At 56.1% G+C, this 283647-nt stretch overlaps 2 protein-coding genes across 2 annotated transcripts; one reads left to right on the top strand and one right to left on the bottom strand.

The window, feature by feature from the left end:
* Positions 1-35116: 35116 nt before the first annotated feature.
* Positions 35117-52749, top strand: GBX1 (gastrulation brain homeobox 1). Its single transcript, XM_054016985.1, has 2 exons — positions 35117-35602; positions 51727-52749. The coding sequence occupies exons 1-2, from the start codon at positions 35143-35145 to the stop codon at positions 52245-52247; spliced, it is 981 nt and encodes a 326-aa protein (XP_053872960.1). The 5' UTR covers positions 35117-35142; the 3' UTR covers positions 52248-52749.
* A 31169-nt stretch (positions 52750-83918) lies between these two features.
* Positions 83919-257720, bottom strand: AGAP3 (ArfGAP with GTPase domain, ankyrin repeat and PH domain 3). Its single transcript, XM_054016984.1, has 18 exons — positions 256812-257720; positions 234066-234124; positions 228900-228987; positions 228589-228674; positions 227509-227650; positions 225707-225841; positions 190259-190386; positions 184520-184675; positions 179285-179377; positions 171631-171735; positions 157289-157457; positions 114081-114245; positions 104245-104406; positions 88759-88913; positions 88136-88226; positions 87613-87835; positions 86254-86509; positions 83919-85537 (listed from the first exon to the last, which is right to left on the bottom strand). Exons 1-18 carry the CDS (start codon positions 257611-257613, stop codon positions 85319-85321), a joined length of 3234 nt encoding a protein of 1077 aa, XP_053872959.1. The 5' UTR covers positions 257614-257720; the 3' UTR covers positions 83919-85318.
* Between the last annotated feature and the right edge of the window lie 25927 nt (positions 257721-283647).

Raw genomic sequence — 283647 nt, 5'->3', positions numbered from 1 at the left:
TTGAAACTCCTCAGATTTCTTTTGGCCCAATCCTCTAATTTGTCTAGGTCACTCTGGACCCTATCCCAACCCTCCAGCGTATCTACTACTCCTCCCAGTTTAGTGTCATCGCAAACTTGCTGAGAATGCAGTCCACGCCATCCTCCAGATCATTAATGAAGATATATGCCGCAGGCCGCCTGGTGGGAGGAGCCAGGAAGGTCACGCGCCAGAAGTAGAGAGGTGGGACAGGAAGGGGAACTATAAAAGGCTGGCCCAGTTGCTCAGTAGGGAAGAAGCCACCGGAGGTGATAGATGCTTCTTCCCTGCTGCTGGAGGTGAGCACCAAGGAGAACGGCTGTTGCCCCAGGGACCAGCAGGAGCTTCCAGGGAGCCCCAACGCTCTTGATGCAGAGGAGCTGCTACTGCTGCCCTTGGCAGTGTACCTAGAGGAGATTGAGGATGACCGCTGGATCCAGGTACGGATCCGAGGCAGAGAGAAGGAAGCAACCCAGGGGAACCAAGCAGTAGTCTGGTGGGGAGTGAGCCAAAAACCAGGTCAGCGTGTTGTGGGCAGGTCCCCGCTGACCTAGTGGCAGACTGCTCCACCACTGGGTTGGGACACGGTGGATTTGGGTGGGCCTGCGTCCCCCCTGCCAACCCACCCCTGGGGTGGCAGTACTCCCCCTCTGTAAGCCAGAAGCCTGTGCTCCTCAGATCAACTTGTTGCCTGAGCCCCATAGATTGCATGTGGCTCTCACCCCAAACCTGAGACCCATAGACTGTGTGTTGCTTGCCACAAAGCCATGCCCCATAGACTGGACTGGGGCTACAGCTTTGCCTGATTGAAGGCCAGATCCCTAACTGTTTCATAGATTCTAGGACTGGAAGGGACCTCAAGAGATCATCGAGTCCAGTCCCCTGCCCGCATGGCAGGACCAAATACTGTCTAGACCATCCCTGATAGACATTTATTTAACCTACTCTTAAATATCTCCAGAGATGGAGATTCCACAACCTCCTTAGGCAATTTATTCCAGTGTTTAACCACCCTGACAGTTAGGAACTTTTTCCTAATGTCCAACCTTAACCTCCCTTGCTGCAGTTTAAGCCCATTGCTTCTTGTTCTATCCTTAGAGACTAAGGTGAACAAGTTTTCTCCCTCCTCCTTATGACACCCTTTTAGATACCTGAAAACTGCTATCATGTCCCCTCTCAGTCTTCTCTTTTCCAAACTAAACAAACCCAATTCTTTCAGCCTTCCTTGATAGGTCATGTTCTCAAGACCTTTAATCATTCTTGTTGCTCTTCTCTGGATCCTCTCCAATTTCTCCACATCTTTCTTGAAATGCGGTGCCCAGAACTGGACACAATACTCCAGTTGAGGCCTAACCAGCGCAAAGTAGAGTGGAAGAATGACTTCTCGTGTCTTGCTCACAACACACCTGTTAATACATCCCAGAATCACATTTGCTTTTTTTGCAACAGCATCACACTGTTGATTCATATTTAGCTTGTGGTCCACTATAACCCCTAGATCTTTCTGCCGTACTCCTTCCTAGACAGTCTTTTCCCATTCTGTATGTGTGAAACTGATTTTTCCTTCCTAAGTGGAGCACTTTGCATTTGTCTTTGTTAAACTTCATCCTGTTTACCTCAGACCAGGGGTAGGCAACCTATGGCACGTGTGCCGAAGGTGGCACGCGAGCTGATTTTCAGTGGCACTCACACTGCTTGGGTCCTGGCCACTGGTCTGGGGGGCTCTGCGTTTTAATTTAATTTTAAATGAAGCTTCTTAAACTTTTTTAAAACCTTATTTATTTTACATACAACAATAGTTTAGTTATATATTATAGACTTATAGAAAGAGACCTTCTAAAAGCGTTAAAATGTATGACCGGCATGCGAAACCTTAAATCAGAGTGAATAAATGAAGACTCGGCACACCATTTCTCAAAGGTTGCCGACCCCTGCCTCAGACCATTTCTCCAATTTGTCCAGATCATTTTGAATTATGACCCTGTTCTCCAAAACAGTTGCAATCCCTCCCAGTTTGGTATCATCTGCAAACTTAATAAGTGTACTTTCTATGCCAATATCTAAGTCATTAATGAAGATATTGAACAGAGCTGGTCCCAAAACAGACCCCTGTGGAACCCCACTTGTTATGCCTTTCCAGCAGGATTGGAAACCATTAATAACAACTCTCTGAGTACGGTTATCCAGCCAGTTATGCACCCACCTTATAATAGCCCCATCTAAATTGTATTTGTCTAGTTTATCGATAAGAATATCATGCGAGACAGTATCAAATGCCTTACTAAAGTCTAGGTATACCACATCCATAGCTTCTCCCTTATCCACAAGACTCGTTAGCCTATCAAAGAAAGTGATCAGATTGGTTTGACACGATTTGTCCTTTGATGCTGGCTATTCCCTATCACCTTACCACCTTCCAAGTGTTTGCAGATTTCCTTAATTACTTGCTCCATTATCTTCCCTGGCACAGAAGTTAAACTAACTGGTCTGTAGTTTCCTGGTTGTTTTTATTTCCCTTTTTATAGATGGGCACTATATTTTCCCTTTTCCAATCTTCTGGAATCTCTCCCGTCTCCCATGATTTCCCAAAGATCATAGCTAGAGGCTCAGATACCTCCTCTATTAGCTCCTTGAGTATTCTAGGATGCATTTCATCAGGCCCTGGTGACTTGCAGGCATCTAATTTTTCTAAGTGATTTTTAACCTGTTTTGTTTTTTTTATTTTATCTGCTAAACTTACCCCCTTCCTATTAGCATTCACTATGTTAGGCATTCCTTCAGACTTCTCGGTGAAGATCGAAACAAAGAAGTCATTAAGCATCTCTGCCATTTCCAAGTTTCCTGTTACTGTTTCTCCCTCTTCACTAAGCAGTGGGCCTACCCTGTCTTTGGTCTTCCTCTTGCTTCTAATGTATTGATAAAAAGTCTTCTTGTTTCTCTTTATTTCCGTAGCTAATTTGAGCTCATTTTGTGCCTTTGCCTTTCTAATCTTGCCCCTGCATTCCTGTGTTGTTTGCCTATATTCATCCTTTGTAATCTGTCCTAGTTTCCATTTTTTATATGACTACTTTTTTATTTTTTAAATCATGCAAGATCTCGTGGTTTAGCCAAGGTGGTCTTTTGCCACATTTTCTATCTTTCCTAACCAGGGGAATAGCGTGCTTTTGGGCCCTTAATAGTGTTGGCTGCTCTGCTTAAAGGTCGGGGAAACAGCCTATCGCAGCTCGGCCGGATTGCAAGCCCGAGTCTTCACTGACAGCATAAGCGCCAACTTCCTCTGGCACCGGTGGGTGCCTGCGCGCCCCCGCCCCCTGCCCCCGCCCCATTCCAACCCCATCCCCAAAGTCCCCACCCTAACTCTGCCCCTCCCTATCCCTATTGGATCCCTTCCCCGAATCCCCGCCTCTTCACACAGCGCACCGTGTTCCCCCTCCTCCCCCCTCCCTCCCTGCACCACAAATTAGCTGTTTCATGGCGCAAGTGCTGGGAGAGACGGGGGAGAAGCAGGACGCGGCGGCGTGCTTGCAGAGAAGGCGGAGGTGGAGGTGAGCTGGAGCAGGGGGGCAGGGTGGGGGCCACGGCGAGCTGCCAGTGGGTGCTCCTGCCCCGGAGCACCCACCGAGTCGGTGCCTATGACTGACAGCTGCCCCATCCTTTCTAATAGACAGCTGCAGCTCCCCCTGGGCTCCAGCCAGAGCCCAGATTGTGTAGGGCCCGCCCCGCTTGAAGGACGGGCCCCGTGTGAATTCCTAATTCCCCCACTCTTGTTCTGCTGAGGGAAGGCTTTAGCAGGCCCAACTCGTGAGGAGGCATGGCCCCACTCGGATGCAGACGCGAAGGGATGGCCTTGCCAGCCTACACCAACCTAAACCTCCCTTGCTGCAATTTAAGGCCATTGCTTCTTGTCCTGTCCTCAGAGATTTAAATCTCCCTCTTTCTTGTAACAACTATATTGGCCCCTTACCATTCTTTCTGTCTCTCCCTCGCATTGGGATAACTTGCAGTTGTGCCTTTTAATATTGTCTCCGTGAGAAACTGCCAGCTCCTCTGAATTCCTTTTTCCCTTAGATTTTCTTCCTGTGGGAACTTACCTACCAGTTCTCGGAGTTTGTTGAAGCCAGCTTTTTAAGGGCCATTATCCTTATTCTGCTGCTGTCACCCCTTTCTTTCCTTAGAATCATGAAATCTATCACTTCCTTATCCCTTTCATCCAAATTGCCTTCCACCTTCAGATTCGCTACCAATTGCTCCTTGTTGGTCAGAATCAAGTCTAAAATGGTTGTCCCCTTGGTTGCTTCCTCCACTTTCTGAAACAAAAAGTTGGCCCCAACAAGAACTTTCTGAAAATTCTGTGTTTTGCTGTATTACTTTCCCAACAGACATCGGGGCAGTTAAAGTCCCCGATGTCATGAATTCACAGGTTTGGTGCTAACACCTCTGGAATAGTCCCTGAAAAGAATCCCTTAAGCATGTTGTGACGGTGCTGCCCGTGGGTGCCAGCTGAGGTCAGTCAATCAGGGTGAACTGCAAACAGAACGGGGCAAACAAACCCCAAATGCTGGTGGATATTCCAATACTTAGATTTGCCAACCAGGTTGTCACGGAGTATTGGGGAACTCAGGGCCCTGCACCCCCGGCTTCCTGCGATTCACCATGACTCTCAGCCAGCCAGTAAAGCAGAAGGTTTATTTGGATGACAGGAATACAGTCCAAGACAGGTCTTGCAGGCACAGACAACAGGGACCCCCTCAGTTAGGTCCATCTTGGGGTCCCCGGGCATCCCAGCCCAGCCCCCCTTGGGAGGTCAGAGCCATCTCTGCCTCCCAGCCCTCTCTCCCTGCCTGCTTCCAGCACACTGCCTTCAGCGACCCCTCCCACAGCCTTTGTCCAGTTTCCCGGGCTAAGGAGTCGCCTCGCCTTCAACCCCTTCCTGGGTTCTCGTGTTACACACTCAGGTATGCGCCCTCGGGCAGATCCCATCCTCCAGTGCAGACTATCCCAGCACACTCCCCTGTCAGCATTCACAGACCACAGTGAGAACAGGCCCAGTTCGTCACATCTCTCCCCCCTTCGAGACCGAACTGAGCAGGGTCACTTTAGCCAGTGACCCGGGGAAGTTCGAACCTACCCCCGTTCCCATGGATGCCCCCGCATCCCTCCCATTCCTTGGTGAGAATTACACCAGGCCCCTCCAGTTTCACGCTCCCCCTTAGCTTGGGGTGCTTGATGGCACTCGCAGTTCGCATGTGGGAAGGTTTATGCGGCCTGTGCCCTTTTCCCACCCCCATACCTCTGGGGCTCCAACTGGGCTGTGGTCTTCTCCCAGCGCTCCAGTCTGGAGGTCTGTGCTTTGGGCTCTCTTGGTTTAGAGCCGCCCTTTTTACCTTGGCCACCCTCCGAAAAGGCTCCTCTATGCTGGGCAAGGGTCCTAAAGCTGTTTTCCCCTTGTCCCGGGCCTTCCTCCCCCTCTGACAGGGGTCACAGGATCCGCAGTACTGTCGGACAGTAACAAAGACCCCAGGCCAGTAAAAGCTCCGTAGCAGCCTCTGCTGGGTACGCCAGGTTCCCTGGTGCCCTGCGAGGGGAATGTCATGGGCCCGGCACAGCAGCTGGCGGCGATACTTCTGGGGTACCACCAGCTGCCTCCTGATCCCCCCTGACTCCATTTTCCCTGGGGGAGCCCATTCTCGGTACAGGAACCCCTTCTCCCACAGGAACCTTTTCCGGCCACCTCGTCCCATGGTCTGTACCGCATTGAGGTCGGCCAGGTCCCTTATCTTCTGCAAGGAGGGATCTCTCTGCAACTCGGCCTGGAACTCAGCAGCTGGGACAGGGATGGCCACCTGCTCTTTCTCGCCCGCTGGGTCTGAAGCTGCAGCCTCCCTGAGCCATGTCCCTGGGCGTTCCCTCCCCACCAGGTTAGGGTCCTGCGCCTCAGGCAAGGCACCCCCCCCAAGGCCAGGGCGCAGGGCCCCTCGCCGGCTCTGACTGCGGGTCACAACCAGTGCCCTTTGGGGGTTGCTTGGCCAGTTCTCCAGGTCCCCCCCCATCAATACCTCAGTGGGCAAATACGGGTGTACCCCCACATCCTCGGGGCCCTCCTTGGCCCCCCACTTCAGGTGTACCCTTGCCACGGGCACTTTGACTGGTGTTCCGCCCACCCCCGTCAGGGTCAGGTAGGAGTTGGGCACCACCAGATCTGGGGCCACCACCTTGGGTCGGGCCAGCGTCACCTCTGCACCCGTATCCCAGTATCCATTGACCTTCCTCCCATCCACCTCCAGGGGAACAAGGTACTCTCTCCGGAGGGACAGCCCCGCGCCCACCGTATAAACCAAAAACCCTGAGTCTGGGGCATCCAGCCCCCTAGAGGAGCTGGCCTGGGGCCCTTCTCTCTCTTGAGCAGTTGATAAGCTGCCAGCCCCTCTTGCGTGAGAAGCCTGCCCCTCGTCCGTCTGGGCCTCTACCAAGTTAACCCTATGCGGGTTCGGTCTGCTCAGTCTGTCCTTGAGCTTGGGGCACTGGGCCCGAACGTGGCCTCTTCGGCCGCAGTAATAGCAGCTCATGTCCGGTGGGTCCCCTCGAGCCGGTCGGTTGTCCCTGACGCTGGGCATTCCCCGTGGGAGGGGATTCCCCATATTCCCCCTTTGGGAGGTCCCAGGGTGACTCTCTCTCTGCATCGCGGCGGGCCTGTTCCTTTGGGGCTCCTCCCTGCCACCCCCTGACCGGCTCTTTACAAACTCATCAGCCAGCTGCCCGGCGTGTCGTGGGTTCTCTGGCTTTCTGTCCACCAACCACAGCCTCAGGTCGGATGGGCACCGCTCATACAGTTGCTCCAGTACCAGCAGTTTAATCAGGTCCTCCTTCGTCTGGGCCCCACCAGCCCACTTGCTGGCGTATCTTTCCATGCGGACGGCTAGTTGCAGATATGAGATCTCAGGGGTTTTATCTTGACTCCGGAACCTTTCCCGGTACATCTCAGGAGTCAGCCCAAACTCACGTAGCAGGGCCTTTTTGAATAGTTCGTAGTCCCCTTTCTCTGCCTCTCCCAGTTGGCGGTACAATGCCACGGCTTTGGGGTCCAGTAAGGGGGTAAGGACCCGGAGTCTGTCCGCGGGATCAACCCAGTGCAGCTCGCAGGCCGTCTCAAAGGCCTCCAGGAAGTCATCCATGTCCTCCCCCTCCTTGTATGGGGCCATGATGCACTTATCAAAGCGCCATGCAGTCCCGGGTCCCCCCTCACTCACCGCAGCCGGGGGTTCGCTGCCCTTCAATCTCGCCAGTTCCAGGTCATGCTGACGCTGTCTCTCTTCATGCTGTCTCTGTCTCTCATTCTCCTCCCGTTCATGCTGTCTCTGTCGTTCACGATCCTCCAGCTCTCTCAGTTTTAGCTCTTTCTCCCATTCCAGCCAATTCCGCTCCACGGATGCCGAACGTCGCCGGGAGGATCCTCTGCTGGCCGGCGGGCTTCGCCGGGGGGATCCCCTGCTGGCCGGGGGGGTCACGGCGCCTTCGGTATTTGCTGGGCTCCTCCCCACCCTTCCCCTAGGCATAGGAAGGAGGGGTCTCGGGAAGCCCTCAGCAGCCGGCTGACCACTCCCAGCTGGGACAGACACTGGTTCCTGCGCTGCATTTGCCAGGCTGCTTCCCTGAGACACAGGGATCAGTTCATTCGCGCGATCTTCCGCCTCCAGCTGGGCAATGAGCTGTTCTTTGGTGAGCCTCCCAATGCGCAGCCGCCTCTGCTTGCACAGCTCCACCAGGTCGCTCTTAAGCCGCTTGGCATACATCTTCCTGCTGGCCACTCACCGGCCTGTGTGCTCACAGCTCCCCACAGTTCCCAGGGAGACCCCTAGTGTGCCAGCCCTTCTCGAGGTCACCACCTCTCTGCCAGGGTCGAGCTGCAGACTCCTCCGCCCCTGGGACCACTCGCTGCGATCCCCCCGGGGGACCCTGTTACTGCAAAAGTCCTTCTCGCTGGTCACACACTCCCAGGGGTAATAACCGTCTCTCTCCCACTCTTCAGCAGGCCTGGTCCCCGTCAATCCCCCTTCGTTTTACTGCTCCCCAGTCACTTACTGCAGGAAGCGCCGTCCACGGGGTGCAGTAGATCCCACCACTGCCACCAGTTGTCACGGAGTATTGGGGAACTCAGGGCCCTGCACCCCCGGCTTCCTGCGATTCACCATGACTCTCAGCCAGCCAGTAAAGCAGAAGGTTTATTTGGATGCCAGGAATACAGTCCAAGACAGGTCTTGCAGGCACAGACAACAGGGACCCCCTCAGTTAGGTCCAACTTGGGGTCCCCGGGCATCCCAGCCCAGCCCCCCTTGGGAGGTCAGAGCCATCTCTGCCTCCCAGCCCTCTCTCCCTGCCTGCTTCCAGCACACTGCCTTCAGCGACCCCTCCCACAGCCTTTGTCCAGTTTCCCGGGCTAAGGAGTCGCCTCGCCTTCAACCCCTTCCTGGGTTCTCGTGTTACACACTCAGGTATGCGCCCTCGGGCGCCCTCGGGCAGATCCCATCCTCCAATGCAGACTATCCCAGCACACTCCCCTGTCAGCATTCACAGACCACAGTGAGAACAGGCCCAGTTCGTCACACAGCCCAAAACAGCTTCTGTAGTACCTCACTGGTTACTTAAAAGTTTAAACAACACAGTTCCCTTAAAGTGCCCAGCCTTAGACCTCCATCCAGACACATACGTCAGATATGATGATGGTGATTACTGAAAATCTTATATCATATAAATGAAAAGGTTCTTCAACCCCAAAGGATCAGCCACATACCCAGGTCCAATTATAACTTAGATCTGACCCAAAATACACACTTATAGCCAATTCTTATTAACTAAGTTAAAATTTATTAAAAAAGAAAAGAGAGAGTGTTGGTTAAAAGATCAATATACAGACAGACTTGAATTCAATTCTTGAGGTTCAGATACATAGCAGAGATGAGCTTCTAGTTGCCAAAAATCCTTTTAGAAATACTCCATAGGTTATAGTTCAATGTCCATGCTCAGGGTGACTCCAGTCAGTGACTGGGGATCTCAATCCTTGTGGCTTAAGGTTTCCTCCTCTGGAAACCCAAAGCAGATCTAAGATGCAGAAGGATCGTGTCCCAGGGTTCTTATACATTTCCAGCAGCCTTTTGGCCTGAGAAAACAATAGGCTTAACTCTCCTTCTCTCAAACATCCTGGAAATTAGCACAAGGTAATTTATCCATTAAACAGTTCAGATACAGGTTACCACAACCTTCAAAGAGACATAGAGACAATAATACTGTTTCACTCAAGTATCTTCCTAAATGTTAATATTCCTTTTTTGATCTTTGAATCAAAGCTATAGCAATAGACAAGACTTGTTTGCTTACATCACAAGATGTGAGCAAACATCTCCCCTTCTACCTCTAACAATGGAGGCTGCATTTCAAAGCTCTATTAATTTACGTATCTTCCTAACCAGTCTCTAAAGTTTGGCCATGGGTCAGGTCAGTCTGTGAGTTAATTAACTCTTTCTGGCCCTGTTTGGCCCTGTTACCTTCCAATGAAATATTATATTACTCTCATAACGTCACACATGTTAACCCCGTTTGGGTCGCACACTCTGACTGGCTTCACCACCTCCTGGCACCCAACCTTGGAGCCTTCAGCACTCCTGCTTCATACTGACACCTAGGGAAAACTTACACACCCAAAGGGAGCAATGCACACCCAATTTAATCTGGAGTGACTCCCAGCCAGCAGTGTAAAAAACAGAAGGATTTATTAGTTGTCCAGAGCCCAGTGCGCTTCCTTAGCCACCATCCAGAAGAGACTCCTGGTTCCAGCAGCCCACACTCAACAACCCCACCTGACCCTCCTCAGTCCTTTGTTCATCACCTGACCTCCTCATTAGCTCTTTGTTTTCCCGCTGGTCACAACCGGCTGGCTTCCTGCAGAGGGGTCCACTGTCCATACTCAGTTGCTAAGTACCCTATGTCCGGGTGTGACGGGGTGTGCATACCCTGCACTGGACAAGAGTGAGGTCAGCATGTTTTGGTGGAAGTCCCTGCTGACCTAGTGGCAGACCACTCCACCACTGTCAGGGCCCTGGGTCGAGGCCGGTGGAGTCGGGTGGGCCCGGGCCTCCCTACCTAGGCTGCTACCCCCCTGGTGGGGGTCCCTTCCTCCTTCCCGGATGCTGGCCATTGGGCCCCACTGCCCCGTGCCTAGGGGCTGCGACATTGACTCCAACCATTGGGTCGCACTGTCCTGTACCTGAAGGCTGTTATGGATCCTGGCCGCTAGGCCATATTGCCCTGCGCCTGAGGGTGGTTATATTGACTCTAGCCGCTAGGTCACGCTGCTCTGAATGTAAGGGCTGGCGTAATTGACTCTGGCCACTAGACTGCACTGCCCTGAACGGGAGGGCTGCTGTAACTGACTTAGGCCATGCTGCCCTGTTCGCAAGGGCTGCTGGGAGTAACTCTGGCTGCTTTCGGCCTAAAGGCTGTTGGGGAGACTGTAACAGCAGTGGTATCACAGCCCTGCCCCCACCCCGAAAGGGGGATGGGGTGTGTATACCCCGTGACACTGGGCCATTGTCTTCTGGGACTCTCCAGGGCAAGGGGCCCAGGCCCCAGATAGCTAGATGACAGTCACAGCTGGATCTCTACAAAGAGTAAACAACCTTTTCCCCACACCTGGATAACAACGCAGCACATAAGGGAAACTGAGGAACACACAATATTCATCCAAAATATTATGAAAAATTCCCACTTCGTCACACCCCATGACTACCAGAACTTGGGTTTTGAATATTTCTGTTGTGTTCTAGAAATACCTCATCCACTGCCTCCTCCTCATAGACTCATAGACTCTAAGGTCAGAAGGGACCATTATGATCATCTGGTCTGACCTCCCGCATGATGCAGGCCACAAAAACGTCCCAACCCCTTTCCCTTGACTCTGCTGTTGAAGTCCCCAAATCCTGGTTTAGAGACTTCAAGTAGCAGAGAATCCTCCAGCTAGTGACCCCTGCCCCATGCTGCGGAGGAAGGCGAAAAACCTCCAGGGCCTCTGCCAATCTACCCTGGAGGAAAATTCCTTCCCGACCCCAAATATGGCGATCAGTAGAACCCCGAGCATGTGGGCAAGATTCTCCAGCCAGACCCTCATTGGCCATTGATACGATTTACCAGCGATGGCACACTGTTCATTTGACTAGAATCACGTTATCCCATTAAACCATTCCCTCCATAAACTTATCTAGCTTAATCTTAAAACCAGACAGGTCCTACGCCCCCACCGTTTCCCTCGGAAGGCTGTTCCAATATTTCACCCCTCTGACGGTCAGAAACCTTCATCTAATTTCAAGCCTAAACTTCCCCACGGCCAGTTTGTATCCATTCGTTCTCATGTCCACATTAGTACTGAGCTGAAATAATTCCTCTCCCTCCCTATCACCCCTATTTTTTACCCCTTTATCTTTACTGAGAGGCTGTCAGCTGGTCTGCCTCTCACCGCCTTCTGGTCCTCAGAACAAGTGTATATATTTTTGATGTATAATGCAACACCGCCTCCTCCCCCCCCCCCCCAACCTCTCCTTCCTGAACTAGCTGTACCCATCTATGCCAATACTCCAGTCGTGAGATTTATCCCACCAAGTCTCCGTGTTGCCAATTAGGTCACAATTTAGCTTATGGACAAAGACTTCCAGTTCATTCCCTGTATTCCTCCTATTTTGGTAGAGACATTGTAACACAGGCTTTGTAGGACGTCACTCAATAGTCTCCAAAGGGAGGAGACACTGAGGTAGTAGAGAAGCGGTAGACTCAGCGAGTGATAGACGCTGTCATGTGTGATTCAGACCAGGGGTCTAGAGCCAGGAGGAGCTGCCTAAGGAGAGCCAGTGTGGCCAGACTTCTCATGTTGTTTTGCAGATAGGGCAGGCTGTTTGCTGGGGCTTTCTATAGGGTCAATTAATGTAAATGGTCTGTGATGCTGGAAGACCAGTTGCCAGAACCCCAGGCCAATTCCCTTGTGTATTAGTCTAGATCAGAATGATTGTTAAATGTATACGAGTGTATTTGGTGTTTGAATGGCGTGAAAACTAGTGGGATGTTATTTGCATTGTTTTCACTTATCTGTACCTGTTACAATGCAGTAGCAAACATTTACATTGTGTGTATACCCCTGTAACTAAATAACCCATTGAACGAGAAAGAAGCCTTGTGGAATGCAAATGAAGAACTTTGACAGAAAAGAGCTAATTTCAAAGCCAAGTGGTCATTGTGTGTGATGACTGGAGGTCACAGACTCAAAGGGCATTCCTCACTCTGTCATCAAAGGCAAAGCCCATGGGGGTCGTGACCCTGTCAGCTCGTTTTCTGTGAGAAGCAACTATAAGTATGGATTCAAGGAAGGATCCTGCATCTCTGGACTGTCTGGACACTTACAGGGCAGGGTACCAGAAGCAAAGTGGAGATCCCCAGAGACAATCTGGGCACCCTGAAAAGACTTTTGGGAAACTGGCAGTTTATTAGATCACTGCCACCATTTGGAATGACAAGTTGTGACTCACCTGTGCATATATTTTTCCTGCTTTAACCTCTCAATAACTCTCATTTACTTTTTTTAGCTAATAAACCTTTAGTTAGTTTGCTATAGAATTGGCTACCAGTGTTGTCTTCAGTGTAAGATCCAGAGTAACAGTTGACCAGGAATCCATTTTGAAGCACTTGGAGGAGAGGAAGGTGATCAGGAACAGTCAGCATGGATTCACCAAGGGCAAGTCATGCCTGACCAACCTGATTGCCTTCTATGATGAGATAACTGGCTCTGTGGATATGGCGAAAGTGGTGGATGTGATATGCCTTGATTTTAGCAAAGCTTTTGATACCATCTCCCACGTTATTCTTGCCAGCAAGCTTAAAAAAAGCGTGGACTGGATTAATGGACTATAAGATAGATAGAAAGCTGGCTAGATCGTCAGGCTCAACGGGTAGTGATCAATGGTTCAATGTCTAGTTGGCAGCCGGTATCAAGTGGAGTGCCCCAGGGGTCTGTCCTGAGGCCGGTTTTGTTCAACATCTTCATTAATGATCTGGATGATGGGATGGATTGCACCCTCAGCAAGTTCGCAGATGACACTAAGCTGGGAGGAGAGGTGGATACACTGGAGGGTAGGGATAGTGTCCAGAGTGACCTAGACAAATTGGAGGATTGGGCTAAAAGAAATCTGATGAGGTTCAACAAGGACAAGTGTGGAGTCATGCACTTAGGATGGAAGAATCCTATGCAACGCTACAGGCTGGGGACCGAATGGCTAGGCAGCAGTTCTGCAGAAAAGGACTTAGGGGTTACAGTGGATGAGAAACTGGATATGAGTCAGCAGTGTGCCCTCATTGCCAAGAAGGCAAATGCCATTTTGGGCTGTATAAGTAGGAGCACTGCCAGCAGATTGAGGGAAGTGATTATTCCCCTCTGTTTGGCACTGGTGGGGCCACATCTGGAGTATTGCGTCCAGTTTTGGGGCCCCCACTACAGAAAAGATGTGGACAAATTGGAGAGAGTCCAGCAGAGGACAACAAAAATGATTAGGGAGCTGGGGCCCATGACTTATGAGTAGAAGCTGAGGGAACTGGGGTTATTTAGTCTGCAGAAGAGAAGAGTGACGGGGGGGATTTGATAGCAGCCTTCAACTACCTGAAGGGGGGTTCCAAAGAGGATGGAGCTCGGCTGTTCTCAGTGGTGGCAGATGACAGAAGAAGGAGCAATGGTCTCAAGTTGCAGTGGGGAAGGTCTAGGTTGGATATTAGGAAAAACTGTTTCACTAGGAGGGTGGTGAAGCACTGGAATGGGTTACCTAGGGAGGTGGTGGAATCTCAATCCTTAGAGGTTTTTAAGGTCAGTCTTGACAAAGCCCTGGCTGGGATGATTTAGTTGGGGATTGGTCCTGCTTTGAGCAGGGGGTTGGACTAGATGACCTCCTGAGGTCCCTTCCAACCCTGATATTCTATGGTCAGGGGTAAGTGACTGATCTTTTGGGACTGGAAGCAACCTGAACATGGTGTGTTTTGGTTTGAGTGACCTTTCAGCACAAAGTTCAGTTTGTCGGGGTGGCGAAATAGACTGGCGAGTCTAAGGGGACTGTCTGTGACTCCATGGTAAGACTGGTGAGTGATTCCTTTGTTACTGGCTACTTATAGAACACACCACCAGCTTGGGGTATCTGCCCTGTTTTCTGACAGCTGGCCCTGAGGTGGGCACTCGGTGTGTTTGATGACTTGTCCTTGAAAAGGGTGGACTGGGACAGGCCAAGAGACCTTACAATTACTTCTGTGGCCATCAGGTTTTTGAGTGCCTCCTCAGTTTTCTCACTGACCACGCCTTTCCCATTAAAGTGTGTAACGATGCTGCCTTTGGTTGGACACTTCTGAGAGTATCAATTCAGGACAAATTGCTTAGAGCAGGGCAGTTACAGCCCAAGGCTGGGGTTTCTCCACTTCTAAGGCACCAAACCAGCCAGCCAGAGAGGACTTTGGTTTTACCATACTGGCTAAACAGAGGTCATACAAGCAATTCCCTTAGACACTCCAGTTTCCCATCCCCACCAGTGCCACTCGTTATGGGGATGAATGGTTATGAAAACCAATACCCCAGTAAAAGAAAGGTTCTCTCGATCCCAAAGGACCAAGCCCCAGACCCAGGTCAATATACAAGTCAGAGCTTACTCACAAATCACACTGTTGCCAATCCTTTAGAATCTAAAATCTAAAGGTTTATTCATAAAAGGAAAAAGATCTAGATGAGAGTTAGAATTGGTTAAATGGAATCAATTACATCCAGTAATGGCAAAGTTCTTGGTTCAGGCTTGTAGCAGTAACTGAATAAACTGCAGGTTCAAATCAAGTCTCTGGAACATCCCCAGCTGGGATGGGTCCTCAGTCCTTTGTTCAGAGCTTCAGTTTGTAGCAAGGTTCCTCCAGAGGAAAGAAGCAGGACTGAAGACAAAATGGAGGAGTTTCCAGGGCCTTTTATATTCTCTACCCTGTGGAAGGACACCCCTTTGTTCTTACTGTAGAAAATCACTGCAGTAAGATGGAGTTTGGAGTCACATGGGCAAGTCACATGTCCATGCATGACTCAGTTTTTTGCAAGCTGATGCCATTGTTTACATATTAGTTTGAACATTCCCAGGAAAGCTCAGATGTGGATTGGCATCTCCCAAAGTCCATTGTCCGTTAAGTGTATTTCTTGATAGGACTATTCTCAGTAAGTGCCCATTCTCAAGAAGCTGCCCAAATGCTTCACTGAGGCTACTTGGAATCAAACACATGGAGATACAAGTACAGAGCCAATATTCATAACTTCGACAGCTAGATAGAGTAATCCTAACCAGCAAACCATAGCCTTTTCATAGACCCCTCACACAACAACCCTTGTACAATATTTGCTGCAAATCTGTAACCGTGGTTACAGCAATGATCTATACGGTCACCGTTTATGTCAATAACATCACAAAGTGTAAGTCACGTCTGTCCCTGTGCTCCAGAGACAGGCCCCCAGTGCTCAGCCAGGAACAGCTCTGTTCAGAGGTCCCAGCAGCCATTGTCTTAGCTGAGGCATCATAGGCATCGTAAGCTGCCCAGCGTTTCTCAGATGTGGTTACTGGTCCACATGCGGCAACCAGTGGATATTTTTGCGGCCAAGACAGCCTCCGAAGCATGGGCAGAGATGGAGGGAGCAAAGCCGCCACCCCTCCATGCAGCGCCCAGCGGTTGCTTCTGAATAGCTGTTACTAAGGGCAGTGAGATGCGCCGCCTTGGTGTTTGCACTGGCGCTGCCAGCAGGGATCGGTGCCCTGCACCATTCAGCCTCCTGGGGGCTCTGGGCAGCGCCTCTGGAGACACAAGGGGTTGGTGTGTGCGGTCCCGGAGGTGGCTCTTGTCAGTGGAGCAGGTGACTGGGGCGTTTGGTTGCCAGGGCGCTCGCCTGGGCAGCTCTCCCGCCCGGCCAGGGCACTGAGAGTCTAGGATACTGCAAGTGGCTGGTGAGTTCCCGACCCATCTTGCCTGGGGCAGGATCTCGCTGAGGGGCCAGGGGAGGCAGGGACAGAGAAACAGATTTGTCAGAGCGGCCACCAGCAAGAGTTGGTGGCCACACACTGAGGCCACCAAAACTGTGTTGTGAAAACTCCATAGAATCAGAGGGATAGAAGGGACACCAAGGATCATCTCATCTAACCCCTGCCAAGATGGATGGTTTAGACACAACAAATCCTCCAAGACGGACGGCTCCAGCCTCCTTTGGAAAACCTCCAGTGAAGGAGCTGCTATAACCTCCCGCGGTGTCTGTTCCATTGTCCTCCTGTTCTTACAGCTGGGAAATCTGTCCTGAGATTTAATCTAAATCTGCCTGTGATGCTACTCCCCATATTCATTATAGAAATATTGTTATACGAATATGGCATAACTAAGATGTTTTATGCAAGATGGGTCATGTAAGGTATCATTGGGAAGGTTATGTTTTACTGAATAGGATTATCCTATTTGTGTACATGTATCACTTCTGCATCTGAAGTTAGGAATACTGACTATGTAACAATTACAACTGTGGTTACACCTTGGAAACGCCCACCAGACAGTATGCAATTGGCCTGGATGCGCCCTTAGGAAAAACAAAGGGGCTTTGTAGATGCTGATCTCTCATCTTCCTGGAGTTTCTTCCTGTGAACATTACAAATAAATAGTCTCTTGGTTGCTTTAACACTGCAAGGTCATGTGATAATATCACCTAGTACGGAGTACCACCTTGGACACTACTGGTATTTTTCCACTGGAAACAAAGGATTCTCGCCTTATGTAAATCCGACTTAAGGCTGGGAAGTGAGTCAATCAGGGCTCTTCTCCATTGCCTTCCCGCCCAAGAAGGGAGACTGCTGAAAACACCTGAAGAAACAAAGACGCTAAGCTGAGGAAAGGCGAGGGCTGAGTCCAGGCTGTGACAGGGGTCTAGCCTGTGAAGAGAAATAATTGGAACTCTGAGCTGCAGAAACTCTGCAACCTGCCTAAAGCAACATTGAGGGTGAGAAATTACTATTTGTAACCTGTTTCTTTAGTGTATTAAGCTTAATTTGCGTGTTTTGGTTTATTTGCTCAGTTATCTGCTTTGTTCTGTTTGCTGTCCCTTATAATCACTTAAAATTTCCCTTTTGTAGTTAATAAACTTATTGTTTATTTCAAAACCCAGTTTGTGCAATTCATATTGGGGGTGGGGGAGCAAAAAGCTGTGCATATCTGCCTCCAGATTGAGGGAAGGGGCGGGTTTTATGAGCTTGCGCAGTACAGATCTCTATACAGCGCAAGACATTATTATTTTGGGTTTACACCCCCAAAGGAAATGTGCATGTGAGTGCTGGCTAAACCCTGAGCTAATCATCCCACCCAGAGCTGATTTCAGTCTGTGTCTGCAGCTGGGTGCGAAGGCTTGAGGACCTGGCATAGCAAGGCCAGCGTGAGGAAGCCCAGGCTGGTGGAATTAATGGGCTCAGTGGGACCCTAGTATATCAAGTGGCATCCCGGATGGGAGGGTTCAACTTGTCACATTGCTATGCTGTTGTTTGAACCCACTGTCTTGTCACGGAGTATTGGGGGACTCAGGGCCCTGCACCCCCGGTTTCCTGGGATTCACCATGACTCTCAGCCAGCCAGTAAAGCAGAAGGTTTATTTGGATGACAGGAATACAGTCCAAGACAGGTCTTGCAGGCACAGACAACAGGATACCTCTCAGTTAGGTCCAGCTTGGGGTCCCAGGGCATCCCAGCCCACCCCCCTTTGGGGGGTCAGAGCCATCTCTCCCTCCCAGCCATCTCTCCAGCTCGCTCCCCACACTCCCTTTCAGCGACCCCTCCCACAGCCTTTGTTCAGTTTCCCGGGCTAAGGAGTCACCTGGCCTTCAACCCCTTCCTGGGTTCTCATGTTACACATTCAGGTATGCGCCCTCGGGCCATCTCCCATCCTCCAATGCAGACTATCTCAGCCACACTCCCCTGTCAGCATTCACAGACCACAGTGAGAACAGGCCCAGTTCGTCACATCTTCCCCCTTCGAGACCGAACTGAGCAGGGTCACTTTAGCCAGTGACCCGGGGAAGTTCGAACCTACCCGCGTTCCCATGGATGCCCCCGCATCCCTCCCATTCCTTGGTGAGAATTACACCAGGCCCCTTCAGTTTCACGCCCCCCCTTAGGTCGGGGGTGCTTGACGACACTCGCAGTTCGCATGTGGGAAGGTTTATGCGGCCTGTGCCCTTTCCCCACCCCCATACCTCTGGGGCTCCAACTGGGCTGTGGTCTTCTCCCAGCGCTCCAGTCTGGAGGTCTGTGCTTTGGGCTCTCTTGGTTCAGAGCCGCCCTTTTAACCTTGGCCACCCTCCGGAAAGGCTCCTCTATGCTGGGCAAGGGTCCTAAAGCTGTTTTCCCCTTGTCCCAGGCCTTCCTCCCCCTCTGACAGGGGTCACAGGATCCGCAGTACTGTCGGACAGTAACAAAGACCCCAGGCCAGTAAAAGCTCCGTAGCAGCCTCTGCTGGGTACGCCAGGTTCCCTGGTGCCCTAAGAGAGGAATGTCATGGGCCCGGCACAGCAGCTGGCGGCGATACTTCTGGGGTACCACCAGCTGCCTCCTGATCCCCCCTGACTCCATTTTCCCTGGGGGAGCCCATTCTCGGTACAGGAACCCCTTCTCCCACAGGAACCTTTTCCGGCCACCTCGTCCCATGGTCTGTACCGCATTGAGGTCGGCCAGGTCCCTTATCTTCCGCAAGGAGGGATCTCTCTGCAACTCGGCCTGGAACTCAGCAGCTGGGACGGGGATGGCCACCTGCTCTCTCTCGCCGGCTGCGTCTGAAGCTGCAGCCTCCCTGAGCCGTGTCCCTGGGCGTTCCCTCCCCACCAGGTTAGGGTCCTGCGCCTCAGGCAAGGCACCCCCCCCAAGGCCAGGGCGCAGTGCCCCTCGCCGGCTCTGACTGCGGGTCACAACCAGTGCCTTTTGGGGGTTGCTTGGCCAGTTCTCCAGGTCCCCCCCCATCAATACCTCAGTGGGCAAATACGGGTGTACCCCCACATCCTTGGGGCCCTCCTTGGCCCCCCACTTCAGGTGTACCCTTGCCACGGGTACTTTGACTGGTGTTCCGCCCACCCCCGTCAGGGTCAGGTAGGTGTTGGGCACCACCTGATCTGGGGCCACCACCTCGGGCCGGTCCAGCGTCACCTCTGCACCCGTATCCCAGTATCCATTGACCTTCCTCCCATCCACCTCCAGGGGAACAAGGTACTCTCTCCGGAGGGACAGCCCCGCGTCCACCGTATAAACCAAGAACCCTGAGTCTGGAGCATCCAGCCCCCTAGAGGAGCTGGCCTGAAGCTCTCCTCCCTCCTTAGCAGGTGGTACTCTGCCAGCCCCCCTTCCCTGGGAATGCTGCCTCTCGCCGGGCTGGGTCTCTACCCAGTCAACCCTCTGTGGGTTCGGCCTGCTCAGTCTGTCCCTGAGCCTGGGGCACTGGGCCCGTATGTGGCCCTTTTGGCCACAGTGGTAGCAGCCCATGTCCCATGGGTCCCCTTGAGTGGGTCGGATGGTCCTGATGCCGGATGCTCCTCTCTGATGGGTTTTTTCTGTATTTTCCCACGGGGGGGTCCCATGGTGACTCTCTCTCTGCGTTGTGGTGGGATTGTTCCTGTGGGACTCCTCCCTTTTATCTCCTGACCGGCTCTTTACAAACTCATCAGCCAGCTGCCCGGCGTGTCGCGGGTTCTCTGGCTTTCTGTCCACCAATCACAGCCTCAGGTCGGATGGGCACCGCTCATACAGTTGCTCCAGTACCAGCAGTTTAATCAGGTCCTCCTTCGTCTGGGCCCCACCAGCCCACTTGCTGGCGTATCTTTCCATGCGGGCGGCTAGTTGCAGATATGAGATCTCAGGGGTTTTATCTTGACTCCGGAACCTTTCCTGGTACATTTCAGGAGTCAGCCCAAACTCACGTAGCAGGGCCTTTTTGAATAGTTCGTAGTCCCCTTTCTCTGCCTCTCCCAGTTGGCGGTACAATGCCACGGCTTTGGGGTCCAGTAAGGGGGTAAGGACCCGGAGTCTGTCCGCGGGATCAACCCGGTGCAGCTCGCAGGCCGTCTCAAAGGCCTCCAGGAAGTCATCCATGTCCTCCCCCTCCTTGCGTGGGGCCAGGATGCACTTATCAAAGCTCCGTGCAGTCCTGGGTCCCCCCTCACTCACCGCAGCCGGGGGTTCGCTGCCCCTCAGTCTCGCCAGTTCCAGTTCATGCTGACGCTGTCTCTCATTCTCCTGTCTCTGTCTCTCTTCATGCTGACGCTGTCTCTCATTCTCCTGTCTCTGTCTCTCTTTCTCCTCCCGTTCATGCTGTCTCTGTTGTTCACGATCCTCCAGCTCTCTCAGTTTTAGCTCTTTCTCCCATTCCAGCCAATTCCGCTCCACGGATGCCGAACGTCGCCGGGAGGATCCTCTGCTGGCCGGCGAGCTTCGCCGGCAGAGTCCCCTGCTGGCCGGGGGGGCCACGGCGCCTTCGGTATTTGCTGGGCTCCTCCCCACCCTTCCCCTAGGCATAGGAAGGAGGGGTCTCGGGAAGCCCTCAGCAGCCGGCTGACCACTCCCAACTGGGACAGACACTGGTGCCTGCGCTGCGGTTGCCAGGCTGCTTCCCTGAGACACAGGGATCAGTTCATTCGCGCGATCTTCCGCCTCCAGCCGGGCAATGAGCTGTTCTTTGGTGAGCCTCCCACTGCGCAGCCCCCTCTGCTTGCACAGCTCCACCAGGTCGCCCTTAAGCCGCTTGGCATACATCTTTCTGCTGGCCACTCACCGGCCTGTGTGCTCACAGCTCCCCACAGTTCCCAGGGGGACCCCTAGTGTGCCAGCCCTTCTCGAGGTCACCACCTCTCTGCCAGGGTCGAGCTGCAGACTCCTCCGCCCCTGGGACCACTCGCTGCGATCCCCCCGGGGGACCCTGTTACTGCAAAAGTCCTTCTCGCTGGTCACACACTCCCAGGGGTAATAACCGTCTCTCTCTCACTCTTCAGCACGCCTGGTCCCCGTCAATCCCCCTTCGTTTTACTGCTCCCCAGTCACTTACTGCAGGAAGCGCCGTCCACGGGGTGCAGTAGATCCCACCGCTGCCACCAGTTGTCACGGAGTATTGGGGGACTCAGGGCCCTGCACCCCCGGTTTCCTGCGATTCACCATGACTCTCAGCCAGCCAGTAAAGCAGAAGGTTTATTTGGATGACAGGAATACAGTCCAAGACAGGTCTTGCAGGCACAGACAACAGGATACCTCTCAGTTAGGTCCAGCTTGGGGTCCCAGGGCATCCCAGCCCACCCCCCTTTGGGGGGTCAGAGCCATCTCTCCCTCCCAGCCATCTCTCCAGCTCGCTCCCCACACTCCCTTTCAGCGACCCCTCCCACAGCCTTTGTTCAGTTTCCCGGGCTAAGGAGTCACCTGGCCTTCAACCCCTTCCTGGGTTCTCATGTTACACATTCAGGTATGCGCCCTCGGGCCATCTCCCATCCTCCAATGCAGACTATCTCAGCCACACTCCCCTGTCAGCATTCACAGACCACAGTGAGAACAGGCCCAGTTTGTCACAACTGTCTATTGTCCTGCCCTCTTGGCCAGAGAGAACAACTTTTCTCCATCTTTTTTATGGCAGCCTTTCAAGTATTTGAAGATCGCTGTCATGCCCCCGCCCCCTTCATCTCCTCTTTTCCAAACTAACCATACCCAGCTCCTTCAGCCTTTGCTTGTATGGTTTGCATTCCATCGTTCTGATCATTTTTGTTGCTCACTGCTGGATCCTTTCCAGTTTCTCTACATCCTTTCTATACATTGGTGACCAAAACTGGACACTTCACCTGAGGCCCAACCAGTGCTGAGTAGAGCGGTACTATCCCCTCCCGTGACTTGCAGGCTATGCCTCTGTTAGCGTAACCCAAAATTGCATTTGCTTTTTTTTGCAACAGCATCACATTGCGGACTCACGTTGAGTTTGTGATCCACCACAACTCCCAGATCCTTCTCAGCCGTGCTGCTGCCCAGCCAGTTTCCCCCCATTCTGTATTGGTGCATTTGGCTTTTCGTCCCTAGGTGCAGCACCTCACATTTGTCTTTGTTAATTTCATTTTGTCACCGATAGCCCAGTTCTCCAATTTAGCAAGATCCCTCTGAATTTTTTGCTCTATCCTCCAAAGTGTTGGCAACCCCCACAGCTTTGCATCATTTGCAAATTTGATCAGTCTGCTCTCTATGCCTATATCCAGGTCGTTAATAAAGATGTTAAACAACACCGGACCCAGAACAGATCCCTGTGGAACCCCACTCAAGACCTCCCTCCAATCTGACATCATTCCATTCATAGCCACTCTTTGTTTGTGGTCATTTAACCAATTATTTATCCACTTAGGCCGTGGCTACACTCGAAACTCCAAAGCGCTGCCTTGGGAGCGCTCCCACGGCAGCGCTTTGAGGTGCGAGTGTGATCACGCGCCAGCGCTGGGACAGAGCTCTCCCAGCGCTGCAGGTACTCCACCTCCCCGAGGGGATTAGCACTGTCTACACTGGCGCTTTGCAGCGCTGTAACTCGCTGCGCTCGGGGGGGGGGGGGGTTTCCACACCCCTGAGCGAGAAAGTTGCAGCGCTGTAAAGCGCCAGTGTAGCCATAGTTGTTGTTAGTGGTTGTTCCACCAAGTCCTCATTTCTCCAGCTTACTTATCAGCATGTCCTGTGGGACTGTGCCTAAAGCCTTGATGGGCTGCAATTTGTCCTGCTGCAGGTAGTTTTTTTTCTTTGCTGCCTATCTTTGATCTTCCAGTACTGAGCCCAGATGGGAATCCTAGCCTCCCCCAGTGCATATCGGTAACATGCCATCACTGCCTGATAGCTTGACATTCCCGTGATCCTGAGGAATCTGCCTTGTGGCCAAAGTGGTCTATTCTTTGCCCTGCCTTGGCCACAGCGGCTGAGTGAAAGGTCTTTGTGGTCTTTGATTTTTCATGGCTGCAGCAACAACCAGGGAGTTTGCACTGAGTGAAATTTGGTATTGTGCCCGATGAGGCTTGTTGTTTCTGCATGAGATTGCTGGTGATGAGGCAGGTGTAAGCCAGGTGTCTCCAGCTGGATAGAGTAAGCCCTGGCAGATGGGCAAGGAAACCCCATCCGCAGCTTTCAGCTGAAGCACGTCAGAGGATCCAGTTTTAGGGTGGGAGCATCAGCAGTGTCCAGCAGGAGTGTGCGCACCTCCTGGAACTGGCAGAACATGTCTGGTGTGGACACCACTGAAGGGGTGATGTTCTTATCAGGCGATGTCCTGTTGGCAGGGCTGGCATGTGCAGCTGTGGACACATCCTCAGCACAGCTGGCATCATGGGGCGTGGCTCATCTGCCATTTCCAAGTCCAGCGTCAGTGCTGGTGGCAGAGCTGGTGCTGGTGCTTGTGCCAGTGGCGATGTTGGTGCTGGAGCTTGTGGTGGGACCACTGGCTGTACAGGTGGTGTGATAGCCTGGCATGGGGCTGCCAGTGCCAATGGCTCCGGGTTCTGTGGCAACAGTTGTGTGCTGGCAGCAGAGTGGAAGGGGCCAGTGGTGAGCCCGGCTTAGAGGACCCAGGTCACGCGGGGCTCCTAATGAATCCTGTGTTGTGGGCCATGCCAGGCACTTCAAAAATCACCCCGGGAATCCCTCGGGGGAACTGAAGAGGAGGCAGAGAAGTCAGGACGAGGTGATTGGAGTGTGGGGAGCTGCTGCTGGTGAGGTTCCTTCCCTGGCTTGTCATTAAAGGAGCCTGAACTATCAAAGCTGTCTATAGTGGTGCCGCACGGGACAGCCTGTTGTGTGTAGGACACGCATGGGGGTATGGGCACAGTCACAGTGCCACGGAGCTTGAGTCATTGTAGGGTCACCTGGCCTGGCATTGGGAGCCTTCCCAGGGCCCATGACCCATTCTCTTGTGAACCATCTCACCTGAGCCCTCTGCGTGCTCCTCTGCCCGTTCCACAAGCCAAGGAAGCTGTTCGGGCACTGGACATTGGGTGCCAAGGAGGGGTGGGGGATGGATGCACAGCGCACTTGGAGCATCCGCGGGGCTTCGGGCGTCTGTGCTGGTGCTGAGGTCAGTGCAGATGGCGGCGAGGCCATGGGCAGGCGCCAAGCCCCTTCCTGGATGTTGATGCGGAGGACAGTGCTCACTTGGAGATTAGATCCTGAGCTTTTGCCCATTTAGTGGAGGAGGGTCACTGAGAGCCCATGTGATCAGTGTGACTGACAGGTGCTGAGGCTAGAGGTTTTAGTCCCTCACTAGTTGTGCACCCACAGCCTTAGCTGCGGGTCCTAAGAGGTTCTGGGTATGGTGCAGAAGCCTGATACACTGAATACTCAAGGAGCTGGCTGAGGAGATATCTGAGCCATTAGCAATTATCTTCAAAAAGTCATGGAAGATGGGTGAGATTCCAGAGGACTGGAAAAGGGCAAATATAGCACCAAGTGTAACGATGCTCTTTGGTGGGACACTTCTGAGAGTACCAATTCAGGACAAATTGCTTAGAGCAGGGCAATTAAAACAAACAAATTAAACAAAAATAGAACTGGAAGGGACCCTGAAAGGTCATCGAGTCCAGCCCCCTGCCTTCACTAGCAAGACCAAGTACTGATTTTGCCCCAGATCCCTAAGTAGCCCCCTCAAGGATTGAACTCTCAACCCTGGGTTTAGCAGGCCAATGCTCAAATCACTGAGCTATCCCTGGGGGTTTCTTCACATCTAAGGCACACCAAACCAGCCAGACAGAGAGGACTTTGGTTTTACCCCACTGGCTAACCACAAGTAGCACAAGAAATTCCTTTGGACACTCCAGTTTCCCAGTATCACCACCAGTGCCACTCGTTATGGGGACGAATGGTTATGAAAACCAATACCCCAGTAAAAGAAAAAAGTTCTCTCGATCCCAAAGGACCAAGCCCAGACCCAGGTCAATATATAATTCAGATATTACCCACAAATCACACTGTTGCCAATCCTTTAGAATCTAAAATCTAAAGGTTTATTCATAAAAGGAAACAGATCTAGATGAGAGCTAGAATTGGTTAAATGGAATCAATTACATACAGTAATGGCAAAGTTCTTGGTTTACGCTTGTAGCAGCGATGGAATAAACTGCAGGTTCAAATCAAGTCTCTGGAACATCCCCAGCTGGGATGGGTCCTCAGTCCTTTGTTCAGAGCTTCAGATTGTAGCAAAGTTCCTCTAGAGGTTAAAACTGGAGGGGTTTCCAGGGCCTTTTATATCCTCTACCCATGGAAGGACACCCCTTTTGTTCTTACTGTGGAAAATCACAGCAGCAAGATGGAGTTTGGAGTCACATGGGCAAGTCACATGTCCAGGCATGACTCAGTTCTTTACAGGCCGACGCCATTGTTCACATGTTAGTTTGAACATTCCCAGGAAAGCTCAGATGTGGATTGGCATCTCCCAAAGTTCAGTGTCAGTTAAGTTTTTTGATTGGGCACCTACTGAGAATAGTCCTTTCTCAAGAAGTTGACCAAATGCTTCACTGAGGCTACTTAGAATCAAACACATTGAGATACAAGTACATAGCCAATATTTATAACTTCAACTGCAAAAATGATACTGTCACGGAGTGTGGGGGACTCAGGGCCCTGTACCCCCAGCTTCCTGAGATTCACCATGACGCTCAGCCAGTCAGTAAAGCAGAAGATTTATTGGATAACAGGAACACAGTCTATAGTAGATACAACTAGGACCCCTCAATCAAGCCCTTTTGGGGAGTGCAGGGAGCTTAGAGCCCAGCTTGGGGTTCCCTGCGTTGCATCACCCAGCCCAAAACCTAAAAACTCCCAAATCTCTCCAGCAGCTCTCTCCCCCTCCCCTCTGCTCCTCCTCTCCTTTGTTCCGTCTCCGGGGCCGAAGGTGTCACGTCCCCCACCCCCGTTCCTGGCTCAGGTTACAGCTCAGGTAGCTCAAGGGACAGGGAGCTCCGCCGGGACGATCCCCTGCTGGCCGCCGGGGTCACGGTGCCCTCGGTATTCGCCGGGCTTCCCCCAACCCCTCCCCTAGGTATTGGTAGGCAGGGTCTCGGGATGTCCTCAGCAGCAGTCTGACCCCTCCCAGCCATGTCATGCCCCGGGGCTTCCCTCAGTGACAGGGCTCGGTTCATCCAAGCGATCCCTCTCCTCCAGCTGGGCAATGAGCTGTTCTTTGGTGGACCTCCCAATGCGCATCCCCCTCTGCCTGCACAGCTCCACCAGGTTGCTCTTAAGGCGTTTAGCTTCCATCCTCCTGCTGGCCACTCGCCCGCCTGTGCTCTCCGCTTTCCACCGTTCCAGGGAGACCCCTAGTGTGCCAGCCCTTCTTCAGGTCACCACCTCTCTGCCAGGGTCGAGCTGCAGACTCCTCCGCCCCGGGACCGCTCTCTGCGATCCCCCAGGGGACCCTGTCACTGCAAAAGTCCTTCTCGTGGTCACACACTCCCAGGGGTTAATTGCCCCCTGAAACCGTCTCTCTCTGATTCTTCAGCCCACCTGGTCCCCGTTGATCCCCCTTCGTTTTACTGCTCCCCAGTCACTTACTGCAGGAAGCGCTGTCCATGGGGTGCAGTTTATCCCACCGCTACCACCAGTTGTCACGGAGTGTGGTGGGACTCAGGGCCCTGTACCCCCGGCTTCCTGCGATTCACCGTGACTCTCAGCCAGCCAGTAAAGCGGAAGGTTTATTGGATAACAGGAACACAGTCTACAGCAGAGCTTGTAGATACAACCAGGACCCCTCAATCAAGCCCTCTTGGGGAGTGCAGGGAGCTTAGACCCCAGCTTGGGGTTCCCTGCATTGCACCTCCCAGCCCAAAACTGAAGACGTCCCAAAACCCTCCAGCAACTCTCTTCCCCCCTCCCCTCTGCTCCTCCTCTCCTTTGTTCAGTCTCCCGGGCAGAAGGTGTCAGGTCCCCCACCCCCGTTCCAGGCTCAGGTTACAGCTCAGGTACCTCAATGTAACTCCCAGGCTCCATTCCCAGGTCAAACCCGCCCGGCTCCCTGCTCTGTCACAGATACACACATACAGACAGCAAATCATAACCAGCAAATCATAACCTTTTTATAGATGCCTCACACGACAACCCTTGTACAATATTTGCTGCAAATATAGAACAGTGGTTGCAACAATGATCTATACGGTCACAGTTTATGTCAATAAAGTCACACCAAGCTATAAAAAGGGAAATAAGGACAACCCAAGGAATTACAGCCCAGTCAGCGGAACTTCAGTACCCGGAAAGATAATGGAGCAAATAATTAAACAATCAATTTGCAGACATCTAGAAAATAATAAGGTGATATATAACAGTAGCATCCTTCAGTTTTGAGAGACAATTGGTATGCTCCCGGGAGGTAAAGAATTTACTCAGCTGGTTTTATGGCAGCCACAAAGGAGGCTGAAGAGACCCACTCGAGAGAGAAAATATCTGTCACATTTAAAGGTGGTGTTTCAACCCTTTGGACTCTGCCTTCCGCAAGCTCTTTTCTCCTCTGCTAAGCTGGACGGCTTCCTCTCATAACTCTGGAGACCACTGTTAAGCTCTTGTTTCCAAAGGCTGCTGTCTTGAGTGCGATCTTCCCAGTTGTCCACATCCATGTCCATTTCTTTGAGGTCTCGCTTGCACACATCCTTGAAACGCTGGGTTGGGTGTCCTTTGGGTCTTTTTCCAGATGCCAATTCACCGTAGAGGGTGTCCTTTGGGATGCGCCTATCATTCACGCGGCACACATGCCCAAGCCAGTGGAGGGGTCTCTGTTGGAGGAGTGTTTGCATGCTGGGTATTCTGGCCCATTCAAGCACCTCAGTGTTGGTGACTCTGTCCCGCCAGGAGATTCCAAAGATTCGACAAAGGCACCGCATATGAAAGCTGTGGAGCCTCTTTTCCTGATGAGAGTCTAAGGTCCATGTCTTGCTCCCTGTGATGGGGCGCCTGCCCCACACTGGGCTCTCAGGGGTTAATAGAGCCCTAGGGAGGCTGCGCAGGAGGCAGCCAATCACAGAAGGGCTTATAGAAGCAGCCAATCAGGGCCGGGCAGGCCCATATAAGAAGAGCTGCAGTGTAGAACAGCTTCAGTCACGCCCTGGAGCTGGAGGAGGGAGGTGGACTGGCTGCCTTGCAGGCAGAGGGCAGCAAGCACCCTGGGCAGAGCAGAGCTGCAGGCAGAGACCGGGGTAGCTAAAGGCAACTCCTAGCAGGCTGCAGGGATCTGCAGGCAGAGGCCCTGAGGCAAGGGCAAAGAGGGTGCTGGGGTCACAGGGATGTGGCCCAGGGAGAACTACAGGGGAGTTGGAGGGGACACAGCAAGTAGTGGCCATCTTCAGGGACCCTGGGGTGGGACCCAGAGTCGTGGGCAGGCCCCCACCCCCACTTGCCACTGAGGAAGTGGCTGGACTGAGGGACTGCGATACTGTCCCCTGGAAGTGGGGAGCACAGAGTGTGGCACAGCCAGACGGCTGTGTCATGAAGAGGACGCCATGGTCTGGGGAGTGATGTGGATCACTGGAGCAGGAGTGACGGCCACCAGAGGAGGGCGCACTGGCATACAGAGCTATCCCCAGGACAGCCAGCAGGAGGCGCCACAGCGGTGAGTTGAACCCCGTCACACTCCCACACAAAAGTGTGCTGATAACACATGCATGATACGCACAGAACTTTGTGTGTTCTGTCAGTTTGTTGTTTTGCCAGACCCTCTTGTTCAGTCTAGACACTGTTGTGGCAGCTTTTCCAATGCGGATGTTGAGTCCGTTTCAAGTGAGAGGCTGACTGCAATAGTGGACCCCAGGTATGTGAACTCGTTCTTGAGGGCGGGTGCTTCCTCAACTCCTTGGCACATTGTTAGTCTCTTTTAAGTTTATAATAAGCCTGAAGTCTTGGCAGGTTTTAGAAAACTGCCCACTAGGTTTGGAGACGGGCGTCTGTGTGGGCTGTCTGCACAACTGCAACCTCAGCAAAGAGGAGGTGATGGATAAGGGCCTCCCACGTCTTGGTTTTTGGTCTGAGTCTTGCAAGATTGAACAGCTTTCCATCTGACCCTGTGTGCAAGTAGATTCCCTCCATTGAGGAACCAAAAGCTTGTTTCAGTAGCAGGGAGAAGATCACAAACAGATTCAGGGCAAGTACACGGCCTTGCTTAACTCTGCTATGAATCTGGAAAGCCTCAGACACTGACACTGTATTGGACTTTGCCGTACATGTTTTCATGGAAGGATCGAATCATGCTTAAGTGCTTGGGGGACATCCAATCTTTTCTAGAAGCGCAAATAGTCCACTTCTACTGACAAAGTCAAAAGCCTTTGAGATCGATGAAGGTTATGTAGATGGACTTTTTTTTTTGTTCTCTGCATTTCTCTTGTAGTTGTCTCAGCGAGCAGATCGAGTCCTTTCCGCTCTGAAGCTGCACTGTGATTCAGGAGAGATTCTGTCTGCAAGGGTCTGAAGTCTGTTCAGGACAACTCGGTCAAAGGCTTTTCCCATAATACTAAGATGGGAAAGCTGCCAGGTACTAATATTTTACTATCTTTCCTGCAGCGGATCAGGTACCAGACATATTGGTTCTTCTTCTCCTCTGGACTTCACCGGTAACACCGAGAGGGGGATAGGTCCTGATGCATGGGCAACTCAGGATCTCTATCATTTGCCCATAGGGTGACCAGATGTCCTGATTTTTATAGGGACAGTCCCGATTTGTGGGTCTTTTTCTTATATAGGCTCCTATTACTCCCTACCCCCGTCCCGATTTTTCACATTTGCTGTCTGGTCACCCTATTTGCCCAGGCTTGCACCGTGGAGAGGTACTCCAGCTTCACCTCAAGCGTCGACCCAACATGGGAGGCAGGAGTCACCGGTTCTAAGCTTGATAAGTAACAGTCAGCATAGATCTGTCAAGAAGAAATCATGTCAAACCAACCTTGACAGGGTAACAAGCCTTGTGGATGGGGGGGAAGTGGTAGATGTGGTATATCTTAGTATAAAAAGTCTTACTAAAGTTATCTCGCATGACCGTCTCATAAACAAACTAGGGGAAAAAAACAATCTAGATGGAGCTACTATAAGGTGGGAGCATAACGTGTTGGAAAACTGTTCCCAAGAGTAGTTATCAGTGGTTCACAGTCAAACTGCAAGGGCATAACAAGTTGGGTCCTGCAGACATCAGTTCTGGGTCTGGTTCTGTTCAATATCTAAATCATTGATTTAGATAATGGCATAGAGAGGACACTTATAAAATTTGCGGACAATACCAAGCTGGGAGGGGTTGCAAGTGCTTTGGAGGATAAGGATTAAAATTCAAAATGATCTGGACAAACTGGAGAAATGGTCTGAAGTAAACAGGATGAAATTCACTAAGGCCAAATACTCCACTTAGGAAGGAACCATCAGTTGCACACGTACAAAATGGGAAATGACCGCCTAGGAAGGAGTCCTGCAGAAAGGGATCTGGGGGTCATAGTGGATCACAAGCTAAATATGAGTCAATGGTGTAACACTGTTGCCAAAAAAGCAACCATCATTCTGGGATGTATTAGCAGGAGTGTTGTAAGCAAAACATGAAAAGTAATTCTTCCGCTCTACTCTGCACTGATTAGGCCTCAATTGGGGCATTGTGTCCAGTTCTGGACCCCACCTATCAGGAAAGATGTGGACAGAGAAAAGCAACAAAAATTATTAAAGGTCTAGAACACATGACCTCTGAAGGAAGATTTAAAAAATTGTTTGTTTAGTCTGGAAAAGAGAAGACTAAGCAGGGACATAACAGTTTTCAAGTACATAAAAGAAGGAGGGAGAAAAAATGTTGTTCTTAACCTCTGAGGACAGGACAAGAAGCAATGGGCTTAAATTGCAGCAAGGGCGGTTTAGGTTGGACATTAGGAAAAACTCCTTAACTGTCAGGGTGGTTAAGCACTGGAATAAATTGCCCAGGGAGGTTGTGGAATCTCCGTCACTGGGGATGTTTAAGAGCAGGTTGGACAAACCCCTGTCAGGGATGGTCTAGATAATACTTAGTCCTGCAATGCGTGCAGGGGACTGGACTAGATGACCTCGCGATGTCTCGTCTAGCTCTATGATTCTAGGAGCACTGCAACCTATTGTGGCCTCACCAAAGCACACAAGAACATAAGAATGGCCACACTGGGTCAGCCCAAAGGTCCATCTAGCCCAGTATCCTGTCTTCCGACAGCAGCCAATACCAGGTGCCCCAGAGGGAATGAACAGAACAGGAATCATCAAGTGATCCATCCCCTGTTGCCCATTCCCAACTTCTGGCAAACAGAGGCTAGGGACACCATCCCTGCCCATCCTGGCTAACGGTCACATGCATGTGAGCATCCAATTCTGGCTGGGTAGGTGAGCCGCAGGCACGGCGAGCTTAAGCTCTTGTTAAGCTCATGCTGGTTGCACAGCCTGGGAACCAGGAGGGTGCAGAGGGAAAAGGCGTGGCACAGACAGACCTAGGAGGTGTGTTACCTCTGTGCAGGGCTGGCTCCAGGCACCAGACAAGAAAGCACCTGCCTGGGGCGGCACATTCCAGCCGCCCTGCTGTGGTTTTTTTTTTTTTTTGCTTTGATAGCCTGGTCTGCAGCTCCGGAGCCCCCGGCTGGCTCCCTGCGCTCTGCCAGTCCCAGCCCAGCCCTGCAGAGGCACAGACCCTGGCCCGGGGGGGCATGAACTAGCAATCCCCGCCACTCACCGGGCTACCGGACTCCCCGGGATGTGCCACTCCCTGCCACCTGCACCGGCCTCCGCCTCCCGCGCTGCTCTGAGCCCGGCCTGGCCGAGCCGCCTTTAAAGGAGCGGCTGAGTCAGCACCTCCTGCAGCCCCCGGGAGAGGCACCTCAAGGCCGGAGGGGGGAGCCCGTCTCGCCCGGCTGCGAGCGGACTGCAGCGCCTGGCTGCCCACGGGCGGAGGGAGCAGGTGGGCGCCGCCCTTCACCCCCCTGGGAGCCACCTTGACCACCCTCTGCGCGCTCCCTGTGGCTGCCGTTGTTTGTTTTTGTTTTGTTTTGTTTTGTTTTGTTTTCCTTGGGGCGGCAAAAAAGCTAGAGCCGGCCCTGCCTCTGTGTCCAACCAGCTTCTCAATATTTCACTGAAGTGGTCCTGGGTGGTTTCTGCTGAGAGCTGAGAATGAACTGATGCCCATGGTCATTGCGGGATGCTAGTAGGGGAATTAACCCAAGCGATATGTAAAATGTAGACTTGGAGGCTGCAGAACTGTGGAGGTGAGACTTGTCCCCGGAGGAGGGTCTCGCTGCTAACTCAAGCAATGGCGAAAAAGGAATAACTAATTGCCAGGACTCTGACTGCCCTGGGAGCAGATATGAAGCCTAAACTCTAAAACCGTCTCCTTGAAAGTTGAAATACAATTAAACTCTTTGCACTGGCCTACTTGCAGCCGGCCTCCTGCTGACTGCCTGTAACTAACTGGGTGGGAGGGTGAGTTCCTTGTGCTTTGAGCTGGTTACTCAGCAATGCCGGTGCCTTTACAAGCGCAGGGCTGCGGGAGAGGAGCAGGCTACAGACAATGGGGTATGTGCACACTGCAGCTGGGCCTGACCCTCCCAGCCCTGGTAGACCGGGGCCAGCTAACCCGCTAAAAACAGCGGCGTGGACCGTGCGCTGGGCTGCAGCTCAGCTGTGCCAGTGACCAAACCCCTCCCTCCCCCCAGTCTGACTGGGACAGAGACGCTGAAAGCTAGTGCCAATTTCTGAGTAGCCCGTGCAGCTGCCATCCTAAGGCCCAGAACAGGTCATGACTGCTTTGGGGCCAGGGCCCTGCAGGGCAAGCAGTGGGGGGCCCCCAGAGCCGCAGGCCAATGTGTAGAGGCCAGAGCTGCTGAGCCGGTGGGGGGATCTTTGTTCTTGGTCTATGCATTGGGAGGCCCAAGCAAGGCAAGAACCCACCCCCCCCAGGGGGTGCTGGGGGGAGCCACGGGATGGGCCATGCTGCTGGGAGCTGCAGTTCCCGGGCTAGGAACAAGCTCTATGCCAAGTACTGTGCCTGCTGCAGTACTTAATTACTAATGAAAGAGGCTCCTGGGTTCAAGCTGTTTTTTTACTTTCATAACTGACATGAGGTGCCAGGCTCAGAGGGGGACCCAGCCCTGCCAGGCTCAGAGGGGGACCCAGCCCTGCCAGGCCCAGAGGTGCCAGGGCTCTGAACGGCCAAGGCTTGGCACACACTAAGCACCAGGCCACACCCTGCAGTGCACCAGGTGCAGGCACAGGGCCCGTGGGTGAGAGGAGCTCCTGGGGTCGGCGCTGCCCAATGGGCCATGGAGGCACAGACCCTCCTGGAGGGGCTCCTGCCGCAGAGACAAGACAGAGCTGGGGGTGGAGTCTACAGGGCAGGCCCCTGCCAGCGCTTTGCTGGGGGCTGGATCGGCCAGGCTCCATGTCAATCAGAAGGGGGATTAGCCCGCAGGTTGGTGCTGGGCTGTGACATCCCCCCAAGCATAGGGAACAGCCGCCCCTAGACCGGCCAGCAGGACCCACCCCTGCCTGCACTGAGCCGGGCGAGCCGGGGCTGGGGGCCCCTTGCCGATGCAATGCCTGGGGGGCTGGGCCAGCCCCTTCTCCCCTCTTGTTCTGTGAAAGCCACCGCCCCCTTGGGCAGCTGGGAAAGGCCGAGCACCCCCTCCCCGGGTGGGGCAAGCTAGTCCTGGGGGGGGGGGGAGAACAGAGCGGGACCGGGCGAGCCTGGGACGGTCCTGGATGTGAGGGGGGTGAGACCCTGCCCTGATGGGGGATAACGGGCCCCAGGCTGGGCACCCCGGGGGCGGGGGGCTCCAGTTCCCCGCGGAGGGGGCTGGGGCTGGCAGTGGCGAGTAATTAGCATGCCCGACCCTCCGCGCTAATCATCCTGGGCGGGGTCCGCCGCCTCCCGCAATCAGGGGCCGGTTCAGGAGCCTGCGCGGCCGGCTCAAGGGGGCAATCAGCGCCAATCAGCGCCAATTAGCGGGGAGGCTCCAGCTCCGATGTTCAGCCGCCGGTGTCGGCCTGGCCTCGGCTCGGGAGCGGCTCCCCGGGGGCCCGGCCCCGGGAGTTCGCCGAGTCCCGCGGGCAGCAGTTCTGGGGGGGCGGCGAGTTCCTGCGTGCGGGACTCGGGGAGCTGCCCCCCTTATCCCGGCCCGTTACCCCGCAACCATCCCCCCCTGCCCGTTACCCCCTCGGTCTCCCCGGTCCCCCCATTATCCCCGCTCCGGCCCATTCAGTCCCAGCCAAAGCGCCGCAGAAAGCCTTGACAAGTGCCCGGGCGAAAGCATCTGTCTGGCCGCGCCGCCCCCGTCCCGCCCGCCCCAGCCTACAAAAGCGCCCTTGTGCGGCTCCCTTGTGCTCCGGCCTCAGTAATTACCGATCATCAATCAGCGTTAATCACAGCTGATTAGGCGGGAGGGGGGCGGTGCCTTCCCAGGCCGGGCGCGCCGGGGGCCGGGCCCTGCCCCCCGAGCGGGCTAAGGGGGAACTCAGGCGTGGCGTGAGGAAGATGGATGAGTCCGGAGGGCGACACCCCGCCCCCACCCCCCCGCACTGAGCCGGGCTGCGGGGAGCCTCGGAGCTCACCGCCACTCCAGCCCTCGAAGGCGGCGGGCAGGCAGCGCTGCCGGGGCTCCGGGGCACGGCTGTGGCGCAGGATCCCGGGGGCGGCGAGCCCGGAGCCCGCAGGACGGGGGGGGATCGTGAGGAAGGGACCCAGGCACCGCAGAGCGGGAGTCCGCCGGAACACCGCGCGCAGCACAGAGGTTGGGCGCCCTGCGCAGCGCAGAGAGACAGCCCGGCGGAGCACCCCGCGCAGCGCAGAGCCGGGACACCGCGCGCCCCGCGCAGAGGGTTAGCCCGGCGGAGCACCCAGCGCAGCGCAGAGCCGGGACGCCGTGCGCCCCGCGCAGAGGGGGTGCCCGCAGCGCAAAGGCTGGGCACCGCGCGCCTGGGAGTAGCCCGGCGGCCCGGCAAGTTGGCGGCGGCCGGAACCCGTGGGGAGGTGGGGGCGCAGCCAGCCCGGGAGGCGCTCCGCGCCCGCTCGCCATGCAGAGACCCAGCGGCCAAGGGGCCGCCTTCTCCATTGACTCGCTGATCGGGACCCCGCCGCCGCGCTCCGGCCACCTGCTCTACACCGGCTACCCCATGTTCATGCCCTACCGGCCGCTGGTGCTGCCCCAGGCGCTGTCGCACGCGCCCCTGCAGTCTGGCCTCCCCCCACTCGCCCCACTGGCCTCCTTCGCCGGCCGCCTCACCAACACCTTCTGCGCCAGCCTGGGCCAGGGGGTGCCCTCCATGGTGGCGCTCACTACGGCGCTGCCTAACTTCAACGAGCCCCCCGACGGCTTCTACCCGGCGCAGGAGCTGCCGGCTGCGCGCACCAACCCGGAGCCAGGCTGCAGGCGGAGCGCCGAGAGCTTGGAGGCGGAGGAGCTGCCCCCGGCCCGGGACAAGGGGCCGCCCGAGCCGCCGCTACACTTCCCGGACCCCTTCCCCAACCTGGCAGGTAAGAGCCGGGCTGCCGCCGCCAGCCCCGTCCTGGCCAGCGGAACTTTCTGCGGGGTGGGCGCTGACCCCTCTCACGGGTGCTGCAGCCGGGACCGGAGCGTCCTCCTGGAGCAGAGCGGAGCCGCCAGCCCTGTTCCGTGGGCAAAGTGCGGCGCCCTCCCGGCCCTCTGGGGCTAGCGATACAGCCTGGGCGAGAAGAGGATCGTTACCCCTCATCGGCTCCGGCTCCTGAGCTACGGGGGCAGGAGGCTGCCGGGGTGGGGAGCGATGGGGTGCAGACGGAGCGGGAGAACTGGGGGTGGAGGGAATAAGGGGGCTACAGGTAAAGACCCGGGAAAGGAGGTACGGGGGAGGGGCTCTGCGGAGGAGACATCCCTGGACCAAACAGAGCCGGAGTTGAGGGAAGCGTCCTGGGAGGGGCAGGGACCAGGACTGAAGGATGGGGGGGGGGGCAGGGTCTCTGGGAACGGATTGCGCCGGCGTTGGAGGTGGGTGGGGGGCTGCAGTGGGGACCGAGGGTCCAGAGGTGCAGAGGGGAGCGATTGGCGAGTGTGGAGGCCCTCAGGAGAAGGGGGTTGTGGGGTGGACTAATAGGAAGGGGCAGGTGGAGCCAGAATTGGGGGGCTGCAGGGAGAGGGGGCAGGTGGAGCCGGAGTTGCGGGGTGAGGGGGGCTGTAGAGAGAGAGGGACCCTGGGGGAGGGGAAACGGGGTTGGGGTAAAGGGGGCTGCAGGGGGAGGGGCAGGTGGAGCCGGGGGAGGGGGCAGGGGAAGCCGGTGCTGGAGGTGAGGGGGAGCTTCAGGGGGAGCCGAGGTTGGGGTGCAAGGGGCCGGGCAGACCTGGGTGTGTGGGGAAGGGGTCTGTAGGCGTGGAATAACTCGGGGGGGGCGTGGGGCTGCGGGGGGCAGGGCCCTGGGGGCTGGTGGAGCCGCGGTTGGGGGGGGGGGTGCTTCAGGGGCAGGTAGACGTGTGGGGGGGGGGAGCGGCTGATGGGGCGGGAAGGGGGTTCCCGGCGGAGGTCCCCTCTGCTGTGCCTGGGGCGGGAGGTCTCCGATAACCACAGCTGTGTGATTTGCAGGGGGGAGGGTTTGCTCCAGAGGAGGCGCCGGCTCCGGGTCTCTCCCCCTTGGGCCCCCAGCCTTCCCCGGGTGTGACTCTGCCCCAGGCTGGCGGGCCGGGGAAGGGTCTCCGGCTTGAGCTGGCTCATCCCCCCCCCGCCCTGGCCCGAGCTCCCCACAGGCGGCCCTGGGAGTAGGTGTAGCCGGGTGCGTCGAGAGTTGGCGGCCTGGGGGGACCCCAGAGGGAGAAGGGGCGGTGAGCGCCGCTCCCCTCGCGGGTTTCGGGCCGGGCTCGGGACAGACCCGGCTGTAGCGGCCCCTCCACTCGGGGCTGCCCAGGCGTGTGACGCACCTGCCCCAGCAGCCCCCGATGGGACGGGACCCACGTGCGCGGCGGTTGCTCCTGGACTGTGGGGTCCCCTCTCCGCAGGGTAGCGGGACCCACGTTCCCGCGTGTGTGTGCGGGCAGCCCAGAGCCGGGTGTTTTCATTTATTTATATGGGGAGGAGTGTGCGCAGGTGGGGGTGTCGGGTGGGTGTCTGTGCCAAGGGGTGTCTGGCGGGGTGGGGACTCGGGGGTGCGCAGGTGACTGTGCCAAGGTGTGGCGGGATGGGGGGGGTGTTGGGTGTGCTCAGGGGGGTGGCTGTGCCGGGGGTGTCCGGAGGCGGGCATGTGTTGGGGCGGGTTGGGGGTGTCCGGTGGGGATAGAGTTCGGGGGGGCGCAGGTGGGTGGCTGTGCCGGGGGTGTCTCCAGTGGAGGGTGCGCCAAGGTGTGGCGTCATGGAGGGATTTTCGGCCGGGGTGGGTCTGCGCGTGCGGGGGTATTCGGGGTGCGCGGGGCCCGGAAGAGCAGGGGGGTGCCCGGCGGGGATAGAGTTAGGGGGTGCGCAGGTGGCTGTGCCGGCGGGGGGTGTCGGGTAGGTGGGTGTGCCAAGGTGTGGCGGCATGGGTTGGATTTCCAGCCTGTGTGTGTGTTTTGTGGCGGTCGGGACGGGAGTGGGGTGTCCGGCGGGATGGGGTTCGGGGGTGCGCCGGTGGCTGGGGGGGTGGCGGCCTGGGAGGATTTCTGGCCGGGGGTGGGTCTGCGCGCGAGGGGGGATCCGGGGTTTGCAGGGTGGGTGTCGGAACGGGAGGGAGGTGTCCAGCGGGGAGCGCTAGGGGTGTCGGTGTTTGCAGGTGGGATGTCTCGGGGTCACCCCCTCGCAGCCGCCGCCCGCAGCCAGCTGAGTGGGCCCAGCCGTGCGCCTTGCAGAGGGTACCCGGAGTCAGGGTCACCCCACTCCCAGCGCCAGGGCGCGGCGCTCTCCGAGGTGCTGGCGCGTAGCTGTGGGCGCTGCTCCCCGGCGGCAGCGGAGATCGAGGCCTGACCCGGACTGGCGGTGCCGGGCGCCCCGCGGGGATGGAGGCAGTTTTCCCATAGCACCGCCGCGAGCGCCCGGCGGGTCCAAGTCCCCCCTGCCTCCAACAGAGAGACGGGACCCACAGGCCTCCTGCAACCGAGACCTGGGGGGCTGGCAAACCCAGGCACCGCAGAGCGCGCCCGGCCGGCCCCTGGTCAGGGCTGCAATCACCGCCCCGGGGAGTCCCCAGCAGGGGGGCCCATCCCGCGGGGGGTGGGTCTAGATCTCAGCAGTGGAGCCCCCTGAAGGCCGGGGGAGCCTGGGGCCGCCTCTCATCAGTTTTCCCCTTGTCAGGAAACAGGTGATCGTCTGCTGCTACTTCTCCCAGCCAGGTGCTTCCCTGCCCCCCTCGGCCCCAGGAGCCACCTCTGCCCCCCCCCCAGCCGGAGTAACCTGGGGGTGTTTTGGGGGGGGGTGCGCGGAAGGGCTGCCTAACTCATTGGTGTCCCCTCTGACCTGGCCCAGTCTCTCTCTCTCTCTCTCCCCAGCCGTGTGTTCCTGCCTCTCGGTCTTTGCATCGCCTGTCCTCAATTCTGGTGTCTCTGAGACCGTGACCGGCGCTAGGCACCTGGCCTCGGCTCGTGCCCTGGCATTAGGGCACTTTCCCTAGGAGTCTCCAGCCCGTCCCTTAGCCCCCTAATGTTACTGTCGCGTGTGTGGCCAGGGCTGGACATTGGGCGCAGGGCTCCGGGCGCGGCTCGGAGCAGCGGAGTGAGACCCCGGAGGTGCACACCTTGTTAGCAACAGGCATTTCCTAGCTTGATCAGTGCAAAATGCCATCAGTGACGAGCAGGGCGGGTTTGACCTGGGAATGGAGCCTGGGAGTTACATTGAGCTACCTGAGCTGTAACCTGCCCCTGGAAGGGGGGTGGGGGACCTGACACCTTCTGCCCCGGAGACTGAACAAAGGAGAGGAGGAGCAGAGGGGAGGGGGGAGAGAGCTGCTGGAAGGTTTTGGGAGTTCTTCAGTTTTGGGCTGGGAGGTGCAACGGAGGGAACCCCAAGCTGGGGTCTAAGCTCCCTGCACTCCCCAAGAGGACTTGATTGAGGGGTCCTGGTTGTATCTACAAGCTCTGTTGTAGACTGTGTTCCTGTTATCCAATAAACCTTCCGCTTGACTGGCTGGCTGAGAGTCACGGTGAATCGCAGGAAGCCGGGGGTACAGGGCCCTGAGTCCCCCAATACTCCGCGACACCATCCCTGCCGCTCCCAGCTGGGTGGTTCCTCGCTCTTCTCCAGTCTTCCCGCAACCTGAGTAATTGACTGTCATGTGCAGGCTTCCCCCTCCAGCTCCCCCTCCTCTGCAGTTCGGTGGGGTTAAGCCCCGGGCCCGGGCCCAGGCCCAGTCCAGCTGATCTTTTATCCCGCCTCTTGGTTCTGCCCTTCTCTGGTTTCCGATCTGTGACTGAGCCTCCGCTCTCATCCTGCCTTTACTTAGCTCCCTTCAGAGCATCATCAACAGGCCTTTGAATAATCCAAACAAACTGGCAACCTGTTCTCCTTTAGCCACAGTTTTACATGCACAAAGATTTGATACCCGAGGCATTTTCTAATACATTTTCTCTGCAGAAGTTGGGCAGCCTTGTATCAGGGTGCAGGGGCTGGGTGCTCTGGACCCCTGGGAATGAAGTCAGACGGGCCCTCTGGCAGTGTGACTCCCCTGGGGCGCGCGCTCACCAGGGCAAGCCCCCTCCTCCTGGGTCTGACCTCGGAGCATTCAGCCCCCTGTTCATGCCATGAGTCCACCTGGATGGGACACGGGAGAAGCCTCACATGCTCCCAAAGGGCCCTGCACCCCAACTCCGCAGTCAGCAGTGACTCTTGGCCAGTGTGTAAAACATTAAGAAAACACTCACCCACCCCACACACACACACGCTTTGTCGCTGGTGTTGCAAGTTCCTCTGTTTATAATTCTCTTTTAAATACATTGGTTGAAAGTGAAGTAAGGCTCACGGGTCTGGAATTCCCTCAATCATGACTTGCACCTTTTTCAAAGATGGGTATAAAATTGGCTCCTCTTCAATCCTCTACTGTGGTTAGCTGCTTTTGTTAGCAGCTCAGCTACTTCAGGTCTCTTGGGTATATAAATATCTTGTTCTGGTGACTTGTTGCTCTTTTTTACCAGTCCCAGCACCTCCCCTTTTACACCTTGGTCTCGGACGGTCTTTTACAAATCTAAATAAATTGTCAGCTAGTTCCCTTTATCTATTTACTTTATTGACATGTTCAGATAATTCTAGGAGATTAGCAAAATTAGAGGTCTAGAAAACATGACCCATGAGGGAAGATTTAAAAAATTGGATTAGTTTGGTCTGGAGAAGAGTGAGAGGGGCCATGAGAACAGTTTTCAAGTACATAAAAGGTTGTTACAAGGAGGAGGGAGGTAAATTGTTCTCCTTAACCTCTGAGGATAGGGGAGAAGCAATGGGCTTAAATTGCAGCAAGGGAGGTTTAGTTTGGACATTAGGAAAAACTTCCTACCTGTCAGGATGGTTAAGCACTAGAATAAACTGCCCAGGGAGGTTGTGGAGTCTCACTGGAGGTTTTTAAGAGCAGGTTGGACAAACATCTGTCAGGGATGGTCTAGATAATGTGTAGTCCTGCCGTGAGTGCAGGGGGCTGGACTAGATGACCTGGCGAGGTCTCTTCTAGTCCTATGATTCTAAAACACGATTTTCCTTTGAAGACAATGTGCTGGTTAGACCCTCTCCTAATGTGATCTACCAGGTGTTGTAATAGACTATTTTTAATTATAATTTCATCCAGTTTCCCAGGTACAGATGTGAGGCTGACTGATCTGTAAGATCCTCTTTTAAAATGCATTTGCTTCCCTCCGGTAGTTGGCGACAGTAGCTGGCTTTTAATAAGAGGTTGCATATTTTGCTAGCAGCTCAACACTTCCTATTCAAACGCCTTCAGAATTCGGCGATGGAGCATCTGGGCCTGGGGACTTGTGGCATTTGTAAATGATCAGGTTGGTTCAGCACTTCTGCTACCTTGATCTCCGCGAGCACCTCAACTTTATAGTGAGAAAAGAGCAGGGCCAGGGTGGGAATCTCCACAGCATTCTCCGCATGGAGACCGATGCAAAGAAATCACTTTGCTTCTCAGCAATGTTTTTTGGCTTCTTTAATTGCTCCCTTTAATCCCCAGTGATCCAGTGGACCCCCCCAGTTCTTCACAGGCTTCTTGCTTCTGATGGACATAAAGAATCTCTCGTTTGTTTTTTGCACCTGTTACATGTGTCTCTGTGATAGTTCTCAGGCCCCATCACCTTAGCGCCTCCTGGGTGTGGCAGGGCGGGGCTCCCCACGGCACAGATGGGGAGTGAGGCACAGTGACTTGCTCAAGGTCCCAAAGGAAGTCTATGGCTGAGTAGGGAGTTGAACGCTGGTCTCCTATATTCCAGACAAGGGCCTTAACCACTGGCCCATCCTTTGCTGTCAAGCCCCACTTTGGCCCTTCTAGCGCCCCTCTCGCCAGTTGTAGCGTATGCGCCTGTTCGGTTCACTGGGTCAGGCATCCAGGATTTTGGTGTGGCCCGAATAGCCTCCCCCACCCCCCATTTAGCCCTTTTGGCTTCCTCTTCGCTTCTCGCTCCCTTTTGTTCTGCAGCTGCTTTGCCTTCAGAGCGTCTCTTATTGTCTTGGGTTTCTCCGTAGCATCCATGCCCCTGCAGGGATTTTACTGCCTCTGCAGCTGACCCGGGGGCTGCTTTGTTCTATTGCAATCCCCCGTCAGCATCACTTTGTGGGGCCTCACCTCCTCCAGGCACAGAACCTCATTCGATTGTGGTCACTGGGAGCGGCGCTGCTTCCGCCACTTCTGGACTCGGCGCCTGTTGGTTCCGTCAGAGTGTTGGGACAGCGAGTGCCCAGAACCAGCTGCTCCGCGGAACAGTGTTACCCAGGGCATCGGTCCGGTCACCTGGGCTCTATGAAAGCACCAGCATTGTTAATTTAACCTCTTTTCTGCTAGGCCTCTGTCCACGTCTGTGCTGGTAGCTGGAGCCCCTGTTATCATCAGAACCTGCTGCTGTGGGGAGCCTTTGGTTGGAGTCCTTCTCCCAAGAGTGGATCTCTTTCTTGCCCCCTCTCTCCCCCCTGTGTCACTGGTACCCGCATGTCCCACTGCCCCAGGCCCCTTGAGGCGCCCTGTTGCGCTGCATGTCAGGGGTGAATGGTGGTGCCAACGGTGACTGCCGTTTGACCATGAAGATCCTTTGGCTGGTCCAGTCTGTAGGTTTCCTCTGGCTGGGGAAATGTTAAATATTTGTCATAAGCAGATTCAATGGAGGTGAAGTTCCAGCCATGGACCCAAGGGGCAGAGTTAAGGTGGAAAGGAACAAACCTTAGAGAACCCCTTATCTCCAGCCAAGCCCTCAGGACTGGAGAGGGACAACTGGGTTATGATTCTGCAAACAGCTGCATCCCATTCTTTCCCTCCCCACTCCTGCTCCTCCCACCCAGGCTGGCTCCCCAAACCGCATGTGGGGTTGTTTAGCTTTTCCTAGTGACTGTGGTGGTTGCACACACGTTGCTGGGCCCCTGGGTGGCAGGTTGTCTGGCCTGTGTTAGACTGAGACTTTGGGATCCATGGCCCTGATGCCCAGAATGGATGGGGCAGAGGATGTGGCTTAGGGGGGAGTCCTTGGTCCCACCCCCCAGCAGGGAGGGGGATGAGACAAGGTCTGACCTGTTCACAGCTTGTGGCTTCTTGAAGGCTGTGGATTGTAGAGGCTGAGGTAGGGGCTGCCCAGCCTTGGCGTCAGAGTAACCTGCATCTCCTTCGCTGACAGGCCTCGGGGTGCTGCTGGCTGGCAAGGGGAGCATCTGTAGCTCAGGGAGAGGCAGCCATGGCTCCTGGCACCGGCAGTATGCAGTACCTGGCTCAGAAGGTTGGAAGCTCTTTTCATAGAATATCAGGGTTGGAAGGGACCTCAGGAGGTATCTAGTCCAACCCCCTGCTCAAAGCAGGACCAATTCCCAACTAAATCATCCCAGCCAGAGCTTTGTCAAGCCTGACCTTAAAAACTTCTAAGGAAGAACATAAGAACGTAACATAAAAACGGCCGTACTGGGTCAGACCAAAGGTCCATCTAGCCCAGTATCCTGTCTACCGACAGTGGCCAATGCCAGGTGCCCCAGAGTGAGTGAACCTAACAGGTAATGATCAGGTGATCTCTCTCCTGCCATCCATCTCCACCCTCTGACAAACAGAGGCTAGGGACACCATTCCTTACCCATCCTGGCTAATAGCCACTGATGGACCTAGCCTCCATGAATTTATCTAGTTCTCTTTTAAACCCTGTTCTAGTCCTAGCCTTCACAACCTCCTCAGGCAAGGAGTTCCACAAGTTGACTGTGCGCTGCGGGAAGAAGAACTTCCTTGTATTTGTTTTAAACCTGCTGCTTATTAATTTCATTTGGTGACCCCTAGTTCTTGTATTATGGGAATAAGTAAATAACTTTTCCTTATCCACTTTCTCCACATCACTCATGATTTTATAGACCTCTATCATATTTCCCCTTAGTCTCCTCTTTTCCAAGCTGAAAAGTCCTAGCCTCTTTAATCTCTCCTCACATGGAACACATTCCAAACTCCTAATCATTTTAGTTGCCCTTTTCTGAACCTTTTCTAGTGCCAGTATATCTTTTTTTGAGATGTGGGCATACCATTGATTTATATAAGGACAATAATATATTCTCAGTCTTATTCTCTATCCACTTTTTAATTATTCCTAACATCCTTTTGCTTTTTTGACCACCTCTGCACACTGTGTGGACATCTTCAGAGAACTATCCACGATGACTCCAAGATCTTTTTCCTGACTCGTTGTAGCTAAATTAGCCCCCATCATATTGTATGTATAGTTGGAGTTATTTTTTCCAATGTGCATTACTTTACATTTATCCACATTAAATTTCATTTGCCATTTTGTTGCCCAATCACTTAGTTTTGTGAGATATTTTTGAAGTTCTTCACAGTCTGCTTTGGTCTTAACTATCTTGAGCAGTTTAGTATCATCTGCAAACTTTGCCACCTCACTGTTTACCTCTTTCTCCAGATCATTTATGAATAAGTTGAATAGGATTGGTCCAAGGACTGACCCTTGGGGAACACCACTAGTTACCCCTCTCCATTCTGAGAATTTACCATTAATTCCTACCCTTTGTTCCCTGTCTTTTAACCAGATCTCAATCCATGAAAGGACCTTCCCTTTATCCCATGACAGCATAATTTACGTAAGAGCCTTTGGTGAGGGACGTTGTCAAAGGCTTTCTGGAAATCTAAGTACACTATGTCCACTGGATCCCCCTTGTCCACATGTTTGTTGACCCCTTCAAAGAACTCTAATAGATTAAGTCACAGAGAGTCCTGTGGCACCTTTAAGACTAACAGAAGTACTGTGAGTATAAGGTTTTGTGGGTAAGAACCTCACTTCTTCAGATGCAAGCCTTGGTGACTTGCATCTGAAGAAGACTAACACGGCTACCCCTCTGATACTCTAATAGATTAATAAGACATGATTTCCCTTTACAGAAACCATGTTAACTATTGCTCAACAGTTTGTTTTTCTATGTGTCTGACAATTTTATTCTTAACTGTTGTTTTGACTAATTTGTCCAGTACTGACATTAGACTTACCGATCTGTAATTGCCGGGATCACCTCTAGAGCCCTTTTTAAATATTGGTGTTACATTAGCTAACTTCCAGTCATTGGGTACAGAAGCTGATTTAAAGGACATGTTACAAACCTTCGTTAATAGTTCCGCAACTTCACATTTGAGTTCTTTCAGAACTCTTGGGTGAATGCCATCTGGTCCCGGTGACTTGTTAATGTTGAGGAGATTGCACCACCTCCCTAGGTAACCCATTCCAGTGTTTCACCACCCTCCTAGTGAAAAAGTTTTTCCTAATAGCCAACCTAGACCTCCCCCACTGCAACTTGAGACCATTACTCCTTGTTCTGTCATCTGGTACCACTGAGAACAGTCTAAATACATCCTCTTTGGAACCCCCTTTCAGGTAGTTGAAAGCAGCTATCAAATCCCCACCCCCCTCATTCTTCTCTTCTGCAGACTAAACAATCCCAGTTCCCTCAGCCTCTCTTCATAAGTTGTGCTCCAGCCCCCTAAACATTTTTGTTGCCCTCCGCTGGACTCTTTCCAATTTTTCCACATCCTTCTTGTAGTGTGGGGCCCAAAACTGGACACAGTTCTCCAGATGAGGCCTCACCAGTGCTGAATAGAGGGGAATGATCACGTCCCTCGATCTGCTGGCAATGCTCCTACTTGTACATCCCAAAATGCCATTAGCCTTCTTGGCAACAAGGGCACACTGTCGACACATATCCAGCTTCTCGTCCACGGTAAGCCCTAGGTCCTTTTCTGCAGAACTGCTACCTAGCCATTCGGTCCCTAGTCTGTAGCAGTGCATGGGATTCTTCCGTCCTAAGTGCAGGACTCTGCACTTGTTCTTGTTGAACCTCATCAGGTTTCTTTTGGCCCAATCCTCTAATTTGTCTAGGTCCCTCTGTATCCTCTCCCTGCCCTCCAGTGTATCTACCACTCCTCCCAGTTTAGTGTCATCTGCAAACTTGCTGAGAGTGCAGTCCACACCATCCTCCAGATCATTAATGAACAAAACCGGCCCCAGGACCGACCCTTGGGGCACTCCGCTTGAAACCGGCTGCCAACTAGACATGGAGCCGTTGATCACTACCCGTTGAGCCCGACGATCTAGCCAGCTTTCTATCCACCTTACAGTCCATTCATCCAGCCCATACTTTTTTAACTTGGCGGCAAGAATACTGTGGGAGACCGTATCAAAAGCTTTGCTAAAGTCAAGGAATAACACATCCACTGCTTTCCCCTCATCCACAGAGCCAGTTATCTCCTCATAGAAGGCAATCAGGTTAGTCAGGCATGACTTGCCCTTGGTGAATCCATGCTGACTGTCCTGATCACTTTCCTCTTCTCTAAGTGCTTCAGAATTGATTCCTTGAGGACCTGCTCCATGATTTTTCCAGGGACTGAGGTGAGGCTGACTGGCCTGTAGTTCCCCGGATCCTCTTCTTCCCTTTTTTTAAAGATGGGCACTACATTAGCCTTTTTCCTGTTAGCCGGGACCTCCCAGCTCGTGAGACGCCAAGGGGTGCGGATGTCTGGAGCGCAGAAGCGAAGGGTGGACAGAGGGCAGCAAAGCACAGGGTAAAAGGTGGCGCTGATGGGCCTTGGGGAGACCTTGACACCCTTTTGTTGACTCTCGCCAGGGTTGTCAGGCAGGTAATGGAGCTGTTGGGGTGGGACTCATCCGGCTGAGTAACCAGTGAGTCACATGGTAACTATTCTGTGTGACTAGTCGTGTGGGGGGGGTGCCCCCACGGTGCCCAGAGACGAGTTGGGTGTTGTCCTGAAAGTACAGGGTGAGCTGGCACCTGCCCCAGGTGCTTGGGTGTGAACGGCAGCTGTGATGGGGCCCGGCAGGCAGGGATGGGCTAGTACTGTTGGGTCTCCCAGTTACTGAGGTTGGGTGTGGCTGCGTCGTGTGTAGGTCTGAGGGTGAAGCGGCTCCTACCTCCGTGATGGGGTGTTGCTGAATCGCTGTCCTAGCTCCACAAACTCAGCTGCTTCTTGGCCCCCAGAGCGTTCCCTGGAGTTGGGCCTGGCCATATTTCTGGGGCATGGAAACGCTGACTGGGCCTGCTCTGCTCAGAGCTCTGCCGACTGCGGGACAGCCCTATTTCAGGAGAAGATGGGGCTGGAGAGACTCTCTCAGAAGGGATGTGTTCAGCCCAGCTACTAGGACCTGGGATGCTTTCAGCTCCTCCACGGCGGGATATTCGCACCAGCAGACAGCTGCCCCAGCCTAGTTGCCCCATGGGTGGTGGTGGTGAGGAGCTCAGGGGGTCAGCGAGGGCTGCAGAAGGGGAATGGAGACTTGTTCCTGGACAGGGGTTGTCTGGGGCCCAGTGCTGTGACCTCAATCATCTCTGCTTCCTGACTGGGGGCTTTACGGGCTCTATCGTCCATGCTGAGTTAACTTGGGGGACTGGCACCCAGGTCTGGGCACCTGGACTGGCCTTGCCCGGGTGGGAGGCCTGGTCTACATCTAAAACTTAGGTCAGCCTAGCTACGTCACTCTGAGGTGTGAGAAACTCACAGCCTCAAGACAGAGTTCAGCCATCCTGAGCCCCGGTGTAGACACCGCTAGGTGGGTGGAAGAACTCTCAGTCTAGCTACCGCCTCTGCCGGGGATGGAGCAGGTACAGCAATCGGGGAAAACCCCTTCCATCGCTGTAGCAAGTGTGGATGCTACAGCACTACAGAGGCAGAGCTGCAGTGACTGCGGTGTAGACAAGGGCTGAGTGTGGCACTCAAAGGGAATGTCAGGGATCATTGACTTGTGCCCTGTCTCTTTATGGGTCGGAGAGCTGCTGGTGAGGTAACGCAGAGGGGAAGCAAGGAGAGTGGTGGTCGTGTCCCGGTGAGACTGAGCTGGCGTGGGGCTTAGGCGTGTGTCTGTTGGCTTGTTAATATACCCGTTAAGTCTAATAGAACCTCTGTTTTACACTCCTAGTCCAAGGATGGGTTTAACATTAACACCCACCCTGCAGAACCCTCCCTGCGTTCCTGTTCTTGCTTGGGTTGCACTGACTGATCTGTGTCACTCGGACATCTCTGGACACATCCCAGGGCTCTGAGTTGTGGGAAAACTTGTTTGTCCTTCTGGGCACACGGGGGAATTGTGGGAAGGCGTTTGTCACGGAGTCACCAGGCCGATGCGCTGGAGCTGCTCTGTATGAAGCCAGACAGGACTCTGTCGCCAGGGCACGAAGTTTACATGGCTTTCCCCTTCCTGGGTCTGACCTCGGAGCATTTAGCATCCCCTTCTCACGCCGTGCGCTTCCCACAGCAAGTCTGCCTGGGCGGGGCTATTGGGGAAGCCAGAGTGCCCTGCACCCAACTCTGCAGTCAGCTGTGACTCTGACAGCCAGAAAAACAGAAGGTTTCTTAGTCAACATGTACACAGCGTAGAACAGAACTTGTTAGCACAGAAATCAGTGACTTTCTGCCAAATGCCCAGGACACTCCCTCCTCAAGTCCCCCACAGCAGACTGAACTGGACCCAGCTGCCTGGCCTCGGACATCCCCATTGCTCCTTCTCTGGTCTTTGTCTTGCTTCCCAGGCAGTGTCACCTGGTCACATCCCACTTCTGGCTCTCCGGTGAAGGGCACCATCCATCGCTTACGTGCAGGCAGCTGGAGCAGCCTCGCCGGCCCCCCAGGGTCTCCAGGAAAAGTCACACCTTTATCCCCACTACCTAGCCATTGGTGCAATACACAGGGAAACTGAGGCACATAGTATTCATGCAGAACAGGAAGACTCACATATGACACAGTAAGGAGGAAAACCCCCCAGGTGATCTAGCCTGTCTCCTCCCTGCAAAGCAGGCAGCTTACCAGCCTGAGTGAAAGCAGCCCGTGGCCTGCTGGGGCCATAGGCTAACCCCGGTGCAAAGCTGCCACCACCCTCCAGTGAGAGGGTTTGGTGTGTGGAAAGGAGGTGGTTGGGGCAACACCCATCCCAGCCTGGGCTAATTCTGCAGTGAGAACAGCCCGACTGCTCCTGGAAGCTCCGGTCTCCGCTGGGTTTGTAGCAGAGTCAGCATTGTGCAATCTGGAGCAGTGCTGGAGTGGCTCTGGGCACTGGACCAGCGCTGCTGGCTCCGGCAGAGGCTCAGCTCTGGCCTGCGTCTGTAGAGCTTCTTAACTCCTTGACCCGGGGCTAAACCCAGGCCTGCTCTGCTTACAGATGCTGCCAGCAGGGGCTGTTGGTCGGCCAAGCCTCAGGAAGGGTTTATGAACTCCCCAGAGCTCGCCCTGGGCCTGGGCATAGATCCCCTTGAGCCAGCAATGGGGAGAAAGCAAAACCCTGTCTGCAATGAACTCTGCTTTCCTTTAGCTGCATTGCTTAACACGCTGTGAATCTGGCACCGCTCCCCCTGCAGAACAGACGGGGATTGTCTCCCAGGAAGGCGCTGGGAGTAGAGGGGGTTTAGACGGGACATGCGCAGTTCGAAGCTGCAGGGAGTGGGGTACGCTGCCAGGGTGACTCTCCTGGAAGCCTGGCCAGTTCCGTGGTGCTGTCGCTTCCCATCCTGCCGCTGCCCATGTGCGGAACCCGCAGAAATCCTGCGAAAACCCAACATCTAGCTTGACCGTTCCAGCTTTTGGCAAAAGTAAATTTCAGATTTCCACCATTGACTGTTCATGCTATGCTGGGGAGAGACAAACGCCACCTGCTTTTGGGTCTGTTCCTTGATCCGGGACTTTATGTAGTTGTAACCAGAGCACAACCTGCAAACGCTAGCTAGGGCAGCACGTCTCAAACGTTTTAACGGGGCCGCCAGGGCTGACGTGAGACTGGCTGGGGCCTGGGGCCAAAGCTGAGTCCCCACTGCCTGGACTCAGGCGTCGGCTTCAGCCCGGAGTGGTGGGGCACCGGTTACGGGCTCCGGTTACAGGCCCCTTGCCTGGGGACAAAGCCCTTCGGCTTTGGCCCCCCCGCCCGGAGCAGCAGGGCTCAGGTGGGCTCAGGCGTCGCTCCCCCATCCTGGGGTCGTGTAGTAACTGTTTTGTTGCAGTGCAATGACGTTTGAGAACCCCGGGGCTACAGCACCGGAGCTGTGGGTGGAGCTGCACCGGTAGTTACAGTGCAAAGGGCAGAGGGTCTCCGCAGCCGCAAGAGCGGCTACTCACTCTGCAGCGTCATTATTGTTCCGGGAAGGAATTTCCCAAACTTTAGCGAATGGGAATTTAACAGATTTCCTGACTTGTTTGCACAAATCACACATTAAAAGAGAGCCCCCTCTGTCCAGAGAACGCTGTTTCGCCAGGATTAGGTAACGGAACATGCAGAAGAGAACCAGGGCTTATAGTGGAGCACAGACTTACTAAGAGTAAACGATCCGATGCAGTTGTGAAAAGGGCTAGTCGGATTCTGCGGTGTGCGTGAACGGGAGCGTCGTGTGTAAGACACGGGAGGTATTTGTCCCACTCTGCTTGGCCTCATGGGAACTCCGCTGGAGTCCGGGGTCCGGTTCTGGGTGCTGCGCTTTAGGAAAGTGGATAAATTGGAGACAGTCCGGAGGAGAGCAGAAAACCTGTGAGGAAAAGTTAAAAAACTGGGTGTGTTTAAAGAAGCCTGAGGGGGGCTGACGACAGCCTTCAGATGGGTTATTACAGGCTGTTATAACGAGGATGGGGATCACTTGCTCTCTGAGGGCAGGACAAGCAGCAATGGGCTTGGTGTGCAGCCAGGGAAATCTAGCCACTTTCCTAGTATCCAGGAGAGTTCAGCTCTGGAACAGGCGGCGCTGGGAGGCTGTGGAATCCCAGCACTGGGGGTTTTAAGCCCAGGCTGGACAGGCCCTGTCAGGGCTGGTTTACGTGGGTCTGCGTCAGTGCAGGGGCTGGCGGCGATGACCTCGAGCCCAACGTTTCTAGGGTTCGATCTGCAACTGAAGTAAATGACGAGCGCCGCTTACTTCCCTGTAACATGGTAAAGTCAAGCTAAATCCATGGTCCCCAAACCTTTTCTGTCATGTCCCCCCTTACCCATAATGGAATTTTTGTCTCCCCCGCGCCCCCCCCCCAGGGAGTTACATGGCCAGAGCCACAGTCGAGAGCTGGGGCTGGAGTGGGAGTTGGGGGCCGAGGCTGGGGCTGGCACTGGGGCCAGGGGCAGGGCCAGAGTGTAGCTGGGTGGGGCTCTCTCCCCACCCCCCTTGGGGGCTGGCCCAGGCCCTGCCGCGCCCCATAGTCTGGGGACTGCTGACCTGGCCGGACTCTGCTCCGCACCAACACACCCAGTGAAGAACCTGCTGGAGGCTGGCTCTGGAGCTGCACAGCTGGGCCTGGGGCATTGTTCGAGTGTCCGTGACCCAGCGTCAGGGAGGTGCTCTGGGAGCATGGCTAACGCGAGCTGGAATAGCGAGCCCTCGTCTCAGAACTTCGGCCCGGCTGAAGGGGATGGGAAGCGACACCCATTTATTGCCTGGGAGCTGTATCTTGCTGGGACCATTAGCAGCAGAGCTGGACATTGCAGTAACTGCGGGGGAAAGTGACTCTCCCAAAGCACGTGCGCTGCCCCCCAAGCGTGCGAATGCTGCAGAGCCCTGACTCCAAACGGGCTCATCCAATGAGCCTCGGATCTGCTGAGTCTGGGGTGGAGCCTGGTGACTTCCAGGCAGACGGGAGTTCTGCTCTAGGTGCGTGGGCGGCAGGGAGGGGGGGCACCAAACCCAGAAATTGTCCCTCCTCTTTCCCTCCCCCTCCTGGCGTGGGCTGCATGGGGGAGGCTGTGCCTGCACTGGGGCGGGGGGTAGGAGGGAGTGACAGGGTGAGCTCTAGTGCAGACAAGGCGTCGTTATCTTTCCACGGGCCTGGCTCAGAGCAGGTGGCTAAAGTGCTGGGGGCTCCCTTGCCCTTGGGTCCCCTGTTGCTCCCCACAGGAACACCGGTGCAGACAAGGGTCTGAGCGGGGGGTGTTGGCCCAGCAAGTCTACCTAGGGGGTTCCCAGCAGGTGTCTCCAGAGCAGACTGGCTCCCTCGCCCCATGCAGGTGCCCTGGTTAACGCTGTTTGTCTTGGCTGCAGATGGCAAGGTGTACAGCTCCGACGAAGAGAAGCTGGAGGTGAAATCGGCAGAGACCCCGTGCAGTGAGAGGGAAGAGGAGAGCTCCGCACCTGACAGCGAGGATGAGAGCTTCCTGGATGGGAGCAGTGCCAGCTGCCTGGGGCCCAAGCCCAAACCCAAGAGCAGCTCCGGTGGGGAGCAGGCCCCCCCCGGCTCCAACCCGGGGAAGAGCCGCCGGAGGCGCACGGCCTTCACCAGCGAGCAGCTGCTGGAGCTGGAGAAGGAATTCCACTGCAAGAAGTACCTGAGCCTGACGGAGCGCTCGCAGATCGCCCATGCCCTCAAGCTCAGCGAGGTGCAGGTCAAGATCTGGTTCCAGAACCGCCGCGCCAAGTGGAAACGCATCAAAGCCGGCAACGTCAACAACCGCTCTGGTGAGCCCGTCCGCAACCCCAAGATCGTGGTGCCCATCCCCGTGCACGTCAACAGGTTCGCCGTGCGCAGCCAGCACCAGCAGATAGAGCAGGGCAGCCGGCCCTGAGCCCTGCCACGTGCTCCGGGCTCCAGCTCAGAAACTCTGTGGGAGGAAAACGCCAAATGCCCCTGGCTGCAAACTAGCAGGTGCATGCCATGTCTGGCAGAGGGGCCTGCCTTGCATGGCCGAGTGGGCCCAGGGCTGACCAAGCTCCCACTCCCCACGCTGCAGCAAAGGGAGACGCTCCAGGGCAGACCCTTGGGGCAGTGCTGCAGGGGGAGTTTTAACTATTTTGTGCTCCAGCCGCTGCTCACAAACCTCTGTAAATATCCCTTATTTATTCTGTGTAAAGTCTGTACATATGGAATTGTGTGTGTCTGTCCGTCTGTCTGGGGGAGTGCGGGGCTGCCTCCGGGAGGGATGGGGCTCTAGCTGGCGCTGGGCTCCTGTGTGCAATGATCAGTCTGTGGGTTCTCCAGGCCCCCTACCTCCGCATGCCCCCCTCTCTTCCCCCATCCCCTCCTCCCTGCAGCAGGGCAGGGTTGCACAGAAGGGGTGGATGGCGTACGTATTCTCACTGTCCATAAGGTATCACTGTGACTGGCTGCGTCTGTGCCCCATCCATGTATAGTCGTGATTTCAATAAATTATTTTCTATGGAAAGGAAACAAGATTCGTCCCTGCCTGCCTCCCTGAAAGGAGAAGCTCTACCTGGATCCATGCCACATGCTGCAGAGGTGGCTGGGGGATGGGAGGGGGCAGAGGGGGAAGCAGCTCTCAGCCAACGTGTGGACATGCTGGAAATGCCCCACACTAACACAGCACAGTGCAAAATCAACATGGTGTGTATTACATGGGTTAAAACCTGGCTGATCTCCAAAGGTAACTGGTCCCAAGGAGTTTCCTGGGTGAGATCCCACAGGATGGGACTGTTCTTGGGCTAATGCTAGTTCAAATCTTATTAATGATCTAATGAAGAACATAGCCAATTATTGCAGGTGCCACAAAGCCAGCCGGAGTGGGAGGCGCTGGGGTAGGTCAATGACACAGCGCAGTCGGGATTGCTCATGGAAACAAAATGGGCTTTAATACACCGCAGTGCAAGGTACCGTCCCCAGGCAGGGGAACTAACCATGAAACGATGGATTTTCCATCCCTGACAAGTGGGTGTTTTGCTAACAGATCTGCTCTGGGAATCAGTTGCGGGGAGTCCTAGGGCCTGCTCTATGGCAGCTCAGCCGAGATCTCTACAGTCCCCACTGAGCTTGGGGCATCTCTAAGGTCACAACTAGGAACAAGGACAGTGGGTCATGCTGCTGGGGGGAGGGGCAAGTCTTTGCTGGAAATCCCTTGCAAAGGGCTCCGGACAAGGTAGAAACCAGCTGAGTTGGGCTCCTGGGGGCATGCTGTGGCTAACCTTAAAAAGGCTAATGAGAGGTATAAGCAGGGGCCTTTCCATTACGACTGGGAGGTGGGATTACCTGTTGGTGCAGCAGGAGTGGGACCATTACGGGATCCTGTCTCCAGGTGTAGGGTTGACACTGGAACAAGGATGTTGCTTAGCTGGAAGGGGCTCAGAAGAGCTACAAGGATGAGTCAAGGGCTGGAGAACCTGCCACTCAAGGGAACTGAAGAAACTTCCTCTACCAGAAGGAGATTCAGAGGTGACTTGATTGTGGTTGACTAACACTGTCAGGGCAAGAGGCTTTCTGCTCACAGACTGCGCTTCCCCCTGCAGGCAGAGTGAAACCTGGGGGCTGCAGCAAAACAAATTCAAGGCAGACACTTTCAAGTGAGGGTAACTCACCAGTGGGTCAGCTGAGCTGGGGCCAGGGGGTTCTCTGTCACCCTGTCTGGCGGCAGCACGGCTGTCTGGGAATGGGCCATGGGATGGATCACTTAATGATTCCCTGTTCGTTCCCCCTGGGGCACCTGGCATTGGCCACTGTCGGGAGACAGGACACTGGTCTAACTGGCCCTTTGGGCTGACCCAGTGTGGCCGTTCTTATGGCCGTGCTCTGCCTCAGAGGGCGGGGGAGGGGAGCTGGATGCAGGTGTCACCGGGTGCAAGTTGTTGCCTTGGGCTCTACAGGAGCCCTGATGGGATGCTCTGAATCGTCTCTTGTGCCCTGAGACCAGTAATTTGATGAACGTGTCCAGGTAGCCGGCCCTGCCCTGGGGCGGATGAGAAAAGGGAGAGTCGCTTGTTTTCCTCAGAGGCTAGTAACCCCCATCAGGGTCATAGATCTCAAGCCCGAGTGACCATCCGCCCCAATCTGTCTGGCCTCCCACAGAGCCCAGGGCTGCTGGCATCCAACCTGAGCTGGAGCGGGTCTCTTGGGGAGCAAGGCCCTGCCCCTAGACTTCCCCCTCAGGCAGCAGCCAGTGCTCCCCACAGCCCTTCTCCAAATGCTCCCCTTTGGGGCGAGGAGCTGGGTGTGCTGGCGAGGCCTGATGTCGCCAGCTGAAATGCCCACTCACAGTGTGGCGGACGCACGCCTGAGGCACGCTTAGCAGCGTTCCTGTCAAACATCTCTGTGGGCACCCAGCCACTGAGTCCTACAGCAGAGAGGCCAAAGGACACATTCGCACGGAGCTCCAGGACGGGCACGCAGGTGGCTCAGCCCAGGGTCATTAATAACACATTACCTGATGGCCAAGAAAGGCAGCTGTACTGGTTTAAAACCTGACCTGGTTCAGAGGGGAAGTGAGGGCAGCTGTTTTAAAAAAAAAAAAAACAAAAACAAAAACACTAATGGCTGAAAGGGGACGTTGATACTAATGATTATCAATCAGAAACTAGGAACAGCCCCACATAGCTAAGGAAAGCAAAAGGCCACAAGGCGAAATCACTGGCCAGCAGCGAGAAGGACCGTGAGGATTCTTTGATGTGAATTAGGAACAAAAAGAATCCTAGCCTTGGTATTGGTTCAGTACGAGGTGGAACCGGTGGCATTGGCAATAATAATGCAGCAAAGGCAAACATGTTCAATAAATATTTCTGTTCTGGATGTGGGGGAAAACCAGGGGTGTAGTTATGCCATATGCTATTGACGGCACTCACTCCATTTCACTAATAGCTCAGGAGGATGTGGAAAAAGCAGCTACTAACCTTAGACATCTTTAAATAAACAGGTCTGGATGACTTGCATCCAAGAGTTTTAAAAGAGCTGGCTGAGGCACCCGCTGACCCATTAATGGCGATTTTCAATAAGCCTTGGCACTCTGGGGAAGTTCCAGCAAGTGAAAATTGTGCCAATATTTCAAAAGGCTAAATGGGAGGGCCCAGGTAATTATAGGTCTGCCAAGCTGACGTTGAGCCCTGGCAAGATAATGGAGTGGTGAATAAGGGACTTGCTTAATAAAGGATTAAAGGTGGGTAATGTAATTAACATCAATCAACATGGGGTTATGGAAAATAGACCCTGTCAAACTAACTTGATAGCTTTTTTTGGTGAGCTTACAAATTTGGTGGATAACGGTAACTGTGCTGATGGACTAGAGTTAGACTTCTGTAAGGCATTTGATGTGGTACTGCACAACATTTTGATGAACAAACTAGAACAATACATTAAACAGCTCAGTGATCAGGCTGAGACTGTTGTCCCTGAGCAGGTGGGGGTTCTGGGGGGGGGGGCGGGTCCTTGCCCTACGCTAGTTAACATTTTTATCAATGACCTGGAAGAAAACATTAAAGCACGACTGATAAAGTTGGGCGATGACACATGGATTGGGTGGGGGTGCGGGGGTCAATAATGACGAGCACAGGTCACTGTGTCAAGCTGTCCTGCAGTGGCCCAAGAGGGTGAGGACCAACCTCAGGGCAGACTGCTGGGAACACCAGCGCACAAACCCCACATTGGCTGTGAGTTCTATACTTAGATTTCACCAACTATCAAATGTAAACTCCTCAGGCACTATCACAGGGCGTCACAGACAGTCCCCTTCGGTACTCCGATCTGGCTCGCCACAGGTGAGCCTGCCTTTGTGACAGCAGGTCCCTTCCACCAAAACTCACAGCGAGCTTCAGGTTACTCCCAGTTCCAGCAGAGCGGTCACTTACCCCAGGTCAGCTGCACTTTAGATCTCACACCAAAGATAACGCTTGTAGCCAATCCTATAATAAACTAGCTACAGCTTTATTAGATTGGAAAAGAAAATGAGCGTTCTTTACAAGTGAAAGCAGGGAAACATACACACACAAACGAGTTACTGTCATGGATCCACAGGCCCGCTGCTCTGGAGCAGTCTCTGGGAGGACCCCTTCAGGCAGCCAGACACCCTTAGGGTCACAGTCTTTCAGTAGGGCAAGCCACGTGGCTTCACTGCCTCCTGGGACTGAACCTCGGAGCCTTCAGCACCCCTGCGCCACGCCAGGAGCTCCCTTCACACAGGTGAGCCAGAGAGGTTCCACCTATGTGTTTGTCAGTGGAGACATGAGGCTGTTGGCATGAGCTGGCACCTGGTCCGCCAGTCTCACAGCTCGGTAAACTGGGCACAAGCAAACAAAAGCATTGTAATGCAGTGAAATGTAAATCCATACATCTAGGAACAAAACACGTGAGCCGCACTTACAGGAGGGGGACTCTGTCCTGGGAAGCAGGGACTCTGGAAAAGCTTTTTTTTGGGCCGGGGGGTGGGAGGGGCAATCAGAAGAACATGAGTTCCCAGTGCAATGTTGCAGCCAAAAGGGCGAATGTGATCCTGGGACGTTTAAACAGGGGCATGGGGTGTGGGAGGCAGGGAGGTTATTTGACCTGTGTACGTGGCACTGGTGCGACCGCTGGCGGAATCCTGTGCCCAGGTTTGGTGCCCACAATTCAAGAGGGATGTTGATAAATTGGAGCGTGTTCAGAGACCAGCTATGAGGACGGTTAAAGGATTGGAATATGTGCCTTAGACTCAAGGCGCGCTGGCTACTTAGCTTATCAAAGAGCAGGTTATGGGTGACTGGCCCAGTAACTACATGAGGACAAACGATTAAATAATGGGCTTTTCAGCATAGCAGACGAAGGTCTAACCTGCTCATTTGAAAATACTCTAACTTTTGTAGCTGCTGTTTACCCCCGTCCCGCGACCCTAGAAGAATGGAAGGAGGGTTAGTAGTCCTGAAGTGGCAAAGAGTCTCTGAGCAGCCACCTATCTCTGCGGGAGTCTGAGCAGAGCGCACAGCGTGAGAGACAGAAATGCTGGAACCCAGCAGCTCAGGCACAGAGGCGGCGTGGCCCATCCTTGTGGAACAGTGTGACCCACTAAAGGGGTACCCCAAGGAGCCCCTCTAAAGGCCAGGGCACAGCACAGACCCTGCAAATCTGGGCCACAATCACCATCGCCGCTGGCTCTTGCTCTAGGCAAAAGGAGGAAACCTTTCCTGGGATCTGACCGTGCTCCGATCCAGCGTCCGCCTGCCATGCCCTGCCCTTGGGGGAACATGATCCCTGGCTGCTCCAGCGGGGGCCAGCAATACGGCCTGAAGGGACAGCACCCCTGCGGCCGAGGGCAGTGGCTTTGGCTTTCCCTTCATCACTCTCCACTGCATTTGGCTGAGGAAATTGATTGGACAACGCCTGCAGCTTTGGGGGTGAGTGAAGGCGGCTCCAGGTGCAGCTCTGTGAACCTTGACAATCAGGGTGGGCTGGGAGCACAGACTCCTGCCCAGCGAAGTGAATGTCACCCTCCTGCCAGGCAGGAGCAGCAGCAACAAGGGCCAGGGTAAGGGGGAGGGAGGGAGGGAGGGAGGGGTGTGTGTGGGTGTGTGTGTGTGTGTGTGTGTGTGTTTCAAATTACAAAACCAAACCAGCTTGAGCCCCCTGCCCCCACAATCTGGGGAACTAGGCAGCTCCCGCTGGGCGCCACTAGGCAATACTCCCCCTTTAACACATCCCTCCCCTACATCCCACTCGGCTGCCTGAGGGCTGTGACATCCCAGAGGCCAGGGCGCAGTCAGGCGGGGTCAGCCCCAGCCCTGTGAGGGGCAGGTAGTGGGGCGACTGCTACTGCCCCGTCGCACAGCCTCTGCTTCTCAGCCTCGGGCTGCCGCTGAGTCCCCGGGCCAGTCCCACAGCACCTTGCCCGGCTGGCAGTGCCCACAGCTCTCCCATTTGCTGGGCTGAGGGTGCTTGTGCTGCTGCATCTTTTGCCACAAGGCCATTGTTAACCACGATGCCATGAGCTAAGGTGTTCGTAGTGATTTCTGCTCTCTCACTGCCCCGGCCTACTCTGCACTGCATCTCACTGCAAGCGTAGCTACATGCCGGAAACCCCAGCCCTGAGCAAACAGATCAGCAATGGCAGGTTAGCAGTTACCAAGAAGAAAGACCCCAGGACTATTCAGCTTTCTGTGAACACTGGAGGAGCAAAATACCATCTAGGAACCTCGAACACTCTCCTCACTGCCTATTCTAATATCCCTCTGTCACGGAGTCCCCGGGCGATGCTCTGGAACTGCTCCCCACAAAGCCAGTCAGGACTCTGGGGAGCCTCCTCTCCCTCGGAGCAGACTGTCTTCAGGGCAAGACGCTCACACGGCTTCACCTTCCTGGGTCTCTCCTGGGAGCATTCAGCATATGCCCCTCCGTGCGCTTCCCACAGCGAGTCCGCCCAGGTGGGGTCCTGGGGAAGCCAGAGGGTCCTGCACCCCCACTTTGCAGTCAGACGTGACTCTCAGCCAGCCAGTAAAACAAAGGTTTATTAGATGACAGGAACACAGTCTAAAACAGAGCTTGTAGGTCCAGAGAACAGGACCCCTCAGCTGGGTCCATTCTGGGGCCCAGTCAGCCAGACAGCCCCATCTGCCCTCACTCCACGTCCGCAGCCAGCTCCAAACTGAAACCCCCTCCAGCCTCTCCTCTGGGCTTTGTCTCTTTCCCATGCCAGGAGGTCACTTGATCTCTTTGTTCTCCCACACCTTTAGCATCCCCTTGCAGGGGGGAAGGGCCTGGCCATTAGTTGCCAGGATACAAAGTGTTGGCCATTTATGCACACTGGAGACTTAAGAAATGCATAGGGGAAACTGAGGCACCCACAGCATATTCAGAGGCAACATTAAGAACAGTCCCACTTCATCACACCCTCTCCCCCACTTTCTGTTGGCTACCATGCCATGCTTAGTGAGTGAGGTTAAGATTATGGTGACACCCCCCTCCCCAGTCAGGGTATATTAAATACAGTTCTGCGGCCTGTCAGTCACACAATAAGGATAACAACATTTCATTCCTCCTGCTTCCAGGAATTAGGTGAATTTTATCCCAAAATGGCCAAAATTGATCTTGGCAAAGTAGGTGTGTCTAGGCAAATAAGATCTGCTCACAAGGTCCTTTTCTCTAGTTCATCAATTGATGGCCAGAGAGTGAACTCATGGAGACCATCGGATTACATCCGTAAAGCCACAGGCCTCTACCAAGGCTACTGAAAGCCTGGGCCACAGGCCCACACCGTAGCACTTCCTGTAGGGTGCATGAAACAACAGCTACAGAAACCAAACAGCTCCTGCACCCGCAGAGCTGCCTGGCCTGGTGGGAGCCGTCTGCACTGCGCTAAGCGGTACGGAGATACGCACAGCACAGCTGGGGCCATGTTCCTGCCTGAGGCGGTAACAGCAGCACACAAAGGGGGTGCCGAGCCGCCCTTTGAAATGCATCATCCAACCTGCAGCCCCAGGCTGTGTAAGGGGCTAAATGCTGCCGTAGGGGAACAGCAACTGGGGTGGGGGGTGTGGGCGTGGTTATGCTAATGAGATGGTGTCAGCCAAGCACGACTGTGGCTATGGTAACATGATGATGTCACAGACTCATCTATTTTAGGGCCAGCAGGAACCACTACAACTGTCCAAGCCAAGCTGCGGCACCGCCCGAGCAGGAGCCCCTCGCCAGCGGTTCCTGCACCCGAGCATCACCTCGGCTTGAGCTGGAGCGGGGCCGAGAGCAGGACCAAGGGGAGATGCCAAGGCCCAGACCCAACTCCAGCCCTGGGGCGGTTGGCCCAAAGTCTCACTCTTACAGATTTGTGCCTCTTGCCACTCTGAATTTGTCTACCTTCAGCTTGCACCCATGGGATGACATTCTGCCTTTTCCTCCAGCTACGACCTGAAACCTCCTTCCCACGCAGCCAAGTCACTTCTGATCCTGCTCTCAGCTACACGAAAGAGCTTGTGCTTCTTTAGCCTCTCACCTTCAGACAGGTTTTCCAGCCTTCCAATCCCCTTGTAGCGCCTTCCTGAGCCTTTCGTGGTGGGCTAGCGGGGCTCCCTCTGGCTCATGGGATGCCCTGTCCCCTTGCTCCACCTTTCCAGCAGTTCCATGTCGTGTTTGAAGGGCGTACCCAGAACTGGACACAGCATCCAGGCCTGGTTTCACTAATGGCATAGACAGACGTGACATTGCCTCCTTGCTCCTTCTTACTCGTCCTTGCTTATTGTCATGGAGTGCTGGGGGAGACAAGGCCCTGCACCCCGGCTTCCTACGATTCACCGTGACTCTCAGCCAGCCAGTAAAAAAGAAGGTTTATTTAGACGACAGGAACACAGTCCAAGACAGGTCTTGCAAGTACAGATAACAGGACCCCCTCAGTTAGGTCAATCTTAGGGGGCAGGCAGGGAGGCCAGAGCCCTGTTGGGAGACCAGAGCCCCATCTGGGCTCCCCTCCATTTCCCCAGCCAGGTTCAAACTGAAACTCCCTCCAGCGTCTCTCACTCAGCCTCCCCCCGGCTCCTCCCCTGCCTTTGTCCAGTTTCCCGGGCAGAGGTATCACCTGGCCCCAACTTCCTTCCTGAGTTCTCATGTTACATGCTCAGGTATCGTCCCTCAAGGAAAGTCTCCCATCCCCAATGCAGACAGTCTTGGCAAAACTCCCCTGCAACCTTCCCAGGCCAACACTCCCCTCTCAGCATTCAAAGACCACATTAAGAACATTCCCACTTCGTCACACCTCTCCCCGCTTCGAGACTGAACTGAGCAGGGTCACTTCAGCCAGTGACCTGGGGAAGTTCGAACCCACCAACATTCCCAAGGATGCCCCAGCAGCTCTCCCCGTTCTTGGTGAGAATTACACCAGGCCCTTCCAGTTTCACGCCCCCTTTAGGTTGGGGTTGCTCAATAGCACTCATAGTCCGCATGTGGGAAGGCTTATGCAGCCCCGTGCCCTTTTTCCACCCCAATACCCCTGGGGTTCAAACTGGTCTGGGGTCTTCTCCCAGTGTTCCAGTCTGGAGGGTTGTGATTCAGGCTCTCTTGGTTCAGAGCCCCCCTTTTGACCTCGGCCACCCTCTGGAAAGGTTCCTCTATGATGGGCAAGGGTCCTAAAGCCATTTTCTCCTTGTCCTGGGCCTTCCTCCCCCTCTGACAGGGGTCACAGGATCCGCAGTACTGTCGGACAGTAACAAAGACCCCAGGCCAGTAAAAGCTCCGTAGCAGCCTCTGCTGGGTACGCCAGGCTCCCTGGTGCCCTGAGAGGGGAATGTCATGGGCCCGGCACAGCAGCTGGCGGCGATACTTCTGGGGTACCACCAGCTGCCTCCTGATCCCCCCTGACTCCATTTCCCCTGGGGGAGCCCATTCTCGGTACAGGAACCCCTTCTCCCACAGGAACCTTTTCCGGCCACCTCTCTCCATGGTCTGTACCGCACTGAGATCGGCCAGGGCCCTTATGTTCCGCAAGGAGGGATCTCTCTGTAACTCGGCCCGGAACTCAGCAGCTGGGACAGGGATAGGGACCTGCTCTCTCTCGTCGGCTGGGTCTGAAGCCGCAGCCTCCCTGAGACGTGTCCCTGGGCATTCCTTCCTCACCGGGGTAGGGTCCTGCACCTCGGGCAAGGCACCCTCCCCATTGTCAGGGTGCAGTGCCCCTCGCCGGCTCTGGCTACGGGTCATGACTAGGGCACCCTGGGAGCTGCTTGGCCAGTCCTCCAGGTTCCCCCGCCCCATTAACACCTCAGTGGGCAAATGGTGGTGCACCCTCACTTCCTTGGGGCCCTCCTTGGCCCCTCCGTTTCAGATGTACTCTCACCACGGGCACCTTGAATGGGGTCCCGCCCACCCCCATCAGGGTCAGATAGGTGTTGGGCATCACCCAATCTGGAGCGACCACCTTGGGCCGGGCCAGCGTCACCTCGACGCCCATATCCCAGTATCCATTGACCTTCCTCCCACCCACCTCCAGGGGAACAAGGCACTCGCTCCGCAGGGACAGCCCCGCGCTCACCCTGTAAACGGAGAACCTTGAGTCCGGAGCATCCAGCCCCCCAGAGGAGTTGGCCTGGGGCACTCTTCCCTCCTGAGCAGTTGATAAGCTGCCAGCCCCCCTTGCCTGGGAAGCCTGCCCCTCGTCCGGCTGGGTCTCTACCCAGTCAACCCTCTGTGGGTTCGGTCTGCTCGGTCTGTCCCTGAGCTTGGGGCACTGGGTCCATATGTGGCCTCTCTGGCCACAGTAAATAGCAGCCCATGTCCCGTTGGTCCCCTCGAGCCGGTCAGTTGTCCCTGACGCCAGATGTTCCCCTTGGGAGGGGATTCTCCATATTCCCCCTTTGGGAGGTACCCGGGTGACTCTCTCTCTGCATCGTGGCGGGCCTGTTCCTTTGGGACTCCTCCCTGTTATCCCCTGACTGTCTCTTCACAAACTCATTGGCCAGCTGCCCTGCGTGTCGCAGGTTCTCTGGCTTTTTGTCCACCAACCGCAGCCTCAGGTCGGATGGGCACCGCTCATACAGTTGCTCCAGTACCAGCAGTTTAACCAGGTCCTCCTTCATCTGGGCCCCATCTGCCCACTTGCTGGCGTATCCCTCCATGCAGACGGCTAGTTGCAGATATGAGATCTCAGGGGTTTTATCCTGACTCCGGAACCTTTCCCGGTACATCTCAGGAGTCAGCCCAAACTCACGTAGCAGGGCCTTTTTGAATAGTTCGTAGTCCCCTTTCTCCTCCCCTTCCAGTTGGCGGTACAATGCCATGGCTTTGGGGTCCAGTAAGGGGGTGAGAACCCAGAGCCTGTCCGCGGGATCAACCCGGTGCAGCTCGCAGGCCGTCTCAAAGGCATCCAGGAAGTCATCCATGTCCTCCCCCTCCTTGCGTGGGGCCAGGATGCACTTATCAAAGCTCCGTGCAGTCCTGGGTCCCCCCTCACTCACTGCAGCCAGGGGTTCACTGCCCCTCAGCCTGGCCAGTTCCAGCTCATGCTGCCTCTGTTTCTCTTTCTCCTCCAGTTCATGTTGCCTCCGTTTTTCCCGTTCTGCTCGCTCCTCCATCAGTTCCTGCTGCCTCAACTCCAGCTCTTTCAGCCTTAATTCCTTCTCCAATCCAGCGGCCTCAACTCCAGCGACGGGGAGCTTCGCCGGGAGGATCCCCTGCTGGCCGGGGGGGTCACAGCGCCCTCAGTATTTGCTGGGCTCCTCCCCACCCTTCCCCTAGGCATAGGAAGGAGGGGTCTCGGGAAGCCCTCAGCAGCCGGCTGACCACTCCCAGCTGGGGCAGACACTGGTGCCTGCGCTGCATTTGCCAGGCTGCTTCCCTGAGACACAGGGATCAGTTCATTCGTGCGATCTTCCATCTCCAGCCGGGCAATGAGCTGTTCTTTGGTGAACCTCCCACTGCGCAGCCTCCTCTGCTTGCACAGCTCCACCAGGTCGCTCTTAAGCCGCTTGGCATACATCTTCCTGCCGGCCACTCACCGGCCTGTGTGCTCACAGCTCCCCACAGTTCCCAGGGGGCCCCCTAGTGTGCCAGCCCTTCTCGAGGTCACCACCTCTTTGCCAGCGTCGAGCTGCAGACTCCTCTGCCCCTGGGACTGCTCGCTGCGATCCCCCGGGGGACCCTGTTACTGCAAAAGTCCTTCTCGCTGGTCACACACTCCTAGGAAACTGTCCCTCACTGACTCTTCAGCATGCTTGGTCCCTGTCAATCCCCCTTTGTTTTACTGCTCCCCAGTCACTTACTGCAGGAAGCACCGTCCACAAGGTACAGTACATCCCACCTCTGCCACCAGTTGTCACGGAGTATTGGGGGACTCAGGGCCCTGCACCCCCGGCTTCCTGCGATTCACCATGACTCTCAGCCAGCCAGTAAAAAAGAAGGTTTATTTAGATGACAGGAACACAGTCCAAGACAGGTCTTGCAGGTACAGATAACAGGACCCCCTCATTTAGGTCCATCTTAGGGGACAGGCAGGGAGGCTAGAGCCCCATTGGGAGGCCAGAGCCCCATCTGGGCTTCCCTCCATTTCCCCAGCCAGCTCCAAACTTAAACTCCCTCCAGCCGTCTCATTCAGCCTTCCCCAGCTCCTCCCCTGCCTTTTTCCAGTTTCCTGGGCAGAGGTGTCACCTGGCCTCCAACCCCATTCCTGGATTCTCATGTTACGTGCTCAGGTCTCCTCCCTCAAGGAAAGTCTCCCATCCGCCAATGCAGACAGTCCCAGCAAAACTCCCCTGCAACCTTTCCAGGTCAACACTCCCCACTCAGTATTCAAAGAACACATTAAGAACAGTCCCACTTTGTCACACTTATACAGCCAAGAGTCAGGTTGCCCTGTTAGCTACAGTGACATGCTGGGAGCTCATGTTCAGATGGTTTCTACCATGACCCCTAGGTCCTTGTCAGTGTCGCGACATTCCAGGGTAGAGACTCTCATTTCAGGAGTGTGACCTTTGGTCCTAGAGGTCTGACCTTGCATTTGGCTGGATTAAAAATGTTACTCAAACGAGCCTCCCCTTACCAAGCAATCCAGGCTGGTCTGTAGAACTCACCCAGCCCCCATCATTATTTACCACTCCTGCTAATACAGCCAAGAAGGATGTTCGCTTTTTTTGCAACAGCGTTACATCGTTGACTCATATTTAGCTTGTGGTCCACTATGACCCCCCAGATCCCTTGCTGCAGGACGCTTTCCTAGGCAGTCATTTCCCATTGCGTATGTGTCCAACTGATTGTTCCTTCCTAAGTGGAGTACTTTGCATTTGTCCTTATTGAATTTCACCCTATTTACTTCAGACGATTTCTCCAGTTCGTTGAGATCATTTTGAATTTTAATCCTATCCTCAAAGCACTTGCAACCCCTCCCAGCTTGGTATCATCCGCAAACTTTATAAGTAAAAAGCAACAGAGGGTCCTGTGGCACCTTTGAGACTAACAGAAGTACTGGGAGCATAAGCTTTCGTGGGTAAGAACCTCACTTCTTCAGATGCAAGAAGGCTTGCATCTGAAGAAGTGAGGTTCTTACCCACGAAAGCTTATGCTCCCAGTACTTCTGTTAGTCTCAAAGGTGCCACAGGACCCTCTGTTGCTTTTTACAGATTCAGACTAACACGGCTACCCCTCTGATACTTGAAACTTTATAAGTGTACTCTCTATGCCATTATCTAACTCACTGATGAAAATATTGAACAGAACCGGCTCCAGAACTGATCCCTGTGGGACTCTAGTCATTATGCTCTTCCAGCTTGACTGTGAACCACTGATAACTACTCCCTGCCAGCAATGCCCCTCTGCTATGTACATCGGCCAAACTGGACAGTCCCTATGTAAAAGGATAAATGGACACAAGTCAGATATCAGGAATGGCAATATACAAAAACCTGTAGGAGAACACTTCAACCTCCCTGGCCACACAATAGCAGATGTAAAGGTAGCCATCTTACAGCAAAAAAACTTCAGCACCAGACTTCAAAGAGAAGCTGCTGAGCTTCAGCTCATTTGCAAATTTGACACCATCAACTCAGGATTAAACAAAGACTGTGAATGGCTATCCAACTACAGAAACAGTTTCTCCTCCCTTGGTGTTCACACCTCAACTGCTAGCAGAGCACCTCACCCTCCCTGATTGAACTAACCTTGTTATCTCCAGACTGATTCTCGCCTGCATACTTATACCTGCCTCTGTAAATTTCCATTACATGCATCTGACGAAGTGGGTATTCACCCACGAAAGCTCATGCTCCAATATGTCTGTTAGTCTATAAGGAGCCACAGGACTCTTTGTTGCTTTTTACAGATCCAGACTAACACGGCTCCCCTCTGATCCCTGAGAACGGTTTTCCAGCCAGTTATGCCCCCACCTTATAGTAACTCCATCTAGGTTGTAGTTCCCGAGTTTGTTTATGAGAAGGTCATGCGAGACAATATCAAAAACCTTACTAAAGTCAAGATATATCACGTCTACCACTTCCTCCCTGTCCATGGCCTTGTTACCCTGTCAGAGAAAGCTATTAGGTTGGTTTGACACGATTTGTTCTTGACAAATCCATGCTACTATTACTTATCACCTTATTATCTTCTAGGTCAGGAATAGACAACCTATGGCACGTGTGCCGAAGGTGGCACGCAAGCTGATTTTCAGTGGCACTCACACTGCCCGGGTCCTGGCCACCGGTGGGGGGGCTCTGCATTTTAATTTAATTTTAAATTAAACTTCTTAAACATTTTAAAAACCTTGTTTACTTTACATACAACAATAGTTTAGTTATATATTATAGACTTATAAAAAGACTTTCTAAAAATGTTAAAATGTATTACTGGCACACGAAACCTTAAATTAGAGTGAATAAATCAAGACTCAGCACACCACTTCTGAAAGGTTGCCGACCCCTGTTCTAGGTGTCTGCAAATCGATTGCTTAATTATTTGCTCCATTATCTCTTCGGGTACAGAAGGTAAGCTGACTGGTCTGTAATTCTCTGGGTTGTCCTTATTTCCCTTTTTATACATGGGCACTATATTTGCCCTTTTCCAGTCCTCTGGACTCTCTCCTATCTTCCATGACTTTTTAAAGATAATTGCTAATGGCTCAGATATCTCCTCAGTCAGCTCCTTGAGTATTCTAGGATGTATTTCATCAGGCCCTGGTGACTCAAAGACATCTAACTTGTCTAAGGGCTAGGGTTGCCAGGAGCCTGGTTTTTGAAAAGGGATTCTGGTGGCTCTAGTCAGCCTCACTGACTGGGCTGTAAAAAGTCCAGTTGGTAGGGCTGGCAGGCTCTCTACCTGGATCCCAGGAAACAGCCGGCATGTCCCTCTGGCCCCGCCCTGAGCGCCGGCTCCACAGCTCCCACTGGCCGGGAACTGGGGGTGGCGACTGTGGGTGCGGGCAGCCCGTGGAGCCCCCTGGCCTCTCTGCCTAGGAGCTGCAAGGACATACCAGCTGCTCCCCGGGAGCCACCACCGCCTGGAGCCTGCACCCCTCACTCACTCCTGCACCCCATCCTCCTGCCCCAGCCTTGAGCCCCCTCCCACACCCAAACTCCCTCCCAGATCCTGCAGCCCGAACCCCTTCCTGCACGCCACCCCCTGCCCCAGCTCGGAACTCCCTCCTGCACCCAAACTCCCTCCCAGCGCCTGCACTGCCCCCCGCACCCCAGCCCCCTGCCCCAGCCCGGAGCCCTGCCCCCCAATCCCCTCATCCCTGGCTCCACCCTGGAGCCCACACCCCAGCCAGAGCCCGTACCCCCTCCCGCACCCAATCCCCTCCCCCAGCCTTGAGCCCCTCCCGCACCCAAACTCCCTCCCAGATCCTGCAGCCCGAACCCCTTCCCGCACGCCACCCCCTACCCCAGCCTAGTGCAAATGAGCAAGTGAGCAAGGGTGGGTGAGCGCAAGCAATGGAGGAGGGGGGGAATGATGTGATTGGGGGCGGGGCCTCAGGGAAGGGGCGGGGCAGGGCTGGGGAAGGGTGTTTGGTTTTCTGCGACTAGAAAGTTGGCAACTCTCCCAAGGGGATGGCTACACTACAACCCTAAATCGACCCTATTAGGTCGACTTACAGCCATTGCATTAATTACTGATGTCCACACGACGCTTGTTCTGTTGGTGATGCACATCCTCACCAAGAGCGCTTCCACCAAGGGGACGGAGGGGGGGAGCTTATTACCCCCCGCCCGGATGCCTGGCTCCTCGCTCCCAGCCGGAAGTGGGGGGGCAGCCGCCCAGGGAGCCTCTGTGCAGCAGCTCGTCTGGGAGTGGGGAGCCTGGGGCAGCCCTGCTCTATCTGCCTGGTTTTCTCGTCAATTTCACAGCTCCAGTCAACAGCCGATGTAAGTTACTCGGTATCTACACAGACACTGTGTCACCCTAACTACACCGACATAAGTCCTACAACTCTGGTGGAGGTGGAGTTATGATGTCGGTGTAGTACAGCATTTATATCGGCGGGACAAGGCTGTAGTGTGGACACTGACGTAATTAGGTCAACGTAAGATGCCTTATGGCGATCTAACTGTGCAGATTAGACCAGGCCTCTTTAAGTTGTTCTTTCCCTGTTTTAGCCTCCGATCTTACCTCATTTTCACTGCTGTTCGCTGTGTTAGACATCTGATCACTACTAACCTTTGTGGTGAAAACTGAAACAAAAAGGTCATTTAGCACTGTAATGATGCTGGTTCTGGTGGGACCCAACTGAGAGTGCCAATTCAGGACAAATTGTTTAGAGCAGGGCAGTTACAGCACAAGGCTGGGGTTCCTTTGCACACTAAGGCAAACCAAACCAGCCAGACAGAGAAGACTTTGGTCTCACCCCACTGGCTAACCACAAGTCACACAAGCAATTCCCTCAGACACTCCAGTTTCCCAGTATCTCCACCAGTGCCACTCGTTATGGGGACGAATGGTTATGAAAACCAATACCCCAGTAAAAGAAAAAAGGTTCTTTCGATCCCAAAGGACCGAGCCCCAGAGCCAGGTTAATATACAAATCAGATCTTACCCACAAATCACGCTGTTGCCAATCCTTTAGAATCTAAAGTCTAAAGGTTTATTCATAAAAGGAAAAAGATCTAGATGAGAGTTAGAATCGGTTAAATGGAATCAATGACATACAGCAATGTCAAAGTTCTTGGTTCAGGCTTGTAGCAGAGATAGAATAAACTGCAGGTTCAAATCAAGTCTCTGGAATACATCCCCAGCTGGGATGGGTCTTCAGTCCTTTGTGTAGAGCTTCAGTTTGTAGCAAAGTCCCGCCAAAGGTAAGAAGCATGATTGAAGGTAAGGTGTAGATGAGGCATCCGCCTTATATAGTCTTTTCCAGGTGTAAGAACACCTCTTTGTCCTTCCTGTGGAAAATTACAGCAAAATGGAGTCTGCAGTCATATAGGCAAGTCCCTGCATACTTTGCTGAGTTACAAGATGTATTTGCCTTCCCTCAATGGGTCAGTTGTGTAGCTGATGGTCCTTAATGGGCCATCAAGCAGGCTAGGCAGAGCTAACACCAACTTGTCTGGGATGTCTCCCAGAAGCATAGCATAAATTTGAAATACAGACAATATAGAGCCAATATTCATAACTTCAACTACAAAAATGATACACACACATAGCATAATCATAACCAGCAAACCATAACCTCTCCATAGACCCCTTACAGGTCAACCTTTATACAATATTTGCTGCAACAGTGGTTGCAACAGTGACCTATACGGCTACAGTTTATGTCAATAACGTCACAAGCACCTCTGCCATTTCCACATTTTCTGTTATTGTCTCACACTCACTGAGTAACGGGCCTACTCTGTCTTTGGTCTTTCTCTTGCTTCTAATGTATTTGTAGAATGTTTTCTTGTTACCCTTTATGTCTCTAGCTAGTTTGATCTCGTTTTGTGCCTTGGCCTTTCTAATTTTGTCTCTACAGATTTGTGTTGTTTGTTTATATTCATCCTTTGTAATATGACTGAGTTTCCACTTTTTGTGGGACTCCTGTTTGAGGTTCAGATCATTGACGATCTCCTGCTTAAGCCAGGGTTGTCTCTTGCCAGACTTCCTATCTGTCCTATGCAGTGGGATAGTTTGCTCTTGTGCCCTTAATAATGTCTCTGAAAAACTGCCAACTCTCTTGGACTGTTTCCCCCCATCTAGGCTCCCTGTGGAATTGACATCCCAGGGCCTTTCCCCACAGACCCCTCTGTGGTTCCTCTTTTCTCTCCACGTCTCCAGCTCCAGTCCATGCTTTCGCTGCATCTCCTGGTGCTGCTGCTGCTCTTCCTCATGCATTCACTGCTTCTCACAGTCAGTTCGCTCCCTTCACTGGGCCCCCAGCCTCTGTTGGTCTAGCTGAAGATCCCCCCACTTAAATCTAGTGATGGGGGAGGGCATGAAGAGCCCTGCAGGACAGGGAGGCTTGAGGACACCCTGCTGCGGTGCTGTCATTCTCAGACCCTTGTGGAGCCCCACTTGGAGCTGGTCCTCCTAGCACCTGCGCCAAAGCTGGGCTGTGGGACTGAGCCACCTCCTTAGCCTTGTTAGACCCTCGCACCGTGGCTTGCTGAGCTTTATCAGTGCCGTGCCCCAGGGCAGGAGGCCAGGTGCTGCCCAGTGCGAACCACCCTGGGGTGTTATCGGGGCCGCGTATTTGCGGCGGTCCCAGTGCAGTCTTTGCATGGAGGTAACTGGAATCAGTTTGCAGGAGGTAAAACTGGTGGAGGCATCTTGGGCCTCGGGCTGGTCACATCCATGGGCTTGCACTGACATGGCGGAATCTGTGTGATGTGGTTGTGCTGGCATAATCGTGCTGTGGCTACATCAGGACGTGCCCCCAGCCAAAGCCACGGACTCACTGAACGGTACTGAGTTCTAACGGACAACTGGAAAAAGGCCAATGTAGTGCCCATCTTTAAAAAAGGGGAGAAGGAGAACCCGGGGAACTACAGACCAGTCAGTCTCACCTCAGTCCCCAGAAAAATCATGGAGCAGGTCCTCAAGGAAACCATTCTGAAGCACTTTGAGGAGAGGAAAGTGATCAGGAACAGTCAGCATGGATTCACCAAGGGGAAGTCGTGCCTGACTAACCGAATTGCCTTCTATGAGGAGATAACTGGCTCTGTGGATGAGGGGAAAGCAGTGGATGTGATATACCTTGACTTTAGCAAAGCATTTGATACAGTCTACCACAGTATTCTTACCAGCAAGTTAAAAAAGTATGGGTGGGATGAATGGACTATAAGGGCTCAACGGGTAGTGATCAATGGCTCTATGTCTAGGTGGCAGCTGGTGTCAAGTGGAGTGTCCCAGGGTTCGGTCCTGGGGCCAGTTTTGTCCAATATCTTTATTAATGATCTGGATGATGGTATGGATTGCACCCTCAGCAAGTTCGCAGAGCTCAGTGGTTTGAGCATTGGCCTACTAAACCCAGGATTGTTAGTTCAATCCTTGAGGGGGCCATTTAGGGATCTGTGGCAAACATCTGTCTGGGGATTGGTCCTGCTTTGAGCAGGAGGGTTGGCCTAGATGACCTCCTGAGGTCCCTTCCAACCCTGATATTCTATGATTCTATGACACTCACCTGGGGGGAGAGGTAGATACGCTGGAGGGTAGGGATAAAATCATAGAAGGTTGGAAGAGACCTCAGGAAGTCATCTAGTCCAACCTCCCTGCTCAAAGCAGGACCAATCCCCAACTAAATCATCCCAGCCAGAGCTTTGTCAAGCCAGGCCTTAAAAACTTCTAAGGATGGAGATTCCACCACCTCCCTAGGTAACCCATTCCAGTGCTTCACCACCCTCCTAGTGAAAAAGTTTTTCCTAATATCCAGTCTATCCTGCATTGCAACTTGAGACCATTGCTCCTTGTTCTGTCATCTGCCACCACTGAGAACAGCTGAGCTCCATCCTCTTTGGAACCTCCCTTCAGGTAGTTGAAAGAAACTATCAAATCCCCCCTCACTCTTCTCTTCTGCAGACTAAACAATCCCAGTTCCCTCAGCCTCTCCTCTTAAGTCATGTGCCCCAGCCCCCTAATCATTTTTGTTGCCCTCCGCTGGACTCTCTCCAATTTGTCCACATCCCTTCTGGATGCAATACTCCAGATATGGCCTCACCAGTGTCAGATAGAGGGGAATAATCACTTCCCTCAATCTGCTGGCAATGCTCCTACTAATGCAGCCCAATATGCTGTTGGTCTTCTTGGCAACAAGGGCACACTGCTGACTCATATCCAGCTTCTCGTCCACTGTAATCCCCAGGTCCTTTTCTGCAGAACTGCTGCTTAGCCAGTCGGTCCCCAGACTGTAACAGTGAATGGGATTCTTCTGTCCTAAGAGCAGGACTCTGCACTTGTCCTTGTTGAACCTCATCAGATTTCTTTTGGCCCAATCCTCCAATTTGTCTTGGTCACTCTGGACCCTATCCCTGCCCTTCAGCGTATCTACCTCTCCCTCCAGCTTAGTGTCATCTGCAAATTTGCTGAGGATGCAATTTATCCCATCGTCCAGATCATTAATGAAGATGTTGAACAAAACCGGCCCCAGGACCGACCCTTGGGGCACTCCGCTTGATACCAGCTGCCAACTAAACATGGATCACTACCTGTTGAGACCGACAATCTAGCCAGCTTTCTATCCACCTTATAGACCATTCATTCAATCCATACTTTTTTAACTTGCTCTCAAGAATACTGTGGGAGACCGTATCAAAAGCTTTGCTAAAGGTAGGGTCCAGAGTGGGCCAAAAGAAATCTTGTATAAAGGAGGTTAAGTAAGCTGTCTATGACAAGGTTATGATTTGCTGGTTATGGTTATGCTATCTGAATGCATGTATCATTTTGTATTTAAAGTTACAAGTATTGGCTCTATACTGTCTGTAAATCAAACTTGTGCTGTGCTTCTGGGTGACACCCCAGACAATTTGGCATCAGCTCGGCCTAGCCTGCTTGATGGCCCATTAAGGACCATCAGCTACACAACTGACCCATTGAGAGAAGGCAGATACGCCTTGTGTCTCAGCAAAGCATGCAGGGACATGTCTATGGACAGAAGGGGGGAGGGATAGCTCAGTGGTTTGAGCATTGGCCTGCTAAACCCAGGGTTGTGAGTTCAGTCCTTGAGGGGGCCACTTAGGAATCTGAGGCAAAAATCAGTACTTGGTCCTGCTAGTGAAGGCAGGGGACTGAACTCAATGACCTTTCAAGGTCCCTTCCAGTTCTAGGAGATAGGATATCTTTATTTATTTAAAGTACTTCTGACCCTTTGACTATGAAATCCAGCAGTTTACCTGAAAGGGGATTGGGTAGGAATCCACCTTGTTGGGCCAGAGGTGATTCTGGATGTAAGTGAAACTCCGGCGTTGATAATGGCTCAGCAGAGAAATGTTTCTGTGGAGCAAGGTAAAGATGAATTGGTGCTTAGAAAGTTAGAAAATCCTGAAGAGAAAAATGTTCAGGGTAGTCTTTGCAAGCAGTTTGCTGTAGCTGAAGGGTGTGGAAGTGATTTGATCAAGGAAGTTTCAGTTCCTAACAGCCAGAAGTTTTCTGAGGTGAATGGATCCACTGACTTTCCTTTTGAAAGATCCAGCGTGGGTAGCTTTGAGATGGTCTCAGATGGCGTGAAAGCTGTTAAGGAAATTGAACAGCCCTATAACCAAGTGGCTGAGTTTGGCCAGTTTGTTGGGGAGACAAGGTTACTGAGAGAGGTATGTCTCCATGCTAATTCTGTAAGTGAGCAATCGGAGGACAGATTTGGTTACTGGTGTGTCAGAGCAGAACAGTTTTATGGCTGAATGCTTAAGGATGCAGGGGAGAGCAAACAAACTCTCACCCTTAGGTACTTTGAATTGGCTTGGTATCTCTTTAAAACAGAGGCCAGTCTCTAAGTTGCTGGTGATGGTAGATTCACAAGCAAGCATGCAGGAGAGTGTCTGTGGAGATGTTCATAACACAGAGGGGCTGCAGTTGGTGAATTTAATAGTGAGAAGTGTAAGGTTATGCATTTAGGGATGACTAACAAGAATTTTAGTTATAAACTGGGGACGCATCGGTTGGAAGTAAGTGAAGAGGAGAAGGACCTCGGAGTCCTGGTTGATCGCAGGATGACTATGAGTCGGCAATGTGACGTGGCCGTGAAAAAAGCTAATGCGGTCTTGGGATGCTTTAGGCGAGGTATTTCTAGTAGGGATAGGGAGGTGCTGGTTCCATTATACAAGGCACTGGTGAGACCTCATTTGGAGTACTGTGTGCAGTTCTGGTCTCCCATGTTTAAAAAGGATGAAATCACCTAGCCAGCAAAGGAATTCCTGTGAGCAGGAAGTTTCAGTTTTCAACCTTTTAGGAAAAAGGTGTGTGGGGGGAAAGAACGCAATCCTGCTGAAGGGAAGAATGGGTGTCCAGCCTTGAAATTGGTAGCAGCTGAGAATTTAGAAACTATTGTCTGTGTTGATGCAAATTACTTGACTGACTTGGGGGAGAAAGGTTTCAGAGTAGCAGCCATGTTAGTCTGTATCCGCAAAAAGAAGAACAGGAGTACTTGTGGCACCTTAGAGACTAACAAATTTATTAGAGCATAAGTTTTCGTGGACTACAGCCCACTTCTTCGGATGCATACAGAGTGGAATAAATATTGAGGAGATATATATACACACATACAGAGAGCATAAACAGGTGGGAGTTGTCTTACCAACTCTGAGAGGCCAATTAAGTAAGAGAAAAAAAACTTTTGAAGTGATAATCAAGATAGCCCAGTACAGACAGTTTGATAAGAAGTGTGAGAGTACTTACAAGGGGAGATAGATTCAATGTTTGTAATGGCTCAGCCATTCCCAGTCCTTATTCAAACCGGAGTTGATTGTGTCTAGTTTGCATATCAATTCCAGCTCAGCAGTCTCTCGTTGGAGTCTGTTTTTGAAGTTTTTCTGTTGTAATATAGCCACCCGCAGGTCTGTCACTGAATGACCAGACAGGTTAAAGTGTTCTCCCACTGGTTTTTGAGTATTATGATTCCTGATGTCAGATTTGTGTCCATTAATTTTTTTGCGTAGATACTGTCCGGTTTGGCCAATGTACATGGCAGAGGGGCATTGCTGGCACATATCACATTGGTAGATGTGCAGGTGAACGAGCCCCTGATGGTATGGCTGATGTGATTAGGTCCTATGATGATGTCACTTGAATAGATTTGTGGACAGAGTTGGCATCGGGCTTTGTTACAAGGATAGGTTCCTGGGTCAGTGGTTTTGTTCAGTGATGTGTGGTTGCTGGTGCGTATTTGCTTTAGGTTGGGGGGTTGTCTGTAAGCGAGGACAGGTCTGTCTCCCAAGATCTGTGAGAGTAAAGGATCATCTTTCAGGATAGGTTGTAGATCTCTGATGATGCGCTGGAGAGGTTTTAGTGGGGGCTGAAGGTGACAGCTAGTGGTGTTCTGTTATTTTCTTTGTTGGGCCTGTCTTGTAGGAGGTGACTTCTGGGTACTCGTCTGGCTCTGTCAATCTGTTTTTTCACTTCAGCAGGTGGGTATTGTAGTTTTAAGAATGCTTGATAGAGATCTTGTAGGTGCTTGTCTCTATCTGAGGGATTGGAGCAAATGCGGTTATATCTTAGAGCTTGGCTGTAGACAATGGATCGTGTGGTGTGTCCTGGATGGAAGCTGGAGGCATGTAGGTAAGTGTAGCGGTCAGTAGGTTTCCGGTAGGGTGGTATTTATGTGACCATCGTTGAGGGAGAAAGACTTGCTAATTAATAGCTGTTAGCACAGAGGGCACACCCAATCAGCCAGTGGATTCTGTTAAACAAGAGAAATCAGGGTTTGATCCTTCAGGACAAGGAGGAAAGAGAGACCTTAATTTTGCAAAGGGAAGCCACCGGTTAACCCTAAAATGCCAAAACCCCAATGGTATTGAGCCAAAGGTGTGGCATAACAAAAGTAATTGTAAATGGACACTTGCAGTGGATTTGTTGTTCTTGCTAATGGTGATTTTTGTAACTAATGTGTTGCTAATACCAAGAATTGTAAAAATGTACAATGTGCCGAATCTTTTGGGAAAACCCTTGAACATGTTAAGAGTGATACATAAAAGCTGGATATGAGTAAGCAGTGTGCCCTTGTTGCCAAGAAGGCCAACGGCATTTTGGGCTGCATTAGGAGCATTGCCAGCAGATGGAGGGAAGTGATTATTTCCCTCTATTCGGCACTGCTGAGGCCACATCTGGAGTATTGTGTCCAGTTTTGGGCCCCCACTACAGAAAGGATGTGGAGAAATTGGAGAGAGTCCAGCGGAGAGCAACGGAAATGGTTAGGGGGCTGGAGCACATGACTTCCGAGGAGAGGCTGAGGGAACTGAGGTTATTTAGTCTGCAGAAGAGAAGAGTGAGGGGGGATTTGATAGCAGCCTTCAACTACCTGAAGGGGGGTTCCAAAGAGGATGGAGCTCGGCTGTTCTCAGTGGTGGCAGATGACAGAACAAGGAGCAATGGTCTCAAGTTGCAGTGGGGGAGGTTTAGGTTGGATATTAGGAAACACTATTTCACTAGGAGGATGGTGAAACACTGGAATGTGTTACCTAGGGAGGTGGTGGAATCTCCTTCCTTGGAGGTTTTTAAGGCCCGGCTTGACAAAGCCCTGGCTGGGATGATTTAGTTGGGAATTGGTCCTGCTTTGAGCAGGGGGTTGGACTAGATGACCTCCTGAGGTCTCTTCCAACTTTAATCTGCTATGATCCTATAAAACTAACTCAGGAGAACTGCTGTGTCAACCAGCCAAAGTGGGGAGGCTACAGAAGCACACCTCACCCTGCAACAGGGCCAGCAGGCAGACAGTCCCCCTTGCAATGGGGCAGATCTCCTATCTGGGTAATGCCATGCATCAGCACTGGGCACATGTACCAGGAGCGCCCGAAGATCAGCCCTGCCAGACCAACAGGAGCTTGTTAAGGAAAGCCACGAAGCCCCCAGAACGGCAGTGAGCACCTGTGTGAATGGAACAGCCCTCGGCACCAGCTCAAGGACTAATTCTGTGGGATGGTAGCAGTAGTAGGCTCTTATCCCTGGTGTGCACCACCATTGGAGGGGAACATGACACATGACACCTGCCACCAGAGCGTGACACGCCCACAGTCACTGATGGTGAGACATTAGTCAGGGCCTATTGCGGATAGTTCTCTAAAAACGTCTGCTCAATGTGCAGCGGCGTCAAAACAGCGAACGGCACGTTGGGAATCATTGGGACAGGGATAGATAATGAGACAGAAAATACCCTATTGCCTCTATATAAATCCATGGTACGCCCACATCTTGAATACCACGCGCGGATGTGGTCGCCCCATCTCAAAAAAGATCTATTGGAATTGGAAAAAGGTTCAGAGAAGGGCAACAAAAGTGATCAGGGGTCTGGAACAGCTTCCATATGAGGAGAGATTACTAGGACCGGGACTGTTCCTATTAGAAAAGAGACGACGAAGGGGGGATGTGAGAGAGGTCTGTAAAATCACGGTGTGGCGAAAGTGACTAAGGAATTGTTGTTTACCCCTGCACAGAACACAAGAACCGGGGGTCACCCAATGCAATTAATAGGCAGCACATTTAAAACAACCACCCAACGCACAGTCAACTTGTGGAACTTGTTGCCAGGGGATGCCGCAAAAGCCAAAAGTATAACTGGATTCAAAGAAGAACCAGGCCAGTTCCTGGAGGACGGGTCCATCAATGGCGATTAGCCAGGATGGGCAGGGATGTGACCCCACGGGTTCGGGTGTCCCCAGCCTCTGACTGCCAGGAGCTGGGACTGGATGACAGGGACAGATCACTCGATCATTGTCCTGTTCTGGTCAGTCAGGGCACTGGGCTAGATGGACCATGGGTCTGACCCAATGTCACAGAGCCACAGGGCCAGTGCTCTGGAGCAGTCCCCAGGAGGTCCCCTTTAGTGTATCAGGCCCCTCCTTAGGGTCACACTCTCTCACTCCCTCAGCTTCACTGCCTCCTGGGACCCACCCTCGGAGCCTTCAGCCCGCCTGCTCCTCGCCGTGAGCTCCCCTCAGGGCGTCCTGGAGCCAGACGCCTGCGGGAGGCTGCACCCCGAAAGGGAGTCCTGCCCCCCCAGTTCCTGACTGCAGTGACGCTCGGCCAGTGTGGGAGAGCCAGGGGTCGGTGGGCGTCTGGACCCAGCGCAGACAGTCTGTAGTTACCACAGAGAACAGAAAGTTACAGCCAAGTCCAGCTGGGTCGGTCCAGAGCCCAGCACTGCAGGACCCCTCCCTGGGCCCAGGCCAGGCGCTTCTGGTTCCAGCAGCCCCCACTTAACACCCACCAGCCCCTCCTCAGCCCTTTGTCCTTGTTCCCCATGAACATGGTCACCTGCCTCCTCGTCAGCCCTTGTCCTCCCGCTGGTCACACCTGGCTGGCCTCCTGCGGAGGGGCCGGGCCATGGGTGCCAATCGTCCGGGCAATTGGAGTGGCCCTTGTTTTCGGGGACGTTCCATGGGCCTGGGGCCCAGACCCCAGATAGCCAGGCATCCGTCACACCCGAATCTCCAGGGCTCTGCAAAGAGCAAACAACCCCGCCCCCTCGCCACGTTAACCATGCAGCCTGACGGGGAAACTGAGGTGCACACCATATTCCTACAAAGCGTGTCCCATCCATGGCTTGTTCTCGCTCCCCACACAGGCTCTGGGCTCTCCTGGGCCCCACCCCAAGGAGTTGAAGAGAGATGGGAAGGAAGGTCTCAGGGCTGGTGAGTCTGGAATGGGCACAGGGGCTCTGGGGGTGCTGGGCTCGAGCGTAGGGTGACCAGATAGCAAGTGTGAAAAATTGGGACGGGGTAGGGGGGTAATAGGAGCCTATATAAGAAAAAGACCCAAAAATCAGGACTGTCCCTATAAAATCGGGACATCTGGTCACTCTACTCGGGCGAGATGGTCAGGCAAGGGCTGGGGCTGGGCTACAGAGGGTCGAGGGCTAGAACGGGGCAGGGAGAGGGCTGGGGTGAGCTGGGAAGGGAGGGTATGTGACTGGTGGGATGGGGCTATGGCCAGAAGAGCATGGGGCTGCTGGGCAGGGCAGGAGCATATATATGGGGCTGGTTGGGTTAAGTATGGGGCCAGGCTGGGGATGATGTATGAGGTCAGGCCAGGGATGATGTATGGGCCCAGGGCTGGGCTGGGTGGGCATGGGGCCGGGCCGGGGATGATGTATGGGCCCAGGGCTGGCCTGAGTGGGCATGGGGCCGGGCCGGGGATGATGTATGGGCCCAGGGCAGGGCTGGGTGGGCATGGGGCCGGGCCGGGGATGATGTATGGGCCCAGGGCTGGGCTGGGTGGGCATGGGGCCGGGCCGGGGATGATGTATGGGCCCAGGGCTGGGCTGGGTGGGCATGGGGCCAGGCCGGGGATGATGTATGGGCCCAGGGCTGGGCTGGGTGGGCATGGGGCCGGGCCGGGGATGATGTATGGGCCCAGGGCTGGGCTGGGTGGGCATGGGGCCGGGCCGGGGATGATGTATGGGCCCAGGGCTGGTCTCGGTGGGCATGGGGCCGGGCCGTGGATGATGTATGGGGCCAGGGCTGGGATGGGTGGGCATGGGCCAGGCCGTGGATGATGTATGGGCCCAGGGCTGGGCTGGGTGGGCATGGGGCTGGGCCGTGGATGATGTATGGGCCCAGGGCTGGGCTGGGCATGGGGCCGGGCCGGGGATGATGTATGGGCAGATGTATCAGATCGCACAAGATAAACAAGCAGGGAATTTCATCAGCGCCCATCATGGCTTTAATTTGGCTGCCTAATGAGTCAGATCCAGCCGCGCAGATAAAAGTTGTCAGAGCCGCAGCCCTAATGAATTTCTTGCCACTTGTAATCAAGGCAGCTTGTCGGAGGGGGATGATTAATGGGTCCCCAGAGGAGCTGCCGTCCCTTCACTGCCATTCGCACTAATGCAGCCGCCAAGAACTTTGCCGAACCGGGCACAGCGCCGGCCTGGGGCTTGGGGAAGAGCATGGGCTACGTGGGGGTCCAGGCTGGGGTGGGAGGGCATGAAGGGCTGAGGGGGCAGGCTTGAAGTGGGGCAATGGGAGAGGAGGAGTGGAGGGGAGGAGAGCAGGGACAGGAGTAGGGGGGAGGAATGGAGTGGGAAGGAGGCAGGAGGGGAGGGACAGGGATAAGATGGGGTGGGGGGAGGGGGGAGAGAGGGGTGGGGAGGAAGGAAGGGGTTGGAGGGTGGGGTGGGGCAGGAGGGGAGGGGGAGGAAGGGGTGTGGGAATTAAAAAAAACAACCCCAACTATACATACAATATGATGGGGGCTACTTTAGCAACAACTAATCAGGAAAGAGATCTTGGAGTCATCGTGGATAGTTCTCTGAAGACGTCCATGCAGTGTGCAGCGGCAGTCAAAAAAGCAAACAGGATGTTAGGAATCATTTTAAAAGGGGATAGAAAATAAGACAGAGAATATCTTATTGCCCTTGTATAAATCCATGGTACGCCCACATCTCGAATACTGCGTACAGATGTGGTCTCCTCATCTCAAAAAAGATATACTGGCATTAGAAAAAGTTCAGAGAAGGGCAACTAAAATAATTAGGAGTTTGGAATGGGTCCCATATGAGGCGAGATTAGAGGCTAGGAATTTTCAGCTTGGAAAAGAGGAGACTAAGGGGGGATATGATAGAGGTCTATAAAATCATGAGTGATGTGGAGAAAGTGGATAAGGAAAAGTTATTTACTTATTCTCATAATACAAGAACTAGGGGCCACAAAATGAAATTAATGGGCAGCAGGTTTAAAACAAATAAAAGGAAATTCTTCACACAGCGCACAGTCAACCTGTGGAACTCCTTGCCTGAGGCGGTTGTGAAGACTAGGACTATAACAGAGTTTAAAAGAGAACTGGATAAATTCATGGTGGTTAAGTCCGTTAATGGCTATTAGCCAGGATGGGTAAGGAATGGTGTCCCTAGCCTCTGTTTGTCAGAGGATGGAGATGGATGGCAGGAGAGAGATCACTTGATCATTACCTGTTAGGTTCATTCCCTCTGGGGCACCTGGCATTGGCCACTGTCGGTAGACAGGATACTGGGCTAGATGGACCTTTGGTCTGACCCGGTACGGCCATTCTTATGTTCTTGAGGGACGGGCAGGGATAGGAATAAGATGTGGAGGGGAGGAGGCAGGAGGCAGGGCCGGCTCCAGGCACCAGCCGAGCAAGCTGGTGCTTGATTCTACGGGGCGGGGCGGCATTCCGCCCAATCCTAGGGCGGCACGGCCGCTTTTTTATATTTTTGTTCGCTGACCTGGCCGCCTTGTAGGGGGCGGTGGCGCGGAGGAGGGGAGCGCCCTGCTGGGAGCGGGCTGCGCGCTCCGTCTGCCCCAGCTGGTGCCAGGTCTGCAGTAAGCCCGGCAGGGCAGCCTGCGTCCTTCCCTCCCCGCCGAGCGGAGCGGTGCGGAGCCCTCCCGGCAGGCGGCACAGCGGTCGGGGCCACGTGGCCCTGGCTGCCCCCCCTTCTTTCTCTCCCCACCGCTCCCTCCCCCCTCCTCCCGCTAGCCGGGGCATGTCTGCAGCGCAGGGAGTCCCCCTGCACCCGCGCTCCGGCCGCCCTGCAGGTGGTTTTTTTTTGCTTTGCTGCTCCGGCCACCTCGATTTTTTTGTTTGTTTTTTGATTTTTGCTTGGGGCGGCAAAAAAGCCAGAGCCGGCCCTGGCAGGCGGGGAGGGACTGGGGCAGGGATACGAGTGGGGAGGAGGGGCAGGGCGAGTGCTAGCCGTCGGGGGAGGGATAGCCCTGACCTAGGTGTAGGCGCTGCCCCGTTCCAATGCCCCCAATGAGTGGTGCTCGGTAGGGGCAGGGGGTGCCTGCCCTTCCCCAGGAACCGCCTCCCCTCCTTTGTCCCAGGTGTCCCTGCCGGCCCTCGCCCAGCCTGTCCGCGTGGCCGGGCAGCCACAGCTGGGAGCCAGGCCTGAGGCAGACTGTCCCCCTGCGTGCCAGCGTGGGCCTGTGAGGGCAGCCCAGGCTGGGGGCCTGCTCAGATGCAGTTGGTTTCTGCCTCGTCCTGACAGCCCCCGTGCGGCCCCCAGGCCCTGCGGCAGGGCAGCCTGGGACCCGCTGGCGTGTGGGGGCGGCCGCTCAGCCCATGCCCTGGGGATGAGCCTGTGAGGGCACTGGCTGCTCGGGGGCATAAGCCAGGCCCAGGGGTCCAAGCTGGGCATCGTGCTGAGAGCCGACAGGCCGGCCCTGCCTGGCCCCTCCCGGAGCGGCACTGGCACCGTGCCCCAGGTCTGATGATACTGACCTGGCCACCCGGAACGGGAACCACAGCACCACGCTGGCTCCAGCCGTCCCCTGCCGGGCATCTCCAACGCCCCGAGGTACAGGGCCGCCAGGACCAGTACGGCCCCCTTCTCCTCGGGGGCCTGAGGAGAGCGTGGGGAGGCGGTGGGCACCAGCTCCCAGCTCCTGCCAGGCCTCCAGTGCGCAGCAGAGGGGTCCCACCATCGGCAGCCTGGGCCCAGCTCCCGCTGCGGCTGCCAGTCCCCGACCCACCGAGCTGCTCCGGGCTAACGCTGGCAGTGCCCAGGCGCTGGTGGCAGCAGATCCACTGGGGCCGCTCAGCCACTTCCTCAGCGCCCAAAGGGGACGGGCCCCAAGCCTCCCGCGCTGACCTGGGAGGGCCTGGAGGCTAATGGCTGTGAAGGACTCAGATGCTGTGCGGCTGGCTCAGCCCCACATATGTTCCCTCACCCCATCAGTGCTCCATCTCCCTAGCACCTTGGGCGGCCACGTCTCCCCAGCGTGGCCCCTTGCGTCCCCACTAGCACCCGGGCACCATGCCCTGCCTGGGGAAGGGGCAGGCTCGTGCTGCAGCTGTGTGGTACGTGCCGCAGGCATGCCCGGGGCGGGGGGCCTGCACCAACGCTGCCCTCAATGGCTCCCAGTCTCGGAGGCAGAAACGGAGGCGCAGCCCGGCCTCCTGGAGCCTCAGCTAGAGTTTACAGTTTGGGTCACAGCTTATGGGCGAGTCTGAAGGCCAAACCCACGGGTCTCACTTCCCCTCTTGCTCCGGGAGCTCCTCACCTGGCGTCAGCGTGGTGATGGGTGTGCAAGCAAGGGCAGCCAGAGGACATGTCGTGGGACCCCAGACTGGAGAGGGGCCGGCTGGGCACTGCTGTGCCAGGGGCACTGCAAGGGCTGGGCCATGACTGGTTCAGCCCGTTAGCTGGCAAGCGAGAGGCCCCGTGCTCCGATCGCCAGCACTGGCTTCCCAGCTGCAGTAGCCGACAGGTTACATTAGTGATAGCAGCCAGAAGGGCGATCCTCCTGCCTCAGCCCAACACATCTGCCTCGTCGCTCTGGGGCCACCATCTCCTACCCCCCTGGGCAAAGTAAGGCCCAGCTGTGAGGCCCCCACCTCCCAAAGTGACCCCGTGGGTCCCCTGCCTGCCACCTAGAGCCCTCGGACGGGCTTACGGCTGGCTAGCAGCGCCTCCATTTGCTCCTATTCCCCTCCTGCCGGGTTGTGCCTTGCTCCCCCAATCACAGGGCTGGGTTTAGCTCCCCCGCCCCCGTTACCCAGGGTCCCAACTGGCTGCTGAGGGCCGCACCCGGCACTTCCAGAGTCTAGGGGGTGCTTGACAACCTCTGGCCCGTAACGACCATTCCCGTCGCTCTGCTCGTCCGTTCCCAGTTCAGAGTGTTTGAATCCCCTGGGCTTGCTGGCTCCCTTGGAGATGGTGCATCCCGCTGGCCCAGCCCCAGCTCCTCGTGCCCGGGTGTTTGCCTGTTCCTGGGCTGTGCAATCAGGGATGTGCAGTGACAGCCCACAGCCCTGCCTGTGCAGTGGGGGGGGGCTCGTGGCATTCGCAAAAGGCCCCTTAGTGCCTGCTCACCGCACCTACACCTGGCGTGCCCCTGTGCCAGGCCTCCCAGCTGCACCTTTCCATGCCCAGCGTGATGGACAAGCCCAGGCCGCAGCACTTGGGGGCCCGGTGCCGCTGCTGGCCAGGCCCCGAGCCCATCAGGCCAGTGGGGGCAGGGGCTCCCTGGGCTGCAGGCCAGGCTGAATGTCTGGGGGTGGCACAGAGAGGCTGGGCTGGCAGGAGGAAGGAGCTTTATTGGCCGTTATCTCCTGGGCTGCAGTTCACACACACAGGGCAAAGAAACAGTATTTACAGCGCGTCCATATAAATATTTCCAATGTACATTTTATACATGCGCGGCGGAGCCGCCCCAGAAGCAGTGTCCCAAGCCTGCGGGCCCAGCACGTGGTGCGGGCTTGGGCCAGGCCGCCAGAGAACCCGTCTCCCCTCCCCAGGCTCAGCCGGAGGCCAGCCCCCTGGCAGGGCAGCAGGAGCTGGGCACGGAGCCGTGGGGAAGGCCAGGGAGTCTCCAGGGGAACAGACACAGCCAGGAGGGTCCCAGAGTAGGTCAGTCCCTCTCCTCTCCTGCTTGCAAGCGAGGGGCCGCGGATGCCCAGGAGGGCGATTCCTTTGCAGTTGCAGGCAGAGGAAGCAGCAAGGCTGAAGCACGGAGCTGGGCGCTGTCCTACAGTGATGCCAGCCAGCATGCCCGCAGCCCCGAGCCTGGCACCCGGGGGGGGGCAGGAGGGTGAACGGGAACTGCCTCCACATACAGACGGGGTGGGGGTGGGGGCACACAGGGACTGTCTGTATGGGACTCTCTATACCGGGGGGGGGAGGCACACAGGGACTGTCTCTCTGTACCGGGAGATTGGGGGGCAGTGGGGGCAGACAGGAACTCTCTCTCTGTACCGGATGAGGAGCGCAGCGGTGCACAGGAAATGTCTCTCTGTACCGGGGGGGCACACAGGAAATGTCTGTGTGTGTGTGGGGGGAACGGGATGGGACAGACGGACACACACACAGGAAATGTCTCTCTCTGGGGGGGGGGGGGCACACAGGGACTGTCTCTATGTACGGAGGAGGCACACAGGGACTGTCTCTATGTACGGAGGAGGCACACAGGGACTGTCTCTCTGTACCGGGGGGGGCACACAGGAAATGTCTCTCTGTACCGGGTGGGGGGGCACACACAGGGACTGTCTCTCTGTACCGGGGACGACGACAATGTCTCTCTGTACCGGGGGGGGGAGGGGGGGAACGGCACACAGGGACTGTCTCTCTGTACTGGGGTGGGCACACAGGAAATGTCTCTCTGTATCGGGCGGGGGGGGGGGGGGCACAGAGGGACTGTCTCTCTGTACCGGGCAGGGGGGTGCATAGGAACTGCCTCCCCATACAGGGTGGGGGTGCAAGGCAGGGGAGCCCCTTCTCCTGTGAGGGCAGCTCTGCACGTGGAGCAATTCAGCTGGGGTGTCGTCGGCCACAGGGTGCACCGTGCCAGGCCCAGTGCTCCTGTGAGATCCCCGGCAAGGCAGGGAGAGTGGGTCCCCGCACCAGCAGCAGTGTCTGGTGGGGCCGGGAGCCCCCCACGGTCTCGCGGCTCTGAGCGGGAGGCCGGCCCGGCAGGGTGGCTAGAGGACACTGGGGCTGGAGCCCAGCTCGGCCGGGGACGCCGAGCAGGAGTTATTGGTGTTGCGACGGGGCAGGCTGGGGGTCAGCGTGCTGACGGAGCTGTCGCTCGGGCATCCATGCTGCAGGAGAATGTCGACGCACTCCTGGCTGCCAGCTCGCCGGGCATAGGCCAGGGGCGTTAGGCCACGGGCGTCCCGGCTCTTCACGTCCACCCCATACTGCGCAGGGAGAGAACACACCAGGGGCAGCCGGTCAGTGCCAGGCAGCACCGGGCGGCTGCTGGCGGGACAGCCACGCAACGCGAGTGGGGGCAGGTCAGGAAGGGGACCCCCACGTGGGGTTTCAGGAAATCGTGGGAGTTGTGGGACTTAGAAAGGGCCTGGTGCACGAGATCAACAATGGGAGGGGGCAGAAAGGCGGTGCTGGGGGATCAGTGAGGGGCCGGGGATCAGGAGCTGGGAAAGGGGGTTCAGCGAGGGGTGGGGGTCAGGATCCAGGAACCAGGATTAGCGAGGGGTGTGGGGACAGAAGCTGGGAACTGGGGTCAGCAGGGGGTTGGGTGTGAGGAGCTGGGGGACCAGAGCTCAATGAGAGGCAGGGGACCGGAGCCGGGGGACCGGGGCTCAGCGAGGGGCAGGAGGGACCGGAGCCGGGGGAGCGGGGCTCAGCGAGGCACGGGGGGGACCGGAGCTGGGAACCGGGCTCAGCGAGGGGACCGGAGCCGGGAACTGGGGTCAGCGAGGGGACCGGAGCCGGGAACCGGGGTCAGCGAGGGGCAGGGGGGACCGGAGCCAGTAACTGGGGTCAGCGAGGGGACCGGAGCCGGGAACCGGGGTCAGCGAGGGGTGGGGGGACCGGAGCTGGGGGGCCAGGGTCAGCGAGGGGCGAGGGGACCTGAGCCGGGAACCCGGGTTAGCGAGGGGTTTCTCCTCACCCATATGAGCAGCTGCGTGAAGACAACATTGGCCATGGCGCTGGAGAGGTGCAGCGCCGTGCGCCCATCCCCGTCCCCGTACGTCTCGTTCACCTCCTCCTTGGTGCCGTGGGCCAGCAGCATCACCACCAGGCGCACGTCGTCCTCCACCACGGCCCGCAGCAGCTGCTGCCCCAGGGGCACGTCCGAGTGCGGCAGCGCAGCCAGGAACAGCTTCTGCTCATACTTGGCCCGGATCCAACGCTCCTTCTCCTCCCTGCAGGGAGGGACCCCTCACCGGGGCACCAGTGTCACGGGGAACCACATGGCAGGGGCGGCTTGTGCCCTGCCCACCCCGGCACTTGTGCCCCCTACACTGTGCAGCACCCCTCGTACCCCAAGTGCAGACCTCTGTCCCTCATGCCCTACACGCCCCCACGCTTGTGCACCATGTGCAACCCCCAGCTCTTAGATTCATAGATTATAGGACTGGAAGGGACCTCGAGAGGTCATCGAGTCCAGTCCCCTGCCCGCATGGCAGGACCAAATACTGCCCAGTGCACCCCTCTCCCCAATTCTCATGCCCAATGTGCCTCCCAGCTCTTGTGCCCCACGCACCCCCCAGCTCTCGTGCCCCGTGCACCCCTCTCCCCAGCTCTTGTGCCCCACGCGCCCCCCAGCTCTCGTGCCCGTGCCCCTCCCTGCTCGGCACTCCCGCCTCGTCTGTGCACATGCATCCTGTTGTTCTCATGCCCCTCCTGCTGGCGCGGGCCCCGGAGCGTCTCCATCGCGCTGGGCCGCGGCCCGCGGCAGGGAAAGGTTAGCTGCTGCGTGGAGCTGCCCAGTGCCACAGGGGGCGGCGTTATCGCGGTTGCCGTCGCGCCTGGTGCAGACAAAGGCAGAGCCGCCGGCCGGGCCCGCCTGGGGCCGTCGGGCCCGGCAGATCGATGCGCGCCGAGTGCCCTGCTATCTGCTCTCATTCTATCCATCTGCATCTGGCAGGCGGCGATCAATACCCCGTGCGGAGCATGCTCACTGCCGCTGCCCCCTGACCCGCGCCGAGCCGCTGATAAGGCGCAGAATGGGCTCTTGTCTGGGTGGCGGATGAGTGACAGGAGAGACGCTCCGATAGGGACAGACAAGGCCTGAAAGGGACGCACCCCTGAGACCCACAGGCAGGCGCCGGCAAGCTGTCGCAGTTAACCCCTTCCGCTCCGCAGCCAGCCGGCACTGGGGCAGCTACAGCACCTGCCAGCCGGACTCACCCGCCCCCGGGGGCCAACAGGGCTTCCCAGATGCAGATCCCCGGGGCTGCCTCCCAGTGCCCCCATCTGCCCACGGGCCACCCCTGACCCCGGGCTCCCCACTGCAGCACCTCACCTGCTGTTCTCGGGGCCCGGCTTCTGATAGCCCTCCACCGCCCCTTCCCAGACAGCGTTGGCCAGCGCGTTGCCGATGGCCGTCATGACCATGATGAGCTCGCCAGGCCAGTCGTCCAGGTCCAGGGAGCGCACCCGGGACAGGTGGGTGCCCAGGTTACGGTGGATCCCAGAGCACTCGATGCACATGAGGGAGCCCAGGTTCAGACTCGCCCAGTCAGGGTCTGGAGGGTGGAAGGTGAGCGTGCGGGGTGTTAGCAGAGGCCCCAGGAACCCACAAGCCCGTCCACCAGCCCTGCCAGGACCCACAAGCCCATCCTCCACCCCCAGGGGCACTAGCCCCCCAAACCTGCAGAGTCACCAGCCCCACAGGGATCCAGGGACCCACATTTTTTGGCTCCCTTGGGCAGTAAGATCCCATGGGGAAGTGAGGCCCCTGGGGCAGGGTGGGAGGCCTTGTGGGGCGCAAACCCCCCTTCCCTGGGCAGAGTGGGAGGACCCCATCCTCAGGCAGCGTCACTCACTGGGTGCGTCGCAGTCCACGCAGAAGCTGTTCCCACGTGCAGTGCGGACCGTCTGCAGGGCCAGTGCGTCGCTCTGGCTGCCTAGCCGAGCCTGGAACAGGAAGGGCAAACCCCCGAGTCATTAGGGGCTGGCTATCCCCCCGGGCCTGTCTCCACTCCCATTGTCCTCAAGACCAGCCGCCGGGCAGCTGCCAGGGCTGCGCTCCAATGGGCAGACAGCACTGGGGGCACGGGGGTCAGGAGAGTGCCTGGGTGAGTGATGCCAGCCCAGGCAGGGTTGGAGGTGCAGGGGGGCAGGCACCGGCCTGGTGGTGTGGAGGGTACACAGGAAGTGGCCTAGGCAGGACTGCAATGGGGCACACGCTTACCAGGGTGGGGATGCAGTGGGGCTGGCATTGAGCCAGGTGGGGCAGGAGCCAACCCAGGCAGGGTGAGGCTGGGGTGCATGGGGGCAGGCACCAGCCTGGGCGGGGTGGGCCTGGCCTGCGCAGGGGTGAGTGGAGCAGGCGCTGATGGGGGGGCCTAGGCGAGGAGGGACCGTGGTGGGCAGGGGTCAGCCCACTCAGGGCAGGGTGGGGCACAGTGGGACGACTGTCAGCCTGGGCAGGGAGGGGGTCCCTCACCTTGTTCTTGCTGCTCTCACAGCCCTGGAGGCTGGCCAAGATCTGGCTCTCGATGGCCTGAACCCACAGCTCCCGCTCCTCGGACGTCGAGGCCTCAAAAAGCCAGGTCTGGCCCGTCAGTGACACGATGATGAACTCGAACGACTCGTCTTGTTCTGGAACAGAAGGGAGGGGTCACTGCGCCGGCCCGGGGGGGTGATGGGGTCACTGCACCGGCTGGGGGGGGGGGAATGATACTGCACCAGCCTGGGGCTGGGTGTGTGATGGGGTCACTGTGCCGGCCCATGTTCTCTTAGGAGATCGGCATCCAGATCTGCCCGTCACGGCGACTCAGCAACTGGGGCACCTGGTTGGTCTGACCCAGTATGGCCGTTCTCATGTGCTCAGGGATGGTGAGTGTGTGGAGAGCGGGAGGGGGCCCTGCTGAAGGTCTCCCTGGTGTGTGGGGGGCGGGGGGGGGAGGCTCTGCTCAGGGTCTCCCTGGTGGGTGTGTGGAGGGGTGGGGGGGCCCTGCTGAGGGACTCCTTGGTGCTGGGGTGGGGGTTTCTCCGCAGGGCCCCCCCGGGGTGGGTGTTTCTCCACTCACACCCTGAGTTCACACGGGGTACGTGTCCCATCTCTGCACCCGGATGCCAGCGTTCGCCGGTTATTGCCCAACTTGAGCAGTTAGTGCAGCAAACGACTGAACGACGCAGGGCCCGAATGGAATGACTAATAAACGTTATGTCACAGCACACGCTTCAGCTCATAGCAAAATGATTTGTAATTACCTAATTAGCGTTATGCAAATAACACCCTCATCTCCATAATGTGCCTTCCCAGTTCTCTATTAAAAGCAGGGAGCCAACCGCGCAGCTCCGGAGCCAGCGGGCAGGTTGAGGGGCTGGGCCTGGAGCGGGCCAGGGCTCTGCTAGCCCCGGGTCTGGAAGTGATGGGGCCCCCTGGCCTTCGCTCTGCTCTGTCCTCGGCCCCCACCCCGTGAGCTGCAGCCAGAGCTGACTCCCCCAAAGGGCAAATGGGACACTTCAGCTGTGCAGAACACCCCCAGAGAAAGAGGGGGGCCGGCCGCCACTCCCGCTCAACTTCTGCATTGCTGGTGAGGCTCACAACCCCTCCTCGCAGCCTGGGAGAGAGGGGTCCAGCCAGGGCATCAGCAGCAACGGCAGGTCCCCACTACCGCAGTTCTACACACATCCAAGGCAGTGAACCGCAAAGCAGCAACCAGCTCCAGCCTGCGACGGTCTCCCAAGCAGCCCTCAGCCACAGCCCGGGGGAGAAGGCAGCCATGGCGGGGGCTGGGGAGCACGGCTCTCTCCATCCATGGGGCTCCCACTCAGCTCAGAAACTCTGCTGGGATGCCTCTCAGACCAATCAGCAGTGCCGAGCCACCGCAGTGCAGCAGGAGGGTAAATGCGGGAGGGTGACGGGCACTCCCCCCCGGGCCGGCGGGAGGGTAAACCCAGGGCTCTGCACCTCCCCAGGGGCAGGACAATGGCACAGGACAACGGCTGGTCTTGGCGAGGGCGGGGAGGCTGCTTCTGGGTACTGACGGGCCACCATCCCAGCTGCTCCCGCCCGGGGGCCTACTGGGAGTTACAGGCCGGGAGGGTGAAGGAGCTCGTCCATCTGGTAGCTGCACCATTGCAAAAGCCGCAGCGGAGCTGAGGCCTGACAAGCCATATGGGGCCGGCTCCATATCGATCTCCTAAGGCAGGTAGGATGTGACTTTACTGGTAGAGTTAGACCGGGCCAAGGCCAAGTGTGGCTGCAGTGAAACTGAGATACAGGGATCTCAGACCTGGGCAGCTTACCCCCGTCCCTCACACCGCCGAGCCCTTCATACTGGGGTAGCTACATCCACACATGGGCCTCACACCCGGATAGCTTACCTCCGTCCCTCACACCGCCGGGCCCTTCATACTGGGGTAGCTACATCCACACATGGGCCTCACACCCGGATGGCTTACCCCCGTCCCTCACACCGCCGAGCCCTTCGTACTGGGGTAGCTACATCCACACAGGGGCCTCACACCCGGACAGCTTACCACTGTCCCTCACACACGGCCGAGCCCTTCGTACTGGGGTAGCTACATCCACACATGGGCCTCACACCCGGACAGCTTACCCCCGTCCCTCACACCGCCAAGTCCTTCGTACTGGGGTAGCTACAACCACACCTGGGCCTCACACCCAGACAGCTTACCCCCGTCCCTCACACAGCCGAGCCCCCTGCTCCGAGCTCTTTGCACTGGGGTAGCTACACCCTCACAGGGTTGTCACACCCAGACAGCTTACCCCGTCCCGCACATGGCTGAGTCTCCCTGCTCCTAGCCCGTTGCACTGGGGTAGCTACACCCACAGCCGAGGTGTAAGTCAGAGGGCTAGCACTCGTGTGTGTAAGCAAGGCCTAGGAGCCGCCTGTCCTAGCCCAGGGCTCCTTGGGAGGAACCCCTCCTGCCTCGCATGCTGTCCCCCCGGGGGCGCTATTGCTACCCCTCGGAGCATGGCCATGGGCATTTCCCTCCAGATCTGGGTTCCTGCCTGACCCATCCCAGCATCCTGCCCGGGCAGGGGCCTGCTTTGCTCTATGGGCACAGCCCACTTTTGTGAGAGACTCGAATCCAAGAGGAACAGAATTTAGGTGTTCGGCTCCGGGCCAGTCCTCAGGCTCCGGCGGCTTGGAACACCCCCACCCTGCTCAGCTGAGAAGTTACTGGAGAGGACTGAACTGCCCGGTTTGGTGCCAGCTCACTGCCCGGGCCCCATGCTCCAAGTCTGCCCCCTCCCAGGGGAATGCCTGTGTGCTGACCCCATGGGGACAGCTTGGCTCCTGACCCATAGCCCCCCTGTTCTCCCCACCCTGGGCTCCGCGCTGCCGGTGCCTCCATGCCTGACCCACAGCCCCCCTGCAATCCCCACCCTGGGCTCCACGCTGCTGGCTATCCCCAATCCTGACCCACAGCCCCCCTGCAATCCCCACCCTGGGCTCCGCACTGCCAGTGCCCCCATGCCTGACCCACAGCCCCCCTGCAATCCCCACCCTGGGGTCTGCGCTGCCAGTGCCCCCATGCCTGACCCACAGCCCCCCTGCAATCCCGACCCTGGGCTCCACGCTGCTGGCTATCTCCAATCCCAACCCACAGCCCCCCTGCAATCCCCACCTTGGGTTCCACGCTGCCGGTGCCTCCATGCCTGACCCACAGCCCCCCTGTCCTCCCCACCCTGGGGTCTGCGCTGCTGGCGATCCCCAATCCTGACCCACAGCCCCCCTGCAATCCCGACCCTGGGCTCCACACTGCTGGCTATCCCCAATCCCGACCCACAGCCCCCCTGCAATCCCCACCCTGGGCTCCGCACTGCCAGTGCCCCCATGCCTGACCCACAGCCCCCCTGCAATCCCGACCCTGGGCTCCGCGCTGCCGGTGCCCCCATGCCTGACCCACAGCCCCCCTGTCCTCCCCACCCTGGGTCTGCGCTGCCGGCGATCCCCAATCCCGACCCATTGCCCCCCTGTTCTCCCCACCCTGGGTGCCATGCTGCTGGTACCCCCATGCCTGACCCACAGCCCCCCTGTTCTTCCTGACCTGGGCTCCCACCCCAGCTCTACTGGTGCCCCTCAATCCTGAACCACCACATCCCATCTGGATCAGGAGTGGGGCAGTGAGCTCTGGAAAGGGGGCTCTACCAGCTGGCTGGGGGTGGGGCAGCGAGCCTGGGGAGGGGGCTCTCCTAGCTGGCTGGGGGTGGGGCAGCGAGCCCCGGGGAGGGGGCTCTCCTAGCTGGATGGGGGTGGGGCAGGGGGGCTCCCCTAGCTGGCTGGAGCAGAGACTGTCCCAGGGACCAGCCCCTCACACTGAGAGCAGGACTAGTGGGAGTGTATTACGCCAGCTCCATTAGAATTAGTGGGCAGTGGAAATGAACAAGGCAATTCTCTGCCTCTTGATGAGATTTTGATGAGGTTTTGAAGACTGAGCACTGTGCAGAGCTGCCGAGCAGAGCGTGGCGGGACCTGCCGTTGTTAATGTGCGTTAACCCCCTGACCCCATCTCCAATGCCGCCCAGCAACAAGTCCTCCAGCTGAGAGTGAAATTAGCAAGGGCATGGGATGGGCGCGACGGCACACGCAATTAACACGCATGCCACCGAGTGGAGCACAGCTCCCTGGGAGTCCCTGTGGTAAGCCCCGCAGCCCCATGGAGCCAGCCCTGGGGAAGGGAAGCACCCACAACACCAAGTAGTCAGCACGGGGGTAGAGGGACCAGCCCCCCCAGCCAGGCAGCGCAGACTTCCCTTCCTTTGGTGGGATAGCCCAGCTCCCAGAGCGTCCTGGGGCTGGGGAGAGGAGGCAGCAGGAGGATGGATCGAGCTCATCTGGCAGCAACAGGAGGTCTTGGGGCTCCCGGCCCTCCAAGGGGGCACAGGAAGGAAGGGCCAGCTCTGGGCTGGGGGTGACAGAACGAGCGGGATTGGGCTGGTTCCCAATGGGGAGCTGCCTGGGCCTGACTGACTGCACTGACCCCAGAACCCAGGGCCTTGCCCTCCACGGTGCAAGAGCACAACCCCGGAGAGCTCTCCCTCCGCCCGGGCATGCCCGCAAGCACAGAGTACAGCTGAGGGCGCCCTGGCACTGGCCAGGGCAAGTTATGCTGAAGCAGCTGTGGGCACTGTGCTGGGGCCAGTGCGCACAGGCGCAAGGAGTGCTAAGCACCTTCTCTTCTGGACTGCGGGGGCAGCACCCCGCAGAATGCAGGGCACAACCACCTCTCGGCATGCAGGGGGGCAACCCGCACAGCAAGCTGGTACTCCCCACAGCACACTGGGCATAGGGCCTCAGGGGCACGGGGTGGCATCCCCCACAGCACGCTGGGCATAGGGCCTCAGGGGCACGGGGTGGCATCCCCCACAGCACGCTGGGCATAGGGCCTCAGGGGCACGGGGTGGCATCCCCCACAGCACGCTGGGCATAGGGCCTCAGGGGCACGGGGTGGCATCCCCCACAGCACACTGGGCATAGGGCCCTGGGGGTGTGGGGAGGCATCCCCCAAAGCATGCTGGGCATAGGGCCTCAGGGGCACAGGGTGGCATCCCCCACAGCACACTGGGCATAGGGCCCTGGGGGTGTGGGGTGGCATCCCCCAAAGCACGCTGGGCATAGGGCCCTGGGGGCACGGGGTGGCATCCCCCACAGCACGCTGGGCATAGGGCCCTGGGGGCACGGGGTGGCATCCCCCAAAGCATGCTGGGCATAGGGCCTCAGGGGCATGGGGTGGCATCCCCCACAGCACGCTGGGCATAGGGCCTCAGGGGCACGGGGTGGCATCCCCCAAAGCATGCTGGGCATAGGGCCCTGGGGCACGGGGTGGCATCCCCCACAGCACGCTGGGCATAGGGCCCTGGGGGCACGGGGTGGCCTCCCCCAAAGCATGCTGGGCATAGGGCCTCAGGGGCATGGGGTGGCATCCCCCACAGCATGCTGGGCATAGGGCCTCAGGGGCACGGGGTGGCATCCCCCACAGCACGCTGGGCATAGGGCCCTGGGGGCACGGGGTGGCATCCCCCACAGCACGCTGGGCATAGGGCCTCAGGGGCACGGGGTGGCATCCCCCACAGCACGCTGGGCATAGGGCCTCAGGGGCACGGGGTGGCATCCCCCACAGCACACTGGGCATAGGGCCCTGGGGGTGTGGGGAGGCATCCCCCAAAGCGTGCTGGGCATAGGGCCTCAGGGGCACAGGGTGGCATCCCCCACAGCACACTGGGCATAGGGCCCTGGGGGTGTGGGGTGCCATCCCCCAAAGCACGCTGGGCATAGGGCCCTGGGGCACGGGGTGGCATCCCCCACAGCACGCTGGGCATAGGGCCCTGGGGGCACGGGGTGGCATCCCCCAAAGCATGCTGGGCATAGGGCCTCAGGGGCATGGGGTGGCATCCCCCACATCACGCTGGGCATAGGGCCTCAGGGGCACGGGGTGGCATCCCCCAAAGCATGCTGGGCATAGGGCCCTGGGGGTGTGGGGTGGCATCCCTCACAGCACACTGGGCATAGGGCCCTGGGGCACAGGGTGGCATCCCCCCCAGCACGCTGGGCATAGGGCCCTGGGGGCACAGGGTGGCATCCCCCACAGCACGCTGGGCATAGGGCCTCAGGGGCACGGGGTGGCATCCCCCACAGCACACTGGGCATAGGGCCCTGGGGGTGTGGGGAGGCATCCCCCAAAGCGTGCTGGGCATAGGGCCTCAGGGGCACAGGGTGGCATCCCCCACAGCACACTGGGCATAGGGCCCTGGGGGTGTGGGGTGCCATCCCCCAAAGCACGCTGGGCATAGGGCCCTGGGGCACGGGGTGGCATCCCCCACAGCACGCTGGGCATAGGGCCCTGGGGGCACGGGGTGGCATCCCCCAAAGCATGCTGGGCATAGGGCCTCAGGGGCATGGGGTGGCATCCCCCACATCACGCTGGGCATAGGGCCTCAGGGGCACGGGGTGGCATCCCCCAAAGCATGCTGGGCATAGGGCCCTGGGGGTGTGGGGTGGCATCCCTCACAGCACACTGGGCATAGGGCCCTGGGGCACAGGGTGGCATCCCCCCCAGCACGCTGGGCATAGGGCCCTGGGGGCACAGGGTGGCATCCCCCACAGCACGCTGGGCATAGGGCCCTGGGGCACAGGGTGGCATCCCCCACAGCACGCTGGGCATAGGGCCCTGGGGGCACGGGGTGGCATCCCCCAAAGCACGCTGGGCATAGGGCCTCAGGGGCACGGGGTGGCATCCCCCACAGCACACTGGGCATAGGGCCCTGGGGGCACGGGGTGGCATCCCCCACAGCACGCTGGGCATAGGGCCTCAGGGGCACGGGGTGGCATCCCCCAAAGCACGCTGGGCATAGGGCCCTGGGGCACGGGGTGGCATCCCCCACAGCATGCTGGGCATAGGGCCCTGGGTGGCATCCCCCAAAGCACGCTGGGCATAGGGCCTCAGGGGCACGGGGTGGCATCCCCCACAGCACACCCAGAATCAAGTGCTGCGTCTTGGAGCAGAATCCACTTCTGAGATGCCGCTGCCCTCGCCCCCTGGGCCGACACCCCCAGTGCCTCACTCCTCCCCTCCTCCTTCAGGACCCTCCCCAAATTCACCCGTCCCTCCCTCCGCCTTGCCCTGGGGGAAGGGGCCAGGGCCAATGGTGCAGAGGGAAGGAGAGAAAGTGTTGCCAGGTCCTGGCTGGCAGCAGGGGAAGCGGCCCCTGCTCAGACAGTATCACTCCTGCCCAGCCGAGGCCGAGCTGCAGCCCGCCCCTCGCCCCAGGCCCGGCAGCAGGGGCAGACGGCAGGCCCGTGGCTGGGGCTGGAAGGAGCCGCGGGGTGCCTGTTTGCAAGCTGCCAGTGTATCATTGTATCGTGATGAGGTGTTTGGGATATCAACAAATTAGCAGGCGTCGGGGAAGAGAAGGATGCAGGCGCCATTCGTAAATGTCAGCTCGCTGCCTCCTCATTTTGCAGCTCATTAAACCCAATATTCTAACCTGTATTAGTACAACGGGAACAGGCCCCTCCGCCCGCCGAGACAAGCCTCTGGGAGAACCACAGCAGCAGGCATGGACGCAGAGATTCCCCTGCGCTTCCCGCCGCCCCGGGCCCAGCAGGGCCAACAGCGCCCTCCCCTGCCAGCTAGCATGTCCCCACCAGCCAGCCCCCCAAGGACCCCGTCAGCTCCGGCCGCGGGAGGGACCCGACGAGGGTGGGTGTGCTGGGGGGTCAGACTGAGGGGCACCCAGTGAGGGGCCCTGTGGTGTGCGCAGGGATGGTGGGGTCAGACCGAAGGGCACCCAGTGAGGGGCCCTGGGGTGTGCGCAGGGATGGTGGGGTCAGACCGAGGGGCACCCAGTGGGGGGCCCTGGGGTGTGCATAGGGATGGTGGGGTCAGACCGAGGGGAACTCAGTGTGGGGGGGGCGGGGTGTGTGCACAGGGATGGTGGGGTCAGACCGAGGGGCACCCAGTGAGGGGCCCTGGAGTGTGCATAGGGATGGTGGGGTCAGACCGAGGGGCACCCAGGGGTGTGTGTGTGTGCACAGGGATGGTGGGGTCAGACCAAGGGGCACCCGGGTGGGGTGTGTGCACAGGGATGGTGGGGTCAGACCGAGGGGCACCCGGGGGGGGGGGTGCACAGGGATGGTGGGGTCAGACCGAGGGGCACCCAGTGGGGGGGGCGGGGTGTGTGCACAGGGATGGTGGGGTCAGACCGAGGAGCACCCAGTGAGGGGCCGTGGGGTGTGCATAGGGATGGTGGGGTCAGACCAAGGGGCACCCGGGTGGGGGGTGTGCACAGGGATGGTGGGGTCAGACCGAGGTGCACCCAGTGGGGTGGGGTGGGGTGTGTGCACAGGGATGGTGGGGTCAGACCGAGGTGCACCCGGGGGTGTGTGTGTGTGCGCACAGGGATGGTGGGGTCAGACCGAGGAGCACCCAGTGAGGGGCCGTGGGGTGTGCATATGGATGGTGGGGTCAGACCGAGGGGCACCCAGTGGGGGGGGGCGGGGGGTGTGCACAGGGATGGTGGGGTCAGACTGAGGTGCACCCAGTGGGGTGGGGGATGTGGTGTGTGCACAGGGATGGTGGGGTCAGACCGAGGGTCACACAGTGATGGGACAGGGGACATGCACAGGGATGAGGGGGTCATACGGAGAAGCAGACAGTGGGGGGTCAGGTGGGGGGACATACAGTGCAGAGGTGCATGCAGGGGTGGGGGGAGTTGTTCTGGGGGCACACATAGTAGTACGGGGGTTTGGCACATATGGAGCAAGGGGGGGTCGTACCAAGGGGCACACGGGGTGCAGGGCACGTATGGAGCAGGGGGGGTTGTACCAAGGGGCACACAGCAGTGGGGGATGGGGCACATACAGAGCAGGAAGGGTTGTACCAAGGGGCACACAGGGGTGAGGGGTGGGGTACATACAGAGCAAGGGGGGATTGTACCAAGGGGCGCACAGGGGTGGGGGGCTGGGGCATGTATGGAGCAAGGGGGGTTGTACCAAGAAGCACACAGGGGTGGGACACGTACAGAGCGGGCGGGGGGGGGGGGGGGTTGTACCAAGGGGCACATAGCGGTGGGGGGTGGGGTACATAGAGTCCAAGTGGGGTTGTACCAAGGGGCACACAGTGGTGGGGGGCTGGGGCACATATGGAGCAAAGGGAGTTGTACCAAGGGGTGCACAGGGGTGGGTACATACCGAGCAGAGGGGTTGTACCAAGGGGCGCACAGTGGTGGGGTACATACAGAGCGGGGGGGTTGTACCAAGGGGCGCACAGGGGTGGGGTACATACAGAGCAAGGGGGGTTGTACCAAGGGGCGCACAGGGGTGGGGCATGTACAGAATGGGGTGGGTTTACTAAGTGGGGCGCTGGGGCACGTATGGAGCAAGGGGGGTTGTACCAAGGGGCGCACAGGGGTGGGGTACATACAGAACAAGGGGGGTTGTACCAAGGGGCACACAGGGGTGAGGGGTGCGGTACATACAGAGCAAGGAGGGGTTGTACCAAGGGGTGCACAGGGGTGGGGTACATACAGAGCAGGGGGGTTGTACCAAGGGGTGCACAGGGGTGGGGTACATACGGGGCAGGGATAGCTCAGTGGTTTGAGCATTGGGCTGCTAAACCCAGGGATGTGAGTTCAATCCTTGAGGGGGGCCACTTAGGGATCTGGGGCAAAATCAGTACTTGGTCCTGCTAGTGAAGGCAGGGGGCTGAACTCAGTGACCTTTCAGGGTCCCTTTCAGCTCTATGAGATAGGTATATCTCCATATAACAAAGGGGGGGTTGTACCAAGAAGCACACAGGGGCGGGGCACCTACCGAGCATGGGGGCTGTCCCAAGGGCACACAGGAGGGGCAAGGCGTGCATACGAGGTCGAGGGGGCAGGCAAAGGGGGTGGCCAGCAGGGGACTGGGGCCGGCCGCCTGCCATCGGAGGAGGGAGCGCATGAGGACCCCGTTAGGGCTGAAAGAAGGGGCTCCAGGGAAGGGGAGTGGGCGGGTGACGGTGTCTGCGTGGGGCAGGCATGAGCTGAGCGCTAGCAGCCGTAATCCCCGGCAAACTGGTAAATGCAGCTCAGAGAAGTGTTTTCAGCCAGCGAGATGGGCGCTCCCGACAGCCCCTGACAGTCCGCATTAATCACGCCCGGCGCCCAACACAGCTCTTTACTGGCCATCAATTTCCCCCGGGTTTTCAAACTACAAAACAAAGACAAAAGCGCGTCGTTTTGCCGCCGCTGAGAAGCACATTAAGGGGCTGTCAGCTTCTCGCCATGCACCCTGCATCACTCTTTAAGCACATGAGAAGTTCATTATCCCTGGAGCTCTGGCAGCCATGGGGATGCTGGGCTAGGGAGCGTCGCAAAGGCGCCTGCTGCCAGCACATCCCTCGCCTGCTCGCCAGGGCTCCTCCTGGCTGCCGAGAGCCAAGCCAAAGGGCTGGAGTGGCTGGGGGAGCCTAGGGCGACAGGCTGGGGCTGCTGGGTAGGGCTCTGAGCTGGCAGTTCCTGGCCTGCTTCTTCCTGCGGAGTTCAGTGCTGGCCCCTCGCAGCCCGACACTGCTCTCCCCGCTCTGGAGATGCTCTCTCCCCGGCCAGCACAGCAGGTCTGCGGTTTCCCAACGCTCCTGCTGCACTCGCTCGTTTGGTGATGGACCCTAGCAGCCCGATGGCACGCTTGCCATACTTTTGTGATGCTCCCTAGCAGCCTGACACGCCGCTCTCTTTAACATGCGACCATGTAAAAAAGCAACAGCTCGTTTGATTTATGATACTTCAGAACAACTAAGATTCAATTGCTCTGCACGTCCCCAGCTCTGATTACCTCCTAAATGAGATAAACTGATGGCAATTTATCCCAGACCTCCCCAACTTTCCCAGGATACTAACCTGAGACTGGCATCAGCACACGGGGCCAGCGTGCCTGGCAGGGGCCGTGGCTGCAGAGCATGTGCACACACTGCCAGGCAGGGAGAGGGGCAGGATGGGGCAGGGGCCCTGACACTAGGACAGCAGTCATGGACGTCTGCCACTGCCCAGCATGGGAGGGTTGTCTCAGTTCTGGCAAGCGGACTCCAGCCGTCTACATGGGAATATGATTTCCCCTGATGTAAGTGACTTGCTGCAGGCAAAGCCACGGGCACAGTAAGTGCCCTGCTTTGCCCTGCAGAACCACAGTGGCAGGTGGGCAGACCTGTCGGAAGCCTCATGCCTGGGCCTGTCTGACAACAAGCAGCACCCGTGCAGGCAGGCACTAGTGCAGTCTGGGCTGCTGCTGATCCAGGCTGCCGCGGAGAACACAGAGCTGGAATGTGCAACCCCCCAGAGCTGGCAAAACACAGCTTTGGGGGGACGCTCCCCCCTCAACCTCTGGCAAACCCTCCCAGCTCCTTAGCATGGGCGAGAGCCAGCCTCAGTCCTCGCTGAGCAAGGCATCTCTGTCCCTGAAGGCCCAGCCCCCCACCCAGGGGCTCTACGCTCCCAGGGTCACTGTTCCAGGAGGGCCTGGCCATTGAGGGAGAGACCCAGCGCTATGGCTAACAGCAGCGATTCCTGGAGGCCATGACCAGGGCTTACGCCACCTCTGACTATGAGAGAGGTGGGGGGGGGCAAATTATCCCCCATCAGCTCCTGTGGAGTTCTTCCACCTGTTGCTGCAGCACCAGGTGCTGGCCACTGGCCGAGGCGGGGCACTGGTTTAGATAGTGCCTATGCAATGCCTCGGAGAACATCAAATGCCAAATTACCCCCAGCATGGCCCATCCTGCGTGTGACAGTCCGGCTGCGAGCTCACTGGCTGGGGCCGCCCCACGCAGTGCTGTGTCCAGCACTCAGTAGTGTGGAAGGGGGCCTGGCGGGGTGCAGGGAGGAACTTCCCGAGGACGTCTGAGCCTGGGAGGAGGTTCCTGCCTGTCCCAGCCCAGAGGAGGGCTGAGCTGGGCTCCCCCAGAAAGAGCACGTGACTTGGCTGAGGAGGTTTCTGCTGAGTATAGGTGTGACTGAGACATTTCTCAGCCAGGCTACAGAAGCTGCTTCAGACCAAGCAGAGTGGGGCCTACAGCTGTCAGCTACAGGGCTCCTGGTGGCTATGGCTGGACTGCATTGCCACCCTGGGAGCAAACAGGGCTTCTCCTTAGGGGCAGCCCAAACAGCACAAACAGCCTGGGGCGGGAAAAGGCTTTGTCCCACACAGAGAATACCGCAGCTCCTCCCTGAGCCCTCATTAACGGGCCTGTCTTCCCCAGCCAAGGGGTGAGATTCCAGGGAGACTAATAGAATTAGCCCAACTTTTCAGTACTTGGCTTCGCATCCTTATTCTCTTTTTAACATAGGAAATTGTATTAGTAAAGTAAGTTTTAAAAAAAGCACACTGAGAAAACAAAAATTCCACCACGTGGAACTATACTGACCCTACACGGGTCACCATAGGGTTGGGACCTTTAGATCCACAGCACAGACCTTTGCCACCGCACTAAACTGGGTAACTGGTAGCAGTAGAAAGCTGTTATCCTCTATGGGAACTGACGCTGCAGGAGGATGAGACGCATGCCAGCAGGTTTTGCAACTACTGTTGACAGCAGAGGAATGCTGGGACTCAGAAATCCCGGGTTCAACTCCCGGCTGGGGATGGGAGTGTGGCTAGCGGTTACAGACCATGCTGTCCTGTCTCCCCTAACAAGTTGGATATTCAGAAACACTTTTTCCCTAGGAGGGTGGTGAAGCACTGGAATGGGTTCCCTAGGGAGGTGGTGGAATCTCCTTTCTTAGAGGTTTTTAAAGTCAAGCTTGACAAAGCCCTGGCTGGGATGATTTAGTTGGGGATTGGTCCTGCTTTGAGCAGGGGGTTGGACTAGATACCTCTTGAGGTCCCTTCCAACCCTGAGATTCTATGATTCTATGTCCCTCCGTGGCCAGCCCATCCCCCTATGCTCCTGCTCCCACAGCCTTACCCCGCCCTCAGTGTCCCAGCCCCTGCACTGCACTCCCCCTCCTCCAGGCGTCTGCAGCCCGGGCATCAGCAGGGTGAGGGCTGAGCGCACAGGACAGGAGTCCCCCTATACTCAGAGCTGGCGCCTGGCACCACAGTGGCCTCTGGCAGCCGGGAGGGGCAGTGACAAATGAAGTTTGGTACATGACATTTCACTGGCAAATGAACTTTAAAGGGACAGAGAAATGCACATTGAAGGGGAACATTGTAACTACTCGTACACCTGACGGATTCTGAGTTAACTCTCAACCCAGGAACGGGACCTGGCCTCACTGTAGACAGCTCAGTGGAGTGGAGGCCTCTGCTGTGATCAAACAAGCTACCGAGATGTTCGGACGCATAAGGAGAGGGGTTAGGGTTAGATTAGATGGATAGATTGACATAAATCAATGGTGCAGCACCATCCGGATCCCGTGTGCAGCACCATCTCAAAAAGGGTTTGCAGAACTACCGGGGGCTCAGAGAAGGGAGAGGAGATTGATTGAGGGCCTGGAAAAACTCCTCTATGAAGAAAGATTGAAATAACTGGGATTGTTACAGTACAGAGGAGATGAGTAAGAGGGGACATGATAAAGGTCTATAAAATAAAAACTGGTCTAGACAAGGGAGATCGAGAACTTCTCTTTGCCCTGTCTCCTAACACAGGAACAAGGGGAGACGCCATGCAATTACGTGGGAAGTTCAAAACTGAGGTGTGATGAAGTGGGACTGTTCTTAATGTTTCCTCCGAATACTGTGTGGGTGCCTCAGTTTCCCCAATGCATTTCTTAAGTCTCCAGTGTGCATAAATGGCCGACAATCTGTCTCCTAGCAACAAATGGCTGGGGCCCTTTCTGCTGCAAGGAAATAGCTAAAGGTCAACAAAGAGATCAGGAGACCTCCTGGCCCGGGAAAGAGACAAAGGCCAGAGGAGGAGGGGCTAGAGGGGGTTTCAGTTTGGAGCTGGCTGGGGACTGGAAGGGAGGGCAGACGTGGGTGTCTGGCTCGCTGGGCCACAGAATGGACCTGGCTGAGAGGTCCTGTTCTCTGTACCTACAAGCTCTGTTTTAGACCATGTTCCTGTCATCGAATAAACCTGTTTTACTGGCTGGCTGAGAGTCACGTCTGACTGTGAAGTGGGGGTGCAGGACCCTCTGGCTTCCCCAGGACCCCGCCTGGGCGGACTCGCTGTGGGAAGCGCAGGGAGGGGCATATGCTGAATGCTCCCAGGAGAGACCCAGGAGGTGAAGCCGTGTGAGCTCCTTGCCCTGAAGACGGTCTGCTCCGAGGGAGAGGAGGCTCCCCAGAGTCCTGACTGGCTTTGTGGGGAGCAGTTCCAGAGCATCGCCCGGGGACTCCGTGACAGGGGGAAATACTTTTTCACAACAATGCATCCTTAGACAGTGGAACTCCCTGTCCCAGGCAGCTGCTGAGACCAAGACCCAGCCAGGTTCAAAGACGTACCGGATGTTTATATGGATATCCAGAATTTCCAGAGTTGTCATAATTAACGCTAACAATTTTGGACGGGATATTACAGCTCATGCTTCAAGGCTCAGAGATTGCTGTAACTACGAGAGATCAGGCTGAGAGCTCGCGTGGAGGAAAACTTATCCCCATCTGCTACTGTGGGATTCTTATACCTTCCTCGGCAGCACCTGATGCTGCCACTGTCACCGGGTCCTGGGCCAGCTGGACCTCCGCTCTGATCTAGTCTGGCCATCCCTACGTTCCTCAGCCCTGCTGAGGCCTGGTCGCTACAGATGGAGACAACAGAGAATTTCGCAGTCGGGGAAGATTTTCACCAGGATAGCAAAGGGCTGCAACCCCTGGGCCAGAATTTCCCCTGGCAAATGTCAAGGCCGACTCAAATGGGAGATGCTGGAGCTTCTCAACGCAATAGATATCAGAGCTTTTTAACTCATATGTTCCTGAACGTTTCTCAGAAAGCTTGGCCTGAGGCAGCCAGACACAGTCCCAGAATTAAGGCCAGAAGGCACTACCAGACCATCTCCTGTACATCGCAAGCCACTAAGCACGACCCAGCACACACCCACTACGCCAGCAACCACAACAGGTCAAAGTACTGCAGCCCTCAAGAGACTAACCTCCTGCGTGCCAACGCCGAGCACGGGAGAGACCAGGGGCACCAGCAGTGGCAGGGGATGGAGGGAGTTCGCACTTGGGATGGGAAGTTCCAATCGCTACAGTCAGGCACATTTATAAGAAAATAGGATCTTACACTGGCAGGAGTCTGGCAGCCTCTCCTCTGGCCCTCCCAGGTCCGCCGCTGGTGTCAGAAACAAACATACACCCAGAGCAGCAGCTGGCATGGGAGCATGGTCCCTGCTCTCAGTTGCAGGGGAGAAAGCGAGGGCAGACATGCTGGGCTGGAAGGTCATTTCCATCGAAGGGTGGAGAGCTCAGGACCGGGGCTCTCCCAGGTACTACTGGCTGTCTGCGGATGCCCCGGCAGGACGACAGACACTTCCTACCTTCTGCTGCTGTGCTGGGGCCGTCAGGGCGGGCTGTCCCTGTGCTCTTTTTCCTGCGGTGTTTCTTCCTGTTTGCATGAGGGGATGGAGGCGGCTCCAGCTTCGGGCTCGCAGCGTTGGACATGTTTGGGCTGGAGCTGAGAGCATCTGCGGTGCCATTAGCTATGGAGAGAGAGAGAGACGGGACGTTTAGAGACCCCAGCACCACCATGCTCAGACCTGCCTGACTCTCTCCCACAGAGACAGCCCAAGACACCCGACCCTGCCCCACAGAGACGCCCCGAACATCCCCGCCTGCTCCTGTGCCACAGAGGCCCCGAATATCCCCGCCTGCTCCTGCCCCACAGACGCCCCGAACATCCCCGCCTGCTCCTGCCCCACAGAGACGCCCCGAACATCCCCGCCTGCGCCTGTGCCACAGAGACACCCCGAACATCCCCGCCTGCTCCTGGGCCATAGAGACGCCCCAAACATCCCCGTCGGCTCCCATCCCCCTGAGACAGACTTGGTCACCCCACTCTGCCCCACAGAGATGCCCCGAACGTCCCCGTCTGCTCCTGTCCCACAGAGACGCCCTAGACACCCCCAACTGCGCCGCGCCCACGCATCAGAGATGTCCTAGCTGCCCCCACTCCCCAGACAGGCCCTGGGACGCCGCACCCTGCTCCATGAATCGGGCCCTGTCCCCAGAGGGAGGTGTGGTGGCTGTGGGAACACACACCTGCTGGGAGTCCCACCTAGGCCCTGCTCAGGTGCTCTGCCGCGGCTGGCAGCCATCACCAGGCCCAGCGCGGGACTCCTCCTCCAGAGGAGATGACTGGGCTGCCCCTCGCAGGAGCCCGAGTAGGATGGGCTCCATAGGCTGCTGATACGGAGCTGAAGAAGCCGTATCCCCGGTAGCAACGCACCAAATTTATCCTCAATCATACTGTTCCTTACAATTAATAGCAGAATTAGAAACAATCAGGGAGCTGCCTAATTACTGTCAATTAGAGCGCGCTAATCAAGCTCCGCTCACACACACACACGCTGCCGCTGCACTCACCATTAAATGTCAAATTTCATTAGAGACCAGCAACAAAATCAAAAGCCTGACATTCAATTTCAGCAGCGCACACAGCACAGGCTTCCAATCAGCATAAAAATGCAGACTCCGGGGAAGGCAGCGAGGTGCGAGCGCCTCGCTCCGCAGTTAACCCTCTCTGAAATACGCTCCTGCCTCCCCGAGGGCCAGGGGCTGGGCCTCTGCTCCGAGTCCCGGCCCAATGCCCCCGAGAACCTCCCTCTTTGCTGCTCTGACCCCCGCCCCCTTTGACCTCTGGGCACTGGGCTAGAACTCAGGGGATTCCAGTTCCACTCCCAACCCTGCTACTGACCCCAATGGGGACCTTGGCCAAGTCACTTCCTTTCTCTGGGCCTGTCCTCCCTGATTAGACTGGGAGCTCGGCCCAGCACAGTGTGCCCAGCGCTCTGCGGGACGGCCCCAATCCAAACAGAGCAGGACTGGCGGGATGGAGAAGGCTGGGACAGCCTCGTGAGGTAGCAACCAGGGCTCTTTAACACTAGCCAGGATACAGCCCTGCAGAACACCCCCGCTCTGCCCCGGCCAAGGGACTGGGAGGGCCCCAGGCTCTGTCTACACTGCAGAGCCTGTGCCAGCAGGACCCCATGTGCGGACCCAGCGCACACCCACAAAAGCGTTTCCATCAGCACAGCAGTAACAGCACTTCCCTGAATGTCAGCGATGCTGACAGATGCCCTCGTCCGTTGGGGTAGCTGTCAGTCAGGGGTCTGGCTTTCACACTCCCTGACCAGTGGAGCTACGCCAGCCTCCCTTTTACGGGTTGCTCAAGCCCTGGTATAAAAACGTCTCTCTCTCTAGTGTCTCACGCTCCCCCCCAGTGGAGACGCACAGTAGCTGGGGGGTTCTGCCACTAATTATCCACAGGGAAAGAGTTCACAGAGTTGACAATTAAGGCAGCTGAGTCTAATAAACGGAATCAATTCCCCTAACCAACCACTCACACCAGGGCAGGGGCACCGTTTCTTGGCACTGGAAACGGCTGCTTTCCAGACACACGGAGGAGGTGCTGTGCTTGGCGCAGGCCCGAGACACGCCCAAGCTGGTTCAAGAATCCCTGGGCCTGGTCTACCCAGAATGCTGCACCAGTGTAACTAACGGTGCCACGTTAACCCAGTTAGCAAACGCAGCACTGCCGTGTGCAGGGGGACGGGACCTGGCAGGGCAGCCTGCCCCTGGTATCCAAGCGGAGACAAACAGCTCAGTCACTTCCCTCCCGCAGGACTTTGGCAGGTAGCTCCGCTCCTGGTGCCTTGCTGCTCAGTGTGTTCCAGCACCCACCCTCTTGCCCCATGGTCTCGCACAGCGCCTCCCCATAGGTAGCAGGTCCGGGGTAGGCATCTCCCCACAGCCGCCGTGGTGGAGGCAGATGCAAAGGAGTCTTTTAGCTACTTTGCAATGTCCTTAGCCTCCATAACTCTGTCCTCCCTGCAGTGACCGTGCCAATTCTCTTGCAGGCACCTTCCTTCGGATTCTCCCAGAGACCGAAAGCCCTGTGCATCCCTGTGCAGCGGAGCCCTGTGGCGCGTGCAGGGAGGGGGATAGGGCTGTGCGCCAGCTCTGCTCCTCAGCTCACCTGGACCCCTGGGGCTGGCTTTGTGGATTTGATCCCTGACAGGACCCTTCCCCCAACCCCTTTGCACAGCTGTGCCCAGTTGTGAGGCTGGTGCATTGATGGTGGGATACAGGAAACGGAAGGCTGCTCTCCCGTCGTAACAGTGACAATACCCCACTGCTCTCTGGCTCTGGGCAGGGGTCAGAGACTCTAGTGCCGGCCCAGAAAATTACCAGGAACGTGGAACTGACCTGCTAGGCCGAGGAGTCTGCCCCCTCCCCAGTCCGCCTTGCCTGTTCTTGTCTCCCCTTTGGCTGGGTTACAGAGTATGAGTGAGGTTCTGTCTGTCCCACCAGAACCCACTGGGTGGCCAGAGCAGTGGGGAGCTCCCTGCGGAAAAGACACGCACTCAGTAGCTCCTTCAGACACACAATTAGCTCTGGAGCCGAGATCTCCACCCCCTCCATGTCACCGTGAATTGGCAGCGACTCGTTCCCTATTTGTATCAATCTCGGGGTTACTTTGCATGAAATGAGTGGATTGCTCGGGGTGGCAGCAAGCAGAGGCGGCTCCGTCATGTGGAACACGAGCGGAGAGGCCGCCACGCCCCTCTGGGAGCTCCTGGACCAGCGTGGGACACGAAGCCACCTGTCCCCCCGAGCAGCCCCTGCCAGCCTCTGCAAGTGGGCTGAAAACCCAGGCGTGAGCCAACAGGCAGCAAGCCTGGGAACCGGCAGGCAACCAGCAGCTTGCTGACCAGCTCTGACCTGTGCCCGTGCCCCATGAGCCCTGGCTTCGCAGGGGCACATACATCATCACAAAGGCACCTGGCTGGGGCGTGGGAGTGGATTCCACCCCAGCCCACCACCCAGCTCCGCGTGTGTGAATTCCAGCACTGCCGGATCACTGGCCTACTAAAGAGAGCATGAGTGTGCGAGGATGTGCACAGAGATGTTACAAAGGTGAGCGGCTCGCCCACACACAGGGTAGGAGCCCTGCATTATTGGGGTGGCCAGCACCCTCATGTCTGGGGAGACCCTGCGATATCAGGGTGTGTGGCTCCTCCATGGTCAGGGGGACCCCGAGAGGTCGGGGTGGGTGGCTCCTCCATGCCCGGGGAGACACCTGCAGTATCTGGGTATGCGGCTCCCCCATGGTCAGGGGGACCCAGAGGTATCAGGGTGGGCAGTTCCCCCATACCCGGGGAGACACCTGCGGTATCGGGGTGGGCGGCTCCCCCATTTCTTGGGGCTGGGGAGACACCTGCAGTATCAGGGTGGGCGGCTCCCCCATGGTCAGGGGGACCCAGAGGTATCGGGTTGGGCGGCTCCTCCATGCGTGAGGGGATCCTGCAAGCAAATGTCCAGGGGGACCCTCTGGCAAATGAAGTGTAAAAATATAATTAGGAAGGCAAAAAAGAATTTGACGAACAGCTAGCCAACGACTCAAAAAGTAATAGCAACAATTTTTTTAAGTACGTGAGAAGCAGGAAGCCTGCTAAACAACCAGTGGGGCCACTGGACAATCGAGATGCTAAAGGAGCACTCAAGGACGATAAGGCCATTGCAGAGAAACTAAATGAATTCTTTGCATTGGTCTTCACAGCTGAGGATGTGAGGGAGATTCCCAAACCTGAGCCATTCTTTTTAGATGACAGATCTGAGGGACTGTCCCAGATTGAGGTGTCATTAGACAAGGTTTTGGAACAAATTGATAAACTAAACAGCAGTAAGTCACAGGAGCAGATGGTATTCACCCAAGAGTTCTGAAGGAACTCAAATGTGAAATTGCAGGACTACTAACTGTAGTCTGTAACCTATAATTTAAATCAGCTTCTGTACCAAGTTTCAGAGTAACAGCCGTGTTAGTCTGTATCCGCAAAAAGAAGAACAGGAGTACTTGTGGCACCTTAGAGACTAACAAATTTATTAGAGCATAAGCTTTCGTGGACTACAGCCCACTTCTTCGGATGCATATATGCATCCGAAGAAGTGGGCTGTAGTCCACGAAAGCTTATGCTCTAATAAATTTGTTAGTCTCTAAGGTGCCACAAGTACTCCTGTTCTTCTTTTTCCTTCTGTACCAAATGACTGGAGGATAGCTAATGTGATGCCAATTTTTAAAAAGGGCTCCAGAGGTGATCCTGGCAATTATAGGCTGGTAAGCCTGACTTCAGTACCGGGCAAACTGGTTGAAACTATAGTGAAGAACAAAATTGTCAGACATATAGATTAACTTAATTTGTTGAGGAAGAGTCAACATGGTTTTTGTAAAGGGAAATCATGCCTCACCAATCTACTAGAATTCTTTGAAGGAGTCAACAAGCATGTGGACAAGGGGGATCCACTGGGTATACTGTATTTAGATTTTCAGAAAGCCTTTGACAAGGTCCCTCACCAAAGGCTCTTAAGCAAAGTAAGCTGTCATGGGATAAGAGGGAAGGTTCTCTCATGGATTGGTAGCTGATTAAAAGATAGGAAACAAAGGGTAGAAATAAATGGTCAGTTTCAGAATGGAGAGAGGTAAATAGTGGTGTCCCCCAGGGGTCTGTACTGGGCCCAGTCCTATTCAACATATTCATAAATGATCTGGAAAAAGGGATAAACAGTGAGGTGGCAAAATTTTCAGCGGATACAAAACTACTCAAGATAGTTAAGTCCCAGGCAGACTGCGAAGAGCTACAAAAGGATCTGACAAAATTGGGTGACTGGGCAACAAAATGGCAGATGAAATTCAGTGTTGATAAATGCAAAGTAATGCACATAGGAAAACATAATCCCAACTATACATATACAGTGATGGGGTCTAAATTAGCTGTTACCACTCAAGAAAGAGATCTTGGAGTCACTGTGGATAGTTCTCTGAAAACATCCACTCAATGTGCAGCAGCAGTCAAAAAAGTGAACAGAATGTTGGGAATCATTAGGAAAGGGAGAGATAATAAGACAGAAAATATCATATTGCCGCTATATAAATCCATGGTGCGCCCACATCTTAAATACTGTGCGCAGATGTGGTCGCCCCATCTAAAAAAATATATATTGGAATTGGAAAAGGTTCAGAAAAGGGCAACAAAAATTATTAGAGGTGTGGAGCGTTTGCCATATGAAGAGAGATTAATAAGACTGGGACTTTTCAGCTTGGAAAAGAGACGACTAAGGGGGGATATGATAGAGGTCTATAAAATCATGTCTAGTGTGGAGAAAGTAAATAAGGAAGTGTTATTTACTCCTTCTCATAACACAAGAACTAGGGGTCACCCATTGAAATTAATAGGCAGCAGGTTTAAAACAAACTAAAGGAAGTATTTATTCACCCAACACACAGTCAACCTATGGAACTCTTTGCCAGGGGATGTTGTGAAGGCCAAAACTATAACAGGATTCAAAAAAGAACTAGATAAGTTCATGGAGGGTAGGTCCATCAATGGCTATTAGCCAGGATGGGCAGGGGTGGTGTCCCTAGCCCCTGTTTGCCAGAAGCTGGGAATGAGCGACAGGGGAGGGATCACTCGATGATTCCCTGTTCTGTTCATTCCCTCTGGGCATTGGAAGACAGGATACTGGGCTAGATGGACCTTTGGCCTGACCCAGTATGGCCGTTCTTGTTCTTACTGGGGCAAGCATGGGGAGACCCCTGCAGTATCAGGGTGGGTGGCTTCCCCATGTTGGGGAGACACCTGCTGTATCGAGAGGTCAGGTCCCCTATGCCCAGGAGGACCCTGTGGTAGCGGGGGGAGTGGCTCCCTGTGCCCGGGGAGTCACCTGCAGTATTGGGGCGGGCTGTTCCCCCATATTTTGGGCGGACCCTGTGGTATTGGAGTGAGTGGCTCACTCATGTCTGGGGGAGACTCTGCGGTATCAGGGTGCGTAGCACCCCCATGTACGGGGGGATCCTGCGGTATTGGGTTGGGCGGCACCCCCATGTATGGGGTGTGACGAAGTGGGACTGTTCTGAATGTTTCCTCTGAATACTGTAAGGGTGCCTCAGTTTCCCCTACGCATTTCTTAACTCTCTAGGTGGGGGGATAAGGGGGTGAGATTGTTGCAGAGCAAAGGGCCAGTGTGCATAAATGGCCGACACTTTGTATCCTGGCAACTAATGGCCAGGGTCCTTTCCCCCTGCAAGGGGATGCTAAAGGTGTGGGAGAACAAAGAGATCAGGTGACCTCCTGGCCCGGGAAAGAGACAAAGGCTAGAGAGGAGGGGCTGGAGGGGGTTTCTGTTTGGAGCTGGCTGGGGACTGGAAGGGAGGGCAGACTTGGGTGTCTGGCTTGCTGGGCCCCAGAATGGACCCGGCTGAGGGGTCCTGTTCTCTGGACCTACAAGCTCTGGTTTAGACCATGTTCCTGTCATCTAATAAACCTCTGTTTTACTGGCTGGCTGAGAGTCATGTCTGACTGCGAAGTGGGGGTGCAGGACCCTCTGGCTTCCCCAGGACCCCGCCTGGGCGGACTCGCTGTGGGAAGCGCACGGAGGGGCATATGCTAAATGCGCCAAGGTCAGACCTAGGAAGGTGGAAGCCGTGTGAGCTTCTTGCCCTGGAGACAGTCTGCTCACAGAGAGGAGGCTCCCCAGAGTCCTGACTGGCTTCATAGGGAGCAGTTCCAGAGCATCGCCTGGGGCCTCCGTGACATGGGGGGACACCTGCGGTACTGGGGTGGGCGGCACTCCCATGTATGGGGGGACCCTGCGGTATCAGGGCGAGCATGGGGAGACACCTGCAGTACCGAGGGGTCAGCTCCCCCATGTCCGGGGAACCCTGTGGTGTCGGGGTGGGCGGCTCCCCCATGTACAGGGGGGACCCTGTGGTATAGGAGTGGGCAGCTCCCCCATATTCAGGGGGACCTTGCGGTAACAGGGTGGGTGGCTCCCCATGTCCAGGGGGACTCTGCAGTATCGGGGTGGGCGGCTACCCCATGTTGGGGAGACACCTGAAGTATCGAGGGGTTGGGTCCCCTATGCCCGCAGGAACCCTGTGATATTGGGGGGAGCGGCTCCCCCAGGTACAGGGGGGACCCTGCAGTATTGGGGTGGGCGGCTCCCTGTGACCGGCGAGACACCGCAGTTTCAGGCTGGGCTGCTCCCCCATGTCTGGGGGACCCTGCGGTATTGGGGACAGCTCCCCTATGTCCAGGAGGGACCCTATGGTATCAGGGGGCAGCTTCCCCATGTCCAGGTGGGACCCTGTGGTATCAGGGGGCAGCTCTCTCATGTCGAGGTGGGACCCTGTGGTATCAGGGGGCAGCTCTCTCATGTCGAGGTGGGACCCTGTGGTATCAGGGGGCAGCTCTCCCATGTCCAGGTGGGACCCTGCGGTATCGGAGGCAGCTCTCCCATGTCCAGGTGGGACCCGTGGTATCAGGGGGCAGCTCTTCCATGTCCAGGTGGGACCCTGCGGTATCGGGGGCAGCTCTCCCATGTCCAGGTGGGACCCTGTGGTATCAGGGGGCAGCTCTCCCATGTCCAAAAGGACCCTGCGGTATCGGGGACAGCTCTCCCATGTCCAGAAGGACCCTGCGGTATCGGGGGCAGCTCTCCCATGTCCAGGAGGGACCCTATGGTATCAGGGGGCAGCTCTCCCATGTCCAGAAGGACCCTGCGGTATCGGGGGCAGCTCTCCCATGTCCAGGAGGGACCCTATGGTATCAGGGGGCAGCTCTCCCATGTCCAGGAGGGACCCTGTGGTATCAGGGGGCAGCTCTCCCATGTCCAGGAGGGACCCTGTGGTATCAGGGGGCAGCTCTCCCATGTCCAGAAGGACCCTGCGGTATCAGGGGGCAGCTCTCCCATGTCCAGGTGGGACCCTGCGGTATCAGGGGGCAGCTCTCCTATGTCCAGGTGGGACCCTGCGGTATCAGGGGGCAGCTCTCCCATGTCCAGGAGGGACCCTATGGTATCAGGGGGCAGCTCTCCCATGTCCAGAAGGACCCTGTGGTATCAGGGGGCAGCTCTCCCATGTCCAGGTGGGACCCTGTGGTATCAGGGGGCAGCTCTCCCATGTCCAGGTGGGACCCTGTGGTATCAGGGGGCAGCTCTCCCATGTCCAGAAGGACCCTGCGGTATCGGGGGCAGCTCCCCTTACAGGGCAGGGCACGGAGGGGCTCCACGGTGGGCCGGGGCCCTGTGCGGCTGCGGGTGCCGTGGCCGGCCTGGTTCTCGCTCGCCGGCTGCTCTGGAGCGAGAGGAGCGTGGGAGCTGGCCCTGCCCTGCTCAGTGTCCGACGGGGGGCGGGGGAGCGCGAGCACATTAATGCTCAGAGCTGCGCCCTTCCGCTCCCGTCGCCTGCGCTGCCCCATCAGCAGTAACAGTCTGATTAATTCGCTTCCAGCAGGGAGCTGATGGGGCCAATGATGGAGCCGCTGCATCAGGCGCGCTGAAATTGATAGTTTTTCACAGTTACAAATGAGGAGCCTCCTCAGCTGCAAATGGCGCCCGCACAGTCGGACTCCGGTAATGATCATAAAGAGGCTCTCTTTAAACTGCGAAAGCCCCTGGGACGGAGCGGGGGGGCGGCTGCCGCGCTAATGAGAACGACAAGGGGGCGAGCAGGCATGGAAATGGCTCCTCCACTCTTGATGTGCATTTAACTGCTTTTTTAGTGCGGCGGCAGCGCCAGGAACGAAGGAGTGATGGATGCAGCACAAAGGCATTTATTTTCCAATTCGGCAAAGTGGCTACGTTGGGAAATGTATGAATTATTTTAATTCACTCAACTGTCCTGAACCATCGGGGGGGGGGGGGGGGGAAGCAGTACACAGCCAGTATGTATGAGAAACAGGGCTTCCTCCGACTCACTTCACTCTCCCCAAACCTGGGGCAGTGGGGGTCTGGGGGGCAGTAAGGAGAGGGGGGCAGGGAGGAGAGAAGACAAGGGGAAGAGACCAAACGCAGGGAGAATGGAGCTGGCAGCGTGGGGTAGGCAGAGGGGGTAAGGGGTATCCCCTGCAGAGGCAACAGGCCCTGGGTGAGCAACGGCCCAGCATAGCTGCAGTCTCTGTGCGCTTGGCTCCCCAGCACAGACAGGCAACCGGCTCCAAGGCAGCACCCACCTCCCCACAGTGTCTGCTCCTGAGAACGCTGGCAGGGCGCTCAGTGCCAGGCTGCCGGCAGGGCACAGCTCCTGCAGGTGCCCACTCGCCCCTCCCGCCTGCAGCAGCTGAGCGACGCAGGTGAGGGAGAGGGAGCGAAGGGTACTCACGGGGGTTGGGGCAGCTGCTGGGGATCACCACAGCCTCGCTCCACTGGTCTGCGCTGGAGACGGAGTAGGAGCGCTGGTGCATGCCGTCTGGCTTCGAGCTGAAGCCCACCAAGTTGATGGAGCGTTCGGAGTGCAGGGAGGTGCTGCTGGTCGAGTGGGGGGCACCTGCAAGACAGGCACAAGTTCAGCACCAGGCTGCTCCCAACGGCACAGAAAAGTGAGTCAGACGCCAGCCGGGCCCCACGACACCTTTCCCCCCCCACAACACGTCCCAGCCGGGCCCCACCACACCTTTCCCCCCCACGACACGTCCCAGCCGGGCCCCACCACACCACACCTTTCCCCCCCACGACACGTCCCAGCCGGGCCCCACCACACCTTTCCCCCCCCACGACACGTCCCAGCCGGGCCCCACCACACCTTTCCCCCCCCACGACACGTCCCAGCCGGGCCCCACCACACCTTTCCCCCCCACGACACGTCCCAGCCGGGCCCCATGACACCTTTCCCCCTCACGACACGTCCCAGCTCGGCCCCACCACACCTTTCCCCCCCCACGACACGTCCCAGCCGGGCCCCACCACACCTTTCCCCCCCCACGACACGTCCCAGCCGGGCCCCACCACACCTTTCCCCCCCCACGACACGTCCCAGCCGGGCCCCACCACACCTTTCCCCCCCCACGACACGTCCCAGCCGGGCCCCACCACACCTTTCCCCCCCCACGACACGTCCCAGCCGGGCCCCACCACACCTTTCCCCCCCACGACACGTCCCAGCCGGGCCCCACCACACCTTTCCCCCCCACGACACGTCCCAGCCGGGCCCCACCACACCTTTCCCCCCCACGACACGTCCCAGCCGGGCCCCACCACACCTTTCCCCTCCACGACACGTCCCAGCCGGGCCCCACCACACCTTTCCCCCCCACGACACGTCCCAGCCGGGCCCCACCACACCTTTCCCCCCCACGACACGTCCCAGCCGGGCCCCACCACACCTTTCCCCCCCACGACACGTCCCAGCCGGGCCCCACCACACCTTTCCCCCCCCACGACACGTCCCAGCCGGGCCCCACCACACCTTTCCCCCCCCACGACACGTCCCTGCCGGGCCCCACCACACCTTTCCCCCCCACGACACGTCCCAGCCGGGCCCCATGACACCTTTCCCCCCCACGACACGTCCCAGCCGGGCCCCATGACAATTTCCCCCCCACGACACGTCCCAGCTCGGCCCCACCACACGTTTCCCCCCCCACCGCATGTCCCAGCCGGGCCCCATGACACCTTTCCCCCCCCATAACACGTCCCAGCCAGACACCCCAACAAGTCCTAGCTGGACACCACGACATGTTCCCCCACAGCCAACACGTCCCAGCCGGGCCCCATGACGCATTTTCCCCCAATGACACGTCCCAGCCAGGCCCCACGACACATTTCCCCCCACCAACACATCCCAGCCAGACACCCCAACAGGTCCCAGCTGGACCCCATAACACGTCCCCCCCAATTACACGTCCCAGCTGGGCCCCACAACACGTTTCCCCCCCACAACACGTCCCAGCCAGACACCCCAACAGGTCCCAGCTGAACCCCACAACATGTCCCCCCCAGCCAACACATCCCAGCTGGGCCCCACGACAAGACAACATGTCCCAGCCGGCCCCATGACATGTTCCCCCCCATCCCCCCAGCCAACACGTCCCAGCTGGGCCCCACGACAAGTCCCCCTCAGCCAACATGTCCCAGCCAGGCCCCACGACACGTTCTCCTCCCCCCACCCCCGGACAAGTCCCAGTCGGGCCCCACGACACATCCCCCCCAGCCAACACATCCCAGCTGGGCCCCACGACAAGACAACATGTCCCAGCCGGGCTCCACGACACGTTCCTCCCCCCCCCCCCCCCCCGCGACAAGTCCCACGTCCCCCCCAGCCAACACATCCCAGCAGGGCCCTACGACACGTCCCCCTCAGCCAACATGTTCCAGCCAGGCCCCCCGACACATTCCCCCCCTCCCCCGGACAAGTCCCAGTGGGGCCCCACGACACGTCCTCACTCAACACATCCCAGCAGAACGAAAGGCTTCAGAGAAGGGCAACACCCCCTTGAAGAGAGATTGACACGACTGGAATCGTTAGCTCAGAGCAGACGTGAGACAAGCCTATAAAATAATGACTGGCCTAGAGACGGGAGCGTGTTCTCCCTGATTCGTAACCCAAGGACAAGGGGATGTGCCATGACATTCAATGGTGGGAAATGCAAACCGCGAAAAGGAAATCCTTTTCCAAACAACGCGTGATTAAATGGTGGAACCTGGTGCTACAAGAAGTCGCTGACACCGGGAATTTAGCAGCTTCGCGGCGAGATGGGATGTTTCTACTGATCCCACGAATATCCAGAGTTCCGTAAATACTGAACACAGGGCTTTGGAAGGGAGCCAAAATCTCCTATTTCAGGGCTTTAACCAGGGCTACTAAGGGTGGAGCAGCCTGTCCCGGGAGAGACTAGCCCACATCTGCCCACTGCAGGGTGCTTCTGATGTCCCCAGAAGCATTTGGGGCTAGCCCCAGATAGTGGATGCAGGAAGGGGAGGACCAGAAATGACCAGGCTAACGGGTTCCCAAGCTGCCGGCAGGAGAGGCTCCAATCAGCTGCGCTCCCTGCTGGGGAGGAGTCTCAGGGCAGCCAAAGGGTGGAGATGGATGGCAGGAGAGAGATCACTTGATCATTACCTATTAGGTTCACTCCCTCTGGGGCACCTGGCATTGGCCACTGTCAGTAGACAGGATTCTGGGCTAGATGGACCTTTGGTCTGACCCGGTACGGCCATTCTTATGTTCTTAAGACTCAACAAATTCTGTATCTTGGCAGGGAGTCAGACTAGACCAGTGTTTCACAGCCTTTCTGATACCAGGGACAGGCTTGCTGCCTTCCTACGTGTCAGGAAGATCTCAGGGACCGGCACCGGTCCACAGAGGGGTCATTTAGAAACACTGGACTAGATGACCCTGGTGGTCCCTTCTAACCCTGTGGTTCTCTGACTCCATGGAAGAGAAGGTTGGGGGTGAGCTGATCACAGTCTGTAAGTACCTACATGGGGAACAAATACTTGTTCAGTCTAGCAGACAAAGATCTAACACGATCCAGTGGCTGGAAGCTGAAGCTAGACAAATTCAGAGTGGAAATAAGGGGCAAGTTTTAACTGAGAATCATTAACCACTGAACCATCTTCCCAAGGGCTGTGGTGGATTTTCCATCCCTGGCAATGTTCACATCAAGCTGGGATGTATTTCTACATGACGTGCTCTCGTCCAAACAGGTATTCATGCAGGGAAGTCCTGCAGCCGGTGTTATGGAGGAGGGCAGACTACATGATCAGAGTGGCTCCTTCTGGCTTTATAATCTCGGAGAGCACAGGTCCTCGAGAGACAGCTGCTGCCAGGAGAGTGCCAAGGGGGGCCCTGCCTCCAGGACCAGGGTACATCTACGCTGCAACAGAACACCCGCGGCTGGCACAGGTCAGCTGACTCGGGCTTGCGGGGCTATGAAACCGCTGTGTCGGCATTCGGGGGGGTCCCAGAGCCTGGGCTCCAGCCCGAGCCCAAACATCTACAGTGCCATTGCATAGCCCTGGCATGGGCCAGCGGCGGTGTTTCCCAGCAGTGCAGACATACCCTGGGAGGCTTCCCCCTGGCCAGGGCAGGCAGGAAGGGGGAGCCTTTGGGGACAGCAGAAGTGCCTGTTCTTATGCTGCTTCTCTCTTCAATAATCCCTGAGCCCCCCAAGATCTGGGCACCAAACCCTGACCTGCGCGCCCCATCTGCTCCCCAGGCCAAGCTCAATACATACATTCTCTGCTTGAGCCCTACTAGCCGTTCGGTGTCCCTGCGCTCCGGCCAGGTCCCAGGCCGTCTGCGATCCCACGGCCACAGGACTGGCTGCAGCGCCCAAGCTGCCATGCCTCCAATCCCATTTCCAATCCTTCGCGGATCCAAAGGAAACCTTGGAAACACGGCCCAAGCGTCTGCAGACAGCCTGAAACTGCAGCTCGGAGCGGCCTGGCCTGCCCCAGCTCGAAACGCAGGGATGCCGGGACAGCGGGACGTTCAGCAAATCCAGCTTCTGTGGATTGCAGAATGTTTACTTCATTCAAACACCACAGTGTTCATTTAGAGGAAGTGGCCACAGAACTCCCTGTCTGCCACCCTGAGCGCACAGGTCAGGGAACTACCCACAAACCTTGCCTGCGACGGCTGCCTGCCCACGCCAGCTGCAGCCATGGTGCCCCTAGGGCCGGTGCTCCCGTCTGACCCACTCCACAGCCTCACTGTGCCAGTGCCGCTGTTCCCGGAGCCCTGCCCCCTGCGATGCGCGCCCAGCGAGGGATCGGCCTGGCTGCTGCGCACTCCCCCTCCCCTCGCCTCGTTCAGCGCCACAGAAACACGTGTAAAACCATGACTCTGACTTTGCCTCTAATTAGCCCTTAATTTACAAGACACACTTGGAAGGGTAATTAGCTGGCACTCGGCTTCTGACGGCAGCATCCATCTCCACTCCTTCCTTGGGGGAGGGGGCTGCTGGTGGTAGGAGCAGGGAGGATTGTATCTCCCTGTGGGCTGGGGACATGCTCAGAGGGGAGCCTGCCGTCCCCACAGCACCGAGCCATTCCTCACACACAGCTCCAAGACCCTCCTCTTCTCAGACAGAGACGGACCCCAGCAGGGTGCCTGAGAGGAACCTCCCCAGACACAGCCCCCACCAGTGGGCCTGGGGACTGGAAATTAGCTCCCCACCATGCAGTCCCCAGCAGCAGGTCTCCAGAGCCTGAGCTGAGAGCCCCTGGCACCCCACTCCAGGTCAGCGAGTCTGTGATTGCCAGGACCCTACACAGACAGGAAGCCAAAAGCTTCAGGGGCAGAGATTTGCTGCAGATCAAACACCATGTATTTCATTTCATTATTAATTGTCCTGTCTTTATTCCAGAGTCGGTAGCTGGCTCTGCACCCAGCCCACGCTGCCAGTTACTCACCCATACCCTGTGGCCCTATATCTAGTCCCCTCTTGGTGGGTAGGCACCAGCGCACTTGAGACGGACACTTCTGGTCAGCAGTGGGGGCGAGGTGTGGAAAACACCCCCCCCACCCACGCATGGACAATGCAGCTCACAGAACCAGAGTCACTGTACACCCTAACTATTCCTTCTCCTCTGAGTGGCGCCTGTACACAGACGTTCCATTGCTGGCGGTTCCCACACAACGACCCTTGCTGAAGAGGAGTACCGGGAGACTAGCGAAACAGCGAATGTAGAACAGTCCCGCCAGGCTCTTGGCCTCTTCAGATGCCTCGACAGTGGCACAGTGCTGTGTGGAGGGAAGACCAGCTGCCGTTTTACAAACGTCCATGAGTGGGAGATTTCTGAGAGCGACTACTAAAGTGGACTGAGCTCTTGTCGAATGTGCCATGCCTCCCTGAGGGGGATATTTACTGGCCAACTCAGATGAGATCCCAAAAGAAATTCCTTGGGGTGAAACATCTTCATCTTTAACCTTCTCCCTCTGTGCTGGACGAAGTCGGGGAGATTGCCTAAAGCATCCAGGCCTGTCCAAATACAATGGAAGTGCTCTACATACGTCCCAAAATGTAATTTTTCTCCATCTTTATTTGAGTGAGGTTTGTGGAAAAGTTCTGGCAGGTGAACGATTTGGTTCAAATGCAATTCAGAAGCCACGTGAGGTAAGAACTGAGGGGTGGGTTCCAGGGTATCTTGACGGAAGGTGGTGTGCGGTGCCTGTAATTCCAGCCTGTAATTCTCCCACTCTTCTGCCCGTGGGTATTGCCACGAAAGGACATTCTGATGGAGAGGCAGAACAAAGAGCAGGTAGCAAAGGGTGAACCCACGAGACTTAGCAGAACTCCATTTCCGTCCCAGAGAGTCACAGGTTTCCTTATTGGTTACCACAGGGTGAGAAAAAACAGACCCGCCTGCTCCCCCCCCCCTCCCCACTTCTCTGGGCTAGGGAATCACTGAGACAGCCACCGCATGGACTCCCAGGGAGCTGAGGGACAGGCCTGAGCTCTCAGACTCCAAGAGGGAGTGTAGCATGACTGGATCCCAGGAGCTGAGGGAGACAATGGACGTTGAGAAGCCCATATTGAGAATCTCTCCCATTTTGCTAGCTAAGCGGAACTTGGGGAGTCCTGCCTCCTATGTCTAAGCATAGTCTGCGCTTCTGAGGAACCGGCTCTCTCTGACAGAGCCAGCCCGTCTGCATCATGCTGTCCAGTGGTGACTTGTGGGCTCCGGATCCGGGATCTGAGTGAGGACGTTCAGAGGCAGTGGTAAGGGTACGGATGGCTGAACAGATATTTGGAGATCTGAAGACCAAAACTGCCTGGGCCAGGCCGGGGTTTTCATAATTAACTCGGCTGCTTCCTGCTTGAGCTTCCCGAGTGTTCGTGCTTGGAGTGGAGTTGGAGGACAGGCACACGAAGTAGCCCCGAGGACCATGAGATTAGAAATAGGTCAGAGATGATCCTGGGCTCTGTCACCCTCTCGGGCAGAGTCGATGACATTTCCTGTTCCTCCTGCTGGTATAGGGGGAAACGCCTCTCTAAGAAGATGGACTGAATCCCCTCTTCCCTTCCTGACCACTCGTGATTGCTGAGGCTGCCTGCCAGGGAACTGCAGTCCCTGCAAGGTGAACGGGTGTCAGGGAGCTGTTGTGAAGGCCGCCAACATTCCACAGTGGGAGCAGGACCGTGCTTTATCTTGCGGGTTTAGGTAAAACATGGCTGTCGTGCAGTCTGTCACCACCTGAACAGAGAGGCCTTTGGGCTCTGCCTCCAAGACTTCGCAACTCAAGTACGTTTATGAAGAGAGACATTTCTTGAGGGGATCACACAGCCTGAGTCTGCAGCTTGTCTCTAAGCGGTCCGCATCCCAAGGAAGATACGTGTGTGTCACTGGTCCCCAACAGAGGGGGAGGAGAACAGGAAACCCCTTTGCAAACTTTCGCTGAGTCCATTTCAATGACTGTAGAACCTTTGGTTGAACATGCACCTGCCTGTCCAGGTGATGTTTGACAGGTTAGTGTACTGACCGAGCCCAGCTCTGTAAGCGGCGCAGGTGAGGGCTGGTAGGCTGATGCACAAAGCTGCACAAATCCTTTTTGGGGATGAGGAAGTACCTAGAATAAAACAAACTTCCCCTTAAGAGAAGAAAGGACCTCTTCTATTGTTCTGAGAGCTAGAAGTGATTGGACTTCTTGAGCTAACACTTTCATGAGAGGGGTCCCTGGTGAGGATGATTGAGGACTGAAACGTAATAGCATATCTCACCTCTACAATCCGGTCGGTGGTGAGTGCTCCAGAAATGGCAGAAATGGGGCAGATTTTCCCCAAAGGGAGGAGGTGGAATAGGTAGCTCCTTCTAGAACCATTGGTGAACTGTTCCCATAAGAGCAGTCAAACCTGCTGCCTCAAAGATCCAGGAGGCAGGTGAGATGAACTGGCAGCGGGTGCAGAGGATTTCCTCCTAAGAAACACCTGCTGTTTCTTGATGGATTTGTTTGCTTGTATAAGCAACTTGCCTCTGGTCAGGCTGTGGCTTGTACTATTTACATGTGGGAGCAGCCAGAGACCTGAAGGTTCCCTAAAATCTTTGAGTAAGTGCAATGCCTCATCTGTCTACTTGCTAAACAGATGACACTCCTCAGTGGTTATTTATACTTTCTTACACGTCCCAGAGAAATTGAGCCATAAAGACCTGTGCGTTGTAATGGACATTGTCCTAGATCGAGATGCTTTGTCTGCTGTGTCAAGGGCCACCAGAAGTGATGGTCTTGCTACCAGGTGACCGTCGGCTATCACAGCCCTGAGCTCGTCCCTCAAACTCTGTGACACGGTTTCCAAAAAATTTCAACATTCAGTCCCAATTATTTCTCATATTTAGTCAGTACAGTTTGATAGTTTGAGATCCTCAGCTGTAAGCTGGATTTGGCGTGATCTTTCTGCTAGAGAGGTTGGGCTCTTCATGGGCTCTTTATCCTTTCATGTAGATCTCGGGTGTCCCTGGAGAGATCTTTCATTGGCTAGTGCTACAATCAAAGAACCTGGTACAGGGTGGGCAAAGAATTGTTCGAAACCACTGAATAGTACTAGATAGCGTCAATCAACACCCTTTGATATAGCGGCCAAGGAAACCAGGCTTTGCCATGGTAATTTGGCTGGGCCTAACAAGCCCTTCTTTATAGGAAGGCCATTTATTTGGCGTACGCAATCCAGTCAAGCCAAGCCACAGTGTTCCTATCAACACTGTTCAAGGCACAAAGACCTCCAGGAAGTTGAGTCATTTTGCAGTTCTCAACAATGTGTGTCATGGTTGGTGGCTGCCCACACTGACCTAGTGATTGTCTCTAAATGGCACCAAAATTCAGCTGCAGCACAAATTCCGTGTCTGGTACAAACCCGGTTCAGACGGCTCCATTGCCTTTGCGGTAACTCAAACGTTGACGTTGATGTTGAGTGGGGTCAGAGATAAGATAATTATTTGTCACTTTCTCTACAGACCATGAACCTTGCCATGTGTCTTCTCCTGTAAATCCCTCGCCCTCCCTCAGGGGAGGCCAAACCACCTGGCACAGAGATCTGTGAAATGTCTCAGGGCTTGTGCTGGACCTGGGGCTGACCTGGACCATCTTCACCGTGTGACAAAGTTCCTCCTCTATCTTGGTGGGTCCTGCGCTTATTGGCGGATTTTCTTGCCTCAGAGATTCACCATGTGGGTTGGGGAACAGCCCAGGGACCTTCCCCTCTGGAAGAACCCACAGTCCAGGTCAATTGGGAGGTTTGGGGGGAACCCGGGCCCACCCTCTACTCCGGGTTCCAGCCCAGGGCCCTGTGGACGGCAGCTGTCTATAGTGCCTCCTGTAACAGCTGCATGACAGCTACAACTCCCTGGGCTACTTCCCCATGGCCTCCTCCAAACACCTTCCTTATTCTTACCACAGGACCTTCCTCCTGGTGTCTGATAACGCTTGTGCTCCTCAGTCCTCCAGCAGCACACCCTCTCACTCTCAGCTCCTTGCACCTCTTGCTCCCAGCTCCTCACACTTGCACCACAAACTGAAGTGAGCTCCTTTTAAAACCAAGGTGCCCTGATTAGCCTGCCTTAATTGATTCTAGCAGCTTCTTCTTAATTGGCTCCAGATGTCCTAATTAGCCTGCCTGCCTTAACTGGTTCTAGCAGGTTCCTGATTACTCTAGTGCAGCCCCTGCTCTGGTCACTCAGGGAACAGAAAACTACTCATCCAGTGACCAGTATATTTGCCCTCTACCAGACTCCTGTACCCCACTGGTCTGGGTCTGTCACAACCGCTATTTCTAGAGTCAAGGCCACTCTCCTCATTAGGTCTTGGAAGGCCTTGTAGTCATCAGGATCAGGTGCCGACAACTCAGGAATCACCCTCTTGCTGGAGGAAGAGGACGAATCCTGCACAGGAATAGGGTGTTCTGCAGCCTGCGCGTCCTCATCAGATGGTGAGACATTAATATGAGGTTCCATCTCCTGTGAAGGAGGAATATCCTTCCGTACTGGTGTAGGAGAGTAAGAGCTTGGCCTAGATTAGGTAGTTGATACCAATGGGACTGCCCCAAAGGCCCCAGTAGCTCCAGGGCTATTGGTATGTAAATGGGTCCAGTGACCAAGGAGAAAGCGACCATGGTTCTCAGTTTCCGTAAGAGCCCTTATATCTCTGGTGGTAGTTAGAGGCAGTCCTGGACTTTTGTATCCAGGTAGGAGGGCCAGAACAACGTCAAATGAATGCTCTGTGTCCTCTCATAATCTTGAAGAGAAAAAGGAGTTTTCCTCATGAAGAGGTGGAGTGGTTTTTCATTCATAGATCCCAAGGCCAGAAGGGACCATTGTGATCATGTAGCTTGACCTCCTGCATAACACAGGCCACAGACCTGCCCCAGAATAATTCCTAGAGCAGATCTTTCATAAAAACCTCCAATCCTGATTTAAAATTTGTCAGTGATGGAGAATCCACCTCAACCCTTGGTAAATTGTTCCATGGTTAATTACCCTGACTAGCAAAAATGGATGCCTGATTTCCAGTCTGAATTTGTCTAGCTTCAACTTCCAGCCATTGGATCATGTTAGAGCTGTCTCTGCTGGATTGAAGAGCCTGTTAGCAAACATGTGCTCCGCAGGTAGATACCTACAGGCTACGATCCAGTCACCCCTTAGCAGGGCCGGCTCCAGGGTTTTGGCCGCCCCAAGCACCTGCTTGAGAAGCTGGTGCCTGGAGCCGGCCCTGCCCCTTAGCTTTCTCTTTATGCTAAACGGATTGCGCTCTGTGAGTCTGTCACCATAAGGCAGGTTTTCCAATACTTTACTCATTCTTGTGGCTCTTTTCTGAACCATCTGCAATTTACCAACTTCCTTAAACTGTGGACACCAGAACTAGCCCCAGGATCCAAGAACGGCGCCACAAGTGCCAAACACAGAGGTAAAACAACCTTTTATCCCTCCTCAAGAGTTTCCCGTTTCTGCATCCCAGCCACAGCGTCGCACGGGGAGCTCATGCTCGGCTGATTGTTCACCATGCCCCCAATTCTTTTCCAGAGTCACTGCTGCCCAGATCAGAGTCCCCCAACCCGCTCCCGCTGCACAGCCTGGACCCTGAAGAGTAAGCGCCTCATGGTACTGGCAATGACAAAGGTACCAGGGTTGGTACTGGGGGAAGCTCTTTTGTGGAGGCCAGTGAAGGAGACTCTGCTACTGGGGAGACAAGGAACTCAGCGCCGGTACCGAAGCTGATGGTAACCAAGGGCGTTACTGCATGATGGGTCTCACTGGAGCCGTTGACACTGCTGAAATCGGAACCGCTATTGTCATACAGGAGTGGTCTGTCCCAAGGTCATCGGCACCGGGTGACCAGAGTCAGTCAGTCTGGTCTCAGCACACGCACTCATGGAGCTCTGGGAGCTCTCTCTTTGCCCTGTGTACCTTACACTCCTTCCTTCTTCTGTTGCAAGGGAATTTCTGTGGCTCAGAAGATAGCAGGATGGCACTTCCCCTGGAGATGGCGTCTGGTGTTTCTGCCCTGGGCAAATCAGCGTCAGAGGCTGGGCGCATGGACCTTTCTAGAAGCCGTGTTTTAAGGCAAGATTCTCTCACTTGCCAGGCCTTCTTTGAACACGATTTACAAAAGGAACATTTGTCAGCAATGTGCCCCTTGCCCTGGGAAATGGGGCAGTTTGTGCAGCCCACATTTAACAGCATCCCTGCCTCACAAGACAGACAGTTCTTACATCCTGGGGATCTGTGCTCAGTCCTGACAACTGCAGGGCCACACAGTACCCCCAGGAAAAGGAAACGTGTCCTACCACAGACATGGGAATGCTGGGCAGTCCAAGGGCAGGGCTGGGCTGGGCTCACAGCTCATCTCCAGATGGCTGGCAGGTCAGGGAGGATGAGGACGGCGTGCTGGTTCGGTTCCAAGGCTCCTAGGTCCACAACAAGGTGACTCATTATCTCCCCAGTGCAATGGGGCCAGAGCCTGTTGCTGAGTGGACAACCCACCGCTTGCGGCCTGCAGTGAATCAATACCCTGGATGTCTGAAAGCAGATGCAGCTGGAGTAACCCCACTGCTGACTTCCAGCACCTCCAGGACCTATGTAAGTGAGCAGAGCTGGGTGAGAGGTGCCCAGAGGTGACAGCGTGCCTGGGGTGTCCTGCTCGGTTCTGCTGCCAGCCACTCCTGCCTGTGTGGGCCCAGTGGAAGAGACCGGAGAATCCTTGGCTCTGTTAGGAAGTACCAGCCTGTCCCCCTACCCTGGGCTACACAGGTGCGAAGCACAGGGGGCGGCTCCCTGCTTCTCCCCGGGCCAGACAGAAAAGCAGCTGGATCGACTGTTATTTCTATAACTTCAGCCATTGCTAGGCAGCATCTGAGACAAGCTGGGACCCTTCACAGACCTTCAGTCTCTGTGAGGGGCCACCACTGTGGGGAGGATGGGAAGACCCTGACTCCCTCCCATGGGAGGGGAAGACCTGACCATGACAAGACGTCATGTCACATCCCCAGCTCCAGTCCCACAGATCAGAGCCTCAGCATCTCCTGCTCTAATCGGGATAGTCCCACGGCTGTGGGGGCAGGAGATCATAAACTGACACACACGAGCCACCCTTGCGCAGACGCCAACCCGGAGCCAGCAGGAGCTTGGGGAGCTAGTGCTGCCTGCTCTCAGATCCCACATCTCACGGGAATGCACCAAGAAGGCATGCTCAAACCGTGTGGGACCCCCCAGCACCACCAGACTCACCCCCGCAGAGCAAGCTGGGCCAGCTGAACCAGGCGTCACCTCTGCAGGTGGGTTTCAGTCTCCGGCACGTGCCGCCCGGGCCACACGGCTAACAAGAGCACCCAGCGAATGCTAACAAAACGAACGTCCAACGGGAGATGGAACTTCCTGCTTCGGGGCTTACGACTGTCTCTGACTCAGAGATTGGGAGGAGACCTTGGGGGGGCGGGGGCAGATTATGCCGCCTCTGCTACGGTAGGGCTCTTGCAGCTCCCTCTGAGGCTGCTGGCACTAGCCGCTGCCAGAGCCAGGCTCCTGGGCGGGCGGGGCCTGGGTCTGCCCGCGAGAGACGGCTGTGGGGGAAAGATCCCGGACTGGGACTCCAGGGAATTAGATTCTCTCTGGCTCTGCCACAACCTTCCTTTGTAATGCTGGCAAGTCACTTACACCAACGTTGCCCAGGCACCGCTCACGGTGTGTGGCTTATTTTCCGGGTGCCCAACGTGCGGCACCTGAGGCCACATTTGCAGAAGAGCTTCTTGCTCCCGACTGTGACCAAAGTCAATGGGTATGGCCCACTGCCGCCGTGCCACAATGCACCATGCTCCTCTTTCCCACTTGCCCCTCCTTGCTGGGCTCCCTCCCACCCCCCATCCCTCCTTCCCGCACTGCTCCTTCCCTCCCCTGCCTAGCCCTGCAGTGCACAGCTACTTTACTGTTCTAACAAGTAGCACGTGAATCAAGTCCCAGTAATTATCTCTAATTAGGGTTAGTGATTACACTGCTGGGTCAGAGAAAATCAGTCTCTGGGTTTCCGTTGGGAGGGAGGCGAGAGAGGAGGGGAGCAGATGCCAGCAGCTCCAGCACTTGGGTTCCTCCGGGTCAGCACGCCCCTGCACAGCTTGTTGATGGCTTTGCCAGCAGGTGCAGGGCAGGGGCTCAGCGTGGGGAATCTCAGGGTGTGACACAGACAGAGCAAGAACATGGCCCCTGGGAACCCAGCCCCGCCCAGCGTGGGGAGGGTCTAGGGCCTGTGTGAGAGCAGGCCACCAACAGGTACGAAGAAAAACGGAAATAAATTATGAAGCAGCAGTGGGGGTTTGGAAGCAGAGCGACCCCTTGGAAGCTATTTCACAGCGCTGTGCAGCTGAGGGAGCGCTCTGCGATGGGGGTGGGGAACCATTGGGCAATCAGCACAGACCTGAGAGGAGAGGCAGAGTGCACAGGCTGCGGGGCCCAAGCAGCAGCTAGAGAGGCAGGGCTGAGCCTCCAAGAAATCCAGACTCCAGCTCTGCCACCCCCGGCCAATGGTCACATGTCCCAGAGTCTCCAGCCCGACACGCCCAGTTCAGAATACGGAATGAGATTCTCACCACAGTGTCAGGGTTCTCTGTCTCCCTGGGCAATGCCCACTGGCGATCCACTGGCTGCAGACTAGTTATTGTGCTCATTCTGCTCTGGGGAGGGAGGGGGCTTGCACGCAATTCCCTACCAGTGGGTATTACACCAGCGTCATGTGAACCAAGCTCCAAGTAACCTCTCCGGCTGTGCCTACATTGGAGATGTTATTGGGTCTGAATAGGATTTTAAACACTGGCCTGATCTGACATGATGAGACTCTGGGACTATAACAGAGTTTAAAAGAGAATTGGATAAATTCATGGTGGTTAAGTCCATTAGTGGCTATTAGCCAGGATGGGTAAGGAATGGTGTCCCTAGCCTCTGTCTGTCAGAGGGTACAGATGGATGGCAGGAGAGAGATCACCTGATCATTACCTGTTAGGTTCACTCCCTCTGGGGCACCTGGCATTGGCCACTGTCGGTAGACAGGATACTGGGCTAGATGGACCTTTGGTCTGACCTGGTACGGCCATTCTTATGTTCTTATGTTCTGCAGGTGCTCAAGGAGCACTCAAGGAAGACAAGGCCATTGTGGAGAAGCAAAATGAATTTCTTGCATCGGTCTTCACTGCAGAAGATGTGAGGGAGATTCCCACACCTGAGCCATTCCTTTTTACGTGACAAATCTGAGGAACTGTCCCAGATTGAGGTGTCATTAGAGGAGGTTTTGGAACAAACTTTTTAACTAAAGAGTAATAAGACACCAGGATCAGATGGCATTCATCCTAGAGTACTGAAGGAACTCATATATGAAACTGCAAAACTACTAACAGTGGTATGTAACCTTGCTCTTCAATCAGCCTCTGTACCAGATGACTGGCAGATAGCTAATGTGAGGCTGCTTTTTAAAAAAGACTCCAGAGGTGATCCTGGCAATTACAGGCGGGAAGCCTCACTTCAGTACCACACAAATTAGTTGAAACTATAGTAAAGAACAGACTTATCAGAAACATAGATGAAGATGACATGTTGGGGCACAGTCAACATGATTTTTGTAAAGGGAAATCATACCTCACCATACAATCATAGAATATCAGGGTCGGATGGGACCTCAGGAGGTCATCTAGTCCAACCCCCTGCTCAAAGCAGGACCAAATCCCAACTAAATCATCCCAGCCAGGGCTTTGTCAAGCCGGGCCTTAAAAACCTCTAAAGAAGGAGATTTCACCACCTCCCTAGGGAACCCATTCCAGTGCTTCACCATCCTCCTAGTGAAAAAGTTTTTCCTAATATCCAACCTAGACCTCCCCCACTGCAACTTGAGACCATTACTCCTTTTTCTGTCATCTGCCACCACTGAAAACAGTCTAGATCAATCCTCTTTGGAACCCCCCTTCAGGTAGTTGAAAGCAGCTATCAAATCCCCCCTCATTCTTCTCTTCTGCAGACTAAACAATCCCAGTTCCCTCAGCCTCTCCTCATAAGTCATGTGCTCCAGCCCCCTAATCATTTTTGTTGCCCTCCGCTGGACCCTTTCCAATTTTTCCACATCCTTCTTGTAGTGTGGGGCCCAAAACTGGACACAGTATTCCAGATGAGGCCTCACCAATGTCGAATAAAGGGGAACGATCACGTCCCTCGATCTGCTGGCAATGCCACTATTATACAGCCCAAAATGCCGTTAGCCTTCTTGGCAACAAGGGCATACTGTTGACTCATATCCAGCTTCTCGTCCACTGTAACCCCTAGGTCCTTTTCTGCAGAACTGCTGCCTAGCCATTCGGTCCCTAGTCTGTAGCTGTGCATGGGATTCTTCAGTCCTAAGTGCAAGACTCTGCACTTGTCCTTGTTGAACCTCATCAAGTTTCTTTTGGCCCAATCCTCTAATTTGTCTAGGTCCCTCTGTATCTATCCCTACCCTCCAGCGTATCTACCACTCCTCCCAATTTAGTGTCATCTGCAAACTTGCTGAGAGTACAGTCTACGCCATCCTCCAGATCATTAATGAAGATATTGAACAAAACCAGCCCCAGGACCAACCCTTGGGGCACTCTGCTTGATACTGGTTGCCAACTAGACATGGAGCCATTGATCACTACCCGTTGAGCCCGATGATCTAGCCAGCTTTCTATCCACCTTATAGTCCATTCATCCAGCCCATACTTCTTTAACTTGCTGGCAAGAATCTACTAGAATTCTTTGAGGGGTAAATGAGCATGTGGACAAGGGGGATCCAGTGGATATAGTGTACTTGGACTTTCCAAAAGCCTTTGACAAGGTTCCTTTTCGTTAAGCAAAGTAAGCTGTCATGGGATAAGAGGGAAGGTCCTTTTCATGGGTCAGTAACTGGTTAAAAGTCAGGAAATAAATGGTCAATTTTCACAGTGGAGAGAGATAAATAGCAGGGTCCCCCAGGGATCTGTACTAGGACCAGTGCTGTTCAACATATTCATAACTGATCTGGAAAATGGGGTAAACAATGAGGTGGCAAAGTTTGCAGATGATACAAAATTATTCAAGGTAGTTAATTCCAAAGCAGACTGTGAAGAGTTACAAAGGGATCTCTCAAAACTAGGTGACTGGGCAACAAAATGGCAGATGAAATTCAATGTTGACAAATGCAAAGTAATGAACATTGGAAAACATAATCCCAACTATACATATGAAATGATGGGGTCTAAATTGGCTGTTACCACTCAAGAAAGAGATCTTGGAGTCATTGTGGATAGTTCTCTGAAAACATCCACTCAATGTGCAGCAGTCAAAAAGCGAACAGGATGTTGGGAACCATTAGGAAAGGGATAGATAATAAAACAGAAATTATCATAATGCCACTAGGTAAATCCCTGGTTTGTGCACATCTTGAGTGCTGAGTGCAGTTCTAGTTGCCCCATCTCAAAAAAGATCGAATTGTACAGAGAAGGGCAACAAAATTAATTAGGGATATGGTACATATGAGGAGAGATTAACAGGACTGGGACTGTTCAGTCTAGAAAAGAGACTATTATGGAGGTATATGATAGATTATAAAATCATGAATAGTGTGGAGCAAGTGAATAAGAGTTATTTATCTATTCACATAACAGAAGAACCAGGAGGTCACTCAGTGAAATTAATAGGCAACTGGTTTAAAACAAACACAAGGAAGTATTTCTTCACACAACGCACAGTCAACCTGTGAAACTCGTAACCAGGGGATGTGGTGAAGGCCATACGTTTAACAGGGTTCAAAAAAGAACTAGATCAGTTCCTGGAGGATAGGTCCATCGATCGCTATTAGCCAATATGGGCAAGGATGCAACCCCATGCTCTAGGTGTCCCTAAACCTCTGACTGCCAGACTGGATCACTTGATAATTGCCCTGTTCTGTTCACTCCTTCTGAAGCACCTGGCATTGGCCACGGCTGGAAGACAGGATACTGGGCTTAGATGGGCCATTGGTCTGACCCAATATGGCTGTTCTTTTTTATATATATATATGGAGATATCCCATCTCCTAGAACTGGAAGGGACCCTGAAAGGTCATTGAGTCCAGCCCCCTGCCTTCACTAGCAGGACCAAGTACTGATTTTGCCCCAGATCCCTAAGTGGCCCCCTCAAGGATTGAGCTCACAAGCCGGGGTTTAGCAAGCCAATGCTCAAACCACTGAGCTACCCCCCCCCCTTTACACCTTCTTATGGTGTAAACAATGACAAGACGAGGCCATGTTGTGCTAGTCATTCCATTGACAAAAAGCCTGTTTAGGCAGAACGTTTCCTCACGCAGGCAAGGTGCCCGGGGCTTTCCAGTACCAAAGCAGTGCTAAGGGGGAGTGCTCAGGGCTGCTCCAGCCCCTGCAGAGTGAGACTATGGATCCATCTGGCCATTAACAGCTTGGGTACAAAGCCCCATCTCAATGGTCTGTCTCTTGGATGAGGTGCCCTGCTCTGATTTGTCCTTGAATGTTACAATACCCGTCCAGCCCTTCTGACATCCGCCGTGCCCAGCAAACCAGGACATCCCTGAATTAATTCCCATTTCCACTAGAGCAAATCTTTCAGGAAAACATCCAATCTTGATTTTAAAATGGCCAGTGATGGAGAAGAAAACCAACGAGATGTGGCTCTCCTTTTCCGAGGCCAACCCGAACTATTGCCACTTTAGAGTGCAAGTTTTCTGCTCAGGAAGCTTATGGAACTGCAGCCTAAGTCTTTGCTCACTGTGGCCTGGCCTACACTTAAACTCAGATCGATACAACAACGTTTCTTGCGGGGGGGGGGGGTGATAATCCACATGCCTGAGTGCCAGAGATATGCTGACCTAACTCCCAGTGTAGACGCATCGAGGTCAATGGAAGCATGCTTCCATTGACCCAGCTTCCATTGCTCAGGGAGGTGGAGTTCCTACATGACAGAAAAAACCCTTCCATCGTGGTAGGCTGTGTGTACACTATGGGGTTTCAGTGGCATAGCTACATCGCGAGAGCCGCGGCTCTGTAGCGCCTGTAGTGTAGACGTGGTCTAAGTGCCAAACCTCCCAGTGAAGGAACTTCTGGATCCAGCTGTAGGATCTCAGCTGTCCCCCCAGCTCTTACATCCCTTCTGAGGTGGCAGGGTAGGGACAATCTGCCTTGTACAGGGGGTCAGCCATAAAGGCTCCCAGCTCCCCCCGACCCCACCCCCAGCCGCAGTGATGGCTATGAGGAACGAAGTCTTGAGGGGCAAATGGAGAAGGGAACAATTCTCCAGAGGTTCGAACAGGAGTATCCCAGCTCACTGAGGACTAAGTTGAAGCTCCATGGTGAAGTCAGTTCTCTGACAGGAGGAAAAAGGTTGAACAGGCCCTTAATGAACCTTGTGGTGGTTGGGTGACCAAAGACTAACAACTCCTCAATGGGGGTGTGTGTGAAAAGCTGTAATGACAGCAGGCAAACTTTAACTGAGTTCAGCAATAATTCCATGGTTCTTCAATGTAGCAGGAAATTGAGACTGTCCATGCAGCGCACCTCTAGAGGAGACACAGATCGGTGGCTGCACCAAACCTGAAAATATTTCCGCTTCGGTAGGCAAGTGTCCTTGGAGTTGGTTTTCTACTCTAGAGCAGTACTCTGGGCCTCTGGAGAGCAGTCACGTTTGAGGCCAGAGAGCCAGCTAGTAACCAAGCCCTGAGGTGATGTGACGAGAAGTTGGGATGGGCCATGGAGCCTGACTCCTGGGTGAGGAGATCCACTGTCAGAGGAAGGCAGAGAAGCAGCTGCAGGGACATGTGAACCAGCTCTGGGACCCATACCTGCCTTGAGGGGTACAGTGCTGGGGGATAAGTGTACAGCAATGCGTGAGGCCAAGGGATAACAAGGGCACCTCCCAGCAAACTGAATCGGCTGCACTTCGTGTTGGATGAAGAGATCTCTCTGTGGATGACCCCAGGCAAGTCATATCCATCAGAGCACTGCATCATTCAGCTCCACTCATGGTCAAGACAGAAATGCCTGCTCCAGGAGTCTGCTACCATGCCCTGCAGTCTGGGTAGGTAAACCATGGAGATCGCTATGCACCTGTGCCACAGCTTCATGGATTCTGCGCATAAGGACTGGGATCTGTTCCTCCTGGCCCGTTTATATAATACACTGCTACTCCGTTGTCCAGCATTATTCTTACTGGGTGGCCCTTGATATGGGGTAGGAAGCGATGGCAGGCGTAATGGACTGTCCTGAGTTCCAGTATGTTGACATCAAGAGTTGCTTCCCGGGGGCCTATTTGCCCAAAGCTGTGACGTCCTGGAAGTGTGGTCCCCAGCTGTCAGCGAGGGATCTTTGGTGATCTTTGTATGGGGAAGGATGCGAGAACAGAACTCCCACACAGAGCTCTTGGGAATCCTTCCACCAATTGAGAGAGCCAAGGACCCAATGAGGTATGGCCGCCCGCTTAGACAGACTGTGTTTGCTGAGGGTGTAGACAGTTGTCAGCCATGCCTAAAGACATTTGGGGTGTGTAGTCTTGCCATGGGTGTTATGAGCATACAGTCATAGAACCATAGAATATCAGGGTTGGGAGGGACCTCAGGAGGTCATCTAGTCCAACCCCCTGCTCAAAGCAGGACCAATCCCCAACTCCTCATAAGTCATGTGCTCCAGCCCCCTAATCATTTTTGTTGCCCTCCGCTGGGCTCTTTCCAATTTTTCCACATCCTTCTTGTAGTTGGGACCCAAAACTGGTACAGGGATAGGGCTTTGCTGGTTGATGATTGCACCTCAAGGACTGGACAACCCTTCAGGAACCAATTATCTATCTAGGGAAAGATGATTATTCCCATCTGATGGAGACGGGCTGATGGCCAAGAGGACTTTGGTAAAGATCCTTGGGGCAGTGGAGAGCACAAGGATATGCTCAGCGCCAGTGTGGATCTGAGGACATGGCTGATAAAACATTGGATCAAGAGCACCTGGGCACAGACAGCCTGGCATGCAGCACCCACGGGAACAGGAACTCGACCGGAGGGAGAGAGCACACGGGCACACACAGCCGGGCATGCAGCGCCCACGGGGACGGGAACTCGACCGGAGGGAGAGAGCACACAGGCGCACACACACGGGGACGCAGCGCCCACAGGGACAGTTAGTTAATTCAAAGGAGAAGGGATTTTCTCCAAATCACACAGGGTATCAGTGGCACAGCTGGACACCGAACTAAGGTCCCTGCTCTAACTATTAGACCATCCTTCCGCAGGCTGGAAGCTTACCAGGAAAGCATTAAGACCTGTCCCCATTGTCCCTGGTTCAGGGGGACTGGAGCCTGGCTCTGCCCACACCACTGGGCTACAGTCCTTCTCTCTGGCTCACGTGCGGGCCCAGACACTCTTCTATTTATCCCCAGTGAAGCCGACGGTAGAGAGCTGGAGGAAGCCCCACCCCAGCCTAGGCCCCAGCTCCACCGTCAATGCACCCTCATGTTCAAACCCTCTCTCCACCTCAGGCAGACGGAGATTGAGTCTGGGTCCCCTACAGCCAAGGCGAGTGCTCTAACCACTGGGCAAGAAGGTATAAGGAGAACTCCTCCTCTCCCTCCCCGGTGTGTGCGCAGACGTGTCCCGTTCACCTCAGCCCCCCATCTGCAGAGCGGGCTCTACATTGTGGACCGTAGGCGCCTGTCTCTGGGATTAGCGCACCCCCCTTGGTTGGCATCGCTCATCGGTTAGCTTAGGCCACCCCCCACGTGCTGACTTTCCTGGCTCACATTCATAGATGCCCGTTTCTCCCCATTCACTGCACAGGGAGTCTCGACCCCGAACTCAGGCTTCATGGATCCCAGTGCTATTCCTGGGATTTCCTAGACTGCCATGTTGAGTGTTGCAACACCTAAGTCCCTCTGTGGATCTGGTCTCTTGGCCTCATTCCGAATCTCTAGAATTTGGCTAACGGCAGCTCCCTCCCTCCCAGTGTGGTTGTGAAGATAAACTTGTTAACGTTAGTGAAGCACCAGATACTGTGGCCCTGAGTACCACAGACAATTGCACAAGGATGTCACTAATTTTGCACTCAGTGCAGGGTTAGGATGGTGTGCAGGAAATAATGCATGTGGAGGATAAAAGTCAATACTGAATAGCTATCCATTCCGTGAGCACTGTCCACCCAGTGCCCTGAGTGAGGCTGGGGCCTGTGGAAAAAACAGAATAGGATCACGGCCTTAAAGACTGCCGCATACGCAGATGTCCAAAGGGCTGAATGAAGGTTGCATGGTCAGCTTCAATTCTCACATTTCCTGATTTTTCCGTGCTTGACTTTACACCCTTGGAAGCTACGTGCAGGAAATGCTCTGTCGTTACTATTCCAAATGCAGCAGCACCTAACGCTCCACCCAACTAGACCCTGTTACAGAGACAGAACCCACTGGGCACTCTCTGTGTCACTCACCTAAGTCCTAATCAACTGAACTAGGGCTGAAGCCAATTCTCTTTGGCCTGTAAACAAGTGAAAGCCTTTACACTGAATTGTGGGTGACAGTTCTTGCTCCTACCTGACTGCAGCGCACTCACTACTGATTGCTAGTTAAACACAGGCTGCAGCCACGATCCCACAGCCCCTATCAATCTCTGGGAGGCAGGAGCAGCCTCCCACTCTGGAGCTGAGATGGGAGAGTCCCTGGCTCCAGGGCTCTGGGAAGATGCCATCTCAGCACCGAGCACCTTGTTCTCAGGGAGATGTTGAGGAACAGGAAGGAGCTGCAAGGAATGCTATCGCCAGAGCCAGGCGGGGTCAAGTTCAGGGGACAGAGTGGAAGAGCAAGACCCGTCTGCCTCAGCTCAGTGACACTGGGGGCAGGGGAGACAGGACTGCCAAGGTCAGAAGGGGCTGGCAGCCAGGAGGGCAGAAATGCAGAAAGGAAACAGCCAGCGGGCTCCGGACGTACCTCCTGACGGGGAGCAGCACTAGTGCAGTGCTGGAGCCCCCCAGCACGCTTCACATGCCACCAAAATAGCAACCAGGGGCTTCCACAAAAGGGTATGGAAGAATGTGGAAAAATTGGAGGGAGTCCAGCGGAGGGCAACAAAAATGATTAGGGGGCTGGAGCACATGACTTATGAGGAGAGGCTGAGGGAACTGGGATTGTTTAGTCTGCAGAAAAGAAGCACGAGGGGGGATTTGATAGCAGACTACCACTACCTGAAGGGGGTTCCAAAGAGGATGGATCTAGACTATTCTCAGTGGTACCAGATGACAGAACAAGGAGTAATGGTCTCAAGTTGCAGTGGCAGAGGTTTGGATATTAGGAAAAACTTTTTCACTAGGAGGGTGGTGAAACACTGGAATGGGTTCCCTAGGGAGGTGGTGGAGTCTCCTTCCTTAGAGGTTTTTAAGGCCCGGCTTGACAAAGCCCTGGCTGGGATGATTTAGTTGGGGTTGGTCCTGCTTTGAGCAGGGGGTTGGACTAGATGACCTCCTGAGGTCTCTTCCAACCCTGATATTCTATTATTCTAAAACCTGTCCATGCCAGTCAGCAACACATGCCTGTGCTGGTGAAGGGCAGGGGGAAGAACAGGGACCTCTCTGGTGTTGGTCAGTCGGGGAGGAGGGAGTCCCCTTTGATGGTCAGCGCGGGGTGGAGGGGGATGGTTCTTAAGCAGGCTTCCCCGTTTCACATGTGAGGCTGGGGACAGGTAAGAGAGGAGGCAGATCTCCCACAGCTGGTGCGGCAGGACAGGAGGGGAACATAGCTCTGGGATTCTGTCTGGGAACAAGCAGACAGGCTCCAGCGGGGAGAGAGATGGGCTGCAGGATTCCCACGCAGCTTCGTTCTGCCTCTCCATGTGCCGCTGGAGCTGCCAGTGGTGGTGCTGCCTTTCTGGGGGCTGGCTGGGGACAGCAGCACGGGCAGCTGCCCCTGCGAGCAGCCTTCGGTCCCTTCCAGCTTCAGAGAGGGCCAGCGTTCGAAGGAGCAGAGCCGCCGTAGCACGTGAGGGCGGGTCTGTGAAACGATGTTTTGCAGGCCCCAGGAAAGTGATTCCTGTGCACCATGCCCACCCCACTCTGCATGGACAGGCTGCCCAGGGCCTGGGGGGAAATCAGCACAGGGACACCCCAGATGCCACTGACTAGCTTTACTAGTTCCAAGTGGGGGGGAGGGAAAGGGGGAGATCTCTTTAGGTTCCCCTGCCCTTTCTGGTGCAGAAGGGAAGCCAGACTGCTTGCTCCTCTGAGCCCTGCCAGTCTGTTACACCCTTCAGGGCTGCTCCGAGGGGAACAGACTAGTCAGACGGTTCTCTTGCTGAAAGCTCAGTTTCTCTTGAATGGAGCCCAAATGTGGTTCTGTTCGCAGGGGCTAACATGGGCCCGCTCTGGGGCCGGAGAACAGGCTGCACTGGCTGGGATCACTGGAGGCGTGTGGCATGAGCTAACGGGTCTTTTCTCAGCATTGTCCTGTGCCACCTGGCCCCATGGCGCGCTTTCTGCCGCCTCTTCTTCCCTCAATGTCATTGTCTCCCACAGCGAGCAGCAGTGTGCCGGGGAAACAGGTTTTCCCTTTTCTTTGTTAATTCTCCCCTCATTACATTTGAAATTCCACAATCAGTGTGCACTGTAATTGTCGAATTTGATGCTAATGATTAATGAATTAAACATGGATCCATCAATTAGTCCTCGGAGAATAATTCTGCATAAAGCAGCGGATAATGTAATTACAGTAACAAAGATAATGAGATGTTAACATCGACGGAGCCCGACGTGACATGATCACAGCAGGCTCAGCAACCCCGGTCTGGGGGAGCCAATCCCTCACTCGGCAGAGACGGAGCTGCAGGGGCAGTGCACACACCCCAGCACCCTGCCCAGAGGGGGAAGGGCGAGGCCCCGTCTCGTTAGGGACCAGAGGCCAGGCAGTGGAACGGGCAGGCTGGAATCCCCCCACTTGCACTGGTACAAACATGCCCCGGACTCTGCATTCTGGAGGTGACAATGAAACGTGCCGTCAGGGTGCCCCCAAGCACTGCTGCCACCTGCTTGGGCTGCCAGGGACGCCCCCCCCCCCACTGCTCCCAGGGACGCCAGAGCCACCCCCGCCCCCCAGCACTTGCACTGCTCCCAGGGTCACTCCCCATCACTGCTTCCGCCTGCTCAGACTCCCAGGGCCACCCCTCACCCCCGCACTGCTCCCACCTGCTTGCCGGAGATGCCCAGCCCTGACATTCCCCAGGCCCTGCTGAAAACATACACTCACCACAAACCTCCAACTCCAGGTTCAACTGCCAGGGCCCAGAGAAGAGGCCAGGCCTGCCCGGCCCCCCCAGCCAAAGGCCAGCTGCTAGTCACCTGCCACAAGCCTCACGTGGCGGGGAGCAGCCCGTGCACAGCTGGGGGTGGCTCCCTGTCTCTGCAAAACAAGTTACGGGCCCCCTCATTCCAACGGGCCCTGCACACGGGGCCCCGACTCACCGCCTGACCCTGCTTCCAGAGGCAGGCACACGGGTGAGTGGGTTCCCAATGGCCCCCCCCTGCACTAGACGAAATACTGCAGGAGACCATCCAATTCCTCCCCTGGGGGCCGGGCAGTGTCAAGCCTAGAATCTGTTTTCCAGTTATGTGATCACCGTGCCTACGCTCCCCTGGGACAGGATTCCCCAGCAGGAGCCATCTCCTAGCCAGGGACCTGCCCTGAGATTCAGCCTCAGTCTCCTCTCTGCTGATAACCCCCCAGCATCCCACCACTTCCACCCCTCGGGAGTTTGCAGATCCTGCACCTTAGTCATAGCTGAGCTAAGCGAGAGAAATCTCAGCCTCAGACTCTTCCTGACCTCGACCCCTCTGGCTCCCTGGGCATTTGCATTATTCTGGCTATAGATTGGTAGGTTTTAAAGCCAGAAGGGACCATTCTGACCATCCTGCATGACAAAGGACAGAGACAACTTCTGGTGATAACTTCTGGATGAGCTTTGCAATGGTCTTCCCGGCTGAGGACGTGAGGGAGATTCCCAAACCGGAGCCATTCTTTGTAGGTGACAGATCTGAGGAACTGTCCCAGACTGAGGTGTCATTAGAGGAGGTTTTGGAACAAATTGATAAATTAAACAGCAATAAGTCACCAGGACCAGATGGTATCACCCGGGAGTTCTCAAGGAGCTCAAACACGGAATTGCAGAACTATTAACTGTGGTACGTAACCTATCATTGAAATCAGCTCCTGCACCAGAGGACTGGAGGAGAGCTAGTGCGATGCCAATTTTTAAAAAAGGCTGCAGAGGCGACCCTGGCAGTATTAGGCCAGTAAGATTAATTTCAGTGCTGGGCAAATTGGTTGAAACTATAGTAACGAACAGAATTATGAGACACATAGGCCTAGTCTACACTAGGAAATTAGGTCTGTGACATTACTGACATAACCTGTAGCCATATAGGTCATTGTTGCAACTACTGTTATATATTTGCAGCAAATATTGTACAAAGGTTGTTGTGTGAGGGGTCTATGGAAAGGTTATGATGTGCTGGGTATGATTATACTATCTGTGTGTGTATCATTTGTGCAGTTGAAGTTATGAATATTGGCTCTGTACTTGTATCTCAATGTGTTTTGATTCTAAGTAGCCTCAGCGAAGCATTTGGTCAACTTTTTGAGAAGGGACTATTCTCAGTAGGTGCCCAGTCAAGAAACACTTAACTGACAATGAACTTTGGGAGACACCAATCCACATCTGAGCTTTCCTGGGAACCTTCAAACTAACATGTAAACAATGGTGTTGGCCTGTAAAAAACTGAGTCATGCATGGACATGTGGCTTGCCCATGTGACTCCAGGCTCCATCTTGCTGCTGTGATTTTCCACAGTAAGAACGGAGGAGTGTCCTTCCACATGGAGAGGAGATAAAAGGCCATGGAAACCCCCCTCCATCTTGTCTTCAGTCCTGCTTCTTACTTCTGGAGGAACCTTGCTACAAACTGAAGCTCTTAACAAAGGACTGAATGACCCATCCCAGCTGGGGATGTTCCAGAGACTTGATTTGAACCTGCAGTTTATTCCATCACTGCTACAAGCCTGAACCAAGAACTTTGCCATTACTGGATGTCATTGATTCCATTTAGCCAATTCTAGCTCTCATCTAGATCTTTTTCCTTTTATGAATAAACCTTTAGATTTTAGATTCTAAAGGATTGGCAACAGCGTGATTTGTGGGTAAGATCTGATTTGTATATTGACCTGGCTCTGGGGCTCGGTCCTTTGGGATCAGGAGAACCTTTTTTCTTTTATTGGGGTATTGGTTTTCATAACCAGTCGTCCCCATAACGAGTGGCACCGGTGATGATACTGGGAAACTGGAGTGTCTAAGGGAATTTGCTTGTGTGACTTCTGGATAGCCCGTGGGGTGAAACCAAAGTCTTCTCTGTTTGGCTGGTTTGGTGCCTTAGAAGTGGAGAAACCCCAGCCTGGGGCTGTGACTGCCCTGCTCTAAGCAATTTGACTTGAATTGATACTCTCAGAAGTGTCCCACCAAAGGCAGCATCGTTACAAGGTCAGTATAAGCATGTTGCTCAGAGGTGTGAAAAATCCACACCCCTGAGTGATGCAGCTAATCACATCTAGAGTGATGCAGGACCTAACCCCTGGTGTAGTGTGAGGTCGACAGGAGAACTCTCCCATTGAGTTAGCTTCTGCCTCTGGGGGAGGAGGATTAGCTACACTGAACGGAGGACCCCTCTCATTGGTATAGGTACTATCGTCAGTGAAGCACTACAGCGGTGCAGCTTTGCTGCTGTAGTGGCTTATGTGTAGAAACACCCATAGATGAATACAATATGTTGGGGCAGAGTCAACATGGCTTTTGTAAAGGGAAATCATGCCTCACCAATCTACTAGAATTCTTTGATGGGGTCAACAAGCATGCGGATGAAGGAGATCCAGTGGATATAGTGTATTTAGATTTTCAGAAAGTCTTTCACAAGGTCCCTCACCAAAGGCTCTTAAGCAAAGTAAGCTATCATGGGATAAGAGGGAAGGTCCTTTCCTGGATCAGTAACTGGTTAAAAGACAGAAAACAAAGGGTAGAAATAAATGTTAGGTTACCAGAATGGAGAGAGGTAAATAGTGGTGTCCCTCAGGAGTCTGTACTGGGACTAGTCCTATTCAACATATTCATAAATGATCTGGAAAAAGGGATAAACAGTGAGGTGGCAAAGTCTGAGATGATCCAAAATTATTCAAGATAGTTAAATCCAAAGCAGACTGTGAAGAGCTAGAAAGGGATCTCACAAAACTGGGTGACTGGGCAACAAAATGGCAGATGAAATTCAATGTTGATAAATGCAAATAATGCACATTGGAAAGCATAATCCCAACTATACTTATAAAATGATGGAGTCTAACTTAGCTGTTACCACTCAAGAAAGAGAACTTGGAGTCATTGTGGATAGTTCTCTGAAAACATCCACTCAATGTGCAGTGGCAGTCAAAAAAGCGAACAGAATGTTGGGAATCATTAAGAAAGGAATAGATAATAAGACAGAAAATTCATATTGCCTCTATATAAATCAGTAGTTCTCAAACTTTTGTACTGGTGACCCCTTTCACATAGGAAGCCTCTGAGTGTGACCCCCCCTTACAAATTAAAAACATTTTTTTTATATATTTAACACCATTATAAATGCTGGAGGCGAAGCGGGGTTTGGGGTTGAGACTGACAGCTCGCAACCCCCCATGTAATACCCTCGTGACCCCGAGGGGTCCTGACCCCCAGTTTGAGAACCCCTGATATAAATCCATGGTACGCCCATATCTTGAATACTGTGTGCAGATCTGGTCGCCCCATCTCAAAAAAGATGTATTAGATTGAAAAAATATAGAGAAGGGCAATGAAAATGATTAGGGGTGTGGAACGGCTTCCATGTGAGAAGAGATTAAAAAGACTGGGAATGTTCAGCTTGGAACAGAGATGACTAAGGGGAGATTGATAGAGGTCTATAAAATCATGAAAAGTGTCAAGAAAGTAAGTATTATTTACCCCTACACATAACACAAGAACCTGGGGTCACCCAATGCAATTAATAGGCAGCCGGTTTAAAACAAACATAAGGAAGTACTTCTTCACACAACGCACAGTCAACCTGTGGAACTTGTTGCCAGGGGATGTTGTGAAGGGAAAATTATAACTGAGTTCCAAAAAAGAACTTGATCAGTTCCTGGAGGATGGGTCCTTCAATGGCTGTTAACCAAGATGGTCAGGGCTGTAGCCCCATGCTCTGGTTGTGTTGAAACTCTTGACTGTCAGAAACTGGGACTTGACAACAGGGGTGGAGCTCTCAATAAGTTGCCCTGTTCTGTTCATACTCTCTGAAGCATCTGGCACTGACCACTGTTTGAGACAGGACACTGGATTGGATGGCCCATTGGTCTGAACCAGTATGGCTGTTCTTATGTATGTATGTTCTCAATAAACTCAATTGGGCTTCTTTTAGGGGTCACCAAATGAAATTAATAGGCAGCAGGTTTAAAACAAACAAAAGGAAGTATTTTTTCACACAATGCACAGTCAGCCTGTGGAACTCATTGTCAGGGGATGTTGTGAAGGCCAAGACTACAATATGGTCCAAAAAAGAACCAGATAAGTTCATGGAGGATAGGTCCATCAATGGCTATTTGCCAGGATGGGCAGGGATGGTGTCCCTAGCCTCTGTTTGCCAGAAGTTGGGAATGGGCGACAGGGGATGGATCACTTAATGATTCCCTGTTCTGTTCATTCCCTCTGGGGCACCTGGCATTGGCTGCTGTCAGAAGACAGGATACTGGGCTAGATGGACCTTTGGTCTGACCCAGCCTGGCCGTTCTTATATTCTTTAGTCTCTCACTGTCAGGTAGGTTTTCCAGACCTCAGAACATTCTTGTGGTGTTTTCTTTTTGCGGACATCTTTCCAATATCTCATCATCCTATTAAAGGATGGACACAATATCCAGTAATGATCTCATTAACGCCATATACAGAGGTATATTACATAGCTCATCATTCACTCGTTCAATTTTCAAACAAGCACCTTTGTGTTTTCTCTCATGCTACCACTCATGCTTGAGAGGAGCGCCTGTAAACAGCCACAAAGTCACCTCATGCAAATCCCTTCTTACAATTTTCCTTTTCCTTTATGTCTATGAAAAATTTGACAACAGCTGGGCTGCTGGTGTGCTGAGACCATTCCATTCATTCCGACCAATATACAGTAGAACTTCAGAGTTATGAACCCCTCGGGAATGGAGGTTGTTTGTAACTCTGATAATTCTGAACAAAACGTTACAGGTTGTTCTTTCAAAAGTTTATAACTGAACATTGGCTTAATAGAGCTTTGAAATTTTACTATGCAGAAGACAAATGCTGCTTTTAACCATCTTAATGCCAATGAAACAAGCACAGAAACAGTTTCCTTACCTTGTCAATTTTTTTAAAACTTTCCCTTTATTTTTTTAGTAGTTTATGTTTAACACAGTACGGTACTGTATTCGCTTTTTTATGTGTCTCTCTGCTGCTGCCTGACTGCATACTTCTGGTTCCAAATGAGGTGTGTGGTTGACCGGTCAGTTGGTATCTCTGGTGTCTGTAACTCTGAGGTTCTACTGTCATCTCGTTGCTCCCTTGTGTAGCCAGCTACTGTCTCTTGTCCTATTGCTTGGATTGCAAACCCTTTGGGCAGGTACTGGCTTTGTTCTGTGTTTGTATAGAGCCTCACATAATGGGGGCCTGGCCCACCACTGCAGCTACGAGGTGCTGCCACAATACAAAGAAATACATATTAATTAAAGTATCAGAGGGGTAGCCATGTTAGTCTGAATCTGTAAAAGCAACAGAGAGTCCTGTGGCACCTTTAAGACCAACAGAAGTATTGGAGCATAAGCTTAAGTGGGTGAATACCCACTTGCGTCTGATGAAGTGGGAATTCACCCACGAAAGCTTATGCTCCAATACTTCTGTTAGTCTTAAAGGTGCCGCAGGACCCTCTGTTGCATATTAATTAAAGGGACTATCACCTCCCTGCTCCTATTCACGGTTCTCCGCTTAGATCCCTGGACTCAACTAGCCCTTAGCTACAGCATCGCACTGGGGGCTCATGGTCAGCTGCTTTCCACACGAGCCTAAAGCCCGTCTCAGAGTCGCTTGTCTCCAAAAGAGTCTCCCATCCGCTAAGCGTGACCTGCATTCTCGGCTCTCAAGACCTGTGACCGTCTGCTCTGAACTCCCTGCAGACGTTCAGTGTCTTGCTGAGATTTGCTGGATCCTGTGGTCAGTGAAGAAATGGGGTTCTGTGGTGGGGAACGGGGGGGCGGGGGCGGGGTCACTGGGAGGCAGGGCTGGGATTCTAGGGGTCTGGGTCACTGGGATTCTAGGCTGGGGCATGTCATGTCCGACCCAGGTAAAACTCCCTTTTTGTCCAGTGTGCACGTCCAGTAGAAGCTGCCTCGCCTGGGTACCTGGCACCTGCCTCCGCCCCTCATGCCAGGAACAAGCAGAGGCAACAGGCTGGAGGTGAGAGGGGAACCAGACTCTCCCTCCACTCAGTGGCCGGCAATATGTTCTCAGTCAGTTCAAATCCACACGGCAGCAGCTCCTCCCGCAGCCAGTGAAATCTGAAATACTATCTCATACCCAGGACTACCATTGTGCACCCCATTGCTGCATTCGCCTGTCCAAACGCAACTCTGCCTGCCTGGCACCACTGTCTCTGCTCAGTGCTGCTGATTGGTCATTTTGGGAGTGTTCACTTCATTTGGGCAACTCACGTGTGGTGTGCCCCTCGGGAGGTTTTGCGGGCCTGATTTTCCCACGTGCTGAGTACCTGCACTTCCAGCTGAAGGCAGCGGGAGCTGCCAGTGGGCAGCGCCTCTGAAAAGCAGGACCTGGGTGCCTTAAATTGAGCACCCAAGATTAGCAGACACTTGTGAAGATTTGGTCCATTAATATTTGTTCTGTTATTTTCCTAGAGACGTGGGCAGTAACCACCAGGAACACTTGTCTTTCCTTTCTCTAAAGAGTGGTACCACATCTGCTTTTTCTGATTCCTTCAGGAATCTCCCCTGGTCTCATGACTTGTAAAGAATTACTCGCAATGGTTTACGAAAGTTAGTTAGGAATAAACTGTCAGTTTCCAATATGGCAAAAGGTTAACAGTGGAGATCCGCTAGGGTCCATACTATGACCAATGTTATATATTAAAGACCTGGAAAAAGGGGTGAAGAGTGAGGGGACAAAATCCCAGAAAAAATAATTCCTTCGATTAGTCAAGGCTAGAAATGTTTGGGAATTTCAGAAGGACTAGCCAAGGTAGGGGAATGGGCAGCACGCCAGGAGATGGCATTCCCAGCTGATCAGTGCATGGTAATGCACACTGGAAGGAATCTTTTACATTTCTCGTACACATTGCTGGGTTTTAAATTAGCAGAAGACAGACCTGGGTATCAATGTGGAATGATGAGTGGAACCTCTGAAAAATGACCAGTGCTAAGATAGGCTTGTCTTACGGCTATCTCATTCTGGAGATAACAGTAAAACTCGCAGCGATACTAAAAATACCCTAATGCTGTTATATATTTTTACTTACTATTTGTGTTCCCGCAGCGCCTCGGAGCCCCGTCAGGAAGCAGGACCTTGCTGTGCCGGGCGCTGCACAGACACAGAACAAAGAGAGGGGCTCTGCCCCAAGGAGCTGACAATCTGAGTATAAGACAAGAGACACCAGACGGAGGAGCACAAAGAAATACCACTGGCCAGCCTGAGGCACCAGCAGCCTCACCGTTACCAAGCTGATTGCCGGCATTGTGCCAAAGGAGACTTTAGAGTCAATCATTCGATGGCGTGGCCTCCTCTGGGCCCTGGCCACACTGGTGATCCCAGCTCTCCCAGGATACTGTAGCACTGGGAGGGGATAGAGGCGAACAAGGAGAATTACTGGAGACCTGAGGAATTCATTCAAGGCAGCGCAGGAACTGGGCTCGGGCTGCCTAAGACCTTCCGTTACAAGAGTGTGTTGTTGGTTGTTTATAACCTTGCCACGCTTCCATGGTTTGGGCTGAAATTTTCCATGCCAGAGGATTGCTTCAGGTTGAATTTTACTGTGATGTTAAATCTAATGGACCAGCCATTTCCGAGAACACAATCTATTTTCCCAAAATCTTGTAGGAAATGGTTGAGCCATTTGGAACAGTGACTTGAAATGTGACGGGGAGGTGAGATAGTCGCCCAGGTCTCAGGGAGATGCCTTCAGATGCATCTGTGAAAATTTGCCCAAATTTGAGCAACTTATCACTGAAAAAAATCTCAGTTTGCACATGCTCAGTAGAGACTTGGAAGTTTGGCAGCTAAAGTCTCTGACTATTCCATCTGATTGCTGTGCACTCCAGCCCCCAACAGCGCCAACATGTGATCGGCCTGTGCATGCGCCGTCCCCCAGAGAGACTGAGCCGTGGCTGAGTAGCACTTCTCCAGCAACTGCTCCTCCAAGCTGCACAAAGCCACTGTGATGCAGAGCCCAGGAGCAGAACAGGGAGCCTGTCCCCTGTGCACTCAATGTCCCCACTGAGCCAGCAGCTCAGGGCGTGCACAGACAAGCTGATGGAGATGCAGGAGGCTAGGAGCAGAGGTGGGCTGGGAAGGGGGTAGGAGCAAGAAGGAGCCACGGAAGCAGAGAAGGGCGGACGTAGGCAGGAGCTGGGGACGGGGCAGGAGAGGAGCAGAGAAGGGCGGACGTAGGCAGAGGCAGGAGCAGGGGACGGGGCAGGAGAGGGGCAGAGAAGGGCGGACGTAGGCAGAGGCAGGAGCAGGGGACGGGGCAGGAGAGGAGCAGAGAAGGGCGGACGTAGGCAGAGGCAGGATCAGGGGACGGGGCAGGAGAGGGGCAGAGAAGGGCGGATGTAGGCAGAGGCAGGAGCAGGGGACGGGGCAGGAGAGGAGCAGAGAAGGGCGGACGTAGGCAGAGGCAGGAGCAGGGGACGGGGCAGGAGAGGAGCAGAGAAGGGCGGACGTAGGCAGAGGCAGGAGCTGGGGACGGGGCAGGAGAGGAGCAGAGAAGGGGGGACGTAGGCAGAGGCAGGAGCAGGGGACGGGGCAGGAGAGGGGCAGAGAAGGGGGGACGTAGGCAGAGGCAGGAGCAGGGGACGGGGCAGGAGAGGAGCAGAGAAGGGCGGACGTAGGCAGAAGCAGGAGCAGGGGACGGGGCAGGAGAGGAGCAGAGAAGGGGGGACGTAGGCAGGAGCAGGGGACGGGGCAGGAGAGGGGCAGAGAAGGGCGGACGTAGGCAGGAGCAGGGGACGGGGCAGGAGAGGGGCAGAGAAGGGCGGACGTAGGCAGGAGCAGGGGACGGGGCAGGAGAGGGGCAGAGAAGGGGGGACGTAGGCAGAAGCAGGAGCAGGGGACGGGGCAGGAGAGGGGCAGAGAAGGGCGGACGTAGGCAGAGGCAGGAGCAGGGGACGGGGCAGGAGAGGAGCAGAGAAGGGGGGACGTAGGCAGGAGCAGGGGACGGGGCAGGAGAGGGGCAGAGAAGGGCGGACGTAGGCAGAGGCAGGAGCAGGGGACGGGGCAGGAGAGGGGCAGAGAAGGGCGGACGTAGGCAGAGGCAGGAGCAGGGCACGGGGCAGGAGAAGGGCAGAGAAGGGGGGACGTAGGCAGAGGCAGGAGCAGGGGACGGGGCAGGAGAGGAGCAGAGAAGGGGGGACGTAGGCAGGAGCAGGGGACGGGGCAGGAGAGGGGCAGAGAAGGGCGGACGTAGGCAGAGGCAGGAGCAGGGGACGGGGCAGGAGAGGAGCAGAGAAGGGCGGACGTAGGCAGAGGCAGGAGCAGGGGACGGGGCAGGAGAGGAGCAGAGAAGGGGGGACGTAGGCAGAGGCAGGAGCAGGGGACGGGGCAGGAGAGGGGCAGAGAAGGGCGGACGTAGGCAGAGGCAGGAGCAGGGGACGGGGCAGGAGAGGGGCAGAGAAGGGGGGACGTAGGCAGAGGCAGGAGCAGGGGACGGGGCAGGAGAGGGGCAGAGAAGGGCGGACGTAGGCAGAGGCAGGAGCAGGGGACGGGGCAGGAGAGGGGCAGAGAAGGGCGGACGTAGGCAGAGGCAGGAGCAGGGGACGGGGCAGGAGAGGGGCAGAGAAGGGCGGACGTAGGCAGAGGCAGGAGCAGGGGACGGGGCAGGAGAGGGGCAGAGAAGGGGGGACGTAGGCAGAGGCAGGAGCAGGGGACGGGGCAGGAGAGGGGCAGAGAAGGGCGGACGTAGGCAGAGGCAGGAGCAGGGGACGGGGCAGGAGAGGGGCAGAGAAGGGGGGACGTAGGCAGAGGCAGGAGCAGGGGACGGGGCAGGAGAGGAGCAGAGAAGGGCGGACGTAGGCAGAGGCAGGAGCAGGGGACGGGGCAGGAGAGGGGCAGAGAAGGGGGGACGTAGGCAGAGGCAGGAGCAGGGGACGGGGCAGGAGAGGGGCAGAGAAGGGCGGACGTAGGCAGAGGCAGGAGCAGGGGACGGGGCAGGAGAGGGGCAGAGAAGGGCGGACGTAGGCAGAGGCAGGAGCAGGGGACGGGGCAGGAGAGGAGCAGAGAAGGGCGGACGTAGGCAGAGGCAGGAGCAGGGGACGGGGCAGGAGAGGGGCAGAGAAGGGCGGACGTAGGCAGAGGCAGGAGCAGGGGACGGGGCAGGAGAGGAGCAGAGAAGGACGGACGTAGGCAGAGGCAGAAGCAGGGGACGGGGCAGGAGAGGAGCAGAGAAGGGGGGACGTAGGCAGAGGCAGGAGCAGGGGACGGGGCAGGAGAGGGGCAGAGAAGGGGGGACGTAGGCAGAGGCAGGAGCAGGGGACAGGGCAGGAGAGGAGCAGAGAAGGGCGGACGTAGGCAGAGGCAGGAGCAGGGGACGGGGCAGGAGAGGAGCAGAGAAGGGCGGACGTAGGCAGGAGCAGGGGACGGGGCAGGAGAGGGGCAGAGAAGGGCGGACGTAGGCAGAGGCAGGAGCAGGGGACGGGGCAGGAGAGGGGCAGAGAAGGGGGGACGTAGGCAGAGGCAGGAGCAGGGGACGGGGCAGGAGAGGAGCAGAGAAGGGCGGACGTAGGCAGAGGCAGGAGCAGGGGACGGGGCAGGAGAGGGGCAGAGAAGGGCGGACGTAGGCAGAGGCAGGAGCAGGGGACGGGGCAGGAGAGGGGCAGAGAAGGGCGGACGTAGGCAGAGGCAGGAGCAGGGGACGGGGCAGGAGAGGGGCAGAGAAGGGCGGACGTAGGCAGAGGCAGGAGCAGGGGACGGGGCAGGAGAGGAGCAGAGAAGGGGGGACGTAGGCAGAGGCAGGAGCAGGGGACGGGGCAGGAGAGGGGCAGAGAAGGGCGGACGTAGGCAGAGGCAGGAGCAGGGGACGGGGCAGGAGAGGGGCAGAGAAGGACGGACGTAGGCAGAGGCAGGAGCAGGGGACGGGGCAGGAGAGGAGCAGAGAAGGACGGACGTAGGCAGAGGCAGGAGCAGGGGACGGGGCAGGAGAGGGGCAGAGAAGGGCGGACGTAGGCAGAGGCAGGAGCAGGGGACGGGGCAGGAGAGGGGCAGAGAAGGGCGGACGTAGGCAGGAGCAGGGGACGGGGCAGGAGAGGGGCAGAGAAGGGCGGACGTAGGCAGAGGCAGGAGCAGGGGACGGGGCAGGAGAGGGGCAGAGAAGGGCGGACGTAGGCAGAGGCAGAGGCAGGGGACGGGGCAGGAGAGGAGCAGAGAAGGGCGGACGTAGGCAGAGGCAGGAGCAGGGCACAGGGCAGGAGAGGGGCAGAGAAGGGGGGACGTAGGCAGAGGCAGGAGCAGGGGACGGGGCAGGAGAGGGGCAGAGAAGGGCGGACGTAGGCAGAGGCAGGAGCAGGGGACAGGGCAGGAGAGGGGCAGAGAAGGGCGGACGTAGGCAGAGGCAGGAGCAGGGGACGGGGCAGGAGAGGGGCAGAGAAGGGCGGACGTAGGCAGAGGCAGGAGCAGGGGACGGGGCAGGAGAGGGGCAGAGAAGGGCGGACGTAGGCAGAGGCAGGAGCAGGGGACGGGGCAGGAGAGGAGCAGAGAAGGGCGGACGTAGGCAGAGGCAGGAGCAGGGGACGGGGCAGGAGAGGAGCAGAGAAGGGCGGACGTAGGCAGAGGCAGGAGCAGGGGACGGGGCAGGAGAGGGGCAGAGAAGGACGGACGTAGGCAGAGGCAGGAGCAGGGGACGGGGCAGGAGAGGAGCAGAGAAGGGCGGACGTAGGCAGAGGCAGGAGCAGGGGACGGGGCAGGAGAGGAGCAGAGAAGGGGGGACGTAGGCAGAGGCAGGAGCAGGGGACAGGGCAGGAGAGGGGCAGAGAAGGGGGGACGTAGGCAGAGGCAGGAGCAGGGGACGGGGCAGGAGAGGGGCAGAGAAGGGCGGACGTAGGCAGAGGCAGGAGCAGGGGACAGGGCAGGAGAGGGGCAGAGAAGGGCGGACGTAGGCAGGAGCTGGGGACGGGGCAGGAGAGGAGCAGAGAAGGGCGGACGTAGGCAGAGGCAGGAGCAGGGGACGGGGCAGGAGAGGAGCAGAGAAGGGCGGACGTAGGCAGAGGCAGGAGCAGGGGACGGGGCAGGAGAGGAGCAGAGAAGGGGGGACGTAGGCAGAGGCAGGAGCAGGGGACGGGGCAGGAGAGGGGCAGAGAAGGGCGGACGTAGGCAGAGGCAGGAGCAGGGGACGGGGCAGGAGAGGGGCAGAGAAGGGGGGACGTAGGCAGAGGCAGGAGCAGGGGACGGGGCAGGAGAGGGGCAGAGAAGGGCGGACGTAGGCAGAGGCAGGAGCAGGGGACGGGGCAGGAGAGGAGCAGAGAAGGGGGGACGTAGGCAGGAGCAGGGGACGGGGCAGGAGAGGGGCAGAGAAGGGGGGACGTAGGCAGAGGCAGGAGCAGGGGACGGGGCAGGAGAGGGGCAGAGAAGGGGGGACGTAGGCAGAGGCAGGAGCAGGGGACGGGGCAGGAGAGGAGCAGAGAAGGGCGGACGTAGGCAGAGGCAGGAGCAGGGGACGGGGCAGGAGAGGGGCAGAGAAGGGGGGACGTAGGCAGAGGCAGGAGCAGGGGACGGGGCAGGAGAGGGGCAGAGAAGGGCGGACGTAGGCAGAGGCAGGAGCAGGGGACGGGGCAGGAGAGGGGCAGAGAAGGGCGGACGTAGGCAGAGGCAGGAGCAGGGGACGGGGCAGGAGAGGGGCAGAGAAGGGCGGACGTAGGCAGAGGCAGGAGCAGGGGACGGGGCAGGAGAGGAGCAGAGAAGGACGGACGTAGGCAGAGGCAGGAGCAGGGGACGGGGCAGGAGAGGAGCAGAGAAGGGGGGACGTAGGCAGAGGCAGGAGCTGGGGACGGGGCAGGAGAGGAGCAGAGAAGGGCGGACGTAGGCAGAGGCAGGAGCAGGGGACGGGGCAGGAGAGGGGCAGAGAAGGACGGACGTAGGCAGAGGCAGGAGCAGGGGACGGGGCAGGAGAGGAGCAGAGAAGGACGGACGTAGGCAGAGGCAGGAGCAGGGGACGGGGCAGGAGAGGAGCAGAGAAGGGGGGACGTAGGCAGAGGCAGGAGCAGGGGACGGGGCAGGAGAGGGGCAGAGAAGGGGGGACGTAGGCAGAGGCAGGAGCAGGGGACAGGGCAGGAGAGGAGCAGAGAAGGGCGGACGTAGGCAGAGGCAGGAGCAGGGGACGGGGCAGGAGAGGAGCAGAGAAGGGCGGACGTAGGCAGGAGCAGGGGACGGGGCAGGAGAGGGGCAGAGAAGGACGGACGTAGGCAGAGGCAGGAGCAGGGGACGGGGCAGGAGAGGAGCAGAGAAGGACGGACGTAGGCAGAGGCAGGAGCAGGGGACGGGGCAGGAGAGGGGCAGAGAAGGGCGGACGTAGGCAGAGGCAGGAGCAGGGGACGGGGCAGGAGAGGGGCAGAGAAGGGCGGACGTAGGCAGAGGCAGGAGCAGGGGACGGGGCAGGAGAGGGGCAGAGAAGGGCGGACGTAGGCAGGAGCAGGGGACGGGGCAGGAGAGGGGCAGAGAAGGGCGGACGTAGGCAGAGGCAGGAGCAGGGGACGGGGCAGGAGAGGGGCAGAGAAGGGGGGACGTAGGCAGAGGCAGGAGCAGGGGACGGGGCAGGAGAGGAGCAGAGAAGGGCGGACGTAGGCAGAGGCAGGAGCAGGGGACGGGGCAGGAGAGGGGCAGAGAAGGGCGGACGTAGGCAGAGGCAGGAGCAGGGGACGGGGCAGGAGAGGGGCAGAGAAGGGCGGACGTAGGCAGAGGCAGGAGCAGGGGACGGGGCAGGAGAGGGGCAGAGAAGGGCGGACGTAGGCAGAGGCAGGAGCAGGGGACGGGGCAGGAGAGGGGCAGAGAAGGGGGGACGTAGGCAGGAGCAGGGGACGGGGCAGGAGAGGAGCAGAGAAGGGCGGACGTAGGCAGAGGCAGGAGCAGGGGACGGGGCAGGAGAGGGGCAGAGAAGGGCGGACGTAGGCAGAGGCAGGAGCAGGGGACGGGGCAGGAGAGGGGCAGAGAAGGGCGGACGTAGGCAGAGGCAGGAGCTGGGGACGGGGCAGGAGAGGGGCAGAGAAGGGCGGACGTAGGCAGGAGCAGGGGACGGGGCAGGAGAGGGGCAGAGAAGGGCGGACGTAGGCAGAGGCAGGAGCAGGGGACGGGGCAGGAGAGGGGCAGAGAAGGGCGGACGTAGGCAGAGGCAGGAGCAGGGGACGGGGCAGGAGAGGGGCAGAGAAGGGCGGACGTAGGCAGAGGCAGGAGCAGGGGACGGGGCAGGAGAGGGGCAGAGAAGGGCGGACGTAGGCAGAGGCAGGAGCAGGGGACAGGGCAGGAGAGGGGCAGAGAAGGGCGGACGTAGGCAGGAGCTGGGGACGGGGCAGGAGAGGAACAGGGTGCGGGACAAGTGAAGCTGTGTGGGACCAGGGGTGTAGGAGCAGAAGGGGACAGAGAATTAACTGTTTGTAAACACTACAGTTCTCTGCCCTACGAACCTGGCATTTCATCTATTTTTTCTGTCTCTCAGCTTTCGTTTGGGGTCTGGTAAATAGAAGCCACGGGCCAAGTGTGAGTCTTCTACTCTTATCAGTTACTCTATTAGCTTGAGCAGCAGAGGACTGTGTCGTGGATCTAAAGGTCTGAACCCCACTGACCATCCACACAGGGTTAACACACTAACTTATGCACACTGGCTTCACACCTTTAGTTAATGGACCTGCACTCTCCTTAGTCCTCATGTAGACAGCGACTGGGTGCTAGTTATCGTGCTGAAAAGCCCTCCCCTGCTTCAGTAGCTTCCCTGCCACCTAGCCCTGAGCCTCCTCCCATTCCCAGCTCACCAGGCCCCACCCCATCGGAGTCCACCCTAAACACTTGTATTGTTTTGCTTGTTGTAGTCAAAGCTGGTTAAACTCGAGTTCCTCCCCTCCTCCTCCCGGGCACCCCTGCATGTACTATCCTGTCTTTCTGACTGCCAGGTCTCTGGGTGAGGAACTGGCTCATTCTGGGTCTTGTCAGCACTGAACTAACAATGCCTTTCCCCAGCGAACTTGACATTAAAGAATGTGACGAGCGACCAGAGGCTGCACATCCTGGGAGCGCCGGCAGCTCGAGCCGATTGGGCATTTTTGGACAAAATGTTTTTTCATTGAAAAGTAACAATTTATGAAAACCAAAAGTTTTTCTGGAAATGTATTGGTTCCAAAGAAACCTTTGTCAGGAAAGTTGTTTGGTCCAGGATGGACTTTGTGATCGAAACGAGAAAGAGAGAGAGACCCCAGACTAGCCAGTAGGATTGAGAATTGTTCTCTCTCTCTGGCCCAATTAATATGTAATTACTTATACAAAAAGGAAGAGCTCCAGCAGGAGGCTTTGAGAGGGAGAGACAGACACTGACTCTACAGCCCTGTGCTCATTGTCAGGGATTGCTAAGTGCTGACGAGCCCCAGAATGAGCTAATTCCTCACCTGGAAGCCTGGCACTCACCTGGGAGATGGGAGACCCAGGTTCACAGCCCAAATCGTCCTGATTCAGAGACGGGAAATGTTCCAAAGCCAGGACTTGTCTCCCACATCCCCGGTGAGTGACCTCGCTGCTGGGCAGTCTGAGGTGCATCTCTATCCCCCTCCCCGTTTTTGAAAGGTCTCTGGTTCATTCCGATGCAGAATCACCAGGACTTTCAAAACCTCACAGTTTTTTTGCAACACAGAATTCTTGTTTCCAGCCAGTCCTACTCACCCGCCATTACGCCCCCTTCCGGCCAGGCAGCTGACCCTCCTCCCAGGGTGTGGCTCTGCCCATCCTCAGAGCAGGGCTGCCTCCCCACCCCCTTCCTTCCTCCACCTGCAGGCAGGCGCCTTTAAAGCGGTCGTGTTACCAGACATGAAGGGGGGGCCTCAACTCCCCTCACCTGTGGCCCGACAGATCCGCGAGCTGAGCTCCGCAGGGCAGTGGACTCCCTCTCTGGAGTCGCATGGGCAGTGGGAGCCCCTGCAGAGCCCAGCCCCAGCGCTGAGCAGCACCACCAGGCTGGCTGGGCGGCTGCTCACGGCACTGTCATGTCGGAGACTGAGATGATTGAAGGCTCCCTTGGCTGGCAGTGAAGGGGGAACGAGGCGACAAGGACACACCTGGAGCAGTTTTGAGAGGTAGCTGTGGACGGTGGAGAGCTCAGAACTTTCTCAAATTCCCTGTGGTCTGACGGCTCCCAGGCTCCCCTAGAGGGCATGGTCTGGGGTATGTCTGAGCAAAACAGATCAGCTAGTTTTCAGTTTCAAACCAAAAGTGAAACAAAAAAGAAACCCCTTTTCTAACCTGCTCCAATCCCAGGGGTAGGGATTGGCTTGCTAGGCCAGTTTGCCCTGTAAAGTATCACTGTCTGTGATGAATGCACAGACTGGAAATGCAAACTGGGCGAGTTAACATGGGACAGCAACCCTCACTTTGGGAAATTCCTGACTCGATTGCTCCCCCTTAATGCTTCATTAACACTGGTTATCTGCATTTAATTAGATACTAAAAACTGTTAATAGACCTTACCCTTGGCCTCATCAATGGGCTTGTCCTTGGTTGGATTCTCTGCTCTCTGTATCATTTCATACAACCCCCCCCAAACAAAACGATCTCAAAAGAACATTAGGGTTGCAAAGTCGAGCACCCAGAGGATAGGAATGCACAGGCTGTCCTGTCAAGCTCCAGCACTGGGGGCCAACGAGCATGCTCAGTGCGGAAGGAATGTTCAAGAGATTTTATCAGCAAGCGTCTAACAAGCTCTACTGAGCAGGTGCAAAAGCAGTTTGCAAGGGTTTATGCTGCCAAATCTGAACACAGTTTCATGGGGATTACAAAAGACACCTCTCTAACCCCAGGACTATTCCCTGGCTAAATTTCAAGTTCTTGTTCTACGCCCTCAAGGTGCTGAAGCTCTTCAGCTGGAAAAAATTCTTCAGCGTTGGCAAGGCTAATGGTGAAGCGTTTTTGCTTAAATGTTTAAAAATTCAGCCTCAGGCAGAAGCCCAAGATGGAATATTTCAGCCCAAAGGGTTAAAGTTTGGCAGTGTTATATGCAGCTGAAAATAGGGGCTTATAATGGAAAATGTTATTCCACCTTAGCTAGAGGCATCTCTACCAGTTCTGACTATAAATTGTCCTCTTTGTAACCTTTTTGACGGTCTATGTTCAGGTTTTTCCCCCCAAAAGATACTGAGGTAAAGTCACCCTGAGTCAGTGTCCTGCAGTTTCGAAGGATTTATTGTTCTCTCCCCATTCCATCTGAGGAGTGGAGGTGGCCTGGAGCAGACGTGTCTGACATTTCTCCGTTACCCTTAGCCCTTCCCAATGGTTTCTCCCACAACCACTTCCTGCCACTCTGCCCCAAGCGCCCAGGCTCCCCCAACCCCGGCCTGACGGGCAAGACCACCACCATGTCCTCCTTCCCCTGTCATAACATCCCCGAGAAACCAGCCCGTGAAGCTGGCTGGGTGCAGGAGCCACGGGGGGTATTGCTGGATATAAAAGCTGTCCCTATTGTCCCTTGGGGATTTTGCCTGGGGCCGTCCCCAGAGTACCTGAGTACCCCGATGCAGAGTGGGAGGGGGATTTTCTGCTTCTCTTCTTAGCTCTTGGTCAGGGACTGTGTCTCCTGTTAATGTGAATGGCACGTGGGCAGTGCTCAGCCCACCAGGCCCCAGCAAAGCCCTAGGTCAGAATCTCCTCTCAGCGACACCCAAGTTCTCGTGGCTCCGTCTCCCAGGCTCCTGGCAAGTCTGGACAGAGGGTTCAGCATGTTGGAGTCAATCAGCCTTAATCTGTTTGAGAACTTCCCTCCAGTTCTTATTGAGAGTAGCTGTTGGAGTCATGAAGTTCAGCAACACCAGTGGCTCTCAATTTTTTTACTGGTGACCCCTTTCACACAGCAAGCCTCTGAGTGCGACCCCCCCCTTATAAATTAAACACACTTGTGTATATATTTAACCTGTTATAAATGCTGGAGGCAAAGCGGGATTTGGAGTGGAGATTGACAGCTCGTGACCCCCATGGAATAACCTTGCGACCCCCTGAGGGGTCCCGACCCCCAGTTTGAGAACCCCTGAGCTAGACCCTAGGAAACTTCTCATTCCTCCCACACCGAACGTCTCTTAAAGGGACACCAATCAATGAAAATCCACTTGTCTGAAAATCTGGGATTTGCTCTTGCCCCGTAACTCTCCAATCACGGCCACTGAGACGGACTATGGAAAAGCTTTCACACGCTTTACAGTCTCTTTCCTTTATGCATCTGCCAGCACTTTGTGCAGCCGGATAGTTCCCTGTCTGCCTGGCAGATCAGTCAGTCACCGGGGCTCCCATGGCAACAGAGGGGAAACGTTTTCTAAAACAGGAAAATGTAACTGTAAAGCCACACAAATGTCAGGGGCCTGAGAGGCAAGTGTTTCAGCCCCGTCCCATCTCCAGGAGGGAAGCCAGATGGCCCTGCCCAAACAGGGCGCTCATCTCAGCCCCGTGCAGACACAGGGTCGCTGTGTAAAAGACACTGGTGAAAAGAGCGGGAGGAGCAGGAGACACCAGAACCACTCGTGCATTGTCTACTTGCGACTTTGCTAAGAGCCCTGTAGCCGCTCAGCCTGGGCGAGACCCTCCTCCTCTCCTTACCTGGGCCTCCTGGGAACTGCATGCTGCTCCGCTCCTTGGCAAGCCCGTTGGTTTTGGGACTGGCGCTGGGGGCTGTCGCCGTCGTCGCTCTGGGGAGCCGCTTGCCCGGCACCTTCACTGTTGTTCTCAGCAGATCTATTTCCTTGCCATGGACGTTCTGCATGTAATCCTACAGCAGAGAGACAGCAGGTTCAGGCTCAGTGCAAGCCTCTCTACCTCCCTCCACTCACACGCTCTGCCAGGCGGCCACTGCCCCAGACAGCCGCAAGGCGGCCAGCAAGCGACATGGAGGTGTTTCAGAGCTCCGGATTCACTTCCCCATTACAGCTCAAACACCTCCAGGCTTCTCTTGTGCTTCCCTGCACTACCAGTGCAGCTGGCCTCGAGGTGAGAGGCTCCTGTCCCGTTCCCAGGGCCAGGCACCATACAGGTGAGGAATCGTTTCCATGTTCTCTCTACAGGTGCTAATGCGGAGAGTGGACTAGATGGCCCATCTGAGGGAAGGGAGCAGAAGGAGACTCCACCGATTGGAACGCAAAAGATGCACTGTCCTAGGGATGGGGGTTCCACGACCACCACTCCCAAGAGGAGGAGGAGGGTGGTGGTGGTCGGGGACTCCCTCCTCAGGGGGACTGAGTCATCTATCTGCCGCCCTGACCGGGAAAACCGAGAGGTCTGCTGCTTGCCTAGAGCTAGGATACACGATGTGACGGAGAGACTGCCGAGACTCATCAAGCCCTCGGATCGCTACCCCTTCCTGCTTCTCCACGTGGGCACCAATGATACTGCCAAGAATGACCTTGAGCGGATCACTGCAGACTACGTGGCTCTGGGAAGAAGGATAAAGGAGTTTGAGGCGCAAGTGGTGTTCTCGTCCATCCTCCCTGTGCAAGGAAAAGGCCGGGGTAGAGACCGTCGAATCGTGGAAGTCAACGAATGGCTACGCAGGTGGTGTCGGAGAGAAGGCTTTGGATTCTTCGACCATGGGATGGTGTTCCAAGAAGAAGGAGTGCTAGGCAGAGACGGGCTCCACCTAACGAAGAGAGGGAAGAGCATCTTCGCCAGCAGGCTGGCTAACCTAGTGAGGAGGGCTTTAAACTAGGTTCACCGGGGGAAGGAGACCAAAGCCCTGAGGTAAGTGGGGAAATGGGATCCTGGGAGGAAGCACAAGCAGGAGAGCGCAACAGGGGAGGACTCCTGTCTCATGCTGAGAAAGAGGGACGATCATTGAGTTATCTTAAGTGCCTATACACAAATGCAAGAAGCCTGGGAAACAAGCAGGGAGAACTGGAAGTCCTGGCACAGTCAGGGAACTATGATGTGATTGGAATAACAGAGACTTGGTGGGATAACTCACATGACTGGAGTACTGTCATGGATGGATATAAACTGTTCAGGAAGAACAGGCAGGGCAGAAAAGGTGGGGGAGTTGCGTTGTATGTAAGAGAGGAGTATGACTGCTCAGAGCTCCGGTATGATACTGCAGAAAAACCTGAGAGTCTCTGGATAAAGTTGAGAAGTGTGAGCAACAAGGGTGATGTCGTGGTTGGAGTCTGCTATAGACCACCAGACCAGGGGGATGAGGTGGACGAGGCTTTCTTCTGGCAACTAGCAGAAGTTGCTAGATCACAGGCCCTGGTTCTCATGGGAGACTTTAATCACCCTGATATCTGCTGGGAGAGCAATACAGCGGTGCACAGGCAATCCAGGAAATTTTTGGAAAGTGTAGGGGACAATTTCCTGGTGCAAGTGCTGGAGGAACCAACTAGGGGCAAAGCTTTTCTTGACCTGCTGCTCACAAACAGGGAAGAACTAGTAGGGGAAGCAAAAGTGGATGGGAACCTGGGAGGCAGTGACCATGAGATGGTCGAGTTCAGGATCCTGACACAAGGAAGAAAGGAGAGCAGCAGAATACGGACCCTGGACTTCAGAAAAGCAGACTTTGACTCCCTCAGGGAACAGATGGGCAGGATCCCCTGGGAGAATAACATGAAGGGCAAAGGGGTCCAGGAGAGCTGGCTGTATTTTAAAGAATCCTTATTGAGGTTGCAGGAACAAACCATCCCGATGTGTAGAAAGAATAGTAAATATGGCAGGCGACCAGCTTGGCTAAACAGTGAAATCCTTGCTGATCTTAAACGCAAAAAAGAGGCTTATAAGGAGTGGAAGATTGGACAAATGACCAGGGAGGAGTATAAAAATATTGCTCAGGCGTGCAGGAGTGAAATCAGGAAGGCCAAATCACACTTGGAGTTGCAGTTAGCAAGAGATGTTAAGAGTAACAAGAAGGGTTTCTTCAGGTATGTTAGCAACAAGAAGAAAATCAAGGAAAGTGTGGGCCCCTTACTGAATGAGGGAGGCAACCTAGTGACCGAGGATGTGGAAAAAGCTAATGTACTCAATGATTTTTTTGCCTCTGTCTTCACGCACAAGGTCAGCTCCCAGATTGCTGCACTGGGCAGTACAGCATGGGGAGAAGGTGACCAACCCTCTGTGGAGAAAGAAGTGGTTCGGGACTATTTAGAAAAACTGGACGTGCACAAGTCCATGGGGCCGGATGCGCTGCATCCGAGGGTGCTAAAGGAGTTGGCGGGTGAGATTGCAGAGCCATTAGCCATTATTTTTGAAAACTCATGGCGATCGGGGGAGGTCCCAGATGACTGGAAAAAGGCTAATGTAGTGCCCATCTTTAAAAAAGGGAAGAAGGAGGATCCGGGGAACTACAGGCCAGTCAGCCTCACCTCAGTCCCTGGAAAAATCATGGAGCAGGTCCTCAAGGAATCAATTATGAAACATTTAGAGGACAGGAAAGTGATCAGGAACAGTCAGCATGGATTCACGAAGGGGAAGTCGTGCCTGACTAACCTAATTGCCTTCTATGATGAGATAACTGGCTCTGTGGATGAGGGGAAAGCAGTGGATGTCTTATTTCTTGACTTTAGCAAAGCTTTTGATACTGTTTCCCACAGTATTCTTGCCACCAAGTTAAAGAAGTATGGGCTGGATGAATGGACTGTAAGGTGGATAGAAAGCTGGCTAGATCGTCGGGCTCAACGGGTAGTGATCAATGGCTCCATGTCTAGTTGGCAGCTGGTTTCAAGTGGAGTGCCCCAAGGGTCGGTCCTGGGGCCGGTTTTGTTTAATATCTTTATTAATGATCTGGAGGATGGTGTGGACTGCACTCTCAGCAAGTTTGCAGATGACACTAAACTAGGAGGCGTGGTAGATACACTAGAGGGTAGGGATCGGATACAGAGGGACCTAGACAAATTAGAGGATTGGGCAGAAAAAAACCTGATGAGGTTCAACAAGGACAAGTGCAGAGTCCTGCACTTAGGACGGAAGAATCCCATGCACTGCTACAGACTAGGGATCGAATGGCTGGGTAGCAGTTCTGCTGAAAAGGACCTAGGGGTCACAGTGGACGAGAAGCTGGATATGAGTCAACAGTGTGCTCTTGTTGCCAAGAAGGCTAACGGCATTTTGGGCTGTATAAGTAGGGGCATTGCCAGCAGATCGAGGAACGTGATCGTTCCCCTTTATTCGACATTGGTGAGGCCTCATCTGGAATACTGTGTCCAGTTTTGGTCCCCACACTACAAGAAGGATGTGGAAAAATTGGAAAGAGTCCAGCGGAGGGCAACAAAAATGATTAGGGGTCTGGAGCACATGACTTATGAGGAGAGGCTGAGAGAACTGGGATTGTTTAGTCTCCAGAAGAGAAGAATGAGGGGGGATTTGATAGCAGCCTTCAACTACCTGAAGGGGGGTTCCAAAGAGGATGGAGCTCGGCTGTTCTCAGTGGTGGCAGATGACAGAACAAGGAGCAATGGTCTCAAGTTGCAGTGGGGGAGGTCCAGGTTGGATATCAGGAAAAACTATTTCACTAGGAGGGTGGTGAAACACTGGAATGCGTTACCTAGGGAGGTGGTGGAGTCTCCTTCCTTGGAGGTTTTTAAGGCCCGGCTTGACAAAGCCCTGGCTGGGATGATTTAGCTGGGAATTGGTCCTGCTTTGAGCAGGGGGTTGGACTAGATGACCTCTTGAGGTCCCTTCCAACTCTGATATTCTATGATTCCATTGCCTGACATGAATAATGCCATCCCTGAGCCAGCCAGCCCCCTCCCAACCTGGGGCCGGATTAGAACTCAGTGCCCACAGCCCAGGCCCCTTCGTCAGAGCACAGGTAGCAATGCTGAGCTGCGGGAACATGGGCAGACCCATTCCTTCCTTCTGTAGCCTGTGGAACACAGAGCCGGAAAATCTCTCCCAGATCCCAGCTCCTGGGATCCAAACACAGGGAGTTCCCTGTGGTACATTTGCCAGCACGACTTTCTGGGCTTCCACCTCTTCTCTTGGGAAACCATGACAGCAACTGGCACATCTCACCCACAGACTGCAAGTACGAGCCACCCTGAGAGACACAACTTCGCTCTTTCAGCCTCTCCCCATAACTCAGTCCCCCAAGCAAGTCCCTCCAATCTGGGACTGATGTACCCAGAAATACGTGCACAAGTCCACGTGTGATCCCCTCACAGAAAGGGGCCGTCCCTCGGGCTGAGAGCAAGGTCCCAGGAGCGTGGGGGGAGGGGGGAGAAGGCTACAGAGGGGGCTGTCCCCTCCCTGCTCTGGGACCCAAGGCAGCTCTGCACAGCATCCCCTCCCTGGGGGCTTGCTCTGTACGTGGCAGATGAGGGACAGCAGCTGGCCAGGACGAAGCTGCAGCTGAAGTTCTCTGTTCTGCAGGAAAGCCTGGGTTTGCTCCAGTTCACAAGGAGGTCACCAGAAAGATTAAGTCAGAGTTGGTCCCTGTGTAAATCCTCTGCTTCTAAACTCAGGAAGGTAGAGCAACGAACAGGCCCAACCTAGGAGCCACGGCTCCTCTCACTGCCCCCTGGCTTAAAGCGGCGGGTGGAGGAGCGTTGTATGGGTCACACTTCCATAGCCTCCAGGTCATGACGTGCAAGGACTACCGCTGCTGGGTTGGCTCAGCCAGGCTGCACTGACCTCCCTCGCTCTGACAGTGCCTCATCCAGGGGCCTAGCTCCCAGCCCAGCAGAGAACGCCACAGCACTTCCCACCGCACACCCTTCCCAGGCACTGGACTCCTAGGGGGCCTTGACTCGACCCGAGCAGAGCGCCCAAGCCAACAGACACCCTTGGGTGTCCCAAGCATTCCCCAGCTGTACAGCCTCATTACCAGCTCCTCCAAGCAGCGCCGGGGCTGAGTGGGAGACAGGAGAAGCCCCTGGGCAGGGAATCTCAGAGGGGCTGAAGGATTTTCCCTAGCTCAGCACAAACGCTGTGCTAGCCGGCTGCCTGCCGGAGAGAGCGGTCACCAGCACGCTGCTTTTATTACATGCTATAAAAGAGCAATTTCTTCCCCAAGCCTCCTCACTAATTACCCAGCCAGTTCTCTCATTTCATTTTATTACTGGAATTAACAACGAGTTCAAAGCGTGGAAAGCTATTAAGATGTGTGATTAAGCCACATTCAATTAGTTTCTACAAACAATTTAATTGATGTTGCAGATAGAATTAACAGAAGGTGATTGTGTGAATGGCTCCACTGGCTGCAAAATGGGAGATGCTTTCTCTCTGGCGCTGCTTCGCACAGCCTGGCCGGGCCGAGCCGTGTGCTTTCCCCAGGAGCAGAGACACTTGCTCTCCAAGGCTTTGGGAAAGTGACTTGAAACTGCCTTGGCCTTCCCATGAAATTTGCTCTTTTCCTCGCATGGAACAAACTCAAGACACCAAAGAAGGGAAAAGAGGCCAAGGGAATGTGGAAAGCTGCGCCAGAGACCTGCAGCCCTGGGACCCGGCCTGCAGAGCCCTCCCATCTGCAGCATCAGCGGCTGCTCTCCGCTCCAGCTCAGGACACCCCATCTGCACAATGCCCAAAGCTGTTGAAAACTCAGAGTCAATGAACACAGATTCCAGGGAAAGCAACAGAGGAGACACCAGCTGTGGGCTGCAAGACAAGGCTCTGCTTGAACTCCAGGAGATAGCAGCAGGTCCAGGCTACCAAGGGGGTAAAGGACACTTAACTCCAGCGTTGAACAAGGTCTTAGGGGGCGTCACTGCAAGAACTACAAGTCGAATTCCTGAAGACAGTGAGGAGTCTAGGGAAAGGGGAGGGAGGGGGGCTTTTCTCATTGCTGGGGCTGGAGGTGCCAAGAGCTGAACTTGCTGATCAAAGAATGCCAATGAAACCAAATCATAGAATCTCAGGGTTAAAAGGGACCGCAGGAGGTATCTAGTCCAACCCCCTGCTTAAAGCAGGACCAATCCCCAACTAAATCATCCCAGCCAGGGCTTTGTCAAACCTGACCTTAAAAACCTCCAAGGAAGGAGATTCCACCACCTCCCTAGGTAACGCATTCCAGTGCTTCACCACCCTCCTAGTGAAACTGTTTTTCCTAATATCCAACCTAGACCTCCCCCACTGCAACTTGAGACCATTGCTCCTTGTTCTGTCATCTGGTACCACTGAGAACAGCCGAGCTCCATCCTCTTTGGAACCCCCCTTCAGGTAGTTGAAAGCAGCTATCACATCCCCCCTCATTCTTCTCTTCTGCAGACTAAACAATCCCAGTTCCCTCAGCCTCTCCTCATAAGTCATGTGCTCCAGTCCCCTAATCATTTTTGTTGCCCTCCGCTGGACTCTTTCCAATTTTTCCACATCCTTCTTGTAGTGTGGGGCCCAAAACTGGACACAGTATTCCAGATGAGGCTTCACCAATGTCGAATAAAGGGGAACGATCACGTTCCTCGATCTGCTGGCAATGCCCCTACTTATACAGCCCAGAATGCCGTTAGCCTTCTTGGCAACAAGGGCACACTGTTGACTCATCTCCAGCTTCTGGATCTCATATCACTTATATCCACTGTAATCCCCAGGTCCTTTTCTGCAGAACTGCCGCTTAGCCAGTCAGTCCCTAGTCTGTAGCAGTGCATGGGATTCTTCCGTCCTAAGAGCAGGACTCTGCACTTGTCCTTGTTGAACCTCATCAGGTTTCTTTTGGCCCAATCCTCCAATTTGACTAGGTCACTCTGGACCCTATCCCGACCCTCCAGTGTATCTATCTCTCCCCCCAGCTTAGTGTCATCTGCGAACTTGCTGAGGGTGCAATTAATCCCATCATCCAGATCATTAATGAAGATGTTGAACAAAACCGGCCCCAGGACCGACCCTTGGGGCACTCTCGTTGAGCCCGACAATCTAGCCAGCTTTCTATACACCTTATAGTCCATTCATCCAATCCATACTTCTTTAACTTGCCGGCAAGAATACTGTGGGAGACCGTATCAAAAACTTTGCTAAAGTCAAGGAATAACACATCCACTGCTTTCCCCTCATCCACAGAGCCAGTTATCTCATCATAGAAGGCAATCAGGTTGGTCAGACATGACTTCCCCTTGGTGAATCCACACTGACTGTTCCTGATCACTTTCCTCACCCCTAAGTGCTTCAGAATTGATTCCTTGAGGACCTGCTCCCTGATTTTTCCAGGGACTGAAGTGAGGCTGACCGGTCTGTAGTTCCCTGGGTTCTCCTTCTTCCCTTTTTTAAAGATGGGCACTACATTGGCCTTTTTCCAATCATCCAGGATCTCCCCCGATTGCCACAAATTTTCAAAGATAATGGCCAATGGCTCTGCAATCACATCAGCCGATTCCCTCAGCACCCCCGGATGCATTAGATCTGGACCCATGGACTTGTGCATGTCCAGCTTTTCTAAATAGTCCTTAACCTGTTCTTTCACCACTGAGGGCTGCTCACCTCCTCCCCATATTGTGCTGCCCAGTGCAGCAGTCTGGGAGCTGATCTGGTTCACGAAGACCGAGGCAAAAAAAGCATTAAGTACATTAGCTTTTTCCACATCCTCGGTCACTAGGTTGCCTCCCGCATTCAATAAGGGGCCCACACTTCCCTTGACTTTCTTCTTGTTGCTAACATACCTGAAGAAACCCTTCTTGTTACTCTTAATATCCCGTGCTAGCTGCAACTCCAATTGTGTTTTGGCCTTCCTGATTTCACTCCTGCATGCTCAAGCAATATTTTTATACTTCTCCCTGATCATCTGACCAAGTTTCCACTTCTTATAAGCTTCCTTTTTGTGTTTAAGTTCACCAAAGATTTCACTGTTAAGCCAAGCTGGTCGCCTGCCATATTTGCTATTTTTTCTGCACATCGGGATGTGTTCTTGTTCCTTTGCCCGCAATAAGGATTCTTTAAAATACAGCCAGCTCTCCTGGACTCCTTCCACACTCATATTAGCCTCCCAGGAGATCCTGCCCATCATTTCCCTGAGGGAATCAAAGTCACTTTTCTCAAGTCCAGGGTCTGTATTTCGCTACTCTCCTTTCTGTGTGTGCCTGCTGGACCCATGCTGCTGCTGCGACGATCCTTCCTTTGGACTATGGCGCTTGCTCGTCAGCCAGGCTGTTCTAGTGTCACGTGCTCGCCTCAGGGCGCCCCTGGAGGACCCACGGGAACGCCCGCTGGCGCTCTCCTGTCACGAAGTATTGGGGGACTCAGGGCCCTGCACCCCCGTCTTCCTGCGATTCACCATGACTCTCAGCCAGCCAGTAAAGCAGAAGGTTTATTTGGATGACAGGAATACAGTCCAAGACAGGTCTTGCAGGCACAGACAACAGGGCCCCCTCAGTTAGGTCCATCTTGGGGTCCCAGGGCATCCCAGCCCCCCTTGGGAGGTCAGAGCAATCTCTGCCTCCCCACCATCTCACCACCCAGCTTCCAAGACTCTGCCTTCAGCGACCCCTCCCACAGCCTTTGTTCAGTTTCCCGGGCCACGGTGTCACCTGGGCTCTCATGTTACACGCCCAGGTATTCGCCTTCGGGCAGACTATCCTAGCCCCACTCCCCTGTCAGCATTCACAGACCACAGTAAGAACAGTCCCAGTTCGTCACATCTCCCCCCTTCGAGACCGAACTGAGCAGGGTCACTTTAGCCAGTGACCCGGGGAAGTTCGAACCTACCCCCGTTCCCATGGATGCCCCCGCATCCCTCCCATTCCTTGGTGAGAATTACACCAGGCCCCTCCAGTTTCACGCCCCCCCTTAGGTCGGGGGTGCTTGATGGCCCTCGCAGTTTGCATGTGGGAAGGTTTATGCGGCCTGTGCCCTTTTCCCACCCCCATACCTCTGGGGTTCCAACTGGGCTGTGGTCTTCTCCCAGCGCTCCAGTCTGGAGGTCTGTGCTTTGGGATCTCTTGGTTTAGAGCCGCCCTTTTAACCTTGGCCACCCTCCGGAAAGGATCTTTTATGCTGGGCAAGGGTCCCAAAGCTGCTTTCCCCTTGTCCCAGGCCTTCCTCCCCCTCTGACAGGGGTCACAGGATCCGCAGTACTGTCGGACAGTAACAAAGACCCCAGGCCAGTAAAAGCTCCGTAGCAGCCTCTGCTGGGTACGCCAGGTTCCCTGGTGCCCTGAGAGGGGAATGTCATGGGCCCAGCACAGCAGCTGGCGGCGATACTTCTGGGGTACCACCAGCTGCCTCCTGATCCCCCCTGACTCCATTTTCCCTGGGGGAGCCCATTCTGGGTACAGGAACCCCTTCTCCCACAGGAACCTTTTCCGGCCACCTCGTCCCATGGTCTGTACCGCATTGAGGTCGGCCAGGTCCCTTATCTTCCGCAAGGAGGAATCTCTCTGCAACTCGGCCTGGAACTCAGCAGCTGGGACAGGGATGGCCACCTGCTCTTTCTCGCCGGCTGGGTCTGAAGCTGCAGCCTCCCTGAGCCGTGTCCCTGGGCGTTCCCTCCCCACCGGGTTAGGGTCCTGCGCCTCAGGCAAGGCACCCCCCCCAAGGCCAGGGCGCAGTGCCCCTCGCCGGCTCTGACTGCGGGTCACAACCAGTGCCCTTTGGGGGTTGCTTGGCCAGTTCTCCAGGTCCCCCCCCATCAATACCTCAGTGGGCAAATACGGTGTACCCCCACGTCCTTGGGGCCCTCCTTGGCCCCCTCCTTCAGGTGTACCCTTGCCACAGGCACTTTGACTGGTGTTCCGCCCACCCCCGTCAGGGTCAGGTAGGTGTTGGGCACCACCTGATCTGGGGCCACCACCTCGGGACGGGCCAGCGTCACCTCTGCGCCCGTATCCTAGTATCCATTGACCTTCCTCCCATCCACCTCCAGGGGAACAAGGTACTCTCTCCGGAGGGACAGCCCCGCGCCCACCGTATAAACCAAAAACCCTGAGTCTGGAGCATCCAGCCCCCTAGAGGAGCTGGCCTGGTGCTCTCCTCCCTCCTTAGCAGGTGGTACTCTGCCAGCCCCCCTTCCCTGGGAATGCTGCCTCTCGCCGGGCTGGGTCTCTACCCAGTCAACCCTCTGTGGGTTCGGTCTGCTCAGTCTGTCCCCGAGCCTGGGGCACTGGGCCCGTATGTGGCCTTTTTGGCCACAGTGGTAGCAGCCCACGTCCCATGGGTCCCCCCGAGTGGGTCGGATGGTCCTGACGCCGGATGTTCCCCTTTGATGGGGTTTTTCTGTATTTTCCCACGGGGAGGTCCCATGGTGACTCTCTCTCTGCGTTGTGGTGGGACTGTTCCTTTGGGACTCCTCCCTGTTATCTCCTGACCGGCTCTTTACAAACTCATCGGCCAGCCGGCCTGCATGTCGCGGGTTCTCTGGCTTTCTGTCCACCAACCACAGCCTCAGGTCAGATGGGCACCGCTCATACAGTTGCTCCAGTACCAGCAGTTTGACCAGGTCCTCCTTCGTCTGGGCCCCATCAGCCCACTTGCTGGCGTATCCTTCCATGCGGACGGGTAGTTGCAGATAGGAGATCTCAGGGGTTTTATCCTGACTCCGGAACCTTTCCCGGTACATCTCAGGAGTCAGCCCAAACTCACGTAGCAGGGCCTTTTTGAATAGTTCGTAGTCCCCTTTCTCTGCCTCTTCCAGTTGGCGGTACAATGCCACGGCTTTGGAGTCCAGTAAGGGGGTAAGGACCCGGAGTCTGTCCGCGGGATCAACCCGGTGCAGCTCGCAGGCCGTCTCAAAGGCCTCCAGGAAGTCATCCATGTCCTCCCCCTCCTTGCGTGGGGCCAGGATGCACTTATCAAAGCTCCGTGCAGTCCCGGGTCCCCCCTCACTCATCGCAGCCTGGGGTTCGCTGCCCTTCAATCTCGCCAGTTCCAGTTCATGCTGTCTCTGTCTCTCTTTCTCCTCCCGTTCATGCTGACGCTGTCTCTCTTCATGCTGTCTCTGTCTCTCTTTCTCCTCCCGTTCATGCTGTCTCTGTTGTTCACGATCCTCCAGCTCTCTCAGTTTTAGCTCTTTCTCCCATTCCAGCCAATTCCGCTCCACGGATGCCGAACGTCGCCGGGAGGATCCTCTGCTGGCCGGCGAGCTTCGCCGGGAGGATTCCCTGCTGGCCCGGGGGGTCACGGCGCCTTCGGTATTTGCTGGGTTCCTCCCCACCCTTCCCCTAGGCATAGGAAGGAGGGGTCTCGGGAAGCCCTCAGCAGCCGGCTGACCACTCCCAGCTGGGACAGACACTGGTGCCTGCGCTGCATTTGCCAGGCTGCTTCCCTGAGACACAGGGATCAGTTCATTCGCGCGATCTTCCGCCTCCAGCCGGGCAATGAGCTGTTCTTTGGTGAGCCTCCCAATGCGCAGCCCCCTCTGCTTGCACAGCTCCACCAGGTCGCTCTTAAGCCGCTTGGCATACATCTTCCTGCTGGCCACTCACCGGCCTGTGTGCTCACAGCTCCCCACAGTTCCCAGGGGGACCCCTAGTGTGCCAGCCCTTCTCGAGGTCACCACCTCTCTGCCAGGGTCGAGCTGCAGACTCCTCCGTCCCTGGGACCACTTGCTGCGATCCCCCTGGGGGACCCTGTTACTGCAAAAGTCCTTCTCGCTGGTCACACACTCCCAGGGGTAATAACCGTCTCTCTCTCACTCTCCAGCACGCCTGGTCCCCGTCAATCCCCCTTCGTTTTACTGCTCCCCAGTCACTTACTGCAAGAAGCGCCGTCCACGGGGTGCAGTAGATCCCACTTCTGCCACCAGTTGTCACGAAGTATTGGGGGACTCAGGGCCCTGCACCCCCGGCTTCCTGCGATTCACCATGACTCTCAGCCAGCCAGTAAAGCAGAAGGTTTATTTGGATGACAGGAATACAGTCCAAGACAGGTCTTGCAGGCACAGACAACAGGGACCCCCTCAGTTAGGTCCATCTTGGGGTCCCAGGGCATCCCAGCCCCCCTTGGGAGGTCAGAGCAATCTCTGCCTCCCCACCATCTCACCACCCAGCTTCCAAGACTCTGCCTTCAGCGACCCCTCCCACAGCCTTTGTTCAGTTTCCCGGGCCACGGTGTCACCTGGGCTCTCATGTTACACGCCCAGGTATTCGCCTTCAGGCAGACTATCCTAGCCCCACTCCCCTGTCAGCATTCACAGACCACAGTAAGAACAGTCCCAGTTCGTCACATCTCCTCAGAAGTGGCTACGTGCTCCCTGCACGGCAGTGGCTCCTGCTGCACTCCAGAGGGCAATGCACAAGTGGTGAGGACAGCCTGTGACCCCCGCGCAAGGCTCCCTTCCCCTCCCTGTGTCGTGGGCTCCAGCAGGCCCCTGGCCCCAGAGCAGAGTTTCTGGAGCAGGCGTCAGGCCAGCCACAAGGGGCACTCGGCCATTCAGGCCTGCTCACAGCCACCAACACTTGAGTCTGCCAGCCTTCCGGAAGCAACACAACGTAGAGGTGCCCAGTGGGTCTCTTGGCCCCTGGGGAAGATGGTGTCCAGGGGGGGAGGAGACAGACGCCCTTTGCCCTGCAGGTAGTTGGGGGGAGGCGGACAGAGAGGGCTACCAGCAGGTGCATGCCAGGCAGGCCTTATTACTCCTCATTTTACTTCCCTGCTCAGCGCGTCGGTGGAAAGGCACGTAGAGGCAATGCCTTCGGCATGTACTTCCCTGGGTGTCCAGCAGCACTGGGCGAAGGGCCCAGGGTGCCGGTGCTGGGCAGTACCGTAATGTCACACGAAGACGGCGAGGGACATCCCAAGGAGTTCCTCCACCCTCAGCAGTGAGAGCTGACCGAGGTAACAAGGGCCGGCTCTGACCCTAGTGTAAAGGTGGTGCACACGCATGCACACATGGGGCACACACACACACGGGGCACACGCACGCACACACGGGGCACACACGCACACACACACACGGGGCACACGCACGCACACATGGGGCACATGCACGCACACACGGGGCACACGCACACACACCCTCTCTCTAGCCAAGGGCAGCTCCCCCGCAGTCTCCAGGGTCCAAGGCTATGGAAGAGAGAATGCAGGAGGGAGTCGGAGGAGTGGAGACCGGGGCAGAGCACCCGGGGGTCGGAAGAGGAGTCTGATGGCATAGCAGAGCTAGAAGGAGAACAGGTTTTACAGTCCCATGGCTTAAGGCAATGGGATGAGAGGTGGTGCTCCGAGGTGAGCTGCTGCAGGAGAGGGCACAGAGAGCCGGATGGGGGCACACGGGGTTCCAGGGGCTGAGGAGCAGAGGGCTGAAGCTCTGGGCATTAGAACACTTGGGGTCCGAGGGATTCAGGGCTCTAAGCATGGAGCAGCTCACCCCTCGAGCCCCGGGGCACGACGGCACCCCTTTGGCTAGCTCAGGGCCCACTGCGCACTGGCTGCCCTGTGCCACCCATGAAGTGATCCCTGCTGTCCAGAGGGTGCCGCGGTCTGCAGGGCCACAGGTGTGTTTGTGGCCACGGTTCACTGTCTTAGCAGCAAACTGTGCTCAAGAGGGAACGGGAGAGAAACCATTAGCCCCGCAGCAGGGAGGCGACAGAGATGGATGGAAGAGGCAGCTGTGAGCCAGCCGCGAAGAGACTGTAGATGCATCGAGTGACAGCTCAGCTCGGCAGGCTCTGCACGGCACCTCCTCTCTGTTACCCAAAACCTAACAGCCAGGAACACGTTCCACACCCAGACGGGGCCATCGGCCCTGGCCGCAAGGAGCTTTCACCTTCTCCCTCCTGCCAGGGGCCCTGCCCGACTGGGGACTGGCTAGGGAAGCAGGAAAGGAAAGGGGCATGTTACTTAGCATGCTTGTCCCTGCTGACCTCTCCCCTCAGCCAGAGGAGCTCCGGAGGGGGGCGAGAGGTGCTGTCCTGGCCAGCGGGGACCAGAGTGCTGGAGTCCTGGGGGTACCCAGGATGCAGAGCCCCCCCCCCCCCCACTAGCCTGGTGCTTTGGGGGGGGGGTCACGACACCCCCCGAAGGACCTGCTGGAGCAGCAGAGCAGAGACCACCTCTGTGCCTCCCCTCGGCCACCTCCCAGCTCTGCAGGGCCTGCCTGGGGGTCACTCACGTGCAGGCTGGGGTGGTAGGTGAGGACTCCGTTATCGCACAGCGTCACATACTTCTTCTTCCACTCCTTGTTGAGGGACTTGCCACTGCGCTTCAGGAGAATGCCCTGTGGGAGAGGAGTCGAGAACCTCAGATCCTGCCCTGGCCTGGCGCTGTGTCCTCCCCCGCCCCGGGACTGCCCCTCGTGGGACCCGTCCCTAGCAGCGTCCCACCCTGCCCCACTACCTGTACTGCTGCCTCCCTACCCCCACCCCACCGCCCCAGGAGCACCCCTCGTGGGACCCGTTCCTGGCACCACCCCACCCCTACTGCCCCGGGAGTGCCCCTCGTGGGACACCATCCCTGACACCGCCCCCCACCCTGCCGCTCCAGGAGCACCCCTCGTGGGACCCATTTGTGGGACCCATCCGTGGCACCGCCCCCCCTTCCCTCCCACCCGTACCGCCCCGGGACTGCACCTCGTGGGACCCGTTCCTGGCATTGCCCCACCCCTGTTGTCCTTGGAGCACCCCTTGTGGGACCCATCCCTGGCATCCCCAAAATTGGTGGAGTGGTAAATGATGGTTGGGATAGGTCAATTATATAAACCTATCTGTATCACTCAATGCAAGGTCATACATTTAGGAACAAAGAAGACAGGCCAAATGTACAGGGTGCGGGAGTCTGTCTCCTGGAATGCAGTGACACTGGAAAGAACGTACGGGTCATGGTGGAAATGGAGAGAACATCGGCACTCAGTGCGATCTGTAGCTAAGGTTAATGCAAACCAGGGATATAGACGCAAGGGAATATCAAGTTGGAGCATGAAGATGATACTGACTCCGCACAAGGCATTAGTGCGACCATGACTGAATACTGTGTCCAATTCTGGTGTCCATACTTCAAAAGGACATTGTCAAATTAGAAAGAGCCACAAGAATCAGTCGAGGCCTGGAAAACCTGCCTTATCATGAGAGACTAAAGGAGCTCAATCTAGTTTATCTCAGAGATAAAGGAGTGACTTGATCATGGGGTCTACAAGTAACTACGTGGAGAAGAGATTTCTGATAGCTTAGTTCTTTGCTCTGTCAGACAAAGGTAGAATGAGATCCGATGGCTGGAAGCTGAAGTGAAATATATTCAGACTAGGAACAGGGCGTTTACAGTGAGGGCTTTTACCATGGGAACAACTGACCTAGGGACGTAGTGAATTCTCCATCACTTGGAGTCTGTAAATCAAAGCCAGATCTCTTTCTAATAGCTCAGGCAGACGTTATGGGCTTGACTCAGGAACCACTGGGCAAGATTCCCTATCTCAGCTATGTAGGAGGTCATAATGGCCCCTGTGGCTTTTTAAAATCTGACTCCTCCAGCCAGATCCTGCTAATATTTGCTACAAACCAAAAATTCTACCATGTAAACAGAGGCCAAGTGTAACTGCCCCTGTTCTCCTTGAAAAGTCTGGATCCTGATGTGCCTGGGTACCCTGCTACCCCTTGCCAATTCTGGCCTCAAACCCCAAAACGGTACTGTCCAGAGAGACAACAAATGCAGCTGCTCCTAACCCACTATGCAAATCAGGACCACGACAAATCCTGGCACACGAGAAGGCAGGTATCGGCGTCGTGCTTTTCCAAGACTATTGAACTAGGGTGCCCCAGATTCCAGGTATTTCCAGTGGAGTTTGCATCAGCTGGACTCGCTCTTTATTTAGATTGTACAAATTGAGGGTTCAGGGCCAAAACTTTGCCAGCTCCATCTAGATCCAGGTTTTTGCAGCACGGCTGGGTTGGGCACATGAGGGTTCAGACATTTTCAGGGCAGTGGAAGCAGGCAGACTTGTTCTGTATTGAGGCATTAGAAATTGTGTGGGTTGGAGAAAGAAGTGGGAGGGAGCAAGGGCGGGATCCAGGTTTTGTGACACTGCAATGTGGCTTGCATCAGGGCTCCCTGTTCTGTGGCGGGACTTGTTCTCTGCTTCGATGATACGAGGGGAGAGATAGTTCAGTGGTTTGAGCATTGGCCTGCTAAACCCAGAGTTGTGAGTTCAATCCTTGAGGGGCCATTTAGGGATCTGGGGCAAAAATCTGTCTGGGGATTGGTCCTGCTTTGAGCAGGGGGTTGGACTAGATACCTCCTGAGGTCCCTTCCAACCCTGACATTCTAGGGTCGGGGCTGGACCTAGAAGCAGCTAGGGAGATCCAGCTTTCCCATTTCCTGAAAAACGGAGCAAAATCCCAATACTACACAGAAAAAGAAATAAGAAGGAGCTGAGGAGAGAAAGGAGGGAGGAGAAGGACAAAGCCCAGGTGAGATGCAGCAGCCACATGTGAACCCAGGGGCAGAACCATCACAAATGGGGGAGGTCCACCTCAAAAGGGCTGGAGACCTCTGTGCTAGCACATCCCACTCACGCGCATGGCTGTGCACACAATGCCCCAGCTCCCCCCACAGAATCCCCAACCCCACATACTCACGCACACACTCTCCACAAATCCTGCGTGTTCCCAATGGCCACACACATCCCTACACCTTATCTACCCGGGCCTCCCCTGGGGAGTCCTGTACGTTCTGAATCCTTGGCTAGCTCCTTTCCCCCAGTGTGACTGTCACAGAAGGGAAGAGGCCGGGAGGGAAGAACCACAGGCCAGCCCACCGCCTCCGAGGCGCCTCCCCTGCCCTGCGAGGCTGGCCTGTGCGACTGTCTCGGCGTGTTGTGTTCGGATTGGGTGGTGCACAGTAAAAGCAGTGGCAGCAGCGGCAATATGCAGTGTAATGAGGCAGGGAGCCGCGATGGCCCCCAAAGGACTCGTTCACTCCACAAATCTCCCTTCCACTCACTTTTCGCTAAGAATTTTAACACCAAACTTAATTGTAAAGTCGTGTATTGATTGGAAAATGCAAATGGCAATTTAAATGTAATCTCAGCTCCCAGCATGGTCCCAGATCCCGAGGAGGAGTCGTCCCCGGCTCTGGGCCCGCTGAAGAAGCCAGCCCAACCAGAGCTGGCCCAGGGACCCCAGGGCTGACTATGTGACTGCAGCATCTGCAGGAGGAAGGGGACGTGTGTTTGTTCCCAGTAACCACCAGCTGGGAACGGCAGCCTCCCAGCCCAGCTCTCGGTGACAAGCGTCCAGCCACAAAGACCCTCTCCCCACCCAGTGCGGGCCTGGGCCTGCCGAGGCCACAGGATGGGCACCAGGTGGGGAGCTGGAGCCTCAGGTGCAGCGCACCAGCACCAGCAGGAGGCCGCGTCTGCCGCCAGGTCAGAGGGGAAGGGCTAGAGAGAGGAGGCTGGACTCCGTCTCACACGGGGGCCATGGGACTTGGGCCTCCAGCTCTAGAGTCTGCGACGAGTTTGGGGGAGACGAACGTTGGCTCAGGGCGTGCTGGGATTGGCAGGGCTCAGCGGCTACCACCAGCTTCCTGCGGGGCAGTGCTGCTCCCCGGCACAGCAGCCTTCCCCACTGGTGCAAAAGCACCCCCCAAACTCATTGCTTCCGGGAGTCTCTTAACCAGCCTCCTGTCCGAGCACGCAGCCCGCTCACGCAGGCCCTGCGGCTCTGCCGCCGAAGCTGGGGATGAATTCAGCCACCGGCACTGCAATCCTCTCCCCACGGGACCCAGAAAGGTCACTAGGCAGACTCGACTGAGAATAAGGGAGGTCACCTACGAGTAGCAGGTTTCCCCCCGTGCACTGGCCGTGCGCACTGGGCAGCATTCTACCGGAGGCCACACACGCCCAGGCAGAAGGTCCCACTTTCCAGCCACCTCACTTAGCCCATATCCATTCTCAGTCCCTCTGTGTCAGTGGGGGGGCGTTAGCACCTCCGCAATTACACAGCCAGCTGGTCACAGAGCCGTGACACTCTGGAGAGGTGGGATCTGCTGAGGGGATAGTCCCTGAGATCCCCACTCCCCTCGGAAGGACCAACCCCAGGAGAGCTGAGCAGCGGTGACAAGGTTTGCACTTCTCGGCAACAGCTTCCGAAGCCCTGGCGGCTGTTCTGCATTTGGAATATTGGGGCCTCATGACCTCTCCCTGTAGGGAGCCCTGAACCAGAGTGCGGGGCAAGACTTCATCCTTCCCACGCCCCTGCTGAGGCTTTGAGGACCTCTCACTGCAGGTTTATGGCCAGCTCCTCACCACAGACGGGAGCCGGGGAATGGATCTTAGCCTCTCTTCCTCCAAGAATAAACTCGTTTGCTTTGCATGGCTCTGGCCACACTCTCCTTGCTAGCAGCAGCAGGGTGGTGATTTCACAGTGCAGTCGTTTCTCATGGGACGGGTCCCTGGAAAGGGGGTTGTGGTTAGGGTAGAGCCATATTCTACTATCTCCAGGGCCTACCAGTTCATTGGGATGCAACACCATGCAGAAATCAAATGGGACTGTGGTCCTCAGAGCCTCAGGGAAGGGGACCTGTATCAGCATCCACTGGTCCCCACCTCTCTGCAGAGACATCAGAAATGCTGCTTCCCAGGGGGCAAGGTGTCCTCTGCCTAGCAAGCCTCTGGCAGCTGCCAGTGTTTGCCCTGGGAGAGCTGTCTCAGGTGGCACCTGGAGAAAGGATGGTCCAGTGGTTGGGACTCTACTCTAGGACCCAGAAGACCTGGGTTCAGGTTCCTGTTTGGCTAGTTACTCCTAGGGCCGGTCCCGCCATGTCTGTGGGCCAGTTCCCTGATGATCACTAGCCTGCCTACAGTGAGGGCGAATGCAGAAGCCTGAAAGAGCGTGAGGCACTCCACGCTGCGGTGACGGGGCCAGAGAAACAAGGAAAAAGTACCTGCTGCCATCCCTCAGGCAGGCTGGGATCCCCTGAGCCAGGGCCTGTCAAAGCCTCCCAGGGCTCTGCTGACACCACTCTGAAGAGACCGGGGGCCAGCCCCATCAGCAGCAGCGTGCCATGCGAGCAGAGCCGGCCTGGCCTGGCTGGGAAAGCCCAGGAGGAGCCGTAACTGGCATGCTGGGGCAGTGCAGCCAGTCAGCTGCAGGGACCTAAGTCACCCCACAAGAGTTGGGGGTCAGAGGTATGGCCAGGGAGCCATCACAGCTCCGAGAGCTGGAGCCCTGGGAGAACGTCCTGGAAGGAACGGGACCTGCTGGAAGTGAAGGGAGGCCCTGATCCAAGCCGCTCTCCCAGCTGAAGGCTCTGTGGGCACCTGAGCAGAGACGGCTCTGCGCACTCCTGGGACAAGGACAGAACAGAGCTTGTGCACCCTGCTGGGCTGCTACAACCAAAGACTTTAAAGCTTCCCATCCAGCCATGCGGGGCCTTTCAGCATCGCTCGCTCCTTGCTCTCAGGGCGAAAGCAGTGCAGGCCGAGTGTCCCCTGGGCCCCCCTGTCAGGGCAGTCGGTTTCTCCACACCGTGACACCCCAGAAGCCCAAGCACATCCTGGTGCCGCTGCACAGGATCTGTCCAGCCAGCAGTTCAAACTCCCGCTCCCCATCGTACCTGAGCCTCCCTGACTGACCACATTCTGCACTGCCCTTTGGCAACTGGGACAAATCCCACCATGCTCCTTGGGCCAGGGACTGTCTGGGACACGTTTCTACAGAGCCCGGCACAACAGGGCCCCAGCCTCTACGTCCCACCAAAGTCGCCAGTTCTCATGATTTTATTGTGGTTTCTGCAGTACTTGGTGCTTCTCCGAAAGCCCCAGCTCCTGGAGTCCAGTGAACATGGAGAATTGCAACTTTCCGAGGCCAGTCTTGGGGGCAGACTCGCGAATGCAGTGAGGGTACAGCCATGTGCCTACACACAGGGATTCTGCCCAGCACTTTCCCCTGCCCTCCCACCTGGCAGCCTACCCGGGGGGAGAGGCACAGCACAGGAACCCAGCCACTATGGATCCACCCTGCCCTGATACTGCTTCTAAACGTTGGGGGGGGGGATAGATCGGCTCTAGGAATAGTTGGGGGGCCTGCGTTACACCAGGGGTCAGACGAGATGGTCATGTGACCCTTCTTCCAGTCAGAGTTGGCAGCAACCAGGCCAGGTTCCATATCTAGTCCCTCTTCAACAGTACAACACAAAACCGTCTCCAGCCCGACCCAGTGACCCGGGACAATTACACACACCCCCGGGCGCCTCAGAGAGGCAAAACTTTCCCTCTCACAAGCACAAAGGTCCCTGCTGGCCTTGGCATCTATGAACCTGTGGAAAGTGATGGTGCCAGGGCGGCTGGGTCTATGTTCATCCCGCAGCAGACACCTGGAGAGGGGCCGGGAAAGCCAGGGCCAGCACACAACCCCTGCAGTGGGGCCCGGGGACACAGCCAGCCCCACACGCGAGGGAGAAAGGGGAGCAAGGGGAAGGGATGGCCAGAACCCCCAGCTAACAGAAACAGGGGATTAAACAGCCCACGGGGACCTCAGGTCGAGCTCCACTTTGGTGGGGAGGAAAGGACTCAATGAGCAGGCCCCACCCCAAGGGGAGACGGGGGGGAATGATCTGGGTGTGCATCGTATCTGTCCCCCTTCCTACCCAGAGCCCGAGCCACGCTGGCCTCCCTACCTTCACCCTGCTGTGCCAGAGCCAGCCACAGACCCCTCCCCAGAGCCAACCGTAGACCCCTCCCCAGAGCCAGCCGCAGACTCCTCCCCAGCGCCCAGAGCCAGCCACAGACCCCTCCCCAGAGCCAGCCACAGACCCCTCCAACATCACCCAGACCCAGCCACAGACCCCTCCCCAGAGCCAGCCGCAGACCCTTCCCCATCGCCCAGAGACAACCACAGACCCCTCCCCATCGCCCAGAGCCAGCCACAGACCCCTCCCCAGAGCCAGCCGCAGACTCCTCCCCATCGCCCAGAGCCAACCGCAGACCCCTCCCCATCGCCTCAGAGCCAGAGCTGACCTCAGCTCTCCCTATCCCCGAAGCCAGAGCTGCCCCGGCTGCCCCTTCCCACGAGCGACCCAGACCTGGCCCGGTCTTCACCCCCAGAGCTGCCATGGGAACAGAATGACACCTGGCCCCTCCCTTCCCCTTCACTCGCTGCCCTGGGGCCCCCTCCTCGGGACTGCACCGGAGCTGCCCCTGGCCCCACTCCCACATCTGCCCACCCTGGAGCCTGCCCTCAGAACCCCAGCTGGGGCTGCAGGACACAGAGCGGCTGCAGGCTGGAGTCACTTCTCCCCGTCTCTCCAGCCACCCTAGGGAAGGAGCAGAACCTGAGCTGGCTCACTCTGGCCGTGCAGGGCCGGTCACCGCGCGCTGCTCCCCAACACGGGGTCAGAGCCTGCGTGTCCTCAGACAGCAAACCCCGGGGGGCCAGGAGCCGGAGCCAGGAGCCGGAGCCAGCGACTGAGCCTCAGTGGCGCTCTGCTGCCCTCTGCTGGGGAGCATTAGTACCAGCACGAGGATGGCAAACACCCACGCAACAGGTGCACACACACAAGGGGGCACAGGTGGGGGCTGCGCACACGCACACACACACACTGAACGCAGAGCCAGTGACAGCGACACATGCATGGAAACACAATGAGCCTGAGACAGACACTCCCCCGCTACCACTTGGAGATCTGCATGGCCTCGCCCAGCATGCACCCATGGCATATCCATTCAGCACGCCCCGGCCCCGGCTCAGAAGCCCTACTGCCCTGCAGGAGGCCCGAGGACCCTTGCCCTCGCGGGCAGTGCTCTGGCATGGTTAGGAGGGTCAGGGAATCCGAACCTGCTTAATGGGAATGGCTCGCCCGCTGCCGATACTGTCCGCCTTGCACTCCGGCACCTTCTTCTCCCGCTCCGGGTCTGCGCCCTTTCGAGACTGGAAGAGAAGAGACACAGGCGCATTAGACACAGGGGCAGGGGAAGAAGTAACACGCAGCCCACTTTTCTCCCCAACGGGCCAGCACACGCTCCCCCGGGCAGCCTCTTCCCCGTCCCCTCTAAGGACGCTGTGATCAGACTCAACTCCCATCCTAGCCTCCCCAGAGCCCACCTGCTCCCAAGCTTCCCGCCCAGCCCCCCAAACCATCTAACACCCTGCCCCAGAGCCATTCTCCTCGCAGCAAAGGGCTGCCCCTGACTCCTCACTCCCTCGAGGGCACACAGCACACGGTGACACAAACAGGAAGAGCATGGGATGTCGGTGGAGCATGGATGGAAGCAGGAGAGGCCAAGGCAGTGAAAGGAACTCACACTCCTACTAATCCAACAGATTTATTCTGTGAACACACTTGCACCATACAAAGTAGCACAGGTCACTGGGCAGAGAGACCAGCCCCTTACAAAAGAGCATGGACAATAACTATCTAGTATACATCTAGAGAGTCTAGAGCAGTATCGGATACTCCTTGAGGATGGCTGTGGTGAGAGCAAACTCCAATAAATACAATATGAAATATACAGTCTGTTGAGCAGAACTCATTCAAGGTGCTTAAGACAGGAAAATATCAAGTCATACACGGCATGGAGCACAATCAATACATTCAGAATCACAACAATGGCAGCAGAAGGGCAGCAACAACGTCTCTCCCTTGTGTCCTATGAGCTCCCTCAAGTGGGGAGCTCCCCATGTGCTTTGGATCAGAAAGGAGTGTCTGCCCCGCGCGCCTGGGACACCAATCCGCTCGCTTTTGGGCCCAGAATAAAACCAGGAGATTGAAAGAGAAGAAATGAAAGAGACACAGATGGCTGCTCTGCCACGAGGAGGAAGAGGAGGAGGAGCAGGAGTCCATGCAGGCTGCAGGAAAATGCAGGAGGAAGGAAGGGGCCGGAGTGCTAGCAGCAGGCGCTAGTGGCAGCAAAGCGTCCCTTGGCCCATCCATCTCCACTTGCTGCCGTTGCCCTGGTCCCGCTGGGTCTGCAGGTCTTTCCATCCCAGGAGGGTCGTCCGGCTGGCATCCCCGGAACACGGAAAGTGCCTAGACAGCGTCCGGCAGGCCCAGAAATGTCCCAGCTTAGAGTGCAGGCGCAGGCCGTCTCAGCGCTTCCTAGACTTTACATTGGGGGGGGTTAAAAGGCTCCTGCGTGTCTCCGGGAGGGGAACCCATGCTGGCTGGAGGGCGGGCGGGCGGGCGAGCCTCTAATCTTAGATCAATCCCAGTGCCCATCCCTTATCCGGCCCTGGAGAGGCAATGAAAAGTGAGAGAATTTGTACAGAGGTGCCGTGTGTAACCACCTGGATCTTCTAATTTGGAAGGAGTTGGAAAGGCCTTTTTGTAGATGAAAAGTTGGAAACAGTGGCACATATCTGCAAATATCGAAAGAATAAAGAGTTTGGCAAGTTACACTCAGAACACGGACATGCGTCTGTCGGCGGTGGGGACAGACAGACAGACAGGCCAGCCATGGAGCGCGGAGCCAGAGGCAGCAGCAGGCCGAGCTCGGGAGGCAGCCATCACTGAGAACGGGAGTCTGTCTCCACCTGGCGGCCACTGACACACACACCCTCTGCCTGCACCTCACTCACCGGGACAGGAACACAGGATGGGCCCGAGGCAGTAGGGCCCTTACAGCCGGAGGGGAGGAGGCCTGCAGATGAAACTCCAGGGAACAAACTGCAGCTCAGAGCTGGGTGAGCCGCCTCTGGGACTCATCTGCTCCCAGAGCAGGGTACTTAGTGTCTCTCCCCAATGCTAGAAACCTAGGCAAGGCCCTGCGCGCCCACCCAGAGGGGCCAGCCGACCCAGGGACAGCAGGCCTTGCCGCTTCCCCTGTCCCGTGTACACAGGGATGGGGCGGGGTGCTTGGCCACGCTAGCAGCCGGACAAACTGCTCTGCCCAGCCCAGCTGCGGGGGAGGGAGCAAATCAGCGCCTTCAAATCCTGCTGCTGCCGCCGCCGCCACCCCCCGATGCGAGTCATGTGCGTGCAGCCAGCGAGCGTGAGCCCCAGCACAAAGTCAAGTGAGCAAGAACCCCAGACTGAGCGAGCATGAACCCCACAGAGAGCAAGCGAGTGTGAGCCGCAGACTGAGCGAGCGTGAGCCCCACATAGAAGGCAAGCGAGCAGGAACCCCCAAGAGACGGCAAGCAAGCGTGAGCCCCAGACTGAGCGAGAGAAGGCAAGCGAGCAGGAACCTCCAAGAGACGGCAAGCAAGCGTGAGCCCCAGACTGAGCATGTGCCCCCCAAAGGGCAAGTGAGTGTGAGCCCCAGACTGAGCGAGCGTGAGCCCCACATAGAAGGCAAGCGAGCAGGAGCCCCCAAGAGACGGCAAGCAAGCGTGAGCCCCGATTGATGACTTCCATAGTGATGAAGCATGAGCCCAGAATGAAGAAGCTGAGAATGAGCATGTCACCACAAGCCTGACGCGCTCCAGCAGGAGCGAAAGGGAGAGCGTGAACATGAACCGACGGCGAGTCCAGAACCAGTGGGTGCGTGGACGAGCGTGAGAGCGCATGAGAGAACCGGTGTGCACCGGTGCACAACAGCAAGTGTGAACATGAGCGAGAGTAACGGCGGGGGAGGGAGCAGGAACATCCATTAGAACTGGAGCACCACGGTGGGCATGACCACGTAGGAGACGCTACAGGCCCTTGTTGAGCGGAGGTGGGGTGACAAGGTTGGGGGTGCATGTGCTGGAGGGGGCTGGGAAGCAGCGGGGTGCACAATGGGAACTGTGTGCACTGGGGACGAGGGTGTTGGGGAGGTGCAGGTGAGTGAGAGGTGTATGCATTGGGCATATGGGTATGCACACTGGGAAGGTGGGTATGTGTGGGTGTTGGGGAGCAATGAGTGTGTGCATATACTGGAATAAAGGTGATGGGGAGCAGTGAATGTGCATGCACCGGTGTACGGGTGTTGGGGAGCAGTGGGCGGGTATGCGCACCGGTGTACGGGTGTTGGGGAGCAGTGGACGGGTGTGCGCACTGGTGTACGGGTGTTGGGGAGCAGTGGGTGGGTGTGCGCACCGGTGTTGGGGAGCAGTGGGCAGATGTGCGCACTGGTGTACAGGTGTTGGGGAGCAGTGGGTGGGTGTGCGCACTGGTGTACGGGTGTTGGGGAATAGTGGACCGGTGTGCGCACTGGTGTTGGGGAACAGTGGACGGGTGTGCGCACCGGTGTACAGGTATTGGGGAGCAGTGGGTGGGTGTTGGGGAGCAGTGGGTGGGTGTGCGCACTGGTGTACTGGTATTGGAGAACAGTGGACGGGTGTGTGCACTGGTGTTGGGGAGCAGTGGGCAGGTGTGCGCAATGGTGTACAGGTGTTGGGAAACAGTGGATGGGTGTGCGCACCGGTGTACAGGTGTTGGGGAGCAGTGGGCAGGTGTGCGCACCGGTGTACAGGTGTTGGGAAACAGTGGATGGGTGTGCACACTGGTGTACAGGTGTTGGGGAGCAGTGGATGGGAGTTGGGGAGCAGTGGGTGGGTGTGCGCACTGGTGTACAGGTGTTAAGGAACAGTGGACAGGTGTGCGCACTGGTGTACAGGTGTTAAGGAACAGTGGACGGTTGTGCGCACTGGTGTTGGGGAGCAGTGGGCAGGTGTGCACACTGGTGTACAGGTGTTGGGGAAGAGTGGGTGGGTGTGCGCACCGGTGTACGGGTGTTGGGGAATAGTTGACCGGTGTGCACACTGGTGTTGGGGAACAGTGGACGGGTGTGCGCACTGGTGTACAGGTGTTGGGTAACAGTGGATGGGTGTGTGCACCAGTGTACAAGTGTTAAGGAACAGTGGACGGGTGTGCGCACTGGTGTACGGGTGTTGGGGAACAGTGGACAGGTGTGCGCAATGGTGTACAGGTGCTGGGGAACAGTGGACAGGTGTGTGCACTCGTGTACAGGTGTTGGGGAACAGTGGGGTTCCTAATTGCTGTGTGTGTTCAGACAGGTGGACGGAAGTGCACATGGGGCATGTTGGGATGGTGTGTGGGGAGGCCGAGGTGCCTTGGGGACAGTGGGGTGGCTGTGTGTGCACATGGGTGTAGAGTGTGCTGAGAGATGGGGTGCAAACACAACCAGCAGAAATAACAGCTGTAAATGTCCCCAATTGACTCCTCATGATGTCACGGGATTGGGGGTCCCTCAATCCCCTGGTTCAGATATGCCCAGCCTTCCCCCTACATATCAGCAGGGGCCCCACAAAGCTCCGAGGTGTCCAGCTAGCATCACACATGGATGCAAGAGGGGCTCCATGTGCCATTGCTGGCTCTGAGCACCACCACCCACGAGACCCTGCGTGGCCCATTCAGCCAGTGCAGAAACAGAGCCCCGGCCGCTGGGGACGTCAGCCCCTGCTCGGGGGACAGGGCCCCAGGGAGAGCGACGGGAAAGGAGCACCAGCGCTGCACGCCCACAGGCAGAGCCACTCCTCACCCCCCCCCCCCCCCGCGAGGAGGATGCACACGCACACAAACGGAGGATGCACTCGCACACATGGACGTGGAGGATACACACACAGGATGCACATGTTCATGCACACAGAGGAGACCCATGTACACATAGGATACACATGCACACGGAGCATGCACACGCACAAGGGGAGGATTCACACACACACACACACACACACGGAGGATGCACACGCACATGGAGGAAACACATGGAGGATACACCCACACACAGAATGCACACACACACACACACACACACACAGGATGCACACACACATGGAGAACGCACACGCACACACACACACACACACAGGGAGGATTCACACAGAGGATGCACACACACAGAGGATGCACACACGGAGGACGCACACACACACAGGATGCACCCACATACACACAGAGGATACACACACACATAAACAGGGAGAATTCACACGCACACAGAGGATGTGCACACGCACACACACACACACACAGCATCGTGCTCCCCACAGCCTCTCCGTGCCCCAGAAGTCACGCTCTGCTCGGTGGTCCCAGCATGCGAATGGCCGTGAGCAGGGCCGCCCTGTGCCGATGGGGCCTCTCTCCCCTCGCCCGCCTGCCTGGTGCGTCCCGCCGCTGGCCACACGTACCGTGAAGATGTTGGAGCGCCGCTTGGACTGCTTGCGGATGGGGGTGGGCGTATTGGAGGCAGCGATGGTCTCGATGCGCAGCTCCCGCTGGCTGATGCTGGGGGTGGAGGGCACGGAGGAGGAGTAGTCGCTAAAGGCGCCGCTGCCGTTGGTGGCCTGCAAGAGAGAGAGCTGGGTGAGCTGGCGTGCGACTGGGACCCGCCTGCAGGCTGCCCCCCGGGTGCCTACAACCATCCTCCTTGGGTGTGCTCACACTGTGCAACCTCGCACGGCAGGGCCACCTCAGACTGTCCCTGGCGCCCCAGGGAAGCCGGCTCAGACAAGGGCTTGGAGCCCGCGGGGGACCACACAGCTCACAACAACCCTGACTCCGTGTTCTCCCCAGGCTGGGATGCGGCTCGTGACACTGCAGCGGGGCTGGCTTCTCTGAGGACTGTAGGACTAGCCCCTCGGTGCTGGTCCTAGGGGTGCAGTGGGGTTTCCACTGTATGCAGGGTTAGTTCGGTTCAATGCTCTCGGCACCCCCGCTACACAGACTGTCCCAGCAGCCCAGGCAGGGCACGGCTGGCACAATGTCAGCTGCATGAGGAAGGCCAAGAAGTCCTGTGGTGAGCAGTTCTTCTCTCCTGCCCCTGCCCGGGGAGGCTGCAAACACCCCAAAGTAGGCCAGGGAGTCCTGCCAGACTCGTCACCCCCCGTGGCAGCTCCAGATGTGCCTGTATCCAGACAAACCTCTGACCCTGGTCTGATTCCTGCTCAGCCCCCGGACTCCATGCGGTCTAGTGGCAGTGAGTTCCTCAGGCCACGTGCACACTGTAAAGAATGGCTCCTGACTGTACAGTAACCAGCTGTTGGTGACAATTGTCCGGGGTGATCCCACTGCCGGGGCACATGCGGGGCCTCCTGGCCAGCAGCGTCCATTGGGGTTGCGCCGGCATACTGTGCATCCGGCAGCATCTCGCCAGGCGTCCCCCCGGGGATGCAGCCTCCCCCGCCACGCCCTTCCCTCACTGATCGAGTGAGGATCCACACACACCGCTGACAATCCCACGACGAGCGAGCAGCTCCCGAACGAGGCAGGTGGGGTCTGAGGAGGGAGCCAGATCTAGGCAAGGTGCAGACAACTCCATGGTGCAACCCTGCCAAGCTCTCTGGTAGCCAGGTTCCTACGTCTTGCTAAAGGAGCTGCAGCGCCGATACCCACGGGAGGGGAGAGGCCTGCAGCTCACAACAAACTGGGCTGGTCCCGTGGGATAACCTGTGGGGAAAAGATTGCCCCCAGAGCTATCACCGCGGGCTGCAAACTACCGGCAACTCCAGAGTGGTTTGTCCTATCTGGATAAGCAGAAAGGGCTCTCTGAGCACCCAAGCCATGCAGCCTCGCCTCCCCAGGGTGAGAAATCAGGTCGGTCACCTGCCTGCTTCAGATGGGAGCAAGAACGCACCTTGGAGAAGGCTTGGGGCAGGGACTGAGCCTCCCCCTGCCTATGAGCACCACGTAGGAAAGCAAGGCCTCAGGGCTCGCAGCTCACCATCTCTGGCTGTGGCAACAGCCACCGAGAGAGACTGGTGATAAAGGGAACAGTCCTTCTTGGGTCCCAGCAGACCAGGCGGAGCTGCTAGCTGGGCGTGGCCCTCTGATGGAGTAACACCCTGGAGGAGTCGGGTGAGCACCAGGTAGGCTCAGGCGGACGGCAGGCAGAGGCTGCAGCCAGGGGGGCTGTGACTGAAGTGACAGCAGGACCGGCTCGCTACAAGCGAAGGCGACAGTTCGGTCCTCGGGGCAGGAGTCTGTACAAGAACCAGGCGTGTCTGCAGCACGGCCCGCTCACAACAAGGCAGCGTTTATCTATCACCTGGACTCAGAGTCCTCAGGTTGGCACGGGGAAGCCAAGTGTCAGGCAGAGCCCACGCTGGCAGACGCAGCTGCTCTGACTCCCTGACACCCTCTCTCCCGCTCCGGCTGCAGGTCTGGGTGTCCGCAGCTGCACACCTAATACCCAGCGGCTCCCACCTCAGTGCCTCTGTCTCCACACGCTGGGTTCACACTTCAGCTTCCTCTGCTGCCAATCGTTTAAACTAATCTGCATGGCGGAGGTTTCCAGCGTCTCCGCAGAGGCCCAGATGTGGCCAGGCCTCCCATTCCGAGCTCTTATCTCCTGGTCCCAGAGAGGAAGTTAACCCCTTCGCACCCAGTGGGCAGCAACACAAAGGGAGTGGGGACATTGAGTCACACATAGTGTTTATAGAAATATTACCAAAACCTCCTGCATTCTCCCCAGCATGTGCCCCGACATCAGAGGACGGCTGTCCCTCCCACCAGGCGCTTGGTAAAGCCTGCTGGGGCCACAGCAGGCCGAATGGCCGTGACCTGCACTGGGCCTCGGAGATACCCCAGTGAGCCAGACACATGGTCACGGGTACGTAAGAGCTGGGAACTGATCTCGAGGCTCTAGGCTGGGCGTGACGGAGGTGGGGGTTACCATCCACCCCTGAGGCACTGGGTGAATTTGCTGGGACATGGTAAGTTCAGGATCAAGCGCACATGCCCAAAAGGAAGGGGGTGAGGGAACAATGGGAGGAGAAACCCTGGCCCCCAAAAGGCAACGCCCCTCCTTGATGATCCCCAACGGAGCACGGAGGCCCCCTCTTCTCAGCAATGGTTCACATGAAACATCCCCGAAGGGGGAAAGAGACTGGAACTAGCCCCAATGGCTACCTAGAGAGCCCACGAGCGCCAGGCGAGCGCAGCCCCTGCTGGCAGAACACAGCCAAGAGGCTGCCGGAAGGGGGCAGCGAGGGCCAAGGCTCTGGCAGGAGCAGAGGAATGAGGCAGAATGGGCAGAGCTGGACAGGAGCTCTCTCGGGGGGCTGGTATCGGCTCTGAGGAGCCCACTGGCCGGTCCGGCCCCGATCACGGAATGGCTCCTTTCAGTAGCTGGGTGCGAGAGGCCCAGGGAACACAGACTGGCTTCAGAGCCCTTGAGGGTGTGCAGAGATCACTGGGCGGGGACGGCCAGGGCTGCAGGATGAGGTGCTCTCTCAGTGCTGGGCTCGCTGTCTTCTCCTCCAATGCTCAGGGTCTAGTGAACTGTCACATGTGCGGCCAGGAAGGAATCTTCCCCCAGGTCAGACTGGCTGTGACCTTTTCGCCTCCCTCCGTAGCGTGTGGGTGCAGATCACTCGCCGGGATTATCTGGGTCTCTCTCGCTATCATTCCCTGCCATTGCTCGAGCATGGTGCACCTCAGTCCCACCCAGTCTCTGCCTGCGGCACATCAGTCGCCTCCCGTGTGTCTCAGCCGGGTTGTTGCGCTGAGTGGGCAGGTGCTGGGCTAGACAGGAGGTCAGACAGATGATCTGGTGGCATCTTCTGGCCGTTAAACTCTGTGACTCTAAGAGAAGGACCAAGCCCATGAACTCTAATAGAAACTCACCCAGTGAAAGACGTCATTCTGGCAGCCCTGTTATCTCCTCACCACCTTGGCATGTTCAATTCTGTGTTTAATCCTTGTTTCACCCACGTTAAGTGCTCCTGGAGTCAGGCTCCCAGCTCTGAGAGGCAGGGACAGTGTTTGTACCTTCCAGGTCTCTGCTGTGGGAGCGGATTTGAATAAAAGACGCGAACTCTCGCTAGCAGCTCAGCTCAGACTCTTGGGCAGACAAACATCCAGTTCCAGAGACTTGCTGCTCCCTAGTGTGTCCAGCACCTCCTCTCGTACCCAGCGCCTCACCTTTACCTGCAGGGACAGGGCAGCCATCTCCCAACATCCTCTCTGGATGGAAGACTGATGGCTCTCTGCAATGTCCTCCTCCTCCTTACCTGCGCCCTTCCCCCGGGCTCCCAAGAACCCACCCATTTTTTCACAGCCTTCCTGCTTCTCAAACACTCCGACAATATTTTGTTTCGAAGTCTTCGGATATTTGCTCTTTAAATTCGCTCATGTTCCCCATTTCCGCGCACGCCTTACCTGCCGGAGTTTGTTCCTTCTGCGGGCCACCCTTGGCTGCATGTCCCCGGCCCAGGAAGGGGTCTGTTTGCCTCGGGGACCCTGGAACCTGGTCACGTAGCCAGACTGGCTAAGCTCTTGCTGCCCTGCCACCTTTGCGGTCTATAGTTTCCCTGCCTCCTCGGACTCTGTTTTGGTGCCTCCGGGCTCCCACGCTGAGTCGAAAGATTGTAACATCCTCACTTTGGACGCCAGGATCTTCAGGGTTTGGAATCCCCCTTCCCAGAGCCGAGTGTCACTGGGCCGGTGTTTGGTACCTTCCCTCCCATCAGGACAGTGAACTGGTCCATCCCACGGTCACTGGTACTTGGCGGCTCACCCAAGTTACTCCTTGAACCCGCGGCTGTGCGCTGGGAGCACTCCCTGTGCTCCAGGATTAGCTACTCCAAGACAGTCATTTCCAGCGTGGAGAAACCCCCTTGTGAGAACTGACTGAGTTAAATGCAGGGAGCTGAAGTCCCCCATTACAACTGTTTGCTTAGACCTCGCTGCCTCTCCGATCTCCCTCAGCACTGCGTGAAAGGTCTCCTGTCCCGGAGCTGGATGCCCTTGGTACAGTCTGACCCTGGGGGGGGGTGCACAGGGCTGGAAGGCACCTCCTGGGTCACTGAGTCCGGCCCCAGCTATCACAGGCCACCCCATCACATCAGCCCGTTCAGAAACCGTTCAGCTCCCTCTCCACCAAATGGATCTGCTGTGTGCATGTCTCTGCTAGGCGTGTTCTCAAGGGATCTGTTGTGCGGAGTGCCCCTCTCCCCACTCCGGCTGCCCTGCCTGCGTGGGGTACAGCCACCAGCTCTGTGCCTGTTCTTCACACTCCCCTCCTGGGGCCAGGCCTTGAGTCACGGCCTTTCACTCATCAGTATCTCTCAGCGGAGCAGACCCATTTCTAGAGTTTGTTTCATTCCTTGGTGCAACGCCCCATCCTGCTTCTGGAGCGGTCTGCCCCCAAAGTCTCTCCCCAAACTCAGCCTGTCCCTGCCCCAGGTCAGCTGGGATTTCTGCCCTGGCTACAGCAGTCCCTTTGGCTCAGTGACCGCCCCAGTGGAGGCCTGTGCCTGCCTGACCAGGGCTCCTCAGGCCCTGTGGCATTCCCAGCTCCTAGACTGTTACCCCCAAACCTGGCCTGCTCTCTGCTGGCCGCCTGGCTCCCTTTGCTGATGGTGGAGCCCATCCCTTCTGCACGGACTCTGCCTTCCCCAGAACCCCATCAACACAACCCCTCCTCCTCCACCACCTTCGGTACCCTGCACTGGGTCCCTGGGGTTCCCCGCAGGGCTGGCCCTGCCCCTGGTGCATGGCAGGGGACAGCCACGGGCCTTGGCATAGAGCCTGTTCCTAGCCCTGGAGCTGCAGCTCCCAGGAACTCACCCCACCCCCTGGGCTTCCCCCAGCGCCCTCTAGGAGCCTCTGGAGCATCCCCCACGCTGCGGGAGGGACCATCGGCCTCCCCTACATCCAGCTCCCCCATCTACAGGGCCCGGGGTAGCCAGGCTAGACTCTACACGCTGCCCCAGGGCTCTGGGGGCCCCATGCTGCTTGCCCTACAGGCCCCTGGCCCCAGGCAGGCAGTGAGCTGTTCTGGGCCCTAGGCCGGCAGCCCGCCGCCGGCTGCTCTTCCAGCTGCACTGGCTACTCCAGGGTGTGTGTTCAGAGACAGGGGCTAGGCAGAGACAGGCCTGACCTTTCAGTCAGCGGGGGAGTGCTGGGGTGGGGGTCCCATATCTCACCTGGTTGATGTGCACAGAAGGAATAGAGGCAGCGGAGACAGACGAGTGGCTGGGTGAATTGGGCAGGGACTTGCAGGGCCCTATGGAGAGCTGCTGCTTCTTCCGCAGGGCCACCACCTTCTGAGCCACTGAAAGAGAGAAGAGAGGGGCTAGGGTCAGACGGCTTTCCGCACCCAACTGCATCTCCAGAGCCGTTCAGAGAGACCCCCTGCCTCTGCCTCTGCCTGCAGCCAATACCTGGGGCTTCAAACTGCCCCTCGCTGTGGCACCGGGGACTCCAGCGGCACATCTAGCCTGCGGCTGCCTCAGGAGAGCGCCGTACCACTGCAGTTTGCCCTGCCCTCGGGGACGTGTCCCACAGTTCCTGGCACTGCTCCATAAAGCAGTGGCTTCAGGGGAGTTGTGAAAGATCTTCTAGGAGCCCAGGTGAACTGCAGGAGAAAAGGTCAAATGCCCATAATTCCTTGGGACACACCCATCAGTCTCTGGCACTGGCTCCGTATCCAAGCCCTGGTCTCAGAACGGGGCCAGGCTGAACCATCGGCTGCTGCAGCTTTGGAAAGCAGTTGCAAGGCACCTGGGGCAGCGGAGGGGCTCCCGCAGAAGCGGAGGAGGATGCAGCAGTTCACACAGCCAGCTCCTGAACTGGGCATGCGCCAAACACACCAGCTAGCCCTGGCCTTCATCCCAGCTGCTCCTGTGATCCGCCTCGAATGCTCCAGGTGCCCCCATCCCAACCGCCCCATCCCTGTCCTCCAACCTGGGCACTCGGCACCTCCATCCTCCAAACTGGGAGCCCCCCAGTCTAGACACTCCTCTACCCATGTTTAAACAAAGATAAACACCCCGTCTCCTGTGACCCACCCGGTAAGCACAGGCTCAGAGCCCAGGCCTTCAGTCTCCTGCTGGAGCCCTGCCCACCCTGGGGACAGCAGACAGCTCTACAGAATGGCTGATGCACATGGGAACGGGGGGAGCAGGCGCCCCGGTGAGGGGCCGTGCAGAGAATGCCCTGCCAGGAGCGCTCCTCTCTCCTACATGTGGGGCTCCAGCCAGTGCCCCACTGATCACAACGGCATCAGTACAGCATTGGGAGGGGTGCCCCTCACACAGGCAGGAATTATTAGCGATTGTAGCTACAGGTACCGCGAGGGACTTTGGGTGGTGAGTTTGCACTTTGGCCGAACGGCCGTTTCCCTCCTGGTTGGTTTGGGTTTGTATTTTTGTGGCGAGGGAGCACAGTCCGACGGATGTGCTGCCTATGCGGAGACCTTCGGCAGAAATTCCTTCATTGAACGAGCATAAACACGCAGGACAGCTGTGAGATCCCACGCAGGGTACACACAGCCCTGAACCGAGGGCAGCAGGGCCATGACGTGTGTGTCTTGGGCAGTCTCATTTTCTCTGCCACCATCACATGCAGGAAAGATGCCTGGCAGGTGAAGGCGCTGCTCTGAATAACCAGGTGGTGCAGAAAACAGCTGCTGTGTCTGCCGTCCTCTCTCTGGAACCACGGCGCCCAGAGCTCATTTGCCTATTCTGCCATCAGCTCTTGTCCCGGCTCTCTCCTGCTCAAGACGGAGTGTCGACCCCGAATCCCTCCGAGGAACAGATTCTCTCCGGGCCCTGCTGTGTGTACTTGCTCTGACACTCGGATCCCGCAGGCCTGACCCACCCCTGCTCTGGGAGCTGCGGGGGGTTGTACGGACTACGAGGAATAAGAAGTGACAGGGATAATCGCCATAGCGACGGCACTTCCACCCTTGGACCAAGGAACGCCAAGCCCAGCACCGCCCCTGCATCCTACAGCTGCAAGTCACAAACTCCGCAGCCAGGCAGGGGAGGGGCAGCAATGGAGGGGGCAGGTTTGGACGCACGTGGGGGGCGGCGGTTACGGCTTGCAGGGGAAGAGCTCCCTTCGGAACAGCTGTCTGTGGCGGGTCCCGGCAGATGGAAGGGGGACAAGCAAGGCCACTGGGGTTCTGCATCCGGAGGATACCAGAAAGCCAAGGCTGTGCGTGTTTCTGTGGGCGCAGGGAAATGCGCTGCTCCCCGCTGTGCCCCCCAGCTAGAGCAGCGGCTTTATAAACGCTACCCAGGCCCCGCTCCTAAGGACTGGGGCACTGAAGGGCTCAGGAAGTAGGCGCTTCCCTCAGGAGCCAGGGTTCCTAGAGCACTGCCTTTGCACGTGCACACTCGTGGGGTGCCGCCGAGCTTGGGGAAGCTGCTGGAGGGCAGAGCCTGCTGGGGCCATCCAGGCACTGGAACCAAGGAGCCCGGGGGCTCCAAAACAGCCCGAGTGCCTCAGTTCCTTCCACTACAGCCCAGAAGCCTGCAAGGGGAAGGAGAGCCAGCCCACGAACACCCCCGCCAGAGCCTCTGCCTCGTCCCACAGTCCGAGCTGGCTGTACAGACCCAGCGGCGGCAGGATGCAGAACTGGTTCCCGAAGTGACTTCAGCTCGACGCCCGGCTGAGAGTGGTGCCGCGTGAGTATCTGCACAGAACTCCGGGAGCAGCCCTGCTGATAAGGGGTCTCTCGCTGCAGGTGGGACCCAGCCCCCAAGCCCAGACCCATGAGCACCCAAACCTCCACCACTGTTTGCAGCAGGAAGTGTGAGTCTGCCCCAGCTGCAGTGTAGACACACGCTATAGTTCTAGCCTGGAGACCTGGCAGAGGCAGGCCACTGCTGCCCCCTTCTCCCTGGCAGGGTGAGCCCTCAGGCCTTGTCACCCTAGACAAGACACCGCAGGCTAATGCCACTAGCCGGGTGCTGAGTGGAGATACATCCCTTGTGCTTTCATCCCCGGAGGATGCAACAAGTTTAGGAAGTTTCCTAAATGGTGAAGTCCTGGCCAGACAAGAAGCCCCGGCCCTGCTCACATCTACAACGCGGAGTCTGACTTCCCTGGGGGGCGAAGTCCTTGGCCGAGAACAGGGAGATTAGAGAGGTCTGATGCAGGTGGATTGCAGACAGCGCCTCTGGCATACGTTTGGGATGAGGACTCAGGACACGTTAGCCCCTGTAGAATACAGCAAAGGGAGGATCCGTTATTAAAACCGAACCCTCCCTGAGCCAATGTCTGTGTTACGCCCAGGGCGTGAATCGCATACACGCCACCTGCTAAAACCAGGAGCGGAGCTGCAGTAGCACAGGCAGGGGCTGGCTGTGCCAGGTACAAACCCGCTGAGCCCCCGGGGTATGTACTTGGGGCTGCCCAGGCTACCCCGGCGACGTTACGTATTTCAGCGCGCTCTCTCAATGCGCGAGTGCGTCTACGCGACCTGGGGATCGCACCCCTCCCTCGTAGCACAGACGTAGCACGCGGAGTCAGGCTAACGGAACGGCGAGGAAGCCATCCGGCCAGACCCTCAGCCGGGTCAGTCAGAATAGCTGCAGTGATTCCAGTGGAGCAGCCTCCGTTTACACCCCACGAGGATATGGCCCAGGGTCTTCAAAGGCAGGAAGGAGAGAGCGCTCCAGGCGAAGTCCCATGATGCAGCAGGCTCTCTGGAGGTATTAGCCAGGGCTTCAGGAATCCTGCAACAGCAGGGAGACTAAAATCAGCCGGACTCTCCACTGGGGGGTTCCTGGGGAGAAGACAAGGAGCGGCCCAGAGACTTCAGCTCTAGCCAACAGTCCCAAAGAGATTAGACAGGCAGGGGACAGGCAAACATTATCTGCTGCCCACAGAGAACCTTTTCCCTCCCCAGAGCAGAGGGCTTTCTGCATGCCGTCTGCTCGCCTGCTGGGCTCAGCAGGTCTGAAATGCTGCCCTGAGATTCAGGCCAGGAGGCGGTGCGATTCCCGAGCAGGAGGCAGGATCAGCCCATCTCCTTGAGACAGCAGGGCTCAGGGTACCAGTAGGAAAAATGACGGCTCCCATAAGAGATTTGGGAGGGCCTAGCCCAGGCTGCAGCAACCAGCATGACTCGAGCTCTGGCAGCGGGGAGACGCTCCAGCCTAGCACGGCCATGGGATGGAGTCTCTGGGGCAGAGCGAAGGGCACTTCACACTGATGCTTGCTGGAGAGGGGTCCGCCACTTCTTTAACAGCAGATCCACCGGGGCCTGTTTCAAGCAGGATTCCTGTCCCTGTCATAGATACTGCATCTGGGCTCCTCACAATCTTTAGTGTATTTATCATCACAGTGCCCCTGTGAGGGGGGGCAGAGCTGTTACCCCATTTTGCAGTTGGAAACTGAGGCACAGAGAGAGAGACCAAGGGCTTGTCTACATGGGACGTCACTGTGTGGCCAGCGAGGGCGCTGCAGATTCACACTCTGGCTTGTTGCACAGTAATGTCTAGTGCAGACAAGCCCCACGGGACACAGCCAGGATCACAAAGGATGTTTGCTGTGGAGCAGGAACTGAACCCAGGTCTCCAACCACCAGACCCAGCCTTCCTCCCCGTGCCCACGGCTGTCTCCAGTGCTCTCTTTGCCAGCAGGATGACGAGCCAAGCACCAGTCCCACAGAGCCATTCCCACCTAACAGGTCTGGGAATATGCACTGGTTTGGTGATAGAATAGGAAGTGTTCACATGTGATTGGGCAACACAACATCACATCCCCTGAGCAGCAGCACAGACGATTTTCCAGCCTATCTCCCAGTTCTCGGTTCCAGACACTGCTGCAGAACATGGTCCCCAAACATCTCACTCCCACGAGCTGTCCATTCTGGGGAACCAGCCACAGCCTCGGTGATCATCCCACGGAGGGGCTCGGAGAACTCAGCTGCACTCCCTTCAGCCCAGCGCCCAGGAGCTCCCACCAAGAGGTGGGCCAGGGAACACTGCCTCGTCATCTGCACTGAGTGTGAATCCTGCAGCCAGCCAGGGCTGTGGCAGCCTCATTTGCAGCGATGCCAACGTATGTGTGACGAGACCAGATGTCCCTTAGTCCCAGGCAGACTCCCACTGATCTCTGAGGATCCTGCCTCAGGAGAAGGGTAACTGGCAAACATTCCTGGAAGAAATGCCTTGGCCTGGCCTGAGCCTCGATGGCCCCACAAAGGATATTCTTTGGGCAGGCAAGAGAGTGGACTTGTCTCGAATCCAGAGACCGAGGGCCTGGAACACCTTGAATGATTCCCTGAATGCCTGAGGAGAACAGGGACAAACTAGCCAATTGTCTAGCGATGGGAACATCTTGACACCCGAGATGGACATGAGCCACTCCCAGGCATTTGGTGACTCCCCTTGGTGCAGCCCCTTGCACTGAGAACGGACACTGTCCCTCCGCAGAGAGAGGCATCATTCCGACAGCCACACAGACACAGACATCGTTAGGCAGAGAGCTCCAAGCCAGTTTAGAGGGGACAGGGCAACACATGGAACTTCCCAAGGAAGCTAGGTTTCAGAGTGGTAGCCATGTTAATCTGTATCAGCAAAAACAACGAGGAGTCCTGTTGGCACCTTAGAGACTAACAAATGTATTTGGGCATAAGCTTTCGTGGGCTAAAACCCACTTCATCAGATGCATGGAGTGAAAAATACAGTACGCAGTATATATATTACAGCACATGAAAAGATGGGAGTTGCCTTACCAAGTGGGGGGTCAGTGCTAACGAGGCCAATTCAATTAAGGTGGAAGTGGCCTATTCTCAACAGGTGACAAGGAGGGGTGAATATCAACAGAGGGAAAATTACCTTTGTAGTGCCAACAAGGCCAATGCAATCAAGGGGGACATCGCCCATTCCCAACAGTTGACAAGAAGCTGTGAGTATCAGCAGAGGGAAAATTACTTTTTGTAGTGACCCAGCCACTCCCAGTCTTTATTCAAGTCTAATCTGATGGTGTCCCGTTTGCAGATTAATTTCAGTTCTGCAGTTTCTCGTTGGAGTCTGGTTTTGAAGTTTTTTTGTTGAAGAATGGCCACTTTCAAGTCTGTTATTGAGTGTCCAGGGAGACTGAAGTGCTCTCCTACTGGGTTTTTAATGTTACAATTCTTGATGTCTGATTTATTCTTTTGCGTAGAGACTGTCCGGTCTGGCCCATGTAGTTGGTCTCTGGAGGGCCACAAAGGGAAGAGGCCATTTCACATGCTGGATGAGAAAACCTGTCCTGAGGAGCTCACCTCTGCTCTGAGCAGCTCCTCAGGAGGGATCCCTGCAGCGCAATGGGGCGGCAGAATGGAGTGAAACTGGGTCACGTACCCAAGCTGGACGAGATCTAGCAACTGGATAAGATTCCATGCAAGCTGCCAAGCCCCAGCCCGCAGGGAGGGAAGCAGAAGTCAGAAATGTCAGTGGTTTTCAAGCAACACACCAGATTTGCAGCCTTGCTGCTGAAGGTGACATATGGCGGCCGATGAAGCAGATCTGCCTCAGACATTTCTAAGGAACGTCTCCAACACTGGAAGGATGAAGACTCCCTGTCCCTGGTGGTGTTGGACTCAATGGTGCACACACAGGAGCCTGACCGTACACTCCAGCGCTGGCACAGACAGAAGGAAAGGAGCCCAAGCCCTTGCCGCTGGCGAGATGGGTAAAGCTGCAGCTCTCTCAGCACTCACCGCACCTTGCAGGAATCGTTCCACTTGCTCCCTGGACTCAGGTGAACAACTCTGCCTCTGCCAGGGCAGCCCCGAGAAGTCCAGCCCAAAAGGGCCCTTGTGTAGAGGCCAGCTCAGCACGGTGCAGAAGCACTCTCAAAACGAGGGTCTGCCTGAGCCAAGAGCCCCACGCGCTGGTGGCCTTGGTCATGGCACTGATTTCCTCCGAGCCAGGGAAGATCCTGGCACTGAGAAGCACCTTCACCCGCCCGCTCTAAGGGAACAAAGCTTTGCTGGAGACGCTTCACCACCAAGACACCAGCAGGTCCCTGCTGAGTGCCGGCAGCTAAGAGCATCATGTGCATTACATAAGAACGGCCATACTGGGCAGACCAAAGGTCCATCTAGCCCAGTATCCTGTCTTCTGACAGTGGCCAATGCCAGGTGCTTCAGAGGGAATAAACAGAACAGGTAACCATCAAGTGATCCATCCCATCGCCCATTCCCAGCTTCTGGCAAACAGAGGCCAGGGACACATTCCTGCCCCTCCTGGCTAATAGCCATTGATGGACCTGTCCGTGAACTTCTCTAGTTCTTTTTTGAACCCTGTTATAGTCTTGGCCTTCACAACATCCTCTGGCAAGGAGTTCCACAGGTTGACTGTGCATTGTATGAAGAAATACTTCCTTTTGCTTGTTTTAAATCTACTGCCTATTAATTTCATTTGATGGCCCCTAGTTCTTGAATTATGAGAAGGAGTAAATAACACTTTATTTACTTTCTCCACACCAGTCATGATTTTATAGACCTCAATCATATCCCCCCTTAGTCGTCTCTTTTCCAGGCTGAAAAGTCCCGTCTTATTAATCTCTCCTCATACACAAGCCATTCTATACCCCTAATCATTGGGGTTACCACATCTGCACACAGTATTCAAGATGTGGGTGTACCATGGATTTATATAGCGGCAATATGATATTTTCTGTCTTATTATTTATCCCTTTCTTAATGATTCCCAACATTCTGTTCGCTTTTTTGACTGCCACTGCACATTGAGTGGATGTTTTCAGAGAACTATCCACAGTGACTCCAAGGTCTCTTTCTGGAGTGATAACAGCCAATTTAGACCCCATCATTCTATGTATAGTTGGGATTATGTTTTCCAATGTGCATTACTTTGCATTTATCAACATTGAATTTCATCTGCCATTTTGTTGCCCAGTCACCCAGTTTTGTGAGATCCCTTTGTAACTCTTCACAGTCTGCTTTGGACTTAACTATCTTGAATAATTTTGGATCATCTGCAAACTTTGCAACTTCACTGTTTACCCCTTTTTCCAGATTGTTTATGAATATGTTGAATAGGACTGGTCCCAGTGCAGACCCCTGGGGGGACACCACTATTTACCTCTCTCCATTCTGAAAACTGACCATTTATTCCTACCCTTTGTTTCCTATCTTTTAACCAGTTACCAGTCCATGCGAGGATGTTCCCTCTTATCTCATTACAGCTTACTTTGCTTAAGAGCCTTTGGTGAGGGACCTTGTCAAAGGCCTTCTGAAAATCTAAGTACACTGTATCCACTGGATCCCCCTTGTCCACATGCTTGTTGACCCCCTCAAAGAATTCTAGTAGATTGGTGAGGCATGATTTCCCTTTACAAAAACCATGTTGACTCTTCCCGAACAAATTATGTTCATCTATGTGCCTGAGAATTTTATTCTTTCCTATAGTTTCAACCAGTTTGCCTGATACTGAAGTTAGGCTTACCAGCCTGTAATTTCCGGGGTCATCTCTGGAGCCCTTTTTAAAAATTGGCATCACATTAGCTCTCCTCCAGTCCACAGGCACCAACTCCGTGGGTGCTCCGGGGTTGGAGCACCCACAGGGAAAAATTAGTGGGTGCTCTGCACCCACTGGCAGCCAAGCTCCCCTCCCCGCCTCGTCCCACCTCACCTCTGCCTCCGCCTCCTCCCCTGAGCGTGCCATGTCCCCACTCCTCCACCTACCTCCCAGCGCTTGCCGCTGCCAAACAGCTGTTTGGTGGCATAGCAAGCTCCAGGAAGAAGGGGGGAGGAGGCGGGGCTGGGGTGGGGATTTGGTGAAGGAGTCGGAATAGGGGCAGGAAGGGGGCAGAGTTGGGGCAGGGACTTTGGGGAAGGGGTTGGAATGGGGGCGGGGAAGGGGCGGGAGGGGGTGGGAAAGGGGTGGAGTCGGGATGGGGCTGGGGACAGAGGAGGGTCAAGCATCCACTGGCGCGAGCAGAAGTCAGTGCCTATACTCCAGTCATTTGGTACAGAAGCTGATTTAAATTATCTGCAATCATACAATCATAGAATCATAGAATATCAGGGTTGGAAGGGACCTCAGGAGGTATCTAGTCCAACCCCCTGCTCAAGGTAGGACCAATTCCCAACTAAATCATTCCAGCCAGGGCTTTGTCAAGCCTGACCTAAAAACCTCTAAGGAAGGAGATTCCACCACCTCCCTAGGTAACCCATTCCAGTGCTTCATCACCCTCCTAGTGAAATAATGTTTCCTAATATCCAACCTAAACCTTCCCCACTGCAACTTGAGACCATAACTCCTTGTTCTGTCATCTGCCACCACTGAGAACAGCCGAGCTCCATCCTCTTTGGAACCCCCCTTCAGGTAGTTGAAAGCAGCTATCAAATCCCCCCTCACTCTTCTCTTCTGCAGACTAAACAATTTCACATTTGAGTTCCTTCAGAACTCTTGGGTGATACCATCTGGTCCTGGTGACTTATTACTGTTTAGTTTATCAATTTGTTGCAAACCCTCCTTTAATGACACCTCAATCTGGGACAGTTCCTCAGATCTGTCATCTAAAAAGAATGGCTCAGGTTTTGGAATCTCCCTCACATCCTCATCCGTGAAGACCAATGCAAAGAATTCATTTAGTTTCTCTACAATGTCCTTATCGTCCTTGAGTGCTCCTTTAGCACCTCGATCGTCCAGTGGCCCCACTGGTTGTTTAGCAGGCTTCCTGCTTCTGATGTACTTCAAAAAATTTTTGCTATTGCTTTTTGAGTCTTTGGCGAACTGTGCCTCAATTCTTTTTTGGCCTTCCTCATTGTATTTTTACATTTCGTTTGCCAGTGTTTATGCTCCTTTTTATTTTCCTTACTGGGATTTAATTTCCACTTTTTAAAGGATGCCCTTTTGCCTCTCACGGCCTCTTTTACTTTTGCTGTTTAGCCACAGTGGTGCTTTTTTGGTTCTCTTACTATGCTTTTTAACGTGGGGGATACATTGAGGTTGAGCCTCTATTATGGTGTCTTTAAAAAATATCCACACAGCTTGCAGGGATTTCACATTTGGCGCTGTACCTTTTAATTTCTGTTTAACTAACCTCCTCATTTTTGTGTAGTTCCCCTTTCTGAAATTAAATGCTCCCGTGTTGGGCCGCTGTGGTGTTTTCCCACCACAGGGATGTTAAATTTAACTATATTGTGGTCACTATTACCAAGCAGGCCAGCTATATTCACCTCTTGGACCAGATCCTGTGCTCCACTTAGGACTAAATGAAGAATTACCTCTGCTCTGGTGGGTTCCAGGACTAGCTGCTCCAAGAAGCAGTCATTTAAGGTGTCAAGAAATTTTATCTCTGCATCCCGTCCTGAGGGGACATGTACCCAGTCAATATGGGGATAGCTGAAATCCTCCATTATTATTATTGAGTTTTTTATTTTAATAGCCCCTCTAATCTCCCTGAGCATTTCACAGTCAGTCACAGTCACTGTCACCATCCTGATCAGGTGGCCTTATGTTCTTATGATAGTGGGTTGATAACCAGAACTGAATGGGGTCAGGTGGGGAGGGGCTGAGCAGTGATGGGTGGGGAGCAGGGACTAGTAGGACATGGGGAGAGACACACTGCTGTGCTCTCAGACAAGATCGTAACCGCTCCTTTAAACAACACTAAAGGCAACATTCATTCAAAACTCTCCCCGAGCCAGCAGCATCGGGCCCCAGAGCACACGCTGCTTACCGGCGCTAGCAGGCTCCTCCACCTGCCAAACTGGCTTGGTCACTGTCTCTGCTACTGTGTCTGGATCCTGAGACGCACTGAACAGATCCTGGCATCCCCAGCAATATCTCAACCGCACCCCTTGTCCCTGCACTCACAGACCCAGCACTCTCCCCTCATTCCCAGTCTATGGCCACAGCAGCGCGTGAAGCCTTTGTGCTGTCCTGCTGCATCTCAGACTGGCAGAAAGACGAACACTGAGAATTCATTCCAGAGCTTCAGAGAGCTGAGGGGTCCCACTACCCCGACCCTAACACACCAGAACCGACGTCCCTTCCCTTCTCCACAGCTCTCCAAAGCCTGGAGCAGAGCAGAGTGAATTCAGCACAGCCCGTCTCCCCATTGCCTGCACATCGGCTACCTCTAGCAGCACGCTCAGAGGAAGGCCTCCGAGACATGCCAGCAACAGGAGTAGAAGGGAATAATCATCACTCAGGATGTTGATACTGGCAAAATGGTGACAAAAATTGAGCTCCATGGCACCTGCAGTGCTATTGCACATGGAGGAGGCCGTAGAAAACTTGATCCCTGCACAGCAGAGTGAAGGAAGCTGACCAGACAGGTCACAGACTCATAGACTCTAAGGTCAGAAGGGACCATTATGATCATCTAGTCTGACCTCCCGCATGATGTGGGCCACAAAAGCTGACCCACCCACTCCCGGAAGAATTCTCTCCCTTGACTCAGCTGTTGAAGCGGCGAACAGCAGAGGCTAACAGCGGGAGTTTGCCTGGGAGCTGTCCGAGAGGAGGTACGCTAAGTGCTGCATTAGGGGGGCTGTGTTGGTGAGTATCTGAGTGTCTGCTGCTGGGACAGTTGGTCAGTTTGACCGTGTGCTTGATTGCTTGCTTGTTTGTTTGAAAAGTGTGAATTGGGAGTGCTTTGTTCCAGCTGGGCCTTGAGTGGGCCTGACTGGTATATAAGGGCAGTCAGCAGCGAACCAGCTGAGCGGCGAACAGCAGAGGCTAACAGCGGGAGTTTGCCTGGGAGCTGTCCGAGAGGAGGTACGCTAAGTGCTGCATTAGGGGGGCTGTGTTGGTGAGTATCTGAGTGTCTGCTGCTGGGACAGTTGGTCAGTTTGACCGTGTGCTTGATTGCTTGCTTGTTTGTTTGAAAAGTGTGAATTGGGAGTGCTTTGTTCCAGCTGGGCCTTGAGTGGGCCTGACTGGTATATAAGGGCAGTCAGCAGCGAACCAGCTGAGCGGCGAACAGCAGAGGCTAACAGCGGGAGTTTGCCTGGGAGCTGTCCGAGAGGAGGTACGCTAAGTGCTGCATTAGGGGGGCTGTGTTGGTGAGTATCTGAGTGTCTGCTGCTGGGACAGTTGGTCAGTTTGACCGTGTGCTTGATTGCTTGCTTGTTTGTTTGAAAAGTGTGAATTGGGAGTGCTTTGTTCCAGCTGGGCCTTGAGTGGGCCTGACTGGTATATAAGGGCAGTCAGCAGCGAACCAGCTGAGCGGCGAACAGCAGAGGCTAACAGCGGGAGTTTGCCTGGGAGCTGTCCGAGAGGAGGTACGCTAAGTGCTGCATTAGGGGGGCTGTGTTGGTGAGTATCTGAGTGTCTGCTGCTGGGACAGTTGGTCAGTTTGACCGTGTGCTTGATTGCTTGCTTGTTTGTTTGAAAAGTGTGAATTGGGAGTGCTTTGTTCCAGCTGGGCCTTGAGTGGGCCTGACTGGTATATAAGGGCAGTCAGCAGCGAACCAGCTGAGCGGCGAACAGCAGAGGCTAACAGCGGGAGTTTGCCTGGGAGCTGTCCGAGAGGAGGTACGCTAAGTGCTGCATTAGGGGGGCTGTGTTGGTGAGTATCTGAGTGTCTGCTGCTGGGACAGTTGGTCAGTTTGACCGTGTGCTTGATTGCTTGCTTGTTTGTTTGAAAAGTGTGAATTGGGAGTGCTTTGTTCCAGCTGGGCCTTGAGTGGGCCTGACTGGTATATAAGGGCAGTCAGCAGCGAACCAGCTGAGCGGCGAACAGCAGAGGCTAACAGCGGGAGTTTGCCTGGGAGCTGTCCGAGAGGAGGTACGCTAAGTGCTGCATTAGGGGGGCTGTGTTGGTGAGTATCTGAGTGTCTGCTGCTGGGACAGTTGGTCAGTTTGACCGTGTGCTTGATTGCTTGCTTGTTTGTTTGAAAAGTGTGAATTGGGAGTGCTTTGTTCCAGCTGGGCCTTGAGTGGGCCTGACTGGTATATAAGGGCAGTCAGCAGCGAACCAGCTGAGCGGCGAACAGCAGAGGCTAACAGCGGGAGTTTGCCTGGGAGCTGTCCGAGAGGAGGTACGCTAAGTGCTGCATTAGGGGGGCTGTGTTGGTGAGTATCTGAGTGTCTGCTGCTGGGACAGTTGGTCAGTTTGACCGTGTGCTTGATTGCTTGCTTGTTTGTTTGAAAAGTGTGAATTGGGAGTGCTTTGTTCCAGCTGGGCCTTGAGTGGGCCTGACTGGTATATAAGGGCAGTCAGCAGCGAACCAGCTGAGCGGCGAACAGCAGAGGCTAACAGCGGGAGTTTGCCTGGGAGCTGTCCGAGAGGAGGTACGCTAAGTGCTGCATTAGGGGGGCTGTGTTGGTGAGTATCTGAGTGTCTGCTGCTGGGACAGTTGGTCAGTTTGACCGTGTGCTTGATTGCTTGCTTGTTTGTTTGAAAAGTGTGAATTGGGAGTGCTTTGTTCCAGCTGGGCCTTGAGTGGGCCTGACTGGTATATAAGGGCAGTCAGCAGCGAACCAGCTGAGCGGCGAACAGCAGAGGCTAACAGCGGGAGTTTGCCTGGGAGCTGTCCGAGAGGAGGTACGCTAAGTGCTGCATTAGGGGGGCTGTGTTGGTGAGTATCTGAGTGTCTGCTGCTGGGACAGTTGGTCAGTTTGACCGTGTGCTTGATTGCTTGCTTGTTTGTTTGAAAAGTGTGAATTGGGAGTGCTTTGTTCCAGCTGGGCCTTGAGTGGGCCTGACTGGTATATAAGGGCAGTCAGCAGCGAACCAGCTGAGCGGCGAACAGCAGAGGCTAACAGCGGGAGTTTGCCTGGGAGCTGTCCGAGAGGAGGTACGCTAAGTGCTGCATTAGGGGGGCTGTGTTGGTGAGTATCTGAGTGTCTGCTGCTGGGACAGTTGGTCAGTTTGACCGTGTGCTTGATTGCTTGCTTGTTTGTTTGAAAAGTGTGAATTGGGAGTGCTTTGTTCCAGCTGGGCCTTGAGTGGGCCTGACTGGTATATAAGGGCAGTCAGCAGCGAACCAGCTGAGCGGCGAACAGCAGAGGCTAACAGCGGGAGTTTGCCTGGGAGCTGTCCGAGAGGAGGTACGCTAAGTGCTGCATTAGGGGGGCTGTGTTGGTGAGTATCTGAGTGTCTGCTGCTGGGACAGTTGGTCAGTTTGACCGTGTGCTTGATTGCTTGCTTGTTTGTTTGAAAAGTGTGAATTGGGAGTGCTTTGTTCCAGCTGGGCCTTGAGTGGGCCTGACTGGTATATAAGGGCAGTCAGCAGCGAACCAGCTGAGCGGCGAACAGCAGAGGCTAACAGCGGGAGTTTGCCTGGGAGCTGTCCGAGAGGAGGTACGCTAAGTGCTGCATTAGGGGGGCTGTGTTGGTGAGTATCTGAGTGTCTGCTGCTGGGACAGTTGGTCAGTTTGACCGTGTGCTTGATTGCTTGCTTGTTTGTTTGAAAAGTGTGAATTGGGAGTGCTTTGTTCCAGCTGGGCCTTGAGTGGGCCTGACTGGTATATAAGGGCAGTCAGCAGCGAACCAGCTGAGCGGCGAACAGCAGAGGCTAACAGCGGGAGTTTGCCTGGGAGCTGTCCGAGAGGAGGTACGCTAAGTGCTGCATTAGGGGGGCTGTGTTGGTGAGTATCTGAGTGTCTGCTGCTGGGACAGTTGGTCAGTTTGACCGTGTGCTTGATTGCTTGCTTGTTTGTTTGAAAAGTGTGAATTGGGAGTGCTTTGTTCCAGCTGGGCCTTGAGTGGGCCTGACTGGTATATAAGGGCAGTCAGCAGCGAACCAGCTGAGCGGCGAACAGCAGAGGCTAACAGCGGGAGTTTGCCTGGGAGCTGTCCGAGAGGAGGTACGCTAAGTGCTGCATTAGGGGGGCTGTGTTGGTGAGTATCTGAGTGTCTGCTGCTGGGACAGTTGGTCAGTTTGACCGTGTGCTTGATTGCTTGCTTGTTTGTTTGAAAAGTGTGAATTGGGAGTGCTTTGTTCCAGCTGGGCCTTGAGTGGGCCTGACTGGTATATAAGGGCAGTCAGCAGCGAACCAGCTGAGCGGCGAACAGCAGAGGCTAACAGCGGGAGTTTGCCTGGGAGCTGTCCGAGAGGAGGTACGCTAAGTGCTGCATTAGGGGGGCTGTGTTGGTGAGTATCTGAGTGTCTGCTGCTGGGACAGTTGGTCAGTTTGACCGTGTGCTTGATTGCTTGCTTGTTTGTTTGAAAAGTGTGAATTGGGAGTGCTTTGTTCCAGCTGGGCCTTGAGTGGGCCTGACTGGTATATAAGGGCAGTCAGCAGCGAACCAGCTGAGCGGCGAACAGCAGAGGCTAACAGCGGGAGTTTGCCTGGGAGCTGTCCGAGAGGAGGTACGCTAAGTGCTGCATTAGGGGGGCTGTGTTGGTGAGTATCTGAGTGTCTGCTGCTGGGACAGTTGGTCAGTTTGACCGTGTGCTTGATTGCTTGCTTGTTTGTTTGAAAAGTGTGAATTGGGAGTGCTTTGTTCCAGCTGGGCCTTGAGTGGGCCTGACTGGTATATAAGGGCAGTCAGCAGCGAACCAGCTGAGCGGCGAACAGCAGAGGCTAACAGCGGGAGTTTGCCTGGGAGCTGTCCGAGAGGAGGTACGCTAAGTGCTGCATTAGGGGGGCTGTGTTGGTGAGTATCTGAGTGTCTGCTGCTGGGACAGTTGGTCAGTTTGACCGTGTGCTTGATTGCTTGCTTGTTTGTTTGAAAAGTGTGAATTGGGAGTGCTTTGTTCCAGCTGGGCCTTGAGTGGGCCTGACTGGTATATAAGGGCAGTCAGCAGCGAACCAGCTGAGCGGCGAACAGCAGAGGCTAACAGCGGGAGTTTGCCTGGGAGCTGTCCGAGAGGAGGTACGCTAAGTGCTGCATTAGGGGGGCTGTGTTGGTGAGTATCTGAGTGTCTGCTGCTGGGACAGTTGGTCAGTTTGACCGTGTGCTTGATTGCTTGCTTGTTTGTTTGAAAAGTGTGAATTGGGAGTGCTTTGTTCCAGCTGGGCCTTGAGTGGGCCTGACTGGTATATAAGGGCAGTCAGCAGCGAACCAGCTGAGCGGCGAACAGCAGAGGCTAACAGCGGGAGTTTGCCTGGGAGCTGTCCGAGAGGAGGTACGCTAAGTGCTGCATTAGGGGGGCTGTGTTGGTGAGTATCTGAGTGTCTGCTGCTGGGACAGTTGGTCAGTTTGACCGTGTGCTTGATTGCTTGCTTGTTTGTTTGAAAAGTGTGAATTGGGAGTGCTTTGTTCCAGCTGGGCCTTGAGTGGGCCTGACTGGTATATAAGGGCAGTCAGCAGCGAACCAGCTGAGCGGCGAACAGCAGAGGCTAACAGCGGGAGTTTGCCTGGGAGCTGTCCGAGAGGAGGTACGCTAAGTGCTGCATTAGGGGGGCTGTGTTGGTGAGTATCTGAGTGTCTGCTGCTGGGACAGTTGGTCAGTTTGACCGTGTGCTTGATTGCTTGCTTGTTTGTTTGAAAAGTGTGAATTGGGAGTGCTTTGTTCCAGCTGGGCCTTGAGTGGGCCTGACTGGTATATAAGGGCAGTCAGCAGCGAACCAGCTGAGCGGCGAACAGCAGAGGCTAACAGCGGGAGTTTGCCTGGGAGCTGTCCGAGAGGAGGTACGCTAAGTGCTGCATTAGGGGGGCTGTGTTGGTGAGTATCTGAGTGTCTGCTGCTGGGACAGTTGGTCAGTTTGACCGTGTGCTTGATTGCTTGCTTGTTTGTTTGAAAAGTGTGAATTGGGAGTGCTTTGTTCCAGCTGGGCCTTGAGTGGGCCTGACTGGTATATAAGGGCAGTCAGCAGCGAACCAGCTGAGCGGCGAACAGCAGAGGCTAACAGCGGGAGTTTGCCTGGGAGCTGTCCGAGAGGAGGTACGCTAAGTGCTGCATTAGGGGGGCTGTGTTGGTGAGTATCTGAGTGTCTGCTGCTGGGACAGTTGGTCAGTTTGACCGTGTGCTTGATTGCTTGCTTGTTTGTTTGAAAAGTGTGAATTGGGAGTGCTTTGTTCCAGCTGGGCCTTGAGTGGGCCTGACTGGTATATAAGGGCAGTCAGCAGCGAACCAGCTGAGCGGCGAACAGCAGAGGCTAACAGCGGGAGTTTGCCTGGGAGCTGTCCGAGAGGAGGTACGCTAAGTGCTGCATTAGGGGGGCTGTGTTGGTGAGTATCTGAGTGTCTGCTGCTGGGACAGTTGGTCAGTTTGACCGTGTGCTTGATTGCTTGCTTGTTTGTTTGAAAAGTGTGAATTGGGAGTGCTTTGTTCCAGCTGGGCCTTGAGTGGGCCTGACTGGTATATAAGGGCAGTCAGCAGCGAACCAGCTGAGCGGCGAACAGCAGAGGCTAACAGCGGGAGTTTGCCTGGGAGCTGTCCGAGAGGAGGTACGCTAAGTGCTGCATTAGGGGGGCTGTGTTGGTGAGTATCTGAGTGTCTGCTGCTGGGACAGTTGGTCAGTTTGACCGTGTGCTTGATTGCTTGCTTGTTTGTTTGAAAAGTGTGAATTGGGAGTGCTTTGTTCCAGCTGGGCCTTGAGTGGGCCTGACTGGTATATAAGGGCAGTCAGCAGCGAACCAGCTGAGCGGCGAACAGCAGAGGCTAACAGCGGGAGTTTGCCTGGGAGCTGTCCGAGAGGAGGTACGCTAAGTGCTGCATTAGGGGGGCTGTGTTGGTGAGTATCTGAGTGTCTGCTGCTGGGACAGTTGGTCAGTTTGACCGTGTGCTTGATTGCTTGCTTGTTTGTTTGAAAAGTGTGAATTGGGAGTGCTTTGTTCCAGCTGGGCCTTGAGTGGGCCTGACTGGTATATAAGGGCAGTCAGCAGCGAACCAGCTGAGCGGCGAACAGCAGAGGCTAACAGCGGGAGTTTGCCTGGGAGCTGTCCGAGAGGAGGTACGCTAAGTGCTGCATTAGGGGGGCTGTGTTGGTGAGTATCTGAGTGTCTGCTGCTGGGACAGTTGGTCAGTTTGACCGTGTGCTTGATTGCTTGCTTGTTTGTTTGAAAAGTGTGAATTGGGAGTGCTTTGTTCCAGCTGGGCCTTGAGTGGGCCTGACTGGTATATAAGGGCAGTCAGCAGCGAACCAGCTGAGCGGCGAACAGCAGAGGCTAACAGCGGGAGTTTGCCTGGGAGCTGTCCGAGAGGAGGTACGCTAAGTGCTGCATTAGGGGGGCTGTGTTGGTGAGTATCTGAGTGTCTGCTGCTGGGACAGTTGGTCAGTTTGACCGTGTGCTTGATTGCTTGCTTGTTTGTTTGAAAAGTGTGAATTGGGAGTGCTTTGTTCCAGCTGGGCCTTGAGTGGGCCTGACTGGTATATAAGGGCAGTCAGCAGCGAACCAGCTGAGCGGCGAACAGCAGAGGCTAACAGCGGGAGTTTGCCTGGGAGCTGTCCGAGAGGAGGTACGCTAAGTGCTGCATTAGGGGGGCTGTGTTGGTGAGTATCTGAGTGTCTGCTGCTGGGACAGTTGGTCAGTTTGACCGTGTGCTTGATTGCTTGCTTGTTTGTTTGAAAAGTGTGAATTGGGAGTGCTTTGTTCCAGCTGGGCCTTGAGTGGGCCTGACTGGTATATAAGGGCAGTCAGCAGCGAACCAGCTGAGCGGCGAACAGCAGAGGCTAACAGCGGGAGTTTGCCTGGGAGCTGTCCGAGAGGAGGTACGCTAAGTGCTGCATTAGGGGGGCTGTGTTGGTGAGTATCTGAGTGTCTGCTGCTGGGACAGTTGGTCAGTTTGACCGTGTGCTTGATTGCTTGCTTGTTTGTTTGAAAAGTGTGAATTGGGAGTGCTTTGTTCCAGCTGGGCCTTGAGTGGGCCTGACTGGTATATAAGGGCAGTCAGCAGCGAACCAGCTGAGCGGCGAACAGCAGAGGCTAACAGCGGGAGTTTGCCTGGGAGCTGTCCGAGAGGAGGTACGCTAAGTGCTGCATTAGGGGGGCTGTGTTGGTGAGTATCTGAGTGTCTGCTGCTGGGACAGTTGGTCAGTTTGACCGTGTGCTTGATTGCTTGCTTGTTTGTTTGAAAAGTGTGAATTGGGAGTGCTTTGTTCCAGCTGGGCCTTGAGTGGGCCTGACTGGTATATAAGGGCAGTCAGCAGCGAACCAGCTGAGCGGCGAACAGCAGAGGCTAACAGCGGGAGTTTGCCTGGGAGCTGTCCGAGAGGAGGTACGCTAAGTGCTGCATTAGGGGGGCTGTGTTGGTGAGTATCTGAGTGTCTGCTGCTGGGACAGTTGGTCAGTTTGACCGTGTGCTTGATTGCTTGCTTGTTTGTTTGAAAAGTGTGAATTGGGAGTGCTTTGTTCCAGCTGGGCCTTGAGTGGGCCTGACTGGTATATAAGGGCAGTCAGCAGCGAACCAGCTGAGCGGCGAACAGCAGAGGCTAACAGCGGGAGTTTGCCTGGGAGCTGTCCGAGAGGAGGTACGCTAAGTGCTGCATTAGGGGGGCTGTGTTGGTGAGTATCTGAGTGTCTGCTGCTGGGACAGTTGGTCAGTTTGACCGTGTGCTTGATTGCTTGCTTGTTTGTTTGAAAAGTGTGAATTGGGAGTGCTTTGTTCCAGCTGGGCCTTGAGTGGGCCTGACTGGTATATAAGGGCAGTCAGCAGCGAACCAGCTGAGCGGCGAACAGCAGAGGCTAACAGCGGGAGTTTGCCTGGGAGCTGTCCGAGAGGAGGTACGCTAAGTGCTGCATTAGGGGGGCTGTGTTGGTGAGTATCTGAGTGTCTGCTGCTGGGACAGTTGGTCAGTTTGACCGTGTGCTTGATTGCTTGCTTGTTTGTTTGAAAAGTGTGAATTGGGAGTGCTTTGTTCCAGCTGGGCCTTGAGTGGGCCTGACTGGTATATAAGGGCAGTCAGCAGCGAACCAGCTGAGCGGCGAACAGCAGAGGCTAACAGCGGGAGTTTGCCTGGGAGCTGTCCGAGAGGAGGTACGCTAAGTGCTGCATTAGGGGGGCTGTGTTGGTGAGTATCTGAGTGTCTGCTGCTGGGACAGTTGGTCAGTTTGACCGTGTGCTTGATTGCTTGCTTGTTTGTTTGAAAAGTGTGAATTGGGAGTGCTTTGTTCCAGCTGGGCCTTGAGTGGGCCTGACTGGTATATAAGGGCAGTCAGCAGCGAACCAGCTGAGCGGCGAACAGCAGAGGCTAACAGCGGGAGTTTGCCTGGGAGCTGTCCGAGAGGAGGTACGCTAAGTGCTGCATTAGGGGGGCTGTGTTGGTGAGTATCTGAGTGTCTGCTGCTGGGACAGTTGGTCAGTTTGACCGTGTGCTTGATTGCTTGCTTGTTTGTTTGAAAAGTGTGAATTGGGAGTGCTTTGTTCCAGCTGGGCCTTGAGTGGGCCTGACTGGTATATAAGGGCAGTCAGCAGCGAACCAGCTGAGCGGCGAACAGCAGAGGCTAACAGCGGGAGTTTGCCTGGGAGCTGTCCGAGAGGAGGTACGCTAAGTGCTGCATTAGGGGGGCTGTGTTGGTGAGTATCTGAGTGTCTGCTGCTGGGACAGTTGGTCAGTTTGACCGTGTGCTTGATTGCTTGCTTGTTTGTTTGAAAAGTGTGAATTGGGAGTGCTTTGTTCCAGCTGGGCCTTGAGTGGGCCTGACTGGTATATAAGGGCAGTCAGCAGCGAACCAGCTGAGCGGCGAACAGCAGAGGCTAACAGCGGGAGTTTGCCTGGGAGCTGTCCGAGAGGAGGTACGCTAAGTGCTGCATTAGGGGGGCTGTGTTGGTGAGTATCTGAGTGTCTGCTGCTGGGACAGTTGGTCAGTTTGACCGTGTGCTTGATTGCTTGCTTGTTTGTTTGAAAAGTGTGAATTGGGAGTGCTTTGTTCCAGCTGGGCCTTGAGTGGGCCTGACTGGTATATAAGGGCAGTCAGCAGCGAACCAGCTGAGCGGCGAACAGCAGAGGCTAACAGCGGGAGTTTGCCTGGGAGCTGTCCGAGAGGAGGTACGCTAAGTGCTGCATTAGGGGGGCTGTGTTGGTGAGTATCTGAGTGTCTGCTGCTGGGACAGTTGGTCAGTTTGACCGTGTGCTTGATTGCTTGCTTGTTTGTTTGAAAAGTGTGAATTGGGAGTGCTTTGTTCCAGCTGGGCCTTGAGTGGGCCTGACTGGTATATAAGGGCAGTCAGCAGCGAACCAGCTGAGCGGCGAACAGCAGAGGCTAACAGCGGGAGTTTGCCTGGGAGCTGTCCGAGAGGAGGTACGCTAAGTGCTGCATTAGGGGGGCTGTGTTGGTGAGTATCTGAGTGTCTGCTGCTGGGACAGTTGGTCAGTTTGACCGTGTGCTTGATTGCTTGCTTGTTTGTTTGAAAAGTGTGAATTGGGAGTGCTTTGTTCCAGCTGGGCCTTGAGTGGGCCTGACTGGTATATAAGGGCAGTCAGCAGCGAACCAGCTGAGCGGCGAACAGCAGAGGCTAACAGCGGGAGTTTGCCTGGGAGCTGTCCGAGAGGAGGTACGCTAAGTGCTGCATTAGGGGGGCTGTGTTGGTGAGTATCTGAGTGTCTGCTGCTGGGACAGTTGGTCAGTTTGACCGTGTGCTTGATTGCTTGCTTGTTTGTTTGAAAAGTGTGAATTGGGAGTGCTTTGTTCCAGCTGGGCCTTGAGTGGGCCTGACTGGTATATAAGGGCAGTCAGCAGCGAACCAGCTGAGCGGCGAACAGCAGAGGCTAACAGCGGGAGTTTGCCTGGGAGCTGTCCGAGAGGAGGTACGCTAAGTGCTGCATTAGGGGGGCTGTGTTGGTGAGTATCTGAGTGTCTGCTGCTGGGACAGTTGGTCAGTTTGACCGTGTGCTTGATTGCTTGCTTGTTTGTTTGAAAAGTGTGAATTGGGAGTGCTTTGTTCCAGCTGGGCCTTGAGTGGGCCTGACTGGTATATAAGGGCAGTCAGCAGCGAACCAGCTGAGCGGCGAACAGCAGAGGCTAACAGCGGGAGTTTGCCTGGGAGCTGTCCGAGAGGAGGTACGCTAAGTGCTGCATTAGGGGGGCTGTGTTGGTGAGTATCTGAGTGTCTGCTGCTGGGACAGTTGGTCAGTTTGACCGTGTGCTTGATTGCTTGCTTGTTTGTTTGAAAAGTGTGAATTGGGAGTGCTTTGTTCCAGCTGGGCCTTGAGTGGGCCTGACTGGTATATAAGGGCAGTCAGCAGCGAACCAGCTGAGCGGCGAACAGCAGAGGCTAACAGCGGGAGTTTGCCTGGGAGCTGTCCGAGAGGAGGTACGCTAAGTGCTGCATTAGGGGGGCTGTGTTGGTGAGTATCTGAGTGTCTGCTGCTGGGACAGTTGGTCAGTTTGACCGTGTGCTTGATTGCTTGCTTGTTTGTTTGAAAAGTGTGAATTGGGAGTGCTTTGTTCCAGCTGGGCCTTGAGTGGGCCTGACTGGTATATAAGGGCAGTCAGCAGCGAACCAGCTGAGCGGCGAACAGCAGAGGCTAACAGCGGGAGTTTGCCTGGGAGCTGTCCGAGAGGAGGTACGCTAAGTGCTGCATTAGGGGGGCTGTGTTGGTGAGTATCTGAGTGTCTGCTGCTGGGACAGTTGGTCAGTTTGACCGTGTGCTTGATTGCTTGCTTGTTTGTTTGAAAAGTGTGAATTGGGAGTGCTTTGTTCCAGCTGGGCCTTGAGTGGGCCTGACTGGTATATAAGGGCAGTCAGCAGCGAACCAGCTGAGCGGCGAACAGCAGAGGCTAACAGCGGGAGTTTGCCTGGGAGCTGTCCGAGAGGAGGTACGCTAAGTGCTGCATTAGGGGGGCTGTGTTGGTGAGTATCTGAGTGTCTGCTGCTGGGACAGTTGGTCAGTTTGACCGTGTGCTTGATTGCTTGCTTGTTTGTTTGAAAAGTGTGAATTGGGAGTGCTTTGTTCCAGCTGGGCCTTGAGTGGGCCTGACTGGTATATAAGGGCAGTCAGCAGCGAACCAGCTGAGCGGCGAACAGCAGAGGCTAACAGCGGGAGTTTGCCTGGGAGTTCGCTTGGGGAGAGCGCACTGAGGCTTTCATCTGCAGGTTTCTCCGAGTCGTTCCTGCAACAGTTGAGGAAGCTCCTAAGAGGACGGTGATATGGAAGGTGAGCGATCAGCCGTTGTAACCTGCACAGGTTGTGCCATGTTTGTCTTTCTTCCGCAGGACAGAAGCGACTTTGTCTGCACAAAGTGCAAGCTGGTCTCCATATTGGAGGAGAAGGTTCGGGGGCTGGAGAAACAAGTATCAACTCTGCGTTGCATAAGGGAAAATGAAGATTTCCTGGACAGACGTCAGGAGATGCTTCTACGGCCACAATGTTCTGAAGATTCAGAGCAGGCGCAGCAGGGACAGAAGGATTGTGAGGAGGTTTGGCAGCATGTGACCTCCAGAAGAAGAAAGAGGAGCGTCCATGCACCAGCAATGGAGATACAGGTGAGGAATCGTTTCCATGTTCTCTCTACAGGTGCTAATGCGGAGAGTGGACTAGATGGCCCATCTGAGGGAAGGGAGCAGAAGGAGACTCCACCGATTGGAAGGCAAAAGATGCACTGTCCTAGGGATGGGCGTTCCACGACCACCACTCCCAAGAGGAGGAGGAGGGTGGTGGTGGTCGGGGACTCCCTCCTCAGGGGGACTGAGTCATCTATCTGCCGCCCTGACCGGGAAAACCGAGAGGTCTGCTGCTTGCCAGGAGCTAGGATACACGATGTGACGGAGAGACTGCCGAGACTCATCAAGCCCTCGGATCGCTACCCCTTCCTGCTTCTCCACGTGGGCACCAATGATACTGCCAAGAATGACCTTGAGCGGATCACTGCAGACTACGTGGCTCTGGGAAGAAGGATAAAGGAGTTTGAGGCGCAAGTGGTGTTCTCGTCCATCCTCCCTGTGCAAGGAAAAGGCCGGGGTAGAGACCGTCGAATCGTGGAAGTCAACGAATGGCTACGCAGGTGGTGTCGGAGAGAAGGCTTTGGATTCTTCGACCATGGGATGGTGTTCCAAGAAGAAGGAGTGCTAGGCAGAGACGGGCTCCACCTAACGAAGAGAGGGAAGAGCATCTTCGCCAGCAGGCTGGCTAACCTAGTGAGGAGGGCTTTAAACTAGGTTCACCGGGGGAAGGAGACCAAAGCCCTGAGGTAAGTGGGGAAATGGGATCCTGGGAGGAAGCACAAGCAGGAGAGCGCAACAGGGGAGGACTCCTGTCTCATGCTGAGAAAGAGGGACGATCATTGAGTTATCTTAAGTGCCTATACACAAATGCAAGAAGCCTGGGAAACAAGCAGGGAGAACTGGAAGTCCTGGCACAGTCAGGGAACTATGATGTGATTGGAATAACAGAGACTTGGTGGGATAACTCACATGACTGGAGTACTGTCATGGATGGATATAAACTGTTCAGGAAGAACAGGCAGGGCAGAAAAGGTGGGGGAGTTGCGTTGTATGTAAGAGAGGAGTATGACTGCTCAGAGCTCCGGTATGATACTGCAGAAAAACCTGAGAGTCTCTGGATAAAGTTGAGAAGTGTGAGCAACAAGGGTGATGTCGTGGTTGGAGTCTGCTATAGACCACCAGACCAGGGGGATGAGGTGGACGAGGCTTTCTTCTGGCAACTAGCAGAAGTTGCTAGATCACAGGCCCTGGTTCTCATGGGAGACTTTAATCACCCTGATATCTGCTGGGAGAGCAATACAGCGGTGCACAGGCAATCCAGGAAATTTTTGGAAAGTGTAGGGGACAATTTCCTGGTGCAAGTGCTGGAGGAACCAACTAGGGGCAAAGCTTTTCTTGACCTGCTGCTCACAAACAGGGAAGAACTAGTAGGGGAAGCAAAAGTGGATGGGAACCTGGGAGGCAGTGACCATGAGATGGTCGAGTTCAGGATCCTGACACAAGGAAGAAAGGAGAGCAGCAGAATACGGACCCTGGACTTCAGAAAAGCAGACTTTGACTCCCTCAGGGAACAGATGGGCAGGATCCCCTGGGAGAATAACATGAAGGGCAAAGGGGTCCAGGAGAGCTGGCTGTATTTTAAAGAATCCTTATTGAGGTTGCAGGAACAAACCATCCCGATGTGTAGAAAGAATAGTAAATATGGCAGGCGACCAGCTTGGCTAAACAGTGAAATCCTTGCTGATCTTAAACGCAAAACGCAAAAAAGAGGCTTATAAGGAGTGGAAGATTGGACAAATGACCAGGGAGGAGTATAAAAATATTGCTCAGGCGTGCAGGAGTGAAATCAGGAAGGCCAAATCACACTTGGAGTTGCAGTTAGCAAGAGATGTTAAGAGTAACAAGAAGGGTTTCTTCAGGTATGTTAGCAACAAGAAGAAAATCAAGGAAAGTGTGGGCCCCTTACTGAATGAGGGAGGCAACCTAGTGACCGAGGATGTGGAAAAAGCTAATGTACTCAATGATTTTTTTGCCTCTGTCTTCACGCACAAGGTCAGCTCCCAGATTGCTGCACTGGGCAGTACAGCATGGGGAGAAGGTGGCCAACCCTCTGTGGAGAAGAAGTGGTTCGGGACTATTTAGAAAAACTGGACGTGCACAAGTCCATGGGGCCGGATGCGCTGCATCCGAGGGTGCTAAAGGAGTTGGCGGGTGAGATTGCAGAGCCATTAGCCATTATTTTTGAAAACTCATGGCGATCGGGGGAGGTCCCAGATGACTGGAAAAAGGCTAATGTAGTGCCCATCTTTAAAAAAGGGAAGAAGGAGGATCCGGGGAACTACAGGCCAGTCAGCCTCACCTCAGTCCCTGGAAAAATCATGGAGCAGGTCCTCAAGGAATCAATTATGAAACATTTAGAGGAGAGGAAAGTGATCAGGAACAGTCAGCATGGATTCACGAAGGGGAAGTCGTGCCTGACTAACCTAATTGCCTTCTATGATGAGATAACTGGCTCTGTGGATGAGGGGAAAGCAGTGGATGTGTTATTTCTTGACTTTAGCAAAGCTTTTGATACTGTCTCCCACAGTATTCTTGCCACCAAGTTAAAGAAGTATGGGCTGGATGAATGGACTGTAAGGTGGATAGAAAGCTGGCTAGATCGTCGGGCTCAACGGGTAGTGATCAATGGCTCCATGTCTAGTTGGCAGCCGGTTTCAAGTGGAGTGCCCCAAGGGTCGGTCCTGGGGCCGGTTTTGTTTAATATCTTTATTAATGATCTGGAGGATGGTGTGGACTGCACTCTCAGCAAGTTTGCAGATGACACTAAACTAGGAGGCGTGGTAGATACACTGGAGGGTAGGGATCGGATACAGAGGGACCTAGACAAATTAGAGGATTGGGCAGAAAAAAACCTGATGAGGTTCAACAAGGACAAGTGCAGAGTCCTGCACTTAGGACGGAAGAATCCCATGCACTGCTACAGACTAGGGACCGAATGGCTAGGTAGCAGTTCTGCTGAAAAGGACCTAGGGGTCACAGTGGACGAGAAGCTGGATATGAGTCAACAGTGTGCTCTTGTTGCCAAGAAGGCTAATGGCATTTTGGGCTGTATAAGTAGGGGCATTGCCAGCAGATCGAGGAACGTGATCGTTCCCCTTTATTCGACATTGGTGAGGCCTCATCTGGAATACTGTGTCCAGTTTTGGTCCCCACACTACAAGAAGGATGTGGAAAAATTGGAAAAAGTCCAGCGGAGGGCAACAAAAATGATTAGGGGTCTGGAGCACATGACTTATGAGGAGAGGCTGAGAGAACTGGGATTGTTTAGTCTCCAGAAGAGAAGAATGAGGGGGGATTTGATAGCAGCCTTCAACTACCTGAAGGGGGGTTCCAAAGAGGATGGAGCTCGGCTGTTCTCAGTGGTGGCAGATGACAGAACAAGGAGCAATGGTCTCAAGTTGCAGTGGGGGAGGTCCAGGTTGGATATCAGGAAAAACTATTTCACTAGGAGGGTGGTGAAACACTGGAATGCGTTACCTAGTGAGGTGGTGGAGTCTCCTTCCTTGGAGGTTTTTAAGGCCCGGCTTGACAAAGCCCTGGCTGGGATGATTTAGCTGGGAATTGGTCCTGCTTTGAGCAGGGGGTTGGACTAGATGACCTCTTGAGGTCCCTTCCAACTCTGATATTCTATGATTCTATGATTCTATGAAGTCCCCAAATCATGATTTAAAGACTTCAAATCGCTGAGAATCCTCCAGCAAGCGACCCCTGCTCCATGCTGCGGAGGAAGGCGAAAAACCTCCAGGGCCTCCGCCAATCTACCCTGGAGGAAAATTCCTTCTCGACCCCAAATATGGCGATCAGCTGAACCCCGAGCATGTGGGCAAGATTCTCTAGCCAGACCCTCTGGAAAAAGTTCTCTGTAGTAACTTTTAATATCCCATCATTGACCATTGTTACTAATTACCAGCGATGGCACGTTATTGCCCTAATGACTAAAATCACTTTATCCCATCAAACCATCCCCTCCATAAACCTATCAAGTTTAATCTCATAACGTTTAATCTCAGAAGGGACATCAGATCATCTGACCTCCTGTGTCTGACGGATCACTCAGTTTCACTCAGTGATCCCTGCACTGAACCCAGTCACTGGCTCTTAGATAAAGCATCTTCCAGAAAGGCCCCTAGTCTGGATCTAGAGACATCCGGACATGGAGAACTCACCGCTTCCCTGGGGAATTTGTTGCAGTGGTTAATCACACTATTCAAAATGTGCACCTCATTTCTAGTTTGAATGTGTCAGGTGTCAGCTTCCAGTCAGTGTTCTGCCTGTCTCCACTAGAGTACAGAGCCCTCTAGTGCCCAGGTACGTGTAACACTGTAGTCACGTCACCACTCAGTCCTCTTTGTGAGAAGCTACGCAAATCAAGCTCCTGGAGCCTCTCCCTGCCAGGCATTTTCTCCAGCCCGTGAATCATTTCTCCCTCTTTTCTGAACCCTCTCCAGCTTTTCAACATCCTTTTAAAAATGTAGACACCAGAACTGGCCGCAGTGTTCAGGATCAGTCTCACCAACTCTGCACAGAGGTAACATCACTTCCCTACTCCTATTCCCATTTATACGTACAAAGATCACACTAACGCTTTTGCCTTAGCATCACACTGGAAACTCACAAAGTCCACAAGAGACCTCATCATCAACTAGTCTGATCTCCTCCGACACCAATCTTCATGTCGTCCACAAATTTTATCAGCAGTAATTTTCTATGGACTTCCAGGTCGCTGATGAAAATGTTGACTAGCATTGGGCCAAGAACCAATCCCTGTGGTCCCTGCCGATAACTACATTTTAAGATGTCAGCCAGCTCGTCATCCATCTGATGTGCGCTTCATTGATACTGGATAGCGCTGATATTTTAATCAGAATGTCGCGCAGTGGGCTGTAATGATTGGGCCTAGAAATTAATCCTCATTGTAAATTCAACTGTAAGAAGTGACTGAAAGTTCATAAAATGTCACAATAAGCACGCTTCACCCTCATGACTTGCCTCTCCCACCCCCTGCTGGGACCCCAGACCTTCTTTGTCCTAATCCTGAGAGGTGCGCTGGCCGCACTGGGCCACAGAGAGGGAGCCGGATGTCTCCAGCGCCAGCTATTCCCGAATGCCACCTGCGGTGTGAGACTTTGGCTCTCCCCCCTCCGCCACGTGTCCTTCCCATTCCCAACCTCACTCCTCTTTCCTAGCCCTCTCCTTTTTCCTTCTGTCTAACAGGAGCCCGGCTTAGCTGGCCAAAATGGGGTATTTCGCAACACGGCCATAAGCCTGAGACCTGAAAGAGGCATCTAAAAGCCTATCGGCCTGTTGCTGGTACAAGTTAGCAAGGCCTCGGAGTGGCTGAACAGCCAAGCGCTGGCCCCCGTTTCTCCAGCAGCGGGAGAGGGCAAGTGAAAGTCGACAGCTAACACAGAAGCTGCATTTTCTCTGTTTTCTTTTCTCTCCCCTTTCGTGTGTATTTGGCTTGTTTTGTCTTCTAGGAAATGGGATCAGACTTTAGCAACAACAACCGCTCCAGCTCATCCATCTAATTATGTCTGTGTTCCATTATTACCATCTGTGATACCATCTCAGTGACGGTCAAACAAGGGGCTTCCTTCTAAAATCTCTCCCCAGCTAAAGGGAAAGGGAGAAGGAATGTTGTTAAAATGAGAGCCTGATTTAATACTTAACCTTTCAAGTGCTGTAACTGTTACTCCTTCTTTTCTGTGGCTTTAATAAAGGTTAACAAGAGTGTTTAGTGGAGTGTTTGCCACGATGCTAAGCAGGCTGTGGTCTCTGGATACCAAACTTCAAACCTTGTTTAAAACTGTTTAATGTTGGACAGCGACTGGGCCATGCTTACACCTTACATCCGTGTCCCTAGCCTCTGTTTGCCAGAAGCTGGGAATGGGCAGCAGGGGATGGATCACTTGATGATTCCTGTTCTGTTCATTCCCTCTGCGGCACTTGGCATTGGCCACTGTCGGCAGACAGGACACTGGGCTCGATGGATCTTTGGTCTGACCCAGTAGGGCCATTCTTATGTTCGGGCCAATTAGTCCATCTAAATCAATACGTGGTACCAGGGACTGCTCCACATGGAGACGTGGTGTGCGGCAGGCCGGGGTTTAACTCTAAAGCACACTAGCCTGATGCACACTCACTGGCCAAGCAGGCCCTGCTGCCGTGCACTAATGGTGCTGTAGTGTGCTCTGACCTACTGCTGCGTGAGCACTAGGAACTGATCGTGCGCTGTGCGGCAGGCCAGGTTGCTCTAGGTTTACATCCCAGCTTGCCGCGCACTAAGGGCATGTCTACAGGAAGGATAGACAGGGGAAAAAGGGAGGAGGTGTTGCCTTATATATTAAAAATGTACACACTTGGTCTGAGGTAGAGATGGACATAGGAGACGGAAGTGTTGAGAGTCTCTGGGTTAGGCTTAAAGGGGCAAAAAACAAGGGAGATGTCATGCTAGGCGTCTACTACAGGCCACCTAACCAGGTGGAAGAGGTGGATGAGGCTTTTTTCAAGCAACTAACAAAATCATCCAAAGCCCAAGATTTGGTGGTGATGGGGGACTTCAACTATCCGGATATATGTTGGGAAAATAACACAGCGGGGAACAGACTATCCAACAAATTCTTGTACTGCATTGGAGACAACTTTTTATTTCAGAAGGTTGAAAAAGCTACTAGGGGAGAAGCTGTTCTAGACTTGATTTTAACAAATAGGGAGGAACTCGTTGAGAATGTGAAAGTAGAAGGCAGCCTGGGTGAAAGTGATCATGAAATCATAGACTTTGCAATTCTAAGGAAGGGTAGAAGGGAGAACAGCAAAATAGAGACAATGGATTTCAGGAAGGCAGATTTTGGGAAGCTCAGAGAGCTGATAGGTAAGGTCCCATGGGAATCAAGACTGAGGGGAAAAACAACTGAGGAGAGTTGGCAGTTTTTCAAAGGGACACTATTAAGGGCCCAAAAGCAAGCTATTCCGCTGGTTAGGAAAGATAGAAAATGTGGCAAAAGACCACCTTGGCTTAACCACGAGATCTTGCACGATCTAAAAAATAAAAAGGAGTCATATAAAAAATGGAAACTAGGACAGATTACAAAGGATGAATATAGGCAAACAACACAGGAATGCAGGGGCAAGATTAGAAAGGCAAAGGCACAAAATGAGCTCAAACTAGCTACGGGAATAAAAGGAAACAAGAAGACTTTTTATCAATACATTAGAAGCAAGAGGAAGACCAAAGACAGGGTAGGCCCACTGCTTAGTGAAGAGGGAGAAACAGTAACAGGAAACTTGGAAATGGCAGAGATGCTTAATGACTTCTTTGTTTCGGTCTTCACCGAGAAGTCTGAAGGAATGCCTAACATAGTGAATGCTAATGGGAAGGGGGTAGGTTTAGCGGATAAAATAAAAAAAGAACAAGTTAAACATCACTTAGAAAAGTTAGATGCCTGCAAGTCACCCGGGCCTGATGAAATGCATCCTAGAATACTCAAGGAGCTAATAGAGGAGGTATCTGAGCCTCTAGCTATTATCTTTGGAAAGTCATGGGAGACGGGAGAGATTCCAGAAGACTGGAAAAGGGCAAATATAGTGCCCATCTATAAAAAGGGAAATAAAAACAACCCAGGTAACTACAGACCAGTTAGTTTAACTTCTGTGCCAGGGAAGATAATGGAGCAAGTAATTAAGGAAATCGTCTGCCAACACTTGGAAGGTGGTAAGGTGATAGGGAATAGCCAGCATGGATTTGTGAAGAACAAATCATGTCAAACCAATCTGATAGCTTTCTTTGATAGGATAACGAGCCTTGTGGATAAGGGTGAAGCGGTGGATGTGGTATACCTAGACTTTAGTAAGGCATTTGATACGGTCTCGCATGATATTCTTATCGATAAACTAGGCAAATACAAATTAGATGGGGCTACTATAAGGTGGGTGCATAACTGGCTGGATAATCGTACTCAGAGAGTTGTTATTAATGGTTCCCAATCCTGCTGGAAAGGCGTAACGAGTGGGGTACCGCAGGGGTCTGTTTTGGGACCGGCTCTGTTCAATATCTTCATCAACGACTTAGATATTGGCATAGAAAGTACGCTTATTAAGTTTGCGGATGATACCAAACTGGGAGGGATTGCAACTACTTTGGAGGACAGGGTCATAATTCAAAATGATCTGGACAAATTGGAGAAATGGTCTGAGTTAAACAGGATGAAGTTTAACAAAGACAAATGCAAAGTGCTCCACTTAGGAAGGAAAAATCAATTTCACACATACAGAATGGGAAGAGACTGTCTAGGAAGGAGTACGGCAGAAAGGGATCTAGGGGTTATAGTGGACCACAAGCTAAATATGAGTCAACAGTGTGATGCTGTTGCAAAAAAAGCAAACATGATTCTGGGATGCATTAACAGGTGTGTTGTGAGCAAGACACGAGAAGTCATTCTTCCGCTCTACTCTGCTCTGGTTAGGCCTCAGCTGGAGTATTGTGTCCAGTTCTGGGCGCCGCATTTTAAAAAAGATGTGGAGAAACTGGAAAGGGTCCAAAGAAGAGCAACAAGAATGATTAAAGGTCTTGAGAACATGACCTATGAAGGAAGGCTGAAAGAATTGGGTTTGTTTAGTTTGGAAAAGAGAAGACTGAGAGGGGACATGATAGCAGTTTTCAGGTATATAAAAGGGTGTCATAAGGAGGAGGGAGAGAACTTGTTCACCTTAGCCTCTAAGGATAGAACCAGAAACAATGGGTTTAAACTGCAGCAAGGGAGGTCTAGATTGGACATTAGGAAAAAGTTCCTAACTGTCAGGGTGGTTAAACACTGGAACAAATTGCCTAGGGAGGTTGTGGAATCTCCGTCTCTGGAGATATTTAAGAGTAGGTTAGATAAATGTCTATTAGGGATGGTCTAGGCAGTATTTGGTCCTGCCATGCGGGCAGGGGACTGGACTCGATGACCTCTCGAGGTCCCTTCCAGTCCTAGAATCTATGAATCTACACGTACAGCGCTGCAACAGCACAGCTGGTGAAAACGCGCGATGCCGACGGGAGAGAGCTCTCCTGTCACTATAATAAAACCAGCGAGCGGCAGAAGCTGTGTGGGGGAGACGCTCTCGCGCTGACATAGTGCTGTGCACACCGGCGCGCCTGTTGGTGTAACTCATGTCGCTCAGGGGGTGGTTTATTCATACCCGACTGACATCAGTGATGCCAACATAGGCTATGTCTGCACTACAGCCTCCGTGTGGACAAGCCCTAAGCCCTGGTCTACACTATATGCTTATGTCGGTATAGCTACATCACAAGGCACTTATCGCTCTGTCAATGGGAGAGCTTCTCCTGCCAACCTAGCTACCGCCTCTCGGGGAGGCGGGATACCGACGCCAACAGGAGAAGCTCCCTCGCCCGTCGGCGTAGGAGCATCTTCACGAAGCACGACGGGGCGGAGCTGCACCAGGGCAGCTCTGTATGTAGAGGCAAAGCTTTACGTCAGACGCCTTGCAATCTCCAAGTCTAGTACATACACAATCACCTTTATCAAGCAAACCTGGACTCTCCTCCTAGCGTGACACCAGCTGTGTCTGAGAAGACCTGTTTTCCATACACCCATCTCAACTGGCATTAATGATATTCCCATCCTTCAATTTATCCACTGAATCCTGTCTCACTTTCCCCAGGACGGGCGCCAGGCTAATGGGCCCATATGATCCCTCTTGCCTTTCTGAATATTGGCACAAGAGTGATACTCCTCCAGTCTCCTGGAATGTCCCCAGGATTCCAAGATTTATTAAAAACTATCAACCGTGGGCCAGAGATCTCCTCAGCCAGCTGTGGTAGGACTGCTGGGTGCATGTTATCTGGGCCTGCTGATCTGAGCTTGTTTATCCCTAGCAGACATTGGCTACTACTGGAGCTAGTAGGCCTGGCCAGTGCACCACGGGATGGTAGTGGGAGGACAGTTTGCACCCCGGGGCTATTAGACCAGGGATCCCCTTCTATCCTGGCCCTGCATTGGTGGAAGGGGAAGCAAATCTAACTCCCTGGGGGGTGATCTCGCTGTGCAACGTGTGGACAAGTGTGCTCTGGATATGCTAGTGCGAGCACACAGTGGTTAGTGTCACCTCTCTAGTGTCGATAACGCTTCACCAGGCTAGCTCCTCGGCTGTCTGCCCCACTCGCTCCCGGCTCACGGTCATGTGTCCCTGGGGCATCACTGCATTTGTTCTGGCTCAGATCCCCTGGCGCCACTGTCACCAGCTCAGCTCCACGCTGGGAGCCCTAGTGAGGTGATGCCCAGGCATTCGTTGGCACTGCAAGCACTGAGTGACAAACAGCCGCTCTCAGCAGGGTTAGCCTGCCTCAGGGCTGAAGCACCAGGAGCCCCGACCTTCGCTACAATCCAGCCCCCTCCACCCCCCCATTCTGCCATTTCCTTCCAAGGCCTCTCACGCCCTCTGGATCACTTCCCTGGCTTGGCTGCGTTCGCTGCTCCTCCCAGCTGACCAACACCTCGCAGCCTCCTTCCAGGTCACTACTGAAAACCAGCCCCAGCCCCAGCCCTTTGCCAACCCTGCCCCCAAGTCCTCACAGCCCCAGGAGGGAGCTTAGGGTCATGGGCCCCCTTCACAGGCTGAGAGGTGAAGTAACTTGCCCAAAGGGCATCAGTGTCTGGGCCCACACTGGACACCTTCTTCAACTCACCCCTTTGCTGGGGATCGGTATCTGCCGAACTGCCCTGCAGCCAGCCCCGGCCCAAGGCAGAGGGTCGTCCCCCAGCTGATTTCAATGAATTTCCAAGTCAGATTTAGTGACACCTGGTACCAGACACTTCCCAGGAACCTGCTTCCCTCTGGTCCTGTCCAGAAACAACCTAGTTTGTCCGGCCAGCTCCCCCCTGCGAGCCCCTCCACGCTGCTCACACTCCAGGGTCTCACAGCTGTTCTAGAGAGCGGGTGAGACATACAGGCAGGTGCCAGCTATCACTTCACCCAGAGCTGAAGCTGCGGGGCACACTGGTGAGTCCCTCGCAAGTGCACGAATTGGCGGTGTCTGGTACATTCAGTTCGCTAGTTCCCATAATCTCCCAGAACACACACTGCCCAGGCCCACTGCCCTGTGTCTCGTCAGACGATCCTTTATCCATGTTTCCTCCCGGTCTCCACTACATCCTAACTGTCCAGACCTCCTCTCCATAGCACCTCTGGAGCCCCGCCATTTTAGAGCCATCACTTCTGCCACCCCCTCCTGGTTTATCTGTGGCCATATCATGCTCTCTCTGGGTCAGCCCATCCCACTTACCTGGGATGGCCCCTCGGTAGAAAGTCATTAGGCCAGGAGCAGTGTTTCCCAGCGGGGCAGTGGGGGGAAGGGGATGTCAGCAACCCCCAGGAGGTCCGAAAGCATGGAACGCTTTATTGCAATCTAAAGCCAAGAAAATCTGGCTCCTCCACTCCCTGCACACCCAGCCTGTCGAGACCACGTATTCCCTGCCAGCCTCCCAAAGGCACACGATTCAACACCAGGATTATCACTGCTACACTTCCTTCTCTTCCTTCAGAAGGTGAATCCCCTAACCCTCAGCTCTTGGATAGCCCTTTCCCTGCAGCCCAAGAGGCTTTGCAGAGGGGGAGCAGGACTAGCTTACAAAAGGGGAAGGACACACCCACAGTCAGTGGCAGCATCAACCGGGGCCCTACCCACTAGACCACACTTCCCTCTTCTAGGCCCAAGAGAGGAAGAACTCAAGCCCGGCCGCAGCGGATTGCATTGCACCCTTGTGTTCCTTGCACTTCCACTCCAGCTGCCCCTTGCTGCAAGCAGCCTCTCCCATGTCAGCTGTGCACTGTCCTTTCCAAACCTCCTTCCATGCCACCCTCTAGGCCTGCAGCCCCTTCCTCTGTGGCACAGTTCTCCTCCTCCTCCCATTCCCCTGCACGCAGCTCCAATCCATCCGGCCACACAGCCTCTGCCAAGCTCGCCCTGGAGAGACGGGGGGGAAGGGGGAGCCGCCTTTGCAGCGTCTCTCCCAAGGAAAGCTCCGGCTGCAAGCCCCTGGAGCCCCCTGCTCCGTGCAAGCGACAGCAGCAGCGTTTCTACCCCAGCAGTTCGGCTGCTCCCCCCGCACAGCACGTCTAGATACAAAGGGTTCAGCTGGATTTCCTCTGCCTCCCAGTACATTTGCAATCGCCCATTTCTCCGGCCTCGCAATCCCTTTGGCTCACACAGGCCCCCTGGGAGAGACAAGCACTCCAGCAAGCCAGTCACAGGTATCTGGGGCTGCAGGTGCCAGAGCACCGTATCTGCGGGAGAGCGAGGGGGCAGGGACGGGCGCAGCGCCGCAGTTACCATCCTGGAAGACTCTCTCGACATTCAGGCCGTAGGTGGCACAGGTCTCGTAGTACGTGCAGCGCTTCAAATCATTGGAGAGTTTGCGGGCCCGAGAGTCATCGATGACACGGGGATTGGTGGCACTGATAGCGTCTGGAAACCAAAGAGAGGAAGAGTTAGAAAACAGGTTTCCACACCCCCATCCCACCCTGTAGCCCCCCAAGATACCAGGGCCCCACAGCACCTTCCCGGGGTCCCTCCAGCCCCATCCAGGGCTGGGATAACCAGCTCCAAAGCCCAGGCCCCGTCTGTCCCGGGCTGAGATAGGCAGGTTCCACAGCACGTTACTGGAAACCGGGCAGCCCTCGTCCTCCCCACCACCCCTGCCTCCAGATCCCCCGGTTCCACAACCCACGCCGGGGGTCCGAGGACTTGGGTCGGGAAGGTACCGTCCCCACCCTGCAGACACCACTGACGATTCTCTGCTAGCTTTAATTCCTTGTACCCTAACCCTAGGAATTTCTCGACCCCCCACAAGCACTGGAGCTCTGGCTACAGCACCCCCCTGCCACATCCTCCAGCCCCCACTGCCACTCCCATGCCCCGAACAACCTCCCCGGCCCCTGGCAATCCCACTCCCCACCCGCCCCGCCCTTCTGTCTACAATCACAGGCACACATCAAGGGTTCAGAAGTCCTGGAGCTCTGGCTGTCCATGCCGAAGTCCCCCACCCCCTCCCGCCTCCACCCCCTGCCCTGCGTGCGTGTTGGCTAATAGGTGTGGGACCCCTGCAAGGCAGGACTCGGCCTCGTGGCCGCACGGACCATCCTGCGCGAGGCAGAGGCAGTAACGCTAACGCCAGCTCTAGGCCTTTGCAGTCTGAGAGGCGTCGCTACCACCAAGGCTTGAGAGCCTGGGCCGCAGCCTGGAACGCTGGCTGCCAGCTGCAGCCTAGCGCGGACGTGCCCCAGGTGCCTCGTTCACCCCCTTCTGCTGCAGAACGGCCGGCTTCTGCCTTGTGCCCCCGGTTCTGACCGCAGGGAAAGCTCCTCCCGGCTCAAAGCCCCTGGCCAGCTCCGCCCACGGGAGCCCCCATGCACCCAGTCACCTTCCCCCGAGCCCACTGTGCCGGCCTGGACAGGTCTGCCCGACCCATCTCCTCCTCTGCATCTGGCACTGGCAGGACCTGGAGAAGTTCCCCTGCACCTTCAGTCTCTGCCCAGGGCCCCGAGAGACTCATCCGCCTATCACACCGGCCTTGCTGGGCCATGCGGGCCCGCTTGGGCTGAGATCCTTGGTGAGCCCCTAAGACCCCCTCTCCACCATCTGCCCGACTCCAACCTCCTGTGGGGGGTGCCAGGACACCTCAGGGGGACCCAGAGCGGGGGTAGGGGAGGTGCCAGACGCCTCAGCATGGCCCAGAGCGGGGGTGGGGGAGGTGCCAGACGCCTCGGAGGGGCCCAGAGCGGGGGTGGGGGGAGGTGCCGGACGCCTCAGCATGGCCCAGAGCGGGGGTAGGGGAGGTGCCAGATGCCTCGGAGGGGCCCAGAGCTGGGGTGGGGAAGGTGCCGGACACCTCAGGGTGCCTGGGAGGGAGGGAGAGGCAGCAGCTGGCACCATGTGGCATGGTGTTCCATGTTCCTGGTGGGGCTTGCCGCCCCAATGCAGGACAGGCTAGGGGGGGGGGGGGGGGGGAGTGACTGGCCCCCCCAGAACTGAAAGCCCAGGCCCCACACGGAGTCCCTGTGAGCCCCTTACAGGCAGGGCCAGCCCTGGCACCCCGGGGTGTCTCAGCAGCGCTCGCCCTGGGTCCCTCTCACCTTGCGTCCCCACCAGGACCATGGGCACCTCGGCCGTGCTGCGGTAACTGCAGAGCCGCAGGTAGTAGTTATAGACCGTCTGGAAGCTGATCTCGTCCTCCAGGCTGAAGACAAACACCACGGCGTCCACCCAGGCGGCAAACTAGGGGAGACACCGACCATCAGCCCAGCGCCTGCCCCACTGAGCCCCCACCCCAGCGCCTGCCCCACTGAGCCCCCACCCCAGTGCCTGTCCCACTGAGCCCCTGCCCCGATCCCTGCACCCCAGTGTGACGGAGCAGGGAGCAGGGCAGATTTGACCTGGGAATGTTGCAGGGGGGTTGCAGTGGGGATGGGGGACTTCCCTTGAAGGAAGCTACCTGAGCTGTAACCTGAGCCAGGAGGGGGTGGGGAGAATTAACACCTTCTGCCCTGGAGACTGAACAAAGGAGAGGAGGAGCTGGGGGAGGGGGAAGAGAGGAGCAGCAGGAGGAGTTTTGGTTTGGTTTCAGTTTGGGCTGGGTGGTGCAACGCAGGGAACCCCAAGCTGGGGTCTAAGCTCCCTGAACCTCCCAGAGGGACCTAATTGAGGGGGTCTGGTCGTACCTACACGCTCTGCTTGAGACTGTGTTCCTGTCCTTAAATAAACCTTCTGCTTTACTGGCTGGTTGAGAGTCACAGTGAATCTCAGGAAGAGGGGTGCAGGGCCCTGACTCCCGCACACTCCGCGACACCCAGTGCCTGTCCCACTGAGCCCTCGCCCCGCTCTCTGCAGCCCTGCGCCTGCCCCACTGAGCCTCCGCCCTGCTCCCTGCAGCCCTGCACCTGCCCCACCAAGCTCCTGCCCCAATGAGCCCCCACCTCACTCTCTGCAGCCCAGCCCCCCGCTGAGCCCCACCCCGCTCCCTGCAGCTTTTAAGCGTTTCCTGGTCTCCCATCCAACCCTGTTGTGAAATCCAAACCCCCTGACGCCTCCAGGACAGGGCCTCTTCCCGGACTGACGGCCACGCCAGCGGCCTCCTCTCCTTCCCCGCAGCTCTCTGCTCCTTGCACAGGGCTCTCAAGGGGCAGGATTCGTGCGGGGGAGAGGGGGGCTCTTACCTGGAGCTCGGGGGGGCCCCCTTCATCTCGAATCAGCAACAGGTAACTCTGACCATCCACTACGATCTCCTTCTTAAACCGGCCACCTGGGGACAAGGCAAAGCAGCGCACTGAGCTGGGGAGGTGGGGGTGTGAATGGAGGGCGCACACCTCCAGGGACACACCCGGGTGGGCAGACGCCTGGGGGCAGCTGTGAGGCTGGCTCTGCCCAGAGAGAAGTCTAGCTGGGGGGTCACCTCCTGAGCCAGGGACTAGGAGTCAGAGCCCAGAGCTCAGCATGGGGACAGCCCCCAGGAGGGCAAGGCCCTTACCTTCTGGGGACTCCTCCTGCACGTACGTGCCAGTCAGGTAGCGATGCACCAAGGCTGACTTGCCGCTGGACAGGTTCCCCACGATGCCCTGCAACACAAAGGTGCGTGAAAACGCCCTGCCCCCTCCGCGCTAATATCACTAGAGGGCCTGGCCCATCGACCCGGGGCCAGCACTGGCCAGGCCAGTGGGGGTGACACACGCTTACTGCTCGGGCAGCCGGGCCCCCCTGAGAGGGCCCAGCCACTGCACCCCCCAGCTTGCCATCCAGTGGCATTCCTGGGTTCGCCAGGCGGAGCACTGCGCCTGGAACTGGATGGGAGCAGAGAGCAGATGCCGGAGCCCTGCTGGCTCAAGGGAGGATGGCTGAAAGCAAGTGGGCAGCCACCCCTCCACAGCCCCCAGATCTCCCGTTGCTTCGATGGACACTTGTGCTGTCAAGTCCCTGCCTGCCCCACAGGGGAGGAGACCCTTCTCCCAGCCTACACCAACCTCCCACGGGCCACACGACCAGTCACACGGCTCCTGATGCAGAGAAAGAGAGAAAGCGTCTGGCTGTGGGTCTGGCCACAGCTGCTCCCTGGGATCCCAGCAAGGGGGTGTAAGATCTGCCCTTTCTCTGCCAGCAGCAGAGCACACATGTACAAATGGGGCTGGCTGCGCTGCCTGGAGTTACGGTTGCCTGACACGACCCATTATAAGCCCCTTTCCCGTTGCTAATGACTTTACCAAACTTGAGCTGCCTGGGCTGCGATTTGCCAAGTCGGTGCCTGCTGCTGGCTGGCTCATTCAGGGCGTCGCCACAATAACACGCTGCTCCTTTGGAGAGCCGGCTCAGGCGCCAACAGGTAAAAAACATTTCTCTGGAGAGCTCTGGTGCCTGGGGGTTGTAGCAGGTACTGGAAAGTGGCACGAGGATAGTCCGGGGGTCAGGGAGGCACCTTCCGCTGTCTGGGAAAACCTGGTCAGAGGTGGCCAAGTTCTAACCTGTAGAGTAGTCAATCCCCAATTGCACATGGCCAGTGCCGCTGGGTGCTGGCTTGTGCCTTCCTTTTCTGAACTGTCCATCTGCACCGAGCACGCTCCTCCAGCCCCACTGAGCGCCCCGCACAAAGACAACACGGATCGTTCACCTGCTGCTCTCCCTCCTCAAAATCCCCCGGCCTACGGAAAGCGGCACTTGGCCAGGAGCCGAGAGAAGGAGAGATCTCACCGCACCTCTTCTCCTGAGGCTGTTCCTGGGCGCACGTCCCTTCCTCTGACCAAGGCCTCGCTGCCCCACACTGGGAAGCAGGCCAGTATCAGCCTGTAACTTTGCAGAGCTGGGAGCGTAACAGTGGTAATGGAACAGACCCAAGTCGCAGCTGCTTAGCTCTGCTTGAGGTTAAGATTTTGCCATGAGTGCTGTTAGTAAAAGTTACGGACAGGTCGTGGGCAACAAACAAAAATTCACGGACGCCGGTGATGTGTCCTTGACCTTTACTAAAAATATCCTGGGGTCGGGGGGACTAAAAGTCAGAGCCCCGCCGGGGGCTGACCGCTGCTTCTGCCCCAGCCACTGCTCCTGTGATGGGGGCTGACCCAGCCCAGCCGCTGCTCCTGCCCTGGGCTGCTACTCCTGGGCAGGGGCTGACAGTTGCTCCAGCGCCGCTGTGGCCGGCTGAAACCGAAGAAGTCATGAAGGTCTATTAAAGTCAGAGAATCCGTGACCGAATCGGATCCTTAGCCTCGCAGAAAGAACCTGCATATCTTTGGCCTTGGCCAAGCTGTCTGTAAAGTGGGGCTACTCATGTATAAATAACCCAGTGTGTTTTGCATCCGCCTCTAGTGGCTGCTTCACAGAGGATATAACCTACCACTGCTGGTAGCTAATGTAGTTCCTCTGTTAGCACAAGTGGTAGAGCTTTGCCCTGCACCCAGAAGTTCTGAGTTCAAACCCTGCTGGTGACTGAGGCAAAGACACTCACAGTTGTATATAAATGATTTTTTCCCTCCATTTTTCTGTTTAAAAAAAAAACGCTAGGAAATTCCATCTCCGTAGCTAGGAAACCCGTGCACTGAACAAGGAAACTCCCCCAGACAAACCCAGTGCCAGAGGAGACACCCCAGGGACGAGGGAAGGCTCATTTCTGGCATTTCCAGACTCCCGAGTGCTCAACTTTGTAACCTGGTCCCATTCTTTTCTGAGAGTTTTGTGTGTGGCCGGATAAATACAGCTGGTAGGAGACAGCATCCAGGTGCTGCACCACATCGGCTCTCCCCACCACTCTGAGCCCAAGCGGGCCTGACCCTTGGAAGAATGGACAACCTCATCAATCTGGCTCAGGGTAACCTTGTGTGACGGGGTGTGACACCGCCATGCAGCGTGTGGCTGGCTGAGGGTTAACCCCGTGAGGAACGGCGACCACACCACAACTGCCCATCCACAAGGGGCACACGGCTGGGCTGCCCTGTGTGCCATTTTCTCCTCCTCCCCAGGTGCCAGAAGGAGGATGGCTGCTATGACTCTATAAGGATATGTGATGAGACCACGTCTCTACACGCCATCTTGGGAAGTGCTGGACCCAGGCGAGAGGGATTGGAACAACTGGGGATTCCAAGCTGTGAGCAAGGGCAGTTTGCCCCCTAAGAAGCTACAGCCTGCCTGTATCATCTCTTAGGGTGAGAATCTGCTATTCATAGCCAATCTATCTAGCATATTAAGCTTAGTTTGTGTTTCTTGTTTATTTGCTGGGTGATCTGCTTTGATCTGTTTGCTATCCCTTATACTCACTTAAAATCTATCTTTTGTAGTTAATAAAACTTGTTTTTGCTTCATCTAAACCAGTGTGTGGGAATCCTAGCTCAGGGGCAAAGGCTGTTGCATATTCCTCTCCACACTGAGGGAGGGAGCGAATTTTATGAGCTTATGCTGTAGAGTTCCCTGTGCAGCGCAAGATGGTTTAATTTTGGGTTCATACTCCAGAGGGGTGCATGCCTGGGGAGCTGGGAGTTGCCTTAACTGTAGCCTTCCTATGCAGGGGCTGGTCAGAGAGCCTGTATGTAACTGCAGCTGCGTGTGTCCCTACCTGAGTGTGTGCGCTGGTGAACATGCAAGCTGGAGAGGGCTTTGTAGCTTGTCACAGCAGTACAGTGTGAGAGAGAGCCTAGGCTGGTGGGTCAGGGGGCTCAGCGGTACCCCAGTTCCAGGTGGCGCCCCAGGGGGGAACCCGTCACACCCATCCCATGCCCAGGCCAGCTGTTCCAATGGGGAGTTATCCTTGCTGGGAAAAAATTTGCTTATTTCCAGTTTGAACTTTGCCGACATCAACTTCCAGCCACTGGCTCTTGTTCTGCCTTCGTCTGGGAGATCAAATCTCCTCCCCACTTAGGCACTTCTGGGCTGTGAACCGCCTCTTTCCTAAGCTAAGCAGAATGAGCTTCTCCAGTCTCTCACTACAGGCCAGGTTTTCCAGACTTAAAATCCCTGAAGTTCTGTGCAGATAGAGAACATGTCCCGGGCATGCTGAGGTGCCGCTGTCAGACCCAGTGCCAGCCAGGTGGGGTGCTGGCGAGAGGGCACCCACTGAGGGCCCGTGGGAACTGGGCAAGACCTAGCCATGTCAGGAGCTCTTTGCCGGTGCGACGCACAGGGAGAGCTGGCCCCCGTTCTGAGCACAGCCTGGCCATGCTGCACACCCAGCGAACTGCGCGGCAAAGGCTCGCACGGATGGGGCTCAGGCTCACAGGGACAAAGGGACCTGCCCAAGGTCACACAGAGAGTCTGTGGCAGAGCCCAGAATTGAATTTGGGTCCCCCGACTCCCAGCCAGGTCCCGAATCCTAAGGCCAGGTGGGAGACACACCGTCAGCGGGAGGGAAATCCAGGTTACCTCGACACTGCTGCCATGCCCAGGGCCACACACACGAGTGCCCTGAACAGTGCGAGGCTGCACAGGGGGAGGAGGGGGAGAGATATGGAGCAGCCAACAGTAAGGCAGAGGGGAGGGGAGAGGCGCTTGGTTCCCCCAGGCACTGCGGGAGCAGCACCTATCACCCCGTAACAGGACACCAGGAACAGATGGGGGCTGAATGGAGACAAACAATGGAACAGCTGACCGGGGGCAGGGGGGCAGAGACTCCATCACACAGGGTGAATCCAGACCGGGAGTCTCTCTAACACACCTGCTCTAGCTCTGCCAGATGGGCTGGGCTGGGCTGGGCTCCCTGGGCGAGGGTCCCTGCCCTGGGCTCTGCAGGAGGCTGGATGGGATGGGCAGAACGGTCCCTGGGGCTTTCACGTCTAAGGACCCAACCCCAGCCCAGCAGCCTTTCCTGTCTGTGACAAAATGAGTTTTCTTAATGTTTTGTATGAATACTGCGGGTGCCTCAGTTTCCCTTGTGTGTTGCACAAGTCTCTAGGTGGTGGGATAAGGGTGTGTGATCAGAGACCCCTAGAGGGCAGGTGTGACTGCCAGAGAAGGCCGGGGTCGACACTGTATCCTGGCAACTGATGGCCGGACCCCCTGCCATGAGTTGGCGAACGAAGCGAGAGGTGGAGACCAGGTGACCAGTTTGCCCAGGAAAGACACAAAGGCCGGAGTAGCAGCAGCTGGGTGTGCCTGAGGCTGGGTGGCTGGAAGCGAGTCAGTCTCCTGGTTTGGGACTCAGGGGGGAGAGCCCAGGGCTCTGGATCCCCCCAAGATGGACTTGGCTGAATGTTCCTGCTCCCTGTGTCACAAGCTCTGCTCTATGCTGGGCTCCTGGTGACTAATAACCCGTCTGTCCCACGCTGGCTGGGAGTCACTGCTGGCTGCGGAGTAGGGGGCAGGGCCCTTTGGGGGTGTGTGAGGCTCCCCCAGGTGTCCCCTACTCGCTGCGGGGTGCTCACGGTGTGAACAGGGGCCGAATGCTCCGAGGTCAGACCCAGGAGGAGGGGGCTTGCCCTGGTGAGAGCACGTCCCAGGGGAGTCACGCTGCCAGAGGGCCCCGTCTGACTTCATTCCCAGGGGTCCAGAGCTCCCACCCCCTGCACCCGACACCATCCAAGGGGACATGCACACGGCAGCCCTGCCCCACTTTCCGCAGAGCAGGGGGGTCTCACTCCCACCGCTCACAAGCAGGCACAGGCCCCGGCCACAGGCCCTCCAAGGGGCTCTGCAGGCAGAGCAGGCTGGGCCAAGCACTCACCACTTTGAGCTCAGGCACCGAGCGGCTCAGGGTCCATTCCTGGCTGTTCACAAACGAATCTGCAGAACAGAGAACAGACACCGTCAGCCCCTGGCTGGGGAGTTGAGTCATCAGCCCCCAGCATCCCCACCCTGCCCTGCCCTCTGCCCGCAGGGACGCCCTGGGCTCCCGCCCCACTCACAGAGAGGAGAGAACTGAAACACCCTCCCAGCTCAGCAGCCGCCTCCCTGCCCTGGTCTGGGCCGCTGCACCCGAGCTCAGAGAGGCCACTCCCTGAGGGGAGCGCAGCACAGGGCCCTGACTGAGCCCAGCAGCCACCAAGGTGTAGCCCCAGGTCTGCACTGGGAGCACCCCTTCCCCAGCACCCCATAGACCAGAACTGTGCAGGGGTGACCTCCAGGGGCACTAGGACTGTGCGACACCCCCCTTCCCCAGCACCCCATAGACCAGAACTGTGCAGGGGTGACCTCCAGGGGCACTAGGACCATGCGGCACCCCCCTTCCCCAGCACCCCATAGACCAGAACTGTGCAGGGGTGACCTCCAGGGGCACTAGGACTGTGCGACACCCCCCTTCCCCAGCCCTGTGGGCTGGAGGGAGAAGGAAACTCCAGGGAGGAGCCAGCCCCTTGGGGTTGGCAGCAGCAGGCAGAGAACAGCTGCACCAGGAGCTGCAGCACTGGGGGGAAATCAGCAGGAGCCGTGGGCAGCGCGACCAACGGCAAGTGTGAGCTATGGGGGGGGGGGGGGGGAGACAGACAAAGCCCCGAATACTGGGACTGCCCCATAAAATCGGGACAGCTGGTGACCCGGGGGTGGGGGTGTGATACACCCTGAGCCACGATGGCAGAGGTGAAGGGATGCGGGGAGGGGGAGGAGACGGGCAGTGGGGGGTGGGAGGTTGGCCTGGGGGAATAGGCAGGTGGGGGGGAGGGGGCAGGGGAAGGGCAGGGAAGATGCAGCCAGAGCTGTGATGCCGGGGGCAGGTGAGGGGACGTAGCGGGAGGAATAGGCAGGCGGGGGCCAGGGGAGAGGCAGGGAAGATGCAGCCAGAGCTCATAGACTCATAGACTTTAAGGTCAGAAGGGACCATTATGATCATCTGGTCTGACCCCCTGCATGCTGCAGGCCACAAAACCGTCCCTACCCTTCCCTTGACTCTGCTGTTGAAGTCCCCAAATCCTGTGTTTTAGTGACTTCAATTGGCAGAGACCCTCCTGCTAGCGATCCCTGCCCCATGCTGCGGAGGAAGGTGAAAAACCTCCAGAGGCTCTGCCAATCTACCCTGGAGGTACTGCCTGTGCAGCGCCCAGCACCCCAGGCACCATTGCTGGCCATTGCTGGTCAAAGCGCTTCACAAAGGAGCTCAGTGTCATTAACCACGTCTTACAGATGGGGAAACTGAGTCACAGCGAGGCAAAGGGACTCGCCCGAGGTCCCCCCTGCCACGGCAGAGCTGGGAAGAGAACCCAGGTCTCCTGTGTCCCAGGTCAGGCCTCACACTGCTGCCTCCCAGCAGAGCTGCCCTGACGAGCGCTGCAGAGCAGGGGCCCAGCTAGTCGGGGAGCGCAGTAGGACCCAGCACAGGAACCATTTTTCTATCCCTTTCAAACATGGAAATTCAATGCAACAACCTGGGCGGGCAGCCGCCGAGCCACCGTGGCCTCTGCCCCCAGCACCGCCTCTGGGGCAGGCAGGCTGCGCCGGCCAGGCCAGTTTGGGGCTGCTGGCCAGTGCTTTAAGCCAGCAGCCGCCATGGTGCCACGACACAGCTGTCTGCACCCCCTGCGATGGCCGACTGAGCTCAGCTGGGGCCCTTAGCGCTTGGGGGGGATTTAGGGTCCCTGAGAAGGGGAGCTCCTGTCGCAGGAGGGGGAGGCTGCCCTGCCCCTTCTGCCTGGCCCAGCATGGACCCGTGCCACTGCATGCATGAGGGCTTACTGCAACCACACCCAGCAGCATGTCTGAGCCCTCACCAGTGTGCCCGCACCACTGCGCCACGCCAACTACTGCACGTGAGCACTCACTGGTGCGCTCACGCCACTGCACCCGCACAGTCTAGAGTACATGGGCACTCACTTGTGAGCCTGCACCACTGCACCCTTGCTTGCTAGCGTGCGTGAGTGCTCACCAGCGTGCGTGAGCCCATTTGTGCATGTGCAAGTTGGGCCACTTTTCAGCTCACAAATCTCTCCACGGGCCCAAGCGAAGCCCACAGGCGTGGGAGGATGGAACCGGAGCTGTGTCGGGGCCTGAGCCAGCCCACTGTGGGGGTATGGAGGACGCATTTGATGCCCCAGGCTCACATCCCAAATCAGGTCCCTTTAAGTCACTCTGGGTCCCACCTTTCAGCAGCCATCACGCAAGGGTCGAAATGGACCTCCTGGGTCTTCGATTCCAGTCCCCGCGGCCAGGCATCACCCATCATCACAAAACTCACCACGCTCCGCCTTTAAGCTGGTGCGCTCATTTGCACCCACTGCTTCTACTGGGAGGCTGGTCCAGAACCTGCCTCCTCCCAGGTTAGAAACCCACTTCTCATTTCCTGCCTCAGTTTACTCCCTGCCAGTTCGTCCCCATTTGTTCTTGGGCCAACGCTGTCCTTTAGCTTCACTGGCTCTTCTCCCTCCCTGGCATTTACACTGACGTATTTCTAGGGCAATCAGCTCCCGTGAGCCTTCGTTGTGCTCGGCTAAACGAGCCAGTCTCCTCTCCAGAGACCACCCCTCCAATCAGCGATGAGCCTAGCTGCCCGTCACTGCACCTGCTCCAGTCTGGATCCCTCTTTCTTGAACACAAGTGACCAGAACTGCACGCAGCGCTCCAGTGCCTTGTGCAATGGGATTAATACTGCCCTGTCTCGACTGGGCATACCTTGCCTGATGCATCCTAGAATCACAGCTGTTTTAAAAAAAGAACACGGCTGCATCTCATCCTGTGATTGACTGATACACTCAGGTCTTTCTCCTTCTCCCTGGCCAGAGCTCCAAGCCCGGAACCCCTCCCCTGTTCCGCCCTCACTCTGCCACTTCCCATCCCCGATGCTCTCCCCCCGCCCCCCCCCCCCCCGCCCCAAGACTGGAAAAGCTTCACCTCAGGGAGCAACAACTCCTCCAGCCCCAGGACTATGGCGGGGGGAGATTTTTCCGGGGGCCCCAAATTGGGGCACAAGCCCTGTGGAGTAATCTGCCACTCTCCCCCGCCCCACCCCCCCCAGGCAGTGCGAGGTTTGGGGAGCTTAGCCTCACCTAGCCTCCATTACGCACCGCCCGTAGTGAGAGTCTTACTGAAAACTGAACTCCAAATGTGGTTTTCACAGGTTCAGATATTCTAAGCCCAAACGCGATTCTGTGATCATCTCGTCTGACTTGCTGGGTAACACAGGCCGTAGGACTTCCCTGAATTCCTTCCTGTTTGAACCAGAGCGGACCTCGCCGAGAAATAGCCCAGCACGATTTAAAACCTGCCAGTGATGCAGAATCCACCACAACCGTTGGGAAATTGTCCCAAATGGTTAATGACCCTCACGGTACCAAAAGGTTCAGGTTATTTCCAGTCTGTATTTGTCTAGCTTCAACTTCCAGCCTTTGGATTGTGTTATAGCTTTGTCTGCTAAATCGAAGAGCCCATTTTCAAAGACTTGTTTGCCATGTTGGGTAGTTATAAACTGTGATCAAATCACCCCAACCTTCTCTGCGTTAAGGTAAACAGATAGACTCTAGGAGATCAATCACCGTAAGGCAGGGTTTGTAATCCTTTAACCATCTCTGAGCCCTCTCCAATTTATCAACATCCTTCTTGAATGGTGGGCACCAGAGCTGGACACAGGATTCCAGCAGCGGTCGCACCAGTGCCTAAGAAAGAGGTAAAAGAACCTCTCTGCTCCTCCTCGAGATTCCCCTAGTTCTGCATCCCAGGATCCCATTAGCCCTTTTGGCCACAGCAACACACTGGGAGCTCATGTCCAGCTGATTATCCATCACCACCGGCAACTCTTTGCCTGAGTCGCTGCTTCCCAGGACAGAGCCCCCAGCCCGTCAGGGTGGTCTGGAGTCTTCGCTCCTGGACGTGTCCGTTGACATTTAGTGGTGTCAAGACGCACATTGTTTGCTTGCACCCAACTTCCTGAGCTATCCAGATCACCCTGGGTCAGTGCCCTGTCCACTCCCCCAATCTGGGGGTCACCCGCAAACTCTATCGGTGACGATCTTACGTTTTTTCTCCCAGGTGATTAACACAAAATGCACTAGAACCTCAGCGTGAAACGACCAGGCAGCCACACCCCGCACTTGAACCGGAAGTGCGCAATCAGGCAGCAGCAGACACACACAAAAAGCACGTGCAGTGTTGTGCTGTGTTAAACGTAAACTACTCAAAACGGGAGAGCTATTTTGTTTGACGAGATGCTGATTGGCATTAATGACATTACCCTTCGTTAGTTTTTCATTAATCAAGTCCCGTATCAGCTGCTCCATTATTTTCCCCGGGATCGAAGGGCTCGCAGGCCTATCCCATTTACCCTTTTATATGTTGGCATGTTACCTTTCTTCCAGGGAAAAGCCCTTTTGCTCACACAGAGTTAGACTCTAACCTTTCACCCACATTCCGGGTTTAAAAAAAGTGCCATTACAGAAATATGCCCTTCACAGTTGAGCTGCCGGGGAGGCAGGGAAAAGGGAAGCACCCAGCTGTTGGGAGAGGGACTTTTCTGTCTGCATGGCCAAGTCACTGGTTTGTATGACTTCAGTTCCAGCTTGACATGCTTTGATCCTCTTGGGGCTCCAGATGGCACAAGCTGTGAGGCCTCGTGACCAAGAGAAGCTGGCATCAACTTTGCAAAATCACCTGACTCCGCATGTCTGCACCGCCCAGTATTTGTGGGACTTGCCAGATGGGAAGGGGCGGATCTTTGTCTGCACTAATCATCTAATCTAACCTGACTGGGCAGTCAGGGCCTTGCTTCCATTGGCCAAAGGAGGTGCTACACGAGGCAGGACACACCAAGCCCATGCCTTGAAGCCTGAACTCTGGCACCACTGAGGTCTGGGTTCACTCGAGACGCAGGAACCACCAATACCTGCAGCTCTTTGCAGAGATCAGCAGGGTCTGAAGACTGGTCCTATCAAGCCCAGTCAGCCACTCAGTCCATCGCTGTGGATCGGCTGAGCCAGGCAAATCACCGGCTAATCTGTCCGGCTTGAGTGCCAGCTTCTTCTAGCAGCAGGAAGTCACCACGACCACCTTGCAGAAGGACTTGCAGCTTTTTGGTTTTAGTTTGATTTTCCTTGGCAGAGGGGCCCCTGCTAGCTCAGCGGCCTTGCACTTGTTTTTGTTAATGCCACTAGTGCTCACTGGCATTGAGGGAGCGAGCGTGTCCGCAGAGAGCCCACAGCAGGTATCAGCACGGCACCTCCAGACACCCAGAACAGCCCTAGGTCAAACCACCACCCCTCTAAGAGAGCCCACGCGTCTCTCGAGGGGCTGGAGCTGTCCGTCTATGTACACCCGAGGACGCAGCTGCCTCCATCTAGACCCGTGTGCGAGTTAAACGTACCCAGTTCTGTTAGCCACGCATTGGGCTGTTCTGAGAGCAGGGCATGCGTCTCCTGGCCACTGACCTGTGGGCAAGCAGCTCATTACCGGTATGGGAACTGCAACGCAACACCTGAGCCGGTTCGCTCCCCCTCTGGACCCCGTTTAAACCTCCTTGGCACAAAGCCCAGTTTGGGGCTGACACCTCAATGGACGGTCCCCTCCCAGCTGGTCCAGGGTCGAGGAGGAATCGTTGGGGATAGTCATTTGTTTGATTCACCTCACAATTGGACGAACTGGATGAATTTGATGTTTATTATTAATGGGATTTGTCTTTGTTTTTCCATTCCCCTTCACTTTTCCCATTATTGATATAAAACACAGTATAGAAAATTGGAAGCCGGGGGGGGGGGGGGGGGGGGGGGGTTTGACTGTTTCAGCCCCAGGCACCCAGGATCTCGAGAACCTAGAAGGAAAGAGACCTATGGAACCTGCCCATGGAACCTGCCCTTATCCTCACCGCCGGCAATATGGCCTCCCTCGAACCACATGCATTTTATTACAGCCAAATGCAAGGTCTAGAAACCAAGCCTGTAGGTCACGCAAGCTGGGGATCTCGCTTCTCCCAGCGAGGGTCAGAGCAGCTCTGTGATGGTGGAGGGCTCTTTTCTCCAGCAGGCAAAGACGGAACAAGATCCAACAGGTGGAATTTGTAGGTAGCAAAGTTCAAACTTGAAACAAGATGCCGATGTGTAGCGGCGAGGAACTAACCCCTGGGTAACCGACCTGAGCCCCGGTGGAGTCGCAGGAAGGATAAGGAATTGCCGCCCCTGCAGAGGGGACTCTGGGCAGAGGTCTGCGCTCCGTAACAGAAGCCCATCTCCGCCGTCACAGAACAGGGCTGGGAAAAGTCGGGAAATCAGACACGACGAGCACTTGCTCCGACCCAAGGGCTGTGTTAAGACATAGCTGGTAAGCCCAGGAGAATGGAACCCAAAGTTAACGGCGCACAGTGGGTGCGCTGGAAGTCAGACCTAACTGGAGAACAAACTAATGAGGGCTGGGCTGTTCCTCCATCATCCCCTGGTGGCACCTTCCGATGGAGATTCTGCTGGGCAGGGCCGGAAGGGGAGTCCAAATGGCTGAGACGGTGGAGTCAAAGAAGCTAGCTTCACCCAGGGCTGTTTCCCCTGTCCAGATCCTGGGAGACATCCTGACCAGACAAGGCCAGAGAGAGGGACCCAGGTGACAGCGCCACCTCCACCGTCTGTGGCTAAATCCCAAACACCATGTGAGACGTGGGTTCCTGCCCCACGTCCGTTCCCTCCCCCGGTGTTTCTTCATTGGCTTTGCTGGCCAATGCTGTCTCTTCTGCAGCACTGCCGAGCCTGTGACCAGAGGGAGCTGAAAGCCAGGCCCAAAAAGAGCCGATGCGGACACAGGCTCCCAGGTGTCAGAGTGGCAGATCCGACCATGCTGGGTCTGCTCCAGCAGCAAGGCTGCAAGCGACAGTCGGCACCAGAGACAAACACTGCATTTTCTGTCCTTGTTGTTCCTTCCTGCTCTCTTCTGTGTGTTTGGCTTGAAGGAAGCAGGACTGGGCTTTACCAGCAGCAGCCCAGCCCAGCTAACTTCTTTTCTCCCCCAAAGGACAGTTACCGCCATCTTTAACATCGTCTTAGCGACCGTCACACAGGGAGGGAGAGCTCCTTCGCAGCTCCCCGGGAAAGGCAATACGGGACATGGTTCCTTACGCGCCTCACTCAATGTTCTGCCGTTCATAAGCTGTAGCTGGTTTCCTGCATGTTCTGGGTCTTCGCTAGAGATTACCACAGGGCCAAGCAGGCCAAGGTCTCCGCACTCCAAGCCCTGAACCATTGCGCTGGGCAGTGCTGGGCAGGGGCAGGGGCAGGGGCATGGTAACACGGGAGTTCGGGCCTCGGTATTCCACTGAAATTTACCCAGCAGAAGGCTCTGGCCCGTGTGCGCAGGACACCAGACGGTTCCGTCTGCCTCTACCATACACAACAGCCCCCGAGCGCTGTCTGGAAGCTCCGTGCAGCCACGCAGCACGCGGGAGTGGGGGGGGGGGGGAGAGGACGCAGGCTGCACGGCCCAGACTGCTCCTCAGACTGGCGACCTTCCTGCCCCTAGCAGTGGCAGCGGGTGCTGCTCAGCCGGCCAATTGCTGTGCGCAGGCATCTCCTCCCCACACAGACCCGGACTGGCAGCCCTGCCAAAGGAGGGCACTTAATAATTACCTAACTCCGGAGTCACTGAGAGACTAATCAGCACATTGAACCTCCGGGCACTGAAATCCCACCCCTAAAACTAGGCCAGAGGCTGAGCAAACCTGCTGTGTCCCCAGAGCGCCAACTGAGCCCAGCTCCAAAGCAGCCAAGCGTCGGGGGGAGCCCAGCTCCCCAGCACCACGGGGAGAGGCAGCAGGACACCGGAGCGTCGGGGGGAGCCCGGCTCCCCAGCACCACGGGGACGGGCAGCAGGACACCGGAGCGTCGGGGGGAGCCCGGCTCCCCAGCACCACGGGGACGAGCAGCAGGACACCAGGGCATCGGGGGGAGCCCGGCTCCCCCGCACCACGGGGAGGGGCAGCAGGACACCGGAGCGTTGGGGGGAGCCCGGCTCCCCAGCACCACGGGGAGGGGCAGCAGGACACCGGAGCGTCGGGGGGAGCCCGGCTCCCCAGCACCACGGGGACGGGCAGCAGGACACCAGGGCATCGGGGGGAGCCCGGCTCCCCCGCACCACGGGGAGGGGCAGCAGGACACCGGAGCGTTGGGGGGAGCCCGGCTCCCCAGCACCACGGGGAGGGGCAGCAGGACACCGGAGCGTTGGGGGGAGCCCGGCTCCCCAGCACCACGGGGACGGGCAGCAGGACACCAGGGCATCGGGGGGAGCCCGGCTCCCCCGCACCACGGGGAGGGGCAGCAGGACACCGGAGCGTTGGGGGGAGCCCGGCTCCCCAGCACCACGGGGAGGGGCAGCAGGACACCGGAGCGTTGGGGGGAGCTCGGCTCCCCGGGGAGAGGCAGCAGGACACCAGGGCGTCGGGGGGAGCCCAGCTCCCCGGCACCACAGGGAGAGGCAGCAGGACACCGGAGCGTTGGGGGGAGCTCGGCTCCCCGGCACCACGGGGAGGGGCAGCAGGACACCGGAGCGTTGGGGGGAGCTCGGCTCCCCCGCACCATGGGGAGGGGCAGCAGGACACCAGGATGTCGGGGGGAGCCCGGCTCCCCGGCACCACAGGGAGGGGCAGCAGGACACCAGGGCGTCAGGGGGAGCCCAGCTCCCCAGCACCACGGGGAGGGGCAGCAGGACACCAGGACGTCGGGGGGAGCCCGGCTCCCCGGCACCACGGGGAGAGGCAGCAGGACACCAGGGTGTCGGGGGGAGCCCGGCTCCCCGGCACCACGGGGAGAGGCAGCAGGACACCAGGGCGTCGGGGGGAGCCCAGCTCCCTGGCACCACGGGGAGGGGCAGCAGGACACCGGAGTGTCAGGGGGAGCCCGGCTCTCCGGCACCACAGGGAGAGGCAGCAGGACACCGCTCCCCAGGCAGGACTCCGCTTCCACATAAGGGCTGGGTGCAGCATCGCACCAGGGGATGCAGCAGATGTTTCACTGTGTTGCCGCATCGGGCTGGGGACTTGGTTCCTGTGGTTGAGCAGTCACAGATGCCTGGGACAACTACACCTTCCTCCTGGAAGCTGCGCCAAGCTCCCCTCACCACGCCAAGGGCCATCCACAGAAGTGACAACTGAGCGCAGCCAGGTGAACCAGAAGGGAGGAGAATTCCTACCTTGGAGGCAGGATCACACAGCGGTCCAGCGAGTCAGGCACGCTGCAAAGCCAGGCACCTCAGCGGTGCGTCTCTTCCCTCGCATGCTCCAGAACACGCCCCGCTTTGCAACCCTGGCATTTGTTGATATGGGTCAGTGTCAGCCCGTTCTTTAAGGACCCCGCCACACCAGCCAGACAGCACCGGCAGCTCACGTGCACACCTGGTGTCTTCTGCGCTGCCTCAGGAGTGGATTTGTAACCAGGATCCCTGGCCAGGTGAGTGTCCTTCATGGAAACATCATGGGAAATCCCCACTTCGATCTGCTCCCATGGTGAGTTACCCTCACTACCAGAAATCGGAGCCTGAAACTGTCGTGCCACCGGTTCTCATGCTGCCTTTGTCTGCCAGGTTAGAGAGACGTCTGCTCTCAGCCATCTCCTCCCTAGGGAGGCTTTATACACCATGGCCCAGTCATCCGTAACCTTCTCTAGTAAAGCCAGGTCGATCGAGCTCCTTCGAGGTCTCACTCGAAGACAGGTTCCCAGACCTCAGATCATTCTTGTGGCTCTTTTCTGACTCCTCTCCAATTTGTCCGCATCTCTTTTGAAGTGCGGACACAGCACCGGACATCGTAACAGTCTCTCCCAATGCTGTATGTGAAAGGCACCATATCTCCCTTCTCCTGCTCAATGCTCTCCAGCTAATGTGAACGTTTCCCTTGGCAGGCCAGTGCGACATGCGTAAGAGATGGTGCATGGGAGCCTTTCATGATTTCACTGTGCGTGAGTAAGGTGAAAAATCTTCCTCTTCTCCCAGCCACTTCCCATTAGCTGTGGAAAGCACTCTCGTCCTAGCAAATCCTTCTATTTCACACAGCCAAGCTTCCCGAAGGTCCGACTCTAAAAGGGTGAGATCCAGCATCGGGGGGATCTATATTGCACCTATCCTGACAGAAGCGAGGAGCCGGTCACAGAACTAAAAGTGAGTGGTTCTTAATCAAGTTTGTTATGTGCAAACAAACTAAAGTCCAGATCAGTAATATACATGGCACAACCCAGGTAATTGTAGATCTATCAGTATATATCAATCTATATACTTGGGGCTTTCAGAAGGCCAATTTCACAAAGCTGAAAACAATTATCAGCCACCTCACCTCGGAGGAAGAATTCAAACTGAAAATATAAATGACCATTTGGAATTATTTATTTAAGAACATTTTGCTACATGCCCCAAAAGCCACAAGTCCACAATCAAAAGGGAAGGCTGCACTAGCTAAAATGACAACTCAGTTCAGAAGGGAAGTAAAAGGCAACAAAAAATAAAAAAAACAACAGATAACAAATGGAAGCAAGGGGAAGAGTATATTAATGAATATAAATCAGAAGATCGGACTTGTAAAAAGTGATAAGGGAAGCAAAAGGATACAAGGAGGAATCTCTGGCCAGAAGAAGGTGTTTTTTCAGTATATTACGAACAAAAAGAACCCTAACAATGGTCCATTACTAGATGGAAATGGTAGAATTATCAATAATGCAGAAAAGGCTGAAGTGTTCAATACATATTTCTGTTCTGTATTTGGGGCAAAACAGAGGATGTAATCCTAGCACAGCAATGATGACGATGACATCAGGAGGATACTACAGGAGGAGGTTAAATAGCAGCTACTAAAGTTAATAATTTTTAAATCAATAGGTCCAGATAACTTGCACCCAAGAGTTTTAAAAGAGCTGTCTGAGGGGCTCGCTGGACCATTAATGTTGATTTTCAGTAAGTCTTGGAACATTGGGGAAGTTCCAGAGGATTACAAGAAAGCTACTGATGTGCCAATATTTAAAAAGGGTAAATGGGATGACCCAGGTAATTGTAAATCTATCAGTCTGCACTGATCCAGGGCAAAATAATGGAGTGGCTGACCTGGGACTCAATCAATAAAGGATTAAAGGAGGGTAATGTAATTAATGTCAATCAACACCAGTTTATGAAAAATGGAGCCTGTCAAACTAACCAGTTATCTTCTTTTAATGAGATTACCAGTTTGATCGATAAAAATAGCATTGATGTAATAGACTTGGACTTCTAGAAGACATTTGACTTGATCCCGCATAACACTTCAAGAAACTAGAACAAATGAAGAATTAACCTGGTGCCCATTCAATGGATTAAAAGCTGACTGACTGATAAGTCTCCAAATGTCACATGTAGTGTTGTTGTAGCTGAGTTGGTCTCAGGATACTGGAGAGACCGGGGGGTGAGGTGATATTGTTTATTGGACCAACTTCTGTTGGGGAGAGAGATGAGATTTCAAGCTACACAGACCTGAAGAAGAGCTCTGGGTAATCTTGAAAGCTCGTCTCTCTCACCAGCAGAAGTTGGTCCAATAAAAGATATCACCTCACCCACCAGGTCTCAAAATGTAACTGTGAACAGGGAATCATCATCGAGTGGTAGTATTTCTAGTGGGGTTCCACAGGGATCGGTTCTTGGCCCTGTTGTTTAACATGTTTGTCATCACTGACCCAAGTTTGTAAGCAAAGATTGGAGAAGCGGTAAATGATGAAGAGGACAGGATACAGACCAAAGTCTGATCTGGATCACTTGGTTAACTGGGAGCAACTAAACAATATGCATTTCAATCTGGCCCGTGTAAAATAATACAACCAGGAACAAAGAATGATGGCCATGCTTACAGGATGGGGGACTCTAGCCTGGGAATCGGGACTTGGGGGTCATGGCAGATAATCAGCTAAACAAGAGTACCCCCCGTGCTACACTGTGGCCAAAAGGGCTAATGCCATCCTAGGAAGTAAGAGCGGGAATCTCGAGGAGCAGCAGAGAGGTTATTTTACCTTTGTGTCTGACACTGGTGCTGGGATATGGTGTCCAGTTCTGCTGTCCGCAGTGCAAGAAGGATGTGGATACATTGCAGAGGGTTTAGAGAAGGATTGGAAAACCTGCCTTACGACACGCTCGAAGAGCTCACTCTCTAGGTGAACAAAGAGCAGGTTCTGGGTGATCTGATCGCAGTTACAGCTACCGACATGCGGAACAAACACCTGGCAATGGGCTGTTCCTCTAGCAGAGGGAGGTCTGACCCGATCCAGCGGCTGGAAGCTGAAGCTAGCCGAATTCAGACTGGAAAGAACGTGTACATCTTTGGACAGTGAGGATAATGAACCAGTGGAACAACTTGTGACGCTGGCAGACCAGGTGCCAGCTCCTGCCAAGGACCCTGTGTCTCACTGAGCACTGACAGATACCTAACCGGGCTCCAGCTGGCTCACCTGGGTGTTAGCATTGTTAGAACAGAATCACAGAACGTGGCTAGTGGTCAGACTGTATGGAATGCTCGTAAACTGCGACCGCCATTAACCTCCCTTAGAACGGCCATACCCCGTCTCGTGAGGTGTTATATGAGCGGTTGTATTGTGAGCCTCCGTGTCAGTGTATGTCACCAGACAGGAGGCGTTAACCTAGCGCGCAGCGCTGCTCTCCAGCAGAGGCGTTACGTCCTGCCCAACAGGAAACAGCCATAAACAGCAGTCCGACAATTGTGGGAGGACAAAAGATGTTTGTTGTTTTGCCCTCCCCCCTGTGACGGAGCAGGGAGCAGGGCAGATTTGACCTGGGAATGTTGCAGGGGGGTTGCAGTGGGGATGTGGGACTTCCCTTGAAGGAAGCTACCTGAGCTGTAACCTGAGCCAGGAACGGGGGTGGGGAGAATTAACACCTTCTGCCCGGGAGACTGAACAAAGGAGAGGAGCAGCGGGAGGGGCGGGGAGTTTAGTTTCGGTTGGGGCTGGGTGGTGCAACGCAGGGAACCCCAAGCTGGGGTCTAAGCTCCCTGAACCTCCCAGAGGGACCTAATTGAGGGGGTCCGGTCGTACCTACACGCTCTACTTGAGACTGTGTTCCTGTCCTTAAATAAACCGTCTGCTTTACTGGCTGGCTGAGAGTCGCAGTGAATCTCGGGAAGAGGGGTGCAGGGCCCTAACTCCCCCACAATCCGCAACAACTGGTGGCAGCGGTGGGATCTACTGCACCCCGTGGACGGCGCTTCCTGCAGTAAGTGACTGGGGAGCAGTAAAACGAAGGGGGATTGACGGGGACCAGGCGTGCTGAAGAGTGAGAGAGAGACGGTTATTACCCCTGGGAGTGTGTGACCAGCGAGAAGGACTTTTGCAGTAACAGGGTCCCCCGGGGGGATCGCAGCGAGTGGTCCCAGGGGCGGAGGAGTCTGCAGCTCGACCCTGGCAGAGAGGTGGTGACCTCGAGAAGGGCTGGCACACTAGGGGTCCCCCTGGGAACTGTGGGGAGCTGTGAGCACACAGGCCGGTGAGTGGCCAGCAGGAAGATGTATGCCAAGCGGCTTAAGAGCGACCTGGTGGAGCTGTGCAAGCAGAGGCGGCTGTGCATTGGGAGGCTCACCAAAGAACAGCTCATTGCCCAGCTGGAGGCGGAAGATCGCGCGAATGAACTGATCCCTGTGTCTCAGGGAAGCAGCCTGGCAGATGCAGCGCAGGCACCAGTGTCTGTCCCAGCTGGGAGTGGTCAGCCGGCTGCTGAGGGCTTCCCGAGACCCCTCCTTCCTATGCCTAGGGGAAGGGTGGGGAGAAGCCCAGCAAATACCGAGGGCGCCGTGACCCCCCCCGGCCAGCAGGGGATCCCCCCGGCGAAGCCCGCCGGCCAGCAGAGGATCCTCCCGGCGACGTTCGGCATCCGGGGAGCGGAATTGGCTGGAATGGGAGAAAGAGCTAAAACTGAGGGAGCTGGAGGATCGTGAACAACAGAGACAGCATGAAGAGAGACAGAGACAGCATGAACGGGAGGAGAAAGAGAGACAGAGACAGGAGAATGAGAGACAGCATCAGCGTGAACTGGAACTGGCGAGACTGAGGGGCAGCGAACCCCGGGCTGCGGTGAGTGAGGGGGGACCCAGGACTGCACGGAGCTTTGATAAGTGCATCATGGCCCCATACAAGGAGGGGGAGGACATGGATGACTTCCTGGAGGCCTTTGAGACGGCCTGCGAGCTGCACCGGGTTGATCCCGCGGACAGACTCCGGGTCCTTACCCCCTTACTGGACCCCAAATCCGTGGCATTGTACCGCCAACTGGGAGAGGCAGAGAAAGGGGACTACGAACTATTCAAAAGGGCCCTGCTACAAGAGTTTGGGCTGACTCCTGAGATGTACCGGGAAAGGTTCCGGAGTCAAGATAAAACCCCTGAGATCTCATATCTGCAACTAGCCGTCCGCATGGAAAGATATGCCAGCAAGTGGGCTGGTGGGGCCCAGACGAAGGAGGACCTGATTAAACTGCTGGTACTGGAGCAACTGTATGAGCGGTGCCCATCCGACCTGAGGCTGTGGTTGGTGGACAGAAAGCCAGAGAACCCGCGACACGCCGGGCAGCTGGCTGATGAGTTTGTAAAGAGCCGGTCAGGGGGTGGCAGGGAGGAGCCCCAAAGGAACAGGCCCACCGCGATGCAGAGAGAGAGTCACCCTGGGACCTCCCAAAGGGGGAATATGGGGAATCCCCTCCCACGGGGAAGGCCCAGCATCAGGGACAACCGACCGGCTCGAGGGGACCCACGGGACCTGAGCTGCTATTACTGCGGCCGAAGAGGCCACGTTCGGGCCCAGTGCCCCAAGCTCAAGGACAGACTGAGCAGACCGAACCCGCACCGGGTTAACTTGGTAGAGGCCCAGACGGACGAGGGGCAGGCTTCCCACGCAAGAGGGGCTGGCAGCTTATCAACTGCTCAAGAGAGAGAAGGGCCCCCGGCCAGCTTCTCTGGGGGGCCAGATGCTCCGGATTCAAAGTTCTCCGTTTACAGGGTTGGTGCGGGGCTGTCCCTGCGGAGCGAGTGCCTTGTTCCCCTGGAGGTGGATGGGAAGAAAGTTTATGGATACTGGGACACGGGCGCAGACGTGACACTGGCCCGGCCCGAGGTGGTGGCCCCAGATCGGGTGGTGCCCAACACCTTCCTGACCCTGACCGGGGTGGGCGGGACCCCATTCAAGGTTCCCGTAGCGAGGGTACACCTGAAATGGGGGGCCAAGGAGGGCCCCAAGGACGTGGGAGTGCACCACCATTTGCCCACTGAGGTGTTGATGGGGGGGGACCTAGAGGACTGGCCAAGCAGCCCCCAGACCGCCTTAGTCGTGACCCGTAGCCAGAGCCGGCGAGGGGCACTACGCCCGGACCTTGGGAAGGATGTCCCACCGGAGGCACCGAACCCTTCCCGGGTGGGAAGGGAAACCCCAAGGACAGGCCGCGGGGTGGCTGGGGCTTCCGACCCAGCCGACGAGAGGGAGCAGGTCCCCATCCCTTCCCCAGCCGCCGAGTTCCAGGCCAAGTTGCAGAAGGACCCCTCCCTGCGGAAGCTAAGGGGCCTGGCTGACCTCAGTGTGGTACAGACCATGAGGAGAGGATGCAAGGAGAGGTTCCTGTGGGAGAAGGGGTTCCTGTACCGAGAGTGGGCTCCCCCGGGGGAAGTGGAGTCGTGGGGGATCAGGAGGTAGCTGGTGGTTCCCCAGAAGTTTCGCCACAAGCTACTGTACCTGGCCCATGACATCCCTCTCGCAGGGCACCAGGGGATCCGGCGCACCAGGCAGAGGCTGCTACAGAACTTTTACTGGCCCGGGGTCTTCACCAACGTCCGGCAGTACTGCCGATCCTGTGACCCCTGCCAGAGGGTGGGGAAGGCCCGGGACAAGGGGAAAGCAGCATTGAGACCTTTGCCCATCATAGAGGAGCCTTTCCAGAAGGTGGCCATGGACATAGTGGGACCTCTCAGCAAGGCGACCCGGTCTGGGAAGAAATACATCCTGGTGGTGGTCGATTTCGCCACCCGCTACCCCGAGGCAGTGCCCTTATCGTCCATTGAAGCAGACACTGTGGCGGATGCGCTGCTGACCATTTTCAGCCGAGTGGGGTTCCCCAAGGAAGTCTTGACGGACCAAGGGTCCAACTTCATGTCGGCCCTACTCCGGTGCTTGTGGGAGAGATGTGGGGTCTGGCACACCTGGGCCTCAGCATATCACCCCCAATCCAACGGGCTGGTGGAGAGGTTCAATGGGACGCTAAAAATGATGCTGAAAACATTTATGAATCAGCACCCGCAGGACTGGGACAAGTACTTACCTCACCTGCTGTTTGCGTACAGGGAGGTACCCCAGGAGTCTACCGGGTTTTCGCCTTTCGAACTGCTATATGGAAGGCGGGTAAGGGGGCCCCTGGACCTGATGAGAGACGAATGGGAGGGGAAGGCCACTCCTGACGGAGAGTCGGTGGTGGAGTATGTCCTGACCTTCCGGGAACGACTTGCCGAGCTCATGGGCCTGGCCAGGGAGAATCTGGCCAGGGCCCAGAGGAAGCAGAAGGTCTGGTATGGCCGCACAGCACGGGCCCGCGCCTTCGCCACTGGGGATCAGGTGATGGTCCTCATCCCCGTGAGGAAAAACAAACTCCAGGCCGCCTGGGAAGGGCCCTTCAAGGTTGTCAAGCAACTAAACGAGGTAAACTATGTGGTGGAGCTGTCGAACCGGGCACACCACCACCGGGTGTACCATGTGAATATGATGAAGCCATATTATGACAGGGGGAATATGGTGTTGGCCGTGTGTGGACAGTGGGAGGGGCAGGGAGATGACCCTTTAGTAGATCTATTCCCTGGGACAAGAGTTGGCTTCCCCCTGGAAGCAATTCCTCTCTCTGATCGGCTAACCCCTGCCCAGCGAGCTGAGATCGGAGGGGTGCTGCATCTGTACCAGCAGCTGTTTTCCAACCAGCCTGGACGCACTAATCTGACTGTCCACCGGGTGCAGACAGGATCGCACCCGCCTATAAAATGCTCCCCCTTCCAAGCCACAGGAAAAACTGCTCAGGACCTGGAAAGAGAGGTCAATGACATGCTGGCTTTGGGGGTGATCCAGCCGTCTTCCAGCCCTTGGGCCTCGCTGGTGGTGCTGGTCCCCAAAAAGGACGGGTCGATCCGGTTCTGTGTGGACTATCGGAAGCTCAATGCCATCACTGTGGCCGATGCCTACCCCATGCCCAGGCCGGACGAGCTCCTAGACAAGCTGGGAGGTGCTCGGTACCTTACCACCATGGATCTTACAAAGGGCTATTGGCAAGTGCCGCTGGATGCAGATGCCAGGCTGAAATCGGCCTTTGTCACCCCTCTGGGGCTCTATGAGTTCCTGACCCTGCCCTTCGGCCTCAAGGGAGCGCCGGCCACCTTCCAGCGCCTGGTGGATCAGCTACTGAGGGGGATGGAGAGTTTTGCCGTGGCGTATATCGATGACATCTGTGTCTTTAGCCAGACCTGGGAGGACCACATATCCCAGGTTAGACAAGTGCTGGACCGACTCCAGGAGGCTGGGCTGACCGTAAAACCGGAGAAGTGCAAGGTGGGGATGGCTGAGGTATCCTACCTAGGCCACCGGGTGGGAAGCGGCTGCCTAAAGCCGGAACCAGCCAAAGTGGAGGTGATCAGAGACTGGCCCGCTCCTCAAACCAAAAAGCAGGTCCAAGCCTTTATTGGGATGGCAGGGTACTATCGGAGGTTCGTGCCCCACTTTAGCGCCATAGCCGCCCCCATCACTGAGCTGTGCAAGAAGGGGAAGCCAGACAAAGTGGTCTGGACCGAGGAGTGCCAGGAGGCTCTCCGGGCGCTGAAGGAGGCTCTGGTCAGTGGCCCAGTTCTGGCAAACCCAGACTTTGACAAGCCCTTTATGGTGTTCACCGACGCCTCAGACACAGGACTGGGGGCGGTGTTAATGCAGGAGGATGAAAAGGGGGAGAGACACCCCATCGTGTACCTGAGCAAGAAGTTGCTACCCCGGGAGCAGAACTACGCGGCCATCGAGAAGGAATGCCTGACCATGGTGTGGGCCCTCAAGAAACTAGAGCCATATCTCTTTGGGCGTCACTTCACCGTGCACACCGACCACTCTCCCCTGACCTGGCTGCACCAGATGAAAGGAGCCAACGCCAAGCTCCTGAGATGGAGCCTGCTCCTGCAGGATTATGACATGGACGTGGTCCATGTGAAGGGACGTGACAACCTGATAGCGGACGCGTTGTCCCGGAGAGGGAGCCCTGAACTTCCCCAGGTCACTGGTCAGAGTGACCCCGCTCAGTTCAGTCTCGAAGGGGGGAGAGATGTGACGGAGCAGGGAGCAGGGCAGATTTGACCTGGGAATGTTGCAGGGGGGTTGCAGTGGGGATGTGGGACTTCCCTTGAAGGAAGCTACCTGAGCTGTAACCTGAGCCAGGAACGGGGGTGGGGAGAATTAACACCTTCTGCCCGGGAGACTGAACAAAGGAGAGGAGCAGCGGGAGGGGCGGGGAGTTTAGTTTCGGTTGGGGCTGGGTGGTGCAACGCAGGGAACCCCAAGCTGGGGTCTAAGCTCCCTGAACCTCCCAGAGGGACCTAATTGAGGGGGTCCGGTCGTACCTACACGCTCTGCTTGAGACTGTGTTCCTGTCCTTAAATAAACCGTCTGCTTTACTGGCTGGCTGAGAGTCGCAGTGAATCTCGGGAAGAGGGGTGCAGGGCCCTGACTCCCCCACAATCCACAACACACCCCCATTCCCACGAGGACGAGTCGTGCAAGGGGACTCCTCCAGTCAGCTGAGTCTGCTGCTCAGAGCACACAGGAGGAGGGGAATAAAAACTCCTGGATCTCTGTGCTGCATGGGGGGGGGGGGGGGGGGGGAAGAGAGATTCCAGGCACAAACAAGGGATCCCCCGTGCTCAGCCTGGGCTAGCCCTAAAGGTCACACACGGCTTGCTGATTCTAGACGCTTCTATTACTTTTTGAAACTTAAGACTGAAACTCGTGTGTGTGTGTGGTGTGTGTGTTAGTTCACCTGCTTTAACCTCGTAAATAACTCGTTTCCTTTACCTCGTTAACATGTCTGTCGCTAGTTTTTTACAGGATTGCCTTGTCTTTTTGATGTAAGCGCTAAGGCACAGCTGACCTGGCCCTTTCGACCTGAATATTGCTAAAACAACAAGGAGTCCTTGTGGCACCTTAGAGACTAACACATTTATTTGGGCACAAGCTTTCGTGGGCTAGAACCCACTTCATCAGATGTCCGTCTCTAAGGTCCCACCAGGCTCCTCGTTGTTTTTACTGACACAGACTAACCCGGCTGTAACCTGACTATTGCGAGGACCCGTCCATCTATCACAGGCAGGCTCTACTGGGCGCTAAGGCAGACTGGATACCAAGGCGTATGTCGGTGACTCCATGGCCAGGCTGCTGCAGTCCCTGAGGAGCTCACACTCGCGAAGCACAGAACTCACAGCCGGGGTGGGTTTGTGCGCGGCTCCTTGCCAGCCTGCCCTGAGGTGGGTGCTCACATGCGAGTCACAGCAGGCAGGCAGCTTTGCACAGCTAACCAAGGGCTGTGGTGGTTTCTCCGTTACTGGCACTGTTTAAATCAAGACTGGATGCCTTGTAAAGCTAAGCTCTAGTTCCAACCGGAATTATCCTGGGGAGTCCTATGGCCTGCACAGGAGCTCAGCCTAAACCTTCCGGCCTCACAACCTGGAGTCTATTCATCCTCCCAGCACGCAGGGCCCAGCTCTCTGTCTGACCGACTGAACAGCCCTGTCGGGTCTCCACGTCGGTACTTACCGACTGTGATCACCTTCTCTTCGTTAGCGAAACAGACTGGGCTCCGTGAGTCTGGCACTATCACCATCTCCTGGGCCTCTTCTCTGAACCCGCTGCAATTTATCAACAGCCTTCTGGGAGTGCTGACCCAGGATTCCAGCCGCGGTCACACCAGTGCCAGGCAGAGGTAAAATCACCTCTCCTCTCCGAGAGTCCCTAGGACTGCATTAGCCCCTAGCTACAGCATCGCACTGGAAACTCATGTTCAGCTGATTATCTACGCGTACCATCCCCAAGTCCTTGTCAGAGTCCGATTCCCAGGATTGGGTCCCCCATCCTGCACGTATGGCCCACAGCCGTTATTCCTAGAGGTATGACTTGACATTGCCTGTATTCAAACGCATATTGATACTAGTGCCTGGTTTAGCAAGTGCTCCCGATCACTCTGCCAGTGCCCTGTCCTCTTCCTTACCCCCCCACCCCAGTCTGTGTGTCACCTGCAAACCCTCAGTGGGGAGTTTTTGTTTTCTTCCAGGTCACTGATAAAAACACTCAACAGTGGACGGACCCCCTAGAAACAGACCCGCTGCAGGATGATTCCCAGCTACATTCTGAGAGCCAGTTTTTAATCCATCGAACGCGTGCCAGGTTAATTTTATATCGTTCTATGTTTAATCCAGATGTCACATGGGACCAAAACAAGTGACTTACAGACGTCTAAATCTTTGTGCTGACACTGTTACCAACAAAGGGGTGATCTCATTAACAGAGAGATCTGGGTTGTTTCACGGGCTCCCTCCTTCATCCTCTGTTCCTCGGCGCTGCAGACGGCTCCCCAGTCACACACTCTGGTCCAAGCCGCAGCCATGTTTGGGAGGCAGCTTCTGCATGGGGCGGCTGGCAAGTAGTAACAGGTCCCCCGCTGCAAGAGAAGGGGCCAAACCCTCCTCTGTTTGGGACGCACCCACATTCCTGAGCCATGAGCACTGCCTCACTGCAGCCTGGGAACCTCCTGCCTCGGAGCCCAGCAGCACTGAGCTCTGCACCCACCAGCTCCAGCCGGGGGACATGCCAGGAGGCAGCATGCAGCCCCAGGGAGCCCGGAGACCTGCACCATCAGGGAACTGGGGCTTGCCTGTGCCAATAGAGCCCAGCCAGCCCCTCCCCTGAGAGAAGCACAGGGGGTGATGGCGTCTGCACCAGGGGCCCCCCAGGATAAGAGCCCCAGTGACTGCCTGACCCAGCCCATGCTGCCATCCCTTCGCTGCTCACCCAGCTCGGCAGCTCTAGCCCGCTCCCTCTTGGGACACTTCCCAGGCCCAGAGCATAGGGAGTAGAAATGGCCCGAGGCCCCCTGGCTGGTCCCAGTCAGTCGCTGACAGGAGAGAGCAGCTCTGAGCCAAGAGCAGGATGGAAACCAGAGGAGTCCTGGGTCCGAGCAGGCGCCTGGCGAACGTGGTGCCCCGACCCGCTGGGGACCCATCTGTGAGACCCCCCGCCTCTGCCCACCTGCCAGCATGTGCCACCCTGCAGCCCCTGTCCTCCGCCTAGCCCAGCGCCACCCCAGCCAGGGCGTCCCTCCCACCCCCACTCCCGGCTGGGCACACGCGAGGCTGCAGGTCACTGCTAGCCTCTTGCCCAAACCCGGGTCAGAGCTGCCTTGGGCGGGGTCAGCACCGGGGCTGCTCCGTGCCATGGCTCCAGCAGGCCAGAGGAACCCTAGGCTCTGAGGAAGGAGCAGGCCCAAGGGGGCATGAGCTGTGGGACAGACAGCGAGTGATAGCACCTGCTTCTGTCCACACAGACCTTGTGGTCGTTCATTGCCAGGGCTCCACAGGCGACGAGGGAGAGTGTCAGATTCCCGGGCCAGAAGGGACCCCTGTGACCGTCCAGTCTGACTCATGTAGAACAGGCCAGGGAAAAGCAGGCTGTGAGAACGGCCTCGTCCGCCCATGCCCACGGCACTGCCCTGCCACAGCTCTGCCCAGCAGGGGCCTGGGGGTGAGCCAGCCGCTGCCAGGGAGAGGGGGCCAGCGCAGACACTGTCAGGGAGATGCCCAGAGCGGCTCCTGCACTTTCTTGGGGAAGGAAGCTCCGAGACAGGCTGGGTGTGTCAGGCCCAGCCCCGCGCGCTGCCCAGGAACCTCATTCAGCGCATGTGGCCAGACCTGCTAGAGCCCACCAACCGGCGCGCGAGCCAGAGAACCTCCCTATGGCCTTGTGCTCCATGCCCTTCGCCCCCCGTTCTCACCACAGCTACATGGCCCTGCCCGCTCCTGCTGAACCACTCGGGATGGTGGGACACCTCTGCCTGGAGAGCGCCCAGGGGACCAAACGAGCCGCTGTTCGTTCAGCACCTGTGACGACAGCGCCGCAGACTCCCCTTGGGAGGTGGGATCCAGCCACTCCCCCCCCCCCAAATCCCTCCCCTTGCTCTCACCCATCCGCATTATGGCAGCGCCAGAGCCAGGCAATGAGACCAGGGCTACAGGAACCAGCATTTCAGCCCCAGAGCAGAGAAGGGCCCAAATGTGTCACCCCCCAGCAACTGTGACCATGGCCTGGGGCCCTCACTGGGGCCGGCTCTCACCACCCCTCCCACAGCCCCATAGGCCGGGGCTCTCACTGGGGACGGCTCTCTCCACCCCCCTGAGCCCACACTCACTGGGGCAGGCTCTCGCTGCCCCCCGGCCCAGGGTGTCTCTCCCCGGCTGCCCAGCCCACCTGCCCCTCCCCAGCAGCCTAGGCTCCTCCCCACAGCACCGGAGGCGGGCAGTACTTACCCAATGCTCGCAGCGGGCTGCCCCCCACGGCCACAAGGAGGGGCTCAGTGCCTCGGGGGGGCTCCTGGGGAGCGGCACTGCCCCGGTCCCGCCTGCGGAAGCGGCTGGTGAGGAGTTTCCAGAGGCTGCCGGACTGGCCGGAGCCTGAGCACGGCTTCCCGCCGGCTCGCCCCAGCTCCGGGTACAGCAGGTCCCGCTTGCTGGGGCAGGTGTGAAGGGAGCTGGCGTCGCCCTCGCTCTTGGTGCGGAGGCGCGGCGGGCGCAGCAGCCCCCCTGACTCCGAGCGCCGCAGCTCCTGGCCGCGCCGCAGGCGGAAGCTGAAGCTCTTGCGCAGGGAGCTGAAGTTCCTCCTGGGGCTGGCGCTGCTGCGGCCGCTGCCCCGGAAGATGTTCCAGCGCCCACTGCCCCACAGGGAGCTGCCCCGCAGGAAGCCCGAGGCCTCGGCAGCGGGCGGTTGCCGCCCCGAGGGCAGGCAGGTCATGCTGGCTGGGCGCAGGCGCTGCGCCCCATCTGCCCCATGAGCCAAGCCCCCCTCCTCCCGCCGGCGGGGAGGCCGCAGCCTGAAGAAGTCCAGCAAGCCGCTGCGGGCTCTGGCGGGGGGCGCTGGGAGCAGCAGGGCGCCAGGGCCTAGCCCGTTGCCCACCGAGCACAGGCTCTTGGGACGTCTCTTCTGCTGCTGGGCGGCCGTGAGGGCAGCCTGCACCGCCGGGTCGCCCCGCAGGTCCAGCGACTCGCACATGCTCACGGCCCTGCGGGGGCACGCAGCCCCGGGCCGGGAGCTCCACGGCCAGCCCTCAGCCATGGTCAGCTGCTGGGCTCTCCCTGCCCCATGCCCCAGACGCGCCCCGGCCCGGCCGGGGCAGCGCAGACTGTCAGCCGCCCCAGCGCTCCGGCTCCGTGCACCTTCGCTCAGCTCCTCCGCTCACACTGCGCCTGCAAGCCCAGACCTGGCCCCCGGCCGGCCGGCGTGCCACAAACTCTGGGGCTGGATCCTGCCCTGGAACGGGAGTCAGGCCCTGCACACACAGACCTCCCCTGGCCAGGGGCCACGGCCCCGCACCCACCCCAGCCGCTGCCAAGGGAGCAGAGGGCAGGAGGCCAGAGACCGCGCCCGCCCCCGTCCCACCCCTCAGCACCAGCACAGCTCCCCCGCTGCCACAGCGGCTCCTCCCTAGAGCCACAGGCCAGCCTGCCCTGAACCCAGGGAGGAGCAGGGCACAGAGCCGACACTCCCGCCCACACGAGTCCCAGCACAGCTGGCAGCATGGCGACTGGCAGGGCAATCTGAACAGCTGTGTTTCCCCTCCCCGCATGCCGGGCCTCCTTGACACTTGCTCTCCGGCTGCCTGGACCCAGGGGCACACCAGGGACTGCGAACGTGGGGGGGCCAAGCCCATCCAGCTGGCCAAGGGAAGTGCTCTGCTCCAGTCAGAGACCAAGGGGGGTTCCTCACAAGTGGGGGGCATGAACCCCCATTTAAACAGTACAGTGCAATGGCGCCCCCAGCACCCATGGCTAGGATCCCTGGGCTGGGCTCTGCGGTACTCTGAGGAGCCGTGGGTGCTCGAGATGTGAGGGCAGGCGAGCCAGGGTGGGCATGAGTCAGGGACTGCAGCCTGGAGGAATCAGGGGCAGGAGTGCTGCAAAGTCCTGCCTTGGCCGCCCTCTCCCCCAGACACCCAGAGTTCAGGGCCCGAAGGGACCCTTCAGTCATCTCGTCTGAGCTCCTGCACTGCACAGGGGAGGGAATCTCACCCACTTAGCCCGGACTGGCCAAGCATCTTCCAGCAGGTACCCGCCTGGCTCTGGAGACAGCCAAGTACGGAGACCCCACCGCTCCACGGGTTCCTCCCTCACTTGGAAGTTTGGGCCCAACACATCCCTGAGTTAGCTGGGTTTTAACATCCTGCCATCGGTCCTGTCCGGACTCTCTCAGCTACCTGTCCCCCGGCTGGTGTCCACAGGACGGTACCCACATGCTAACCGAGTCTCCCCTCTGGGGGCTGAGTGCCTCTCCCGGCCAGGCTCCAGCCCTCAGATCCTTTCTGGGGCTCTGCTCTGCACCCTCTCCCCTTCTTCAGCACCCCTTTGAAATGTGGGCCCAGCCCCGACAGCGCTCCAGCACGGCTCTTCCCAGCCACGGGATCACATGCTGGAAGGGACCTCGAGAGCTCACCAAGTTCAGCCCCTGCGCTCAGGCAGGGATGACTGCTACCGAGACCCTCCCTGACGGGGCTTGTCCAACCTGTTCTCAGAAACCCCGAGCCCCGGCTGGGTGCTTATCAGTAACAACTCCCCTTTCTACCCAGTGCATTACACCAGCAGATCTCCGAGTTTTCCACGTCTCTGTCCCCGCGCCGCCCGGACTACAGCCTCCCACGGGCCCAGCTACACCCCCGCACCGCTGCTGGCTACGGCCTCCCACAGGCCAGGCTACGCCCCCGCCCCGCTGCTGGCTACAGCCTCCCACGGGCCCGGCTACACCCCCGCTGGCAACAGCCTCCCACGGGCCCGGCTACGCCCCCGCCCCGCCGCTGGCAACAGCCTCCCCCGGGCCCAGCTACGCCCCCGCTGGCTACGGCCTCCCCCGGGCCCAGCTACGCCCCCGCTGGCTACGGCCTCCCCCGGGCCCAGCTACGCCCCCGCTGGCTACGGCCTCCCACGGGCCCGGCTACACCCACGCGCCACCGCTTTTCTCCAGACTAAACGCCCCGTCTTTTCACCTTCCCTCAGAGTCCGGTTTTCCAACCTTCCATCATTTTGTCGCTCTCCCCTGGCCTCTCTCCAGTTTGTGCACATCTTTCCTGAAGCGCAGTGCCCAGAACTGGACCCAGGACTCCAGCTGGGGCCTCACCCGTGCTCAGCAGAGCAGGACAATGACCTCCCGTGTCATACACACGACACTCTGGTTAATACGCCCCAGAACGACAGGAACCATGTTCACAGCTACATCACGTTGGGTCATATTCCATTTGTGAGCCACTAGAACCCCCAGATCCTTTCCCGCTGGCTACCACCGACCCAGCCCTTCCCCTGCTCGCAGCTGTGCTGGACGCATGACTGCGCAGAGGTACCAATCCCACCCTGCTCCTGCGCATACATCCCGGATCACACTGGCCCCGTGTGCCTCAGCATGGCCCAGGACTCCTGTTCAGCTGACGGCCCACTCTGACCTCTCCGTCCTTCCCAGGCTCCCGCCCCATGCAGCCGCCCGTGGCCTGCACTCCTGGGGCGCTGTGATGGCTGCCCGAGCGGTGCCCGCAGCACACGGCTAGCTGCCGGGGCAGGACCAGGCACAACACTCAGAGCTACGTGCAGCAAGGCGAGAGGGCAGGGAGGGCCGGGAGGATGGCAGCACCCCGAGGGGCACAGCTGCCGCTTCGTTCAGATTGTCTGAGCCCCTCGTAGAGCCCCCGCTCCCAAGTTGCTGCACAGAGCACTGGCTGCTTGCGCAGGTCTGGCTCTGCAGTAACACACAGCAATGCACATGCCAAGCTGTCCTGCGGGGGCCAGAGCACTGTGCCACCCTCGGGGCAGGGCACAAAGTGCACACAAGCTGGGAGTTCTGTACTTAGATCCACCAGCCGTGTGAAATCCTCAGGCTCGGTAACAGCCTGACCATGGAGTCAGACAGTCCCTGGGGCACCCGTCTCTCTCGCCGCCTACGCACACCTGCCTTTGCGAGAGGTGCCTCTTACACCAAAAATCACAGCAACACTCAGGTCACTCCCCAGCCCAAAGGGCCAGTCACTTCCCCAGGGCAGCTGCACCTTAGATCTCCCCCACAGACAGCTCTTGTAGCCAATCCCATAGTAAACAATCTGAAGATTTATTAACTAGGGTTAATTAACCAGGATTAATTAGGATTTATTAACTAGGAAAAGGAAACGAGTTATTTACAAGGTTAAACCGGGGAAACACAAACACACAAATGAGTTACAATCTTAGGTTTCAAAAGGCAATAGGAGCGTCTATAATAAGCAAATTCTGTGTGTCCCTTCAGGCTAACTCTGGCAAAACACTGGGTGGGGGTCTCTTGCTTATACCTAGAAAACCTTGCCCTGAGAGTCCAAACTGCCTAGTGACACAGTTATTCCCTGGGCAGGTGGAGGGTCCGCAGCTCCCAGCCTGCTCCAGCTTCTGGCTTGGCCAGGGTCAGGGTCTTGGGCAGGGGGGGCCTTGGCCCCCCACTTTTGTGCCCCTCCAAAAGCAGCCACATTTTAATTCCTGTGCACGCCCCTGCTCTCACCCAGCCTGGTTACAGTGACACGCCTGCAGTAGCCACCAGATGGCAGCAGAGCCGCTCGACGGCGAACCGGCCCAGCCGCACAGAGACCCTGAAACCCACGCCCGGGCCCCCCTATCTGCAGCCCCCTCCCCGGCCCCTCCGTCTGCAGGACGCGCCCCAGCCCCTCCGTCTGCAGCCCCCGCTCCAGCCCCCCTATCTGCAGGACGCTCCCTGGGGCCCCCATCTGCAGGACGTGCCCCAGCCCCCCCCGTCTGCAGCCCCCTCCCCGGCCCCGCTGTCTGCAGGACGCACCCCGGGGCTCCTGGGTCTGCAGTCCACGCCCCGGGGCCCCTGGGTCTGCAGCCCCTTCCCCAGCCCCCCTGTCTGCAGCCCGCTCCCCGGGGCCCCTGGGTCTGCAGCCCACTCCCTGGGGCCCCTATCTGCAGCCCCCTCCCCAGCCCCTCCGTCTGCAGGACACGCCCCAGCCCCCCTATCTGCAGGACGCTCCCTGGGGCCCCTGGGTCTGCAGCCCCCTCCCCGGCCCCCCTGTCTGCAGCCCGCTCCCTGGGCCCCCCATCTGCAGGACGTGCCCCAGCCCCCCCCCCCCCCCCCCCCCGTCTGCAGCCCCCTCCCCGGCCCCGCTGTCTGCAGGACGCACCCGTCCGGGGCTCCTGGGTCTGCAGTCCACGCCCCGGCCCCTCCGTCTGCAGCCCACGCCCCGGGGCCCCTGGGTCTGCAGCCCACGCCCCGGCCCCTCCATCTGCAGGACGCGCTCCAGACCTGACTCCTGGGCGCAGGCACGTGTGTGTCAGAACCGCAACCTGGGCAAAGACAGGCAACAACCACGTGGGGGGGATGGACCAGCTTCCCTCTGCGGGGAGAGCGAACAGACCGGGCTGCTCAGCTGGAAAAGGGACGACCAAGGGGGGATATGATAGAGGTCTGTACAATCATGGCTGGTGTTGAGAAAATGAATAGGGAAGTGTTATTTATCCTGTCACATAACAAGAACTAGGGGTCACCAAATGAAATTAATAGGCAGCAGGTTTAAAATAAACAAAAGGAAGTATTTTTTCACACAACGTACAGGCAACCGGTGGAACTCCTTGCCAGAGGATATTGTGAAGGCCAAGACTATAATAGGGTTCAAGAAAGGACTAGATAAGTTCATGGAGGATAGGTCCATCAATGGCTATTAACCAGGATGGGCAGGGATGGTGTCCCTAGACTGTTTGCCAGAAGCTGGGAATGGGCGACAGGGAATGGATCATAGAATCATAGAATATCAGGGTTGGAAGGGACCTCAGGAGGTATCTAGTCCAACCCCCTGCTCAAAGCAGAACCAATTCCCCAGTAAATCATCCCAGCCAGGGCTTTGTCAAGCCTGACCTTAAAAACCTCTTAAGGAAGGAGATTCCACCACCTCCCTAGGTAACCCATTCCAGGGCTTCACCATCCTTCTAGTAAAAAAGTGTTTCCTAATATCCAACCTAAACCTCCCCTACTGCAACTTGAGACCATTACTCCTTGTTCTGTCATCTGCCACCACTGAGAACAGTCTAGATCCATCCTCTTTGGAACCCGCTTTCAGGTAGTTGAAAGCAGCTATCACATCCCCCCTCATTCTTCTCTTCTGCAGACTAAACAATCCCAGTTCCCTCAGCCTCTCCTCATAAGTCATGTGCTCCAGACCCCTAATCATTTTTGTTGCCCTTCGCTGGACTCTTTCCAATTTCTCCACATCCTTCTTGTAGTGTGGGGCCCAAAACTGGACACAGTACTCCAGATGAGGCCTCACCAATGTCGAATAGATGGGAATGATCAAGCCCCTCGATCTGCTGGCAATGCTCCTACTTATAAAACCCAGAATGCCGTTAGCCTTCTTGGCAACAAGGGCATACTGTTGACTTATATCCAGCTTCTCGTCCACTGTAACCCCTAGGTCCTTTTCTGCAGAACTGCTGCCTAGCCATTCGGTCCCTAGTCTGTAGCAGTGCCTGGGATTCTTCTGTCCTAAGTGCAAGACTCTGCACTTGTCCTTGTTGAACCTCATCAGATTTCATTTGGCCAAATCCTCTAATTTGTCTAGGTCCCTCTGTATCCTATCCCTACCCTCCAGCATATCTACCACTCCTCCCAGTTTAATGTCATCTGCAAACTTGCTGAGAGTGCAGTCCACGCCATCCTCCAGATCATTAATAAAGATATTGAACAAAACCGGCCCCAGGACCGACCCTTGGGGCACTCCGCTTGATACCGGCTGCCAACTAGACATTGAGCCATTGATCACTACCCGTTGAGTCCGATGATCTAGCCAGCTTTCTATCCACCTTACAGTCCATTCATTCAGCCCATACTTCTTTAACATGCTGGCAAGAATACTGTGGGAGACTGTATCAAAAGCTTTGCTAAAGTCAAGGAATAACACATCCACTGCTTTCCCCTCATCCACAGACCCAGTTATCTCATCATAGAAGGCAATTAGGTTAGTCAGACATGACTTGCTCTTGATGAATCCATGCTGACTGTTCCTGATCACTTTCCTCTCCTCTAAGTGCTTCAGAATTGATTCCTTGAGGACCTGCTCCATGATTTTTCCAGGGACTGAGATGAGGCTGACTGGTCTGTAGTTCCCCGGATCCTCCTTCTTCCCTTTTTTAAAGATGGGCACTACATTAGCCTTTTTCCAGTTATCTGGGAGCTCCCCCGATCGCCATGAGTTTTCAAAGATAATGGCCAATGGCTCTGCAATCACATCCGCCAACTCCTTTAGCCCCCTCGGATGCAGCGCATCCGGCCCCATGGATTTGTGCTCATCCAGTTTTTCTAAATAGTCCCGAACCGCTTCTTTCTCCACAGAGGGCTGGTCACCTCCTACCCATACTGTGCTGCCCGGTGCAGTAGTCTGGGAGCTGACCTTGTGCGTGGAGACAGAGGCAAAAAAAGCATTGAGTACATTAGCTTTTTCCACATCCTCTGTCATTAACAACTTAGATATTGGCATAGAAAGTACGCTTATTAAGTTTGCGGATGATACCAAACTGGGAGGGATTGCAACTGCTTTGGAGGACAGGGTCATAATTCAAAATGATCTGGACAAATTGGAGAAATGGTCTGAGTTAAACAGGATGAAGTTTAACAAAGATAAATGCAAAGTGCTCCACTTAGGAAGAAAAAATCAGTTTCACACATACAGAATGGGAAGAGACTGTCTAGGAAGGAGTACGGCAGAAAGGGATCTAGGGGTTATAGTGGACCACAAGCTAAATATGAGTCAACAGTGTGATGCTGTTGCAAAAAAAGCAAACATGATTCTGGGACGTATTAACAGGTGTGTTGTGAGCAAGACACGAGAAGTCATTCTCCCACTCTACTCTGCTCTGGTTAGGCCTCAGCTGGAGTAGTGTGTCCAGTTCTGGGCACCGCATTCAAGAAAGATGTGGAGAAATTGGAAAGGGTCCAGAGAAGAGCAACAAGAATGATTAAAGGTCTTGAGAACATGACCTCTGAAGGAAGGCTGAAAGAATTGGGTTTGTTTAGTTTGGAAAAGAGAAGATTGAGAAGGGACATGATAGCAGTTTTCAGGTATCTAAAAGGGTGTCACAAGGAGGAGGGAGAAAACTTGTTCACCTTAGCCTCTAAGGCTAGAACAAGAAGCAATGGGCTTAAACTGCAGTAAGGGAGGTCTAGGTTGGACATTAGGAAAAAGTTCCTAACTGTCAGGGTGGTTAAACACTGGAATAAATTGCCTAGGGAGGTTGTGGAATCTCCATCTCTGGAGATATTTAAGAGTAGGTTAAATAAATGTCTATCAGGGATGGTCTAGACAGTATTTGGTCCTGCCATGCGGGCAGGGGACTGGACTCGATGACCTCTCGAGGTCCCTTCCAGTCCTAGAATCTATGAATCTATAAGTTGCTTCCCTCATTCAGTAAGGGGCTCACACTTTCCTTGACTTTCTTCTTGTTGCTAACATACCTGAAGATGACTGCCCCCACTCCAGCACCCACCCCCAATCATCTGCCCCCGCCCCCACACAAAGCGGCCTGCCCCAAGGTACCTGCTTGCGCCCTGGCACTTATCCACACCCCAGTGTCTACCGCATGGTCCATGACTGGAGCACCCAGTACCAATAATAAAGGGCAAAGCAGATCCCAGGGTGTCACCAACACCCCAAACCCTACAACAAGTGCCAGTGACACTCAAAGAAGGAGTAAAAGTGGAATGTGTCTGTGGTCCAGGAGGGAGTCCCGACTCCAAGTGCCAGCATAGGAGAGTAGCACCGTCAGAAAGCTGAGTGAGGTAAGGATTGTACAGAGCCCAGAAACCTGAGCGTCACCAGCAAGCACCAGCACTGCCCAGGGAGGCCAGCTCCAGTCTCATACAGACAAAGGGCTTGGCAGGTCTGAACACAGAACGTGCAAGCCCCCGCCTTTCACCCACCCTGCTGGTATGTTGTCAAGTGCCTTTCCCCAGCATCAGCACCTGATGGCACCACGCTGCACAGACCAGATGTTGGCAGATGTGGGTGCGGTTCATAGATAAGGCCACAAGGGACCACGATGATCCTCTAGTTTGACCTGTGAGCAAGAGGCCAGAGACCCCACCCAAGGGATTCCACATCCCAGCCCCACACATCTGGCTGAGCTCTGCGGTGGGTCTGCTCCAGAGAGACGCCCAGGCTGGATCTCCAGACTCCACGTGAGGGAGAATCCACATCAGCTGTTCCAACGTAGCAATCTGCACCTTACTTCTAGCCTGACTTCGGGCAGCTTCAGCGTCCAGCCACGGGATCTCGCTCAGCCTTTTCCTCCTGGATTAAAGAGCCAGCGACTATCAGAAATCTCTTCCCCGCGTAGGTACACATAGACTGGGATCAAGTCATACCTGAGCCTTCACTTCGTTGAACTAAACAGACCGAGCTCCTGCAGTCTCTCTCCTGACCCCTTTCCAGTTGGTCAGTGTCTTTTTTGAAGTGTGATCCCCAGAACTGGACACAGCATCCAGCAATGGGCTCCCAAACGCTGTATACACGGCAGCAATAACCCCCCCCTAGTCCTGCTGGATAGTCCCCGGCTCATCCAGCCAGAAGCCACATTAGCCCTTTTAGAGAGACAAGGCGGCTGCGGCAATAGCTTTTCCTGGGCCAACTTCTGCTGGTGCAAGAGACCAGCTTCCGAGCTCCACAGCGCCCTTCCTCGGGGCGGGGGAAGGTATGGAGCATGTCACAGCTAAACACAAGGGGAACAGTTGGCACAGGTTCTAAGGGACCCGCTAGGTGAGGTGACCCGTTAACACCTCTGCAGTCATCGGACAAAAAGGGGGCTAGTGGGTTACAGATGGCTGTAATGAGCCATAAATCCAGTGTCTCTGTTCAGTCCGTGATTTTTGGTGTCTAGCAAAGTTATGAATGTCAAGTTCCCAGGCTCGTCTGTTGAAAGAGTTGTGCTGGTTTCCTGTGAGGACGAGGGCTGATAGGACAGATATCGAGTGGCTGCATTGTGAGCCGTGTTCACCACAGGTGAAAAGATGTTTTTGTCTTTTATCATTTTCCTGTGTGAGGTCATTTGAGTGCACAGTGATTGTCTGGTTTCACCCACATAGCTGTTATTGGGGGCATTTAGTGCCTCGGATGAGGTACACCCCATGTTGTGATAGGCATGTGTAGGACCCATGGACCTTGAAAGGTGTGTCATGGGGGGGGGGGGGGGGCTGATCATTGTAACAGTGGAGATATGGCTGCAGGTTTTCCATCTGTTGTTCTGGCAGGGTCTGGTGCTGCTTTGAGTTGGTGTGTCCTGGTCTGTGGGGAGATTGCTTCTGATGGTGAGCTTGGTGAGGTTGGGGGGTTGCTTGAAGGCCAGAAGAGGGGGTTCAGGAAATTAATAGGCAGCAGGTTTAAAACAAACAAAAGGAAGTATTTTTTCATACAACGCACAGTCAACCTGTGGAACTCTTGGCCTTCACAACATTCTCTGGCAAGGACTATAACAGGGTTCAACAAATAACTAGATAAGTTCACGGAGGATAGGTCCATCAATGGCTATTAGCCAGAATGGGCAGGGATGGTGTCCCTAGCCTCTGTTTGCTAGAAGCTGGGAATGGGCGACGGGCTGGATTACTTGATGATTCCCTGTTCTGTTCATTCCCTCTGGGGCACCTGGCATTGGCCACTGTCAGACAGGATACTGGGCTAGATGGACCATTGGTCTGACCCAGTCTGGCCGTTCTTATGTTCTTAATTTTCAACAGGCACCACCAGCCTCCCAGACATCATGTGGCTTGGGCATAATCTTTGACCCAGTCCTCTCTAGAGCCACACATCCAGGCCGTGGCTAAGTCTGGCCTCTCCTTCCTGCACGACATCTCTAAGCTCAGCCTTTCTTCTCCAGCCACACAGCTGAACTTGTCCAGGCCCTCTTCGTCCCACAATTTGACTCCTGCAGTCTCCTCTCTGCCTTCGACAATCCACTCATCCTGCGGCTGCAAAGATCATTATCCTGACTTGTCACATGGACCACACGCCCACCCCGTATATCCCTCCACTGGCTCGTCCTGCTTTCTTCTTCTTCTGTATCCTCCTGAACCGCCAGGTGCATATGGCATCCTGCAGTTCCCACCTTTATTTTGGTCTTGTTCTGGTCCGGTTCAGGCTTCTGAATGTCATGTTGATGGATCCGGTTTCTCTCTCTAGGGTCCTGCATCATGTTTCTCTAGGTTGCCCTCTTGTTCTCTTTCCTGGTGATATCCATATTATCACTTGCCATGGAAGTCGTGTTGGTGACATTCTTAATGCGCATCCTAAATATGTCCATCATCTTGGTCTTACCATATTTGATGCTTTAAGGTTGGTTTACTCTCTTTCGAATTTCTGATGTTGGAAGAACCTCTTTCCAATGGACACTGAAAATCTCCTGCAGGCATTTACTTTGGGATGTACTGATCTTCATTTCTGTTGCCCATTTCCAAAACTCTGCTCCATAAAGGAGGACAAACATGAGGACAATATTAAAAATTCATATTTTTGTGTCATAGAATCGTAGGACTGGAAGGGACCTTGAGAGGTCACCTAGTCCAGTCCCCTGCATTCATGGCAGGACTAAGTATTATCCAGACCATCCCTGACAGGTGTTTGTCCAATCTGCTCTTAAAAGCCTCCAATGACAAAGACTCCACAACCTCCCTCGGCAATTTATTTCAGTGCCTAACCACCCTGACAGGTAGGGAGTTTTTCAGTCAGTGCCAATCAAGTTACTTTTCCAAATCTTTTCAGGTTTATGAAAGTTGTTTGCTGCTTTCGATATTTGTTGCTCAATGTCTAGCCTGGTGTTGCCATCACTGCATATCACATGCCCTCGATGAGTAAAATAACGGATTTCTTCTAGTGTTTCGTCACCCGCTCTGATGGTTACTTTGGGGACGTGGATGGCCATCTGTCACACCCTTCCCTCACAGCAAACCATTGGCTGATGCTGTTACCATCCCTGACTGCAAATCCGGCATTGTCATATAGATTCTGGTTTATTCTAATTACTTTTACTGGTATCCCATCGTGTGTCAATTTTCCAAAGTCTGTCTCTGTGTCGGCTGCCCAAAGCCGCCTGGACATCTATAAAGCTCAGCACGAGAGAGGCTGGCCACTGCCCACTGGGTTCTGTGAGAAGAACCTGGGATCTCAATGGCCTAAAACCTGCTTTTTCCTCTCTAAGCTGAAGCTCCCCCTAGATCAAACACAAGCTTGTCCTTTCCTTGAAGAGTCGTCACAACCTTTAGCCCTGGCCCAACGACCTGTGCCTTCACTCTACCATGTTCCCAGCCTGCACCACCCCCCACTCAGATGCAACCTGCAGGATCCCCTCTACCCATCGGGAGCTCCCTGGGAAAATCTGGGCAGCCACTCACTTCCTTGTTCTCCATCTACCTCAGCTCAGCCATGCTACTCCCAGAACCCAGCCTGATGGTGACAGGGGGCAGCCGACGAGCTAAGACTGTCCTCCCTGATCTGCCTGCCTTTCCCTACCCCTTCACTCCCACTAACTCCCCGTTCCTGCTATTCCTTCATTCCACCCGCCCCAGTTCAAACACCCAGACCCCATCACCACGTCAGTAACCTGTGCCCCTCACCGCCCCAGTTCAAACACCCGGACCCCATCACCACATCGGTAACCTGTGCCCCTCACCGCCCCAGTTCAAACACCCGGACCCCATCACCGCGTCAGTAACCTGTGCCCCTCACCGCCCCAGTTCAAACACCCGGACCCCCATCGCCGCGTCAGTAACCTGTGCCCCTCACCGCCCCAGTTCAAACACCCGGACCCCCATCGCCGCGTCAGTAACCTGTGCCTCTCACCGCCCCAGTTCAAACACCCGGACCCCATCGCCGCGTCAGTAACCTGTACCCCTCACCACCCCAGTTCAAACACCCAGACCCCATCACCACGTCAGTAACCTGTGCCCCTCACCGCTCCAGTTCAAACACCCGGACCCCCATCACCGCCTCAGTAACCTGTGCCCCTCACCGTCCCAGTTCAAACACCCGGACCCCCATCACCACGTCAGTAACCTGTGCCCCTCACCGCCCAAGTTCAAACACCCGGACCCTCATCGCCGCGCTGATGTCAAGAAGTGGCTGGCGACATGCCACAGAAGCAGTCATACCATCTGCCCCAAGGCCACAGGAACACAGGCACTGCCAGCCTGGCTCAGACCCGGGCCCATCTGGCCTGGCATCCTGTCCCGCCGTGGCCAGGGCCTGCTGCTGCACAGCACGGGGACAGGAGCGCTGCAGAAGGCCCCTACAGCAGCTTTCCCTAACTGCAATTACTTAGAGGCCGGCTCGGGAAGCAAGAGCATTGGGGCTTGTAACAACTCCGGACCAGACCCTGTCCGATCCTCTCTGGAATCCAGCTAGGTTCTTGGCCTTAATGATCTCTCGGGGCAATGAATTCCATGAACTAACTTCCGAATTCGCCACGCCTGAGCGCCAGCCCGCCCAGAGGAACAGGAGACACCCAAACAGAACCCAAGAGGACACAGGCTGTTCCTGTAGGCCCCGAACGCGCCCCAGGCCCCGACAGTGCAAAGCACCAGACGGAACCATCTGGAGAACAAAGAGTAGCTGCCAGTGGGGTTCGGGCCAGTTTTTCAACCTGCCATGTCTGTGCAGGCAGGGCTGGAGCACTGCCCAAGGCTGGGTGCTAGGCAGCGCCCCGATGGGCTGGGTCCTTGGCCCCTACACAGCGTGTACCTCAGCCTGTGACCGACGCCAGCCAGCTGGGGGCAGCGCCAGGAGCATGCAGGGATCCAGGCGGCTGAAAGCTGCACTGAGCCCTGGTTCCCTGCGGGGCTGAGGGTGCAGCAACCGCTGACACAGGCCCTTCCCCGAGGGCAGCTTCACTCTTCTGCTTCACCGACCAACCAAAGGGGCTCCACAGGGCCAGCGCGGCCAGGGGGCGGGGGGGCCAGGTGCCATGTCACCCCATAGCTAGTGCTGCCAGGGGGCGGGGGGGCCAGGTGCCATGTCACCCCAGGGCCAGCGCTGCCAGGGGATGAGGGGGCGGGAGGACACGATGTCACCCCAGGGCCAGCGCTGCCACGGGGCGGGGGGGCCAGATGCCATGTCACCCCAGGGCCAGCGCTGCCAGGGGGCAGGGAAGGGCCGGGGGGCCAGGGAACAATGCCGCCCCATGGCCAGCGCTGCCAGAGGGCAGGGGAGGGGCTGAGGGGCCAGGGAACAATGCCGCCCCATGGCCGGCGCTGCCAGGGGTGGGGGCGTGATGTCTCCCTGTGGCCAGCCTGCCCAGCCCAGAAGACGCGCCAGGCCGCTGTTGCTGGCGGAAGAGCCGCATGCAGAGTCACGGGCTTGCGCAGCTGCTGGTCCCCCAACGGCTGAGGCAGGAGCCCAGTGCCTGTGCCAGGGGCCCACTGGGGGAGCTGCCACCCCCCGCCCCCCGTGCACACGGAGACCAGTGCCAGCCGGCTCTGCGGTGCACCACGAATACCAATGAGGCCTCTTCACCAGGCTGTCGGGAGGGGGAGACGGAGCTGCAGCCCGCACAATCCCACGTCACAGCCTGTTCTCACTGCACAGAAATCACAGCCAACCCGCCAGCGCGTCAGCAGCTGGCAACCGGCTGCGCACTCGCTCGTCACCAGGGGCTGACAACCGGGGGCGGGGAGGGGGGCTCGGCAGCTCCCTGGCCCCCATCCCCATTCAGAGACCCACGGGGGGGCTTGAGGGAGAGGATCTCGGTAAAGAGGAATAAGAGATTCATACACCCCAGGCTCAGGTGGGGAGGGGCCCTCAGGGGAGCAGCAGTGCCCCCCCCCCCCCCCCCGAGCCCCCGGGCTCAGCCCAGCCAGGATGAACAGCTAGCAGGAGAGGAGAGGTGCACCCACTCCGACTCAGCTGTTGTAACCCAGCCACCTCTTCCCACTCCTTGGGAGCACCCCGGCAGCCGGCTTCATTCCCGCAGCTGCCCATCGGGCCGGAAGGGCTGTCCAGCCTGTGCTCCTGTATCCACAGGTCACCCCGCCCCCCATGCCGAGCCCCAGAACCTTCGACAGCCTCTTGAGAAATGCTCCATTGCCTCCTCGTCTGAGCACTGTCCCGGGAGGAAACGGAGGCCCAGTGAGAGACGGTCACACAGGGAGTGGGTGGCAGAGCTGGGGACAGACCTAATTAACCCCCCGCCTCGCTCAGGAGCCCTTGGCCCTAGGCTCCGGTCTCCCTTCTAGCCGTTAGCCAACCCAAGCGCTGCGGCTCAGCCGAGCCACATCCGCCTCCCATTCACACCCCCAGGGACGGAGATCGGCTCCGACGGCCCTGTCCAAGGAGCATCGCCCGGACGGCGGTACTGAGCTGAGTCTCCTTGGGCAGGACCGAGCTCTCGGCAGGCTCTGCGCTCCAGCCACCAAGCGGTTAACGAAAGCCAGGAAGCAAACAGAAGATGCACACAGTGCCTACCTCCAGCACAAGCTCCTTCCCTCCTCCCACGCCCAGCTCAGCCCCTGCCGGCAGTCAGCACCGCTGTGCCGCCCTCTTCTCCCTGGCAGGCCTGGTACCAAAGCAAGCTGCCTTCTTCCCACATGCCACGAGGTCCCTCTCCTGCCACCACCCCCACACTGGCACCGGGCACGGGAAAATCCAGGAGCAGCAAATGCAGGCATGAGCCCTTTGTGTGGGGCAGGCCCTGCAACTGGCCGTCCCTCGGCCTGTGCCCATGGTGCGGAGGGGGTGGGCAAGTGGGGTAATTTGCCCCGGGCCCCGCAGGGGCCCCCACGAGAGTTTTTCGGGGCTCCTGGAGCGGGGTCCTTCACTCGCTCTGGGGGCCCCAGAAAACTCTCGCGGGCCCCGGGCCCCCGGAGCTTCTTCCGCTCCAGATCTTCGGCAGCAATTCGGCGGCGAGGGGTCCTTCCACCCCGGGACCCGCCGCCAAAGTGCCGGGTCTTCGGCAGCGGAGGCCCGCCGCCGCCAAAGACCCCAGGCCCCCTGAATCCTCTGGGTGGCCCTGGTGCTGAGTGGGCAGTGCCGGGACTCCGAAGGGGGCACTTCCCCGCCGTGCCAGCACCGATGGGGGCAAGGCAAAGGCCCAGACCTAGGTCAGATCCTGGCACTTTTCATGCCAGTGGCCTGCCAGGCGAAACCCAACGTCTCCTTCCCCGCAGTTCCTGTCTGACCTGGGATTCCACACGCTGTGTTCTACACTGCTGGGCAGACCCACCACGCACTGTTAGCTGCTGCATTCCACCCCAGACCTGGTTGCATTTCCGTGACCGCCCTATGTTCCTTATCTACCGAACAGGCCATGCTGTGGTGATGAGTGTTTTATAAGAACCTACCTAGTGCTGTGAGGCTTAGCAAATCCGCAAACAACAGAGGCTTAAGAGCCAATGTAAAATTGCTAACCCTAGTCAGCTCGTGGGGGGGAAGACAACTGGCAATATCAGCAGGGGGTGTCCGAGGAGGGGACATGGGGGGGCAGGGCTGATGCTAGATCTGTGGGTGGAGATGAGGCGGGAGGGAAAGGGAAGAGGATGCAGGATCCTCCCCCAGGGAAGGGCAGGGCTCCTAGAACAGCCTGCAGGAAGGAGCAGAGAGGACCCCAGAGGCCGGCCTGCCAGCGAGCCCCTTGCAGAAAGGCTAGCGGGGCCCTGCACAAGGGCAAAGGCCTGGAGACTTGGGGAGGAGGCTGCACAAGGCAGCAGCCCTCTGGCATGTCCTCGGCAAAGCAGCCAGCCCAGTGAGGTAACCCCCCCCCCACACACACACACACACACACCACAGGGATGCTGGGGAAAGCAGAGGACCTGCCAAGGAATCTGAGCAGCAGAATGCACAGAAAAGGTAACGGACAAATGGCAAAGACACCCCCTGGGCCCTACAGACCTAGCCAGCGCTCAGCAGAGCCACTGCACATCCCGCCCCGCAACCAGCAGGAAAAGGCTCAACTCCAAGGGGCAGAAAGGGGAAGAGAAATGGTCTGGTGTAGGCTGTCATAAAGGAAGGGAACCACATCTCTGGGCCCATCTCCTACCTGACTCCAAATATGTATGTGTTGAGTCTCACCAGCCCCCGAGAGGCAGGGCAGTGCTGGTGCCCCAGGGGGCAGATGAGGCAGAGAGATCAGGAAGCCTGCGTCAGAGCAGGGAACTGAACCTGTCTCCCCAGCGCCAGCGCCCTACCCACTGGCCTATCCTCTCCATCACAGACCCCCGTGACCTAACATCTACCTGCCAGTCAACCAGCACACAAACCAGCGCTCCAGCAGGAAAACTCGGAGCGTGGGAAGGAGAAATGGGCACACATTAAAGATGCTACAGACAGCAGCTCCTGGCAAAGCTGGAACAGTTTAAAACCCAATAAAAAGAAGCAAATGCCAGCAATGCAGAATGGGAAACTCCGGACAGACCTTCCCAAGACTATTCCAGACAATGGATCCGAGCCAGACAGCATCATCAGAAAAGCAAAGACATGGTGAGAGACCACGGAAACCCAGGAGCCTCCCCTCCCCAGTCCCTATCACAACACAGGGGAACCTCCAAAATGCAAACCTGGGAAGCCAGGCAGCCCAGGGAATGGAGCAAAGGAGAGGTTTCAACAGCACAGAGCCCTTCACCTAACCTCCAATCTGGCCCCTCTCCTACGCCATGGTCAGACGGACGAACGATCCCAGTGCACAAAAGCACAAATACTTTCCTCACGAATAACTAGAGGACATTTGTGAGAACAGCAGCGTCAGCAAACTCCTGGGGCATCCCCAGTGACAAATAACACAGCAACAAGAGAACCACAAAAGCCAGGCTCGCTTCCTCCCTGCGAAACAGGCCCCAGCCCATCTTCACTCTGCAGAGCCTTATTAGCAAAGCTTTGCTCCTTCACAGGACTTCACGGAGCAGCTGACTCAGTCTGGCCCCCCAGGATTGCTACAGAATGGAACCGATGGGGAACCATACGCCCTCATTAGCTCCATGCACCGTCCAGCGACTGCACAACAACAATACACAACATGCACCACAGCCCTTCCAGCAAGGGGAGTAACCTCGGTCCAACCTCCCAGCCCCCGCACCCCTAGCCCAGGCCTCCAGAGCTACCTGCCTGCCGCACACCGAGGATCTGCTCCCACGACCTCCGACCCACCGTGTCCAGGGCAGATCGCGGCACTCCCCTCCCTTTTGGGGCCCCACTCCCAGGCTGTGGCCCTGCCCGTCCTTGGGTGACCCACACAAGAGCAGTCTGCTGAACTGGCAGGGGGAGCCCCCGCTTCCCAGCACCACTGCTCTCCCCCCTCAGAGGTGCTGGAGTGGGGGGGCTCAGCCCCCACCCACCCAAGCAGATGTTTGAGGGGCACCAGCTGACCCCATTCCAGCAGGGTCAGCATGGGACTCTCACAATGCCCTCTGCTGAGGCCCCCAAACTAACACCCACTGGCACGAAAGAGGCTCCGTCCCCAGGCGTGGCTACAGCAGTGGTTCTGCTCCTGTTTCACCCATGTTAACGGCTTGCCAATTAATCGGTGTTAGCTAACACGGCTGCCAATCCTGGGCTAGACACTCCACAAAGGTTTGTGCCAGGTGGCCACGTGTGCAGCCTGCTCCAGGCTGAGCCACTGGGTGAACCACAAGTGTTTGTGGAGTATCAGAATTAAAACAGGACCACAACGGACTCTGGACAAACCCTCAGCTCCCTCATCTGGGGCTGCCTGCAGACTCAGGCTGGCATCACAGCACTGGGCATGCTCGGGTCGTATTTCCAAACCTTCCTGTGCAAACAGGAGGGCTAGAAACAATTTTTTAAAACGTCACTGACATCACAGGATTCCCAGAGCCCGATAGGCCTGCACTACCTAGACTTTAACCCAGCCCCGTTGCCCCTGCGGAAACCTCCCACAGCGCATGGGCCCGAGATCAGCCTGGGACTGACAACTCCGGGTGTTTCAGAACAGGCCCAGGAACAGCCGACCAAGTCAACATTTGTGACGACGACACAGAAATTGAGCAGCCCTGAAATGACACAAACCTGCTCCTCACAATCAATGCACGGCTGCAGAGACAGCATGAAAAGGAAAAGCTGGGCAGGGCTCCACGCTGTAACAACCCCACCAGATGGATACAGTCCTCCTGCAGAGCTACTGCTCCAGCGATTCCACAGCCCAGCCAACCCGCTCCCCCACACCGGGCAGAGACCGGGCTCCAGCACAGACAGCTGGCTGCAGATACGCCATGCAGGCTGGAGGGGCAGCACCGACGGCTGCCACGCAGCGCTGGGCCCATCCCCTGCTAATCCAGAGACAATCACACAACACAGCTCCTGGGCCCCTATGCCAAAGCAGCACCCCTGACCCATTCCCCACCCCCTGCAAAGCACAGAGGAGCACGCCCTGCGCCGGGCTCTGCAGCGCACGGGAGCGGGGGAAGAGACCGTGTCCACCCAAAAGACAGTGAGGTCACTACTCAGTCCCTGGGAACGGGATGGAGCCCCAAGGGACCCAGCCAGGAGACTAACAGGTCATGCCCCCATCCAGAGGGGAAGGACAGAAGAAAACACCGGGAGTAACTGAGTCCAGGGGACAACAAATGAAAAGTGGGGCGGGGGGGGGGAGGGGGACGACAGTCAGAGGGCCTGAGAAGGGGATACCGAGCAGAGACCCTGCCCAGCGCCCAAATCCCAGCAGCTGACGCCGCCCACAGGAACTCTGCCCGGAGTGCCCAGAATCCAGCCCCACAGGCGCGGTCACAGGGACTGCCCCGCCCCGAGATCAATGGGGGGCCGCTTGGTCACCACCAGGAGGAGGCAGGCGAGGAGCTCCCGCAACATTGTGGGGCTGCGACTGGGGAGCACATAAATAAAGAGGTGCGGGAAGAAATACAGCCAGCACTCCCCCAGGGGGCTCTGGGGGAGGCGCTGCAGCTGGGCGCGGCGCTGTAGCCGGGCGCACTGGCAATATGCATGCGCCAGGGTCTCCCTCGCACCACAAGCAAACAGGTGTCCGGGAGCCAGAGCTTCCTGCAGGCTCCCAGAGGGGAAACCCAGCAGCAAGCAAGACAACGGGATGGGGGCTCTGCTACCCAGGAGGGGACAAAAGCGGCTGCTATCTAGAGGGGGCTGCTCAGATCAGGGTCTCCAGGGAACCTCTCTGCCAGGCTTGGGACTGTTCTGGGGAGGCAAGGTGCCCCGCCCCCCCCAGCACCCAAAGCAGTGGGCCCCCCTTCCTGAGGCCATGGAGCTGGGCAAACTGACACCCTTCCATGCTGGGGTGCACAGAACCAACATAACTCACGTCTGTTGTGGCAAAGGCGGCTTCACCGCTTGCAATCCAAGGTCGAGTCTCATTGCTCAACGGGGCCCAAGAAGGCAGAGCCCTGAGTGAGCAGCCCGAAGCCGAACGGTTCCAGCTGGCCCGGGCAGGACTGAAGGGAACCAGCAGCAGTGCAGGGGGAGGTGGTCAGGGCACTGCGGGGCCCTCCGCCAGCCAGCGTAGCCAGAGCCAGGCACACCCTGGGAACGGCCCTTCTAGGGAGTTCAGAGATTGCCCTGGGCAGTGCAGCACCACCTGGCATCCCTGCTGGCACCCTCCAGTTCCACACCCAGCCCCGAGCCCTCCCTGCACCCCTTCGCCACGACAGCATGCACCCCCCAGCACAGCACTCGGCTGTGTCTGAACGAGCCTGCGCCGAAGCTCTGTGCTCATCAGATGGAAACAAGGAAGGCTGTGCAGGCGTTTGGATGGTTAGGAGAAACCCGGGCCCCTCTCCCCTCACATTCAGAGGTGCCCAATGGGGTGGGGGGTGCACTGGGAGCAGGGGGGTCTTCCAGAGGAGACAAAACAAGAGTCTACGGTCACGGCACTTCTCCGAGAACTGGGGGATTAAGCCGCGGTTCTAGCCAAACTCCAGCTCAGTCGTTACAGGCTGTTCCGCTGCTGTTTCTGTTCCTTTGCTGCCGTGCTCCAGCCCAGAGGCGGCTGGTTTCCGAGGGGGGTGAAATGACTCCCTGAACATAGTCTGTGGTCACAGGATTAACAATCTTCTTTTAACAATAAGCAGCGCGTGAGCTCTCTGGGGCAGCAGCTGTCTGCGCACGTCTCTCGTACCACGCTGAGCACAGCAGCCTCCATCCCCCACTGGGTCCTTGGATTATTTGCTATTTCGGTGATGGCAGCAGCTCAGAGAACGGGTTCCAGCCCGGCAAGAAACTGGGACGGTGGCACGTCCCGAGGCACGTAACAGGCCCCTACCTGCTCCCACAAGCACTGGGCGTCAAAGGAGCATGATTCTTGCTTTGCTTCAGAAAAACGGTTGAAAACAGAAAAGCAGATCTGGAGCTGTATGGAGCGGGGCCTGGCTCGTGGCACGGGGGGGGGAGGGAGGGAAGAGGGGCTCGCAGCACCGGGGGGGGGAGGGGGGCTTCCAGCAGGGGGGTGGACCTCATGACACCGGGGGGAAGGGGGCTCGTGGCACAGGTGGACCTCATGACACCAGGAGGAAGGGGGCTCGTGACACTGGCGGGGAGGGGGGCTCGTGGCACGGGTGGACCTCGTGACACCGGGGGGAAGGGAGCTCGTGACACTGGGGGGGAGGGGGGCTTGTGGCACGGGTGGACCTTGTGACACCAGGGGGAAGGGGGCTCGTGACACTGGGGGGGGAGGGGGACTCGTGGCACGGGTGGACCTTGTGACACCAGGGGGAAGGGGGCTCGTGACACTGGGGGACAAGGGGGGCTCGCGGCAGACACACTCCATAGTTTGGGCGGCTCTGCCCATTCAGGGGAGACCCCGACTGCAGGAAGTTTGGGAGAGACACCCCATGTGCAGGGCTCCCAAGATGCATCAGGGCAGGGCCCCCCACACGTCTCCCACAGCGCGCACAGAGCTCTGCAGAACTCGTAGGTAATGGTGCTGGAGAGACGAGGGCTCCACAAGAACCTTCCTCTCCCCCAGCCCCGCGACAAGCTGCCTAATGCCCCACTGCAGTTCCCCTGCGGCCCCTGGAACTAGGGACCAGCCCTGGCAGAGGGCAGCTCTGCCAAGCCAGCGGGGGAGTCAGCACCACACTCCTCAGCCTGGAGCATGCTCACCCCTTCAGGCACCCTGAACCCAGTGTGACAAACGAGGACTGTTCTGAATGTGGTCTTTGAATGCTGAGGGGGGTTTGGCTAGGGGGCTGCATTAGGGGATGGGAGACTGGCCTTAAGGGACAATACCTGAGCACGGAACATGAGAATCCAGGAAGGGGGTTGCAGCCAGGTGACACCTCTGCCCGGGAAATGGACAAAAGGCTGAATGAGAGACGCTGGAGGCAGTTAGTTTTGAAGCAGGCTGGTAAATCACAGAATCATAGAATATCAGGGTTGGAAGGGACCTCAGGAGGTATCTAGTCCAACCCCATGCTCAAAGCAGGACCAATTCCCAACTAAATCATCCCAGCCAGGGCTTTGTCAAGCCTGACCTTAAAAACCTCCAAGGAAGGAGACTCCACCACCTCCCTAGGGAACCCATTCCAGTGCTTCACCACCCTCCTAGTGAAATAGTGTTTCCTAATATCCAACCTGGACCTTCCCCACTGCAACTTGAGACCATTGCTCCTTGTTCTGTCATCTGCCACCACTGAGAACAGCCGAGCTCCATCCTCTTTGGAACCCCCCTTCAGGTAGTTGAAGGCTGCTATCAAATCCCCCCTCATTCTTCTCTTCTGGAGACTAAACAATCCCAGTTCCCTCAGCCTCTCCTCATAAGTCATGTGCTCCAGTGCCCTGATCATTTTTGTTGCCCTCCGCTGGACTCTTTCCAATTTTTCCACATCCTTCTTGTAGTGTGGGGCCCAAAATTGGACACAGTATTCCAGATGAGGCCTCACCAATGTCGAATAAAGGGGAACGATCACGTTCCTCGATCTGCTGGTAATGCCCCTAGTTATACAGCCCAAAATGCCGTTAGCCTTCTTGGCAACAGGAGCACACTGTTGACTCATATCCAGCTTCTCGTCCACTGTGACCCCTAGGTCCTTTTCTGCAGAACTGCTGCCTAGCCACTCGGTCCCTAGTCTGTAGCAGTGCATGGGATTCTTCCGTCCTAAGTGCAGGACTCTGCACTTGTCCTTGTTGAACCTCATCAGGGTTTTTTTGGCCCAATCCTCTAATTTGATTAGGTCCCTCTGTATCCGATCCCTACCCTCTAGTGTATCTACCACTCCTCCCAGTTTAGTGTCATCTGCAAACTTGCTGAGAGTGCAGTCCACGCCATCCTCCAGATCATTAATAAAGATATTAAACAAAACTGGCCCCAGGACCGACCCTTGGGGCACTCCGCTTGAAACCGGCTGCCAACTAGACATGGAGCCATTGATCACTACCCGTTGAGCCCGACGATCTAGCCAGCTTTCTATCCACCTTACAGTCCATTCATCCAGCCCATACTTCTTTAACTTGCTGGCAAGAATACTATGGGAGACCGTATCAAAAGCTTTGCTAAAGTCAAGGAATAACACATCCACTGCTTTCTCCTCATCCACAGAGCCAGTTATCTCATCATAGAAGGCAATTAGGTTAGTCAGGCACAACTTCCCCTTAGTAAATCCATGCTGACTGTTCCTGATCACTTTCCTCTCCTCTAAGTGTTTCAGAATTGATTCCTTCAGAACCTGCTCCATGATTTTTCCAGGGACTGAGGTGAGGCTGACTGGCCTGTAGTTCCCCGGATCCTCCTTCTTCCCTTTTTTAAAGATGGGCACTACATTAGCTTTTTTCCAGTCATCCGGGACCTCCACCCGATCGCCATGAGTTTTCAAAGATGATGGCCAATGGCTCCGTAATCACATCCGCCAACTCCTTTAGCACCCTCGGGGGCAGCGCATCTGGCCCCATGGATTTGTGCTCATCCAGTTTTTCTAAATAGTCCCAAACCACTTCTTTCTCCACTGACGGCTGGTCACCTCCTCCCCATGCTGTGCTGCCCAGTCCAGCAGTCTGGGAGCTGACCTTGTTTGTGAAGACAGAGGCAAAAAAAGCATTGAGTACATTAGCTTTTTCCACATCCTTGGTCACTAGGTTGCCTCCCTCATTCACTAAGGGGCCCACACTTTCCTTGACTTTCTTCTTATTGCTAACATACCTGAAGAAACCCTTCTTGTTACTCTTAACATCTCTTGCTAGCTGCAACTCCAAGTGTGATTTGGCCTTCCTGATTTCACTCCTGCATGCCTGAGCAATATTTTTATACTCCTCCCCGGTCATTTGTCCAGTCTTCCACTTCTTGTAAGCTTCTTTTTTGCATTTAAGATCAGCAAGGATTTCACTGTTTAGCCAAGACTTGCATCTGAAGAAGTGAGGTTCTTACCCACGAAAGCTTATGATCCCAATACTTCTGTTAGTCTTAAAGGTGCCACAGGACCCTCTGTTGCTTTTTGCCCTTCGTGTTATTCTCCCAGGGGATCCTGCCCATCTGTTCCCTGAGGGAGTCAAAGTCTGCTTTTCTGAAGTCCAGGGTCCGTATTCTGCTGCTCTCCTTTCTTCCTTGTGTCAGGATCCTGAACTCGACCATCTCATGGTCACTGCCTGCCAGGTTCCCCTACTAATTCTTGAATTCGTGAAATGGAGGGCGGCCCAGACGGGACTCTGCCCCCCCCCCCTCCCGGGGGCTGTGGTGTCCTTGGGGCCCCTAGATGGACCTAACTGAGGGGGTCCTGTTGTCTGTACCTGCAAGACCTGTCTTGGACTGTGTTCCTGTCGTCTAAATAAACCTTCTCTCCCCCCTTCGGGACCGAACTGAGCAGGGTCACTTTAGCCAGTGACCTGGGGAAGTTCGAACCTACCCATGTTCCCATGGATGCCGCAACATCCCTCCCATTCCTTGGTGAGAATTACACCAGGCCCTTCCAGGTTCACGCCCCCCCCTTAGGTCGGGTGTGCTCAATGACACTCATAGTTCGCCTGTGGGAAGGCTTATGCGGCCCGTGCCCTTTTCCCACCTCAATACCCCTGAGGTTCAAACTGGGCTGGGGTCTTCTCCCAGCATTCCAGTCTGGAGGGCTGTGATTTGGGCTCTCTTGGTTAAGAGTCCCCATTTTGACCTTGGCCACCCTCTGGAAAGGCTCCTCTATGATGGGCAAGGGTTTTAAAGACGTTTTTTTCTTGTTCCGGGACTTTCTTACCCTTTGACAGGGGTCACAGGATCGGCAGTACTGTCGGACAGTAACAAAGACCCCAGGCCAGTAAAAGCTCCGTAGCAGCCTCTGCTGGGTACGCCAGGTTCCCTGGTGCCCTGAGAGGGGAATGTCATGGGCCCAGTACAGCAGCTGGCGGCGATACTTCTGGGGTACCACCAGCTGCCTCCTGATCCCCCCTGACTCCATTTTCCCTGGGGGAGCCCATTCTAGGTACAGGAACCCTTTCTCCCACAGGAACCTTTTCCGGCCACCTCGTCCCATGGTCTGTACCGCATTGAGGTCGGCCAGGTCCCTTATCTTCCGCAAGGAGGGATCTTTCTGCAACTCGGCCTGGAACTCAGTATCTGGGACAGGGATGGGGACCTGCTTTCTCTCGTCAGCTGGGTCTGAAGCCGCAGCCTCCCTGAGCCGTGTCCCTGGGCACTCCCTCCACACCAGGTTAGGGTCCTGCGCCTCAGGCAAGGTACCTTCCCCGTTGTCCAGAGCCACACGGACACCCCATGAGCATACGTAGGCCACAAGGTGCAGCATGCGGCCCGCGGGGTTGTTTTCACGCCCGCCCCCCAGCGTTCACCTAGAGCGGCTCCAGCCCGACGCGCACCGGGGGAAGGGCAGGCTCCCTGCCCCCTGCCACTCCGGGAAGCAGCCGGAACGTGGGGAAGGGGGACACAGGGCTCTGTGTGTTGCTCTTGCTTCAGGGCAGCGCCCCCAGCAGCTCCCATTGGCCGCAGTTCCCCGTTCCCGGCCAATGGGAGCTGCTGGTGATGGTGCCTGAAGCAAGAGCAACACACAGACCCCTGTGCCCCTCCTCCCCCACGTTCTGGCCACTTCCCGGAGCGGTGCGGGGACAGGCAGGCAGGCGGCCTGCCCTGCCCCCGGTGCGTGTCGGGCCGGAGCCCACCCCCCAGAGCCCCTCCTGCAGCCCAACCCCCTGCTGCACCCCACACCCCAACTCCCTGCCCTGAGCCCCCACCACACCCCACACCCCTCCTGTCCTCCCGGATATATGTTGGGAAAATAACACAGCGGGGAACAGACTATCCAACAAATTCTTGGACTGCATTGGAGACAACTTTTTATTTCAGAAGGTTGAAAAAGCTACTAGGGGGGAAGCTGTTCTAGACTTGATTTTAACAAATAGGGAGGAACTCGTTGAGAATGTGAAAGTAGAAGGCAGCCTGGGTGAAAGTGATCATGAAATCATAGACTTTGCAATTCTAAGGAAGGGTAGAAGGGAGAACAGCAAAATAGAGACAATGGATTTCAGGAAGGCAGATTTTGGGAAGCTCAGAGAGCTGATAGGTAAGGTCCCATCGGAATCAAGACTGAGGGGAAAAACAACTGAGGAGAGTTGGCAGTTTTTCAAAGGGACACTATTAAGGGCCCAAAAGCAAGCTATTCCGCTGGTTAGGAAAGATAGAAAATGTGGCAAAAGACCACCTTGGCTTAACCACGAGATCTTGCACGATCTAAAAAATAAAAAGGAGTCATATAAAAAATGGAAACTAGGACAGATTACAAAGGATGAATATAGGCAAACAACACAGGAATGCAGGGGCAAGATTAGAAAGGCAAAGGCACAAAATGAGCTCAAACTAGCTACGGGAATAAAAGGAAACAAGAAGACTTTTTATCAATACATTAGAAGCAAGAGGAAGACCAAAGACAGGGTAGGCCCACTGCTTAGTGAAGAGGGAGAAACAGTAACAGGAAACTTGGAAATGGCAGAGATGCTTAATGACTTCTTTGTTTCGGTCTTCACCGAGAAGTCTGAAGGAATGCCTAACATAGTGAATGCTAATGGGAAGGGGGTAGGTTTAGCGGATAAAATAAAAAAAGAACAAGTTAAACATCACTTAGAAAAGTTAGATGCCTGCAAGTCACCCGGGCCTGATGAAATGCATCCTAGAATACTCAAGGAGCTAATAGAGGAGGTATCTGAGCCTC

The sequence above is a fragment of the Malaclemys terrapin genome, chromosome 2 (assembly GCF_027887155.1).
Source record: "Malaclemys terrapin pileata isolate rMalTer1 chromosome 2, rMalTer1.hap1, whole genome shotgun sequence".
Classification (NCBI taxonomy): domain Eukaryota; kingdom Metazoa; phylum Chordata; order Testudines; family Emydidae; genus Malaclemys; species Malaclemys terrapin.
The sequence above is the reverse complement of the archived record's forward strand: the minus strand, read 5'-3'. Positions and strand labels throughout refer to the sequence as shown.

Coding starts and splice junctions, on each gene's coding strand:
- AGAP3 (XM_054016984.1), bottom strand. CDS start 257,613: ATGGCTGAGGGCTGGCCGTGGAGCTCCCGGCCCGGGGCTGCGTGCCCC. Junction 88,227..88,758: donor GTGAGAGCAGCAAGAACAAG/GTGAGGGACCCC, acceptor TTCCTGTTCCAG/GCTCGGCTAGGCAGCCAGAG. Junction 85,538..86,253: donor TCACGCAGCTGCTCATATGG/GTGAGGAGAAAC, acceptor CTCCCTGCGCAG/TATGGGGTGGACGTGAAGAG.
- GBX1 (XM_054016985.1), top strand. CDS start 35,143: ATGCAGAGACCCAGCGGCCAAGGGGCCGCCTTCTCCATTGACTCGCTG. Junction 35,603..51,726: donor CCCCTTCCCCAACCTGGCAG/GTAAGAGCCGGG, acceptor TCTTGGCTGCAG/ATGGCAAGGTGTACAGCTCC.